At 38.3% G+C, this 271778-nt stretch overlaps 1 protein-coding gene across 1 annotated transcript; it reads right to left on the reverse strand.

The window, feature by feature from the left end:
* Nucleotides 1–42527: 42527 nt before the first annotated feature.
* On the reverse strand, nt 42528–242317 carry LOC122798663 (neurofilament medium polypeptide-like). The gene is made up of 7 exons (XM_044067749.1): nt 242000–242317; nt 182984–183247; nt 169165–169425; nt 159727–159990; nt 154605–154694; nt 116157–116215; nt 42528–42823 (listed from the first exon to the last, which is right to left on the reverse strand). Exons 1-7 carry the CDS (start codon nt 242301–242303, stop codon nt 42815–42817), a joined length of 1251 nt encoding a protein of 416 aa, XP_043923684.1. The 5' UTR covers nt 242304–242317; the 3' UTR covers nt 42528–42814.
* Nucleotides 242318–271778: the final 29461 nt, after the last annotated feature.

The following is a 271778-nucleotide window of genomic DNA, read 5'->3' on the forward strand; positions in this document are numbered from 1 at the left end:
ATTGGGATAGCAATAGCATCTGCTGTGAGTTTCAAGAAATAGCTGGGAGTAGGTTGGCTACTGTTGCTGAGGTTTTTAGTTTGGAGAGCATGCTTTTGATTGAAGTGGTGGAAACTGTTTTGAGGGTAAAGTTTGTATTAGTGTTATTTGTGTTGGGGGGATAGTGAGGAAGGAACTATCCTGTGATACTAAGGATAGAATTGAGTTCACAAAGTGGGAGGTGAATTGTGTTTCGATGGGAACTTTAGTGTCAGGGGTGGTTGGTTTGGAGGTAGCCTTTTGGGTGGATTTTAGTAGCTGGTTTACATTTTTCCAAAATGTTTAGGGGTTGTGTTGGCATTTAGTTTGTAATGTCATGTAGTAGGATTTTTTATCCAGCCTAATGCATTTTTTTGCATGGTTGCACAGTTCTTGGTACTTAGTTAGGCTTTGTGTTTCTTTGTTTTTTTATAGTAAAGCCAGACAGTGTCTCTGGACTTGAGGATTTGTTTGATTTCTTTACTGTGCCAGGGATTTGTAGAGGTTCTAACATTGATTTTACGCAATGGAGCAACAGTGTCTAGGTGTTGTAGAAATGTTTTGTTGAAATATGGTACAGCCTGGTCAAGTGGAAGGGTTTTTAGGGGGGTCCTGTCACAGTTACAGAGTAAAGTACTGAGGACCTCAGGAGATAATTTTTTTGTGTTTCTAGTGGATATATAGTTACTGGTTTTGCATATGCTTGTTCTACTATGTATAAAGTATATTATGTTGTGGTCAGTAAAGATGTCTGGGAGACTGCCTGCTTGGGGGTACTGTGTGGGGTTGTTAGTTAGGACCCAGTCAATGATGAATTCCCTTTTAGATTTTTTATCACATCTAGTTGGAATTTGGACTAACTGCTGGTAGCCATGGAGATTTATTAGATTACTTGGTGGTTCTGAAATGCAGGTGAACCAATCTAGGTTGAAATCCCCCAGCCCCAGTGAAATGCAGATATGGACAGAAACAAGATATATCAATAGTTAATGCAGAATAACCTGCAATGTCTGAAGTATGTTTGGGGAGACTGATGAATTACCAGGTTACCTGCAAGTTGTATGTTCAGTGACTGATTTAGAAATACTCTCTATTGCTGAGTTATATAGCAGTAGTTGTGATGACATTCAATTGGGTATAGTAAATATTAGAATGTCTTAGCATTTATGTTGTTTCTTCTGGTGTTAGGTAGCCAGGACAACCAAACAGGTCATTTTCAAGTGCTGTTGTTTACTGCCTTGTTTCTGTATAGTTGTGTTGTGTACCCTGTCATTATGATCACATCACATTATATATATATATATATATATATATATATATATATATATATATATATATATATATATATAATGTGAGACTGCTACTTGCTCTGTAGAAAGCATCGCAGTCTTTTCATGTTTTGTTGTTTGATCTGTGCACCTGATCACCAAGGGCTTTTCATCCAGAAAAAAGGAGGTAATTGTCCCACTGTACTCATCCCTCATTAGACCCATTGGAGTATAATGCCCCGTTCCTCACAAGACATCTGCAACCGCTGGAAAGGCCACAGAAATACCTCACTAGAAGAATCACAGGCCTAAAGCAGATGCCATATGCTGATCTAAAAAAAAAAAAAAAAAAAAAAAAAACTCCAGCTATACTCTGTGGCATATCGTCTACTCTGAGGCTATCTCTGCTTAACATACAAGGCCATGTCAAACCCTGAGCTGTTGGGCATGCCCCACTTAAAGAAATCCCAATCCCTCAGAGCCACACGCTCCAGGGATCTAAACCTTATCACAATGAACAAAACATGCTGGAGGGATAGGTTCCTGACCCAGAGACTCCCCATACTCTGGAATAGACTGCCCATGCATGTCAAGCAAGCGCCTCATTGTCCGTCTTCAAAAGGAACCTTGATTGGATGGGAGATAGGAAATTCACCCCGGGGATCATGTCAGTCGCCCTGCTAGACAGGGGTCCAGAGAAGTAAATATTGTGGGAAGAAATATCCAGGGAATTGTTATGGCTAGGCTTGCATAGGCCCTAGGGCCAATAGCCTAGTACCAACCTATGATCACATTTGTAATTCCGTCTGTCACTGGCTGTGATGACATCCAAGATGCATCTTCCATTATTGATGTAGAATTATTAGTTGCGTTCAGATGTGCATGCAACTGTGGCAACACCATTGCTCCATTGTTTATGTTTTTGGCCTTTACTAATCATAACATCTACTAAGATGAGTTTAAATCCCACCTTTGCTTATATGACCTGTTCAATGTTGTTGAAGGATTGCTAACTGTGCACATGTTTGCTGATGGTTTAGGGTATACAAATAAAGCAGAAACTTCGCAGTGTGGAGGGTGTGAAGTTCACTCCTTGAAATATGTCATGCACCTAGTTAACTAATAGAAATTGAACTTTAAAATACATAATATGAAATAATCAAATAGTAGGTAGTTCACAGCTGAGTTATAGGTTCATAGGTTCATAGGTAGGTACTAGGCTATCTGCCCTAGGGCATTTATAAGCCTAGCCAGAATGTGTTGGATTTTGCCTCCCTTTTAGACTAGATTCCTGAGCCTCTGTCCAGCAGGGCCATAGAAGTGATACCAGGAGCAAATTTATGATTTCCCATCCACTCATCAAGATTTCTTTTGAAGAGGGTCAGCGAGGGGCTCTGCCTAACATGGACTGGGATTATATTCCAGAGCACGGGAAGCCTTTGGGATATGAATGTATCCCTCCAGCATGTCCTATTTATTGTTGTGCTAAGGAGCGTGTAGCTCTAATGGATCTGGTTTTCTTGAGGTGGAGCATGTCCAACAATTCCGGGTTAGACATGGACTTGTATGTCAGGCAGAGATCACCTCTGAGTAGGCGGTAAGCGACTGAGTAGAGCTGGAGTTTCTTTAGTCGAGCTGCATAGGGCATCTGTTTGAGGCCCACAGTCCTCTTGATAAGCTATTTTTGAGGTCTCTCCGGCTGTTGCAGGTGTCAGGTAAGGTACATCCCAAATGGGGCTTTGTACTCAATTATGGGCCTGAAGAGTGATGAGTAGAGGGGCACAATGACCTCTCTAGATCTAGATGTGAACCCTAACTCTTTCATGATTAGGTGGGCTATACAGAAGGTTTCTCTAACCGCTTTGGCAATGTGATTGTTAATGGAGAGGTTACTGTCTACTTGGGTCCCCAGATCCCTGATTACTTCTTCCATAATCAGTGGATTACCTCCTATATGGTAGTTTGTGGGCACTTTGTTTTTCCCAAAGGGGATGACTATGCATTTTTTTGCATTTAGCTTGAGGCCATGGTTCTGGCACCAGGTATCAGTCTCAGTAAGGCCCTTCTGGAGGATGCTTGTGTCAGCTGGAGAGTCAATTATGGCTCCCAGTTTCCAATCATATGCGAACTTGGTCAGCCACAGTCCTCCCATGTTTGCCTGTACCTCAGAGAAGTATATACCAAACAAGAGGGGTCCCAGGACTGATCCCTGTAGGATGCCACTTGTAACTGGTTTAGAGTCAGACATGGCACCTGCGACTCTGACCATGTGAGTTCTATCCCTGAGCCAGTTTGCAACCCATCTTGTGACATATGGGTTGATATTTAAGCTGGTAAGCTTATTTATGATACCAGAGTGGGATATTGTGTCAAAGGCCTTTGCAATGTCTAGGTAGGCTGTGTGGGCTACCTTTCCCTCATCTAATGCTTTGGTAACTGTTTTGAAGAAGTCAACCAAGTTTAAAAATGGAATATCCTTTATTTTTTAAGATACATTTTTAATGTTCATTCTGATTACTGTACATGACAGTGATATACAAGACACTGATTGTTTTGCTTAGCTATGTAATGTACATGAGAGGTGAGCCTTTCATTTGACATATGATTTTAATATTTTTATGTAAGTATATGAACCTCTGTAGGAAATCTAAGATGTCCTCCAGATTTTGAACCATAACATGAGACACAATTTCTCATGTACAGAAAATGAGATTATAAGAGAGGATCTGTCCAGCATGAATACAACCTGCTTGGACAGATGGTCATTATTGTGTGGAAGAATCAAGTGTGGACAGATCTGACATGCATGGCAAATGCTATGGGTTGTCACAACAGATTGAGGGAGGCCTGCTGGTGGCATTGCTCTGACATGATTCTCCCTGCAGCAAACAGATTTCGTCACTGAGATAGGGCATGGAATGCCATTGGAGGTGGGCCACCATTGTCTCCCCTGGATAAGAAAATATTTTTCCTGCTCTCCCTTTCTACTACTTGCCAGGATCATTGGATATCCAGGAGAGGTATTAAGGTAAGTGTTTCAGGATGGACAGGTATGTCCAAAGTTCACAAATAGAACAGCATATACCAATTCCCACTGAAGGACATTACTGCCCAATTTTTAATGTATTGTTATATTTTTGCTACAGCAGCAGAATTATGCCATGGGTGTGGAAATACACATGATGCGGATGACCAAGTACTGTTATAGCATGTTATCTTACCAGCACAGTAGATACAAAATACTGTAAGCAACAGGCGTGATATGTTTTTCACTTGCATAGGCCCATCAACATCTGTACATCAGCAGCACATGTCATGTAAGTATCTCCATATCCTGTTAGCATGATCCATAGTTGCTGTGAAGCTATGCCTCCTGTTATGACTGCAGAGTATACCCACATGTTGCTGTTTGTGTACCATTTTAACATATAGATACAGCATCACAAGACATAGTTCAGGAACCATCTGCTACAGGCAGACCTAGTCGCTCATATTGTTGTTGTTTTACAGCACTGTTTAGCACACCTCATAGTTCAGGAACCATCTGCTACAGGCAGACCTAGTCGCTCATACTGTTGCTGTTTTACAGCACTGTTTAGTACACCTCATAGTTCAGGAACTATCTGCTACAGGCAAACCTAGTCGCTCATATTGTTGCTGTTTTACAGCACTGTTTAGTACACCTGCGATCTAGGATACTCATTTTGACTTCTTCCCTACACAGGTACATCATGACATGTACACCATTTGTCATATGTCTACATAAGTAATCCAAAGCAAACAGAGCAACCAGTGAAAAGGCAAAAATTGTATCAAAAAAGAAGAAAACTGGTAGGCAGAGAAAAGTAAACAAAGTCCGTTTAATAAAAAAACAAAATAAAACTTTAAAAAACAAGGATCTTTTTTTTAAAGTTTATTTTGTGTTTTTTATTAAACGGACTTTGTTTACATCTCTCTGCCTACCAGTTTTCTTTTTTTTTCGATACATGTCTAGATAACCTGGGCAGGAGCATCTGTATAACAGCAACATGCCACCTGTTCCTGTGATCCATAGTTCTTGTGTGTGTCTCTCTGCCTCCTTTTATGATGTGGAGTGTGCTCACATGGTTGTTTGTTTACCATTATACACTACAGGATCCACTTTACATCAAATGAGGGTGAATTTCCTATTTCCCATCCACTGGTCAAGGTTACACCTTAACAGTATTAGGGATGGACTTCACATGGATAGGAAGCCTGTTCTAGAGTATGTGGATCCTCTGAGACACATATCTATTTCACCAGTATTTCTTATTTATGTCGCAAGCAGTTTTGATGCTGTTCTATTTACAGATGTACAAATGGTCCATCAGAGCTCGATCCCAAGATGCTTTGCATGCTAGGCATAGATTGTGTCTGTGTCACCTGTAGGAGAATGAATACAGTGATAGGGCTTTAAGGTGAGCCATGTAGGAGAATTTGTTTATTCCCTAGATTGTCCTGATAATGAACTTTTGTGGTCATTCCAACTGTTACATATGTCTAGTTAGGTACATACCTAAGGGGCTCAGTAATGGACCAATTGGGTTGCCTAGTGGAGGCGAAAGCCTATCAAACAAGTTTGCCGCTTGTATGAGGAATGGCAATAATCCCCTTTTTCTCCATGAGGTTAGTAATAAAGGAATGGTGACGTCTGTGAATATGGAGGAACTGGATTTAGTACGAATTGCACACAGAGAAAATGGAAGGCGATTCTCTCAAGTTCAAACGTTTGTCAACACAACAACAACACTTTGAGGTCTGCCTGAATAGAGGTATCATACCAAGAGGACTGCATGTACTAAAAAGTCGACTTATGGCGAGCAGTATCCGGAACTTTTGGCAAAGTGGCAGCAACTCAGTTTAGAGGCGAGCATGAATTATTTAAAACTGTTAATCGAATTATTTAAACCTGAGGAGGAGTGCTTGAGGCAGTCTATTACAAAGCAACAGCCAGCCCTATATACTCGTTTTCCAACAGCTATTGTTGATCATGCATTGGTTGGTGTCTTGGATGGTATTTTGGTGTATGAGAGACATTTGTTGCAGCAGAAATGTAGTAAAATCGACAGGAACACCAAAGATTTTCAACAGGGGCATGTCTTCCCCTGGCCAAGAGCTAGCCAGGTTAATAGACAGAGCACATCGGATGGGGTTGTGACCACCCAATACCATCAGGGAACTTGTGCCTGAAAGCTCTAGTAATTCCAGTGAAAATCAGAATAAGAATATAACTGAAAGTGAATGTCAGGTGTTGGATAACAATGTGAATAACATTACTAGTATTTGTAATGAAGGTACAGCTACTGCTACTGTGTCTACAACCCTTGACAGGGATGGACTGTCAGATGTTAGGGAGTGGCCTATATCTTTCCAGACTGGTTTCCTCTGTGAGTCATTGAATAGTAACAAGGTTAATGCTGATGTTAACCAGCCTGTTGTATGGACAAAGTTGCGTTCTTCTACAACAATGAGCATTGAAGGTGGACAACCCTAGGGTGTGGGTTTTCACCAGTTCCCCTTCCCATAAGTGTGGAGAAGGGGGTGAGGAGGGACCGTGCTGTCAGCTGAGGGAGACAGAAAAGGAAACTCTCAGCCGAGACAGTCGAATCAGTCTCTCAAAAAAAATGTGGAACCAGTTGGGAACTGTTTAGTCTGGAACATTTCATGGAGAAGCCTAGATTTGGATGAGTTCAGTGTCTTGAATAGGGGCTTGAATTTCATTCCCATGAGATGCAATAGTTTGACAGATGTTCTGATTGATATGAAGATTTTTACTAGAAATGTTATGTTGAATTATGAGTTAGGTAACAATGTTAGCTTACATGGGCGTGTGTTTAAAAAACCCAGTGTATACACCCTGAACAATCATCCATTGGTTGAAGCATTTTACAAATTAATTGAAGATGACTTACATACATAAGATGTATAATGATGGTAGACTGGATCATAAAGTTAGGAACAATGGTCATAATTTGAGTCTTAAGGAAAGGAGTGCCTTGTTGAGGTTACAAAATGATCACACCATCATTAACAGACCCACAGATAAAGGCGGGCCTGTTGTAATCATGGCTAGGGAGGGATATAAGAAGGCCATGATCAATATGTTGAGTGACTCTAAATATTACACAGTGATTAGTAAAGAGAATGTTGATGCCATTAAATGTAGGATTCTGTCTATGGTGGATGATCTAGTTAAAAGCTTTACTATCACTAGCGAATTGGGTAGGTTCTTGGAAGTAGATTACCCCATGATTCCAGTCATACCGGGCCTTCCCAAAATCCATAAGGATGTTGTGAACCCCCCCATGAGACCTATAGTATCGGGGAGGGGGTGATGCACTGAACCTTTCTCTTTATATGTGGAACAATATTTATGACCTGTTTTAGATCAGAATACCATTGTCCTTAAAGACACGAAACAATTTCTCCTAGATTTGTACAGTTTCACCAGCACCTTTGAGATGGAGGAAGACACCCTTTTTGTCACCTTAGATGTACAGTCTTTGTTCACTATTATTCCAAATGACTTGGGTGTGGGATCAATTAAGGAATATTTAACTAAATATAATGAATATGATGAGAAACAGGCAGATTTAACCTGCCTATTTTTGGAAGTCATACTTGAATACAATGTTTTTATATATGAACAAGAGATATACATACAGCGTGATGGTGTAGCTATGGGCACTTCTTGTGTCAATAGCTACACCAACATGTTTCTAGTCCTCTGGGAGGAAGATGCTCTGTTTTTGACTGATTGCTTCAGGAAACATGTTCTTTTCTATCGTTTTGTGGACAATGTTTTTTTCATCTGGGATGGTACCCCAGATGAACTGAATAGGTTTGTCATACAGATGAACAGCATGACTGAATATCTTAATTTCTCCTTAAACTTCTCTCGACCCAGAATAGAGTATCTGGATGTTTATGTGGAAAAGGTGATGGGTTGTCATAGTAACACAGGAGTTCACAGGAAGATGTGTCCTAGGAATACTCTCTTGCACAGACAAAGTATGCATCCACCCTACATCTTCAGAAAAATTATTAAAGGACAAGGAATGAGAATATCCCACCTGAATGCATCAGACTCAGAGTATAAACATGAGTTGGATGCCTTCAGAGGCAGGTTACTTGAGCGAGGTTATAACAAGGAAGAGATAGATGAAGGCCTTTCAGATCTAGACCTTTTTAGGGTAGGTAGAGCTGCACCTTATTTCTCCAATCATATGGAGGTCAGGAGTATTGAAAGGAGTAAACCCTCAGGAATAAGAATACCCATGTATTACACCAATGATAACAGGGCCATCAATGATATCATTAATAATCATTGACGGATTCTCAACACTAACAAAGACATCAGAAACATTGTTGGTGAGAGGCTGACTTTCAGGTTTAAGAATAAACCCAATTTAAAGAGAATTCTGTGTCATTGCACTGATAGATATGAGACGAACGAATATGTAGGAACCATATCATGTGGAAAATGTAATTATTGTGAGTTTATCAACATAGGTGATCATTTTGTACATCCGGACACTGGACATGAATTTAAGTTTAAGGTGTCTGCAGATTGCAGCACCCCACATGTAATTTATTTAGCTGCATGTAAATTATGTCCATCTTTCTATGTTGGTAAAACCAACAGGGTGTTCTGTAACAGAATAAGGAAATATCTTTATGCCATTAGGGTGAACTATACTAATAATGCTTTAGCCAAGCATTTTATGGCAATGAGAGAGGAACATGTTTTTCAGTTCACGGTTATAGATACTGTTACACCCATCATTAGTGAAGGCAACATAAGAAATGGTACTGAGAAGAAAGAGATGACCTGGACTTTAAGATTAAGAGCGGACAGAGGTAGAGGCCTTAAAGAGAGGGCCTCCCGCAAACCTGTCTTGAAGTCCAGAGGATTGTCTATCAAATGAAATAATTTTTAGGGTCTGTGACATCCAAGATCAATACCCCTGCTGCTTGTGCCAAGACACCATGTTTTTGTATGTTTAACATGTCATGTATTATAGGAGACACGACAATATTACCATATACACTTCTCTGCCTGGTTCCAATTTATATGCTTGGTCTGGGTGAATTACCTTAATTTGTCTTTATTGCTGCAATTCTATAGTAGGCTGATATTTGATATGAGATCTTCACATCATGTCTCTATAATATTTTTTGATTGGGTTTTCATCAATTGATATTATGCTTACCATTGTGTATTTTTTGCTGTCATGTTCATATATGCAGCTATGATAGTTTTACTTTCATCTTTTTTATATATTTATTTTTTTATATACCTTTTTTATAAACTTTATATATATATTTTTAAAATAGCTTCATTAACATAATTTACCTTTAATATGTCAATTTATTAATTATTTGAGCCTGAATAGATGGGTGTAAAGAGAGTGCTTTATGATGTAGTGAGTTTTTATGGTCTGATGAAGCGTATTGTGAAAGCGCTTACCTCTGTGCACCAATAAAGGACTATATTTTTACATCTTTGAGACTGGATACTTTTACATTCCTTGGTTGCTTCTGCCGTACTCTGTTTGTTGGTTTTATTACATATCTAAGGGGGCATTACACTCAATGATGGATCTTATAAGAGCTGAATAATGTGGTACTATGACTTCCTTGGACCTAGACTCCATGCCCTTACTTACATGTTGGGCAACATAGAATGATTTTCTTATTACCTTGGCCACAAGTTGGTCAAAAGACAGATTTCTGTCTACATATATTTCTAAACCCCTGACTACTGGGTCAGCTATTAAGGGTGTCTTATCAGTGGAGTAATTATCCTGGGTATCAGTTTTCCCAAAAGGTGCTATAATGCATTTCTTGGCAGTGAATTTTAATCCCTGACTTTGGCACCACTCATTTGATTGTATTAGACCATCTTATAAGATGTTTGTGACATGAGGGACTCTATGATAGCTCCCAGTTTGTTAAGATAGCTCCCAATTTGCAGCCATCTGTGATCTCTGTCAGCCAAAGGGCCTTAGCATTGCCCTTTATCTTTGAGTAGTAGCTTCCAAATAGGAGGAGTCCCAGTACAGAGCCATGAGGTACCCTGCCGGTGACCTTCTCTTAATGGAGGTGCTCTTAGCAATCCTGACTTCTTGAGTCCTGTCTGTGAGTCAGCTGGCAGTCAAATGAGCATTGTAGGGGCTTATGCCCAGTTTGCTGAGTTTGTTAACTATCCCGAGTGTGGTATTGTATTGAATACCTCAGCTAGGTCCACGTAGGCACCATTTTCCCCTCCTCTATTGCCTTGGTGACCTTCTCAAAGAAGTCTGCCAGATTTAGTAGACGTGCCCTTGCCCTAAAAAAGCCAGACTGGGTTGGGACCATTGTCTGAATGTTTCATATGTTTTTGTTGATCATTACCATGATAATTTATTCCATGGCTTTGCATATTAGACTAATCAGAATAATAGGTCTGTAGTTTCTTGGAGTTGGTTGATGGTCCAGCCTTGTGAAGTAGGATAACTGTTGCAGTAATCCATTCTTGTGGTACAAAGACCACTGAGGCTGTATTTTTTGGGCTTAGCAAGTGCCACCAGGACCTGCTGTCTGTTAACAGTTGGTGGGGTTATGCTAGTTGGTAGGTATTTAATAAGAGAGGCAGTGGGTGAGTGGGGGAATGGGAGGGTGAATATTGAGCTGAAATTGTCAGCCAGCAATTCTGCTATGTTGTTCTTCTCAGTGAAGGTGGAACCATTGACCACCAGTTCAGCACACTGTTGAGTACTGTCTTTAAAGTTTTGGGTATAGCTGTAGAAGGCCTTGTGGTTTTCTCTATCCTGTAAGGCTTTCATGATCTTGTAATTGGCTTTGATGGACTTAATTCATTTTCTTAGTTTCCTGTTTAGTTGATTTAGATAACTCCTATCATTATGGGAGTTGCTATTCCTTATTTTAGCTATGACTTGTTTCTTTTTGTAATATACCATATTAAGGTTATGATTCCACCAGTGTGACTTTTTTTAGAATTTGTTTTGGGTTTACTTGTGGTTAGTAAAGCAGCCTCTATACAGCCATTAACATGATTGCACAGGGTCTCTTTTTACAATTCTGCATAGTTTTCTGTGAATTCGGAGTTGGCAGGACATTGAATTTTGACAAATTATCGCTTAACAGGATGTGGTTTGCTTTGGAATAGCTCCTAAATGTAACAGGGTTTGCTGTGGTAACTGAGATGATTTTTATTTTGAAGGAGACAGCTTTGTGATCCAAATTCACTACTAAGGATGTGACACTGGTGGGGAGTGAAACACCCTCCCATATTGATAAGTAGCATGTCCAATATGTTTGAACATCTGCTGGGTATGTGCACTATCTGGTCAAGGGTATTTGTGTTAAAAAAGTCCAGGAATCATTGTGCCTGCAAGTATGAGACAGTGTATGTTGAGCAGTCTGTAGTTAAATTATCCCATGAATGGAGTGTTTGGTTTAATGGTGACTGTGACCAGTAGGTATAGGTATGAGGTATGGGATTCTAGGGAAATAGAGTGTGACAAATAGCTTACTCTGCTATAGAATGGGACTTTGTGTTGAGTTGCACGTGGATACATTCCCTGGCATCATCCTGCTTAACCAATCTAGAGGTATGCTTGTTGCTAATACAGATTGAGGTTCCTCCACCTTTTGTACCTGTCTGTGAGGCTGATGGTCTAAATATATGGAAAGCACTGAAGCCTTCCTCTGCCAGAGTACTTTCTATGTATTTAAACCATGTTTCAGTAACGGCACAGATGTCTATATTCTCCAGAGTGAGGTGAGCTTGTACAGTGTGGAGTTTCTTGTTTAGGCTTCTTGCTTTAAGAAGTAATGTATAGTAATATTGAGTATAATAAAATTAAGCATAACAATTTACAGTACCAAACAGGCATCCCTAAGACACTACTCCATTGTATATTAAGCTATTGTAATTCTGAGACACTACTCCACTGAATGATTTCTTGTTACTAAGTGTAACTGCCAAAATATGTGCTACTAAGTGATCCTGTTAGTTTTATTACTAACTTGAACTGTGACAATATTTGTTACTATGTGATTTATTGCTATCATTTCTTTGATTGTTTCACTATTGTTTAAAATACTGACTGTTATGTTGTTATTACGTGGAGCTTTTCTCCACAGGCCTCCACTGAAATTGGGCAAACATGTCTAGTCAGACTTCCCCGGTAAACAAATGTTAAATAAATTAAATCTTTAGGTTGCTTTGGGTTTTATTTGCTATATCAGTAGGTTTGTGAATTTGGCATTGTCTAAAAAGCTCTAAGATGGTGAATAAAATTTTAGCCAATATTCAGAAGCCTAACGGTGACAGGTACAGACCAGCCTTTGTAAACCAGTGTGGTCTGTTAATCATGTCCTCCCATGCTGAGGAATATTGAAATCCCAGTGAAAGACACCAGAAACTAATCCAATTATTGAAGTCAAGCATCTTTTGTTTGTACTGTGGTGTCATCCTTGGTGAAGGTCAAAAGCTACTCAATATAAAGCACATACTTGCCTGAGACACGTATTCAGAGAGATCAGCAATGTCTCTCTTCTTACAGTCCAGGGACCAGTCTATGTATGGGTGAGAGAATCGTACTGCTACCTGTGGTATACTGACTTGAGTCTGTGTGGAACTTGACAAATCTGGGCTTCAGATATTTCATGTATTTATTTATTTATATTTGCTTTGTTACTTATATTTGTTTTCCATGGTAGACCATTGATCTCCATGAGCCCTTTTCAGTCTTAGCCCAGGAAAAGGTCTGGTTAAGAGTCACACAGTTAAACAATGGATGCTGAGGAAATCAAACTTTAAACCACTGGACCACAGGAAACTATGTGTATAAGCAAGTAACCACTATCTTCTCCTTGTTCAGTCTGGAGAGTGGGGCATCTGTGTGTCATACAATGGAGTCCCCTATGACAAGAGTCCTGGGTAATGAGTTTGCTTGCTTTAAGGGCTTTACTGATGGGAATCCACTGGATTAAGGCATATATGTGGTGTTTGGTTTTGCATTTGGTGTGTGCTTTACAGATTGCTGAGGATAGGTGTTGCCATTTATATCTTTAAGAGGTCTTTGAGTTTTGGGAAGATTGCTTTTTAGTGCCTCAGCATAAGTTGATCTATGTGTGTGATGGACACTTTGTGTGGTGTATGTAGTGTGTGTTCTTAACAACCTTGTTTGTATGCATGCGAGATTTTTGTCTCCAGTGAAATTGCGTATGTGACTCTCCCACATACTGTATTTGATTCTTTAAGAATTAAATGGTTGTCTGTGAACATGGGACAATTGCTATATTGTATCAAACTGGCTATAGAGACATTTGGAAATTGCATATCCATGTTGTGTGTAGCTATATTTGAGTGGGCTACTGTAGATTGTGGTCTGGGTTATACAGAGTTCTCCCTGGGTTGTCCTTAGGTTTGGTACTACGCTAGGTAAAACTGCAATAAGATTTGATAGTAGTGCTGTTTATTGTGCAAAATAGCTACTATAAGCTTGTCGCCACACAATGGCTTTGTTTTAGCTGCACTGAGTGACAGGTTTCAGTTCTAAGGGTAGTTTTATTGATAACATTTACTTTTGGGTAGTTTGTGTCTGTACAGAGCACTGCTAACCTCTTGATGTAAAAACACAGAGAAAGATTGCTTGAAAGTATAATGCTACAACAAAATAACCTAAACAATCTACCTTGACAAGATAATTTCAAGTATTAGGGATGTTTAGAATAATTTAAAGGCAAAATCAACAAGTAAAGCAAAAGTAAAGTAGTAGTACTCTGAACAGTTAACTGCCAAGGATGGAGTATTATTAACTCAGGCTCCCTCAGAGTGTGCAAAGGCCACCAAGCAGATGAGAACTTTGGAAAAATGAGCAGGAGGTCACGGTGTCCCCCAACATTTTGTGCCCATCACCATCCCTGTCCGTCTTGTACATCCTGCATTTCTTCACCTGCTACATAAATAACCATTACTGCATGCCTTGTTACCTGACTCTCTCATTCCAAAGCAACATTCCTCTCTCTAAAAAAAAAAAAAAATGGAGAGGGGGCACCTTTCCCACCAAAAAAACAAAAAAACACGTCCTATACATAGCTCTCCACTTTGCTTATGTCTCATCCTGACACACTTGAGTTTGTTGAACTGGCTATACAACATTATACTGTTGCCATCACTCCCTGGTGTGGTGACACTCCAAAGTCATGAAAGTCTGTCTACAATTCTATTTTTATGTTGTGAAGAAATGGGGAGTTATGGTGCTCTCCCACCACCACCCTGCAAGTTCCTGTATTGTTTTACATGTGTCCTACCACTTGCCTGTCCACCATTTTCACCACTGCTCTATCAACTCCTTTTTCACCCATTTAATCTGGTTGAAAAATAGAAGTACACATAACAGACAGGGCCAAAAATAGCCCATCAAAATGCCTTCACTTTTTGTCCTCGTCATTTGGACAGAGGTTGGCATCACACACTAATACGGAGTGACAGTGAATGGTGTTTTACATCCAATGACAAAAAAGTGAGTTTTTGCCATCATTCACACTAGTCCATCATCAGACCAATAACTGACTACAATGCTCCCGTTTGCATGTACCTCATCAGACACCTGCAATTACTGGAGAGCCACAGAGGTTTTCTCACCAAGAAATTACAGAGTACATAAAACAAGTCTTACACAGAAAGACTGAAAGCCCTAGCTCTGTATTCTGTCTCCTACAGGTTGCTAAGGGTTGACCTGTGCCTGGCTTATAGGGCAGTTTCTGACCCATCCTTAATAGAACTGCTACACATTCATAAATCAAACTGCATAAGGGTCACTTACTCCAGGGATCTTAACCTAGCCTCTGACATGAACAGATTATGCTGGAGAAACAGACACATCTCTGCAGCAAACTTCCAAGTCACATAAAACAGAGTCCCTCCTTGACCGTCTGCAAATGCAGCCTGGATCAATGAATGGATGACCGCAAATTCACTCCTGAAGTGGCATCCATGTCTCTCCTGGACAGAGGAAGTCAGTGTTAACTACCATAGACCTTTACCTCTGTGAACTACACACCATTACCGCTGACAATTGGGGCAACTTAGGATAAATATGGTTAAATTTGTAAGGACTCTAGGGCTGTTAGCCTACTAACCTTTTATGAAACCATGAACTTATATAAATTTACAAGATCAAATATATGGCTTTACCTAATTCCTGCAGTTGTCAGTGATTCTCAAGATATTCACAAGGGTAGGGCTGACAACAGCAACAAACATTGCCATGTCAAAATGTGTGCATTCTTCGAAACTCTGTACACTTTCAATGCATTACTGTGTACAATAAAGTTTTTTTTCAATATGGTTGAAAAGGGTATAAAAGAGTGGAAATATGATGAAGACATAAGAAAGATACTGTTGATTGACAACATATGCTGCAGACACTTACATACATACTATTAATACATGATAAAATTAAATAAATGTATGACATATGTTTGGATTCAAACCCTTGACAGTATAAAATAAAAGTTTACAGACAGAAAGATTATCTCATGTTAACACATAGGAACTCAAGAATTGTTAAGTCTAACTAACATATTTGAAGGGGCACTGATAACACATTCAAGTTAGGGAAAATATAAGCCTCGGCCTTTATCACTGTAAGGGCAGGTATAACATCCCATGAGGTGTATGTATGCATTAGCCTTCATCACAGTAAGGACAGGTATAACATCCCATGAGGTGTATGTATGCATTAGCCTTCATCACTGTAAGGACAGGTGTAACATCCCATAAGGTGTATGTATGCATCAGCCTTCATCACAGTAAGGACAGGTGTAACATCTCATGAGGTGTATGTATGCATCAGCCTTCATCACTGTAAGGACAGGTGTAACACCCCATGAGATGTATGTATGCATCAGCCTTCTTCACTGTGAGGATAGGTGTAACATCCCATCAGCCTAATAGATATGTTACACAAACCATCTCACAACAGCATTGTCAGTCTGTCTTTATACAGGGCAATGGGTTTAAGCATATTTGCACAGCATGAACCATGCTAGTGTGGATGAAATTAAAATCTTCAACTTTTGCTATAAGACATGGAATAACATATGCCATCACTCACCATTAGTGTGTGATGCCAAGCTTTTAAACGGGGAAGTAAGACAGGAAAAGAGACATACAGAGAAATTTGCTTATGGTCCATTTCTGCACATCTTTGTGTTGTGTTACTCTTCGGTTTGTCATTATAACTATTCAGGCAAGATCTGTACAAGACAGTGTTCCTAACAGGGAGAGAGCGTATTAACTAAGCAGCAGGATAATGATGTGTTAATAAATTGTCTAGCCAACACTTACACAAACAAGTCATACAAAACATTCCAAAATACTTTGTCATACAGCTAGATTAGAACCATGACAGTACTCAAAAACAAATTTTAAAAAATGTGAGTATCATCAAACTACACCACATAGGAATGCCTACTTCACACAATTCAAGTCTGACAACAGTTTGAAGCAAAGGAAAATGTATGCATTATTCTTCATTGCACTCATGATAATTGTAAAATCCCATAATTTGTACATTATATCCAATAGTATAACAAATAAGCAACAGTAAAAGGTGATGATACAGAAGTGAGAACATACAGAGGCATGGAGATAGGGATACAGACATACACTGAATGCTATATTTTCCTGGGTGATTTGTTTAACATCTTTCTACTGTCTTACTGTTATGTTTTTTCCTGAAAAGGAATTTGTCATGCCATGTCAATCAAGTGTTGCCAATAGGAAGCAAGCTGGGTCAGAAAGTAGAAACATGATTCAGACAAAAGCAGGATAATGACAAGTTACTAAATCATGTAGACAAATCAGACTTAATAGTAATATAAATAAAGCATTAAGTATGACTTTCACAAATTCCTGGATTTGAACCCTTGACAGTATGCCAAAAGCATTTTAGACAAGTCAGTTATGTCAACACACCACACAAGAAATGTTATTTCACAATCTTAATTTTACTGATTTGAAAAGACAATTACAAAACAATGACGCAAGGAGAAAGTAGGCATCAAGCGTCATCACAGTAATGACAATTTTAACATTACATAAGGTGTACAATACAGCCAACAGCATAATAAATGGTCCAATGTGAAACAGAGATGTGTTTTCTTAAGGCATTTTGTGTCATGATTTCACAATTGTCAGGAATTTTTGTGCAGCATGCGTCCTAACAGTATTTGCAATTGGGATATCCTATAAGCTGCATTCTTCACCTTGTTGAATAGAAGACTAGTCTGACTGTACAACGTGTAGTGAGGCTAAGTACAGTAGTGTGAAGGGCACCAGAGTAATGCAGCTGAAGGCAAAAAAATCAGAAGATTTTGCCATAAGCTGTATACATACATTCCCCCAAAGTTACAGGTGCCAGACATTGAGACAGTGCTGAGGAGAGAGAGTGATGACACAGAAGGAAGAAATAGGTACAGGGGAGAAGGAGGCAGGGAGTAAGTAGAATAGGGCCGAAGCAGGATAATGTTGGCTTTAAAGAATATATAGGCACAGCTGCACTAAACAGACAAGAACAGTTTGACTTATGTCTGGACTAGAGCTCTTGAAAGTATGCAAAAATCAGTTTACAGATCTGAGAAATATCTCAGCATACCAGAAAGGAACTCTTACTTTACGCACTAAATAACACAATTGAATGGAGAGTGACAACGTACTGAAGCAGAAGGAGTGAAGAGAGAGAGAAAGTGAGAGATGAAGAGAAAATTACCAAGGGTTTTGTTTATAGTGCATCTAGGACCATCTTTTTGGTGTGTCACTGTTAACTGTTTCCTCATTATTACTCTCTCATGCTCTGTACAATAAACGGTTTGCGATGGGCAGCAAGAAGGGGAAGAACAGCAGAAACAAGAGTAAGACATAAGCAGCATAAGGCAGGTTTACTAAGTCTCCCTGTTGGGGATGGATTTATTTATTTATTTGGCATTTGTTTACTAGAAAAGTCCGACTGGGAGGTAAAGTGTCCATTTTCAGTGGAGGCCTAGAGACAAAAGCTCCACAATCACAATCGTTCAAAAATCAATTATAGATATTTTAAATCACAACATTATCATATTACACTCCAAATACAGGAGTGAAAAAGTGTTGTCGTGAGAAAAACATAGATCATACAGTATGTTTCATAGTAGAGAGCAATAAAAAAATAACCATGAGTTGGAGAAAATATATGAGGAAAAACTCATTAGTCACACTATTTGTTAACTAGATTAATATACAATAAATGAGAGCTGAGATAATTCAAATTAAATATAATAGAGATTACATGATAAGAGACAGTTAGGGGAACTTTAACTTTACCGTGCTCATAATGTTAATAGTGCAACACTGAAGTGATGAGTTACTTCCCTCTCCTTGTATTGTCAATCAGGCAGTGATCAGTTACTTCACTGTATCTTTGCCCTACCCATAATATTAATTGTGCAACACTGAGGTGTGCTGTTACTTCAGTGTAACTTTACCCTCTCCATAATCTTAATTGGGCAACATTGAGATAAGCAGTTACCTCACTGTAACTTTGCCTCCTTGTAATGTTAAATGAGTAACACAGAGGTGGGTCGTTATGTCACGGTAACGTACCTGTAATGGTAATTGTGCAAATCTGAGGCAATCAATTACTTTACTGTAACTTTGCCTGTAATGTAATGTTAATCAGGCAAAATTAAAGTGAGTAAAGTGATTGGTTACATTTCTGTAACTTTGACCTCTGCATATTGTTAATCTGGCTGCATTAAAAATATCAGTTATTTCATTGTAGCTTTGCCCTCCCCATAATGTTAATAGGGCAAAATTGATGTGAACAGTTAGTTCAATGTAGTTTGGTTTGCCCTCCCTGTAATTTTAATCAGGCAATATTGAGGTGAGCAGTTTCTTCAATGTAATTTGCTCTTCCAGTAATGTTAAACTGGAAGCATTGAGGTGATTACTTCATTGTAATATTGCCCTTCCTGTAATGTTAGTTGGGCAATACTGAGTTGAGCATTTACTTCATTGTAACTTTGTCCTTCCCTTAATATTAATGGAGTAACATTGAAAGGAGCAGTGACTTCACTGAAAAATTGCTCGCCTCATAATGTTAATTGTGTAATACAGAGGTGAACAGTTATCTCATTGTAATGTTACCTTCCTTGCAATGTTAATTGTGTAACACTGAGGGGAGCAGTTACTTCAGTGTAACTCTGCCCTCCCAGTAATGTTAATTGGGCAACACTGGGGAGCAGTTACTTCGCTGCAAACTTTCTTCTTCCCCAGTGCTAATTGTGTGACAGTGAGGTGAGCAGTAACTCCTCTGTAACTTTGTGCTCCCCATAATGTTGATCGTGCAGTGTTGATTTTAGAAGTTGCTTCTCCATAACTTTGTTTCCCTATAACATTAATTGTGCAACATTAAGGTGATCCATTGCTTCACTTAACTTTGTGCTCTCTATAATGTTAATTGTGCAACATTACATTGATTCGTTACTTCACTGTAACTTTGCTGTCCCTGTATTGTTAATTATGCAACACTTCTGTGATCACTTACTTCACTGTAATTTTGCACTATGTGTAATATCAACTGTGCAACATTGCTGTGATCAGTTACTTCACTGTAACTTTACCCTTCCTGTAATTCTAATACTGAGGTGAGCAGTTACATCAGTGTAACTTTACTCTCTTCGTAATATGAATTTTGGAACATGGAGTTGAGCAGTTACTTCACAGTAACTTTCCCTCTCCATAATGTTCATTGCCTAACACAGAGCTGAACAGTTCACTGTAATTTTGCATTCCCTCTAATGTTAATTGTGCAACATTGAGGTACAGTTATTTCAGTGTAACTTTGCCCTCCACATAATGTTAATCAGGCAAGATTTTGTTATTTCTCTGCAACTCTGCCCTCGTTGTAATGTTAATTGTGCAAAATTGTGGTGATCATTTATATTCCTGCTGCGTTGCCCTCCCTGTAATATAAATCAGGCAACATTGAGGTGATAAGTTACTTCAGTGTAGCTTTGCCCTAGCCACAATGTTAATCGTGCAACATTGAGTTAATCAGTTACTTCAATGCAGCTTCACCTCCCTCTAATTCTAATCAGGAAATATTGAGGTGACCAGTTACTACATGTTATTTTGCCCCACAATGTTAATTTTGTAACATTGAAGTGATCAGTTACTTCAGTGTAGCTTTGCCCTTGCCACAATGTTAATCGCGCAACATTGAGTTAATCAGTTACTTCAATGCAGCTTCACCTCCCTCTAATTCTAATCAGGAAATATTGAGGTGACCAGTTACTACATATTATTTTACCCCACAATGTTAATTTTGTAACATTGAGGTGATCAGTTACTTCACTGCAACTTTACTCTCCCTGTAATGCTAATTGTGCAACATTATAGTGATAACTTAGGTCACTGTAACTTTACTCTCCCTGTAATGTTAATTGGGTAACATTGTGATGATCAGTTAGTTCACTATAACTTTACACTCCATATACTAGTAATAGGACAACATTGTGGTGACCAGTTACTTCACTGTCACTTTACCCTAAATTTAATGTTAATTGTGCAATGTTGAGGTAATTAGTTATTTCACTGTAACTTTACCCTCCCTGTGATGTTAACTGCGTAACAAAGCAGTGATCAGTTATTTCACTGTAACTTTCCCACCCTGTACTTTTCTTTGTACCACACTGCAGTGATTAGTTACTTCTCTGTAACTGCCCTCCCTATAATGTTAATTATGCAACATTATGGTGCTCACTGCTCAGTTACTTCACTGTAACTTTACCCTCTCTGTAATGTCAATCATGCAACATTGTAGTGATCAATTCCTTCACTGTGATGAGTTACTTCACTGTAACTTTACTCTCCATGTAATGTTAATCAGGCAAAATTGAGGTGATCAGTAACATTTTTCTAGCTTTGCCCACCCTATAATGTTAATCTAGCCATATTGTTATCAATTACTTCACTGTATCTTTGCCCTTCCTGTAATGTTAATCATGGAACACTGAGCTGATCCGTTACTTTAGTGTAGCTTTGCACTCCTCATAATATGAAACAGGCAACATTGCAGTGATCAGTTACTTCACTGTAACTCTGCCATCCGATAATGTTAATTGTGTAACACTGCTATGATGACACCACAAACAAGTACGAAGCCAAAGAACCAAAAAAAGAACACAGCCCAGCAATTCAGGACCTGCAACTAGCAGCAAATGATTCCAAACTTGATAAAGTTACTAGCGGTAGCCAAAGAGTCTTTAGACAAATAATCTTTATTAGAACACACCAAATAATCCAAGCGCTTTCACCCATGTATTGTCGGGCTTTTTCAAGGAAAATCTCTGAGCACCATTGTGCACCTCTTTAAATAGTTGATACCAGTCACATGATAAAATTAATTAATTAATTAATAAATATCCATTGTGCTTTAAAGAAACTTCTGCCTTTAACAAAGTATTACATTTGATTTCAAATTCTCTGTTACATCCAAGTTCACTGTCGCATTCCTTAGATATCTAGTTAAATGCACTCAAACATGTATAAACTGATTAAAAACTTAAATAATATATCTTTAAATACTTATTTCATAGTTTAAATACGTTGAATACATAAAAAAACTTCAAGTTTCTTCTCTTAGGATAAAAAGTTCATGTTGATAAAATGTTGAGTAAATATGAAATAATGAATTATGTCTATAATAAACTCTACGTTCATACAAATATTCCAATGGTCTATTGTTAGTCATTTTAAACATACAGAGTTTAATAAACTATTCTTTCTCATTACTATGAACGTGAATGAACAAAATCACGTCTAAAATCTTCGCTAGCAGTATTCATTATAATAATTCTTAAATAATATAAACTATATAAGGAATATAAAATATAGAATATAGTTAGGTTTAAAATGTTAACCCCTTATCAAAAGGGGCAAATATGGTTAACCCCTTATCAAAAGGGGCAAATATGTGTATAAATAAGAGTTAAAAAACTGTGTTATAATATGTCTTTGATGGGAGTAATGACTAAAACTAACTTGAAGTTTTTTATGCATTCAACGTATTTAAACTATGAAATAAGTATTTAAAGATATATTATTTAAGTTTTTAAGCAGTTTATTCATGTTTTAGCGCATTTAACTAGATATTTAAGGAATGCAACAGTGAACTTGGACGTTAACAGAGAATTTGAAATCAAATGTAATACTTTGTTAAAGGCAGAAGTTTCTTTAAAGCACAATGGATATTTATTAACTAATTAATTAATTTTATCGTGTGACTTGTATCAACTATTTAAAGAGGTGCATGATGGTGCTCAGAGATTTTCCTTGAAAAAGCCCGACAGTACACGGGTGAAAGCATTTGGATTATTTGTTGTGTTCTAATAAAGATCGTTTGTCTAAAGACTCTTTGGCTACTGCTAGTAACTGTTATGATGAGTTATGTCACTGTAATTTTGCACACCATGTAATAGTAATTGTTCAGTGTTGTGGTGATCAGCTACTCACTATACTTTTACCCTCTTCATAATGTTAATTGTAAAACATTGCAGTGAAAAGTTGCTTCACTGTAACTTTACTCTCCCTGTAGTGTTAATCAGGCAGCATTGTGGTCATCAGTTACTTCACTGTGATTTTACCCTCCCTCTTATTTTAGTAACACTGAGGTGACCACTTATTTCACTGTAATTTTGCCTTCCATGTCATTTTAATTGTACAACACTGAGGTGAGCAGTTACTTCACTGTAACTTTGCCCTTCCTGTAATGTTAATTTCACAACATTGAGGTAATCAGTTACTTCAGTGTAGCTTTGCCCTCTCCATAATGTTAATCGGGCAACATTAAAATGTTCAATTATTTCAATATCAGTTATTTCATTGTAACTTTGCCCTCCATCTAATGTTAATTGTATAAAACTGAGGTGAGCATTTACTTCACTACATTGAGGAGAGCTATTTCTTCATTGTAACTTTGCCTTTCCCATAACATTCATAAGTGTGTACTAGGCTAATGGCCCTGAAGCCTTTACAAGCCTAACCCATAGAAGTGCCCTGGCATCTTTCTGCCCAACATTAGTTCCCAGTGCCTCTATCAAGTAGAGCCACTGGAGTGACCCTGGGGTGAACTTTCTATTTCCCATCCACTCATCAAGATTTCTCTTGAAGAGGGCCAGTGAGGTGCTCTGCTTGACATGTATGGGAAGTCTATTCCAGAGCATGGGCAGTCTCTGGCTTATGAACCTGTCTCTCTAGCATATTCTGTTGATCATGGTAATGAGGTTGAGGTCTCTGGAGTGTGTGATGTGGAGGGATTGGGATTTCTTTAGATGTAGCATTTCTAACAGAGTTGGGTCAGACATGGCTTTGTAAGTCAAGCAGATATCGCCTCTTAGTAGATGATATGAGACAGAAAATAGCTTGAGCTTTTTGAGTTTGTCCATGTAGAACATGTGTTTAGGGCCTAGGATCCTCTTTGTGAGGTACTTTGTGGCCTTTCCAGCTGTTGCATGTGTCTAGTGAGGTACATGCCAAATGGGGCATTATACTCGATGATTGGCCTAATGCGGGAAGAGTATTGATGACCTCTTTCTTCCTGGATGCAAAACCCTTGGTAATGAGATGTGTCACATAGAAGGACTTTCTGAATACAGTGGCAATGTAGTGGTCGAAGAGAGGTTGCTGGCAATCTGTGTCCCCAGATCTCTTATAACACCTTCAGTGTTCAGTGGGCTCCCATCAATGTGGTAATTAGTGGGAAATTAGTTTTTCCAAAAGGGGATGACGATGCATTTTTTGGCATTAAGGCCATGGTTTTGACACCAGTCATTGGTCTCAGTGAGGCCTTTCTGTAGGATGTCTGCATCACTTGGGGCATTAATAATGGCTCGCAGCTTTCAGTAATCTGTGAACTTGGTCAGCCAGAGTCCCTCCGTGTTGGCCTGGACATCTGAGAAGTAGATGTCAAACAGAAGAGGACCCAGGGCCAATCCCTGTGGGTCTCCACTTGTGACTGGTCAGCAGTCTGACTTGGAGCCTGCTACTTTCACACAATGGGTTCTATCTGTGAGCCAATTTGCAACCCACCTAGTGATATAGGGGTTGATGCCTAGTTTGGTGAGTTTATCAATAATTCCTGAGTGGGGAATGGTAACAAAGGCCTTGACCAGATAGAAGTAGGCTGTAAGAACTAACTTGCCCTCATCCACAGCTCTGGTGACTGACTGACTCAAAGAAGTCAACCAGGTTGAGCAGGCATGATCTACCTTCCACAAAACCAAATTGCATGGGATCTAGAGTTTGGAGAGTCCCTATATCCTTTTTAGTTAGGTCCATGATGATGTGCTCCATAACCTTACATATCATACACATCAGACTAATGGTGCAATAATTTCCAGGGTCTGCAGTCACTCACCCTTTATGGAGAGGGATGACTGTAGCAGTGCGCCATTTGGTAAGGACAAAGCCTGAGGTGAGGTTGTGATTGAACAGAGCACACAGATGTGGTGTCAGTTCACTTTGTAGTTCATGTAGAACACATTCAGGGATATTGTTGGGTCCCATGAAAGCTGTATTCTTGGCCTTGGACAATGCAGCTTTAACCTGTGGTGCAGTAATGCTGGGTGCCTGGCATTCCTCCGGTATTGTGATTTGTCCTTTAGGGGGGGAGAGAGGGTAAAGTTGGCACTGAATGTGTCAGCCAGTATGTTGGCAATAATCTATTGGCTCAGTATAGGAAGTACTATTGTGCAGTAACTCAAAGCAAACCTGGGTATTGCCATGGAGATTCCTGATATAACTATAGAAGGCTTTGTGGTTGTTTTTAGTGTCTGCTGCAATTCTGCCTTCATAGCTATCTTTAGAGGTTTTGATGAGGGATCTCAACTTTTTGTTGAGGCTGATAAGGGAGTTTTTCCAGTCTTGGACTTCACCTTTTTCTGCAACAACTGCTTCCTTCTGTTGCAGAGTTTATTACTGGCAGGAGACCACCAAACTGGCTTCCTTTTTTTGGAGGAGAGCGTCTTGGTTCTGTTGGGTATGGCTAGTTCCATGCATTTATGTATGTGTTAGTACAGTGCATTGGTGTATGATTCGGCAGTCATGCATCTATTTTTCATCATATCTCCCAACTGTACCGAACTACTCGGTTTTTACAGAGTTTTGGGGTCCAAATAATGGGGTGCCATGATTCCTGAGTGGCACCTCTTTATTTCCAATTTAGTTTTTCTTATTTTTTCTTTGTTTTTTTTTTTTTTATTTTTCACTCTTTGTGAGCTGATGTCATCATGTGCATGATGATGTCAGCTCCATCAGGGCTACCAGCCTGTCAGAATTGAGCTCAAGGAGCTCGCATTTCCAGCCGGGGCTCACCTGGCTATTCAAATGCTTTATTTCTGGTTTTACAAGTGGGAACAGTAGAACTTAAAGGCTCTAAACCAAGCGGAAATGGTAGAACTTAGAAGGCTCTTTATTTGGGGATGTTGCTTTGGGTGCTGGAATTTAGAAGGTTCTTGGGATGCTGCTGCTTTGCAAGTACAGTAGAACTTAGAAGGCTCTTTATTTGGAATTTAGAAGGCTCTTGGGATGATGCTGCTTTGCAAGTGTATTTGCTGTGCACGGACTTGACGTCAGAGAGTAAGGGTTTTAATTTGGGGCTCCTGGGTGTGTGTGTGTGTGTGTGTGTGTGTGTGTGTGTGTGTGTGTGTGTGTGTGTGTGTGTGTGTGTGTGTGTGTGTGTGTGTGTGTGTGTGTGTGTGTGTGAATTTAGAAGGCTCTTGGGATGCAGCTGCTTTGCGAGCATATTTGCTTTGCATGGACTTGAAGTATTTAAGTGTTTTAATTTGGGGCTGCTAGGAGGTTGTGTGTGTGTGTGTGTGTGTGTGTGTGTGTGTGTGTGTGTGTGTGTGTGTGTGTGTGTGTGTGTGTGTGTGTGTGTGTGTGTGTGTGTGTGTATGCATATATGGGTACCCTGTTTACTAGACTTTCAAGCAGTCCAAAAAGAAAATTAAGTAACTACACAAAGATATCTAGTCATTTTCCTATACAGAATCATAGATTCATAGATTCATAGATTCATAGATTCATAGATTCATAGATTAGTACGAAGCCTAGCCCTAAAAATTGTCAGCAGGACTCAAACCCTGCACCCTGTGTTTGTAAGGCAAACACCTTAACCATTAGGCCACCCTCCCACCCTCAGTATTTGTTATTATTGCAATCAAGTGTATTCTGTTTTTAAACAGAACAGTAACTTAACACTTCACCAAAATGCCACCATTGATCAAGAAATATATACAATGAATTGCAGTATAGGAATATTTCACATTCACAGACTTCACCATAGCATTACCATCACTCCCCATTTTAATACACCTGGTGGCTAGAGGTACTTAGGCTCAAACCCTGTACCTTGGGTACAGGGTAAAAAGAGCCTAAAGTCCCTAACCACTTGTAAATTTGTGCCTCAGTTTTGATCTGTTCCTCATAAAATCTGCAGTTTTCAGGATTTTTGTGGCCAATCACTGCAGGATTGAATTCATTAAATAATGATAAGCATTTGAATTTCAGACTTCATATTCTTCAGAAAATAAATGGTAACACAAAACCTTTTATTCTAGCAATTTTCTAAGTTTATAAGATCAGTATTTGAAATTTGTCCCTGTTTTGGGGCTGTATTCCCCCAATATTGGCTTTGTCCAGGTTTTTTGTGCTAAGAGTTGAGAGCTATGGTGAGAAGTGAGAACTGAATTCACTAAATGATAGCCATTTAAGTTTCAATCTTCCTATCTTTCAAAACACTGCTGATTTGGCATAGTGGTATGTTGCTCTGACTGTAGTGCACAGGGTCCTGAGTTCAAGTCCTGTCAGTGAAATGCATGGTGGTAACACAACATATTATTCTAGCAACTTTCTAAAATTATACAAGCAATGTTTAAAATGTGTCCCTGGTTTTTGGCCTTTTGCCCCCCCCAAAAAAAAAACTGAAATTGAAAATAATTGCGAGACGTTGTGCAAGATGCTTATGGCTTACACTACTGTAATTTTATTTATAGTGTGTGTATGGAAGTAGACTTTTATGATGGACATGTTCTGAATTGGGCAGTTTTGTCATTATTGGTTCATGCACTTTGTTTCCTTGCCTACAGCCTACTGGAAAAATGTTCAAATAATAAATGTAAAATGCTCTCTGTCTAACAAGTGTGCTGTATTAGACAAGGAATATAATTTATTAAAGTCAGGAAGGTGTACCAAAGAACACGTTTATGTTTCTTGTTTTGGTGGTAAGGGGCCAATGATTTGAAAACAGCCCAAAGGTAATCTTTATCCACCACTGGCCAGATGGATTTTCTTTGGATGTGGTGTATGGGTTTCAATGCTGTTTCAATGAATGTACGTTTCAAGGTCAGAGAAGTTTTAATGGCAAGTCTATTTGCATTGTGAGATAGTGTTGCCTTGTTTAGCAGATGTCTGTTGGTGTTTGTGTATTGGACTGTAAAATGTACAAATAAAATCCAAATAATCATTGTAGAAGTAAAGCAGTATGCATACATTAGTGTTTATGGTAGGGGTGAAATAGCCAGGTAATGGGACATTAGAATTGCTGCAGGGGGACTTTGGTGCCATATTTTGGTTGTATGTTCTTCAGTTTGCATTTGAAAGTTGGTATCCCACAATCCCATTGGAGTGGGTGGAGTTACATAATTATGTATGCAACTTTTATGTTAATCAGTATACAGATTTGTACCTATTTTCATGGACCTTGTCCAGATTTTTGATGTTTCCAGGTTGAGAGGTATGTTTTCCGTTGACATGATGCAATGAATTTATCCACCTCTGTTTTTAGGAGCCCAAATTCAACTTTGGAGAAGTTTTTCATGGTGGTTACCTTTGCGGGGGGTGTGAGTCAGATGTGGATTTCCATTTTGATTAGTTTGTGGTCAGATTTAACCAGGGAGGAATTGACTATTGGTGTAGTGTTAATTGTAACACTCAGGTAAGCAGTTACTTCACTGTCAGTTTATGCTCTACTTAATATTAATTTAAAACACTGAGGTGATCAGTTACTTCACTTGAACTTTACCCTTCCCATAATGTTAATCAGACAACATTGAAATGATCAGTTTCTTCAATGCAACTTTGCCCTCCCTGTAATGTTAATTGTGTACATTTTGGTGATCAATTTCTTTACTGTAACTTTGCACTCCCTGTAATCTTAATTGGGAAACATTGCAGTATAGTTACTTCTGTGTAATGAAGTGTCCCAAAAAGCTTATCTTTTAATCTTCCTTTTTGTCTGTATTTTACTTTTCTATAGTATATTCAGTGCTATTTCTTACTCACATCTTATTATTCTTTCATAGAACTATTACTTCATGGTAGCAAGCACTGTTTGGGGTTTCCTCTGTACAGTCTTCCACAATATGATTTATAGAAATATCATTGTTAACCTTTGTTCCTGAACCTCCAACTGTTTACTCTTTTTCACAGCATATTACAATTTCTTCATTATTGTCTGTATGATCTTTAAACTCACTGGAGGGGAACAAAAATGTTTCCTATTCCAGGATTCACTGACCATGTGTACGTGTCATACTGCACCTAACATAATCAGCCTGCTCTTCTTGACAAGTAGCAGTACTAACTAAATATGCAAGGTTCCAAGCTTCCCTATATGTCAGTCAGCACTTGTATGTGGCTAGAACATATGCTCATGGCCATGTTGAGGTGCAGCAGGGCTCATCTACATAATGTAAATACTGAACAGTTAACATGTTTAAACTCAGTCACTGAGTGAGCATGAAAGGAACAGCAATAATATGGACAACTTGGAATACATGACGGTAGTGGAAGCCTACAATACCAGCCACAACTCACAACTGATTCATGGACAAAGCATCAGAATTAAGGACGATGAATAAATAAGGACAATAATTGCACCAAGCTGTCAAACATGGAAGCCCACTCTAGCTTTATGACTGCTTGTCACAAAAGGAGATCCAGATAGCTGTGCTGACAGTAATTTTGTAAATAATCATATGTCATTTGTGAATATCAACATGATTCATATGCTTGTCTTACAAACATATTAGAACTGTATGTTATGTGCATACTAAACTGCTGGTAGAGAAGTGTATTTTGAACAGGGTTTGTACAGTACTGAGACTAGATGTGTGACCACAGTGTGCCCAGCTGGATTGTAAACAAAATGTATATACACTATTGTAGCTGTGTGAATGTATATATTTTAACAGTGGAAACTAGGACACAGAGGGTTAACTTGCAAAACTTCAAGAAAATAATTGAAATTAAATTGTTTTATGATTGGACTATAAAAGTTAGTTTCAATGTAGCAAGGAGACAGGATGTATAGAACTGGGGTGTCTTCTACATTGTTTTGTAAGTGTTTTATTGTTTTATGTCTTCCAGCAGTTGCAAAGATCTGAAAGATATGTATTTTTCACAGGGAGATGCTAAACTGCTGGCAGTTTCGAGCAATGTGGGTTGTCACCTGGGATAGTCAGATGACAAACGTGATGTCATCATGCAAGTATCTCAGCAGCAATAGTTGAGATATTAATTTAAGAACTCTCTGAGAGAGAGAGAGAGAGAGAGGGAGACAAGGGCAGCTTGTATGCTGTCTTTGACCTAACAAGAAAATCCACTCACCACTTCTGCCTGCTTGTTGCTTTGTAAGTAAGTTTATAGGGCATAGTAACTCTTTTAGATTCAGATAAGACTATAGTAAAGTATAGTTTAGATGTTTTATTTATTCATTTGAGACTGTCCTGCAATGTGGTTTTAAATATTTCCTGTGATTTTGACGTCTGATGTAACTGATTGCTTATTGAGTATTGTCTTGTTCTTTTATTATTTATTATTAAATATATTCAAACCTTTCAATTGTGGCTAGTCTTTTTAGAGATATTTAAGCTCAGTGTACTTGCATATCTATTTGGTGACACTGTGGGCCACTCCTAAAAGCCTTGTCTCTTGGTCAACGTACCTTTTGGATTAATAGTAACATTACACAGTAAGATTAGACACCCCTTTGCTAAGACCCTTAAAATAGCTGGCAGGTGGCAGTGAAAACTACGTTATAGTCTGGAAAGAAGGGGGCATAGTTATGAAGTCAGTGACAGCCTTTCCCAGATGTGAGTGTGTGTATAAATCAAATTTGCTGTAATTTGTGATATAATGTTCCCAGAACTATTTGTTTTTGTATGGCATCTTTGATTATTGTACTACTGTACTGGACTTTTTAACTACTATTCTGCTGTATTGTACTTTATTAACTACTGTGTTCTTAGTAATTGTTTTGCTTGTAATTGTTAATTTTTCTGGAGATTTTCTCCCTGGGTTTCCACTGAAAACAGGCTACTGGCCCAGCCGGACACTACCTGGTTAACAAATGTAAATAAATAAATAAATAAATCTCAGTGTGTGTGTGTGTGTGTGTGTGTGTGTGTGTGTGTGTGTGTGTGTGTGTGTGTGTGTGTGTGTGTGTGTATATGTATCAGCTACTTGGGCAGGGACATGAAGCACTGGTTGGGCAAAGAGGGTGCTGGAGGTCTTAGCTTGGCCACTCAGCTGAGATCTCAACTCTATAGCTGTGCCAGTGGGGAGTCTTACTGGGGATCTGGAGAAAGAGGGAGAAACCAGCCCCAGGCTGACTGTGGTCTCTGTGTGCTCTTAAGGAAAATTGCACTTTACTGTGTGTGTGTACTTGTCATCCTCCCACTGTATACGTTCTCCACTGCTGCCAGTGTTGAGGATTGAGGCTCCTTCATTACTGGGCCAGTGCATGGGTGTCACACTTTTGTTGCCATCTCATTGTACTTGGTATTCTCAGAAAGAATAACAACTGCCATATGCTCACTGACAACCAACTACTGCTGGACCAACATGGCATGACATGATTTGTGAGAGATGAAATTATCTATATAACATGGAGGCAACAATCTCACTTATATAGATGAAAGGTGAGCAACTCATAAACAGACCCATATCTTTACAAAATTACACTAAACAAACATATACTGAGGCCATAACATATAATTCCAGAAAACTCCAAGAATCAGGTAAATATAATCCAGTAACACAATTCCACCACACTCACAGTCAGTCACCAGGATGCACACGGTATACTTTTTACTACTGTTAATGCTGTGGTCAGGTAGCAATATCCTAGTAAATAATGATGACATCCTCTGGAATACTAAGTATAAAATCCATAGGTTTAACAAAGACAGGGTGACAGCTGCCTTTCTGGTGCCAGTATCCATGATGTAACAATGCATCTGCAGTCCCTCTAAAAGGGAAAATATGACTCTGAATTAGTGGCAGCTCACATATCTATAGATACCTTGAGGCAGTTAACTAAGAACAATGTGCTGACACACACTCTGGAGCTTTCTATGCATATGACAAATCTACAAATGTAAGTAAGACGCTTCTAATGAGTGGAATCCTGTGCACATCTAGATTGATGTCCATTATAATCAGTGTCAGTGGTTAGACAAGTAACGCACTCACCTTTGGAACAGACGTGGGTGTGGGTTCTATTCCTGCCACTGGCGCTTGTATTAATTTCTCAATAATGACATTGCAGTGCATCATAAGGGGGTGCTGCATGATGGACCATGCCATCCTTCAGAAGAGATATAAAATCAAGGCTTCATCTACCAAAACTGGTGTTAGGTAGAGGTTAAAAATCCCATGACACTTATCAAAATGAATAGGAGAATTTCCTCTGATGCCTTGATCAAAAATTCCTAAGAAAGTATAAATATCTCCTCAGAACTCTCATGAAAAGAGACCACTAGCCTAATGGGATTATGCCTGACCCATTAGAGAAAATAATAATTTTCTTTAACAATTGGCTAATACCTGGGGGGGTGGTCCTGGGGGTCATTCTAGGGGTCCAGTATGCATCAGCTAGATAACAGACAGCCAAACTTGTTTTTTTCAAGGATGGTCCTCACATTCTTAACATGATCTTGCTGTTCCCATAGTGCCTTTCTTAAGAAAAAATCTTCTTTTGCACATTTAGTTATAATGAAAAGTAAGTTCTGATCATAATCACACTGACATTCCTCTGTTCAATGGCAGAAGTCTTAAAAATAAACTGTCAGATTTGGGGGCTCTCTTGCAACTCAAACAAATCCATGTCTTACCTGTAACAGAGACTTGGCTGCAAATGAAAGGCAGCACTTCCTCTTTAACAGGTTTTAATGTCCGTCATACAGTCAGACTATGACAAGATGTAGGTGAAAATCAATATCTGTCCATTAACCAATGACTTCTATACAGTTTCCTCAAGACAAACATGCCAAACTTACTGAACTTGAAATTATCTTCATAAGGCAAATTACCAGATTATAACCATGTCTAGTTCACCTTCCACAGTCCTGGACAACTGTGAATACCTTCTAAATGTACTTAGTAATTTACATATAAATAAAAATATCTTTTGGATGGGTGATTTCAACTATCCATCTAATAACCGGAGGATATGCACCACAAAGATTGGGTGCATCAAAGATTCCTAGACCAATTAAATGTTAACAACCATATACAAACAATTAGATACCCATTAAGGTTCAAACTCTTATCGACATTCACACTAACATTATGCATACCTGCATTATTCTTATAGTATGTTCATCTTTGGTCTAATCTGATCTGAAGTAGCTTTCTCCTTTAAGACATTGAAATCTACCAAAACATATATCTTTAAATTTAAGAACTTTAAAAGGATACATCTTTTAAAACTTTATGATCAGAAATTATAATTTGACATTTCCAGTATCCATGATACCTCAGCTATATCTTATTACAAGAATTTTACTCATACATAATTGGGAATTTTGAGGCAATGTTACAACTGTCTCATGTACACGGACAACCCTCTCCTCCTTCAAACAGGTTCAAATATATGTGAGAGATGCAACTATTTAGCCAAACTGGAGGCTGAGCGCTCTCATCTCAGAACTGGTGTAACCAGTCAGGATGAGAAGGTAACCTCACACAACACAATTCCAGTTTCACATAGTCCCACCACATCAGCGAACCAAACACATAAATACACAAAAACATACTTGGAGGTTCTAAATAAAAATCTACCTAAGCAACAGAGACCTCCAAAGCAGACATCCAAGCAAACGCTACCTCAAAACAAAACACACACAACACATAACCCACAAAGTCAGTGTGCCAAGCAGCCACAGCCCTTAAGGCTGAATAACACACCTGATACTCTTGTTATAGGTGACTCTATTGTCAGACACACTGACGTCCCGCTCACCAGGCTAAATAAAGAGAAGGTCACGGTCAGCTGCCTGTCAGGTGCTAGGATCCGACACATAACGCAAGCACTCAGGTCACTCCAAAGCAAATACAAATATGACTCAGTCATTGTACATGCTGGTGTGAATGACCTGAGACGTACCTCCCTGGACTACATGAAAAGAGACATAGAGGAGCTCTCTGATCCTGTAGCCCAGACTGGTATGACCCTGACCTTGAGCAGCATCTTACCCTCACCTAGAATGATGCCACAGTACAAAGACAAAATGATCAATTTTAACAATTGGCTAAAATTTTGGTGTCATTCAAAGGGGATCCAGTGCCTGCCAGCCTGGGATGACATGCTTGACAAGCCACGTTGCTTTGCTAGGGATGGCTTGCACCTGTCACCACTGGGCTTTCGGATATTGGCAAAGGCTCTTGCCACCCCATAGTGCCTTTTTTAGGCAAGGCTCAAAAGTCAAACCCACCCCCATAGACAGCACAAGGAACAAGAAACTAAGGGTAATGCTGCTAAACGCCAGAAGTCTTAACCTCAAGATGCACGCACTCGAAGCTCTCCTCAGTATGGAGAACATCGATATCTGTGCAGTGACAGAAACCTGGTTCAAGGCTCCAGAGAGCACCCCAGCACTACCAGGCTATACCTCATATCATGCTTTTCGGCCCCAAAACCCGGACTGAACCACAAAAGGAGGGGAAGATTCCATATTTACCAAGGATATTCACACCTCCAGGTTAGTGGCATTGCACGAAGTATCGGAGACCATCCATGTGCAGCTAACAGTGGGCAAGATTGCTTTTCAGTTTATAGCATCCTACAGACCACCCTCTCAAAGTCAGGAATCCCACTCGGCTTTCCTGAAAACATTGGAGAACATGAAGATCTCTCCGAACACCATTATATTGGGTGACTTCAACTACCCAAACATTGACTGGGAGCACTACTCAAGCCCCAGCACCTTAGCCCAAAGATTCCTGGAAATTATAAACTCAAATGCTATGGAACAACTAGTCACCACTCCCACAAGAGGGGATAACATACTAGACCTGATCATTACCAACATGGGGACTCTATGCTCCACACCAGAAGTATATCCCTCATTGGTAAGATCAGACCATAAATTAATTTCACTGGATGTCCACATCCCGACCCCACCCCCAGCCCAGAAAACCACAGTGAAAAACTTCTCAAAGCAAACTTCTCACTTCTCAAAACCGAAGTGGAATCCTTCAAGGCCCCAGGGCCAGTGGAAACTACGGCCCAAACTGCAGAATCCTATATAAATGAATTATATGGATATCTCCAGGAATGCATGGATCGTGCTATCCCAAACAAAACCAAGACCCAATCATCCAAAGGCAGGCGTCTGGTTTGGTGGACCCCTGCCATAAATAAACTGTACAACAGAAGGAGGAAGCAACTACATGATAGAGCAAAATCCCTAATAGGGAAGGCATCTCTGATCAGTACTAGCAAAAAATTATGATCCCTCATAAACTCCTCCATGGCCAGCTTCAAGAGAAAAAATTGCACAGGACACCAAAGACAATCACAAGGTTTTTTTCAGTTATGTTAGAAACCTGGTATGCAACTCCCAGACTTGTTCTGAGTTGATTCTAAATGACAAAAAATACACTGAACCCACAGACATCGCCAATATCCTGGCAGACAGGTTCAGTGCAAACTTCTCCACCCCGTACCTCCCAAAAGAGCAAGTATCTATCACGGCAGAGGACTGCCTCCCAAGCATCTCAGATGCTCAGGTGAAGGCTGCCCTCTCCAAAGCAAAAAACACTGCTTCCATGGGACCAGATGGCGTCCCAGGTTGTGTCCTACATGAACTCCAAGAGGAACTAATCCCTCAAATAAAACAGCTATACAATCTCAGCCTCACTACAGGATATGTGCCCACAGAATGGCTTACAGCAACAGTGGTCCCACTCCACAAAGGTGGAGCCTCTACGGCCCTGGAAACTATCGCCCCATAAGCCTGACTAGCTTAGTCTGCAAGGCTATGGAGAGGATCATCATGGAGCTCATAAACAAAGACATTGGGGACCTACAGACACTGGATCCTACCCAGTTCGGCTTTGTCAATGGCAGATCCTGCCTTTTGAACCTGGTTGACTTCTTTGAAACAGTCACCAAAGCCATAGATGAAGGGAAGGTAGTCCACACAGCCTATCTGGACCTTGCAAAGGCATTTGACACAATACCCCACTTGGGCATCATAGATAAGCTATCCAGCTTAAATATAAACCCCTATGTTACAAGATGGGTCGCAAACTGGTTCAAAGACAGAACCCACAGAGTGAGAGTTGCTGGAGCCATGTCAGACTCAAAACCGGTCACAAGTGGCACCCACAGGGTTCTGTCCTGGGACCACTCTTGTTCGGTATATACTTTTCCGAGGTACAGGCAAATGTGGGAGGACTATGGCTCACCAAGTTCGCAGATGACTGCAAACTGGGCGCCATAATCAACTCTCCAGCTGACACAAACATCCTTCAAAAAGGTCTCACAGAGACAGATAACTGGTGCCAGCACCATGGTTTAAAGCTAAATGCCAAAAAATGTATAGTCATAGCCTTTGGCAAAACAATGTGCCCACAAATTACCACATAGGCGGAAACCCATTAAGTACAGAGAAAGTTATTAGGGACCTGGGGATCCAAGTTGATAACAATCCCTCCTTTGAAAACCACATTGCCAAAGTGGTTAGAAAGACCTTCTACATAGCCCACCTCATCACAAAGGGTTTCACATCTAGATCAAGAGAGGTAATCGTGCCCCTTTATTCATCCCTCATCAGGCCCATCATAGAATACAATGCCCCTCTTGGGATGTACCTTACCTGACACCTGCAGCAATTAGAAAGACCCCAAAAGTATCTCACCAAGAGGATCAAGGGTCTCAAACAGATGCCATATGCTCCTTGGTTAAAAAAACTCCAGCTCTTCTCAGTTGCATGCCACCTACTTCGAGGCGATCTATGCCTGACATAAAAAGCTATGTCAAATCCATAATTACTGGACATGCTCCACCTCAGTAAATCTAAATCCCTTGGAGCCACATGCTCGAGGGACTTAAACCTCAGCACAGAAATAAATAGAACTTGCTGGAGGGACAGGTTCATAATCCAGAGGCTCCCTTCACTCTGGAATAGAATTCCAGTTAATGTGAGGCAGAGCACTACACTGAATCTCTTCAAGAAGAATCTCGATAAGTGGATGGGGGATCATAGGTTTGTCCCAGGGATTACTCCCGTGTCACTATTAGACAGAGGCACAGTAAACTAAACCTTAAAAAGGGCACAGTATACTCAAATCAAGGGGTGGCGTAAGCCATACAGAATCGGGCTAGGCTTATAATTTCCCCAGGGCAGATAGCCTAGTATGAACCTATGAACCTATGAACCTAAGGCAAACTACCTTTTATAAAGAGATGGATTGTCAAAATTCAATGCCCCTCCAAACCCAGAAAACATAGCAGCCTATGCTGAATTGCTCTCAGAAACGATGTGCAACCATGCCAATGGCTGCATAGAGGCTGCTGTACCTAGCAGAAGCAAGCCAAGAACTAGGCCTAGAAACAAACCAACCCATGGCATCCCAAATTAAACAGGATATACAACTCTCTCATCAAAGTAAATAGGCAACTAAAAAGATTAATTAGGTCAAACAAAGCCAGTTTTGAGGTTAAGATAGCCTCCCAGATCAAAGATAACCATAATGCCTTCTACGACTATGTCAGAAATACTGCAATGTGCTGAAATGGTGGCTAATGTTGCCACATTCACTCATCCTGGTGATATAGCAAACATGTTAGCACACAAATTCAGTTCCAACTTTACTCCCTCTCACCCCCAAGCATTCTCTCAAAAATACCCTGAAACATAACCTCTCTAGTTATAACTAGGGAACATGTTCTGGCTGCACTCACTTAATCCAAGAATATGGCCTCAGTACACTCCAAATACATCCCAGGATGTTTTCTGAATAGTCTAAACTATGACTTACCAGGACACTGGAGTCATTATTTAACTGTAGTCTTAAAAGTTAGATACATAAGGGCCCTAGTGCTCATTAACTTAGTATACACCTATGAACCTACAAAGTCAATCAGATCAGCAGTACTTAGACAGAGAACAGCAAGTCACACAGTACTACAGCTAAAGATGCCACCAAATAATTGTAGTTAAATGAGGAATGCTATTTGTCAGCTCCTCCTACTAATTAGCTAGATTTTTCTTTTCTAACTGACCCTAGCCAAAACCTCTTAAAACTCAAAAAAAGAAAATAAAACAAAGAACTAGAACAAAACAAAATGCAATACAAGAGTAAAGATTAAAAGAAAATGGAAGTAACCAAACCATAAATGAATAATTCCAATCCAAAATCAAATGCAGAGATTAACAAGTCGCATAAGACTCCACCCCACAATGAATACCACCATGATAATGTTATGGGAAAGTCTTGCCTCCAGTGACAATGTGTAACTGCATTTCTCACAGAGTATATTTTATTGTTTAAAAATTAAGAGGTTGTCAGTAAACAATTGCTATACTGTCTCAAGATGCCCATATTTACCCTGCTGGCTGCCATGACAAGAGGAAAGTACTTACCCATGCCTTTGGGTAGATTATAAAGGGAATTGTGCTGGGGAGGTCTAAGTAAGTGAGACAATAATGTCTAGGACCAGACTGCTGGAGTAATGAATCTTTATGAGCAAAACCACAATAACAAGGAAGTTTAGGTGTTTATGGTAGTTTTCCCTAAGTGCTACTAAGCTAAGAACTGTACTCTTAAGTATGACCTTATACAGCACTGTTGTTCTTTGCCAAATTCAAATGCTCGTCATGCAACCAGGTACTCAGGAATTGTTTCAATTGTCTTTGGTCAGTTCTCTATAGAGAATTCTAAGTGCCTACATCTAAACAGAGCACTGGTAAACTCCATGGCACAAGGAACAGCATCATACTAATGCAATGACTTTACAGAGAAATCAAAAGTCAAAAAGCAAACTAGTCCACAGGCTAAATATAAACAACACCTGCTGAGGATTCTACAGTGATACCCAGCTTATAAGAGACAGGACAACCCTCTACTGTCACTATAAATTTTTTTTGCACTACAGTGCAGATCTAAATCTTCCTAATATAAACTCACTGAAGAGAGACCCCAAAGTGGAAGAACACAGTGTAACCATAGTTAAAGATCTCCAAAAATAAAAACATTTACAATATAGAAGTGCAGAAACCCAGCAGTTAATGCACTGAAATAAAAATATTTAAAATTAAAAAGTATAGGAACTCTGAAAATAATACAGAAATATAACAGCAACACTTAATAATGATATGAAAATGTGCAGTTCAGAAATGTGGAGCACATATCTTGTCTGGATGGCTTTAAATTGAAGTAAACACACTCAAATCACAGTGGTATGGTTTCCAAGTATTGGTAAGCTTTGTATAAACGAGCCAAGCACCACTCAAGTGTAACAACTTTATACAGGCAATTACAAACAACACAGTCTGTGGATTCTGTGATTCCCTAGAATATCCTGTACTGCCAGTAGATTGCAGGTCTAAATCTTTGCATTGTAATATCATTGAAGAGTGAGAGAAAGTAACAGAGAGGCCCAAGTGTAAGAATACAGCAATTACCACAGTAACCGATCTATGCAAAAACACAAAAAAACAAGAATTTATAATATAGAAGTGCAAAAACCCAGCAGTTAATAATAGAAAAATGCCAAGCATTTTTTGAAATGCAAAGAATTCAAAAGGTGTGTTTTTCCTCTAGCCGAGAAAGTGGAAATGAATACAAATGAGGTTGCTGGTAGCAGAGTTTTTAATATAGGAGCTGCTATGGCAGCTAAAACTAAATGCCTATGTAACCACTGGGATCATTGAAAGTTTGTTATTTAATAGTGTGCTCAAATTAAGTGCACAAGCAATTGTTTTTATTTAAGTATGTTATTAGTAACCACTTGTGTGTTTTTCTCAGTGGTCTAGATCATTTTAATGTGTTCATTTTTTAAAAAAAATTTTTACATTTATGAATGGTTGCATGATTTGTGCAGTTTGTGATGTCTAATTGATTGGTTGCAGGTTTTGTAAAATCTAATGTCACTGAATATTTAATGCTGAGTTATTTAATTTCACTTTCAGTTCTGAAGAAGTCCATTCCATGTGATTACTGAAGATTTAAATATTGCAGCTGAACCATGCAGTGGGTTCTGTTGGTTAGTGCCACCATGCAGTCAGCATAACACTGTGACACTGAACCGCTACATGTTCTGTCTCTGTATATAAGGATATTTAATATGTATTTAGTAATTAAAGGTATTAAAATGCTTAAACCTAAGCATTTTGCAGTAAGAAAATATATAACAACAGAAGTTAAAATAATGGGTATAGCACCATTTAATTAGCTTGGCATAAAATATGTATTAAATTTAACTTCAGATTCTGTTAAAAGATTAGAATTATAAAGTTAGAGAGAATACTTTGCCAAGCTAACAGTACACATTCCTAAAGGCATAGTATTCATGAGCCTCCTAAAGGAGGACTCCAGCTTATACTATGAAATCAAGGAAGGCAGCTTATTCTAAAGCACTCAGTGAGATATGCAAACAAAAACTTGCCTCAAGTCAAATGCTAGGCCATTAGAAAAGTCAGAAGCCTCTCATCTGATGGCCTCAGCATCCTAACAGTGGCATAAGTCTACAGCACATCTTTCAAATAAACAGAACTCAGACCATTTAGGATACAGAGAGTAAGGAAATTACTTAAATATACATCTGGCCACAACCATCACAAATCCTGCCGTACAGGTGAATGCGACACATCTTTAGAGTGCCATTCAGAAACTAGCTATAGAATTCTGAACCAATAAGTTGGCCACATCAAGTTTCAAAACTTCAAGGCAGACACCATTCTGGTAATCAAGTCAAGGCAAGGCCAAGGTCCAGTGATCATATACAAAATCTGACCTGGGTACATTGTCCAAGTGGAAGGAAAAGCCTTTGATAATGACTAACACCTGGTCCTTCAGTGTTTGTCTATCATCAGATACATAAACAGCATACTGTGCAAGTCCTACCAGAAGTGGACCAAGCAGAAAAATGCAGGAGCTGATAACTTCAGGAAAATATTGATCTAGTACCTGTCACATGACTGTGGAAGCAAAATACCTTTCTAATTGATGCAGAACATTAGGTATGTGATATATTTCAGTAGACAGTAGTATAGGAGATGTCCTTTTCTTAGTTGCAAGTGTTGTAAAACCCTTATGTGTTTTTACACTGCAATGACAGGCACAAACATTCAAAAGTAATCTGTCACAGAGGAAAGTAGAGAATATATTCATGACATCAAAATCACATTTTTTTTCTGCTACAGCACATGTATCAGGTGTACTGCTTGTAAGTATAGAGTTAAAATGTGTTTAGAATATATTGTTCCATTTAAATTCAGATATATTATTTAAACATTGGAGATAAAAGAAAATGCATTCTCTTTTCAGTGCTAATCACTGGCAAATGTGTGCATAAATTCCTGCATTACCAGATTGCCTAGATCATCTCTAAGTAAGGTTCTCTGCATACAATAATTGATTAAAATAATTGTGTGAAAATAACTTTTTTTCTGATTCATTTGGTTCAAGATTCATTTCATACCTTAGATCTGTAAATCAAGGTTTTATAATTAACTGAACGTTTTTCAAACAGAGAAGTATTAAAACCTTTATGCTTTGTAGAAATGCAGTCTTGTTTGTGTAAGCTGACTTATCTTCATTATTACTAGAACATTTAAAGTAATAGCTGGCTTGTGAGTTGTTGATTTCTGCAACTTCATAGCACATTTGAAGAAATGAAACTGCTGTTTGTACTATGATATTGCTAGTTCATGTATAAAAATGGGGTTAGCTACTGAAAAAGAAACCATGTAGTACAGAATCTCTCCATTAATTCTAAACAAATAATTTGTATAATGCTGTTAAGCTGTTTTTGTTGGCATTGGTTTCTTGCTATTCGACTTATTTGCATTAGACAAGTAACAAAAAAAAGAGAGAGAAGAGGCAGATTAACACAATTTGCAAGCAGTGTGTTGTGTTTTACCTGCATTATTACTCATAGCAGTGATTTTTATCATGGTGAGTATTTAGCTGAGCTTGAGAAGTGGAGTCAAATAAGCTGTACTTGAGAAAGGAGATGAGTATGGTACTATATAGTGATAATGCATTTTGCATTCTGTAAGCATTTCATATTCTTACATTTCAGTCCATAGTGCACTCCCAGCTTGAGTCCGTCAAAAGAGTCTCAACTAAACTAAGTGATGCTGTTTATTTTGTTTAGAACTTTCTCCTTGGTTTTGCCCTAATTATGCTGTCACTTTATTGCCATGGTGATACAGGTCTGGCTAGGAATTGTCTAACAAGAATAGTTGCAACGAATAACAAACAATGAAAAATGTTCACTTTAATTGTAGCAACTTTGGTTAGAAGAGAGAGAAATTCACAGATCACCACCTAAAAAGATATAAAAATATATTTATCTCCTTCTAATTAGTGTACTAGAATTCAAAAGTATCTTTTTTTTTCATTTTAGCAAGTAAATGAACAGTTCCAGCTCTGAATTTGGGCAAAATGTGTTCCTCTTTTTGGTCAAAGATAAAAAAATAAAAGTTAATTGCAAGATAAAAACATCGGAATTAAATACTCAAAATGTCACATGACCTAAGGTTAATTCAAATTCATTAAACTAAATTAAACATTCAAACTATGTAACATACATAATATAAAATTCAAAGCTAATAGTCACTGGAACCATTAGAAGATAAAATATAATAAGTGCATTTTATTCATTACTGAGAAAAACCCTGAAAACCCCAAATACTAACTGAAAAATTCATCTTGAAGTCCAAAAATATGGTATAGTTAAACCAAAGAACTGTCCGTGTAGGAAAAAGTTGAACTCCATAATCCACTTGAGGGTGGTCAAATTGTGTGTACTATGACAAAATAAGTCCAAAGTCGTTGATACTCCAAGTATTGTATTAAGTCCACTTCAGAATGAAACTAGTCCAAAGCCAGAAGTAATCCAAACAGTTGTTAAGTGCTTTCATCCACTAATTCATCAGGACTTCTTCAGAACAAAAAAAATATATAACTATACTGAATATTAAAATGTATCACAGTATTATAATTCAGTAATAAAAAATCATAACAATTAAGCAAATATAAGATTACTGAATAAATATGCAAAAAGGTAAAAATAATGCACAGTAAAATGTTGAAGGAAAAATGTTAAAGCTTTTAGTTGTCAATTACATAAAAATATAGCTGTATAATTGATGCCACATTTCTCCATATCATGTTAAAGGATTGATAAAACTACACTGCAGCATTAGAGTATTGCTGCACTCCTAAGCATACCATCCTTCAGATGAGATATTAAACAAAGCCCCATCTGTTTGAGTTTGCATTAGCTTAGGTGGATGGAGAAGAACCTATGGCTGCTATCAAATGAGTAGGGGTTCTTTATTATCCTTTCATTTTTCATGCAATAATCTTTGATAAAAATTCAGCTTCACACATCAACAATAAGCCATAACATTTCTAACAAACATTATATAAATATTGAAATCAATAAATAATTAAAATATAGGTTGATTCAGTGCATCAATGATGTACTCAATGAGTTTTATCATAGAATAGTAATCATATATATGTCACTTTTTGTTTTCGTACGCTGTCTCAATATTGCAATGTAATTTTGTATTTTAATGTATTTCAATGTGACCATGTGACAGGAAATGAAGAGATATATAGGGGGGTTATTGGATGACGTATCCGTTCTGAAGAAGTTGTTTTTTCAAACTGATGAAAAGCTTGTGTTAGGCTTAATAAACATTTTTATCTGTTGATTTTATCATTCTATTGAACTGTTTTTTGGCCTTCGGAGGGCTACTGGAGAGAGTCCACCTTTTCATTTTTCATAAAATATTAAAATGATTTGCTTAAAAACTGTTTTTAAATATTTAATTTTTTATAAATTAAGTGCTCTTATTTTTCACATAATTTCCTTCTCATTCCAGATTTTTTAAATATAATTTATTTAATTCTAGCTTGCCACATTTGATAAGCACCCACAATAACTATTTTATATCTTTTTTTACAAACTTTTTCTTTAATGCTATTAATAATTAATATTTCCATCTTTAGATTCATCAACCATTCCCAGCCATCACAATTTGCCAGTTTCCCATAGCTTTTTAATTCTCCAACATTTTAAGAAAACCTGACTAATATATTCTAATTCTTTACTTTCAAAACAGTCTCTATATTCAATTGCCTTATATTTAATTTCTCCTTTAAAAGGCAACGTTTTAGTCATCAGTGTGTATAAAAATATTCTGCCCTTCCTCCAATCTTTAAATCTTTTTCTTCTTCCTTTATATTTTTGGTTTCTTTATCAATAACTGACATCTATGTATATCAGCATATGCATTTCTACATCAGCTCCTACTAGCCTAATTTAATTCTCTTCCTCTTTTCTACAATATCTTATTCCTTTAACTATCCTTAACAATTCACTCTCTTTTCTCACTTTGATACCATATAGTACATCTCTCCATTCATCCCCTTAGTTGCATTATTCTCATTAACATCTTGTGATGCCCGTGCCCTGGCCCAGCAATCAAGGTGCCTCAATCCTCATCACTAACACCAGAGAGGGTGTCTCATATATGAGGAAAGAATAACAAATACACACAGTAAAGTGCAATTTCCCTTAAGAGCACACAAAGATCACAGTCAATCTTGGGGTTGGTCGCTCAATTGCTCTCCAGGTCCCCAATAAGACTCCCCACTGGCAAAGCTATAGGGTCCAGATCTCAGCCAGCTGGCAATCTAAAATCTCCAGCACCCTCTCTGTTCAACCAGTGCTTCGTGTCCCTGCCCAAGTAGCTGACACACACACACACTTTGAGATAAGAGTTTATACAACCAAACAGAAAATTCTGGGGAAGGCTGGCATAGTGCTAGTCAAGACTTCAGAGATCACACAGAAATACTTAAAATAATTCAGTAGTACAGTTCTGACATCACAGAAAAACACTTAGTCTAATCCTTCTAGTTCCTAGCTATTTCTAAAAGAAAACACAAGTCTAAGATAACTTGCATATGAGCAAGACAGTGCTGTGAGTTGGAAGGTCAAGACAAAAATGTGTAATAATCTCTGGTTCTCTCTGTTTAAATTAAAATTGCAGTTCTGATAAACATTACATCATTCTTCACCCTTCCTGGGGTTCCCAGGCCAACAGAAACTGCATCTATATTATTTTACACCTAGGCAGAAACCAGAGCAATAAAATACATTTGCATGTTTAAATCTAGCAATCTAACTCTTGGTTAAAACAATAGAAAGAATGTGCTAGCCCAGACAGAATTACTCTGAATCTTTAACTTCAAAGGACAGGCATGAAGTAATTTTAACTTCAAAGGACAGGCATGAAATGCTTGTCTTAGCTTTCTTTACAGCAGAGGGCAATGCTGTTAAATTTTTTTGAAGTTCAACATTTCACAGCATCTTCTTTCATTTAAGAACACAAGTCTGTAGTTCAACATTCATATTTAAAAATTATAGAATTATCTGCACAATTATATCTGGCTAGGCTGGCAGCCTTCACATTTCTTCACCCAATCTTCGCACATCTTATAATAGTCTTCCAGTTATTTATAAATCCATTCCCTCCTTTTTTTTCCAAATTACTTTTACTACCCCTACAAAAATATTTCAGTTCTCAAAATTTGATTTTTCCACTCATTCATAACCTACACAAAAACTTCTATTTGAACTGTACTCAACTATTTCTAATATTTATAGTCTAATTCATCTACTCCCAGTGAAGACCTTTATTTAACCTCACTTAATACAATTTCTTTTTTATCTAATCTCTTTTTAACAATTCTATTTTTGCTTCTGTAAATATTTCACTCTCCCATTCTCTCTCTACCACTTTCATCTTGTCTTGACATCTTTCTTCAACATGTTTAATTACTTTTCTTCTTTTTCTTTTGTCTGTTATTACTTCATTTTTCATTTATATTTGTTATTACCATGTATTGATTTTTAATCTTTTCCCCAAAAATGGATTCAATTCTCTTTTTTTAGCTTGTACTAAAAATATTTGCCCTCTTATCAAATTCTCTAGTCTTTTTTTATTTTACTGATATAATTTCCTTTCTTTTACCATAACATTTTCACTATTTCTTTTCATCCAGCTCCACATCATTTCCTTGGTCCTAAGATAATCAATTTCCTCTTGAATATTTATCTTTATATTCTTTCATACTATTTTTATATGCATCCGACCAGTCTGTCCCATTTTATTTATTTATTTATTTGCATTTGTTTACCAAGCGGTCTACTGGGCCAGGGTGGGCCCAGTTTCAGTAGACACCTGGGGAGAAAAGCTCCAAAAACAAACAACATGATAAATCTACAGAATCAAAATACAGAAATTAAGCAGTGATGGTACAGAACACTACATTACAGATTAGGTGATGCAATAAAATAGATAATGCTAGTTATACAGATGTTAGATTTTAAGTATGCAAGCCAAACAGGAATGCAATTGATGACATGGGATAAAAGCAAATGTGTGAACAATACAGTATTGCAGTTTTGCAGTAGAGAGGGAAATACAGAGAGCAGCAGATTAAAGATTCTGAAAGCAAGATATAGCCTTAGAGCCATTGCTATATAGGCATCAAGAATGAATAGAAGCTATGGTAAGTAAATGATATAGTAGATTATATGTTGCTGGGTGGCACATGTTGGACTTGGTAAGTTGGAAGCACTGAATGTATATATGAGGAGTCTGAGCTGTAAGTCAGATGGGGAGGAAAATTAGGAAGGCTAGAAATATTATATTTTTTTATAGCCAGTGCTGGTGCATGTACATAGTCAATGGGAGAACAAGTGTTGTTTCAATGATGTCTTGAAACATTCAGGTCTGCTAGTAGACCTAATTGAAGCAGGGAGAGGATTCCATAGTTTTCCTATACCATATGAGTAAGGCATTTGACCAGTGGAAAGGTTAGGTTTAGCTACATCAAGGAGCATCTGTTTGACTGATCGCTAAAATCTATTTGGGTAATACATGGTGAACAGAGAGGAGAAGCAGGACACCTAGAAGGCTTATAGATTAGCTTATGAGCTGTAGTTAGTTGCAGGTATGTTAGATGTTGGGGAGGTTCAAGACGGTTTAGACACTGGAATGATATGCAGTGGTGGAAGGAGTATTTGGTACTGGTTAGAAATTTTGCAATTTTATTGTAGCGTGAGTCCAGTTAGGATTTAAGAGAGGATTGTATATTAGCAAGGAGAGGTGCACCATAGAGCAAGGATGGAAGTAGAAAGGAAGAGGCAAGGGATTGTCTTGCTGCATAAGTGAGGAAGTGTTTGTGCCTGCACAGGATACCTAGTTTCTGATTTTTTTTTTTTTTGTATTTGTGTTAATATGCTGGTTAAAAGGTATTCATCTATGATGACCCCTAGAAGTTTCATATATGGGACTAGTTTGAGGCAAATGTTCTTGAATGAGTTGATGGTAAATTCATGTTTGGTCATGGGTGATGGTTTTGGGGGGGGGTGAATGGCATGAATTTGGCTTTATTAGCATTTAGGGATAAATGGTTATTATACATCCAGGTTTCAGTGGAATTGAAGGCATTTGGTTGAATGTAAGTTGTTCTGAAGTAGACTTGGCCATGCAGATAATGGTGAAGTCATCTGCAAATTGGATGACATTAGCATGGGTATGCTGGTATGGAAATTATTATTGAAAATGCTGAAGAGCAGTGGACATAGTAGGGACCCTTGTGGGCTTCCAGTATTGATGATGAGGAAAGGAGAAAAGGATTGTGACCATCTGGTTGCTTGTTGTCTATCTGTAAAGTAGTTGGAAAATCAGCCTAGGGTAGGGACTAAATTGGAGAGTTTAGTCAGCAGAAGCAGGTGGGAAACAGTATTGAATGCACTGGAAAGGTCAAAAAATAGTGAGGAGACAAGGTATCCTGAGTCTTGAGCATGGCTGACTGTCCAAGAAAGATATAAGAGCAGTGGTGGTGCTATGACTAGGCCTAAACCCAAGTTGGTTTGGGGAGAGGAGGTTGTGGTGTAGTAGGTAGTTAAGTAGTTGCCTATGAATACATTTCTCCAGAATTTTGGAGATGGGAGAGAGGATGAAAATTGGATGGAAGTTAGATATATCATTATTTTTTCCACCTTTGTGGAAAGGGAGGATAAATACCTTTTTCCAGATGGTGAGAATGAAGGGCTCTTGGATAGATCTGTTTAGTAGTATACTAATGGGTAGGCTATAGTGTCTGCTGATTTTTGGAGGAATTCTGGTGGTAAGTTATTTGGAGCATTTGATCCAGGTTTAAGTTTAAGCAGGAGATTTTTTATGTTAGAGGTAGGTATGGGTACAAGAGAGAAGTTTGGTCTTCTTGTAGCCGATGGGTCTGGGGTCAGTGGGTTAATTAGTGGGAAGTTGGCAATAAGAAGTTAGTTTTATTTTAATTTTTGCATGTAAAGTTAGAATTTTTAGCTTTTTAAGGAGGTGGGTACATGTTGCATATAGAGAGGGTGCTATGTCAGTGAAGTGAGTGAGTTTGTGCAGAAGAGTGGCAGTTAGTGAACTTGTAATATTCATGTATGGTTTCAGGAGAAGTAGCTAGTTGTAGAAAGAGGAAGGATACAGATACAGTAAGCAGTGCTAAGTTGGTGATGTTGTGATGGAGGGGTATGTAGGGTAGTGAAGAATAAGATTTATTTGTAAGATAAACTGGAATGTGAAGACAGTGTTTTGGAGTATAGGGGGTGGGGTGTGAGATGGTCAATTATACAAGTAGTGAAATGGGGTTGCAGAGAAGAATGAATTAATAGAGGGTTATGACTGGGTGAGTAGTAGAGGTAGGTGGAACTTTGGTTAGGATAAATGTAATTGAGGAGGGGTTGGGTGGGAATGGGTGTAAGATAGAGGAGTGGACTGAGCCCAAGCAAAATGAGAGTAAAAGGACAGGGCAGAGCTAGGAGCGGGCATTGGAGTGGCAGATCACTATAGTTCAAAAAACTATCACTGGGACTTGCACTTAAGTTAATCAGTGAGTAATACAGTGCTTAGACTGGAGAGACTAGGTGAGTAAGGACTGATATTGATAATCTGTGGAGTGAACCCTTGGTTTAGAAACGAGAAGAGGCAAGCAGGAAAGTCTTAGCCTTTATCACATTTTCCTGAAGTTAGGTGCCAAAGTGATACAGAGATTAGGGAGAGAGATGCATATTCAGTGGAGGTGGAAGAAAGGTGGTGGCGGTGGTTAGTGAGCCGAGAAATACGAGTGCATGCTACAATTCTCATTCATAAAGTTAGTTGTACAATGAATTTTCCATAACTCTTTCATTACTTTCTTGCACTACTCATTAACTTCTTCAATATTTATTTTTTAAACCTTTTTTATTTTTAACATAATTCTCTTCTTCACAAAATTTAGCCCAAACTGCTCCATGATCTGTAAAACATAGTTCCAGTACTCCCCCTCATTTTCCCCAAAAGCCTTTGAAAAAACACATATGTTCATAGGTTTATACTAGGCTATCTGCCCTAAGGCATTTATAAGCCTAGCCCCAAAGTTTTGTGGCTTACGCCCCCCCTTATATGAAAAAATACTGTGCCCATTAGTTTGTTGTGCCTCTGTCCAGCAGTGACACAGAGATGATTCCCGGGGTAAACCTACGATCTCCCATCCACAGGTCAAGATTTCTCTTGAACAGAGCCAGCAAGGTGCTCTGCCTCACATGGACCGGGATTTTATTCCACAGCATAAGGAGTCTCTGGGTGATAAACCTATCCCTCCAGCACGTCCTATTTATATCCGTGCTAAGGTTTAAGTCACTTGCTCTAGTGGTTCTGGTGGATTTGGATTTTTTGAGGTGGAGCATGTCCATTAATTCCGGGTTGGACATGGCCTTGTATGTCAGGCACAGGTCACCTCTGAGCAGACGGTATGTGACTGAATAGAGCTGGAGTTTCTTCAATCTGGCAGCATATGACAGATTTTGGAGTCCCTTTATCCTTTTGGTGAGGAACTTTTGGGGTCTCTCCAATTGCTGCAGGTGTCGGGTGAGATACATCCCGAATGGGGCATTGTACTCGATCAGTGCTCTGATAAGTGAAGAGTACAGGAGAACAATGACCTCACTATATCTGGATGTGAATCCCTTCATGATCAGGTGGGCAATGTAGAAGGTCTTTCTAACCACTTTAGCAATGTGAGTGTCAAAAGAAAGGCCACTGTCAACCTGGGTCCCCAGGTCCCTGATAACCTCTTCTGTGCTTAGTGGATTGCCACCTATATAGTAGCTTGGGGTTACCTTGTTTTTTCCGAAGGGTATGACTATACATTTTTTGGCGTTTAACTTCAGGCCATGGCTCCGGCACCAGCTATCAGTTTCTGTGAGTCCTCTCTGAAGGATATCTGTGTCCGATGCACTTTCCACTATGGCGCCTAGTTTGCAGTCATCTGCAAACTTTGTCAGCCAAAGTCCTCCTATGTTGGCCTGTACTTCTGAGAAGTAGATGCTGAACAATAGGGGGCCAAGGACTGAGCCCTGTGGGACACCACTTGTGACCGGCTTGGAGTCTGACATAGCGCCAGCAACTCTAACCCTGTGGGTTCTGTCTTTATGCCAGTTTGCAACCCATCTTGTGATATATGGGTTTACATTTAAGCTGGTAAGTTTTTCAATAATACCCGAGTGGGATATTGTGTCGAAAGCTTTTGCAAGGTCAAGGTAGGCTGTATGGACTGCTTTTCCCTCATCAATGGCCTTGGTGACTATTTCGAAGAAGTCAACCAAGTTCAAAAGGCATGATCTGCCCTTGACAAAGCCAAACTGGGTCGGGTCCAATGTCTGCAAGTTCCTTATATCTTTGTTTATGCTCCATTATGATCCTCTCCATAGCTTTGCAGACTAGACTTGTTAAGCTTATGGGGCAGTAATTACCAGGGTCCGTAGAGGCACCGCCTTTGTGGAGTGGGACCACTGTTGCGGTACGCCACTCCTTGGGCACATATCCTGTGGTAAGGCTGAGATTAAACAGCTGCCTTATGTGCGGGTTTAGTTCCTCATTGAGCTCATGTAGCACACAGCCGGGGACACCATCCGGTCCCATTGATGCTGTGTTTTTAGCTTTAGAGAGAGCAGCTTTCACCTGCACATTTGAGATGTCTGGGAGGCTACACTCTGCTGGGATAATTATCTCTCCATTTGGGGGGGAGAGGGGGGTGAAGTTTGCACTGAACCTGTCTGCCAGTATGTTAGCATTGTCTGTGGGTTCAGTGATTTTTGTATCATTTTGGACTAATTCTGAGCATATCTGGGAGTTTCCACCCAGGTTTCTAACATAGCTGAAAAAGGCCTTATGATTGTCTTTTGAATCTATGGCAATTTTTCTCTCAAAATTGGTCTTGGATGATTTTATGAGTGCTCGTATTTTTTTACTAATAATGATCAGGGGGGGACTTCCCTTTTATGGATTTTGTTCTATCATGTAACAGCTTTCTCCTTTTATTGTAAAGTTTGTTAATGGCTGGGGTCCACCAGACTGGACGTTTGCCCTTAGTGGAAAGAGTCTTGGTTTTATTTGGGATTGCCTGATCCATGCAGTCCTGGAGGTGTTCATAGAAGGCATTTGTAAGGGCTTCCACAGCTTGGGTTGTGGTTTCCACTGGCTCGGGGGCCTTGAAGGATACCATACCAGTCTTGAGCAGTGTGAAGTTTGCTTTAGAGAAGTTCTTCACTGTGGTCTTTTTTGTTTGGGGTGGGGGCGGGATGTGGATTTCCAGTGAGATTAGTTTATGATCAGATCTCACCAATGAGGGGTATACTTCCGGTGTGGAGCATTTTGTCCCCATGTTTGTGATAATGAGATCTAGTATATTTTCTCCTCTTGTGGTAACAGTGACTAGTTGTTCCATGGCATTTGAATTTATGAACTCCAGGAATTGCTGGGCTAGAAAGTTAGGGCTTGAGTAATGTTCCCAGTCTATATTAGGGTAGTTGAAGTCACCCAATATGATGGTGTTTGGAGATACATTTATACCCTCCAGTGTCTTCAGGAAGGCTGTGTGGGGTTCCTGAGTTTGAGAGGGTGGCCTGTAGCATGCTACAAATTGTAGAGCAGTTTTGCCTATGGTTAGTTGCACCTGGATGGTTTCCAAAGCTTCGTGCATTGCCACCAACCTGGAGGTGTGGGTATCCTTGATGAATATGGATACACCCCTTCCTTTTGTGGTGTGGTCCGGGTTTTGGGGCCAGAACGCATGATATGAGGTAAAACCTGATAGTGCCGGGGTGCTCTCAGGAGCCTTGAACCAGGTTTCAGTTACAGCACAGACATCGATGTTCTCCATACTGAGAAGGGCCTCGAGTGCGTGCATTTTGAAATTTAGACTTCTGGCATTGAGCAGTATTACCCTCAGTTTCTTCCCATTTTTGTTTTCTAGGGTGGTAGGTTTAGAACTTGAGCCTTGCCTAAAAAAGGCACATAATCAATTTTCAGTTTTCACTTCACCTGTTTTGTATGCATATTTACTTTTTTCTTATTTTAGTATACCCAAAGTAATAATCTTTCTTTTTTATGTGGTTTGCAATTTTACCTACTTCTTTTCTTAGATTACAATTAGTCACCTATCAGTATAATATTAATACAACTATTGCACACGGTTTTACTAGATCAAATAATTGTCTTTTTTTACTATCAGTACAAACATAACTAACAATCATCCTCATTAGTTTTCCTTCTAACCTGATACCTATCGATGCCGATCTACCTAACTTAACAATAATATGATATGAAAATATTTTCATTTTTAAACAGGACTACAGTCTTGACACATTTTTCTATTCCCAAATTCTATTCAGTTTTCCTTTTCCATAAGAATTCTGATTTCTCTTCTGTTTATCTATAAATCTTACGTCTATCAAAGCAATTCTATCTTCTTTAGCATTCTCATACCACGGATGCACCATTATTCTCCTTGCATCACTCATCATACTGTTAAGTATCTGCTTTAACGTTCTCATACCACGGATGCACCATTATTCTCCTTGCATCACTCATCATACTGTTAAGTATCTGCTTTAGCATTCTCATACCACAGATGCACCATTATTCTCCTTGCATCAGTCATCATACTGTTAGGTATCTGCTTTAACGTTCTCATACCACGGATGCACCATTATTCTCCTTGCATAAGTCATCATACTGTTAAGTATCTGCTTTAACATTCTCATACCATGGATGCACCATTATTCTCCTTGCATCACTCATCATACTGTTAAGTATCTGCTTTAACGTTCTCATACCACGGATGCACCATTATTCTCCTTGCACCACTCATCATACTGCTAAGTATCTGCTTTAACGTTCTCATACCATGAATGCACCATTATTCTCCTTGCATCACTCATTATACTGTTAAGTATCTGCTTTAGCATTCTCATACCACGGATGCACCATTATTCTCCTTGCATCACTCATCATACTGTTAAGTATCTGCTTTAACGTTCTCATACCACTGATGCACCATTATTCTCCTTGCATCACTCATCATACTGTTAAGTATCTGCTTTAACGTTCTCATACCACGGATGCACCATTATTCTCCTTGCATCACTCATCATACTGTTAAGTATCTGCTTTAACATTCTCATACCACGGATGCACCATTATTCTCCTTGCATCACTCATCATACTGTTAAGTATCTGCTTTAACATTCTCATACCACGGATGCACCATTATTCTCCTTGCATCACTCATCATACTGTTAAGTATCTGCTTTAATGTTCTCATACCATGGATGCACCGTTATTCTCCTTGCATCACTCATCATACTGTTAAGTATCTGCTTTAACATTCTCATACCACGGATGCACCATTATTCTCCTTGCATCACTCATCATACTGTTAAGTATCTGCTTTAACGTTCTCATACCACGGATGCACCATTATTCTCCTTACATCACTCATCATACTGTTAAGATTCAAGGTAACCACCTTACAGTCACCCATTACCTTTTATTTTTGTTTTTTTCCTTCTTTTCAAGTGTTTCTTTTATGTGTCCCTTTTCTATCATTGAAGGTACTTCAGAACCCTCTTTATCCACATTCTTTTCTTCCATCGTTTTATTTCCCTCCTTTTCATATTATTCCCCTTCTTTTTTTACTAAATCTTGTTCCTCAGACTCTTCCAAAACACTTATTTCCTTATTTGTTCTTCTTCTGAAAATTTATTTCTTTTCATTCTCAAAATCCAATCTTAATTGCCCTGTATACGTTTAGAGCATATAACTTCACATTTTTTGCATCATGTCCAGCCTCTCCACATATAAAAAAATGTTTCTTTTCTTACATTTGTAAATCAAATGCTCCTCTTCTCCACAAAAACTTATGTTTTTGGTTGCCTGCAATGCTTCTCAAAACCCCTGCTCCCTTCCACATTTATAACACTTAGCAAATATAATATTTTATAATATAACATTTTCAGTAACACCAACTATTCTCATCATACCTCTCAAATTCTTAGACCAAGAAATCTGGACAAAGCCATAAATAAAGTAGGACAAAGGCCAAGATGTAGGGCAGTTTTTAAATACTGATCTTACAAATGTAGAAAATTGATAGAATAACAGGTTTTGCATTAGCATGAATTTTCTGAAGGGTGTGAAGTCTGAAACTCAAATGTCTGTCATTATTTTCTAACTTCAGTCTTTAACAATTAGCCACTAATTTGCCAGACAACCACAATTTCATGAAAAACAGAGCAACAATATGAGTAAACAAACACTGACATTCTGTTAAAGTCTGTACAGTTGAGAGGTATGATTACCATCCACCAATCCATAACCCCATAATGTAATAAATTTTAACTATGTCTATAACATTATTACAATACTCTTCTTAACACCTTTTTTTCAATGTGTGTATGGCACTACACACGAATCTTCTTTTTATTTTCTATATTAAATACATTAATTAATTATGCATGCCATTCATTAACGTTTTTACATTTTTCATATTAATTAAAGACATTTTCAAGACCTTTCCCATTTTCAAAAATAATGTCTCAAAATGTATCTTTATTAAAGAAAATTAAATCCCTTACCCCACATGCTGAAATGTCCAAAGCTTCAATAACATTTTTCAAAATACTGTACCACTCATCACTTTAACTAAATAATAGCCTTCCTTTCTTCTTTCTTGCTATGAATGATAAGGCTTTGCAGTTGCAAGACATGTGTGACTTGACTTAAAGTTTTCTGGCATTTTCTGAGTCAAGAGAAAGCGGGTAGGGTAGGTAGTTCAGAAGGAGACATAATGTGGCAACAATAATCACATTTAAATTGTGTACCCAGCATACATCATATCTTAAAACAGACAGCTTTGTGAGAAATACAGCTAAGTGTGAGATTTGTAGCAGTGAAACAGTGCCTGAAGAAACTAAATTTGTTATACTATATAAATTTAGAGCAACAAGGGAAACATCTACAAAACAAAAACAAATGCTGTACCTAATGAGGTCTGCAGAACATTGGTGCATGTGATAGCCTCTATGCATCTAGCTATAGTATGAAACTTCATGATTTGTTTTGTTAGGTGGAGTAAAGCAAAATAACACATGTATCTATTTAGTTTGAAAAAAAATTTATTAGACATAGTACAGAACTGGATGTGTTATGACACAAAATAGGTAGTTCACCATTACGTTTTTGAAAAAACACCTTTATTATAACCAGCAACGAAAAACATTCCAAGCTTTAACTTCCCCAATCATATGTTATTCCATTATCCCAAACATATAAGAACATACCCCTGTAATCAATAAATAACAAGGAATATACACCCTGTCCAAAGTTACTACACAGTCTGTTAAAATAAGTGTGCATATACTTGGAAGTATTGTATGGAATATTTATTTATTTATTCTTCTATTGACGGGGGTACTCCAACTAGGCTAGTAGCCTCCTTTCAGGGAAGAACTGAGGTGGTATTTATACTACTAATATTCTTCCTTTATCTGAAAATAATGACTTCTCAATTGTCCAGATTTTTGCAGAATGTCCAAATATGGGTCTCTTATTTTTAGTCTGCTCCTCATAAAATTTATGTTTTTCTGGAAATTTTTGGAGGGTTAAAGTCATACGTTTGACTTTCACATTCATATCCTTTAAAATACTCACAATAATGCAACATTTATTCTTCTAGCTACTTTCTAAGTTTATGAGACCAATCTTTAAAACTTGTTCCCTGATTTTGGGCCTTTGTCCCCCATTGTTTTTTCCTTTGCCAGATTTCTTGCACTTATAGTTATAGCACATGTGGTGGTTATTACCTGCAAGAGCCGTTGACAGTCTGTTTTGTCTAAAAGAATCGGTTTAGGTGGTGCCCCTAATAAACAAAAGAATGCATCTTGCAAAGGGAGTATTGTTTTTCTAAACTCAAAAGCAGCTGTCTCATAGGTCTTTTCCCAAAGAACACTAACCAAGGTGCAATACCATATACACACTGAGCAGAGTGGAGGAGGGGCATTGACCACAACTCTGATATGAGATATATAAGTATCCTGTTTTTTTTTTTGGATTATTTATACTGATTATTGTTTCTAGCAATTTATATATAGCACTTTTTATTGCCTGCTGCATAGTTTTTAGTATATGTTATTGCTATTAACTAATCTGCATGGGCACCTGATTTGTTTGCAGTTAAAAGCATTCTGTAGAGTCTCTTTGTTCCTTTATCTGTTTAAAAATTTTCATTTTGTGGCTTTCTGTAGTGTTTACTGTCTAAAGAGTGTAGGCTAATAGCTTTAGTATTGGTCCCCACCGTCCCTCCCTGTTCGTGTCCTGTTGTTATACTTGGTGGCTTTCAAGTTGCCCGCCCCTACTGTAAATTTGATCTGGGACACTCCTCCTAGTCTAGTGTCATTAGCTCATTCAACCTAATACAGAGAGAACATCTGAGAAGGCCTTCTGTTTCTCCTTTTTCCCTTCAAAAAAAAAAGAAAAAAAATTGTCTGAATCTCCTTGTATTCTGACTGTGCTTCTCAAACATTTTGGAAATATAGAGTATATTTTAGAGTATTTATTAGAACTGTAATTGCCTTACTATTGCTACAACTCAGGTGATCTAGGTTGCACTGCATCTGAATTGTGTGTGTGTTTTAGCTGCTTTTCTGTATATATATATATAGACTTTTCTGTATATGTAGACTAGCTACTTATTCTACTGTATTACTGCCTCTTAAATCGTTTTTCAGTTGTGCACTTGCCGTGCTTCATTTAAAAAGTGTTAAATTGCTAATTTTGTAGAGTTTTAATTGCATTTACTGTTTAGGACTACACACTCAAGTGTGTTAGCCTTTTCTGTGTTTATTTACTGTATTATTGCATTGTTTAGCCTGTTTTAACAAAAAAAAATACTATCTTGTTTGCTCGTTTCCCACCTTTCCTAGCCAGTCCATATCCCTGGCTTTGCTTGACTCAGGACTTTATTTTCTGTGTCCAGAGCTATCCAGACCTTGCTGTGGTAGAGGGAAGTCCTACTGCTTACCAGTGGGAGTGGTGAGCATTGTACTGCCTATCTAACAATAGAGGAGTGGTTTTCAGCTCTGATATTGCAATTTTATTAGCCTTTTTGGGCTGATTTCTATCCCTTTCAACTTTCTGGCTTAAAAACGCGTGTGTTTGCACATTTTTCCACATCATGCAGCACTGCGAGGCTACAGTTAAACTATTCCAGGTGCCAGAAAGTCTGCTCTTCAAATTTTCCCTTAGAACTAGCTGGTTTCTTAGTAGTAGCACTAAAACCTGAGCCCATGTGACTAGCACTTGCTCTAGAACTTGCTGGTAAGCACTAGGAAGCCTGAAACTGATACAAGCACTCAGCTCTCCTTGTCAATAAGGAAAAATTAATCGTAGGCACTAAACAGCCTATAATTGCAAATTACCTTGCAAAAGTAAGGGAAAACAGCTCTTATACTTTACAAAAAAAGCACCTAAACAGGCATGTCTAAGGGTCAGCTTCTGGTGATTTCTCCTATCCACCTGGTAAATCTGGGCATACTGGGGCAATGCGGCAACTGCCTCATGTACGCAGACAATCCTCTCCTCCTACCACCCAACAATACAACCTGCGAGAGATGCACTTACATAGCCAAACTGGAAGCAAAGCTCTCTCCGGCCAAGATTGTGCTAGACAGTCAAGAGAAGAAGGTTAACACCTGCATTACACCTCAAGCAACTCATAGCCCTTCAAAACCCACACCATCAACACCCACACATAGCAACACTAAACCCACATATGCGGAGGCCTTTAACATTAACCTGCCCAAGCAACAAGGACCTCTGAAGCTGAAATGCAAACAAACACCAGTCCCAACCAAAGTGACACATAGCTCACAACACCAGTGTGCCACCCAACAACAGCCCCTAAGGCAAGACAATGTACCCAACACTTTAGTCATAGGTGACTCTATAGTCAGGCACACTGATGTTCCACTCACCAGGCTGAACAAGGAGAAAATTACAGTCAGCTGCCTGTTGGGTGCCAGGATCCACCACATAACGCATGCACTCAAGTCACTCCACAACAAGTACAAATACAACTCTGTCATTGTCCATGCTGGAGTGAATGACTTGAGACGTACCTCCCTGGACTACATGAAAAGAGACATGGAAGAGCTCTAGGATCATGTGGCCCAGGCAGGTATGACCCTAGACTTGAGTAGCATCCTGCCTTTGCCCAGAATGATACCACAGTATAAGGACAAAATGATTGGCTTCAACAATTGGTTAAAATCACCCTTAACATCCACATCCCACTCCCAACCTCCAGTAAGGAACCTCCATAATAAACTCATCCAAAGCCAACTTCATGCTACTCAAGTCAGAAGTGACAAACTTCATGACACCCATGCAGACGGGAACTGAAAGTTCGACTGCTGAATCCTACACTAAGGCACTGTATGAGCACATCCACTCATGCATGAATCATGCCATCCCAAATATAACCAAGATGCTCTCCTCCAAAAAAAGGAAGCTAATCTGGTGGTTTCCTGCCATAAACAGACTTTACAACAGAATGAAGAAACTGTTGCAGAAAAGAGGAAAATCCCAGGATGCAAAAAACTCCCTTACCAGCCTCAGTAAGAAACTGAGATCCCTCATAAAATCCTCCAAAGCTAGTTATGAAAATAAAATTGCCAAAGATTCCAAAGACAACCACAAGGCATTCTATAACTATGTCAAGAATCTAAATGGCAATACTCAGATCTGCTCTGAGCTAAAACATAATGGCATTATAGGTTCATAGATTCATAGGTTCATACTAGGCTATCTGCCCTAGGGCATTTATAAGCCTAGCCAAAGTGTGTTTGGCTTTTGCCACCCATTTTAAATTAATTTTGCTATGCCCTTTTTCGAGGTTAGTATACTGTGCCTCTGTCTAACAGTGACACAGAAGTGATACCCAGAGTAAACCTATGAACCCCCATCCACTCATCAAGATTCCTCTTGAAGAGAGTCAATGAGGGACTCTGCCTAACCTGGACTGGGATTTTATTCCAGAGTGAAGGGAGCCTCTGGGTTATGAATCTGTCCCTCCAGCATGTCCTATTTATTTCAGTGCTGAGGTTCAAGTCTCTCGAGCGCGTAGCTCGATGGAATTTGGATTTTCTGAGGTGCAGCATGTCCATTAATTCCGTATTGGACATGGCTTTATACAGATCACCTCTGAGCAGGCGGTATGCCACTGAGTAGAGCTGGAGTTTCTTTAACCGGGCAGCATATGGCATCTGTTTGAGCCCTTTGATCCTCTTGGTGAGGTACTTTTGGGGTCTTTCCAGTTGCTGCAAGTGTCTGGTAAGGTACATCCCAAAAGGGGCATTGTACTCAATTATGGGCCTGATGAGGGATGAGTAAAGAGGCACGATGACCTCCCCTGATCTAGATGTGAATCCCTTCATGATTAGGTGGGCTATATAAAATGTTTTTCTAACCACTTTGGCCACGTGGATGTCATATGAGAAATTGCTATCAACTTGGGTCCCCAGGTCCCTAATTACTTCTTCCCTACTTAATGGATTACCACCTATGTGGTAATTTGTGGGCACTTTGTTTTTGCCAAAGGGGATGACTATACACTTTTTGGCATTTAGCTTGAGGCCATGGCTCTGGCACCATTCGTCTGTTTCTATGAGGCCCTTTTGGAGGATGCTTGTGTCGGCTGGAGAGTCGATTATAGCGCCCAGTTTGCAGTCATCTGCGAACTTGGTCAGCCACAGTCCTTCCGTGTTGGCCTGTACCTCCGAGAAATGTATACCAAACAGGAGAGGTCCCAGGACTGAGCCTTGTGGGACGCCACTTGTAATTGGTTTGGAGTCTGACATGGCTCCAGCAATTCTAACCATGTGGGTTCTGTCCTTGAGCCAGTTTGCAACCCATCTAGGGACATAGGGGTTTATATTTAAGCTGGTGAGCTTATCTATAATGCCCGAGTGGGGTATTGTATCGAAGGCTTTTGCGAGGTCCAGGTAGGCTGTGTGGACCACCTTCCCCTCATCAATGGCCTTAGTGACTGTTTCAAATACATTGACCAGGTTTAAGAGGCAGGATCTGCCCTTAACAAAGCCGAACTGGGTAGGATCCAGTATCTGTAGACTCCCAATATCTTTTTTTATGAGGTCCATGATGATCCTTTCCATAGCTTTGCAGACCAAGCTAGTCAGGCTTATGGGGTGATAGTTTCCAGGATCCATTGAGGCACCACCTTTGTGGAGAGGGACCACTGTTGCTGTACGCCACTCTTTGGGTACATATCCTGTGTAAGGCTGAGACTGAATAGTAGTTTTATGTTTGGGTTTAGCTCTTCTTGGAGTTTATGTAGGACGCAGCCCGGGACACCATCTGGTCCCATTGATGCTGTGTTTTTTGCTTTGGAGAGGGTGGCTCTTACCTGAGCATCTGAGATGACAGGGGGCAGCACTCTGCTGGGATAGATATTTGCCCTTTTGGTGGGGGGGGGAGAAGTTTGCACTGAACCTGTCAGCTAGGATGTTGGCAATGTCTGTGGGTTTGGTGTATTTTTTGTCATTTTGCACTACTTCTGAGCATATCTGGGAATTCCCACCCAGGTTCCTAACATAACTAAAGAAAGTCTTGTGATTATCCCTAGTGTCCTGTGCAATTTTTCTCTCGAAGCTGGCCTTAGATGATTTTATGAGTGCTCGTAGTTTTTTGCTAACACTGATCAGAGATGCCTTCCCTTTTTGGGATTTTGCTCTATCATGTAGTAGCTTCCTCCTTCTATTGTATAGTTTGTTTATGGCTGGGGTCCACCAGACAGGATGTCTGCCTTTGGAGGATTGGGTCTTGGTTTTATTTGGGATTGCATGATCCATGCATTCCTGAAGGTGTTCATAGAATGAGTTTATAAAGGATTCTGCTGTCTGGGCTGTATTTTCCACAGGCCCGGGGGATTTGAAGGATTCCACCTTGGTTTTGAGGAGTGTGAAATTTACTTTAGAAATGTTTTTCACTGTGGTTTTCTGGGCAGGGGGTGGGGTCAGGATGTGAATATCCAGTGAGATTAGTTTATGGTCTGATCTTACCAATGAGGGATACACTTCTGGTCTGGAGCATAGAGTCCCCATGTTGGTGATGATCAGGTCCAGTATGTTTTACCCTCTTGTGCAAGTGGTAACAAGTTGTTCCATAGCATTTGAGTTTATAAATTCTAGGAACCTTTGAGCTAGGGTGTTGGAGCTAGAGTAATGCTCCCAGTCTATGTTTGGGTAGTTTAAGTCGCCCAATATAATGGCGTTTGGAGAGACCTTCATATTTTCCAGTGTTCTCAGGAAGGCCGAGTGGGGTTCCTGGGTTTGGGAGGGTGGTCTGTAGCAGGCTATAAACTGGAAGGCAGTTTTACCCACTGTTAGTTGCACATGGATAGTCTCTGATGCTTCGTGCTGTGCCACCAACCTGGAGGTGTAGGTATATTTGACGAATATTGATACTCCCCCTCCTTTTCTGGTTCGGTCAAAGTTTTGGGGCTGAAAAGCATGGTATGAGGTATAACTTGGTAGTGCTGGGGTGCTCTCGGGAGCCTTGAACCAGGTTTCTGTTACTGCACAGATATTGATGTTCTCCATGCTAAGGAGAGTTTTGAGTGCATGCATCTTGAGGTTTAGACTTCTGGCATTGAGTAGCATTACTCTTAGTTTCTTATCCCTTGTGATACCTATGGAGGTGGGTTTGTCTTTTGAGCCTTGCCTAAAAAAGGCACTATGGGGGTAGCAAGAGCCTTTGCCAATATCCAAAAGCCCAGGGGTGACAGGTGCAAGCCGTCCCTAGTGAAGCATCGTGGCTTGTCGAGCATGTCATCCCAGGCTGACAGGCATTGGATCCCCTTTGAATGACACCAATGCTTAAGCCAATTGTTGAAATTGATCATCTTGTCTTCATATTGTGGCATCATTCTTGGTGAGTGTAAGATGCTACTCAAGGTCAGGGTCATACCGGCCTGAGCCACATGCTTAGAGAGCTCCTCTATGTCTCTTTTCATGTAGTCCAGGGAGGTACGTCTCAGGTCATTCACACCAGCATGGACAATGACTGAGTCATATTTGTACTTGCCTTGGAGTGACCTGAGTGCTTGTGTTATGTGGTGGATCCTAGCACCTGACAGGCAGCTCACCGTGACCTTCTCCTTGTTCAGCCTGGTGAGTGGGACGTCAGTGTGCCTGATGATATAGTCACCTATTACAAGTGTATCAGGTGTGTTGTTTAGCCTTAAGGGCTGTGACTGTTCGGCACACTGGCTTTGTGAGCTATGTGTTGCACGTGTTTTGTTTTGGGGTAGCGGTTGCTTGGGTGTCTGCTTTGGAGGTCTCTGCTGCTTAGGCAGATTTTTATTTAGAGCCTCCGAGTATGTTTTTGTGTGTTTATGTGTTTGGTTTGCTGATCCCAAGGATATTGCCAATATCCTGGCAGATCGATTCAGTGCCAACTTCATCCTGCTCTCACCCCCTAAATGGCCCATCTCAATACCAGAAAATTGCCAAATTCTGGTAATAATGGCCACACAGGTAAAAAACACTCGATAAAGCTAAGAATACAGCATCCATGGGACCAGATGACATTCCGGGCTGTGTACTACATGAACTACAATATGAACTGGCACCTCACCTAAGTGTCATGTTTAATCATAGCCTTACCTCAGGTTTCGTGTCCACTGAGTGGCGTAGAACTACAGTTATCCCACACCACAAGGGGGGATCCACCGTGGATCCCGGAAACCACCGTCCTATCAGTCTGACAAGCTTTATCTGTAAGGTCATGGAGCGTATTATCATGGAACTTATAAACAAATACATTGGAAACCTTCAAACACTGGACCCCACCCAGTTTGCATTCGTGATGGGCCGATCTTGTCTCCTGAACCTGATTGACTTCTTCGAATCAGTCTCCAGAGCCATGGACAAGGGTAAGGTGGTCCACACAGCCTATCTAGACCTCACCAAGGCCTTTGACACCATCCCTCACTCTGGAATCATAGATAAACTTACTAAGCTGGGTATTAATCCCTACATCACCCAATGGGTTGCCAACTGGCTTACTGACAGAACCCACACTGTAAAAGTAGCCGACTCCAATCCAGCTCCAGACAAGTGACAAGTGGAGTACCTCAGGGTTCAGTCCTGGGACCGCTCTTATTTGGCATCTACTTCTCTGAAGTACAGGCCAACACTAAGGGGCACTGGCTAACAAAGTTTGCAGATGACTGCAAACTGGGAGCCATTATTGAATCCCCAAATGATGTGGATACTCTACAAAAGGGCCTTACAGAAACAGATGCTTGGTGCCAGAGCCATGGGCTCAAGCTCAATGCCAAGAAATGTATAGTTATCCCCTTTGGGAAAAAACATCTACCTGTGAATTACCGCATAGGCGGCAGTACACTAAACACTGAAAGTGTGATAAGAGACTTAGCGACACAGGTGGACAGTGGTCTCACCTTCGATAACCACATCACCACAACAGTCAGGAAATCCTTCTATGTGGTACACCTCATCACTAAAGGTTTTTCATCCAGAAAAAAGGAGGTAATCGTCCACTGTACTCATCCCTCATTAGACCCATTATAGAATACAACGCCCCATTTGGTATGTACCTCTCTAGACATCTGCAACAACTGGAAAGGTCGCAGAAATACCTCACTAAAAGAATCACAGGCCTAAAGCAGATGCCCTATGCTGACCACCTTAAAAAACTCCAGCTATACTCTGTCACATATCGTCTACTGAGAGGCAATCTCTGCTTAACATACAAGGCCATGTCAAACCCAGAGCTTTTGGACATGCTACACTTAAAGAAATCCCAATCCCTCAGAGCCACACACTCCAGGGATCTTAGCCTCATCATCACAATAAACAAAACATGCTGGAGGGATAGGTTCCTGACCCAGAGACTACCCAGACTCTGGAATAGACTGCCCATACCTGTCAAGCAGAGTGCCTCTTTGGCCCTCTTCAAAAGGAACCTTGACGATTGGATGGGAGAAAGGAAATTCACCCCAGGGATCACATCAGTCACCCTGCTAGACAGGGGTCCAGGGAAGTAAATAGTGTGGGAAGAAATAGCCAGGGAATTGTTATGGCTAGGCTTGTATAGACCCTAGGGCTGATAGCCTAGTACCAACCTATGAACCAACCTATGAACCTATAAAAGATAAGAGGGCAGTGGCAGTACTGTGGTTAGGCCGAACGCCATGTTAGGTAGGGGATAAGAGATTTTCATGTATTAGATATTTAAGTAGTTGAGAGTGGATGCACTTTTCAAGAATTTTAGAAAGTTGTGATAAGATTGCTATTCGTCTAAAGTTAGTTGGTCTAAAGTTAGAGGGGTCTGTGGAGTTGCCTCCTTTGTGTATAGGTATAGTGTAGAAATATTTCCAGCTATATTGAACTGTGCCTTCTTGAATAGGTCTATTTACTAGTACTGAAACAGGGAAGGCTATAGATTCAGCAGCAACTTTGAGAAAGTAAAGGGGTAGTTTATCAGCAGATAAAGAGCAGGGTTTAAGTTTAAGAAGAAGAGGTTTGATATAGGAGGTGGAGACTGGTTTAAAATAGAAAAACGTTTCATTATTATTAGTAAGAAAAGTGGAAAATGTTTGGGAGTTGGCATTATGGTCTGAGTGAGTAAGTTTGTAGATAGAGTCACTGAAGTAGCTATTGAGTAAGGTAGCAGTCTTCACTGGAGAATTATTAGGGATTGATTTGGGGTTGTGGGCTTACCAGGATGAAGTATATATTTCAATAGTGGACCAGAATCCTTTTGGAGTGGAAAGGTAAGAAGTTGATTCAGCATACTAAAAGTTTTTCTTGTCCTGGGAAATGCATTTTTTGGTAAGGTTCCTAATTTCCTCGTAATTTTGCAGCATGTTAGGGGACTTGATTTTCTGTCAGTTTTTCCAAATCTTATCCCTTTTGTGTGTAAGGGAGAGGATTTCTTTTGACAGCCAAGGTGCAAATGTAGCTTTTAGCCTAAGTTTTCTTTGGGGAGCAAGTGAGTTTAAGATGTTGAGGAAAATCTGCTAACATTTTTCGACAGCTTAGTTAAGTGGAAGGTAGTGGAGGAAGGACCAGTATAATGTTAAAAGATGCAGAATCAAAGGAAGATAAATTATGGCAATCTCTGTACATGTGAGATCTAGGTATTTGAAGAGAGTGTCTTTGAGTGTGAATGGGGAGGTCACTAAGAGAGTCAGGTAGGGTGTGGGGATTGTGGTAAAGCTTAGGGTCTGAAGTAAGTATCCAATCTGGGATAGAGGTGGAACCAGAGTTTTTATTTATATGAGTGGGGGATGTGATGAGTTGTTTGAAGCCATATAGGTTAATATTGATATTAGGTGAGTCTGTCATAAGTACTGACCAGTCTATTTTTACATCTCCTAGGATGATAGTTTCATAGCAAATGTTATCTGAGAACCATGAAAGTATATCTTTCTGTAACACTTTCTCCCTACCTTATTCACCCCTTGGGCATTATAACGGTGCTGCCCTTGCTTGTCTGTCAGCAGCTCTGTCATACATGCTTGCCTGCTTTCACACAATCTCACTGCTAAGACTTTAGGATACTTGATTTGTTTTGCCTAGTACAGATTCTTTATTGTTTCTAGGTCCAATGCTGTAAAGAATATCTTGTTCGTCTCACCTCTTTTTAAGCAAGCAAATTTCCCGGCACAGATTATTGTCCTTTATTGACTAAGACATCATTGTCTTGATTAGTTCTCCAGTCTTTAACTCCTGCTGCATCAATCTGTCACTCTGTGCCTGCTCCTTCACCACTGCAGGGCTGTCACCAGCATCTTATTTTTGAGGTTGTTCCATTGACACCAGACATTAGACCCTCAAAGCATACACTCAAATTCTCAAATCTCTTCCTCGCCATCATGCGGGATAATTTAGTCTGTTGCATCAACACCATATCCACCTTCCAAAAAAGTAATTGCACCATCATACAACTTGCTTTTACTTTAACATGCATGCCTGCACACTCCATGTAACAAGCTTTATAGCTTTTCAGCTAACGGTCATACAGCCACTAACTACAATAAAAGAAAATGAAAAGCAAAACTCTGCCTGTAGAGACAAAACTCCTTGCCCTCCTCGAGAAAAGCCAAAACCTTTTCTGCAGGTGCAGTCACCATTTTAACATTCCAGGCAGCTTCCAATGATCATGGCATCCCACTGGTACCCCTCATACAATAGTTTGGCTATTTGGAGCCCAACAATACATTTCTCCTTTTACCTGCCTTACTTTCTGCAACAGATTAACTGATGATAACAACAACTTGAGCAAATCTATGAACATAAAGAGCATAAAGAATATAAACAACACACAGACTTTTCTATAGCATCTTTTGATGTGGTAGTTAGGAATGGCCTCAACTCCATTTTCTTGTAGCCATTCCACTCATGTCTGTCACACCAAACAGTATGGCCAGTTACTTATCTGTGTCCAGTCAAGTTGGAAGTACAGCATCCGTTGATGTTGCTGTACAGGCTGTGGTCTGCTCCACCTAGGTGATGATCCAGCAAATCAAGTCCTTTTGGTGATGGGTGCAGTCCAGTGTAGTCCATCTTTATTTCATTCTCATCTCCAGTGGTGTCCTACAGTGGAAGAAAATAATTTTGCACATCTTGCCATGAACCCTACAACATAAGCTGCCTGCTTGTGGATGATGATGGCTGTGGCTGTCCAATTTGCACATCTCCCACCTCTCACATCTTTTTTTTTGAGGCAAGTTTTTCCCATCATCTGGAGATTCTTACAATTTCCTCTTACTGCCTATATTAGTTGGAGGCACTGGTGATGCCTGATGTTTTGCACGCATATCCTTGCCCAGATATGCTTCCTCCGCTGAGAGAAAAGTAGAAAATGATTTAAGCCGAGTCCTTACAGACCACAAACATTGCAGGGAACCACAGTTGTACAACATTACCTAAATCATGAAATTTCTGTAATGTGGGAATAAAAGGCTTCCTCTTATTAAAATGTGAGTCACTGTAATCTGTGGTGAATCTTCATCTACCCCCTTGTGTTCATTCTGCATCCACATTCTACCTTACTGGCTTGTCTCACTGAAGCATGGCTGCAAGCTCCTGGCTAAAGAAACTAACTGAATTGCCTCCTTTGAACCCTTTGAGCAGACCTAATAAGTGAAGTTATTCCATTGGGATCTCTTCTCTAGCTCTTACATTTTTAGCTCCTGTTTTTTATTCAAATCAACCATTTTGTCTGTTTGTTGCAAGTACACATTCAAAATGTCTCTGTACCAGTAAATCCTGATGCTGTGTTTCCATCTTTTGACTAAGAAGCACAGTTTCTTTTGTGGTTTCTTCACCTGTGGCTTTGAAGGCTTTAATATCTGTCTTCAGTTCTTACAAGATTTCCATTAGTGAAGGTATGGAATCATGTAGCTCAGAGCCCCTCGGCTTGTCATACCCCACACCCTAGACCTTTGGAGATGCTCCCTACTCCATGTTGTAATGCTTACTTGTTATGCAATTCCCAAAATAACTTTTATATATGATCCATTGCACAACTTGGCTCAATCCCAATTGTTACTGCTCTTAATGATTAGGTAATCTTACGATTTTTTTGTAAACCGACATAATGTTGTTGCCTTACAGCAAGAGGTTCTCCGGTTTGATTCTCGGCTGGGGTGCCTTTTGTGCAGAATCTGCATGTCCTCCCTGTGTTTATGTGGGTTTCCTCCCATGTTACAGACATCCATCTGGAGCATTTCTCCACAGGCCTCTGCTGAAAACTGTCTCGTTCCAAGTCAGACTTTCCTGGTTAACAAATGTTAAATAAATAAAATAAATAAATAACCCACTAGTAAAACTAATTTAATTCCTGAGGGAACCAAGCCACTATCAATATTACATCTGCACACATGCATGCTCATAAACATGTCAACAAAAGAAGAAATTCATGCTCAAAAATGAAGAAATATACTTGCTATCATGAGATTCTGTATTTGGACATACTAAATTATGACTCGCACAGGTAATATGACTCCCTCCACTCCAAATTACTTCATTGATAGGAAACTTGGCAGAAACCTGAAAGCTTTGGTTCTGAGATATAAATTATGTAAAATGTCTGAAATGGTGCAGTGTGCTACATGTCTTGTTATGGTACACTTTATGTATTGCACAGTTTTGCACTGCTTTCTTTATCTGAGTTAACTTTTCTGGCCAAACATTATGTATTGCTTTTCCATTGCACTCTGCTGTTTACAGATTTATATGTCCACACAAACATTAATTTTCTGTTTTGAATAAAAAATATTATTCTGTCAGCTTTGAACATTATTTTTATGCTATGTATATGTAATGTTAACCAGATTGCCCAAATGAGCTGAGGCCCACGTTCAATGGGGGCTCAACAACACTCTCTGATTAAGTGACTTGCTTCAAATCCGAATAGGCAAATGGCAACTGACAGAATCAAACTGGGAATAGGACAAAGCCTGTTAGGAGCTCTTGACCCCAATACTTTGTACTAACTATCAGACAATTAAGCCTTGGACAAAACTTACTTCTTCCTTCCAAAGAAAAACAAAAGTAAATTTCATTAATTACTGATAATTGTTTTCACAGCACAAGCTTTCATTTTACCATCTTTCAATACCAGCATTTCTAAATCAGTATCAGTCATCATCATCTCCTTTTGGCTTATCCTAGTTAGAGGTTGCCATAGCGGATCACCAGTCTGCTCATCATTGGCAGTGGAGTTTTACAGTGTCAAGTTGCTAGCCTGGCGTCCAACCTTCCACAGAAGGCACACACATGCACACACCTAGGGCCAATTTAGAGTGTCCAATCCACCTACAGCATGTCTTTGGGAGGAAACCAGAGCACCCAGAGGAAACCCACATGACGGACATGCAGACTCTGCACAGAAGGCACCCCAGCCGAGAGTTGAACCGGAGAACCTCTTGGTGTGAGGCAGCAACACTAACTGCTGCACCATTGTGGCTGCCCTTCTAACCTCTGAAATTCTTTTACTTTCTCTTGTGTCACTGTTTACTGTAGTGTTACCCCAAAAATCTCTGTTTCTTTCATGATAAGTAGTCAATCATATATGCTCTGGCCAATATTTCTGCTACATGTAGTGTTGCATGTCTCATGTACTTAAATGAGACACGGGCTGGGTATGCATTCAAGTTGTTTATTGTACATAAACACATCAGGAGCTTTAACTGGGACATATACTTTGAACTTCATAAGTTTACTATCTCATTACTTCAAACACACTCACATGTGCATCCCCATTCATGCTTGCACTCACTCTGAATGACTGTACAAAAATGGCACTGATCTTGCACATGCTCAGTAACTTTTTATGCATGTGATATCTAGCTACAGTGGCTGACTAGGTACAATATACACTCTGAATTACATCTTCCCTATTTAATTTGTTCAACATGTAATAGGAGAAAAAAACGTTTTACAAGATAAATATCACAACAGTTAAATATGAATTCAAGTCCAAGTCATGCATTTTGAATTGAGTCTGGAAATTCTACCTGATCTGGTCACATAAACACTTTGACTGGGTTTAGCAACAGATACATTCTCTGGGGATTCTCTCACAACTGGAACTTCAGGGATTGCATCAGGATTATTTGAAGAAAGTACACTGTCCTCTGGAATTCAAACAGGTGTAGAATCACTCTGAGAAATAGAGTAATTGGCACAGGCAATCTGGTGCAACACTGGTTAGGAGACTGGTAATCCATGTCTTCAATTCTTTCTGAAATCCATTCCTTCAGATTGCATGATGTAAGATCTCGGTTCTTCACAAATGTCCTTGACAATTCCCACTCGGTCATATCCTTAGGATGTTTTCATTCTCACACTCTCTCCTTGTGGCCTAAGAGGTTTGCTAGATTTATCATAATAAAACTTCTGCGACTGACGTCTTCTTGAATGTTGAGCCTTGACCACTCTGTTGCTCTTTGCATTTGGCACTATTAATGGTTTACTGATTGATAAAGTTGTTCTAGTCTGTCTGGATATTAATCTCTGATTAGGTGAACCTAGTAAGTTGTCTTCAGGAATGTTTCTGAGACTGAGTAAGTTAAGGAAAACATCAGCGCCAGCTATGCTGGATTTTTCCAACCAATGTTTTAGGTTCATAGGTAGGTACCAGGCTATCTGCCCGAGGTTATTTATAAGCCTAGCCAGAGTGTGTCAGCTTTCACTGCCCCATTGATTAATTAACTGATCCTCTGTCAAGCAGAGTCAATGAAGTGATCCCAGGGTGTATTTTCTGTTACCCATCCATTCGTCAAGGTTTCTCTTGAAGAGTGTTAGTGAGGGGCTCTGCCTGATGTAATTTGGAATTTTGTTCCAAAGCATGGGGAGTCTCTGTGGCAGGAATATATCCCTCCAGCATGTTCTATTTATTGTTGTGGTGAGGTTTAGCTCACTAGAGCGAGTGGCTGGCAGTGACTTGAATTTCTTTAGGTGGAGCATGTCCATCAATTCTGAATTGGACATGGCTTTGTAAGCCAGGTAGAGATCACCTCTGAGTAAGCGATATGCCACTGAGTACAGCCGAAGTTTTTTCAGTCTGGCTGCATAGGACATATGTTTGAGGCCAGCAATCCTCTTGGTGAGGTACTTTTGTGGTCTTTCCAGCTGTTGGAAGTGTCTTGTGAGGTACATCCCGAATGGGGCATTGTATAATGAGTCATGAGTAGAGGGGCACTATAACCTCTTTATTTCTAGATGAGAACCCTTTAGTAATTATATGGGCCACATAGAAGGATTTCCTAACTACTTTGGCAATATGATTGTCAAAGGAGAGATTGCTATCTACCTGGGTCCCCTGATCTCTTATTACCTCTTCTGTATTAAGGGGGCTGCCACCTATGTGGTAATTCGTGGGTGTTTTGTTTTCCCAAATGGGATGACTATGCATTTTTTGGCATTTAGCTTGAAGCCATGACTTAGACACCAGGTGTCCATCTCAGTAAGGCCCTTTTGGAGGATGTCCGTGTCAGCCGGAGAGTCAATTATGGCTCCCAGTTTGCAGTCGTCAGCGAACTTGGTTAGCCATAGTCCTCCTGTGTTGGCCTGTACTTCTGAGAAGTATATGCCAAACAGTAGAGGTCCCAGGACCGAGCCTTGCAGGACACCAATTGTGACTGGTTTAGAGTCGGACCTGGAGCCTGCTATTTGTCTGTAAGCCAGTTGGCAACCCATCTCGTGATGTAGGGGTTTATGTTCAGGCTGGTGAGTTTTTCTGTAATACCCAAGTGGGGAATGGAGTCGAAAGCCTTTGTGAGGTCAAGGTAGGCTGTGTGAACCACCTTTCCCTCGTCTATGGCCTTGGTGACTGTCTTGAAGAAGTCAACCAGGCTTAGTAGGCATGATCTGCCCTTAACAAAGCTGAACTGGGTCGGGTCAAGTGTTTGGAGGTTCCCAATGTCTTTGTTAATGAGTCCCATGATGATGCACTCCATAGCCTTGCAGACCAGGCTAGTCAGGCTTATGGGGCGATAGTTACCAGGGTCAGTTGTGGCCCCTCCTTTGTGGAGAGGAATAACCATTGCCTTGCGCCATTCTATGGGCATGTAGCCTGTGGAGAGGCTGAGGTTGAACAGCGTGTTTAGGAGAGGGGGTTAGTTTGTTCTGTAGTTCATGCAAGATGCAGCCTGGGACACCATCTGGTCCCATTGACCCTGTGTTTTGGGCTTTTAAAAGGGCTATTTTCACCTGTGTGTCTGTGATTTTTGGGACACTACACTTTTCCGGTATTGTTATGGGCCCTTTTGGAGTTGAGAAGGGGGTGAAGTTTGCACTGAATCTATCTGCCAGGATGTTGGCAGTATCAGTAGGTTCAGTATATTTTGTGCTATTTTGCACTAGTTCAGTGCATATCTGCAAGTTGCCACTTAGATTCTTAACATAGCTAAAGAAGGCTTTGTGGTCAACTTTTGAATCCTTGGCTATTTTTCTTTCGAAGTTAGCCTTGGATGATTTCATGAGGGACCTTACTTTCTTACTGAAACTGATCAGGGATGTCTTTCCTTCTTGGGATTTGTCTTTTTTCTGAACTAGTTTCCTCCTTCTATTATATAGCCTGTTTATTACAGGGGTCCACCAAACTGGTTTCCTTCTCTTTGAGGAGTGAGTCTTGGTTTTACTAGGGATGGCATGATCCATGCATCCTTGTAGGTGCTCATAGAGTGCATTTGTAAAGGTTTCTGCATCTTGGGCAGCGTTATCCTTTAGCATGGAGGCTGTGAAACTTATCACCTCTGTCTTAAGTAAGGTGAGGTTTGCTTTAGAAAAGTTTTTTACTGTGGTTTCCTTAGATGGAGGTGGTGGTGGGGTGTGGACATCCAGAGTGATTAGTTTATGGTCTGATCTAACCAGTGACAGTTGACCTCCAGTGTGGAACACCTGTCGCCCATGTTGGTGATGACCAGGTCCAATATGTTTTCACCCCTGGTAGGGGAGTTTACCAGCTGATCCAGGCCATTTGAGTTGATGAATTCCAGGAAGTGCTGGGCCTGGGAATTTGTACTCGAGTAGTTTTCCCACTGAATGATATGGTAATTGAAATCACCCAATATCAGGGTGTTCGGCAGGACCTTCATGTTTTCCAGTGTCTCCAGAAAGGTGGAGTGGTGGTTCTGGGTCATGGAGGGTGATCTGTAGCAGGCCACAATTTGCATTGCAGATTTGCCTGATGTTAGTTTCACATGGATAATCTCAGAGTTATCATGCTGTGCCACTAACCTGGAGGTGTAGGTATCCTTAATGAATATGGACATACCCCCTCCTTTTGTGTTTCGGTCCATGTTCTGTAGCTGAAATGTATGGCATGAGTTGTAGCCCAGTAGTGCTGGGATGCTCACTGGAGCCTTGCACCAGGTTTCAGTTACTGCACAGATGTCGACGTTATCCATACTGAGGAGTGCTTCGAGCACGTGCATTTTGAGATTTAAACTCCTGGCATTGAGTAGCATAATCCTCAGTTTTGTGTTAATTGTGCTGTTTATGGAGGTGGGTTTGACTTTTTAGCCTTGCCTAAAAAAGGCACTATGGGGGTAGCAAGAGCCTTGGCCAGTATTTGAAAGCCTAGGGGTGACAGGTGCAAGCCATCTCTTGCGAAGCAACGCGGCTTGTTGAGCATGTCGTCCAAGGCTGACAGACACTGGATCTCCTTTGAATGACACCAGAAGCTTAGCCAATTGTTGAATTGATCATTTTTTCTTTATACTGAGGTATCATTCTTGGTGAGGGCAGGATACTACTCAGGGTCAGGGTCATATCAGCCTGGGCTACATGATCAGAGAGCTCTTCCATGTCTCTTTTCATGTAGTCCAGGGAGGTACGTCTCAGATCATTCACACCAACATGAACAATGGCAGAGTCATATTTGTACTTGTTCTGGAGTGACCTGAGTGCTTGTGTTATGTGGCGGATTCTGGCTTCAGACAGGCAGCTAACAGTAACTTCTGATTGTCCAGGCTAGTGAGTGGGACGTCAGTGTGCCTGACTATAGAGTCACCCATTACTAGTGTGTTAGGTATGTTATTTCGCCTTAAGGGCTGTGATTATGCGGCACATTGATTTTGTGTTTTATGTGTTGTCTGGTTTGTGATGGGAAGTGCAGGTTGTTTGGGTGTCTGCTTTGGAGGTCTCTGATACTTTTGCAGATTTTTATTTAGAGCCTCCGAGTATGATTTTTGTGTATTTATGTGTATTTTTTACCAGTGCTGTTTTAGTAGGTCTGTGTGCAGCTGGAGGTGTGGTGCTGTCTGTTCCAGTCTTGGGTGGAGACAGCTTAGCTTCCAGTTTGGCTGTATAATTGCATCTCTTGCATATGCTAGTGTTTTGTGGTAGGAGGAGAAGGTTGTCTGTGTACATGAGGCAGTTGAAACATTGCCTCAGGATACCCAGATTCACAAGCTGGACTGGAGAGCGTACTTGAAGTTGCCCTTTGGTCATGCCTGAATAATAGGGTGAGCTGCTTAGTCGCTTGGTTGATGAGGGGTGAATAAAGAGCCTTGCCCTGCTGGGCAATCAGTGTCAGGGTATATTAATGCTTGCTATTAGGTCTGAGCAAGTGCTGGGCTGTAGGATGCTTTTTGAGTGCTTAGGTTGAGAGTTAGACTAGTTTCAAGGGAAAAACTGAAGAGAAGACTTAGTCGAGCCAGGAATAATTTAACCGTAGCTAACAGGCACTGCCCAGTGTGCAAAACCGTGCAAACACAGTTTTTATAGTAGGGAAATGAAAGAGATAGAAATTAGCCCAACATGGCAAATAAACTACTAACTTCTGGGCTGGAACCACTCCTTCAGGGACAGATAGGTTGCTCAAAGCTCCCCTCTCTCACAGGTGAACAGAGAAACTTCCTTCTATCCAAGTAAGTTATTGGCAACTCAGAAACTAGTATCACAGCCCTGAATTCAGCACTAGCCTGAAAACTAGACTATACTAGCTTAGAAAGGCAGGAAACAAGGAATTTTTGTTCTGTTTTTTTTGTTTTTTTTAAAAAGATAATGCAAAAACAGTAAAAAATACACTTTAAACAGTGTTAAATGACTACAAATTATCAGAAAAGGCTATCACACTTTAGTGTGTAGCCTACAACAGTTAAACAAATTATTTATGAACTGCACTCTCAGCTAATCTATTGGATGGTGGATAATCAGGATTACTGGATATGTAAACAAAGTCCCAAGACTCAGCAAATTTCTTGAACTGCTGGCTTGTAAGCTATGCACCATTGGCAGAAATGACTTTGTGCAGACTACCATGGATAGAAAAATGTCTCTTAAATTTTGTAATGACAGTGCTGGACTTTAAGTTAGGAAGAAGGTCAATTTCAAACCAATTTGAATAAGAGTCATCGGGAAAGAAATCGCTTGGCTGTTATTGGGATTTGGCCCTTTCCCCAATGTAGAGCGATCTCATAGTTGGTATATTTTGTTAGGGGGTGTGTATTAGGGTTTGGAAGTTTATTTTAATTTGCAACGGCCAAGTGAATTTTTTCCCGATGAAAAAATTTGCATAAGTGTCCGTTCATGATTTTAAGCTTTTGCCGTTTAGCTGTCGACGTTTTGGCATTCAACAAGCTAAGCCATCGAGATTTTAATTTAGACCCAAAGTCTGCTTTCTCATTTTATGCTCTATTTGCCTGGGTCCTCATAACAAAGCATCAGCAAGATATAGATATTTGCCTTTTGTATAGACAATATTGAAATTGTACTTTTGCAATTTTAATACCATAAGTTGCAAGCATGCTGGGGCTGTATGTATTGGCTTTGTCAAAATTGTCACTAGAAGTTGGTGGTCAGTCTCTATTTGGATAGGTCATCCATAAATATAATCATTGAACTTCGAACATGCAAACACTACTGCCAAACGTTCTTTCTCTATTTGTGCACACTGCATCTCTGTTTGAGTTAAAGTTCTGAACATATAGGCTACCGGTATGCCTTCTTGAAGACATGCTGTGCCAAGGCTTTACTTTGAAGCATCACACGAAAGAGTTACAGGTTTGTGCACATCATTATATCTCAATGTGGGCAGACTGGCAATTTTCTTCTTAAGTACATCAAATGCTCTTTGATGTTGTTCCAACCAGGACCAGTTTACATTTTTGTGTGTCAACTCATGTAAGGATGCTGAAAGCTCACTCAAGTCTGGGGTGAACTTTCCTAAATAGTTGACCATACCAGGAAAACATTGTAAATATATGACATTCTTTGGAACTGGTATTTCAAGGATTGCTACTTGTTTAGCTGGATCCAGTTGTAAACCAGAACTGGTAAACAAATGTCCCACATAAGTAACTTCTTTCAGTTTGAATTTACATTTCTGTGGATTCAGTTTAAGATTGACTTCACATGCACGGTCTAGAATTTTCCTGAGATTTCTAACATGTTTGTCTTCACCATTGCCCCAAACAATAATAGCACATGGATAACTAGAAAAAAATTGCTCCATTGCTCGTTGAAATAATTCACTGGCAGAATTTATCCCAAATGACATACTCAAAAATCGATATCTACCAAATGGTGTGTTGAAAGTGGTTAACTGGGAAGATTTGTGATCCAGCAAAATTTGCCAAAAGGAGCTTTTTGCATCTAAGACTGAAAAAATTGTGGCATTTACCATGAGAGCAGCTACTTCTTCTACTAAAAGCATCAGATGATGAGGATGTTTAAGAGCTTTGTTTAAGTCTCTTGGATCAAATCGAATATCATCTGTGGTTTTCTTATGAGCTATGACTATGGAGGATACCCATTCAGTTGGTTCTTCTACTGGAGAAAGGATGCATAAATTCACCATTTTGTCAAGTTCTGCTTTTACTTTACTCTGCATTGCTACTGTATCTTCCTTGCTGGTCTGACAACTGGACTTATGGCATGGTTTAACTTTTTGGAGTATGTGACTGGAAGTTTGCCAAGCTCATCTTTGAAAATATCAGCATATTCACTAAAAGCATTTTGTGTAAAACTATCATTGTTATTCATATTTATATGGTGAACCTCTTTATTAAATGAAATCAGTCCCATTCTCAGACAATCTCTGAGGCCTAACAGTGACTGTACATTTATTTATTATTTTATTTATTTTACATTTGTTAACCGGGGGTGTCTGACTGAGCCGAAAAGGCCCTTGTTCAGCAGAGGCCAAGGGAGAAAAGCTCCACATAGAAAAATTACAGATACATTTAGAGATGATCAGTATACACACAAATTACAAAAGACATGTTTTTACAGTGGTATGCAGCACATCAACAGTTACAGTGGAGAGAACAAACAAAAAATATTAATTTACAAATAAAGGTACTTAATAGATTTGTGGTGTACAGCTGAAATTTGGAACATAGGTAGAATACATACATAGTACACAGGTACAGTACATACATTGTACATTAGCCAGTGTTTATGAGAATAGTTTTCAATCTTAATCAAGTATTCTAGGTTCAATATGTGTACCTTATCCACTTTCACGAGCCTGGGGAGCAATCATGGCACTGCCAACTTTGCTTGAGATGTTGCCTGATGAGGTCTTTAAAGGAGGCTTTAGATTATGTGTTTTGAATGCTAGTAGGGACAGAGTTCCGTTTTATAGCCACTGAACTACTATATAGTGCATCTCCAAAGCTATTGTAGCTGTTGGTGACTTTTAGTAGTAGTTGGCTTGATGATCTAAGAGGCCTTTTGGCTGAGTGATGCTGTAGTAGGTTTTTGAGGACAGGACTCTTATTGGGGCGGTTATAGATAGAATGATAGAGGCAGAGCTGATTGTAGGTTAGGAGGTTGGGCAGTTCAAGCCAGTGGAGCTGTCTCAAAGCAGTACAGTGATGAGTTCTATATGAGCAATTTGCAGCAAAGCAGGCAATTCTGTTATAGCAGGCTTCCATTTTGCTTAGTTCAGTTTTTTTGAGATTAGTCAGAATGGGAGATGCATAGAGTAGGGAGGATAAAAGTTGGGAGTGAGCAATGGCTGATCTTGTGTTGTTGGTAAGAAATGGTTTGATACGGTAGAGTGGTCCCAGTTTGGCATGTACTTTTTTAATAGTTAAGTTCAGATGACTATCAAATTTTAGGTGGGAGTCTACAGTTATTCCCACTAGCTTAGCCTGTGCCACTGGAGCAATTGGAGTAGCATTTGTGGAGTAGATAGTGAATTGACTGTTATCAGTGTTTTTGTTAGAACTGGTTATAATCATAAGCTGAGTTTTCTTTGGCTTGAGGATAAGTCGGGCTTTGGTTAGGTAGTTTTCAACGTCAGAGAATGCTAGTTGAGTTGTTTGCAGGAGAGTGGGAATGTTTTGTGCAGCACAGATTAAGGTAGTGTCATCTGCATACTGAATGATAGATGCATGCTGTGTGGAGGTATGGAGGTCATTTGTGAGGATTGTGAATAGTAGCGGTCCTAAGATAGAACCTTGTGGGACTCCTATAGTTATGGGCAGTTAAGGAGAGAGAATTTTCCCATTTCTCAGCTTGGTATCTGTCAGTTAAGTAGCTTTGAAACCAGGTAAGGGGGGAATTTGATAGGTGATATTGGTTTAGTTTGTTTAGCAGGATTTGGTGTGAGACTGTGTCAAATGCTTTTGGACATATCCAAAAAAAGAGTTGACACCTGCAGGCCTTCATTTTTGAGACTATTTACTGTCTGTGAAGCAGAGGAGGGCTGTAGTGGTACTATGGGCAGGTCTGAAACCATGCTGAGTAGGTGACAGGATGTTGCTGTCTATGAGATATTTTAGCAATTTGTGTACTGTGTAGGTGACAGGATGTTGCTGTCTAGGAGATATTCTAGCAATTTGTGTACTGTATATTTTTCTAGCTAGTTTCAGTGTGTGTGAGGTATTAAATGGAAATTGTCCACTTTTATTAAGCATCTGTTGGGTTGTTTGTTTCTGATAACTTGTTGCAGTTAAACTCTTTTCTTCTAGAGGCTCCTTTAGCTGTTTAAAACTTTAATTTAAAGGCTCACTGCTGCTTTTCAGCTATGAGAAACATTTCTGCAGTTTGTTTCCCACCCTCCCTACGTGTTGGTATAGTGCTTTTATAGTTGGTGGCTTTGCAGTTGCCCTCCCCTAGTGTAAATTTGATCTGGGACCCTCCTCCCAGTCTGGTGTCATTACCTCATTCTACCCAGTACAGGGAGAACATTTGAGAAGGCCAATCAGCTTAGTTTCTGCTACTCCTTTCTCTCTTTCCACTAAAAAAAAAAATGTATCTGCTTTTACTGTATTTGTGTTTCTTCCTACTTTATTTTGCTTTTGTGTCATCTTAAAAGTACTCAGTTGTATTTATTACTGCTTGGTGTAACTCATTCTAAGCCTTTTAGTTTAAGCACTTGGGCTTCAGACCAGTTGTTTTACATTAAGAAGGTTTGTGGTCTGCTCTGTAGTGGCAGAACAGGTAGCTTACATCCTTCTAAGTTGGGAACTGCTGATTGAGGGCTCAGTGTCTGTTATTCTAAAAGTGTATTAATTCTAGTTTAAGCACTTGGGCTTCAGGCCAGTTATTTTACATTAAGAGGGTTCGTGGTCTGCACTTTTGTGGGAGGAGAGGCTGGACTCTGCCCTTCTGAGCTGGGAATTTCTGGTTAAAGGCTTATAGTCTGTATGAATCCAAATAAACTGACAATAGTTGAGTAAAAAAACCTTTATAGTAACTATAAAGCTTTCAGGTTAAAAAACCCTTTCTCAATGTATGACAAAAAATGCCCATATAAATACAAAAAGGAAATCATGTGACCTGCAGCCATGATCACATGGTTCACATTAAACGAACATTTAAAACTAATGTTCAAAGTATGAAATTACATATTATATAATTGTTTAAACATACAGCATTAAACTATATTAACATTTTATGTAATAGCAAAACATAAAACACAAAAGTAAATATAAAAAAAATAAATAAATAAATATAAAAATTTAAATTTAAAAAATCATTTTAATCTAGTCTGTTGTATCCTAGTTAGAATAGGTATTAGAGATACTGTTGCATTTAAGCCAGGAGGTGTATCAGCAGAAAGTCTAACTATCCACTCATATTCCCTAAGGTCCAAAAGATTGGACAAATCTCCTCCTCTAGTTGTTGCTGAAATACAATCATTTTTTTTATGGCTGCAGGTCACATGATTTCCTTTTTGTATTTATATGGGCATTTTTATTATACCTGTTGTCATACATTGAGAAAGGGTTTTTTAACCTGAAAGCTTTGTTGTTACTATAAAGGTTTTTTTACTCAACTATTGTTGGTTTATTTGGATTCATAAAGGCTTATAGTGCCTGCATATTTGAACTGCTTCTTACTGAAATTGGTACACCTTGTTTGCTGTAGCATAGACTAGATCCAGGCCTGCTGAATCTAGCTTTGTTTGTATAACTTGAGCACTAATCCAGGCATTCTTTAAAGTATTCAATTGTATTTATTACTGCTTGGTAGTAACTTGATTAAAGTGTAGCTATCATTCTAAGTCTTTTGGATTAAGCACTTGGGCTTCAGACCAGTTGTTTTACATTAGGAAGGTTTGTGGCCTGCACTGTGGTGGCAGGACAGGTAGCTTACATCCTTCTAAGTTGGGAACTGCTGATTGAGGGCTCAGTGTCTGTTATTCTAAAAGTGTATTAGTTCTGGTTTAAACACTTGGGCTTCAGGCCAGTTATTTTACATTAAGAAGGTTCGTGGTCTGCACTCTTGTGAAAGGAGTGGCTGGACTCTGCTCTTCTGAGCTGGGAATTTCTGGTTAGAGGCTTATAGTGCCTGCATATTTGAACTGTTTCTTACTGAAATTGGTACACCTTGTTTGCTGTAGCATAGACTAGATCCAGGCCTGATGAATCTAGCATTGTTTGTATGCTTGTTGTTTGTTTGCTTGTTGTTTCCCTGAAATGCTAATTCCACCTAAAATGCGGCTTTTCAGCGCTTCTGTGGATCCCTAGTGATATCTGCATTACTTACTGTTCTTATTTCCTAGTTTCACTTGAAAGAAAGTTACTGTTTGTCATTTTTGCATTTAAGTTACCTATAACACATTGCAATTAAGTTACCTGGCACTTGCTCACTAAAGCAATTATATAAGAGAGCACTAAAAAATTAAAAGCACTACACCCTCACAAACTCCCCTTGAGTACCTTGTTCCCCACTGGCCCTTTTTATCAATTATAAAAGAATTTCCAATACTATTCTAGCATGTCCAAAGGTCAGTTGTCAATCTCCTCTCCAGTCTAGCTGGTGAATCTGGGAATCTTGAGGCAATGTTACAACTGCCTCATGTACACAGACAACCCTCTCCTCCTCCCAACAAATTCCAACACATGTGAGAGATGCAACCATATAGCCAAACTGGAGGCTAAGCTCTCTCAACTCAGTACTGGCATAACCAGTCAGGAAGAGAAGGAAACCACACTCACTACAATTCCAGTCTCACATAGACCTACCACAACAGTAATTCAAACACATAAACACACAAAAACATACTCGGAGGACACCCAAGCCACCGCTACCCCAAAACAAAACACGTGCAACACATAGCTCACAAAGCCAGTGTGCCAAACAGCCACAGACCTTAAGGCTAAACAACACACCTGATACACTTGTAATAGGTGACTCTATCGTCAGGCACACTGACGTCCCGCTCACCAGACTGAACAAGGAGAAGGTCATGGTGGGCTGCCTGTCGGGCACTAGGATCCGCCACATAAGACAAGCACTCAGGTCACTCCAAGGCAAGTACAAATATGACTCAGTCATTGTCCATGCTGGTGTGAATGACCTGAGATGTACCTCCCTGGACTACATGAAAAGACATAGAGGAGTTCTCTGAGCATGTAGCCCAGGCCGGTATGACCCTGACCTTGAGTAGCATCTTATCCTCACCAAGAATGATGCCACAGTATAAAGACAAAATGATCAATTTTAACAACTGGCTTACGTATTGGTGTCATTCAAAGGGGATCCAATGCCTGTCAGCCTGGGATGACATGCTCGACAAGCCATGATGCTTCACTAGGGACGGCTTGCACCTGACACCCCTGGGCTTTTGGATATTGACAAAGGCTCTTGCTACCCCCATAGTGCCTTTTTTAGGCAAGGCTCAAAAGACAAACCCACCTCCATAGGTATCACAAGGGATAAGAAACTAAGAGTAATGCTACTCAACGCCAGAAGTCTAAACCTCAAGATGCATGCACTCGAAACTCTCCTTAGCATGGAGAACATCGATATCTGTCCAGTAACAGAAACCTGGTTCAAGGCTCCTGAGAGCACCCCAGCACTACCAGGTTATACCTCATACCGTGCTTTTCGGCTCCAAAACTTGGACCAAACCACAAAAGGAGGGGGGGGTATTAATATTCATCAAAGATACCCACACCTCCAGGTTGGTGGCACAGCACGAAGCATCAGACATATACTATCCATGTGCAACTAACAGTGGGTAAAACTGCCTTTCAGTTTATAGCCTGCTACAGACCACTCTCCCAAACCCAGGAACCCCAATTGGCCTTCCCAAGAGCACTGGAAAATATGAAGGTCCCTCCAAACACCATTATCTTGGGAGACTTCAACTACCCAAACATAGACTGGGAGCATTACTGTAGCTCCAACACCCTAGCCCAAAGGTTCCTAGAATTTATAAACTCAAATGCTATGGAACAACTTGTTACCACTCCCACAAGAGGGGAAAACATACTGGACCTGATCATCACCAACATGGGGACTCTATGCTCCAGACCAGAAGTGTATCCCTCACTGGTAAGATCAGACCATAAACTAATCTCACTGGATATTCACATCCCGACCCCACCCCCTGCCCAGAAAACCACAGTGAAAAACTTCTCTAAAGCAAATTTCAGACTCCACAAAACCGAGGTGGAATCCTTCAAAGCCCCCGGGCTTGTGGAAAATATGGCCCAGACCACAGAATCCTTTATAAACCCATTCTATGAACACCTTCAGGAATGCATGGATCATGCAATCCCAAATAAAACCAAGACTCAATCCTCCAAAGGCAGGCGTCCTGTCTGGTGGACCCCAGCCATAAACAAACTATACAATAGAAGGAGGAAGCTACTACATGATAGAGCAAAATCCCAAAAAGGGAAGGCATCTCTGATCAGTATTAGCAAAAAACTACGGCACTCATAAAATCGTCTAAGGCCAGCTTCGAGAGAAAAATTGCACAGGACACTAAGGATAATCACAAGACTTTCTTTAGTTATGTTAGGAACCTGGGTGGGAATTCCCAGATTTGCTCAGAATTAGTCCAAAATGACAAAAAATACACTGAACCCACAGACATTGCCAACATCCTAGCTGACAGGTTCAGCGCAAACTCCCCCCCCCCACCAAAAGGGCAAATATCTATCCCAGCAGAGTGCTGCCCCCCTGACATCTCAGATGCTCAGGTAAGAGCCGCCCTCTCCAAAGCAAAAAACACAGCATCATTGGGACCAGATGGTGTCCCGGGCTGCGTCCTACATGATCTCCAAGAAGAGCTAAACCCAAGCATAAAGCTACTGTTCAATCTCAACCTTACTACAGGATATGTACCCAAAGAGTGGCGTACAGCAAGAGGTGTCCCTCTCCACAAAGGTGGTGCCTCAACGGATCCTGGAAACTATCGCCCCATAAGCCTGACTAGCTTGGTCTGCAAAGCTATGGAAAGGATCATCATGGACCTCATAAATAAAGATATTGGGGACCTACAGACACTGGATCCTACCCAGTTCGGCTTTGTTAAGGGCAGATCCTGCCTCTTAAACTTGGTTGATTTCTTTGAAACAGTCACCAAGGCCATTGACGAGGGGAAGGTGGTCCACACAGCCTACTTGGACCTCACAAAAGCCTTCGATATAATACCCCACTCGGGCATTATAGATAAGCTCACCAGCTTAAATATAAACTCCTATGTCACTAGATGGGTTGCAAACTGGCTCAAGGACAGAACCCACGTGGTTAGAATTGCTGGAGCCATGTCAGACTCCAAACCAGTTACAAGTGGCGTCCCACATGGCTCAGTCCTGAGACCTCTCTTTTTCGGTATATATTTCTCGGAGGTACAGGCCAACACAGAAGGACTGTGGTTGACTAAGTTCGCAGATGACTGCAAACTGGGAACCTTAATCAACTCTCCAGCTGACACAAGCATCCTCCAAAAGGGCCTCATAGAAACAGACAACTGGTGCCAGAGCCATGGCCTCAAGCTAAACGCCAAAAAGTGTATAGTCATCCACTTTGGCAAAAACAAAGTGCCCACAAATTACCACATAGGTGGTAATCCATTAAGTATGGAAGAAGTAATTAGGGACCTGGGGACCCAAGTTGATAGCAATCTCTCATATGACAACCACGTGGCCAAAGTGGTTAGAAAAACGTTTTATATAGCCCACCTAATCATGAAGGGATTCACATCTAGATCAGGGGAGGTCATCGTGCCTCTTTACTCCTCCCTCATCAGGCCCATAATTGAGTACAATGCCCCTTTTATGGATGTACCTTACCAGACACTTGTAGCAACTGGAAAGACCCCAAAAGTACCTCACCAAGAGGATCAAAGGGCTCAAACAGATGCCATATGCTGCCTGGTTAAAGAAACTCCAGCTCTACTCAGTGGCATACCGCCTGCTCAGAGGCAGTCTGTGCCTGACATATAAAGCCATGTCCAACCCGGAATTAATGGACATGCTGCACCTCAGAAAATCCAAATCCCATCGAGCTACGTGCTCAAGAGACTTGAACCTCAGCACTGAAATAAATAGGACATGCTGGAGGGACAGATTCATAACCCAGAGGCGCCCTTCACTCTGGAATAAAATCCCAGTCCAGGTTAGGCAGAGTCTCTCATTGACTCTCTTCAAGAGGAATCTTGATGAGTGGATGGGAGATCGTAGGTTTACCCCGGGTATCACTTCTGTGTCACTGTTAGACAGAGGCACAGTATACTAACCTCAAAAAAGGGCATAGCAAAATTAATTTAAAATGGGTGGCGAAAGCCAAACACACTTGAGCTAGGCTTATAAATGCCCTAGGGCAGATAGCCTAGTATGAACCTATGAACCTATGAACTTATGAGCATCTGGGCATGGATGCATTTTTCCTAGGATTTTGGCCACGGGAAGAGTAAAGCAATGGGTCTGTAGTTATTAAGTTCAGTTGAGGTCCCACCTTTATATATGGGTGTAACATAGGATATTTTCCAGAGTTTGGGCAGATAGTTTTCAACAACTGATCTGTTTATGAGAGTGGAGATTTAGATAGCAATAGCATCTGCTTTGAGTTTCAAGAAATAGCTTGGGAGTAGGTCTCGGCTGCTGTTGATGAGGTTTTTAGTTTGGAGAGCATGCTTTTGATTGAAGTGGTAGAAACTGTTTTGAGGGTAAAGTTTGTATTAGTGTTATTTGTGTTGGGGGGATAGTGAGGAAGGAACTATCCTGTGATACTAAGGATAGAATTGAGTTCACAAAGTGGGAGGTGAATTGTGTTTCAATGGGAACTTTAGTATCAGGGGTGGTTGGTTTGGGGGTAGTCTTTTGGGTGGATTTTAGTAGCTGGTTTACATTTTTCCAAAATTTTGGGGGAGGGGGTTGTGTTACTATTTAACTTGTAATGTCGTATAGTAGGATTTTTTTCCAGCCTAATGCATTTTATTGCATGGTTGCGCAGTTCTTGGTACTAAGTTAGGCTTTGTGTTTCTTTGTTTTTTGATAGTAAATCCAGGCAGTGTCTCTGGACTTGAGAATTTGTTTGGTTTCTTTACTGAGCCAGGGGTTTGTAGAGGTTCTAACCTTGATTTTGCGCAATGGAGCAGCAGTGTCTTGGTGTTGTAGAAATGTTTTTTTGAAATATGCTACAGCCTGGTCAAGTGGGAGTGTTTTTAGGGGGGGGGGTCCATTCACAGTTACAGAGTAAAGTATTGAGGACCTCAGGAGAGATTTTTTTTGTGTTTCTAGTGGATATATAGTTAGTGGTTTTGCATATGCTTGTTCTACTAAGTATAAAGTATATTATGCTGTGGTCACTTAAGGTGTCTGGGCGACTGCCTGTGTGGGGGTACAATTTGGGGTTGTTAGTTAGGACCCAGTCAAGGATGGATTTTCTTTTAGATTTTTTTATCACATCTAGTTGGAATTTTGACTAACTGCTGGTAGCCATGGATATTTATTAGATTACTTGGTGGTTCTGATATGCAGGTGAACCAGTCTAGGTTGAAATCCCCCAAAGTCAGGGTGTCTTGTGAGTATGTGGAAGAACAGCAGGATAAGAAGTCTTCAAGGCTAGCAGGTGTATTACCAGGTGTAATATAGATCACAATTGTGGTGATGACCTTTTTAGGGTGAAGTTGAAGTTGTGAGATAAGTATGTCCCAATTATTGGGGGAGGGGTAGGAGTTTGGTAATTGATGTACAGTTAAGTTGGACTTGTACAGTAAGGCAGTTCCACCCCCTTTACGAAGTAGTCTGTCTTGTCTAATGATATTGTAGCCAGTAGGGAGAACTTCTGAGTTAGCTATGTTTTTATTTAGCCAGGTTTCTGTTAAAGCAACTATGTCTGAGGAGTAGTGGGCTATTGTGGCCTGGAGTTCAGGTATTTTATTTCTGATACTTCTAATATAATTATTTAGCATTAAAAGATGGTTGGTTTTGCTGCTGTTGTTGATTTGCCCAGGGATGAAGATAGTGGGTGTGTTATGTTCCGACATTTGTGTTGGAGCAATTTGTGTTGGACAGGATGGATTTGGGCCTGGGTTGGGGTGGATATCCCCACTTATAGTGAGCCTGGTGTTAAAATGGTGATGCCGATGTTGGAGTTTGGTGAAGAGTGTGAGAAAGTATTGTGTTTTTTTGGAGTAGAAATGACAGCATATGTGTTTAGTTCTGAATTGGTCCGTTACGTAATTCGTGAACAATTGTGGGCGGATATTATTATAATGTGTGGTGTCTGTATATGAGAGTGCATACTGTAGTGTTGTACTACTAAGTTTAAGGATATTGCTAGAGTGATAATGTGTGGTGTTATAAAGAATTATGAGAAGACAGACTAGACTTAGTTGTGTGATAGTCATGGTTATAAAGTTTAAGATGGTACTAGGTGGGAGTCTGAATAGGAATTATAGGGTTGCACTATATGTGGATGTGGAAGTAGTGTGGGTTATGCAAAAAATACCTAGTGGGAATGAGAATGATTGGGAGTATTTTGTGTAGAGCAAGTTGGTGTGGTTTAATGTGATATGACTTTAGGAGTTGTGATTGGTGGAGGTGATGTGAGGGTGAGCTGTAGATGTGGCTGTGATTACTATAAATGTAGAGGTAGTGGGGGTGGGAGGGAATAGGGGGCGTGGCAGGGGAGCGGAGAGAGCCTTAGCATTAGCGAGGGCAAACGGAGTGGGGCAGACCCCACCAAGACAAGAGTAAAAAGTAAGTATTACTTTACAAATCTGAACACAAAACAAATTCCTGAGGTCTAATGGCTTACCAGCAAGCAGAATGAAATTGCTGAAGAGCACTTGTGTCCTGGTGGGAGACTAGAAATTTAAAGATGAATCCATGCTCAGCAGGATTCTAATATAAACTTAGTATTGGGGGAGGGAGATAGCACAAGGGGTGTAAACCAGGTGGAATGCAAAGAAACCAGAGAGGCAATCAGTGGAAAACTATCAGTGAAGGCCTCAGAGGGGGTAAGTATGAATTCAAACTGTAAAATGAAGGAGAGAAGAGACAGGAAACTTTATTAAGGTTGGGAGTGTGTCTTCACATTGATTTGCTGATTAGTAACCAGTTTGTGTACAGATTAGAGTAGGGAGATACATTAGCAATGAAGGGGATGTATAGAGATGCAAATAAACAGGTGGGCCTCCAAGTGATACAAACTAAGGCAGAAAGCACTGAGAGGGCTGATTGATGGTTAATTTAGTCACAGGGATCTGAATTAAATATGTCTTTTGACTACGTAATGTTACAAGTCATAGCTGTTTCCAGCAGAATGGCATGAAAGAACTATTGCGCCATCAGTCTGAATCTCTTCACCACCATAAGCAACTAGTTTTGCACATTTGCTGAATAAGGTTACTCATCAGCTTTTACATTAGCAAACATTTGTGCTGATAAAACATTGCACTTGGATCCAGTGTATACTTTAAGCTCTACAGGTTTCCCATTAATTTGCACAGTACAACATAACGGCACTCTTTGCTGCCAACTGATAGTCTACTGTATTATCGGTTTCGTCGATCACAGAGGCAGCATCAACATAAAAAGTTTGCTCACAGCTATCTATCTACTTGCTTCTTCAAATGCTCTCATTTAATAAAAGATTGTGCCACTTTAAACTTGCAAAGCCTTTTGAAAGGATTCCACTTTTTACAACTGGGAAATTGCTGCCTAAAATGTAACACTTTCCCCATTTAGGTTCATAACTGCCTCTACGATTGCAACGGTTAACAATGAGATTGACTGTGGCAGAATTCATATGTATCTTTTTCATCTTAACTTTCTGTTGCTCACCATCAACATTCGCACTGGTAGACACTGCAAACATGCTTTTCTCATTCATAAGTATATTCATATGCTTTTCTGTCATCTCGTACATTTGACCAATCTCAGTGGTTTGCTCAATGTTGATTAACTATCTCTAAGCAAAATCTTTCTCGCTGTATCATTATTAATACTACATACAAAACGGTCTTTTATCAACTCATCTTGTAAATCACCAAATCTGCATATTTTAGCTTTATTTCTCAAGTCAGTAATGTATGCTGCTATAGTTTTATAGGCTTTTGCTTTCTTGTGTAAAATAGATGCTTTTCCATTGTAATATTTGTTCAAGGGTTACACATTTCTCTAAATTTACCTTTTAAGCACTTGGGGTATTCCTGCATTTCAGCCAGTATCACCACTCCACTGCATACATAGCAGGTGCATACACAAATGAGCATTCCCTTTCAATGGCTTCTGAGCCAGCTAAATTGAGGAATATAACTGCTTTTGTACATGTGTCTTTATCAGAAAATAGATCTTGCTCAAACACTTGCCACTTCTCTGCAATATGATTATCAAACACAAGCAGTTCAGGTGTGTGAACTCCCTCTGCCATAAGAACAACATTCATTTAAATATAAGAATAGACCATGCACTTGTAATTATGCCCAGCTGCACAACAATCTCTATGAATAGGCTTCATATCAATACTGCAAACATTGCGAACAATCTGGTCACATTGGATACTTTGAAAAGTCTTAGTTAATATGAGGAAATTGTACATTGCAAATAAATTCAGACATTTTAGCTTTTTTGTACATTTTAAACACTTCAAAAATTATTTTGAACACTTTTATCAATATGTTGCTATTTTGGACATGTTTATTTCAGTGGTTATTTTGAATGTTTTGAATACTTTGCCACATGTTTGGCAAATGAAAAGTCATTTAAACAAGTTTAAGTACATTTGAATAACCTCTAACCTGTTTGCGAGTCCACTCTTGTCTATTTCTCCACTTCTAACTTCGTGCGTCATGGTTTGTGAGTTGCTTCAACTTCGGATCCCATTCTGACACCATGTCACATGTCTCATGTATTCAAATGAGACACTGAGGCTGGATATGTGTTCAAGTCATTTATTGTACATACACACATCAGGAGCTGTAACTGGAACATATACTTCAAACTTCATAAGTTTACTGACTGACTCATTACTTCAAACACACTCGCACGTGTATCTCCATCCATGCTTGCACTCACTCTGAATGACTGTACAAAAATAGCACTGATCTCGCACATGCTAAGTAACTTTTATGCATGTGATATCTAGCTACAGTGGCTGACTAGGTACAATATGCACTCTGATCTACATGCAGCTCCTTACCTGGTCTGTATTTCATCTTAAGATCATTTACTTCCATAGATGAATAACATCTTCTGCAATCTTGATGATGGTTTGTACAAGAACTTTTTTGAATTTGATTTGCAAGAATCTGTGGCCTGTTTCCATCAGAACTTGTTTGCCATACACATATTTGTGAATTTTCTTACATAAATACATTATTGCTAGCAGTTTCATCATTTGGCATACTTTCAGGGCTTCATCCCTCTTTGCCATGGAATTTGTGTAGACATTTTGAGCTGGATTCCCAATGTCTGCTGCCTGTCAGGTAATAATGGTCAATGCTGCCAGATCACAATTGTTGCATCTATGATGTCGCAAAGAACCCAATTCTTCAAAATAATGATTGGTGTGAGTACATCAAAACCATCAACAGGCAGAATACAGCGCTATGATATCAACACCTGGCACACAACAGCTGTGCTCAAAAGTATTGAGTACCGTTGAAAAAAATCACAAGGGCAGAGCTCTGAATCAGCAATGTCAGAGCATGATGGGGATGAGTGAGTACTGCACTGAGAGAAATGGTGTTTTTGGAACCAGTCATGCTGCTTGTGAGGTGCTTGGGGCATTGTTATGTAATGCAAGGCATACTGTTTGCACTCATAGCTGATGGCCCAGAACATTGTTCCTTCTGTTTTTCTCAGCTAGTCTTATGTGGTGGACATAGGTGATATTTCCTGGAAAATGGTGCTTATAACACTGTGCTTGGTAAAGTGCATAGTCTTTGACTATTATGCTACCAATTAAGAGACTCGATTGTCAGCAGGGGACAGATTTCTTCAGTGATTTACTTCCTGGTCATTAAGGATACAGTGTTTATGTCTATCAGCCTTATGCATCCATTGAGGTAGTTTATGATCACTTCAGGACCTGAATTCCTTTTGTTTTTGAGCTAAACACATATAACAAGCTTAGTACAGTGTTACGTTTAACTTATAGTGATCAATGCAATGTAATTCATGCTACTGCTCACCATTCAACAACATAATCTGGAAATATACGAGCTTGTTTTTTCATAGAAGAAGTTGTATTCTAAGTGTCTGCATCTATACAGGGCACTGCAAACCTGCTATGCATGATGAGACTTTATTCAGGCACAGAAAAATCAGCAAACAAGCAAAATAACCCACTGACTGATCACAGCATCATACTGTATGGTTTCCTCAGTGATTCTCACTATAATCCAAAATATAAATTATGAAAGTATTTAACATTTACACACACACACACACACACACACACACACACACACACACACACACACACACACACACACACACGTGAGCATATGCATCCAGTAATTACAACCCCTTTGTTGATTAAATACACGTCAAATGTCTTACTGTGAGCAAATGAATGAATGGAAAAAATGAATGCAAGGAATTTCAGTAGTTCTCCCTCCCCCCTGATTGCCTCTTAACTGTCTCCGATTTTGCATTATAGTTTTGCTCAGTGCTTCATAAAATGGTTTATTGATTTTTATGGTAAATCACAGAGGATTAAAGGCAGTCAAAATGCTACACATTAGAGTTTCATATGTCTTAATATTTACAGACTGCATGCTAATGGAAAACCTGCTAAAGTCAGTGTTGCCTCTCTCTAACTCATATTCTCTGTCTTTCTCTCTCACTCTCTCTCTCTCAGCGTCTCTCTCTGTCTCTCTCTCACTCAAATGCACATATGGACACGCATGCACACACACACAAATGTGTGTATACACACACACACACACACACACACACACACACACACACACACACACACACACACACACACACACACACTTGCACACTTACACACATACATTACTTTTTTCATTTACTTATTTTGACTTTTATGCTCAATAAAAAAACTAAGCCACATATAATAAGATTTTAAAAAATATAGTCTGTTTTTTTTTTCTTTCCAGGTTTCCTGGCAGTATTGCTATGAAACAGTAGACTTGTTTCTTGCTGGGCATTACCTAAAAGTTATTATACAATGACTGGCCAGTAACATTCAAAAGCAAGCACAATGATTGGTCAGCCCAACCAGTGTGCCTGTTAAAAAATGAGAATATACCAAGGGTAAAAGTCCAGCTGCTAAAATATCATTGAGCAGACAGACTTTTTTTAATATTGCTATGTGGTACACATGCAACAGTATGAAAGAAAGTCTGCAAATGAAAAGCATGTCATTATTTAATGACTTTGTTGCTTATAAAATTTGTGGTTTTCCAACAAATCACTGAGGAGCAGTCACTAAATAATCTAACATGCATTTCAATTTCAGACTTTCTTTCATTTAGACAACGCAAATCTTTCTCAAAACTTTTTAGGTTTATAAGAGAAACATTACCGCTTCCTCCTTTATTCATAGCTTTGTCCATATTTCTTAAAATAAGAGGTGGAAAGGCACTTACAAGCACTGAGGAAATACAAGACAGATAGGTATGTTCTGCAAACTAAAACATACCTGATTTTCCTCCTATTTTCCCCTGTCTCTCTCGTAGTTCTAAAATGTAGGGAGGTTACAGGTTTTTTTTTCTTTCAAAAAAAAAAATAGCAGCAGAGATTGTCCTTTCACTGTTGCTTGCTTGCTAAAGCAGAGATGTACTGCGTAAGCCTAAGAATGCAGTTTGTATACTCATGTGCAGTGCATCATCAAAGGGAAAAATCTGGAAACAACATCAAAGAACACCACAGTGTCATTATACAAAGACATTATTTAAGAAAAATAACTAGTTTTTCTTATGTACTGTCATTGTATAATAGCAATAACTGACTCCTGTGTGTGATATATAGAAGATTTACCCATGGTTGCCTTTTTTTAATCACTTGAGTTTCACCCTCATGATTAAACCAAACCAACCATGGGTAAATCTTCAATATACCGCACACAGTCATCGGTTATTGCTATAACACCTGCTAAAAAATGTTCGTTCTCCAATTAGGGAGAAGATATATTCGTTGTTCAGTTTGCTAAGAGGCTCAAAAAATACAAAAGTACTACTACAATAACACTGCAAGACATTTTATTCTGTCGTCAGCCAAGTGCAAAAATCAGAGAAAAGATATTCAAAGCAGCAAGTAGCTGTCATAGTAAAAGTAGCTGCAGCTTCATGTTCCTACATTGTTGAAATGAGCAAAAGTAATTTGCTCAGGAAAAATAGGAAATATCTGTTCAGAAAAGGATTGACATCAGTCATCAGTTACAAAATAATGTGATAAGAAAATATCAAGACATTTACATGCTAAGGAATAAAGGACAGTAGGATAAGATGATTCATACAGAGATATTTCCAATTTACTCTTAGCAGAACATATCAGTTAGTGGTATCTTATTAAGTCTGAGACCACACCTCGATGTGACTGTATCTACCATAAGCGGTACTAGATGAGCCAGATGTGTAAGAAATGTAAAATGACAGGGATGATGACATAATTTCAAAACATGCTATGATATATCAAATGGTAATAGTATCCAAGTAAAGCGTTCTTGAATATGTGATGTACATGTATCTAATGTGACTTCCTTAGAGGTCACACAGAGAGTTTTAATTTATATAAAATATTATAGGTTTCAAACCAATGGGTAAAAAGGTTGTACAGACTATTTAGTAAAAACTATAAAAAAGACTCAGGCAAGCTAAAGTCTTCAGCATGTAATACCTTAAATGTCCTGTAGTGGAGGTCCATTGGATATATGCAAATGACCATTTAATGTCATACAAGAGTTTCGGCTAGATGATTTCTGAATGTGCATGACTTTTCATAGGTTCTTAGAGACTTATTAGGCTACTGATTCATGAGGATTTTTAGAAGTGTAACTATACATTTCCCATAAAGTTTTTAGAACTTATATTTTAAGCACAAATAGCTGAAAGATGAGCAACAGCCTGGGATGACATGCTCGACAAGCCACACTGCTTCGCTAGAGACAGCTTGCACCTGTCACCCTTAGGCTTTGGAATACTGGCCAAGCCTCTTGCCACCCCAATAGTGCCTTTTTTGGCAAGGCTCAAAAGACAAACCCACCACCGTAAATAGTACAAGTAACAAAAAACTGAGGGTAATGCTACTCAATGCCAGAAGTCTAAACCTTAAAATGCATGCACTCGAGGCACTCCTCAGTATGGAGAAAATTGATATATGTGCAGTAACAGAAACCTGGTTTAAGGCTCCAGAGAGCACCCCAGCACTACCAGGCTACAACTCATACCATACATTTTGGCCACAAAACCCAGACCGAAATATAAAAGGTGGGGGGCGTATTCATATTTGTCAAGAAAACCCACACCTCCAGGTTAGCGGCACATCATGATGCTTCAGAGATCATTCACGTGCAACTAACAATGGGTAGAACTGCAATTCAAATTGTAGCTTGCTACAGATCACTCACCATGTCCCAGGACCCCCATTCCATATTTCTGGAAACACTGGGAAACATAAAGGTCCTACCAAACACCTTGATATTGGGTGATTTCAATTACCCAAACATTAACTTGGAGAACTACTCAACTACTAACTCCCTTGCCCAACATTTTCTAGAATTTGTAAACTCAAATGCCCTGGATCAACTGGTCAACACCCTCACAAGAGATAACAACATATTGGACCTGGTCATCACCAACATGGGCGATCGGTGTTCCACACCGGAGGTCAACCCCTCGCTGGTTAGATCTGACCATAAACTAATCACTCTGGATATCCACATTCTGGCCCCACCCCCAGTCAAAGAAACCACCATGAAAAACTTTTCAAAAAGCTTCACGTTACTTAAGACCGAGATGGAAAGTTTCAAATCCCCCATGCTAAAGGATAATCCTGCCCAAGCTGCAAAATCCTTTACTAATGCACTTTACGGGCACCTACAAGGATGCATGGATCATGTTATCCCAAGCAAAACCAAGACTCACTCCTCCAAGAAAAATAAACCAGTCTGGTGGACCCCTGCCATAAACAAGCTATACAATAGAAGGAAAAAACTAGTACAGAAAAGAGTAAAATTCCAAGAGGGGAAGACATCCCTGATCAGTATCAGCAAGAAACTACGATCCCAAATAAAATCATCCAAGGCTAGCTTCAAAAGAAAATTGCCAAGGACTCTAAAGATAACCACAAGGCATTCTTTAGCTATGTCAAGAATCTAAGTGGCAGTTCCCAGATCCACTCAGAGTTAGTGCAGAATGGTACAAAATACACTGAACCAACTGATATCGCCAAAATCCTGGCAGACAGGTTCAGTGAAAACTTCACCCCCTCTCACCCCAAAGGGCCCATAGCCATACCAGAAGGGGTCTATATTATAACATTGAATTTTACAAAGATCAAATGTTATAATATTGAACCCATAATGTCGAATGCTGAAAACAGCAAAGGTGCAGGACACCGAATTCTTTCCCAGGGAAAGAATTTGGTGGGCTGTTGCTGTGGCTTCGCTGTTTTCAGCATTCGATATGTTGGAATGTTACAGGTTGGGTTCAGGTAAGTGTGTGATTGTGTGTAGGTTAGGGTTAGGGTCGGGTTAGGTGAGTTAGGGTTTGGGAGCGGGTCAGGTAAGTGTGCAGTTGTGTGGACATTAGGGTTAGGGTGCAAGTCAGGTAAGTGTGCGATTGTGTGTAGGTTAGAGTTAGGGTTAGGTTAGGTGAGTTAGGGTTAGGGCGCGGGTCAGGTAAGTGTGCGGTTGTGTGTAGGTTAGGGTTGGGGGCGGGTTAGGTGAGTTAAGGTTAGGGCGCAGGTGAGATGAGTATGTGATAGTGATGGACCTTAGGGTTAGGGTTGGGTTAAGGTAAGTGGATAGCTAGTAGTGTATGTAAAGTTTAGTTTAGATTTAGGTGTAGGATTTTAAGTGTATGTGTGTGGACTGCTGTTTTTTTTGTGTGTTTGTGTCGTGTGTATGTTTCTCGGAATAGCGAATTTTCTCCCTGGGGAAAAATTCGTTATTCTGACAGTTTGATGTTTTCAGATTTTGGTGTTTAGGGTTCGATAGTATAACATTCGATGTTTACGAACTTCGATGTTATAATATAGACTCACCAGAAAAATGTGGTGCCCCTGAAAGCACAGACAGTCAGGTTAAAACAGCCCTCTCCAAAGCCAAAAGCACAGCATCAATGGGACTGGATGGTGCCACAGGTTGCGTCCTACATGAGCTCAAAGATGAACTAACCCCTCACCTAAACACACTGTTCAAACTCAGCCTCTCCACAGGCTATGTGCCCATAGAGTGGCACACAGCAACGGTTATTCCACTCCACAAAGCTGGAGACACAACAGACCCTGGGAACTATCACCCTATAAGCCTGACTAGCTTGGTCTGCAAGGCTATGGAGTGCATCATCATGGATCTCATTAAGAGAGATATTGGGAACCTCCAAACACTAGACCCTACCCAGTTCATCTTTGTTAAGGGCAGATCATGCCTCCTAAACCTGGTGGACTTCTTTGAGACAGTTACCAAGGCTATAGACAAGGGAAAGGTGGTCCACACAGCCTACCTAGACCTCACAAAGGCCTTCAGCACCATTCTCCCTTCTGGTATTATAGACAAGCTCACCTGCCTGAACATAAACCCCTACGTCACGAGATGGGCTGCCAACTGGCTCATAGACAGAACCCACATGGTAAGCATTGCGGGAGCTATGTCTGACTCTATACCAGTTACAAGTGGTATTCCCCAGGGCTCAGTCCTAGGACCCCTTCTGTTCGGCATATACTTCTCAGAGGCACAGGCAAGCACAGGAGGACTATGGCTGACCAAGTTCACAGACAACTGCAAACTAGGGGCTATAATTGACTCTCCGTCTGACACAGACATCCTCCAAAAGGGTCTCACTGGTGTCAAAACCATGGCCTCAAGCTAAATGCCAAAATGTGCGTAGTCATCCCCTTTGGAAAAAACAAAGTACCCACAAACTACCGCATAGGTGGTAGCTCCCTAAATACGTAAGATGAAATAAGGGATCTGGGGACCCAAGTAGATAGTAATCTCTTTTTTGATAATCATTTTGCCAAAGTGGTTAGAAAATCCTTCTATGTGGCCCATCTAATCACAAAAGGGTTTGCATCCAGATCAAAAGAGGTCATTGTGCCCATCTACACATCACTCATCACACTCATCATAGAGTACAACGCCCCATTTGGGATGTACCTTACAAGACACTTACAACAGCTGGAGAGACCAGAGAAGTACCTCACCAAGAGGATCACTGGCCTCAAGCAGATGCCCTATGCAACTCAACTCAAGAAACTTCAGCTGTACTCAGTTGCATACCACCTACTCAGAGGTGATCTCTGCCTGACATACAAGGCTATGTCCAACCCAGAACTGATGGACATGCTCCACCTAAAAAAAAACATATCCCCTCGAGCCACATGCTCTAGGGATCTAAATCTCACCATAACAATAAATAGGATGTGCTGGAGGGACAGATTCTTGTCCCAGAGACTTTCCATGCTCTGGAACAAGATTCCAATCTACATTAGGCAGAGCTCCTCACTAACACTCTTCAAGAGAAACCTTGATGAGTGGATGGGAAACAGAAGGTTTACCCCAGGGATCACTTCAGTGGGTCTGCTGGACAGAGGCACAGGGAACTAATCTAAGCGGGCAGCAAAAGCCAGCAGATTCCGGCTTGGCTTGTAGATGCCTTTGGGCAGCTAGCCTAGTACCTACCTATGAAGCTATGAACCTAAAACATTTACAGGTTGCTCCTAGCTATGAGGGGACAAGGGTGTAAACCAGGGATGAATTTGTGGTGACTCATCATTCATACAGATTATGTATGAATTGTGTAACAGAAGTACTTGCTTTATGTGGAAAGGAAGATTACTCCAAATAAGCATCGTTTTCTGTGATTTATTTATTTATTTATTTATTTATTTCACATTTGTTATCCGGGTTAGTCTAGCCGAGCACATGCCCATTCTCAGTGGAGACTCAAGGAGAAAAGGAAGAGAAAAGCTCCATCAAAATATACAAATTATTCAATTATAAAATTTTCACATAACTGAGTAATAATAACAGTTATACAATAATGACAAAGTTGAGTAATAGAAAAACATAGAAAGTGACAAGTATAAGACACGTAGTAAAGTTGGTATACTATTTACAGTATATACACAGAGGACTTACAACAACTAGGTCAGGAGAAAGATTCTTATATGTTAAGCAAATAGTAGTGAGAATATACCATCATATGATTTTTATTTTTTGTTAAGTAAGAGGTGTCATATGCTTAAGGCATAAACTGCAAGAGGGTGATTCTAGGAAGTGAAGAGAGGTAGATCCATTTAAGTAGGGTCCTGACAGGGGCATATCCATGACTTACAGAGGGAACTTCTTAATTCTTTTTTGAAGCTGTTTGTGTTTGGGATGCTACATAAGGTGAAAGGGAGATTGTTCCAGAAGAGAGACATAGAGGATTTATATAAAATTGTGCAGATTGTTTTGCTGGTTTGTATGTTTGTAGAAGGAATTTATCAGTACTTCATAGTAGGTGTGGATGTGTATAGTAAGTCATACTATTGGAGAGGGAAGGACAGGCAGTGGGTTTGTTGAGTAGAAAGTAAGTTAGTTGGAGCTGTGAGAGTTTAAGATGGTGGGGAAGTTCCATTCATTGAAGAATACAGTGGTGAGAGGTATGAGGAAAGTTAGCTGCAAATTTAGCAAGTTTGTTGTAAGTCTGTTCAAGTTTGGTAAAGAGAGAGGATTAGATATTTGTAAGAATTGGAGCTGCATAGAGAAGCATTGGAAGTAAGTAGGCTTGGGTCAAGGAGGGTGTAGAGTCAGTAGTTAGGAATTTCTTGTTCTGATACAGGAAACCTAGTTTTTTTTTTTTTTTTTTTTTAAATGGACCACTGTATGTGTAGATCAAATTTTAATTGATTTTCTATTGTCATTTCACGTAATTTTGTGAGGTGTTCTGCTGTAATGATGGTGTTGTTAGAAGAGGAAATTGTGAATGATTGTTCAAGACGGTTACTTGATTTACGGAGAACAAGGAGAAGCTTAGTTTTTTTTGGATTCAAAATGAGTTGATTTTTAGTTAGCCAGTTTTCTACTGAAGGGAACGATTCTTGTGTGAGTGACTGAAGTTGTGACAGTGTGGCAGAGGTGGTGATAAGTGTGGAATTGTCAGCGTATTGTACAAGGGTAGAATGAGAAGTTGTGACGGTGTGTCAGAGGTGGTGATAAGTGTGGAATCATCAGTGTATTCTATAAGGGTGGAATGAGAGATTGAAGTATAGAGGTCATTGGTGAGGATATTAAAAAGAAGCGGTCCTAGGATGGAGCCCTGGGGAATGCCTGTATGAATGGGTAGAAAAGTACAGCAGGAAGACTGCCATGTGACTGATTGTTGTCTGTTTGCTAGATAGCTGGAGAACCATTTGAGGGTGGTAGGAGATACATGTAGGCTTGCAAGTTTGGCTAGGAGTATGGAGTGGGAATCCATGTCAAAGGCTTTGGATAGGTCTAAGAATAGACTTGAAACCAGTTTGTTATTATTGCAACCTTCAGCAACAGTGTGAGTGAAAGATAGAAGGGCTGTGGAGGTACTATGGTTTGGTCGAAAGCCATGTTGAGTAGGAGTCAGGAGATTATTCTGGATGAGAAACTTGAGCATTTGGGAATGTATACATTTTTCTAGGATTTTAGATAGCTATGGATCTGTAGTTCGAAGGATCAGTGGAGTTTCCTTCTTTGTGAAGGGGTATTATAAAGAAAGATTTCCATATGTTGGGCACAGTGGCTTCTTTAATGGATCTATTTGTGAGTATAGAGACTGGGTAGGCAATAGATTTGGCGGATATCTTCAGATAGAGAGGTGGTAGATCATCAGCAGAAGGAGAACAAGGCTTAAGCTTTTGGAGGAGAGACAATGTAAGAGGTTGAGATAGGTCTGAGAGAGAAGGGTACCTCCTTTGCTTCAGGTTGTGGTGCAGAAATGGTGTGGGGATTTTGGTTGGTGTTAGTTTACTGTTGGTGTCAATAAAGAACTGGTTAAGAAGAGAAGCAGTGTCTTGTCTGGCAAGACTGGGATAAGGGCTGGGGGTTTCAGGCTTTCCAGGGTGAAGGATAGCATTGATGCTTGTCGAGAAGTTTTTGGGGTTCGGCTGATGGGTAAATTGGGCTTTATAGTAGAACTTTTTCTTGTCATTGTATATTTGTTTTTTGGAGTCCTAAGGTCTTTGAACAACTGATGGGGAGTAGAGGATTTGGATTTTGCCATGTTTTCCCAGCAGAGTCTCTTTGATGCATAAGGGTGTGAGTATGTTTTGTGAGCCAGGGGCATAATTGGATTTTATTTTGATTTTATGAGGGAGTGCTAGGTCATTAAGGATGTTTAGGAATATGTTGTTGAATTCTAGTACTGCGTCATTAAGAAGAAGCATGTGCAGGCTAGACCAAATTGATGGATATGAGTCTGTCATTGAAAGTGGAAGGATCAAAGGTAGAGAGTTTACATCGGTACTTAAAGAGATGAAGTTTGTTAAGTTGGGGTGAATGTCTTTGGATGTAGATGGGTAAGTGGTCACTTAATGCATCTGGGAGTGAGCATGGGTTATGGTGGAGGAGGGGGTCAGTGGTCAGAATCCAGTCGAGTTTAGAACCTGTGTTAGACTGCTTGTTTAGACCAGTGGAGGTAGTGATTAGTTATGTAAATCCAAATAAATTAATGCTTTGGGTGGGGGCTTCAGTATTTAGGATATTGCAGTCTATGTTTATGTCTTCAAGTATTATAGTTTTATATGGTGTATTTTGAGAGATCTAGGAAAGTATATTTTCAATAACAGGGATATTTTTTCCAGGTAGAATACAGATTGCAGCGATAGTGAGTTTTTTCCGATTGTTGTTGTGGCAGTTTAATGATAGTATATGTAATAGTCAGGTGGAAGTCAGGAGGGGCAATGGGGAAAGGGGGAAGGTGTTTAGGGTAAAGAATTGTAACTCTTCCACCTTTTTTTTTGTCACTGTGCCTCTCAACCTCTTAGAGCAAGACATCTGGGCAAAGACATAAATAATGGGGGACAAAGGCCCAAAATAAGGACAATTTTTAAATATTGCTGCTACAAACTTAGAAAGTTGATAATATAGGAGGTTTTGCATTAGCATAAATTTTCTAAAGAGCATGAAATATGAAACTCAAATGTCTGTCATTATCTTCTGACTTTAATCTTTAACGACTTGCCAATGATTTGTCAGAAAAAACACAATTTTATGGAAACTGGACCAAAAATATGAGGCAAAAATCTGGGCGTTCTGCAAAAATCTGTACAGTTCAGTGGTATGTTTGTGACTCTGTCTTGCCAATAGATTTTATACCCAGGGGCAGAATGTGTATATTACTGATATGCTGTTTTAGCCAGGATTCTGATAGTGCTAATATATAGGGGGTGTAGTATGAGATCCATGCATGTAGTTCAGTAACTTTATTAGATAGACCTTGTATATTAATGGATAGAAAGGTTAAGGTTTTGGGTGAAGAGGTGATAGGGAATTTTGTTGGTGTTGTGGATTCTGGGTTAGAGTGTATGTCACCGGCTTGTAAAAAGAGGATTTCTGGAAGGAGTGTGGGTTTGGGAGAGCAGAAGGTGTAAATGTAACGTTTCAGTTTAAGTTTATGGGAGAAGGAAGGGAATAGTTTCCGGAGTTTATGATGAAATAATTGATTGTAAGAGAAATAAAGTAGTGATATTTATCTACCCCCAACAATTTCCCTTTATGTTGTAAAACCGATTTAGCTCTCGAGCTGTTTTTTTATACCCCCACTGGACTTGAGTGTACAGTAGGTCTGACATGAGATGGTCTGTTGAGGCTCTGCATGTAAATCAGAAGAAGAGGAACACAGCTTTAAGATGGTCCGCATAGTTTTTATTCTTTAGGTCCTTTATTTTTTTAGTAAGAAAACCTTGTGAGTTTCCAAGCTGTGCCAAATGATTGGACTGGAGCATACTGAAGGGGGCATTATATTCAATAATTGGCCTAATGAATGCAGAACACAGGGGTATGATTAGTTTCCTATACCAGGATGCCATACTTTTAGCAATAAGCTATGTAATGAAAAAGCATGTTCTTACAACAGTGTGTATGTGGTGATCAAAGAACAGTTCATTATCTACATAGGTTCATCTGTCCCTAGTTACTGGATCAGTTTTCTGGGGTATGCTGTCAATATATAGTTACAAGGAACTTTTTGGTTGTCAAAAGATACTATTATACATTTCTTGGCATTTAGTATTAGCCAATGGTTTTGACACCAGTTATTGGTTTGGGGAAGACTCTCCTAGAGGATCTTGGAGTCCGCTGGGGAGTTTATGATGGCAACAAATTTACAGTGAGCTACAAACTTGGTCAGCCATAAACACTTGACAGTAACTCTGACCTCTAAGAAGTAAATGCCAAAGAAGAGTGGCCCAAGGACTTAACCCTGGGGTACACAAATAGAAACAGATCATTTTGAGGAGTCAGAGTAGTCCATCCTAATTTTCTGGTTCTGTTTATGAGACAATTTACTGTCTAATGAGCTACATATGAATTAACATTTAGTTGCAGTAGTTTATCTATAATACCAGAGTGTGGGATGCTGTTGAATGGATTTGTGAGGTTGAGATATGCAGTGTGTGTTGATTTACTGTCAACTAGTGCTTCAGTAACCTTCTCAAAGAAGTCAGCCAGGTTAAGAAGGCAGAATCTGCCCTTGCCAAATCTAAACTGGCTTGGGTCAAGAGGTCTAGTTTACCTCTCTCTTTATTTATTAATTCTATAATAACCCATTTCATAGCCTTACAAATAAAGCTGGTCAGACTTATGGGTCTATAATTTCCTGGGTCCATTGGTGCGGCACCTTTTTGTAAGGAGTTACTGTGCTCCATTCATCTGGTATATGTAGGTGTTCTGACAGGTCCTGTTTCAGGCTGGCCAGTAAGCAGGTTGGTATGTCATCTGGCCCACAGAAGCAGTGCTCTTGGCCTTAGATAGTACCTTGAGGACTTGTGCATGAGAGATTAGATGAGGGGTTGTAGATGCAGGCATGAAGTCTGAGAATACAGGATGGGACAGGGGGTGTAAAGAAGAGCTAAATATGTCCACTAATAGATTAGCTATGTGTTCTGGGTTAGACTATGTGATATAATTTACTTTTAGATCTGCACAATGCTGGGCATGGCTTCTAACTTTTTCAACATAGCTAACAAAGGCTTTGTGGTTGTCCTCTATCTGAGTGGCATTTTTTTATTTCATATCTTGCTTTGATTGATTTATATAATATATTATGATTTATGTAATATAATTCAGCCACGGCAACCACAGAGGAAATTTATCACAACTTTCAACTCTGGATAAATGCATACCATGATCAAATCAGCTACAGCTCCCATATATATATATATATATATATATATATATTTTTTTTTTTATGAGAATATTGCATGTTGTCTAAACTGCCTTTGGCCGGACATCATCCGTTTAGTCGACTATATTTGGTTAGCTAAAGAGGTGGTAGACGGGTGTGCAAGACTGCACACTTGTCAGGGTTGTAGAATATTCTATTTACCTAATATTGTGCAATCTCAGAGTTAGTATAAATAATTAGCATGGGCATGTGGGGGTGCAGGGTGTTTGCCCCCCTAAAAAACAATGCTTTTGTTATTTTTTTATTTACTTTTAATTTAAATCACTTTATTCTGTGGATGCATAGTAGCATGTTATTGTTCACTTGGCTTAGTGGTAAATTGCTTTGGCTATGGTGCGCAGGGTCCTGGGTTCGAGACTGGCAAGGCCTAATTGTTGCCCACTGAGTGGCGCACAGCTACAGTTATCCCACTCCACAAGGGGGGATTCACCTTGGATCTCGGGAACTACTGTCCTATCAGTCTGACAAGCCTGATCTGCAACGGCATGGAACGCATTATCATAGAACTTATAAACAAAGACATTGGCAACCTTCAAACACTGGACCCCACCCAGTTTGGGTTTGTGAAGGGCCAATCTTGTCTCCTGAATCTGATTGACTTCTTCAAATCAGTCTCCAGAGATGTAGACGAGGGTAAGGCAGTCCCCACAGCCTATCTGGACCTTGCCAAGGCCTTCAACACCATCCCCCACTCTGGAATCATAGATAAACTTACTAAGCTGGGCATAAATCCCAAAGTCACTTGATGGGTTGCCAACTGGCTTACTGACAGAACCCTGACTGTAAAAGTAGCCGACTCCAAATCCAGCTCCACACAAATGACAAGTGGAGTACCTCAAGGTTAGGTCCTTGGACCACTCTTGTTTGGCATCTACTTCTCTGAAGTACAGGCCAACACTAAGAGACTCTGGCTAACTAAGTTTGCAGATGACTGCAAACTGGGAGCCATTAATGAATCCACAAATTATGTGGATATTCTACAAAAGGGCCTTACAGAAACAGATGCCTGGTGCCAGAGCCATGGGCTCAAGCTTAATGCCAAGAAATGTATAGTTATCCCCTTTGGAAAAAAAAACATGTACCCATGAATTACCACATAGGTGGCAGGACACTAAACATCGAAAGTGTGATGAGGGACTTAGGGACACAGGTGGACAGTGGTCTCACTTTTGATAACGACATTGCCACAACAGTCAGGAAATCCTTCTATGTGGCACACCTCATCACTAAGGGCTTTTCATCCAGAAAAAGGAGGTCATTGTCCCACTGTACTCATCCCTCATTAGACCCATTATAGAGTATAATGCCCTGTTTGGTATGTACCTCACAAGACATCTGCAACAGCTGGAAAGGCCACAGAAATACTTCACTAAAAGAATCACAGGCCTAAAGCAGATGCCCTACACTGACCGCCTTAAAAAACTCCAGCTATACTCTGTCGCATATCGTGTACTCCGAGGCAATCTTTGCTTAACATACAAGGCCATGTAAAACCCAGAGCTGTTGGACATGCTACACTTAAAGAAATCCCAATCCCTCAGAGCCAAACGCTCCAGGGATCTAAACCTTGTCATCACAATAAACAAAACATGCTGGAGGGATAGGTTCCTGACCCAGAGACTCCCCAGACTCTGGAATAGATTGCCCATACATGTCAAGCAGAGTGCCTCTTTAGTCCTCTTCAAAAGGAACCTTGACGATTGGATGGGAGAAAGGAAATTCACCCCAAGGATCACGTCAGTCGCCCTGCTAGACAGGGGTCCAGGGAAGTAAATAGTGTGGGAAGAAATAGCCAGGGAATTGTTATGGCTAGGCTTGTATAGGCCCTAGGGCTGATAGCCTAGTACCAACCTATGAACCTATGAACCTATGGGAGCCAGAACAGGAAGTAATAGTGAAGGCTATCAATTTGGATAGCAGGACGCAAATAATACAAAAGGGGCAACCTTTGGTAGAGATTTGTATACATCAAGATGCTATTATTCTGTTACAAGACTGTGATACTAAACCAAGCAAATGATTGGGGATGAAAGTGGTGGTAACCACACCCCACCAGCCAAATGAACATGGAACTGTAATTTGTGATGGACCTGGTGATACGTTGTTAGTATCACTTGATGATTCTGCTAAACAACCATTGTACTTTCCTCTTCATAGATTATTGCCACTGTTTGGAAAGGCACCAACCTTTTCCAGTGATGACACTTAGATGGGCCATATGACTGCCTTGATCCCATTCCACTATTTGAAGAAGATGATGTTGCAAATCTAACAATGTACTGTAATTTTTACTGGAAGTTGGGAAGCACTCTACTTGCAGTAACTCCCAAGCCTTTTGTAACCTGGAGCATCACTCAAACAGAAAATATTACAACTGTATGTAGACTGAACTGTGGCAGACATCCTGACAACTGCTCATCTAACACCATGGGGGACTTATTCCAGCTAGTGGATGAATTAAGACCTCCACTAGCCAAGTCCCCACTAGACTCCTCCTGTATAGCTGAATTTCAGAGAGAAAGTGATACTTGGGATACTATTTCTACAGGATTGGAGATATATGTCATGGACAATAGGTTTGGGACATGTGGTAAGATATACAAGAAGATGCAAAACTGTAAGTAGTGCTAGACTCATACAATGCATTAAAATGGTGATTAATATGACAGCAGTGGACATTATTGCTAGATATCCACAATACAAACTTGCAAATTTGTGGCCAATCAGTTCCTTACATGTGACCTACAAACACTATAAGTATAAAAGAAATAAACGTGATGTAACAGGTAAAATAGGTACTACTTTAGGTGCAGTTGGAACAGGAACTGGATTTTTGAATAGTGTAGATATTGATATATTACATAACAAATTAAGCCATTTAGGTGAGGATCTAAATATGGCTTTCAAGCTTTTAGCTGATCATGATCCTGAACTTGGCCAAAGAACTGTAGATAGTATCTTAACTCAAACTGTAATGTGAACATGGATTGAACATGCCAATATATACATAGAACAGGTTTTAAATAACTTTACAAAGGAAATGAATCAAACGTTTTATATTCTATCTCAGTTGGCAGCCAAGCAACAATATTTGCAGTTTACCCAAATTTGGGAGGCTAAAAATGCGGCCCATTGGCAAAAAGAGTTGCAATTATATCATTGGCTAAAGCCTACAGATTTTGCATGTGAAAATAATTCTTGCATACTAGTGTTTGAATATCTTTCTAGTAAAAAAGGATCAAAGCAAGTCTGTCCATTTATTGCACTGCCTTTGCAATTTGGTGATAATTTGTGGGTGCTCAAAACTGAATCTACCTTAATTGATTATAATGATATACCCATTGATTTGGCAGGGTTGTGAAAACTGGCCTCAGGGGTGGGTATGTATGATGGTGAAAAGGAAACCTCATCCATGCTTACATAATGGAACTGGAGAATGTATTTGGCACAGATATATAGTAAATGGTACAGAAATTTACCAACTAAATGACACCACAGTCTGTGTAATATCCTCCTGCAAGCTAGCATGGAGTGATGGAATTATTACAGATGGTGGGGTACACTGTAAAAATAATATTCATGCAATCATTGATTTTTGCACTGGAAAACTCATTAGATTTACTAGATGGATGGACATCACTTTAAATGCTAGCATAGTACTGTTACATACTTTTAAGTGGCCATCTTAGTCCACCCGGACTTTCAGCAAATCAGACAAGATAGTGTTGCAACTACTAAACAAGACATTATATGATGCGTGCCAAACAGTGATTAAAATGATTAAAGACAAAGGTACCATTGTACAAATTGCAAAGGAAATTCAAGAAATAACTGCTTCACATTGGTGTGATGTTTTTATGTGGTCATCTAAAGCTTCAGCTTGGTTTAATCTTCTCTTGCATCCTTTATTGTTGACCACAACAATTTCAAGTGTTATTTTGCTTGATATCATGCTGCATTTACTGTAAGGTTATGAGAAGATACAGGCTAATGTTGTCAGTTTTAACTCTTATCCGAGATGCACAGCATATGTTGCTTGATGCAAAGGTTGATCTGTGATGGATCCACACAGTCTACCTGGCCTGAATTTTATGCCTCGAGCTCCATACCTCTGTGTATGATTGATTGTTATTTGATATGCTGCTAAATACTACACAATGCTGCTAAGAAACAAAATAATGTGCTTAAAGGCAAGCCTTGTTCACTGATCATGGTATAGCTGAACTTTTGTTGAACTTATGAGTTGTTTAACAGCTGTTTACCAGAATATAGGGGATTTCAATGAGGAACTATATCACAAGTTTGTGGGATAACTGGTCTTTGGAAAGAGGAATTAATGTATACAAAACAGACATTACAAGTCTTGTTTACAATTTAGGAAATGATTTGCAATTTTCTAAAATATTCTATCAGCTCATGATCAGCATATAATCTATATGTCATCAGCTGAACCTGTTGACCCTATTGTTTGTTCAAGACTATAAAAATGCTTAAAGGCAAGTAATGGATTGGAACTCATCTGGATTTGATTAGCATCAGCCTGAACTGAGCATACAGCCATTTTGCCAGTGTTGGCCCTGCCTTGACTGAACAGATAGCTACACTGAATAGACTGGAGTCCTCCTGTCAGTGGCAAAGATGATTTTATTCATGCATATGCTTGTAAGTACTTGATTTCTTAGATATGATATCTTTTTATCAGCTGATCTTTTTTAGTTTAAATATATTTTTGCTTAATAAAAATGGTTAAGTTTGAACCTTGGTGTCTTGTGTCATTCCTTCTGTATTAACCTCAGAATTGTAAGTAATGGACTAGTACAGAGGTATCGGACCAGAGGGCTGCAAAGGTGTCTCACCTCTGTTGGTGACATCACTCTTGGTCAAGGGTCTAGATAAAATGACATCCTCAGAATTCCTTGTATCCCACTCCTTTGGAGTTTATCCTTACTCTTCTTCCCAATGACAGCCTAGGAATGGGCAGACGCTGAGCCATACTATGAGCCTGCCTTATGAGAATCCTTGCTTAGCTCTACATGCAACTCAAAGGATTCAGTCCTGCACTTAATAGTGTTAAAGGTAAACTTTGCACAAAATTCTCAAAACAACCAGATAACACCCCTGAAAAGTAGTAGAAAAAACTTGAATAAAACAACTAGTATTGTGCACACTGAATGACCAGCATTGCAAAATAGCTTAGCGTAGCATGTTTAGCAACCACTTTCATAAAAACTTCATCAGTAATACATCCAGACATAAAATCAATTGTTTAAATACAACTAGAAAGGAAAAGTGTGACCAATCATCAGTGCATTCAATTAACTTGTGAAAAATCTGTTTTAACCATTTATTTGTCAGCCTACAGTCACTTAAAAACACTTAATATTGATGGCCTCATTCACTCATAGAAATTTATTGGATTCTAGTTTGACCTACCATTCTGTCTCCTTCTTCCCAATTTGATTCTTATAATTACCACCTCTCAGATCAAACAGGACCTGCTCCAAAACCCCAAATAATTTATTTTATAATTCTTACACATGCCTATATGTAAGCCGCAGTGGTACAGAGGTAGCATTGTTGCTTCACAGCATGAGGTTCTCCTGTTTGATTCTCAGCTGGAGTGCCTTCTGTGTGGAGTCTGCACGTCCTCCCCATGGCCGAGTGGCCCCCAAAAGACATGCGTGAATGGGTGTACCTTCGGTGAAGGTTGGGTGTCGGGCTGGCAACTCGGCACCATAAAAATTGACTGCCAATCATTAGCGGACCGGATTTCTGCTGTGGCAACCCCTAACTGGGAAAAGCTGAAAAGACAAACAACACATGCCTATATGTCTAAATAATGTATTTTTGTTGTCTTCAATTTTGATTGCATGAACGTGCTCTTTGATTTTTTTTTTTTTGCAAGACTTCTTGTAGTCATACCAACAAAGATGTCTGAACACCCGGAACACATTCCAATATAAATAACTCTCGAACAACAGCTGAACTGCCCAGGAACTTTGATGGTAGATGGTAAATGTCCCAAGGAAATATATGGGCCTTCATATACAAACCTACATGCAGTGCACCCACTTAAATGTCCCCATACTCACATTTTTCTTGAATACAAATGAAGGGTGACTCCCAACCACATCGGTAGGTCACTATTTCCAATAATGATTTTCCAATTATTATTGATAATGTCAATATTTTTGACTATCAACTGAGATATCAATATTGCATAAAGATGTAAAATTTAAATGTTTTGCTTGTTCTTGTTCTAGACTATCATTAACAACCTTGATGTTAAACAACCATTTGATTAATATGGGTCTGAACTGATCACTTCTTTTTACTTGAATTTCATTAGCCACTTTTTCTAAATTATTTAAATTATAACCCCTACTTTTCAACAATGAAATAATAAAATAACTCTTCTTCAAAATCATTGTCCCTAGTAGTCATCCAAGAGGCCCTAATAAATTGCCCTCTAGGGATGTTTTGTTTAATAAACCTAGGGTGGTTGCTCTGGTAATGAAGATACACATTCGAAAAAGTGTCTTTGCAATGGATCCTACTAATAAATATGTCTACTTGTTGATCCCATTCTAATTTCACATCCAAAAAGTTGACAGAATTTCCTTGGCTTCCTAGGACAAAATGTAGAAACCTAGTACTTTGAATTAAACAGTCTACAAAACTTGATTAATCAATGATCCTATCTTGAAAAATGAAAAACAAATCATCTACAAACCTTCTATAAAAAATAATCCCTTTGGGATGGTCTATAGTGTGTGAAACTTCTGTTTCCCACCACCCTAGAACTAAACTGGTGAAGGCAAGGGCTACAGTACCCCCCATGAAACACCTTTTCTTTGCAATACCTTTTATTAAACAGGAAAAAAATTATTGTTTAAAAAAAATCTCTAGTAGGGCACAATAAAGGTAGATCAACCTGTTGTTGAAGTCAGTATGTTTGCTTAAAAAAATACCTAACAACCTATGTGCTTTCTTGTTGGGGTATGCTTGTGGAAAATCCCAGAATTGGTAGATTATTTGGCATACCAAAAAGCCACAAAAGTGTCACAGAGACACCACATCAACTGCTATCATGATGCTGTTACTAATATTATAATTATAATTATATTCTTTACTAAGCATGCTAATACTTTCTAAAAAATCCCAAGACTCACAGGTGTAAGAAGGAAGTCTCTGAACTAGTGATTTAATATGGAGTCCAGAAATAAGGAACTACCTTCAGTGCTACCACCAATAGCAGATACTATAAAAGGTGGTAGTGGGGGTTGGTGACACTTTTGTGGATTTTCGGTATGCCAAATAATCCACCAATTCTGATATTTTCCACTAATAAAAAACTGTAAAGCTTCATGTTCAGGTCATCATCCATTAAGATTTCATATAAACATGTATGAATGTATTTGCAACTGCTATGAATGTCAGTCAATGAAACTTCAATGTATTCATCTTAATTACGTAACATCTTTTCAATGGCTAAATTATAGTGTTAAAAATTCATGATGATTATCCTGGCCCCCTCATCAACTTTTATTAAACTGATTCCTTTCATATATTTTAGTTATTTTAAAGCCTTTCATTCATCAGGACTTAAATTAAAAAAACAGTTTAGAAACTTTGTCATTCAAGACCTGTCATTTGTCCCTGTCACAATACTGCTCGAAGGTTTTCAAAGTATGATTTAACAGTGATCATAAACAGATGGCTTACTATAACATTTTTCCACATGCACATCTTTTAACAAATAATTATGATTACATTTTCTAGCAAAAAAATGTGAGGTCAAAAATAGTCTTTGTTAAATTCACTCCGTGGCTAGGAATAATCTTTAACACCAGTTCTAAAATTCTATAATGAAAGTCACTAAATTCATGATCAGAGAGGTTGAAGACTTTAATGTTAGAACTCACACTTCTTATATGCAATTTTACCTCTTCCGCACCTTGCTCCTGTCTCTGTTGCAGTTCGAATAGTTCCCTCTCCTTCCTCAATTGTAGTTTTTTGAGGGAACAACTGTAATATTAGAGTTTTAGGATACATTAGTCCCTGGCAAGTATACGCAAAGGTCAGGAAAATCAAAAAATGTGTTGTTGAAACCAGAAACACCATTGTCAGTATCACCCCCTTGTCGTTCAATTGAATTAACATCCATGACCTTACTTCTTTTAAAACGTTCAACCAGTTTTAAAGAACCAGGTACATTCAAAATCCTGCCATTGACATTAACCAGTTCATGTGAAGAATTTGTAGTCTTGTTATCGCTTGTCTTGTAATTACTCTGGAACCTGTTTGAATTAGCAGTATAAGCAGTTCGACAATCATAAGTTGCTAAATCACAAAACACATTCCTCTGTTTACGCAGTACAGGGGTTCTTTCATATCCGTCCACAGCAATGAAAATGTTTTCATATTCACTTACAAGATCAGAATGGCCTTTAATTAAATCACACAAAGTTTCATCCAGTTTCAAAAAATTACTTTTGAGTTTCTTCAGCAAAGAACAGTTATTCTTATTGAACATTTTCAAGAAATCAATACCAGTATTACTAAAGAAATGAACAAGTTCATAGAAAAATGTATCTTCTGTAGTGACTCTATTAGGATGTTTTAAAACACTGAGTCCTTTAGGCATGATACTGAGCTTAATACAATATTTGAAATATTTATTCTCTATGGAAATTGCCTGATATCTTTTCAAGTACTTTTCCAGTTCCTCTAAATAAGGATTAGCATTCTGTCTGACTACCCCTCCATCCTGTTGTTCATTGATCTTAGAGAACAGATCATGATTATACTTTAAAATAGCAGCAACATTTTTAATCTTCATTACCAGAGCAACCACCCTAGGTTTATTAAACAAAACATTCCTAGAAGCCAATTTATTAGGGCCTCTTGGTTGTCTTGTAGTGGGACAAGGATTTTGAAGAAGAGTTATGTTTTATTATTTCATTGTTTAAAATTAGGGGTTATAATTTAAATAATTTAGAAAAAGTAGCCATTGAAATTTGAGTAAAGAGAAGTGATCAGTTCGGACACATATTAATCAAAGAGATGAGTAAAATCAAGGTTGTTAATGATAGTTTAGAACAAGAACCAGCAAAAAACTCAAATTTTATATCTCGATGCAACACTGATATGTCAGTTGATAGTCAAAAAATTATTGATATTATCAATAATAATTGGAAAATCATTATTGGGAAAATTGACCTATCCAGTGTAGTTGGGAGTCACCCTTCATTTGTATTAAAAAAATATATTTGTATCAAACTATTACTGCAGAGTGATAAAAATTCTTCCACCCATTTCCCACAAACGTTTGGGGACTTTCAAGTGTGGTGGGTGCACTGCATGTAGGTTTGTATATGATTTACCATATATTTCATTGGGACATTTACCATACACCATCAAAGATCCTGGGTGGTTCAATTGTTACCAACTTCAGACAGGAACCACCACACAAAAAGTCACAAAACAAGTTCCTTTTATTTAGCGCTTTTTGTTGGTATGTAGCCACTGACTTCATCAGAATAAATACCAGTTGCATTGAAACATTTTTATAGGCAATCAAAAACAAAAATAAATCACATAATACATTCCCTCAATAGCAAATCAACCAATAACCCAATCCTAACCACCATTTAAAATTCTAAAATACTAATATTAATTAAAAATTACAACCAAAAAATGTATGTATGTATGTATATAAAAAAACCCATCAAATAATGTAGGAACGCAGTTTTAAATAACTATTGATACTAATACTATCATTTAAACCAGGTGGAACTTGGGCATTTAACTTTATCTGCGAACAAAGTTCCCTAAACTCAAGCATTTCTGCCCAAGGTCCACCACGGACATCTTTCTTTACACCTTCCGCTATTGCAAACTTAAAACTGTGAGAGGGACATTTCACTAAATGCCTATAAAGAGCATTATTTGTATTCATGTTTTTAATGTCCCTTGTGTGTTCATAAATTATTTCTTTAATTTTTCTCTGCGTTTTCCCTATATAAAATCAGTGACAATCAGAACATACTGCAGCATAAACAACACCTGCAGAATTGGAGGTGAAGAATCCATTAAGTCTAATAGAAATGTGATTAATATTAATTTTCTCAGAACACAAAACAGAAGGACATTATAAACAAAATCCACAGCGCCCGGCACTTAGCTTTTTATTACCCAAATAACTTCCATCACTAAATTCTAAGATGTTTTTAATGGAAGAACCTCCTAAAAACTATCCGTGGTTTAGGTCCTAACTTAGTGAACAAATCTTCCTGTCCACAGAAAATCTGCCAATTCTTACTTAAAATGTAATACATACTTTGATTGTCAGTAGAAAATTTGGTGACAAAATAGCAGTTGTAATTATTAATTTGTGTATTAGTACTAGTGAAAGAGCTAACATCTTGTGCTAAATGTTCAACAGAGCAGTTTAACAGGGGACTAATGTCACCATTCATTCTCTTATTAACCACCTCACTTTTTTTTCTATAAGGGCCAAGGGATATTCCCTTGATCTAAACATATTTAGGAGAATGTCACATTGTATTAGAAATTCCCTATCACTGGTTACCATTTGTGCAGTTCTAACAATATGACCCTTCACTATGCCCTTCTTAATATAATGAAAGTGCAACAAACTGTTGCAATATGTAGGTTTTCTATAAATATTACTTTGATATTGCCTCAAAACAAAATATTTTTTAATTTCCACATCTAAGTAATTAATAACCATATCACTATACTGTGTAAATTTAAAACAAAAGGTGGTATTGTTAATGTAAAACAAAAATTTGTAAATTTCTAAGTAATCACCTTTCCACACAAAAAAACAAATCATCCAAATATTGTAAATAAAGGTCCCGTTGACTTATAAAAGGGAAATTAAAAAGAAATTTCCTTCCCCACATTAACATAAAAATATTCGCAAAAATTGGGGTGCAAACAGCCCCCATAGCAACACTTGTTTTTTGGACAAAACATCATCCCTCGAAAAACACATAGTTGTTCTTTAAGATGTTCTCCAGAAAACATGGTAATACATCTACTTGTGCATTACTAAATTTATGGGTATTGAATAAATATTCTTGAAACCATACTATTCCCAAATTGTGGAGAATTACATTAAATAATTTCACCACATTCATTGTGAGAAAAACAACATTGTCAGAAAATTCTAGACCGTTAAGCTTTTTCAAAAAATGCCAAGAATCAATACAAATGTGTTGCTCACTTTTCAAAATATCCTTCAATAAAGTGTCAATATATTTCCCTAAAACATGGGTCTTAGAGCCACGTGCACTGACGATACATCTCATAGGTTCTGGTTCTTGTTTTAGTGGTTCAATTGTTGTTCAAGAGCTGTTATTTATATTGGCATGTGCTCCAGGTGTTCAGACTTCTATGTTGGAATGACCACAAGAAGCTTTGCAAAAAGAATCAAAGGGCACATTTATACCACTCAAATCAAAGACAATAAAATGCATTATTTAGACAAATAGGCATGTGTACGAATTAGAAAAAGTTTTATTTGAGGTGTTGGAGCAGGTCCCATTTGATCTGAGAGGTGGTAATTATACAAATCAAATTAAGAAGAAAAGCACATAATGGTAGATCAAACTGGAGGCTGATAAATTTCCAGGGTTGATTGAGATTATCGATATTAAGTGCGTTTTAAGCGATTGTTGGCTGACTATTATTAAATGAATGGTTAAAACATTTTTAACAAATTGATAGAATGTTGATGATTGGTTAAGCTTTGTCTTTTTAGTTGTATATAAACAATTGATTTTATGTATGGATGTATTTCTGCTGAAGTTTTTACGAAAGTAGTTATTAAATGTACTACACTAAGCTGTTTTACAAGGCTGGTCATTCAGTGTGACTTCAGTAGTTATTGTTTTATTCAGGTCTTTGCACAAAAGTGATAATTAGCAATGTTTTGCTGAGGGCCTAGACAAAACAAGCAAAGTAAATAGAAATCTTTGTGGGGAATCTGCTTACCACAAAAAGACAATTATTAATTTTCTTGAATATAACAAGAAAATATATCCCCATCTGCATAGTTATCTGAATGTCTGGAATTCAGGTGATGCAAGTCAAATGATGAACTGACAATACAAAGTAACAGCAGTGTTGAAAATCAGACTATATGGAAAGAAAGAACTGAATATGACATTGTGTGACTCGCGTTATATACCCCGATATCTGGAAATCAGTCCACAAGTGACTATTTGATGGTGAGGAGACTCTGGTAATCATGCCAGCTATGGCCTTCTGCAAGGTAGGAACATACAAGAATCAGTCCTGTTACATGGACAGTAATAAACATAGTCCAAGGCTGCAGGTATTTTCCAGCTGCAAAGTACAGCTCAAAGAAATAAGTAAATCTGGAGTCAGGGGAGGTCCAAGTCCCTAGTATTTCATTTTGTTTGTTTGTTTATTTGCATTTTTACTTTAGCTGATAGTATAGGATTGTCTTGTCTGAATTAGTTCTAGTGAAAATTTGGCAGATAATTAGCAATATACCCATTTGCTCTGTATATTGAAATGTTATCATGTGCTACATCAATTAATACATGATTCGTAAAATCAACATATCCTATTCAGTGCTACTTGAAAATCTTCACTAGCTTTTAAGCATTGAAAAGCAAACCTTTTCTTAATTCTGGCTTATGTTTTCAACTTACTGAAAACTACTAAAATGTTATAATAAATAAATTAATTAATTAATTAAATACATACATACATACATACATACATACATGCATACATAAATGCATAAATAAACATTTTAAGAAGCACAAAATGTAAAATAATGCAATGCATTATATTGTCCCTTTCTTTCCATCAATATCAGCCTCTTTTAGTTCTGTAATGTGCACCATGTGATATATTTTCTGGTTGTACAAACCATTTTGTCTAACTTGAAGTGCAACCATTGAAGTGTAAGTGCTTTATAAACCATTTTCCTACCTTAGGCACAAGTGGTAGTTCATCACCATCATCTTCTGTGTCAGAACAACTATCATTACCTGTTAAAACATAATGATAATAACAGTGGTAAAGTTACATCAGAGCATGCACTTAATATCTACTTTTTATGACTGGTACTCATAAATTTTACATCTTAAAATATACTGTAAGTTGACAAATAATGCTCCACAGAGTAAGAAATGTGAAATATAGTTCAGATGAAATTTGATTGGTCTGGTGTTAGGAAGTATACATACAGGGTCTATATTACATCACCGAATGCTTAAAAAAGTGAATGGTGATTAATCAACCCTATGTAAGTGAAAGCTTACAATGTCGAACTGTCAGAACAGCAATTTTTTTCCAAGGGAAAAAAATCGCGTTTCCAACAAAGAAAAAATATATATATATAAAAAGAAAGAAAAAAGAACACTTTAAAACATTACATTAAGTGGGGGGCTTCACCCCCCCCCTGATGTAGAGGGCTACACCACCCACACCCTTCCTACTTAAATATACCAACTTTGAGACCACACTACAGTGCCAAAAATGGCAAAGTAACGAAGCGGCCAAGCAAACTCTTTCCCAGGGAAAAAATTTGCTTAAAAGCCACTTCGATGTTTTGCCTTTTTAGTCTTGTATGTTCGACCAAGACGCATTTGACAGAATGCATCTTCGGTCATGTAATAAGAACCCTACATACATACATACATACATACATACATACATACATATGAAACTTTATGACATGCACAGAACGGATTAATAATCTACTGCAATACATTTGTTTTCACTATAACATTCAAATAATTATGTCAGCTCATTACCTGCAGTTGTATTTTAGAAACATCAGCTTAATTTAGTACATTTAATATAGTGCAGAGAATAGAAAGACAGAATGAATATGTGAAGGATGGTGTCGTTTGGTCCATGGAACCATTCTTTCTGCTTATAGTCCTAGTCAGGGTCATTATGCAGTTTGATACAGCTCAGTCTCCGTATGTCTTTCTATATACTATATAGAGCTCTAACTATTTTTTATTTCATAAGTAAAATAATTAAAAAAATGAAATCTTTATTTTTGTGCAAAGCAAAACTTTTCTTATCTCTCTAACACTGATACCTCACTTCTGGGAAAAAAAATGTAGTTTATATACATTTATCTATCTAGGTTTACTATCAAAATGTGGAAAATCAAAACATTTTTCTACAAAGTGATCAACTCATGTATCCAAATTTCATAACAGTAAATTAGCAAAATGTTGGAAATGGTAACCATGGAACCGACATTCAAACAACGGAAGTTCCAATGTTGAAAGTATGTGTTACCGGTAGTGCTTTTTGCAGGGAGGCAAGAGCATATTATATATACCAACTCTGAGATGTCACTACAGTGAGGACAAGAGAACATTTCCCAGTCTGCACTGTACCATGATCTCAATTCACAATGTTGACTGCTATTAGTGAATATGTACTCACGTTCACTAGTATGAAATAGTATATTTTCAGTTCGACATTACAGACACTGGTAGAACACATATTCAACCGATCCATTTTTGTCAAACTGCATTTCCACATTTTGATAGTAAACCATCTATATATATATATATATATATATATATATATATATATATATATATATATATATATATAAACCACAAGACAGAGAACCAGTGCCAAAAGTAAACTAGTAAAACAACAAGAGGCACTACCAGAAGGGTTCCACCAATGACGAGTTTCAGCAAAATAAGTTAGAAGGCTTTATTCCATAAAACACAATGCTCCACAGCACAAAAAACATGTGTGCTGTGTAGCTTTGTGTTTTACTGAATAAAGCCTTCTAATTCATTTTGGTGCAACTCTGTCATTTGTGGGAAACTTCTGGCAGTGCCTCTTGTTGTTTATCTATCGATCTATATATATATATATATATATATATATATATATATATATATATATATATGTTTAAAAAATACATGCTCAAATAAGCAAATCAAAGCACAAAGCAAAATCATTCCAATAAAAGTAATTTCTTGCAAAGGAAAAGTAGCCCCTCTGTACTTTCCAAATGGGGCTGCACACCCCTCACCCCCACTTCTGAGGAAAGGATGTACTTCCTATCCCTGGTATTATAGCATCAGTTGTTTATTATCATCATCTATATAATACCTCTCTCTTTTTTCTAGGTTTAACTATCTATCTACCAAGTAATGCTTCACACTCCTTCCTCAGTTTTATTTATTCCTAACAGCTACACTCTAACCCTCCTTACCCATGTCATAAGAGTCATATCTATGTCTGCTTATGAGATAAATTGCATGTGAACTGTTTGCATGCTGAAAGTTTTATACTAGGAATTTAATATTATGCATAATGTCACCATAGAGGAAATACTTGTTTTATCTTCGTATATTATCATTACAGAACAGTTTGTACCTAGATGTCTCAAGAACTATCTGTGTGACATATCTTTGTAAAAAAAAAAACTTGTTTTGTAATGAATGTTTTAAATGTAAGAGCTGGAGGTTTTCTTCCTGGGCATCCACTGAAAATGTACTTTGGCCAGTCTGACTTTTCTGGGCAAAAAAGACAAATACATAAATATGGTGATATGCTGCCAGTGTTGACCTTCTGTTCTGCTGACTACTTAGAGTACGCAGAACAGGTGTCAACCAAACATGGATGTAAAAATGTAATGGGACCCATGCTTATTTATTTATTATGTATTTATTTATTAGCATTTATTTACTGAGAAAGCTAAACTGGACCTAGAATACCGATTTTTAGCAGAAGGCTGGGGAGAAAATCTCCACATATATAAACATGCAATTTATTTGAAACAGCTAAAACATTTAAAGTTCACAATCAAGAATACATAATGAATTGCATTCCACAGAGACTTTCAAACAACAGTAGTAATAATTCATGAGGAAGTTTGTTGGGGAACATGTATAAGTATAATATCTTAATCAAGACTAAGACAAGAAATGCAGATTCAAAAATGCAGTTATAAGCAGAGGAGAAGAAGGACGAGGAAGGCAGGTAAGAGATTAGCCAGGTGTGGAACAAGACCAGAGCCAGGTGTGGGATAGCAGTTCCTTTAGAATGTTTGGATGCTTGGGTTGTATCTAATGTGTAGTCAGAAGGAATTCCAGTTTTTTACAGCAGTGTGAGAGTAGGGTTAGTGTTTCAGTGATTTATACGGTTTGTTGATGGAGATGAAATGTTTGTTATTAGAGCAAATAGGTCTGTTACAGTGGAAGTAAGTGAACATTTTGTTGAGGGCAGGACAAGTAGATGGTATATACATTGTTATGTATTGTAATTATCAAAAGGTAGGTGAGGTGATAATGGAGTTCAAGCCGCTTTAATGAGTGGATGGCAGTACAGTGGTGGTTGAAGTGTATTGAACTAGTAGCAAACTTTGCAGTTTTATTATAAAAAAATTAGTGTAGTTAGGATGATTGTACAGATCAAAGCTCCAGTGAAGAAAGGAGATATGCAGTTGGGAGGGTGGTTTTCGTGGTTGAATTTCATGGTAGAGCATGCTAATTGTTTTTTTGACATAATTTGATATTACTTTGTAAGTAAAAAATCAAATCTGAGACTGTAATCAGTTTTTATTCCTGGAAGTTTTATATAGAGAACTACTTCCATTTTTGGTGTTATTTAATGAAAAGATGTTAAAGCTCTATTTGTTATTACAGTGTTTTATGGTGAGACAAAATGAAAAGCTTAATTTTTTGGTGTTATGAAGTAGTTGGGCACTACAAAACTAGGTCTGAATTGAGGTGAATGATTCTTGATTTACTTGAAGGAGATGTGACAGATTATTAGAACAGCATAAGTATATAATTATCTGCATATTGGATGAGAGGGGATTGCAGTAGGTGGTGTGGAGGTTATTGATAAAAATACTGAAAAGTAGGGATCCGAAGATGGAACCTTGTGGTACTCAAGTATTGTTAGGGATGTAAGAGGTTAAAGAGCCTTGCCATTTTACTACCTGTGTCTATCTGCTAAATAGTTACGGAGATAATTTAAGATAGCTCTTACAATTATGAGAGTTCATGTCAAAAACTTTAGACAAGTAGAGGAATTGTATGAAGATTATCTTCCAGTGTCTCCTGCTCTGTTTATGATGTCCATGAAGAATAGTAGCACAGAAGTTGTACAATGACCCGGTCTGAAGCCATGATTAATGCAGTTAATTGTGTAGGACATATTTGAGAAACTTGGTATGGATGCATTTTTCTTTTAGCTTAAGATGTGTACCAGTATTGCTATTGGGTGGAAGTTAGTAACTTCAGTTGAAGGACTGTCTTTGTGGCTAGAGATGATATAAACCTTTTTCCATATGGAGGGAACATGGTATTTAAGAATGGATCTATTGATGAGAATAATAACTGGGTAGGCTATTGCATGAGTAGCTGGTGTAAGATATTCTGGGGAAGGTTGTCAACTATAGCAGAAGACAGTTTATGTTTAAGAAGAATTTTGTTGTCATGGAAGTGGGAACTGTTTTGAGGGTAAAGGAGGGGGAAGAGAAAGCTTGGAAAGAGATAGGGGAAGGGGTGTGGGGGATTTGGTTGGGGTGAGTTAAAGATGGTTTGTGGAGAGATTGGAGTAGCTTGGGAGGAGGGATTGGATGAAGTTGTTGAATTTATAGTTAAGGTGAAGATGCAGTCTATAAAATAAATATTGATTGAGGTTGCACATTTTTTGAGTGAGTGAGTTGTTAGTAGAGGGATTGGTGTCTTTTTTGTCCTCATGATTATGAGAACGTGAAAAGAAGACCAACATTTTTTTTTAATTATGCTTATGGTTAGTTTGACATGAATATAATATTGTTTTTGTTGTTCTTCTTCTTTTTCTTTACTTGTTTATTGACTAAGTTACAAAGTTGCCTGAAGATTAGAAGGTGTTCAGTTGTTTTATGTTTCTGTTATTGTTTCCTGTCCTTTTAAGGTTTTTGGTTTCTTTAGAAAGTCAAGGATCATGCTTTGATTTGACTCTTTTCTTATACAGTGGGGCTACACTATTAAGTGTGTTCAGAAATACTGTGTTGAATAGGTTGATGCCTTCCTCTAGGGTTAGGATTCTTAACAGAGGTCAGTTCATAGCCAGTAATGTTTCTATAGAGGACTAACGGCTGAAATTAGAAAGTTTACATGCTGATCATGAGTTTTACTCCAGTGTGTATGCTTTTTTTTTGGTGTAGGCAGGGAGATGGCAATCAGGAAGTGTACCAGCAGAGTTATATTTACTGGGTTCAGAAATCAATATGCAGTAGAGGATGGTACCTTTGTCATGTTTATTCTTATATCTGGTGGGGATGTTATGGGCTGTGTAATACAAAATAGGTTTCTGCTGAGGAAGAGTAGTCAGGGAATAGGATTAGCCAGTTGATGTTGACATCGCCCAGATGGTTTTGTTACAGATTGTTCTATTAGTCCAGAAATATAAGTATAATGTCATCTGAGGTATCTCTAAATTAAGGAAGGTAATAAGTGTTTCTGTATTATGAAAGTTTGTGAGTGGCTTGTTGAACTGAGACCTCTCAACTGTCCCTGATTTTGGCTCAAATGTTGGCTCTGTCCCTCTTAATCCCTCCTAAAACTAATGACTTTGGAGGAAAGGTGGTGAATTACATTTAATGAATAATGACAATAATTAAGAGTTATAGACTTATTTTACTTCAGAAAGTATATATTAATTCATATGCTCTGATTCTGTCAATGTCTGAAGTTAATAGCACTAATATTTTAAAAGTGTCCCTGACTGTTCCGGATTTCTTCTGCATTTGTCCCTGATTCTCTTGAAATTTGTCCCTGATTGGTCGTTAGGAGTTAGAGTAAAGTAAAGCTATGCCTTCAGCTCTCTTTTGCAACCTATCTACTTTAAATATGTCATAGTCAGCAAGAAGAATGTCTTGTCACTTATATTTTGTTTAAGCCAGGTTTTTATGATGCCTAAGATGTCAATGACGTATTGAGATATCCCAGCATGTAGGTAAGTTTCTTTATTATATAAACTACATAGATTTACTGTGATGAGTTTAAGGTATTTTTCTGGAGTGTTAATTTTGGTGGGGGTGTATTAAATTGAGTGAGGTTTGGAGTTAGGTGTAATGGAATGGGGTGGTGAAACTCAGAGGTTTAGTGGAGATAAGGAGATTGTTGAAAGAGGTGGTGAGGATTGATGAGGATGTTAGAAGAGTTTCAGATTCAGGGTGGAGGTCACCACACTGTGAAATTTTAGAGTCTTGCAGTTTATGGGTAGAAATAAGTTTGAATTGTACAGAGCATATTTGATTTTGTAGGTGGAAGTTTAAAGTGAAGTAATTTATGTTGAAGGAGGGAGTCTGATGTTAAGGTTATTAAGACTTGGTGAAATGTCATGGTAGCTGATGCAGAGACAAAGGTATAATTATGATTAGTAGTGTGATGGATATGGGCTTAGGCATTAAAGGGGTGTGATAGGTTATGGAATGAACTAGTAGTGATGAAAGGATGGAAATCAAAGAAGGAAATAGCCTTGGTAGAGCTTAGTGCTAGGTTGATAAAAAGTAAAAAGTTTTAATAAAGAGAGTGAGTGTGTATGATTTTGTAAAGGGAGGTTTAGTAGATGCATGCACTTTGTAGTATAACATTTAAGGACTATGATAGAGAAATTTCTCTTTCCCCACTGTACAACAATCTCAAGAGTTGGTATATAGAATTAGCAGGGTGTGAAGAGCACAATCCCCCACATGGGGGGGGGGTGCATGTGTACTTTGATGTTTAGAAGAACATCTATATATATATATATATATATATATATATATATATATATATATATATATAGGTTCATATTAGATCATCAAACACTTAAAAAAAAACAATAATTAATCGACCCCATGTAAGCGAAAGCTTACAATCTCAAAAGTTCAAAACAGCGATTTTTTTTTCCAAGGAAAAACAAATCGCTGTTCCAAAAAAAAAAAAAAAACTTTAAAATACTACAGAAAGTGTGAGGCTTCACCCCCCCCACTCCACCTCCAATGTACACCCCCCCTACTTAAATATACCAACTCTGAGATCTCACTACAGTCTCGAAAACGTCAAAGTAATGGAAGTGGCCAAGCAAATTTTTTCCCAGGGGAAAGAATTTGCTTAAAAGCCGCTTCGCTATTTTGCCTTTTCGTTCTTTTCTGTTCGATCAAGATGCATTCGACAGAATGCATCTTTGATCACATAATAGGAACCCTATAGCTATATATATATATATATATATATATATATATATATATATATATATATATATATATATATATATATATATATATATACCTATATCTGGATTCACTTTAGAAGCTCGAATTCCCAAAATCTCAAACTATATATAGGTTCATAGGTTCATAGGATGATAGGCCGCCCATGTTCTCACAAAGTCAGCACCTGTTTACCCCGTCCAGCAGGGACAAAGGTGGGATCCCAGGGATGTACGTTCTGTTTCCTATCCAGTCATCCAGGTTCCTCTTAAAGAGGGCTATAAAGGTACTATGCTTGACATGGACAGGGAGTCTATTCCATAGATGGGGAGTCTTTGGGACAGAAACCTATCCCGCCAACAAGTTCTATTAATGTAACAAATGAATAATGTAAGAAATGAATCAATTCAATTCTGAAGAAGTCATTCGTAATTGTGACAAAAGTGCTAAATACATTTTATTTCCTTGCATCCAGTTCACCTTCATGCTTATTAATTTATTATTTGCTTGGTTCTACTTTATTTGTGGAAATTCTATTAATGTCACAGACCAGGTTGAGGCCTTGCATGTAGGTTACGTGAGTGGAGTTTGACTTACGGATATGCAGCAACTCCATCAAGGCTGGGTCTGAGATGACCTTGTATGCCAGACAAAGGTCATCTCTGAGCAGTCTATACAAAACTGAGTAGAGGGACAGGGCTTTTAGCCTATCAGTATAGGACAGGTGTTTGAGATGCTGGGTTTTCCTGGTCAGGAACTTCTGTGGTCTCTCTAGCTGCTGCTATATATATATATATATATATATATATATATATATATATATATATATACAGAGAGAGAGAGAGTGAGAGATGTGGTGTATGTATATATATTTATATTTATTTGTATATGGGGTGGGTGGGCAAGGTTAGCCACTCTGTGGTATGAAAAATTAGCTCTAGATGATCTGGTCACATTGACTAATGTTGGCAAAAAATGAGCATGGGTATTTGCCCGTGACAAGTGAGTTGAAGACCAGACCTACTCTGCCCTATGTAAGGCACTCATGCTAAAGGTGGTGGGGGGCCCTATTATTCAGTCAAAAACATCCTGTTTTGGGTGATGCTTTACAGCATCAGATGGGGGAAATGTGAAGAGTGAGGTATTAAGAGAAGGAATATGTTAGTAGTGTGTTTTTCATATCTAATATGCTTTCATATGAAAATAGATTCCTGAATGTTTTTCAGTATGCATCTGATGATTTGCTTTTGTCTAATTCTAGTAAGTTAGAAAAGCAAAATGATTTATTCTCTGTAGAAAGCTCTTTTTATGGAATTTGGAACTCATGCCTAATAAGGCAAAACATAAACAAGTAGTCAGGAGATTTTAGCAAAAATTAGTGATGTAGTGTTCATTTTTAATTGGTCAGTGGTTGTTCTATGATTGTTGCAATAATGTTGCTGTTAATGAAAGAAAGTATAAAAATTCAAGTATTCTCTAGGTCGGAGAGACATAACCTTGATTTTTTAGACTCCCACATACATAATATCAAAAGGAAAAAAAAGTGCCCAAAATCAAAAAACTAGTAAACACAAAAAGGCGCTTAGGAAGGACCACCCAAATTCGACTGGGTAAAAGCTAGTTTAATTTCCAAAAACAAAGCAAAAATATGCTGTTACCACAAATCCACCAATGAAAATTTTAAGATCGTAAAATAATAATACTTAAATTAAATACTTTAAACACATATAAAACTTAAACACATTACACTACAATAGATGAATACTACAAAAAATAATAAAAATATTTTAAAAAGTGTAACAAAATATATGCTATATGTAAAATGCAATAAAAATGTACTTTAAAATTCTGTATGAATACAATAAAGCCTAACATTACAGAGGCTGATTCCAATTCCTATACCACCATCTAGTGAACAAAGTTAAAAATACACTTAAAAATCTTAAAAGATACCTAATAAAAATATATAACAAATCTATAAATGTACTATAAAGCTTACAATATTTTTAATTATAGTGATTTTGAGATTATGAGGCACATTTTAATTTATTTTTCAGGGCTTAAACTTTGTTCCAAAAAAAGAAATGTAATATGAGTCAGCTCCTTATTGACATCAAGTTGGTTTTACGGAAGGTAATAGTAACCGTCATAATGTTAGTAATGAATTGAGGAAAAGGAGCGCCTTTAATCCACCCTTGTACCCCCAACTGAAGAACCTTGAAGTTATAGTTGAAAGGGAATTAAGAGATGATGTTTCATGAAATAAGCTTACACCAAACTTAACTAGGGAAGAGAGAAAGGGTTACTGGAATAAATGAGGAAAAACAAATATCTAAGGGTAATAAAACCTGATAAGCGGGTGGTACAGTGCTCATGAATTCTATTTTGTATGAGGCTAAAATGATGGAAGCTTTGGAAGATGTCAGTAAATATATAAGAGTGTCAAAAATGAGATTAATATAGCCAACAGACATAGTTACCTGTCATATGATTTACTAATTGAAGGGTTGATTGATTTAGATACATTCACATTTTTACATGATGATAAACCCCAAGTCATGTTAATTTTTGGTATTCCTAAAGTCCGTAAGAATCTGCTGGACCCTCCTTTATGACCTATTGTATCAACCAAGGGTTCTGTAACAGCCCCTTTGGTTAGATTCCTGGATGTTAAACTTAAGAAGTTGTCCATGGAAGATAGTAATGTTTTAAAGGACTTATGGGACTTTTTAAGGTGTGTTAAACAGAAGTTATATCATGATAGGATAATGTTTAGTACTATTGATATAATTGATTTATTTGGTTCTATACCCTATGAGCAGGGTCTGGAATGGTTCAAAGAGGCATTAGGAGAACCGGGGGCATTAAGACAAAACAATTTTTATACCTGTTTGGAGCTCATTGACCTTGTACTGAAAAATAATTTTATATAGTTTCAGGATGAATTTTTCCAACAGGTCAGTGGTGTAGCTTTAGGGGCAAGTTGTGCCCCCATTTATGCTAATGTTATTTTATCAGTTTGAGATGAAAAGTTTATAAGAAATTCTCAATATAAGGACTGTTGGATTATACAAGCATTTTTAGATGATATTTGTATATTTTGGGTTGAAAATTCACTTGAAAAAAAAACAAACTGAATAGAAAACAACAAATACTGGCAAAATAGATGGTTGAAATGCACAGGAGTAATATCAAAAACATAAAATTTATTCCATCTACATAAAGTGCTTCTCTTCTGAGGAAATACTCAGACTTCTTCAGATAAATTCATACATAGCCCTCCCATTAATTAAATAATACACCATCAAGTCATGTGTTAAAAACTTCCAATGAAATGGGTGTAATGATTTACAAATTACTTAAAGTACAGCCCTGCCTCTTCACACAAACACCGTTAAAATAATTTATATTAGAAAAACATTTTATATTAGAAAAATATTAATTACTACATACTTCAGAAACAGAACTCTATAAAGCATACAATTATACCTACTGTGTGCATAAGTAAATGAACTGTAAAATTAAAGTCACTTCACAAAGTAATGTTGTTAATTTATACACTTAATAGTGTTTTAATTTCTGATTCTTCTTATCTTACTAAACTTTTTAATTTTAAAAGGTAGAACAAGCCTCATTTAAGCCTGGGTGACAGTATGCATTGACCAATATTTGTCAGTACAGTTCCAGTTTGTCTAATTTTAGGGAATAGCATCCCCCTCTGATGTTTGGGGGAATTTGATCTATTACTAAATAACCAAAGGAGTGTGTATTGTATTGTTGGACATACTCGGCTAATGCATTTTCCAGTTTGCCTCTTGAAATGGCGTACTGGTGCTCATAGATCCTTTCTTTGATCTTTCATTCTATTTTCCCTATATAATATGCACAACACAGTTTGCATTGGGCCAAGTAAACTACTTTTTTTTTTGAGTTACAATGGAACCTCTTGTTGATCCTGTATTTTTTACCTCTGACATAAAATGTGTTTCCCACTTCAACAACTTTATATTGCAGACACATGCCACATTTGTACATCCCAATAGGTTTACACTCTGTCTGAATTGGATGTTCTAACAGATGTTTTGAGATTTTGGCCTCTACGAAATATGACTTTGGGGTTAGTGCCTAACTTCTGACATATAGTAGGATCACTAGTCAAAAAATTCCAATTTTTCTGTAACATGTTCAAACATATTACTAGCATCACAAGTGAATGTAATCAAGCTCATGGTAAAATTATCTGTACTATAATGTAGTAATGATATATTCATTGTTGTTACCTTATTTGTGTTTTTAAGGATAGGTACAAAAATACCTTCCTCCCTTTTTGTGGCTACTTCGATTATTAAATCTTCGACTACTGTAGTGGGGTACCCCTTCCAATAGACATGTTCTTTAAGTGTTGGCATTCGAGCATAAAATCCATATCCTCTGTTACAATTCTGGCAGCTCTTACTAACTATCCTTTTATAACTGCCCAATTTTGATGAAATGGGTGGTTGCTAGAGAAATGCAGGAAGGAATTAAAATATGTCTCCTTCCTGTGGATAGTCGCTACATATTCCCCTTTATCTCTGTCTATTTTGATGCAGACGTGCAAATAAGCCATAGTATCAGTGTCAAATTGGTATGTAAATCTCAAAAAATCTGTACTGTTGTTGAAGTATGTCACTAATTCATTTGCCGTGTTATAATCCCCTCTGACGATCATAAATATGTTGTCCAGGTATCTGGTATAAAAATAGATTTTTTGTTGTATTTCCCTATTCTGATCTGTCATGTAAAATTCCCATTTAGCCATCACAAGATTTGCAAAACTACCACCACAGGGTGATCCCATCGCTACCCCCACTCTTGAAGATAGTATTCATTGTTGAACATAATATAGTTGTTGGTCAATATAATGTCCAACAATTCCGCTACCAGTGAGATGTCAGACCCATTGGCTCCCTTTTGTTTCAGAAAAAACATTACCCACTCAATCCCTACCTGTTGGGGGATGGACGTATATAGATCTTTTACACCTACTGTTAGAATACGATACTCTCCATTAAAAGTTAGGTTGTTGATTTTCTCCAAAAAGGACCAGTAGTCCTTGCATATGTGTGGCTCTTTTTGAATATAGTTCTTCAATATATAATCTACCACTTTAGCACATTCGTAAGTAACTGGATTACGTGCGTCATCATGGGGTCTCATTGGTGAGTCAAGTGGGTTTTTTTGTATCTTTGGGACTTCGAATAAGAATGGTATTTTTGGGCTAGGAATAGTCATGTAGTTGTAAAGTTTAATGTCCACTCTGTTTTCTAAGAACAAATCTTCTAAGTACCCCTTGACCCTATTAAGGGCTGTAGTGACCTAATTAAGGGATCCTTACTCATAAGTTGCACTATCTAACATCTTCTTCACCCTATGAATATATTCCCAGTTGTCCATTATGACTAGGCCACCGCCTTTGCCCGGTTTCATATTCCTCACCTCGTATGATCTAATAATTTCCAATTCTATCTTTTCTTCTGTACTAATATTGGGTAGTGTATTATTAGACTTACTGTCTTTTAACATTTCCCTAATATCTAGTTCACAAATATTTTCAAACAAAGCAAGTATAGGATTGAGAGGGGGAGTGTATACACTGGGAATTCTCAATCTATCATTTGACACATGTTTGGAATTATCAAATGGTAACTTTAGGTTTAACTTAAGTATAAAAGATTTCATGTCCATGATGATTCTAGCAACATTAGTATGTGTTGTAGGTACAAAGGAAAGGCCTTTTGCTAATAATTCAAACAAAACAGGTTCAACATGTAATGAAGAAAAATTATATACTTTAAAGTCCCCAGTACCATTTACGAGGACCTCACAGTTTGTTTTTGCTGTTTGACTGGCTGTATTAGCTATCTTCTCCGTCTGTTGTTCTTTTGCTAATTTCTCCTGGTCTGCGCCATTCTCATCTGTCTCGGATTGTTCCTCAGAGTATTCACCACTTGAAAATTTTCTTCCTGTGTATCTTCGTCATGGTCACTAATACAGATAGTTTTTTTGAGGTATTTTAGATTTACTTCTTATAGCCATGCGGGTTTCATTACTATAATTACTACTACTGCATGCTTCCACATAGTCTTCCTGGTTCATATGTTGTGTTTCGCTTTGATTGGATGGTGTAATTTTAGATGTTTTAGTGCTCGTAGATGGTTGCCAATTCTGTGACGTCTGTGGTTGAGGGTAGGCTACCTCTTCCTGATAAGCTAACATATCACGGTCAAGTTTTTTTGTTTTATAGCCTTTAATTTAATAATGAGTTGGTCTATACTACTAAAAATATGTCTGTACTCAAAGGAGTACCTACAAAACTCCTTGCCATTTCTGATCTGTTCATTTAGTATGATAATTTCAGGTGCCAATGAATCATTCAGGACCTGATAATGTTTGGACATTATTTTCAGTAGATAAAGACTTTGTTCGTCAAAATGTCTTAATAATTCTAAGTGGAATGCTGAATGTGACTCTAGTCCTGTAGGAAATTGCCAGGACCATAAGCCTTTGGGTACTATTTCATGTCTTAAGCACTCATCAAAGTATTTATCTCCAGTTGTAGTTTCTTACTTTTTAAAAGTTTGTGATTTAATTCTTTTAGTTTGAAAACAATGTCATGTTCTGTACTGTCCCCTCTAGCCGGGTTCCTCTGTTCGTCCACATGGCCTTCCTGCTAGAAAGATATAGGGCCATTCAGCCAGTTGGTGACATCAGGGATCCCAATAAGCCCTAAGGTGACATAATTATTCATTGATGGTCCAAGTAATCCACCTACTGCATTGCATGAGGTTGTGTTTCTCATACCACTCCCACTGTGAACTGAACCAACATTTGAATTAACGTTAGAGCCATTATTACCTAGATTTACTTGATGTAAAGGTATATCCAGCTTGGCTGTCCCCATGTTGGTAGTTGCAGGACAGGGAGTTCTATTTCCTGTAAAAGGTAATGAATGTGTAAGTCCTCGAGTGGCAACTCTGGTAGTATTGTCCAATGAGCAAGCATGTAGTTGTGCATCTAGCATTTCTACATGGGCTAAAACCTGGTCAAGCCATTGAGTAAGGGCTTCAATTAAGATAGTAAAATTTATCTTTTCAGTTCATGGTTGCTGCAGTTGGGAAAATAAAGGAGGGCTACCACTTTCGTCTCTATCACTTGCCAAAGAAACAAACTGCTGAAAAATCACTTGAATGAAAAAACGACTCGACTAGAAAACAACAAATACTGGCAAAAAAGATGGTAAAAATGCACAGGAGTAATATCAGAAACGTAAAATTGATTCCATCCACATAAAGCGCTTTTCGTCTGAGGAAATACTCAGACTTCTTCAGATAAATTATTTTGGGTTGACACTGAGGATAAATTTGATGAATTCTTTAACTAAATTTTTAGCGCCACCAATTTTTTTCAGTTTACATACAACATTCACTATGAGAAGGTAATGTGAAGATAGGTGAAGGTTCCCAGCCTAGCCAGATAGAATTTTGTAGATAATTCTGTCATTTGTAAATATTAATGTAAGCCACAGGCTTGTTCTCTTAAATATGAACAAAACTGTAGTGGATGTGGAACTGCAAACATGTAACAACAGTGCACTCTGCTGTAACAAAGCTGATAAGTCAAGCATGGTGAAATTCTTTGATCTTTAAAGTCAGCTCCAAGATGTCTGGATGAAGGAATCTGTGGTATTGTTTTTAAGACCAGAGTTAATGGCTAGAATTTGCATGTATAAATGCCCTTTATTGCTCCAGTTTCTGACCAGGTGTAAATAATGTAAATGTAGTTTCTGTTAGCCTGGGAACACCAAAGAAGTGTGAAGAATCATGTCATGTGAAGCAGTTCTGTGTTATCATTTTAAAGAGAGAGAATCAGAGAGCATTAGAGCATTTGTCTTGAGAACATCCAACTCACCAGCATTGGCTTGCTCTTTATGTAAGTTTATTTTAAAACTGTGTTTTTTCTTTGATATAGCTAGGAAATAGGAAGATTAGACTAAGTGTTTTTCTGTACTGATGTCAGAACTATTCTACTGTATTATTTTATGCATTTTCCTGTGTCTGAACTCTTGACTAGCACTGTGTAGTAAGACATATTGTCTTGTGTTTTATTATTTATTATTAAATATTTTAAACCTTTCAGCTGTGGTTGTTTTGTGTAGAGATCATTTAAACTCTAAGAGTACATTGCATGTATATAGTGATACTGTACCAAGTCACTCCAAATAAGTCTTGACTGTTTGGTTGCATTTACCATTTGGATAATAATATTGCATTGATGCCTTTGCCTGTGATTGAGGAGCCATTTCAGAGGGTAGCTATGGATATTGTGAGGCCTCTGAGTACCTCAAGTTCCACATGGAAAAAGTATATCATAGTGGTCGTGGATTATGCTACACAATACCCTGAGGCAGTGGCTCTGTCCTCCATTGAGGCAGAAAAGGTGGGAAATGCTTTGGCAGAGGTTTTCAGCAGGGTAGGTTTCCCAAAATAAATACTGACTGACAGAGGTGGCAATTTCATGTCAGACCTGCTGGCTTGTCTGTGGAAGTACTGTGGTGTAAAGCACCTAAACACCACCCCTACCATCCCCAGACTAATCATCTTGTTGAGAGGTTAAACTCTACAATCAAGTGCATGCTATGGGCATTTGTAGACCAGTTTTAGAGGGAATGGGACAAATATTTGCCCTATCTGTTGCTTGCTTACAGAGAGATTATCCAGGAATCCACAGGTTTTTCACCATTTGAGTTGCTGTATGGGCATAGGGTGAGAGGACCTCTAGATTTAATTCATGATGAGTGGGAAGGTGAATGTGAACCTCACAAGGAGTCTGTTGTGGCATATGTCCTAAACCTCAGGGCAAGGCTCAGGGAACTCATGGGCTTGGCCCAGGAGAACCTGGAAGAAGCCCAACAACAGAAAAAGGTGTGGTATGACAGGAATGCTCAAGCTAGAGAGTATGCTGTAGGACAGCAGGTAATGGTTCTCATTCCTGTCAGACACAACAAGCTGCAAGCAGCTTGGGATGGACCCTACAAGGTGGCAAGTAAGATAAGTGTTGTTAACTACATGGTGGAACTTCTAGGCAGGAGGCAGGGGCACAAGTTGTACCATGTTAACATGATAAACCTTAACATGATAGGGAAGCCCTCATGCTGAGCATTTGCAGTGGATTGCAAGAGGAGTCTGAGGGAGATCTGGTGACTGATCTCCTCAGTGAGGCTCGGACTGACACCTCAGTGGAAGGGGTAGCAATGTCCCAGCAGCTATCTCCAACCCACGTTCGAGAAATCTGAGCAGTGTTACAAGAGTTTGGGGACATGTTCACTGGAAAACCAGGGTGCAGCCACTTGCTGCAGCACCAGATGGATATAAGATGCCAAAGGCCTATTAGGCAGCCCCCTTATAGGGTGCTTGAGACAGTCAAACAGAATCTGAGAGAGGAGATACAGGAGATGTTGGAACTAGGGGTGATTCAAGAGTCCAACAGTCCCTGAGGCCTCCCTAGTGGTGCTGGTGCCAAAGAAGGATGGCAGCAAAAGGTTCTGTGTGGACTACAGGAAATTAAATAATCACACAGAGTCATACGCTTACCCCATGCCTAGGACAGATGAGGTCCTACAGCAGCTGGGTGGGGCTATGTATGTTACAACAACTGGTCTTACCAAGGGTTACTGGAAGGTGCCCTTGACTCCCAGTGCTAGAGAGAGGTCAGCCTTTGTGACTCCTTTTGGCTTGTATGAGTTCACAAAGATGCCCTTTGGATTGAAAAATGCCCCAGCAACTTTCTAGATGCTGGTAGATCATATCCTAGCAGGAGCAGGAGGGTTTGCCTTTGCTAACCTAGATGATATTGCCATCTACAGCCATTCCTGGCAAGAGCACCTTCAACATGTCAGGGAGGTGCTGGGCAGACTACAGAGGGCAGGGTTGACCATTAAGCCCAGAAAATGTCAGATAGGTATGGCAGAGGTATCCTGCCTGAGACATAGAGTGGGGAGTGGTATGACCAGGCCAGAACCTGCCAAAGTGGAAGCCATTCAGGCATGACCTGCATATGTTACCAAAAAGCAGGTGATTGCATTCTTAGGGACAGTAGGGTACCACAGAAAGTTCATCCCCAGTTATAGTACCATTGCTGCTCCCCTCACAGACCTGACAAGGAAGAACAGGCCAGATAAGGTAGTTTGGACCACAGTCTGTGAGCAAGCCTTCCAGAAGCTTAATAAGCTTTGGGAGGACTCCCTGTGTTAGCCAGTCTAGATTACAGCAAATAATTTGTTGTGCAGGTGGATGCTTCAAACCATGGGGTGGGGGATGTACTTAGCCAGATTTCTTCAGAGGGAGAAGAGCACCCAGTGGTTTATCTCAGTGATAGGCTCCAACCCAGGGAGGAATGCTATGCAGCTGTAGAAAATGAATGTCTAGCCATAGTGTGGGCAATGTAGAAACTTCAGCCTTATCTGTATGGAAGAAAATTCACTGTAGTGACAGATCACAATCCCCTAACATGGTTAAACAGAGCCAGCAAGAAAAATGCCAAGTTGCTAAGATGGAACCTGGGGTTGCAAGCATATGATATCTCAGTACAGCACTGCAGCCGGATTAGCAATGCCAACACAGATGGGCTCTCAAGACAGGGAATGGGATAAGGTATACTCAGACAGACCTAACCCTCTCAAGCAATGTTTCTCAAGGGTCACTTGAGAAACAAGCTTGAGTTCTCCAGGAGGAGATGTGTGAAGATAGGTGAAGGCTGTCAGACTAGCCAGATAGAATTGTGTAGATAATTCTGTCATTTGTAAATATTAATGTAAGCCACAGGCTTGCTCTTAAATATGAAAAAAAAAAAGCTGTAGTAGATGTGGAACTGCAAAAATATAACAACAGTGCACTCTGCTGTAACAAAGCTGATAAGTCAAGCATGGTAACATTCTTTGATCTTTAAAGTCGGCTCCGAGATGTGTGCATGAAGGAATTCATGCTATTGTTTTAAGACCAGAGCTAATGGCTAGAATTTGCATGTATAAATGTCCTTTATTGCTCTGGTTTCTGACCAGGTGTAAAGAATGTAAATGTAGTTTCTGTTAGCCTGGGAACAGCAGAGAAGTGTGAAGAATGATGTCATGTGAAGCAGCTCTGTGTTATCAATTTAAAGAGAGAGAATCAGAGAGTATTATAACATTTGTCTTGAGAACATCCAACTCACCAGCACTGTCTTGGTCTATATGTAAGTTTACTTTAAAACTGTGTTTTCTCTTAGATATAGCTAGGAAATAGGAAGATTAGATTAAGTGTTTTTCTGTACTGATGTCAGAACTATTCTACTGTATTACTTTATGCATTTCCTGTGTCTGAACTCTTGACTAGCACTGTGTAGTAAGAAGTATTGTCTTGTGTTTTTATTATTTATTATTAAATATTTTTAAACCTTTCAACTGTGGCTCTTTTGTGTAGAGATAATTTAAGCTCTAAGAGTACATTGCATGTATATAGTGATACTGTACCAAGTCACTCCAAATAAATCTTGACTGGTTGCACTTACTATTTGGATAATAATATTGCACAGTACTAAATGGACACCCCTTTCATAAGGGTCTTTTAGTAGTTGATAAATATTAGTGGGTGGTGGCAGCTGGTACTACCTTTTAGACTAGGCAGAAAAGGGGCACAGCTGGAGAACCTGTGCCAGCCTTCCCCAGGAGTGTCTGTGTGGTTGTATAAACTCTTATCTCAAGGTGTGTGTATGTGTCAGTTACTTGGGCAGGGACACAAAGCACTAATTGGGCAGAGTGGGTGCTGGAGGTTTTAGCTTGCCCACTAGGCTGAGATCTGGACCCTATAGCTGTGCCACTGGGGAGTCTTATTGGGGACCTGGAGAGAAAGGGAGAAACCAGCCCCAGACTGACTGTGATCTCTGTGTGCTCTTAAGGGAAATTTTACTTTACTGTGTGTGTGTATTTATTATCCTTTCCCTATATACACACCCCTCACTGGTGTTAGTGGTGAGGATTGAGGCCCCTTGACTGCTGGGCCAGTGCATGGGTGTCACAGGTTAATTACTTGGATGTTACAATTTATAAGGACAAGGGGGTGTTTAGTTCAAAAGTATTTAGGAAAAAGACTTACTCTAATTCATACCTTTATCATATGAGTGCACACCCATATTTCCCAAAAAAAGAGTATAGTCAAGGGGCAATTTGTGGGAATTATTAGAATGACCTCGTATGACCAAGACTTTGAGTGTGAATGTGAATGTATGAAGAGTATGTTTATTGAGCAGGGTTACAACCATTAATCTAATAGATGAAGTCCGATGTGATGTAATAAGGGGTAGGTATGATAATTTTGCACCTATTCTTGGTATTGAACTTCCCACCCCTGATAGTAACAATATGAATACAGGTTCCTTGGATGACCTGTCAGTGATGGGGGATGGGTATGAGTATGCCTTTGTGATGGAGTTTAATGGAGACACTGGGATTATTAAAAATATTATGCAGGAGGAATGGGTTAAATATTTTCAGAAAAGGTTTGAGCATTAAACATCTACTGGAACACAAAAGTGTAAACCACACTAAATAGAACAAAGTGGGTACATTTAAATGTGTAGTGTGTCCGCAGTGCCCCTTTATTTGTAATGCTGAAGCTATTTTTGTAGAAGCCAGGGATAGATTTATAGTTAGTAGAACCTATAGTAGATGTGATTCTAGTGGACTTGTATATATTGCTACATGTGACAAATGTACAGCATTTTATATCAGAAAGATGGAAAGAAGGCTTAGAAGAAGAATTTATGAGCACACGTATGATATATGTAATAAAAATCAGAGAACTGCTTTATTTAAACATATCGTCATTTATCCCTCAGCTAGACTTTTATTTTGTTGTCTTAGAGGAAATACCAATTGACATTAGGTGGGGTTTGTGGGAGACTAAGATCAAATACAGAGAGGTTTATTGGCAAATAGTTTTTTGAGCTAATAAACCACCTGGTTTGAGTAATACTGTCTCTCTTGCCCATGTTCTAAAATTAAGAGCAGCTAGATTATAATTTTGGAATAGTCAGTTGTAGTGATGTGCATTTATAGATTTGTTATACACTTTTTATTAGGTATCTCTGTTTGACATCTATTTCTCAGAGGTCCAGGCAAAGACAAAAGACCTGTGGCTGACCAAGTTTGCAGATGACTGTAAATTGGGGGCTGTCATAGACTCCCCAAATGATGTTAACATACTGCAAGAGGGTCTCACAGCAAGAAATGAGTGGTGCCAAAGGCATGGCCTGAAGTTAAATGCAAAAAATGTATTATCATATCATTCATTAAAAACACAGCCCCTAATGATTACCACATTAATAGTGATCCCCTAGCACACAACCTGTGGTGAGACACCTGGGTACTCAGGTTGACAACAGTCTCACATTCAACCATCAAGTAGCGGCAGTGGTCAGAAAAGCCTTTTACTTGGTTCATCTCATAAGTAAAGGGATTGCATACTGAAAAAAGAAGGTTATTGCCCCTCTATACTCCTCCTTCGTTAGGCCAATAATTGAGTTTAATGTCCGATTTGGTATGTACCTTTCTAAACACCTGCACCAACTGGAAAGGCCACAGAAATACCTCACAAAAAGAACCCATGGCTTCCAACACCTGTCCTATGCAGACAGGCTCAAATCACATCACTCTACTCAATACCATACAGATTGCTCAGAGGTCATCTGTGTCTCGCCTACAAGGCAATATTGGACCCTGCCCAACTAGAGATGCTCCATATCCATAAGTCTAACTCCTCGTGCATTACCCACTCAGTAGGCCTAAATCTAATATGTAACATCAACAAAACCTGCTGGAGAGACAGGCTTGTCTCCCAGAGGCTGCCCCATCTCTGGAATAGACTTCCTTTACATGTCAAACAGAATACCTTGTTGGCCCTCTTCAAGTGCAACCTTGATTAGTGGATGGGAAATCACAAATTTGCCTCAGGGGTTCCACCTGTGTCTACCACTGACAAGGGTGACAAGTGCTGACTGAGGTTTCTTTTTATTTTGGTGAGAAACTCTTGGCTAGGCTTGTAAGAGCCTCAGGGCCATTAGCCTAATAACCTCCTATGAACCTATGATCCTATGAGTTCTATATGACTGCTGCTCCAAAATCCAATTTTGCTCTCTGACTTCAATAGTATTCATAATATTGCCACCTCTAACAAAGTGAATAATCTTTAGTACAAACAATTTAAATGTATGTTGTCCAAACTTTAGAACATGTGAAGCTAATGCATTATTGTCATTACCATGTCTAATGTCACATAGGTGTTCTAAAATCCTGTCTTTCAGGCAGCAATTAGTTTTGCCAATATAAAAGGCATAACGGTATTGGCAAAAAGTATAACAAATCACATTTGCAGTTTTACAATCAGCATAGAATGAACAATCTATGGTGTAGTACAAAAACGTATGCTTAATACATGCTTCAAATAAACATACCGGCAGGCTTTACAGCTCCTACAGGAAATGTACCAAAAAGCGATGATATACGCATATCAGCCTTTACTGCTGCACTTCTATAACAGAGTTCCCTCTTAAGAGATAAGTTATTATGAAAATAAAATTTAGGTGCAGTACCTACAACCTCCTCAAGGTCAGAACAACTGTGGAGAATCCCCCAATTCTCTTTTAGTATATCAGTGACCACATTAATATCACCTGAATATGTAAAAACACACCTGACTGTTATTTTATCATATTGCTCTTCTGTAGATGTCACTTCATGCCCTATTGAATTAAAAAAATAAGGTCTGGCTATATTCACTATTTCAGAGTTCACCTTCAAAATACAAGACTCTCTTTCCTTAGCAGTGTAACCTCATTGTAAAAAATCCCTTTTTAATCCGTCAAGAGCCTGATCCAAAGATGCATCATCAGTGTGCAGATGCAGAACCCTAAGGCACTGGCCCCTAAGTACATTCCATAACAAAAAGGTATTGTCAACAAAATGTCTGTAATGGATAATATGATCAATAAACCTATCGTATCTCAAGATCTTAGTATGTTCCCAATATGCTAGCAGAAGGCTGTGCCCATAGCCATACCAACCTTCTGCAAATAGTACTTCTCACCAAAGACAAATACGTTGCTCTGTAAGACCAGAGCCAAAAGTGCACATATCAATTCAACTTTCCTGGAGGAAAAAGCAGCCTCCTCTAACAAAAAAGATCTAACAAACTTTATTCCAACAATATTAGGAATAACAGCAAACAAAGAGGTGATATCCAAAGTATGGAGTGGCAGCTTTGATATGCTCAATGAGTTTATTGTTTATATGCAGAGTACCACAGAGTTCTTGAGTTTGAGCAGCAAGACCTCTGTGGAGTCAATAGATTTGTTGGTTATTACTGTCCACAAGGATACTCTTGGAAGGTTTAGGACAAGAGTATATAAGAAGCTATGCAAGAAGAACTCAGTGTTACATAAAAGTAGTATGCATCCCGGGCACATTCCTAGGAATGTACTTAGGGGCCAGTGCCTTAGAGTTATGCATCTGCACACTGATGATGCATCTTTGGATCAGGCTCTTGATGGATTAAAAAGGGATTTTTTACAATGATGCTACACAACTAAGGAAATAGAGTCTTGTATTTTGAAGGTGAACTCTGAATGAGTGAATATAGCCAGACCTTATTTTTTGAATTCAGTAGCGCATGAAGTGATATCTACAGAAGATCAATGTGATAAAAGAACAGTCAGGTGTGTTTTTACATATTCAGGTGATATTAATGTGGTCACTGATATACTAAAGGAGAATTGGGAGATTCTCCACAGTTGTTCTGACCTTGCAGAGGATGCAGGTACTGCACCTAAATTTCATTTTCATAATGACTTATCTCTTAAGAGGGAACTCTGTTATAGAAGTGCAGCAGTAAAGGCTGATATGCGTATATCATCGCTTGTTGGTACATTTCCTGTAGGAGCTGTAAAGCCTGTCGGTATGTTTATTCGAAGCATGTATTTAAGCATCCAGTTTTGTACTACACTATAGATTGTTCATTCTATGCTGATTGTAAAACTGCAAAAGTGGTTTATTATGCTTTTTGCCAATACCGTTATGCCTTTTATATTGGCAAAACTAACTGCTGTCTGAAAGGTGGGATTTTAGAACACCTATGTGACATTAGACATGGTAATGACAATAATGCATTAGCTTCACATGTTCTAAAGTTCGGACAACATACATTTAAATTTGTTGTACTAGAGATTATTCACTTGGTTGTTAGAGATGGTGATATTATGAATACTACTGAAGACAGAGAGCAAAATCGGATTGTGGAGCTGCAGTCATATAGAGCTCCTGGTCTTAACAATACATTCTCTCTGAAACCAGCTGTAAAGATGCAATCTCTTTTACATTAGCTTATATTCATAGGTTCATAGGTTCATAGGTAGGTACTAGGCTATTGGCCCTAGGGCTTATATAAGCCTAGCAAAAAGGTACCCTGGCTTTCGCCATCAAAGAAAATTATTTTCCTGTCCACTGTCAAGAAGAGCCACAGAAGTGATCCCTAGGGTGAATTTCTTATCTCCCATCCAGTCATCAAGACTTTTCTTGAAGAGTGCTAATGAGGAGCTTTGTTTGATATAGATAGGTAGTTTGTTCCAGAGTATGGGAAGTCTCTGGGACAGGAATCTATCCCTCCAGCATGTTCGGTTTATTGTGGTGACAAGGTTTAGGTCCCTAGAGCGTGTAGCTCGGAGGGATTGGGATTTCATTAAGTGGAGCATGTCCAAAAGCTCTGGGTTTGACATAGCTTTGTGTGTTAGGCAGAGATCGCCTCAGAGTACGCGATATGCGATGGAGTAAAGCTGCAGTTTTTTGAGACAGTCTGCATAGGGCATCTGTTTGAGGCTGGTAATCCTCTATGTGAGGTATTTCTGTGGCCTTTCCAATTGTTGTAGATGTCCTGTGAGGTACATACCAAAAGGGGCGTTGTACTCTATAATGAGTCTAATGAGTGATGAGTAGAGGGGAACAATGACCTGTTTTTTCGTGGATGAGAAACCTTTTGTGATGAGGTGTGCCACATAGAAGGATTTCCTGACTACTGTGGTGATGTGATTATCAAAGGAGAGACTACTGTCCACCTGTGTCCCAATGTCTCTTATCACACTTTCGGTGTTAAGTAGACTACCGCCTATATGGTAGTTTATGGGTACAGAGTTTTTACCAAAAGGGATGTCAATGCACTTTTTGACATTGAGCTTGAGTCCATGGCTTTGACACCAGGCATCTGTCGCAGTGAGGCCCTTTTGTAGGATGTCCACATCTTTTGGAGTTTTGATTATGGCTCCTAGTTTGCAGTCATCTGCGAACTTCATTAGCCAAAGACCTTCTGTGTTAGCCTGTACTTCAGAGAAGTAGATACCAAACAGGAGAGGACCCAGGACTGAACGCTGTGGTACTCCACTTGTCACTGGTCTGAAGTTGGAGTTGGAATCTGATACTTTCACAGTGTGGGTTCTGTCAGTGAGCCAGTTGGCAACCCATCTTGTAACATAGGGATCTATACCTAGTTTAGTGAGTTTATCTATAATTCCAGAGTGGGAGATGGTGTTGAAAGCCTAGGCAAGATCTAGATAGGCTGTGTGAACCACCTTACCCTCATCTACGGCTTTGGTGACCGCTTCAAAGAAGTCTATCAGGTTTAGGAGACATGATCTGCCTTTTACAAACCCGAACTGGGTGGGTTCCTGAGTTTGGAGTTTACCAATATCATTGTTTATAAGTTCCATGATGATACGTTCCATAGCCTTGCAGACCAGGCTCATCAGGCTAATGGGGTGGTAGTTTCCGGGGTCCATGGTGGCTCCTCCTTTGTGGAGTGGGATAACTGTCACTGTGTGCCATTCAGTGGGCACATAGCCTGAGGTGAGGCTATGACTGAACATGGTACTTAGGTGGGGTGCCAGTTCATTCTGTAGTTCATGTAGAACTCAGCCTGGGATGTTGTCAGGTCCCATGGATGCTGTGTTCTTGGCTTTGGAGAGTGTGTTTTTTACCTGTGCAGCTGTGATTACAGGAACTTTGCATTCTTCCAGTATAGAGATGGGCCCTTTAGGGGATGAGAGGGGGGTAAAGTTAGCACTGAACCTATCTGCCAGGATGTTGGCAATATCAGTTGGTTCTGTATATTTAGTGCCATTGTGCTGTGACTCAGAGCAGATCAGTGTGTTGCCATTGAGATTCTTGACATAGCTATAGAATGCTTTATAGTTGTCTTTAGAGTCAGTGGTGATTTTGTTTTCGTAACTAGCTTTGGAGGATTTAATTAGAGATTTCAGCTTCTTACTGAGGCTGACCAGGGAGTTCCTCCAATCGTGGGATTTTACTCTTTTTTGCAACAGTTTCTTTCCTCAGTTGTAGAGTTTGTTTATGGCAGGGGACCACCAGATTGGGTTCCTTTTTTTATGTTCTTATTTATGTGTTTATTTTATTTTCCATGTTTATGTTTTTTCTGTATTTTTACTATATTTTTATAATTCTCTATATCATCAAATATATTGTGTGTTTCCTTTATGGTTGTGACGTCATAGGATAGGGACAATGTTTTGGTGTTCTAGTTATTGGTATGGAGGAAGTCAAGGTAATATGTCTTTCTTTGATTGTTCTAATTAGATAGGCACATATAATGATGTTGAACTTTGAGAGTTTTATCATTTGTTACTTTGAAAATATTTAATTGAAAGGGTGGAGTTTTTGTTATATTTAAAGAGGGCTCCGTTTTATGTGTTTTAGTCTGAAGAAGCATTGTATTGTTAATACGAAAGCAATTACCGTGAATAAATTTGAAGTTTTTATTTTGTTGCGTAAAGCTATTTTGCTTTTATATTGTTTTAGTACTGCTGTGTGAGTTGCAGGAACTGTTTCTTTGTACTATGTCCCTAGCCTTGAGCAGCATTCTTCCCTCATCTAGGATGATACCACAATATAAACAAAACAATGACTGACTTCAACAATTGGCTTAGTTTCTGGTGTTATTCTAAGGGGATCTAGTTCCTATCAGCCTGGGATGACATGATTGTTAGACCAAGATGCTTTGCCAGAGATGGTCTTCATCTGTCACCACTAGGCTTTCAGTTATTGGTTAAGGCACTTGCCTCTCCCATAGTATGTTTTTTAGGCAAGGTCTCAAGAACAAAATTTCTGAAGTGACAATATCACTTACAAATAAATTAAGAGTTATGTTGTTAAATTCTAGGAGTCTAAATCAGAAACTGCACTCTCTGGAAGCTCCTCTCCCTGGAGGATGTTGACATCTGTGCAGTTACAGAAACTTGGTTCAGGGAAATGGAGAGTACCCAGGCCTTATAAGGCTACAATGCCTTCCACACTTTTAGACCACAAAATGAACATGTGAGAACCAAAGGAGGAGGAGCATCTATCTTCAGCAAAGATAAATACACCTCTATTCTGGTTAAGCAGGAAAACTCCATGGAGTTAAATTCAACTAACTGTGGGTATGACCCTTCAAGTCATCATTAGCTATAGGCCCCCTTCAGTGAATCAAGACACCCATGCTGCTTATTTCGACCTTCAAACCCTCAAGTCATGGTCGATTTTAACTATCCCTCCACTGACTGGAAAACTTATATGAGTACTAGGTTTCACTTCATAATACTGAAATATTACAATACTGAAATTCAGAACACTGAAACCAAAATACTGAAAGTTCAAAATACTGAAACCTCAAAATACTGAAAACAGATAAAATACATATACTGACTGTAAACAATATAAATCTAATTATATTCCATCAAATATAATTAGGTTTATAATTATAATTATTTTAAATATTAAATATAATATAATTATATTAAATATAATATTCACTACACTAAGTGCAATCTTGGAGTTGATATATTTAAGTAGCAGGGGGTGTGGGGGGCAGCGCCCCTGGTTATATTTCATGGAATATAACTAGGTTTATGTTGTTTACAGTCAGTATATGTATTTTATCTGTTTTCAGCATTTTGAAATTTAATATTTTGAGTTTTCAGCATTTTGATTTTCAGTATTTTGGGCTTCCATATTATGCAGTTTTCTCATTTTCAGTGTTTTGATATTTCAGTATTATGAAGTAGAATTGAGTACCAACATGCTCATACAAAGGTTCCTAGACTTTATTAACGCTAATATCCTGGAACAAATAGTATGTAACCTCATAAAGTGCTCAAATATTCTCAACCTGGTCCTCACCAACATGGGTGAGTCTTGCACCACCACAAGTATAGGACCCTAACTGGTTAAATCTGATCACAAATCACTCATATTTGAAGTAGCTATAACACCTGAACCCCTCTTAGGTGAAATCAGGCTAAAAAATTCACCAAAGCTAATTATACCCTCCTAAGGGTAAAAGTGGTGGAATAATTTTAATGGACAAAGAATTTTATTTAGAACAAATAAGAAGAACGTTGGATGATACTTTTACTTATATATTGATTTCCAAAGATATGGTTAAAGGAGTGATTGAGAAAAAATTTTTTAGTCATTGACTTTATGATAACTGATATGATTAATGATTTATTGAAATACTTCAGTGTTGAACATCCTTTAGTTCTGGTATTATACGGCCTTCTGAATGTTCATAAAAGTCTGACTTGTCCAACCATGCATCCAATTGTTTCCAGCAAAGGGTGGGCAACCGAACCGCTCTCTACTTTTATAGAAAAAACTCTACACCCAGTGCTAGATACAGTAAGCACAGTCCTGAAGGATACAAAATCTTTCTTAGAAGATTTTTATAACAGTGTTTCAGGACTTAGTCAATGCAAGGAATATTATTTTGTAACCTCTGACATAGGGTCACCTTTTACATTTATTCCCAATAACTGGGGTATTGAGAACATTACAGAATTTTTGACTAAAGGAATTTTTTTCTCATAATAAAATTAGTTTGATATGTGTTTTACTTGAAAATATTTTAGAAAACAAAGTTTGTGTTTTTAAGGATGAGTTTTTACTGCAAAAGGTTGGCATGGCTATGGGCACAGCTTGGGCCAACATCTACGCCAACCTTGCGTTGACACAATGGGAGTTGAGTTCCGTGTTACACAATAATGAGTACATTTGTACACATTTGATTTGGTACACATGATTTGTTGATGACATATCTTTTTCTGAGGGGTGGCTCCTTCTAATTATTATCCCAGTTTATAGATTTCCTACATAGTACCACATCTTTTTAAAGTTCACATGTAAATATTCAACTGAACACATCAATTTTTGGATATGACTAGTAAGAGAACAGACTTGGGCAGCATTAAGACAGGTTTAGCAAAGCTAGTAAGAAAAATTCTTTCCTTACATAAAAATAGCATGCATCCCAGGCATGTTTCAAGTAATATTTTAAAGGGACAGTTTCTTATGATCATGAGGCTTTATAATGATGATATACAGTTAGAACTAGCCTTTGCTAACATAAAGGAAGATTTTTTTGGAACAGAAGCTACTCAGAGAAAGAATCGATAGCTGTATTAGTCAAGTGTTAGTTGAGAGACGAGAGAAAGGTAAATCTTATTTTTCAGAGCGATATTCAGTGAGTAGAAAAGTACAGGATCAGCATCCTGATGAATGAATGAGAGTCCCTTTGACATATTCCAGTGATGTGAAAATTTTCTGTGACATTATTAAAAAGAATTAAAATATCTTCAGTAAGTCAGATAATCTTAAGGATATTATTAGTGAGAAACCATGTTTCTCCTTTAAAAATAATCTATCACTTAAGAGACAACTCTGTTATAAGAAACAAACAGAAAGACCCTTAGTGGATTCACAAAGACAATGTACCTACCCCTGTAGGAACTGTAGTGCTTGCTACTTTATTTATCCAGGTATGTGTTTTATTCGCCCAGAGTTAGGGTATTCTATACAGTGTAAATGTTATGCCGACTGTAAATCTAAGAATGTAGTATATTAAAGTTATTGTTTATTGTGCAGTACGTTTTACATAGGTAAGACCAACTGCTCTCTAATAGAGCGTATATTAGAGCACATACAAGACATTAAGAATGCCAAGGATAATAATGCACTGGCATGACTTGTGAAGCTAGAAGATTCACAACATAGCTTTAGATTTTTTGCATTAGAAATAATTAGTGAAAACATCAGGGGAGGGGACTTAAAGAATAAAACAGAGTTAATAGAATAGAGATGGATATTGTATTTTACTGCAGATAGACCACCGGACATTAATGATGCTGTGTTTTTAAAAATGCCTTTACGTGCGCAGGAATTCCTCCATTGATGTTTTAATATAGATTAAATGAATGCTTTTAGCAGAAAGTTTTGTTTTGTTAGTAATGGCAATTTTAGATGGGATATGGTAGGTACATAGAAAAAGTTTTGTTTTTAATCTGTTTTTGACTTGGAAAGTTTTTTTTAGAGTTTATTGAATGAAAATGCTTTGTTTTGATTGGTTGAAAGTGATTTAAGTAGCTCATTCATTTTTTTGTAAGATAGTCTTAAGAAGCGATTTCTAAATCGCAAAAGCGTTTATTCTTTTTAATAAAATTATATTTTGCAGCCGTGTTAACTCAGTGCCTAGTTTTACATGAACTTGCGTTAATGTTTGCACTGTGTTATGTGCTTATGGTATGCAGGTACAATTGCAAATGCTGACAAGAAATAACATATCAATATATTTGGGTGTCAGTAGTATTACTTGTGTGTACTCTCCTTTGTTTTATGTTATTGTCTGAGAGACATTTCTTATTTCATCACAACAGGACTATGACTCCTAAACTTAGCAAGGGGTCATAGTCATAGAAACCTCCCTTCTCAGATGCTGAGAATGAGGTCATTGTGAGGACTTCCATCTTAATGTTGAATGCCTCCTTAACATGCAAGCCTCCGGCAAGCTCTTCATTAACCATTATCTGACAGCAGATGGTCAAATGCAGCTGGTATACCCATGGCTGTCTATACACTAGAGTCAGACATAGGGCCAGTGGCATGATTCGTAAGATGGTGGCATGGGACCAGTGGGCTACCAGTGGTAGAATGTCCAGTGAAACACCACTGAGACAGAGGAGTTCCTGTCAACCATCAGGGATCCAGGCAGCCCTTTGGAGTTTCGTGATGCAGTGCCCAATGTTGGGGCAGAGTCTGAGCAGCCCCTAAGGATTTCCATTGCTGATGCCCAAAGTCTGTTAGTCATAAATGCTTTTGACTACTTTTGCCTCTGATATTCACTGATATGCTTAAATAAATGCTTGCATTAATTATTGCATCCAGGTACATCTGGCATTGAGTTACTATGATCACCTGTATGTGGTATGGGAATATTTACACTATTGAGTGTCTTGCATAGTAACCGATACTAATAGCATTAGCATGTAAGGTTGGGGTATTTTGGCATTAGCATTCTGTTTATTCTTCTTCTTATCTTTTTGATGTATTCACAAATGAATTCTCTTCTGGCAGCTCTCTCTACCTGATGTCGGGGGATCTTCATCTGCTGATGATGGTGGAGTTAATGAAGTACAGTTGAGAGTCAAATATCTGAATGCCGATTATCTGAAATGTCATTTATGCAAACCCAGCCTTCCAATGTTTTTGGGTAGGAACAATTATTAAGTCTGAATATGTAAACATTATACGTATTAGCTTGTGCATGTTTTTTGAACTTGTAGCCTGCTTGTATGTGAAAAATATTCTTTATTGTACACCGGACTTGCTGAACAGTTGAAAAGTGTATTCCCTGAGTGCAGAAATGAACAAGATTTTAGAAGTTTTTATCCAGTTCAATGTATGTTTGATTATCAAAACAGATTGATTATCTGAACACCCATGGTCCCAATTAGTTTGGATAATTGACTATCTGCTGTAGCACAGTTTGGGGCTGTGTACCTTCTACAACCCCTCCCCAAATTATGAACATGGTCAATATGCCTACACATATCAATGTCACAAAATTTTCTGAGTTTGAGGAGGTTAAAGGGGACATGGGTGATCAGGGTACTGTAGCAGCCCCAGTAGCTGAGATGTCTGAAATTCACCATAGAACTCCTGAGCAGGAAGCCCCCACACATGGGGGTCAGTAGAGGGGCTCAGCAGATATAAGCTTACCACCTTGCGCCTCAGGTAGGTGTATCAGTAGCTGCAACCCAAAGCAAGTACAAAGCTATCATTGTGGCACAGTCAGTTTTCACCAGGATCTTAGAGGAGGTTGTATGACTAGTGCATATGGTGCCTTCTGACATACAAGACTGTATGAACCATGTATTTATATGTATACCTCTGATAGGATGAATGATACACTGGACTGTGCAGTGCTGGGGAGGAGAAGCATCCATGAAGTCAGTCTGCCAGTTCATCCTCTGATGTTTGCAAATGTGTCCATGGACATTCCAGATCCCACTTTTGCAGTGTTAGCACTTCCCCTGCTACTTCTGTGGTGGATGTACCTATAGCCAGACAGGTTCACTCACATGGTCATTCGCATACATTCCACCACATATAGCGTCATTGCCTCCTTAACAATCTTCTGGATTTTCAGTCTTTTTTTCACTCAGTTGACATTTTATGTTCTGAGTGGCAACATTAATTAATTTATTTATTTATAATTGTTTATCAGTGCAGTGCACTTCTAAATAATGACCAGTTTCATATTCAAACCAAGTGAAATATAAAACATTTCATAAAAAAATGTAAGCAATAACAGAATAGTTCATAGAAAAAGAAACGTGTGTGTGTGTGTGTGTGTGTGTGTGTGTGTGTGTGTGTGTGTGTGTGTGTGTGTGTGTGTGTGTGTGTTTGTGTGTGGGTGTGTGTGTGTGTGTGTGTGTGTGTGTGTGTGGGGTGTGTGTGTGTGTGTGTGTGTGTGTGTGTGTGTGTGTGTGTGTGTGTGTGTGTATGTGTGTGTGTGTGTGTGTGTGTGTGTGTGTGTGTGTGTGTGTGTGTGTGTGTGTGTGTGTGTGTGTGTGTGTGTGTGTGTGTGTGTGTGTGTGTGTGTGTGTGTGTGTGTGTGTGTGTGTGTGTGTGTGTGTGTGTGTGTGTGTGTGTGTGTGTGTGTGTGTGTGTGTGTGTGTGTGTGTGTGTGTGTGTGTGTGTGTGTGTGTGTGTGTGTGTGTGTGTGTGTGTGTGTGTGTGTGTGTGTGTGTGTGTGTGTGTGTGTGTGTGTGGGGGTGTGTGTGTGTGTGTGTGTGTGTGTGTGTGTGTGTGTGTGTGTGTGTGTGTGTGTGTGTGTGTCTGTGTGTGTGTGTGTGGGGTGTGTGTGTGTGTGTGTGGGGGGGGGTGTACACATATATCCATATGTATTCCAGTGAACAAGCATAAGAGTAATGTACAATCAAGGAGAGTGTAATATACAATATATACATTAGTTGCTAAAGTAGGTCTGTCCAGTGAATCTTGAGAAGGAGAAGAGGTTTGGAAAAGGGATAGGTTAGGTGACATGTCCTGTATTGAAACTGGAGTATTTTGCTTGGATGAAGAAGTGCTTTTTGAGTGGCATTCTGAATTTGGACTATGTGCTGAATTTTTTTATGGTCAGTGCGGAGAGCATGCCAAAGATTAGGTGCCAGAGAGGAAGAAACCATGTGCACTACTGTGGTGTTTAGTTCTAGGGGAAATGAGAGCTGGTGTGGCTTGTGAATCATGTATCAAGTTGTATGGTGAGATTCTCTTTTTTCATGAGGTCAAGCTGCAAGGGGAGTAAATGTGTAGAGGTGGAGTATTTTGGAGAGTTAGGATTCTAACAGTAAGTTAGATCTGTGTTTTATGGGTAGGTATTTGGCTTTTTCTAGGGTGATACAATGATGCTCACAGAAAGGTGAGTTTGTAATGAATCAGAAGATGTTGTTAAAGATAGTCTGTAGTGTAGCCATGTTTTTTCTTGGAGGCAGAAGTAAATGGTGAGAGTCCATATTCAAGATGAGAAAGGAGAGTCCTTTGCCAAGGGCTGCTCTGGCTGGTTGGAATAGAAAAAGGGATATATTTGTAGCCCTGATCAGCAGGGAGTTTATTTTGGCTCTCATTGTCTATGTAGAAATGGAAGTTTTCTGACTTATAAAGCCACAGTCCTAAGTATTTGAAGGTGGAGGTTGTCTCTATGGCATGGTTGTGTAGGTCAAAGATAGTTAAAGAGTCAGGTGTGTGGTGAATTTGCTGTGGAGTTCCAAAAAACATAGTTTTGGTCTTGGAGGGGATGGGAAGTAGTTAATTGTTTATGAGTTGTTGGTGGAACTCATTTAAGTCAGACTGTAGCTATCACTGAATGTTGGTGTGAGACTGACCTGATTGGTAAATCACCAAGTCATCAGCATAAAGAATAAGTTAGAGAAAGAGGGGGTCAAAAGAAAGTTTGCTAATGAACATGGAGAAGAGAAGTGAAGCATGAATGGATCCTTGTGGTACACTTTTGGTAATAGGTGCAGATTCTGATTGGGAGAATCTTATTTTAAACCTAAACGTGCCTGCCACTGAGGACATTTTTAAATCTGGGAGCTGCATCTGAACTGATACCAGTTTCAATTAGTTTGTTTTGGAGAATATAGAGATCAGCCAGGTTTGGCACCTATGTTTTCTAATTGTGAAAGGCAGCCTGTAAATAGTTTATCTCCCAGGCCCCTGCTTGTAAATTTTCATCTTCCAAGCCCATACTCACACTTATCAAGAGTACCAGAACTTGTCATAGATTTGGGTTGCATGGCTAGGCTTAGAAAAGGTCCTTGTGGTCATTAGCCTAGTACTCACCTATCAACCCATGAACCTATAAACCATAACATTTTCTATAACTATATTAGAAAAATTAATAAGAAGATTGTAATGCCCTGAATAACACTTTGAACATGTAGCACATTACCAACATCTTTGTTTAAAAATTAAGTAGAGACATTAGGCTCCCCCTCCATGTTCAGATCTTGTCAATAAAGCATCATACATCTGTCCTGATCTTATTAAGACAACACTGTACACAAAGACACAAATTCAGCGGATTGCAAACATATTCATAGAGTTTTATTACACACCATAAGGCATAACCTGTTATGATCACTATGTATAATAATTATTAACTCTCTGACAATGATAGTTGTCCTCGGCCTACAATACCAGGTGGTGGTAATGCTAAGTCATGAGGGAACCGAAACAATAGATCCCAGTAATTGTACACTAATTAGTCTCACTGCTATATGATGTAGCCTAATGCAGATGGTTATTGACTGTGGTAGAGAATGACACAGTGGTGATCTGCTGCATTTTGGCATGAGTCAGCATGTTTTCAAGATTATATCCTGATTTTTTTTAGTCTTGTCACCTTCTTTCAATGAGTTAAAGAGGTGAAGGACATACTTCATATGCTGCATGTTTGGATCTTGACAAAATCTTTATTAATATCTTTAATACAGAGACCATAAGGTAATGCAGGGCACTCAGAATTAATGGATACATAAGTGAGAACTGGGCAATGTGTAGGGCACAGAAGGTTACAGTAGGTGACATACATTCTGACTCTACTGGAGTTACTAACATGGTAGAAGAGGATTCATGTTCTGGCCCACTTTCACTATTTTTAAAATTAACAGACATTCAAGTGGATAATATATAGTTTCCCAGGTTTGATGATGCCTGTATGCTGAGTCACATCATTCTTTTTTCAACCGATATGATTTCCCCACAGAAAGATTTGGGCAACAATCACATCTGGAATGAAAGCAATGCCTTGGTAACTACTCGTAATAAGTACAAGAATAATTTCCCTTGATAAGGTCATGCTGCAGTTAAATGCTGTCTTGATAAGCAGTTACTAAACCAGATCAGATTGCTAAGGAACTGGGTACTGTCATCTGTGATAGGGCACTCAATCAGCATGACTCCAAAGTTGTGGACAATGCCTATGTGATAAGATATTTAATAGACAAAGGGTATCCTTCATCCTATACATAAGTGTCAAGTCTACCTGATTTTAAAGTGAAGTGCTCCATTGCAAAGTTCCCTGATTGATCACATGGTCTAGCTAGGAAAGATTCAGAGGTTCTGTAGTGGGACTGATGGTCTCAAAAACCTGAATTAACCAAAAAGGTTTCAATAGCTATCCTTCTTTTAAAAATGTCATCACCTCTTCAGTGGTGATCTGTGCATAGTGTTCCAGAGTCTGATCCTTTTCTTCTTGAAAATGTAGTGAACAGGCTACATCATAAAAAAATAGTAATTTAAATAATAAATAATAATTTAAATAATAAATACTTTTAGTAGTTATTAGCAATATTAAGGTTGAGAGATTCATAATTCAGCAACTTCTATATCTTAGTAATGAAAATATCCTGTTTATAAAACAAGAATGGTTTTCTTAACTATATAAAAGCCATCTTAATCACTACTTGGTTTGAAAAATTGTTTTCCACATTGTGAAAATATTAACCTGTATATTTCCATTGCCTTTAAAGGTTCTTGGTTTAATGAACACTTAAAGCTGAAATGCACCCACAGAACTGTAAGCATGTACCAGCTGGGATTGATAGACATCATCAATGTATAAAGATTCTACTACTTCTACTAAGACACCCAAGCTCATAACACTAAAGGTTTGCAATAGTTCATCATATTGTCCCAACCCCCCTTCCCATTCCACAAAACAAAATTACTACAGTGATGCCATAGCAAACAAAGTATATATTTTATATATAAGTGAAATAATCAACAGCGACACCAACATCAGATATCTTTTACATAAAAAAAAAGTTATAAATAATCTGAGGCCTCAGTTTGCTGAACAGTCCCCCAGACCAAGTTTGTAGTATGTTTCAGTCAATGGAACAGTGGGAATCTCTAGCAAAACCCTTAATCTGTACCAATGGCAATTGGCAATTAATGCTTGAGGCTAGCAGTCACCCTGGTTTAAATTAAATAATCTCTCTAAAACCTGTATTAAAGTTGAGATCAGCCAAGTTATAACCACTCACCCATATATCAGTTGTACTTATATATATATATATATATATATATATATATATATATATATATATATATATATTTTTTTATACACATTTTGATATTTTTCATACATACATGTTTATGTTTTTCAAACATTTTGCACACAAGTACATCTTTTATGTATTAATTAAAATGGTTTTTAGAGCATACAATATTTATATACATTTTTACTATGTATTCCTGCCTGTAAAGTTTTTGTTTCACCACTAGATGGTGATATTGTTTCTTTGATTTTGTTAGGAAATCTGCAATTTCAACAATGATGTTAATTGAATGTATTAACATTTTAATTAATTAGGAGACACCATTGGTAGATTCAAATAACATCTGACTTATAAATTTAGCACACTGAGCACTGTTTAGCTTTTCTGATGAAGTGCATGTCGCAGAAAACACGCTGAGAACTGTAGCAGCGTTATTGTTTTTGTTTCTGTTCTGTGAGGTTTGTTCGTGAAGTGAATATAAACATCTCTTGCTGATCTGCTGTGCCTGTCTTTTGAGTTTACCAGTGTGAGTTTGGGCACATTGACCACTTATTTTTATTTACTTTACTGTAGCAGACCTTTAATAATCTACCAGCCAATCCATGTTTTGAATAATCTTACACAGCAGCAAATTTGGCTAGCGAACTCACCACCAAATAGACTCTGATTGTCTTGGCTGCTTCATTCATTAACCAATGGAATGTTATATACGGAATAAAGAGATGTGATGACAAGCACCTCTGTTATGATTGTAAACTGATGTAAAAATTAACAAATGATGTTAAGAACTGCCCCATTTCCTTTTTTTTAAAGTACCACAGGCCCACAAATTCTCTGTAGCAGAGGTGCTACTCAATCACACATAATTCTGCCAATATCAGAGTAGGAAACCCTTGATCCTCTGAAGCCAGAAGGCAGAAAATGGGAATCTTCTAGCATTAAAGACTATCAGATAAAATATTACTGCTACCAGGATTATATGTGAAAGAAAAAGCTTAATGCAGAAATAGTGTAAAGCTAACAACCTTAATAAGGACTGCACCCATCTTGATCTGGAACTTTTATCAGCTAAACCTTTCTCTACCACATGGTTATCTAAACAAAATAATGAATTTTCTGTTGCACAGTTCCTCATGCCACACCACCATGTACACCCAAAAGGGCGTAAATTTTAAAAGTGTAACATGCTTTCTTCTCACTCAGGACCACGTCTGAGGCCTAAGTGTAGGAATCCACTGCCTCTAAATTGACCATTTTACATTATCTACCAGTGGTGTCTGTTAACATCTGTATGCTGTCCTATGCTACCCAGTCCTCCTGCCACAGCAAAATCTCACTGAAATATGTTAAGAAAATGGAACATAAGGAAAGACCTTCCTTCACTTGTCTACTTACCCTTACTCTATGAAGTTTCTGACATACTTCCTCTTTTCAAGAGGTTACTCAGGAATTTTGTGAGCCCTCCCCAGGAGGCTGCAACCCTGCATGCAAAATAGAGAATATCAAAGACCTCACCTTCTTGGTGATTAGCAATTTCCTGATAGCCATCTTCAGCTGAGATACTTCAGGTAGTGGCAGTTTGAAAGATGAAGAGACCACAGCTATTTCCAGTTTCAGTAATGCCAAGGCCTTGAACAGACCTTCCATATCAGTAACACTAAGAGGCACCCCGACTTCCTGACACAGTTCAAAAAAAATCTCTCATGCTTTCTGGAGCATCTCAAGCTGTATTTACCACTATCAAAAAGTCATCAGGGTAATGGAACACTACTTGCATAGGGGCTCTGTGTTATCAATAGTAATGAAGGCTTGTGCTGAACTTTTCATAATTACTGCTCATCACTGCATAACTCATGGAATCGCCATGTAAACAAAAAAAAATGTTCCTCAAATGTTATTTCCAGCAACTGACAAGTCTTCTTCCCAGACCAGCAAATGAAAGTCTAACTGTATGTCTAACTTCACCAATTAGGGCTCATTGAACTGCATGCTGACCTAAATAGCATCATATGACAATGCATACTGAACTCAAGTCTGTTCTTAAATGTAATAATTTATGGAAAATCCCTGGTGAAAGGATAAATAATGAATCAGATAAACTTCTTAACTTCTTTTTGGGAACTATGTCCAGAGGAAAGATTCTGAATGCCACAAAAGCAAAAACCAGAAAATGAGACATTCTATACCTTGGTCTGTCTCAGCTTCAGAAAAAGCCTCTGTCTGGAAGGCAGTTTTCATCCTCTGATTTCTGCTCTCCAACTCCTGCACAGAAACCTCTGAAAGAAGAAAAGAGAATAAGAAGAAGAAAAAGGGGGTGAGGAAAACACAGAGTTAAATATACTTACCATAATTCAAAATAGACATCCTTACCTCACTGATTCTCCTATTTCATTTTTTCTCATTAAATAATTAACTAGCTGTGAAGACAGCACATGGTTCCTATCACCTAGGTATATACAGGACCGAAACCTCTATTCTCTCTCTCTTTTTTATTTTGATAATACAGCTTATTGTAAACAACTATAAAACAAAGCACTAAAAGCTACCAAACTACTAACCACACCATTAAAACTGCACAGCAAAGCATGCTAACAGTAAGCTATAACCTTGGAAACTAGTTCATTATTTAAACCATCTTTTCTTTTTGAAGTTAAAAAGATGGGACATACGGATTGAAATATTCAATACACCATAAAAAAATTAAAGAAATCTACACAACTATTAAACTGTATTCTATAATGTATTAGCTGGTATAAATTATAGTGATTCGTATAAATTCTATTTCTGCTTTTTTATTGACAATGAAATGCACATTTGCAGGAAAATGAGTGACTGAAATGCCTGCTGTGGTGATTCATGAGAATCTCATTAGGTAGAATCAGTAGCAGAAGCTGCTGAAATTACGTCAGAATCTTCAGCCAAGGGTCACCACTCCACAGCTTCCGACACTTGCGCCACAGGGGTAAGATGAAGTTCCAATCTCTCCCCAAGACATGAAACATCAATAGCCCAAAAGGTCTGCATAGGCATGCATTATTTGAACAATAAAGTATGAAACACTGGTGTCTGACATTATTGACAGAAAGCAGTCCCCTGTGACTCCAAGAAATCGACCTTGCAAGGAATAGGGACCAGGTATAAGGCAGCCCAGTGTCACTGCACAAAATCAGGGAAAGGAAAGAAGCCCAGCAGCTGCAAAGAATTGAAACAAACAAACGGTACCCTAAATCATCAACTACAATAACACACACCAGTGAATGACATAACTGACATCATAATTTCCAGTGACCCACCAGACATTACAAAAACAAAGGAAATAGTATTAAAAGACAAAAGCACAACACAATCCTAAGCTCAGAAAACTAAGCAGCACACCCAATTTCAAGAATAACATTCTTCTGCAAATGATCGGATACCCCATGCCCCAGCTTTGTTCATGGAAAACTCCAGCAAATTCAAAATCAAAGGGTGGACAAAGTTCAGAAACAGGGGCGTACCCGATCAAGTACCAGAAATGAAACAACTGACTACCCCATGTTCTTCTGATTGGTCAACTTGTTTGCAGATCAGTTTAGCACAAATACAAAAACAATGAGTGTAGAAAGGCACAGAAACAGGAGCAATCATCATACAGCACTCCTATTCACCCTGCAGGGTCACTCGACAGCCGATCACAAAACAGCATGCATCTTCCAGACAAGTCTCAGTATGAAACTCTAAAGCCTGCCATTACTGACAGACTGTAAACCTGTGTGGTGTACAGATAAAGTAAATTAGGAGACAGAGCAAAATATGAAGTAAATTTGTGCCTAGACTGGTAATAAATGTTATGTTTATTTATTAAGTGCAATACCCTCACTGAGGAACTCACATTATTAATGTACACGGAGTGAGTAGTAAATCACAGTAATTCAGCAGCCACATTGCTGATCCTGCCCAAAAATCATTTGTATCTGTGAAGCTGGTCTGCCAAGGAGTTCAGTGGTTTCAAGTCTAATCCACAAGCAAACCTCCACACATTGGAAATCTATTTGTCCGATAGTATGGAAGTCGGGTGTCCCACTCTGTAGTGAGAGCAGATACTGACAAATTTACAAGGTGGCCAGTCACACTTGCCTGTAGCTAAAGCCCAGCTTCCTTTCATTTGAAACCAGCTTTGGTGTATCAGTTATGACTCCCAATCTGGTATCAGCATGGTGTTCCTGCATTGTTGATGTCTTGTTGACTGCCCTTAATTTACAAAGTTTCTGATCATACCACAGTCACACTGACTCACTTCTAAGGCCGAGCTTCCAACTCTGTTAGAAGATATGTTATTAGCAGCAATGTTTGATGTGTTTTATTTTTGACGACAACTTCCGTTATGTTAACAAAACCCACTACTTTATTGTCCTATCTATTTGTTCTAAATTTTTCCAGTCATCTTTTCCTAGGAAAGCTAAAAAATGTCCTCATTGTTTAGCTCCAAGCCCTTCAGAATTTAAGATATGTTGAAATCCATGTGCATCAGTTCAATCAAACATGTAGGCATATTCTCCCCACCGTTTTCCTTAAGTGAAGCAGGAACTGACACAGAATAACAAACACAAATCTCTAATTATAATATCACCTGTGATATACCAGATGTCTCACTAACACCAAGATAAGTCCAGGCAAGCAAGCATTCTACACAAAGTCTCAGAATATGAATCATAACAATCCCAAAGCCTTTTAGTATTACATCAACCATATTCTACCCCTGGTCAAATCTCTCAACCAACCACTTCCACAGCCAAAAAAAAAAAAAAAAAAACATCAGAGAACTACTGATGCTTTCAATAATTTTATAGAATCTGTAGCATCTCTGTTAACTGACACTGCATATCACCTTGCTCAGAACCAACACATAATTTGACACCTTTCTGCCTAGAACCTGTTCTCACTGCCTCTGTAAAAAAAGAAAACTACATCTCAAGTTAAACAAACAACGATAATTGCTCCCAATCACTTGTAATCATAATGTGTTAAAATGGCAACATATGCCCCAGCATTAATAATCCCAGTCTTAATAAAACATTCCATCAAGGAAGCCAATGTTCTTGCTCTATAGAAGAAATCGTAGATTCTATGTTTGGACAAAGTTTGACACTCCACATACCTCCCCATTTATGAGCCAACAGCCATTCTATCACAGTTTTCAAAAATTCTGGAAAAGTCCAGTTAAATCCACCTTCTCCATTTCTTCACCAACAACATTCACCCGCTCCCTACTTAATACGATTTCTTTCCCTTCTGCAAAACTACTACCACCCTGCTTAGCTTCATAACAACCATTAGCATAAAACACAATGTGGGGAATGCAGTATCAGCTATTTTCCATGACCCGTCAAAAGTCTTTGACACTTTTGTCCCATGGACAACCTTGACAAAAATTAACATTGATAGGTCCACTCCCCTCATCTTCATCATCATCATCATCATCATCATCAAACCCCCTTTTTCCCATTTTCTGCATGGGGTCAGGGTGTCATCAAATGTCATCATACTTTTTCAAATCCATGTCACTTTCCAACCTTATGAGTCTCTCATGTCTGACTGTCGCAGGTCTTCTGATAACAATGCATCCACTTCTTTGCTGGATGTCCTCATTTCCTCTTACATTTTTCCTGTCTGTTCCAAGTCATCTTCACCAAATTATCTCCTGCTTTTTTGCACATGGACCTGAATCACTGTAATCTGTTCTATTTGACCTTTTCTGCAATTGGAGCTAATTTGGGTTCTGCTGTTTTGTCCTCATTTATCCATCTGTCCCACAGTGTGCATCCTGCAATCCTTCTCAGGCACTTCATATCCATCACCTATAGCTTCCTCGAGTGCTCTGTGTTCACTGCCCTAGCTTCTGGACCATGCAAAAAAAGAAAAGCATGTGAAATGTGCAGCCTGGGCAATTTGAGTATCTATCTGCCACATAGAAAGAAAAAAAAACAGTCCAAGCTGATTTCTCAAAACAGAAAACAAAATGAAATGGGTAAAAAAGAACATAGTTCAATCCGTTTAAGCTACTTAAAGCAAAAAAGAGATGTCTTTTCTCAGAAAAAGGGAGTCACCAACAGTGCTTATAGTTTTGGAGGCCTTGAGTCCCCCTCAACAGAGAACACTCTGCTTTACTGAACAGACCCTGCCCCAAGTATTTATCATCATGGTGATACTCTCATCTCAAAGTCTTGTTAACCACCTTTAGTTGGCAAAACTTCTAATCGTACCAAAGCCACACCAACCCACCTCTGGTAAATTGCCCCTTCCAAAGTGTTATAAAATCTGTCAATAATGATAATGCCTAATGTGCTTCCTTTTCAGTGACCACCACCATATTGTAAATGCAGCTCAGTATCAAGTGTGCCAGGTCTTCCTATTTCACTTATTCAATTGTCTCCTGCAAAGACTGCTAAGGCCAATGCTAGATCTTTTGGACAGTGCCGTTAGAGTTTTACATATGCTGAACCCCACTTGCGTCAGCTAACTCAAATACATCACTGTATTCCCCATGCCAAATTTTCTTTATAATGGTAGCCAGGATATGGGCCATAATGGTCACTTCAGACATGCTGACACTACTGCCTAGTGCATTATTTAACCAATCTTTGTTGTCAGTGGAACTTTCAACTCCAATATCCCCCATCTGACTGCTGTCAGTTCAATGGGAATTGTGAAAATCGCAAACCAATGGGATTAGCAGTGTCTACTATCTTATCACTGGCAAAAAAAGACTATATGTTGAGCATAGAAACCACTTCACTATAACCATCTGAAAACATCTGGATCATTAACTCCTGCTCTTTCCTAGGAACCATATTTCTGCATTTTTGATTGTAAGGCCTTTGGTTCTACCACTCTCCACTTTCCATTTGCTGTTTTTGTATACTATAGATGGATTTAAAGCTCAATATATTCTTTAATTTTTACTTGGCTTAAAATGCTTATACTTAATATTCATGTTAATAGTTTATTATGCTATTTATTGTTTGATGACTGTTCGCACTGCTGTTGTCCTTTGTCTGTTATCCTAAGTATATATGTAATATTTTAGTATTGATGTTAACAGTTTACTAATCGGTTACTGTTTATCTACTATTTACAATGATGTTCTTTTGATTGTTTTCTTAAGGAAATGGTCAATAAAATGTAAAAAAAAAAAAAAAAAAAAAAAAAAAAGTCTAAATCTGGATTGCCCTTCTTGAGGAAGGGCTTCTATAAACTGCTCAAATGTTCAGGAAGTGACTGACTCTCTAAATTGCTTTTCATTTAAACAATCTAGCTGGTAATACATACCTCTATGCCATTCTGTGGGCTTTTCTTCCTCCCAAGACTGAGGTACATCTTTAGGAGATTCGCATGTTCCCTTTTTTTGTGCCAGCTCTCTGTATTGCTTCTTTGCTTCATTTATATAACCCTGACTCCTCTTAGACTGGCTCTGAACTGACCTTTTCTGCTGATGGCCTCTATCAGGTATGATTTCTTCATAATAAGCAACTCTGCGGGAGGCAGTTTCCCTTCTCCGATTTATTTTTTCCTCCAAGTCATCAAATGGAACCTCTGGAAGAAGGAAATAGAAGAATAAGATTTATTATTTATTTATTTATTTCAGTTTGATGACCGGGGAGGTCCACTGGGCTCAGGAGCCCATTTTCAGTGGAGGCCCAGGGAGAAAAGCTCCACATTACAAAATACAAAGATAAAAAGAATAAAAAGAATAAAACAAAATACAAAATACAAAAGATAAAAATAAACATAAGATTCAAGGTACAGATACATAAGGATGCAACCGTCAGTCTACATGGTATGAATGCTGGTAATTTCTGATACAGAGGTAATAAAAGGAATGGTGTTTACATAACATATTATTTATATCTTGAAATGGATGATTAAAAGATTACAAAGAGTCTGAGTCTAGTAATGGCAGAGTGGTAGAACAAGCATAAGTTTTAGGGAGGGAATAAAGGGAGAGCAAACTATTTACAGTATTTACATATATACACAGGACAACAGTAGCAATAAGTAGATATGAACAAGGTTGATAGTAGTAAGAAATTGAATAGCATTACTGTTAATATGTACAGCGAGGGGGCTAGGTGGGGAAAGTGCAGTTGCACTTCCACTTAGAAAACAGGTAGGAATGGAGTAATTTTTGAAATTATTAGGATTTTCTATCAATCTTAAAGAAGGAGAGAGAGAGTTCCACTTTTGGCTAAGGAAAAGAAAGGAGGTGCTGCCGGGAGGTCGTTTTGGTTTGTGGACATTGAGTAGGTTTAGGTGGGCTGAACAAGTGGCCTATTAGGGTATATGGCTGAAGGATGTTGGATAGTGCAGGACATTTAGAGGGTTAAATAATAGCCTGTGGGCAGTGGTTAGTTGGAGGTAGTCTAGAAGGTTGGGGAGTTCTAGCCAGTTTAGTGACTGGAGGGCAGAGCAATGATGGGAGGAGTGTTTGGCTTTGGTGGTGAATTTAGAAATTTTGTTATAACAACTTTCCATTTTTGAGGAGGTGGAGGTGGATAAGTTAGTTAATAGAGGGGCACCATACATTAGTGAGGGAAGAAGATAGGTAGTGGCAAGCGTTTGTCTAGAAGCAGGAGAGAGATAGTGGAAGTTTCTGTATAACAGGCCAAGTTTTTGATGTGTTTTCTTAATGTTGAGTTGAACATGGATGTCAAATTTTAGGTTTTCATCGATAGTGACCCCAAGAAGTTTGGCATGGGGGACAATTTCTATGGTAGAATTTTTAAGGCTTCTAATTTTGAAGGTCTTTTTGTCAAGAGGGAAGGATTTTGTAGTGGGGAAGAGTAGTATTTTAGATTTGTTAGCATTTAGAGATAAGTGATTATGGAGCATCCAGTTCTCAGTGGCAGAGAAGGCATTTTGTGTGTGTGCTAGAAGTTCAGGGAGATTGGTGGCACAGCAGATTAAGGTGGAGTCGTCGGTATGTATGCGATATCAGTATTTGGGATAGCAGAGTGGAAGTCATTGATGAAGATATTGAAAAGCATGGGGCCAAGAATGGAACCTTGGGGAACTCCAGTGGGGGTAGGAAGGAAGTTAGAGGTGCCTTTTCTCCATTTTACAGCTTGGGATCTGTTGGAAAGGTAACTTGAGAACCAGGATAATGTATTGTCAGAGAGGTTAAGGTTAGAGAGGTGACTAAGGAGATGAGTATGGGAGACAGTGTCAAAAGCCTTAGAGAGATCAAGTAGGACTGTTGAAACTATTTTGCCAGAGTCACGAGCATGATTGACTATATCAAGGAATGAAAGTAGAGCAGTTATAGTGCTATGGCCAGGACGGAAACCATGTTGAGTGTGAGAGAGGAGGTGGTTTTTAGTAAGGAAAAGCATTAGTTGAACATGAACGCATTTTTCCAGTATTTTCGATACTGGGGAGAGGATGGCTATGGGATGAAAGTTTGAGGTATTATTGTTTATACCACCCTTATGAAGGGGGTGTATAAAGGCAGTACGCCACAGCTTAGGGACATATGATTCCTGTATGGATCGATTGATTAGGATGCTAATGGGGAGAGCGATTCCATCTGCAGCAATTTGTAAGAATTTAGATGGAATATTATCTGGGGCATTTGAGCAAGGTTTCAGTTTGCTGAGAAGTTGTTTTATATATGAGGTAGAGACTGGTTTGAGTTGAAAAGTGGTGGGAGGGTTGGGTTTAGAGGCTGGGGTAGAGTGACAGAACTGTGAGGATGGGTTAGTAGGGAAGGACGTATTTAGTTCAGCTATAGAATTAATAAAGAAGGAGTTGAACAGAGTAGCAATTTCTGTGTCGGATTTGGTAGTATCAGGGCAAGGATTATTTTTGGTGCCTGGGTTGAGAAGAGAATTAATGGACTTCCAAAATTGTTTGGGGTTATTAGAATGGTTGGCTTGGAGAGTCATGTAGTACGATTGTTTGTCTTTGTATATAAGTCTTTTAGTAAGGTTGCGAAGTTGTTTATATTGAAGTAGGGTCTCAGGATGTTTATTATGCTGAGATAGTTTCCACATTTGTCTCTCTGTCGCATGAGTTTTTGGTTTCTCTAGTTAACCATGGTGTGAATTTAGATTTGATTCTTATGGTTCATGGAGGTGCTTGGGTGTTAAGTATATTTAGGAAGGTAGAGTTAAAAGTTTCAACGGCACTATCAAGTGGTAAAGACTTTAGATTATTCCAGTTAGTTTGTTTGAGGGTATTAGAGAAGGTAACAGGATTAAAGTGAGTAAGGTTTTGTGTATGTAGGTATTGATGCTGGAGGGGGAAGACTGTGTTGCTCGGTGGCTGAAGGCTGGCAGGTGGTCACTGAAAGAGTCGGGAAGGATTCCAGAGTCCAAGATATTATTAGGGTGGGTAGCTAAGATCCAGTCAAGTGTGGATCCTGGAGGATTGCTCTTGTTGGGTCTGGTAATAGAATTGGTTAATTGAGTAAAGTTGTAAAGATTGACGGTTATGGCTGAATTTGGGTTATTAACTTTGTTCCAATCGATATTGACATCCCCTAAAATATAGGTCTCTAGGTTAATATTAGTTGAGATCCACTGGAGGATTTCTTCAAGGGTGATAGCATTGTTACCTGGGGGAATATAGAGGGAGATGAAGCAGATACTTTTGTGAGTATTCATTTGTAGTAAACTTATAAGTAGTTCAGCGTTGTAAAACTGAGGAATAGGGTTTGGGTAAGGAGTAATGGGGAGTAAATTGGAGAATATCAAGGCTACTCCTCCACCTTTTCTGTTTAAGCGATCAGATCGAAGGGCTTGAAAACCAGGGGGAAGGATTTCAGAGTCAGATATAGTAGGTTTTAGCCAGGTCTCAGAGATGGCTACAATGTCAGGAAGGTTATGGTGAAGCCAGGCGTGGAATAGAGTAGATTTATTTCTTAGACTTTGGGCATTGAGAGTAACTATTTTAGGCTTTTGAGATTGGTGGTTTTGCTACATTTTGGGAGGAGAGATTGTTAGTAGTGCATTTTGGGAAGGAGAGATTGTTAGTAGTGCTAGGTCCAGGGTTTGGGTGGATATCGCCTGATTGGAGTAGGTGGAAGAAGAAGGAAAATAGTAGGCTATTTAGTTTGCCTTTTGACTCTTGTGTGCAGTAGATTAGAACTTTGGGAGAGTAGTGTATTGTAGAGATGGGTAGGATCTTTGGTTTGAAGTAGTGGAGAGGATTATGCTGTAATAGAGAGGATGATATGTTATGGAAGTGAGTTGTGGAGTGGTTAGAATTTGGAATGGAAGTTGAGAGGTGTGACCAAAAAGAATGGGGAAGAGAAGAGGAGGTATAGGAGGAAGTAAGGTGCAGTGGAATTAGAATTAAAAGCATGATAAAGGGGATTCGAAGAGTGAGAAGGAGTGGAGAGTACATATTGTGAGTGGGTAGAGAAAGAAAGATGAGGAAGAATGGATGGAAACGTAGGGTGAGAGAAAGAGACAGAGAGTAGGGAAGTAACTGTGGTGTAATTAGTGTAGGGAGTGGTTTTACTAAGTGGGAGGATAGGAGGATGTAATTAAAGGGAGTGGCCTATAATTGATGGGAGGAGAGGAGAATGGCGGGAAGGCTAGTGATTGGTGTGGATAGAGAGGGGAGGGTTTAACTGGAGTAATAAATGTAGGTGGAGTGGGGGTGGGTGGGATTTGGGGGTAGGGGAGCGGAGTGAGCCCGCAGGGCGAACGGAGCGGGTAGAGACAAAAGAGTAGAACAGCTCAGGATGAACAATCAGTGGATTGCAGACTGCTCAGGTAAGAGAAAAGTGCAGGTGAGTAAAGAATAATAAAGTGAGGTAGTACTGTTCGGAGAAGGAAAGAGGTGATTACAGAAGAGCAAAAGATATATGAAGAAAGGATGGGGCAAGGTATGGGCAGCAGAATGTTTTAAAGAAATGTATAGGATAGCAGGAGCAGGTTATAGACAACAAAACTTAGGTGATGCAAATTATAGGATAGCAAGATAGGAAAGTGGGTTGGAGTAATTTGAAATTGGACCACTGAGTACAGAGGAGGGTATGGCTGCTGGCAGTCCTGGCTAAAAACTAACAATTATAGGCTACAAGACATAATAATCTTAAATGTCAGCTTGTCTGCCAGGTTTAGGTGAACACATACTTTCTTTCTTCCTTTCTTGGAAGAGCTCAGAGGTGAGACCGCAGGTAAAATGGAAGGGTCCAGAGATTCCAGATATCCAAATTTTCAGCCTCTAGTGGAAGGAGGGCAAGCTGGAGAGCAGGGAATGAAGAGGGAGCAAGATTAAAAGTAGTAGAGAAAAACGAGACAATTGACCTTAGTAGGTAGACCAGACATTGTGGCTAAGCAAAATATCAAAAACTACATTTATGAGTTAATTCAACATTGCTGGATGGAGTTCAGGAAAAGGTACAATCAGTGCAGGCAAAAGTGCAGTCAATCAAAAAAGCAAGAAGTCAAGGAAACACTCTATACAAATATGTATTGCTTTGCTACATATACATTCAGAAACCCATGTAGGAGTTCACAGGATAAAAACAGACTCTAGTGTAATGTGGTTTAGGGTATATAACAACGGCTATATAACATTAGTATTGTACACTTCACTTAAACTATACTGATGTCCAGATACTTAGTACTACTGATTAATTCAAATTCTATAGAGAGGGAAATAATGGCTGTTTTCTACAAACTGTATAAAAGAAAAGTAACAATATAACAACTGATTAATATAGCATTTGTATTGTGCACTACACACAATTATAACTAATATATTTTAACTAATATAACATTTGTATTATGCACTACACACAAGCAATGCAGATTAAATACTTGGTGGAACATGAGTCAGTTCCTGACGCCAACAGGCAGCTCTACATGCCCTTGCTAAGCGGACAGTGCGAGCAGGCATTTAATACAGAAAAAACAGCTGATATCCAGATTTGTATGAGGACGCCAACTAGCAGCTCCACATGCCCTTACTAAAAATGGACAGTGTGAGCATTCAATTATAACAGGAAAATAGAGCTGATTCCAGGGTTGTTTGAGGAACGCCAAAGAAGCCAAACTAGCAGCTCCGCGTGCCTATAAAATTAAAAAACAGACAGTGCGAGCAGGCATGAAATTACAGAAAAATAGGGCTATTTCCCAGGGTTGTTTGAGGACGCCATCTAGCAACTTCACATGCCCTTACTAAAAAAACGGACAGTGCAAACATGTATTTGTAACAGAAAGTAGAGCTAATTCCAAGGATGTTTGAGGACGCCAATTAGCAGCTCCACATGCCCTAACTAAAAAACGGACAGTGCGAGCAGGCAGTTATTACAGAAAATAGAGTTAATTCCAGGGTTGTTTGAGGACGCCAACTAACAGCTCCACATGCCCATTATTAAAAACAGACAGTGAGAGCAGGCAATTGTTACAAATTAGAGCTACTTCCCAGGGTTGTATGAGGACGCCAACTAGAAGATCCACAAGGAAGATGCTAAGCAGGTAATGCGCTGCAAGTACAAGCAGCCATTATCAAGGTACAGTGGTCCGGTCTTGGTATAATTAAATAGGGAGATCCCAGGAAAGAATTATGTGAAGCAAACAGACAATTGGAGCTGTTGCAAGTGGCTAATACATGTATGACATAAGATGAATAAGAATAAAAAAGGGGATGAGGAAAACACAGAATTAAATACCTATACTTACCATAATTCATAACAGACGTCCTCAGCTCATTGATTCTCCTATTTCATTTTTTCTCATTAAAAATTAACTTGCTGTGAAGACAGCACATGGTTCCTATCACCTAGGTATATACAGGACTGAAACCTCTATTCTGCTATTTCTCTTTTTTCATTAGTACAGCTTAGTGTAAACAAATACTAAATAAAGCACTAAAAGCTAGCAAACTACCAAACATACCATTTAAGCTACACAGGAAAGGATGCTCATTGTAACCTATAGGCTTGGACCTAATGAATTACTTAAACCATCTTTTCTTTTCTAAGTAAAGAAGATGGGACACTGATTGAAGTACTCAAAATACCATAAGGAATATGAAGAAGTCTATATAACTATTAAATCGATTTGTATACTTTATTAACTGTTATAAATTATAATGATTCATATAAATTCTATTTCTGCTTTTTTATTGACAAGGAAATGCACACTGCAGGAAAATTAGCCACTGAAATGCTTACTGATTCATGAGAATTTTATTAGACATAATTAGCAGCAGGAACTGCTGAAATTACGTCAGAATCTTCAGCCAAGGGTCACCACTCCAAAGCTTCCGACACTTGTGCCACAGGGGTAAGATGAAGTTCCAATCTCTTCCCCAAGACATGAAACATCAATAGCCCAAAAGGTCTGCATAGACATGCATTATTTGAACACTAAAGTATGAAACACTGATCTCTGACATTATTGACAGAAAGCAGTCCCCTGTGACTCCAGAAAATCAACCTTGCAAAGAATTGAGACCAGGCATAAAGCAACCCAATGTCACTGCACAAAACCAGAAAGGAAAGAAACACAGCAACTGCAAATAATTGAAACAACAAACAAATGGCACCCTAAATCACCAATTACAATAACAAACACCAGTGAATGACATCGAGAGATCATAATTTCCAGAGACCCACCAAACATTACAAAAACAAAGGAATAGTACCAAAATCACAAGACCAAAGCAGAGCAAACCCCTAAGCCCAGAAAACTAAGCAGCACACCCACTTTCAAAAATAACACTCTTCTGCAAAAGATCGGATACCCCATGCCCCCACTTTGTCCATGGAAAACTCCAGCAAATTCAAAATCAAAGGGTGGACAAAGCTCAGAAACAGGGGCATACCCAATTAAGTACCAGAAATGAAACAACTGACTACCCCATTTTCTTCTGATTGGTTAACTTGTTTGCAGATAAGTTTAGGACAAATACAAAAATAATGAGTGTAGAAAGGCACAGAAACAGGAGCAATCATCATACAGCACTCCTATTCATCCTGCAGGGTCAATCGACAACCGATCTCAAAAACATGCATCTTCCAGACAAGTCTAAGTATTAAACTCTAAAGCCTGCCATTACTAACTGACTGTAAACCTCTGTGCTGTACAGATAAAGTAAATTAGGAGACAGAGCAAAATATGAAGTAAATTTGTGCCTAGACTGGCAATAAATGTTCTGTTTATTAAGTGCAATACCCTCACCGAGGAACTCACATTATTAATGTACACTGAGTGAATAGTAAATCACAGTAATTCAGCAGCCACATTACTGATCCTGCCCAAAAAACATTTGTATCTCTGAAGCAGGTCTGCCAAGGAGTTCAGTGGTTTCAAGCCTAATCCAGAAGCAAACCTTCACAGATTGGAAACCTTTTTGGCTGATAGCATGGCAGCAGGGTGTCCCACTCTGTAGTGAGAGCAGATATTGGCAAATCTACAAGATGGTCAGGCACACTTTCCTGTAGCTAAAGCCCAACAAGGCTTTGATTTGAAATCGGCTTTGATGTATCAGTTATGACTCCCGATCTGGTATCAGCATGGTGTTCCTGCATTGTTGATGTCTTGTGACTGCCCTTATTTTACAAAGTTTCTGATCATACCACAGTCACACTGACTTACTTCTAAGTTGATGCTTCCAACTCTGTTAGAAGAGATGCTAATAACTGCAATGTTTGATGTGTTTGATTTTTGATGAGCAGTTTAATTATGTTAACAAAACTCACTACTTTATTGTCATATGTATTTGTTCCAAACTTCTCCAGTCACCTTTTCCTAGAAAGCCAAAGGTGGAGCTAAATCTTTATCTCCTAGCCCTTCAGAATTTAATATATGCTGAATCCATTTGCATCAGCTAAATCAAACATATAGGCATATTCCCCCCACCATTTTCCTTAAGTGCCACAGGAACCGGCACAACATAATGAAAACAAATTTCCAAACATAAAAATCACCTCAAATATATCAGGTATATCACAATGCCAAGATAAGCCCAGGTAAGCAAGCATTCTACACAAAGTCTCAGAATATAAATTATGAGAATCCCAAAGCTTTTTGGGAATACATCAACCATATCCTAGCCCCTGGTCATATCTCTCAACCAAACCTTTCCACAGCCAAAAAAAAAAAAAAAAAACTCCGACAACTACCAATGCTTTCAATAACATCATAGAACAGTAGCATATCTGTTAACTAAGACTACACATCACCCTGCTCAGAACAAACAATGGCAATGTTAAATAAAATGTTAAAAAAAGCCTAAACCTAGATCGGTTTTCTTGAGGTGTTACTTCTGGGTCTACCTTATATAAACGAAAGCCACATACCCGAATCTTAAATATCCAAGACGACAACACTGAATTTTCACTTAAATGACTCTTCAAATAACTGACAAGTTACCCAAGAAAAGGAGGCAGTCCACCAACACACACAAAAAAAATCACACCAAAACATTCTGAACCCACACAAAAGGGGGGGCCTTGCCCCACACTCCCCCTAACTAATTATATCAACTCTCAGATCGCACTATAGTGGGGAAAAAGGGCAAACTTCCAAATGTTGTCTGACTGCCTCCTTTCCCTGGGTAACTTGTCAGTCATGTGAGGAGTCGTTTAAATGAAGATTCGGTGATGTCGTCTCGGTCTTCTCATTTTCAGGTATGTGGGCATTTGTTAATTTGAAGTAGCCCAAGGTTTTTATAAACTGCTCAAATGTTCATGAAATGACTGGCTCTGTAAATTGCTTTCATTTAAACAATCCAGTTGGTATTACATACCCATATGCCCTGCTACGGGCTTTTCTTCCTCTTTAGACTGAGGTACATCTTCAGGAAACTTGCATGTTCCCCTTTTTTGTGCCGGCTCTCTGTCTTGCTTCTTTGCTTCATTTACATGACCCTGACTCCTCTTAGACTGGTTCTGAAGTGACCTTTCCTGCTGATGGCCTCTATCAGCTATGACTTCTTCACAAAAAGCCTCTGTCTGGGAAGCAGTTTCCATCCTCTGATTTCTGTTCTCCAACTCCTCCATGCGAACCACTGGAATAGGAAAAGAGAAGAAGAAGAAAAAGAAGTAAAAGAAAAAAGGGGGTGAGGAAAACACAGAGTTAAATACCTATACTTACCATAATTCACAACAGACGTCCTCAGCTCATTGATTCTCCTATTTCATTTTTTCTTATTAAATAATTAATTAGCTGTGAAGACAGCACATGGTTCCTAACACCTAGGTATATACAGGAATGAAACCTCTATTCTGCTATCTCTATTTTATCAGTAGTATACCTTATTGTAAACAAATACTAAACAAAGCACTGAAAGCCAGCAAACTACCAACCATACCATTTAAAATGCACAGCAAAGGATGCTAAAAGTAACCTATAGCCTTGGGACCTAGTTAATTACTTAAGCCATCTTTTCTTTTTTAACTAAAGAAGATAGGGCACACTCATTAAAATACTCAAAATACCTTAAGGAATATGAAGAAACCTACATAACTTTTAAATTGGATTGTCTAACTTATTAACTATTGTAAATTATAGTGATTCATATAAATTCTATTTATGCTTTTTTATTAATTTTTTTTACTCAAATGAGTTTTATTTTAATGAAATAACACAATAATTTAATACATTCATAACATTCAATAACTATTTACAGTATTTACATTCAGCCTGACAAAGGATAGAGGAATGGTGAGGATGCAGGGAGTAGAGGTGGCGAAGGTGGATGAGTTTAAGTACTTGGGATCAACAGTTCAGAGTAATGGTGAGTTTAAAAGAGAGGTGAAGAAGAGAGTACAGGCAGGATGGAGTGGGTGGAGAAGAGTGTCAAGAGTGATTTGTGACAGACGAGTACCAGTAAGAGTGAACGGGAAGGTCTACAAGAGGGTAGTGAGACCAGCTATGTTATATGGGCTGGAGGCAGTGGCATTGAAAAAAAGGCAGAGTCAGAGCTTGACGTGGCAGAGTTGAAGATGTTAAGATTTGCACTGGGTGTGACAAGGATGGACAGGATTAGGAATAAGTATATTAGAGGGTCAGCCCAGGTTGGAAGGTTTGGAAACAGAGCCAAAGAGGCAAGATTATGTTGGTTTTGACATGTACTGAGGAGGGATGCTGGGTATATTGGGAAAAAGATGCTAAGGATGAAGCTGCCAGGTAACAGGAAAAGAGGGAGGCCTAAGATAATGTTTATGGATGTGATGAGAGAGGACATGCAGGTGGTTGGTGTGACAGAGCAAGATGCAGAGGACAGGAAGAAATGGAAACAGTTGATCTGCTGTGGCGATCTCTGATGGGAGCAGCCGAAAGAAGAAGAAGAAGAAGAAGACATTCAGCCTGACAAAAAGGATTCAGATAAAAACATTTGTAGTTAAATAATAAGTTAATATATAAACTATGATAGGAAGAGTTTGGTTCCATCTATAGGGTATCAATCAAATTCAAAACCTTCCTCCGTGGACTATTAACCAATGGCTTAGGAAAAGTTCTTAACTCTTTAGTTCTTTTCTCCATTAGTATGCATTTCTTCAGTGATGATAGGAATTCCTCCATTGTGGGTGCTACATTAGAGTTCCATCTTCTAGTTATACATTTTCTGGCTATTGCTAACATTGTTCACAACAAATACAAGTCATCTTTCTTTATATTATTACTATTAACAACATTCATTAAAATTAAGGACTCGGACAAAACAAATACATCAGTATAGATAGCTTGAAGAAATTTGTTGATCTCATTCCAATATGGTTTAATATTAGTACAGTCATACAAAATATGAGACCAGTCAGCATTAGTGGGCAGATGACATCTCCAACATAACTTGCTGTTTGAGGGATTCATTTTTGAGAGTTTCTCCGGTGTCAAAAAGGATCTGTGTAGACATTTCCAATGAAAAATCCTCCAGAATTGTGAATACGAAGTTAGTTTAACTGAAAATAAAATGTTTGTTTTATCTTCCATTGATTATGATACTTGAAGAACTTTAGTTAGGTATTGCCAGTAAGAATCTTTAGCAGCTGCTTTACAGACAATTAAAGTGTTATATAGATACGATAATTCATTATTAACATTGATATTATTACATAAAATTCCAAAAATCCAGTTTATAATTTTGGTACAGTTTTGAAGGATGAGTTATGTACTATTCTACACAGATCCTTAGTGTATGCTGTGACACTCTGAAGGACCAATCAGTCATTAGGGGATAGGCCATAGGTTGACAATATACTTTGTGTGTTCAAAGCTTGTTGGTTTTCAATACATTGCAACCAACAAAACAGGTTACTATTCTCCCATAAACCAAAAATCTCTCTATGTGTTTTATCAGGGAAATCCCTTGTAATACTAAATGGTATAAAAATCTATGCCACAGTTTTATATTTAAATTTGTGTTAATGAATTTTCTAAACACATCAAAAATATTGTTTATTAGTGTTAGTTTAGTTAGGGCAGCCACAGTGATGCAGCGGTTAGCGTTGTCGCCTCACTGCAAAAGGTTGTCTGCTTCAATCCTTGGCTGGGGTGTCTTCTGTGTGGAGTCTGCATGTCCTCCCTATGGTCGCATGGGTTTCCTCCGGGTACTCCAGTTTCCTCCCACATCCCAAAGATGCTATAGGTGGATTGGACACTCTAAACTGGCCCTAGGTGTGAGTGCATGCTTGTGCATGCCTTCTGTGGCAACTCGACACCATAAAACTCCACTGCGAATTATGAGTGGACAAGTGATCTGCTGTGGCAACCCCTAACTGGGAAAAAGGCCAAAAAAAGAAGTGTTAGTTTAGTTAATTTTGTCTTACTATTTATTTATTTATTTTACATTTGTTGATCGGGCTAGTCTAACTGGATAAATTTCCATTTTCAGTAGAGGCCCACGGGAGAAAAGCTCCAAGCATGAACACTAACAAAGTTAACAATATATAACAAAGACATGTATAATAACAGTACAGAGGAATAAATGACTAAAGACATTATGTTAAAAGATTAAACTAAGTAAAAAATAACAAGTACATTAACCTCAAGCTGGGTATGAGCAAACAGAGTCAGGTCCTTACATTTATCCTATTATTATGAGAAAAAAAAGAGAAATCAGTAGATTTGGAGGTATAGGTTAGGGGAGAGGGGAAGGGGCATGAGCAGGAGGGGAAAAGTTTCAGTCTGGGGTAGCACAAGGACAAAGCCACTGAGTTTTAAGATGTTCTTTAATATGCTTTTTGAATAGAGAAGTAGAAGCTAGAGTAGAAAGTTCAGGAGGGAGCTGATTCCAGTTTTTACCTATAGGGTTTGAGAAAAGTGAGTCACCAGCTTTGTTGTTAGATTTAACTGATGAGACCAGGAGTTTGTTAGCAGAACGTAGTGTATCTAGGTTTTTATATGGTGTAATCAGATTAGTGAGGATAGGGGTGTTATTGGGGTGGTGTAGGATCTTTTGAGTGATAAGTAACTGTTGACAGAGTATATGGTTCTGCAATTCTAGCCATCCTAGTTGTTCTATAGAGGGTTCCAAGTTTTTTGTTAACAGTCTTTATGGTGGAGTTAATATGGTCATCATAGTTAAGACGGTTATCAATTGTAACACCTAGTAGGCGGGTGGTAGAATCAGGGGTTATGTTTGTAGCATTGTTAGAGGTAATAGAGAAGAATGGAGTGGGTAATTTATGAGATGGAGTAAAAAGCAGTAGTTTTGTTTTTTTGGGATTAAGCATGAGGCAATGTTGCATAAACCAGTTTTCTACATTTGGAAAACAGTTTGGGTTAGGGACTGGAGGGAGGCTATGTTCTTGGCAGTACGGATTAAGGTAGAGTCATCTGTGTATTGGATGCAGGTGGCTTTAGGTATGTTCATATGGAGGTCGTTGATAAATATGGAAAAAAGAAGGGGACCTAAGATAGAGCCTTGTGGGACTCCAGTATTTACTGGAAGTAATGAAGACAGTTTGTTGTCCCAAAGTACTGCTTGCTGTCTGTTTAGAAGATAACAACTAAACCATTGTAATGCTAGAGGATCAAGAGAATGGTAAGATAACACCTAAACCATTGTAGTGCTAGAGGATCAAGAGAATGGTAAGATAACGCCTAAACCATTGTAGTGCTAGAGGATCAAGAGAATGGTAAGATAACGCCTAAACCATTGTAATGCTAGAGGATCAAGAGAATGGTACTTTAGTTTGTCTAGAAGTAAGTTATGGTTAACCATATCAAAGGCATTTGACAGGTCTATAAAGAGCGCAGAGGAAAAGGAGTTATTGTTACGATTTTTATTTATAGAGTCAGTGAAGGATAGAAGGGCAGTTGTTGTGCTGTGGAATGGTCTAAAGCCATGTTGACAGTTGGCTAGTAGATTATTTTGTAGTAAGTGGTTGAGTAGTTGTTTGTGAATACATTTTTCCATTATCTTGGCTAATGGGGAGAGTAAGGCAATAGGTCGAAAGTTAGAAAGCTCTATGGAAGATCCACCTTTATGTAGAGGGATGATATGGGATACTTTCCATATGGTAGGGATTTTGCCTTCAGAGATAGTTCTGCTAATAAGGATAGATATGGGGTAGTCTACAGCTTTTGCGGCAATTTGTAGGTATTCAGATGGGAGATGGTCGGCAGAAGGGGTGCAAGGTTTCAGTTTAAGTAGCTTGTAGATAAGAGATGTAGGAACAGGGTGTATATGAAAGGTAGGAGGTGAAGTCTTGGAAGTATTAGGTGGGAAGGCAGTAGGTGGAGGAAGAGAATTGGCTAGGGATTGAATGGCTTCTTTAAAGTAGTTATTAAAGGCATCAGGGATCAGGTTGGAATTATTATGGTTGAAACCTAATGGGGCAGGAGTAGTAGAGTGACCTGGCTGAAGAAGTTTGTTTAACCCTGACCAAAATTTTTGTGGAGTTTGTTGAGTGAAATGTTGGAGGTGAAGGTAGAAGTCTTTTTTGTCTCTAAGAGTGTCCTTCTTGGTGGCATTTCTTAATTGTTTAAAGAGGAGGTGATCAGATGGGCATCTGGTAGCCCTCCATTTAGCCCATATTTTGTTTCTAAGGAGCATTTTTTTGCTTAGTTTGTTTAGTAAGCCATGGGGCAGATTTGTTTTTTATTCTAGTGGAGTGGTAAGGTGCGTGGTAATCTAGTATTTGAAGAAAGTCTGTGTTGAAGTAGGTCACAGCCTCATCAAGTTAAAAATTCATCAAGGTAAAAATTTACCTAAACAGCAGAGGCCTCCAAAGCAGACACCCAAACAACTGCTACCTCAAGACACCCCACAAGCAACACATAAACCACAAAAGCAGTGTGCAAAGCAGTCACAGCCCTTAAGGCCAAATACAACACCAAACATACTTGTCATAGGTGACTCCATAGTCATACACACTGACGTCCCACTCACTAGGCTGAACAAGGAGAGGGTCACAGTAAGCTGCTTATCGGGCGCTAGAATCCGCCACATAACACAAGCACTCGGGTCACTCCACGGCAAGTACAAATATGACACAGTCATTGTCCATGCTGGTGTGAACGACCTGAGACGTACCTCCCTGGACTACATGAAAAGAGACATAGAGGAGCTCTCTGATTATGTAGCCCAGGCAGGTATGACCCTAACCCTGAGCAGTATCCTTCCTTCACCAAGAATGATGCCACAATATAGAGACAAGATGATCAGCTTTAACAATTGGCTTAATGTCTGGTGTCATTCAAAGGGGATCCAGTGTCTGTCTGCCTGGGATGACATGCTTGACAAGCCACGCTGCTTCGCAAGGGACGGCTTGTACCTGTCACCCCTGGGATTCCGGATATTGGCTAAGGCTCTTGCCACCCCCATAGTGCCTTTCTTAGGCAAGGCTCAAATTCTAAACCTACCACCCTAGAAAACAAAAATGGGAAGAAACTGAGGGTAATGCTGCTCAATGCCAGAAGTCTAAATCTCAAAATGCACGCACTCGAGGCCCTTCTCAGTATGGAGAACATCGATGTCTGTGCTGTAACTGAAACCTGGTTCAAGGCTCCTGAGAGCACCCCGGCACTATTAGGTTTTACCTCATATCATGCCCGCCCCAAAACCCGGACCACACCACAAAAGGAGGGGTGGATCCATATTCATAAAGGATACCCACACCTCCAGGTTGGTGGCAACGCACAAGCTCGAAACCATCCAGGTGCAACTAACCATAGGCAAAACTGCTCTACAAATTGTAGCATGCTACAGGCCACCCTCTCAAACTCAGGAACCCCACACAGCCTTCCTGAAGACACTGGAGGGTATAAATGTATCTCCAAACACCATCATATTGGGTGACTTCAACTACCCGAATATAGACTGGGAACATTACTCAAGCCCTAACTTTCTAGCCCAATGGTTCCTGGAGTTCATAAATTCAAATGCCATGGAACAGCTAGTCACTGTTCCCACGAGAGGAGAAAATATACTAGATCTCATTGTCACAAACACGGGGACAAAATGCTCCACACCGAAGTATATCCCTCATTGGTGAGATCTGATCATAAACTAATCTCACTGGAAATCCACATCCCGCCCCACCCCAAACAAAAGACCATAGTGAAGAACTTCTCTAAAGCAAACTTCACACTACTCAAGACTGGTGTGGTATCCTTCAAGGCCCCTGAACCAGTGGAAACCACAACCCAAGCTGCGGAAGCCCTTACAAATGCCTTCTATGAACACCTCCAGGACTGCATGGATCAGGCAATCCCAAATAAAACCAAGACTCTTTCCACAAAGGGCAAACGTCCAGTCTGGTGGACCCCAGCCATTAACAAACTTTACAATAAGAGGAGAAAGCTATTACATGATAGAACAAAATCCATAAAAGGGAAGTCACCCCTGATCATTATTAGTAAAATACGAGCACTCATAAAATCAACTAAGGCCAATTTTGAGAGAAAAATTGCCATGGATTCAAAGGACAATCATAAGGCCTTTTTCAGCTATGTTAGAAACCTGGGTGGAAACTCCCAGATATGCTCAGATTTAGTCCAAAATGATACAAAAATCACTGAACCCACAGACATTGCCAACATACTGGCAGACAGGTTCAGTGCAAACTTCACCCCTCTCCCCTAAAGGAGAGATAACTATCCCAGCCGAGTGTAGCCTCCCGGACATCTCAAATGCGCAGGTGAAAGCTGCTCTCTCTAAAGCTAAAAACACAGCATCAATGGGACCGGATGGTGTCCCCGGCTGTGTGCTACACGAGCTAAATGAGGAATTAAACCCGCACATAAGGCAGCTGTTTAATCTCAGCCTTACCACAGGATACGTGCCCAAGGAGTGGCGTATGGCAACTGTGGTCCCACTCCACAAAGGCGGCGCCTCTACGGACCCTGGTAATTACCACCCCATAAGCTTATCAAGTCTAGTCTGCAAAGCTATGGAGAGGATCATAATGGAGCTCATAAACAAAGATATAGGGGACTTGCAGACATTGGACCCGACCCAGTTTGGCTTTGTCAAGGGAAGATCATGCCTTTTGAACTTGGTCGACTTCTTCGAAACAGTCACCAAGGCCATTGATGAGGGAAAGGCAGTCCATACAGCCTACCTTGACCTTGCAAAGGCTTTCGACACAATACCCCACTCGGGTATTGTAGAAAAACTTACCAGCTTAAATGTAAACCCATATGTCACAAGATGGGTTGCAAACTGGCTTAAGGACAGAACCCACAGGATTAGAGTTGCTGGCGCTATGTCAGACTCCAAGCCGGTCACAAGTGGTGTCCCACAGGGCTCGGTCCTTGGCCCCCTATTGTTTGGCATCTACTTCTCAGAAGTACAGGCCAACATGGGAGGACTTTGGCTGACAAAGTTTGCAGACGACTGCAAACTGGGCGCCATAGTGGAAAGTGCATCGGACACGGATATCCTTCAGAAGGGACTCACGGAAACAGATAGCTGGTGCCAGAGCCATGGCCTGAAGTTAAACGCCAAAAAATGTATAGTCATACCCTTCGGGAAAAACAAGGTAACCCCAAGCTACCATATAGGTGGCAATCCACTAAGCACAGAAGAGGTTATCAGGGACCTGGAGACCCAGGTTGACAGTGGCCTTTCTTATGACACTCACGTTGCTAAAGTGGTTAGAAAGACCTTCTACATTGCCCACCTGATCATGAAGGGATTCACATCCAGATCTAGTGAGGTCATTGTTCCCCTGTACTCTTCACTTATCAGACCAATGATCGAGTACAATGCCCCATTCGGGATGTATCTCACCCGACATCTGCAGCAATTGGAGAGACCCCAAAAGTTCCTCACCAAAAGGATAAAGGGACTCCAAAATCTGTCATATGCTGCCAGATTGAAGAAACTCCAGCTCTATTCAGTCACATACCGTCTGCTCAGAGGTGACATGTGCCTGACATACAAGGCCATGTCCAACCCGAATTAATGGACATGCTCCACCTCAAAAATCCAAATCCACCAAAACCACTAGAGCAAGCGACTTAAACCTTAGCACGGATATAAATAGGACGTGCTGGAGGGATAGATTTATCACTCAGAGACTCCCTATGCTGTGGAATAAAATCCCGGTCCATGTGAGGCAGAGCACCTCACTGACTCTGTTCAAGAGAAATCTAGACCTGTGGATGGGAGATCGTAGGTTTACCACGGGAATCATCTCTGTGTCACTGCTGGACAGAGGCACAACAAACTAATGGGCACAGTATTTTTTCATATAAGGGGTGGCGTAAGCCACAAAAATTTGGGCTAGGCTTATAAATGCCTTAGGGCAGATAGCCTAGTATAAACCTATGAACCTATGAACCTATAAGATGGGTCAGTGGTGACCAGTCACATGCTTTCAATTCGTTAAGGAAACTATCTGGGTTAAAGAATTTTTTTGAGCGGGAGGTTTTCAGATTATGAGTAGTTGGGATATGAAGTTTTTGTCTGATTATGTAAGTGAGCATATGGTCACTGATATTGTTAGGAAGAGTTCCTGGAGTATAATTGCTAGGGTGGTTATTAATAAGGATCCAGTCAAGAGTAGATTCTTTCCTGTTAGGTTTGTGGATTCTAGTAGGAGTGGTTATTAGTTGAGTGAATCCAAAGAGATTTAAGTGGTTAGTAGGGTTCAGGGAATTGCAGGTAAGCCAGTCTATGTTGAACTCACCCAGTGACTACTACTATATTGTAAATTTAAACATATAGTGCCATATCTTGTTATCTTTGTCAGTTACCAAAGCATTTTTTGACAAACAATTTTCATTCATTAGTTTAATGGAGTGTAACTGTTTCCAATTGTAAGATTTATCCATTTCATCACTATTTTAATTATAGGTGCCTTTATATAAGTCTACTTCTTTATTGACAATGAAATGCACATTGCAGGAAAATGAGTGACTGAAATGCTTGCTGCTCTGATTCATGAGAATCTCATTAGGTAGAATCAGCAGCAGAAGCTGCTGAAATTATGTCAGACTCTTCAACCAAGGGTCACCACTCCACAGCTTCTGACATTTGTGTCACAGGGGTAAGATGAAGTTCCAATCTCAAAATCAAATCAGGGAAAGTAAATAGGCATAGCAACTACAAAAATTGAAATAACAAACAAATGGCACCCTATATCACCAACTACAATTACAAACTGTAGTGGATGACATCATTGAGAGATCATAATTTCTAGTGACCCAGCAGGCATTACAAAAAACAAAGGAAAAAGTATCAAAATCACAAGACCAAAGTAGAACAAACCCCTAATCCCAGAAAACTAAGCAGGACACCCAGTTTTGAAAACAGGACTCTTCTTTAAATGATTGGATATCCCACACTCCCGATTTTGTTCACTGAAATCTCCAGAGATTTCAGAATCAAAGGGTGGACAAAGCTCAGAAACAGAGGCATACCTTATCAAGTATTACAAACCAGAAAAGAAACAAGTGACTACCACAAGAATTTAAGACATTTACAAAAATAATGAGTGTAGAAAGGCACAGAAACAGGAGCAATCATCAAACAGCACTCCTATTCACCCTGCAGGGTCAATCGACAACCGATCACAAAAACATGCATCTTCCAGACAACTATCAGTATAAAACTCTAAAGCCTGCCATTACTGACTGACTGTAAACCTCTGTGCTGTACAGATAAAGTAAATTAGGAGACAGAGCAAAATATGAAGTAAATTTGTGCCTAGACTGGTAATAAATGTTCTGTTTATTAAGTGCAATACCCTCACCGAGGAACTCACATTATTAATGTACACTGAGTGAATAGTAAATCACAGTAATTCAGCAGCCACATTACTGATCCTGCCCAAAAAAAATTTGTATCTCCAAAGCTGGACTGCCAAGGAGTTCAGTGGTTTCAAGTCTAATCCAGAAGCAAACCTCCACACATTGGAAACCTCTTTGGCCCATAGTATGGCAGTTGGGTGTCCCACTCTGTAGTGAGAGCAGATACTGGCAAATCTCCAAGATGGCCAGGCACACTTGCCTGTAGTTAAAGCCCAACAAGCCTTTGATTTGAAACCAGCTTTGGTGTATCTGTTATGACTCCCAATCTGGTATCAGCATGGTGTTCCTGCATTGTTGATGTCTTGTTGACTGCCCTTAATTTCCAAAATATCTGATCATACCACAGTCACACTGACTCACTTCTAAGGCCGAGCTTCCAACTCTGTTAGAAGATATGTTAATAGCAGTAATGTTTGATGTGTTTATTTTTGACGACGACTTCCGTTATGTTAACAAAACCCACTACTTTATTGTCCTATCTATTTGTTCTAAATTTTTCCAGTCATCTTTTCTTAGGAAAGCTAAAGCATGTCCTCATTGTTTAGCTCCAAGCCCTTCAGAATTTAAGAAATGTTGAAATCCATGTGCATCAGTTCAATCAAACACTTAGGCATATTCTCCCCACCATTGTCCTTAAGTGCAGCAGGAACTGACACAGAAAAACAAACACAAATCTCTAATTATAATATCACCTGTGATATACCAGATGTCTCACTAACACCAAGATAAGCCCAGGCAAACAAGCATTCTACACAAAGTCTCAGAATATGAATCATAACAATTCCAAAGCCTTTTAGTATTACATCAGCCATATTCTACCCCTGGTCAAATCTCTCAACCAACCACTTTCACAGCCAAAAAAAAAAAAAACATCAGACAACTACTGATGCTTTCAATAATTTTATAGAATCTGTAGCATCTCTGTTAACTGACACTGCATATCACCTTGCTCAGAACCAACACATAATTTGACACCTTTCTGCCTAGAACCTGTTCTCACTGCCTCTGTAAAAAAAGAAAACTACATCTCAAGTTAAACAAACAACGATAATTGCTCCCAATCACTTGTAATCATAATGTGTTAAAATGGCAACATATGCCCCAGCATTAATAATCCCAGTCTTAATAAAACATTCCATCAAGGAAGCCAATGTTCTTGCTCTATAGAAGAAATCGTAGATTCTATGTTTGGACAAAGTTTGACACTCCACATACCTCCCCATTTATGAGCCAACAGCCATTCTATCACAGTTTTCAAAAATTCTGGAAAAGTCCAGTTAAATCCACCTTCTCCATTTCTTCACCAACAACATTCACCCGCTCCCTACTTAATACGATTTCTTTCCCTTCTGCAAAACTACTACCACCCTGCTTAGCTTCATAACAACCATTAGCATAAAACACAATGTGGGGAATGCAGTATCAGCTATTTTCCATGACCCGTCAAAAGTCTTTGACACTTTTGTCCCATGGACAACCTTGACAAAAATTAACATTGATAGGTCTACTCCACTCATCCTCATCATCATCACCATCATCAAACCCCTTTTCCCCATTTTCTGCATGGGGTCAGGGTGTCATCAAATGTCATCATACTTTTTCAAATCCATGTCACTCTCCTACCTTATGAGTCTCTCATGTCTGACTGTCGCAGGTCTTCTGATAACAATGCATCCAACTCTTTGCTGGATGTCCTCATTTCCTCTTACCTTTTTCCTGTCTGTTCCAAGTCACCTTCACAGATTATCTCCTGCTTTTCTGCACATGTACCTGAATCACTGTAATCTGTTCTCTTTGACCTTTTCTGCAATTGGAGCTAATTTAGGTTCTGCTGTTTTGTTCACATTTATTCATCTGTCCCACAGTGTGCATCCTACAGTCCTTCTCAGGCACTTCATATCCATCACCTATAGCTTCCTCAAGTGCTCTGTGTTCACTGCCCTGGCTTCTGGACCATGCAAAAAAAGAAAAGCATGTGAAATGTGCAGCCTGGGCAATTTGAGTGTCTATCTGCCACATAGAAAGAAAAAACAGTGCAAGCTGATTTCTCAAAACAGAAAACAAAATGAAATAGGTAAAAAAGAACATAGTTCAATTAGTTAAAGCTACTTAAAACAAAAAAGAAATGTCTTTTCTCAGAAACAGAGAGTCACCAACAGTGCTCATAGATTTTGGAGGCCTTGAGTCCCCCTCAACAGAGAAGACTCTGCTTTACTGAACAGACCCTGCCCCAAGTATTTATCACCATGGTGATACTCTCATCTCAAAGCCTTGTTAACCACCTTTAGCTTGCAAAATTTCTGATCATACCAAAGTCATTCTAACCCAACCCTGGTACATTGCCCCTTCCAAAGTGTTATAAAATCTGTCAATAATGATAATGCCTAATGTGCTTCCTTTTCAGTGACCACCAACATATTGTAAATGCAGCTCAGTATCAAGTGTGCCAGGTCTTCCTATTTCACTTATTCAATTGTCTCCTGCAAAGACTACTAAGGCCAATGCTAGATCTTTTGGACAGTGCCCCCTAGTGTCTTAGATATGCTGAACCCCACTTGCGTCAGCTAACTCAAATGCATCACTGTATTTCTCATTCCAAATTTTCTTTATAATGTTAGCCAGGATATGGGCCATAATGGTCACTTCAGACATGCTGACACTACTGCCTAGTGCATTGTTTAACCAATATGTGTTGTCAGTGGAACTTTCAACTCCAATATCCCCCATCTAACTGCTGTCAGTTTAATGGGAATTGGGAAAATTGCAAACCAATGGGATTAGCAGTGTCTACAATCTTATCACTGGCAAAAAAAGACTGTATGTTGAGCATAGGAACCACTTCACTATAACCAACTGAAAACATCTAGATCATTAACTCCTACTTCTCTTTCCTAGGAACCATCTTTCTGCATTTTTGATTGTAAGGCCTTTGGTTCTACCACTCTCCACTTTCCATTTGCTGTTTTTGTATACTGTAGATGAATTTAAAGCTCAATATATTCTTCAATTTTTACTTGGCTTAAAATGCTTATACTTAATATTCATGTTAATAGTTTGTTATGCTATTTATTGTTTGATGACTGTTCGCACTGCTGTTGTCCTTTGTCTGTTATCCTAAGTATATATGTAATATTTTAGTATTGATGTTAATAGTTTACTAATCAGTTACTGTTTATCTACTATTTACAATGATGTTCTTTTGATTGTTTTCTTAAGGAAATGGTCGATAAAATGTAAAAACAGAAAGCTTAAATCTGGATCACCCCTCTTGAGGAAGGGCTTCTATAAACTGCTCAGATATTTAGGTAGTGACTGACTCTCTAAATTGCTTTCATTTAAACAATCCAGCTAGTAATACATACCTCTATGCCATTCCGTGGGCTTTTCTTCCTCCCAAGACTGAGGTACATCTTTAGGAGATTTGCGTGTTCCCTTTTTTTGTGTCGGCTCACTGTACTGCTTCTTTGTTTCATTTATATAACCCTGACTCCTCTTAGACTGGCTCTGAACTAAACTTTCTTGCTGATGGCCTCTATCGGGTATGATTTCTTCATAAAAAGCAACTCTGCGGGAGGCAGTTTCCCTTCTCCGATTTATGACCTCCTCCAAGTCATCAACTGGAACCTCTGGAAGAAGGAAAGAGAAGAATAAGATGAATAAGAATAAAAAAGGGGGTGAGGAAAACACAGAATTAAATACCTATACTTACCATACTTCACAACAGATGTCCTCAGCTCATTGATTCTCCTATTTCATTTTTTCTCATTAAAAATTAACTTGCTGTGAAGACACCACATAGTTCCTATCACCTAAGGTATATACAGGACTGAAACCTCTATTCTGCTATTTCTCTTTTTTCATTAGTACAGCGTAGTGTAAACAAATACTAAATAAAGCACTAAAAGCTAGCAAACTACCAAACATACCATTTAAGCTACACAGGATAGGATGCTCATTGTAACCTATAGCCTTGGACCTAATTAATTACTTAAACCGTCTTTTCTTTTCTAAGTAAAGAAGATGGGACACACTGATTGAAGTACTCAAAATACCATAAGGAATATGAAGAAGTCTATATAACTATTAAATTGATTTGTCTAATTTATTAACTGCTATACATTATAGTGATTCATATAAATTATATTTCTGCTTTTTTATTGACAATTTAATGCACATTGCAGGAAAACTAGTCACTGAAATGCTTGCTGCTCTAATTCATGAGAATCTCATTAGGTAGAATCAGCAGCAGAAGCTGCTGAAATTATGGCAGAATCTTCAACCAAGGGTCACCACTCCATAGCTTCCGACACTTGCGCCACAGGGGTAAGATGAAGTTCCAATCTCTCCCCAAGACATGAAACATCAATAGCCCAAAAGGTCTGCATAGGCATGCATTATTTGAACAATAAAGTATGAAACACTGGTGTCTGACATTATTGACAGAAAGCAGTCCCCTGTGACTCCAAGAAATCGACCTTGCAAGGAATAGGGACCAGGTATAAGGCAACCCAGTGTCACTGCACAAAACTAGAAAGGAAAGAAGCACAGCAACTGCAAAGAATTGAAACAACAAACAAACGGTACCCTAAATCACCAACTACAATAACAAACATCAGTGAATGACATTATTGGGAGATCATAATTTCCAGTGACCCACCAAACATTACAAAAACAAAGGAAATGGTATCAAAATCACAAGGCCAAAGCACAGCAAACCCCTAAGCCCAAACCAGGCAGCACACCCAGTTTCAAAAATAACACTCTTCTGCAAATGATCGGATACCCCATGTCCCTGCTTTGTTCATGGAAACCTCCAGCAAATTCAAAATCAAAGGGTAGACGAAGCTCAGAAACAGGGGCATACCCAATCAAGTACCAGAAATAAAACAAATGACTACCCCATTTTCTCCTGATTGGTCAACTTATTTGCTGAAGAACTTAGGACAAATACAAAAATAATGAGTGTAGAAAGGCACAGAAACAGGAGCAATCATCATACAGCACTCCTATTCACCCTGCAGGGTCAATCGACAACCGATCACAAAATATCATGCATCTTCCAGACAAGTGTCAGTATGAAACTCTAAAGCCTGCCATTACTGACAGACTGTAAACCTGTGTGCTGTACAGATAAAGTAAATTAGAAGAGCAAAATATGAAGTAATTGGTGCCTAGACTGGCAATAAATGTTCTGTTTATTAAGTGCAATACCCTCAACGAGGAACTCACATTATTAATTTACGCTGAGTGAGTAGTAACTCACAATAATTCAGCAGCCACATTACTGATTCTGCCCAAACAACATTTGTATCTCCGAAGCTGGTCTGCCAAGGAGTTCAGTGGTTTCAAATCTAATCCACAAGCAAACCTCTACACATTGGAAACCTTTTTGGTCAATAGCATGGCAGCAGGATGTCCCACTCTGTAGTGAGAGGAGATATTGGCAAATCTACAAGATGGCCAGGCACACTTTCCTGTAGCTAAATCCCAACAAGCCTTTGATTTGAAACCAGCTTTGGTGTATCAGTTATGAATCGCAGTCTGGTATCAGCATGGTGTTCCTGCATTGTTTATGTCTTGTTGACTGCCCTTAATTTACAAAGTTTCTGATCATACCACAGTCACACTGACTTACTTCTAAGTTCATGCTTCCAACTCTGTAGAAGATATGTTAATAACTGCCATGTTTTACATGTTTGATTTTTGATGAGCACTTTAATTATGTTAACAAAACTCACTACTTTATTGTCATATGTATTTGTTCCAAACTTCTCCAGTCACCTTTTCCTAGAAAGCCAAAGTTGGTGCTAATTTAATGCACACTGCAGGAAAACTAGTCACTGAAATGCTTGCTGCTCTAATTTATGAGAATCTTATTAGGTAGAATCAGCAGCAGAAGCTGCTGAAATTATGGCAGAATCTTCAACCAAGGGTCACCACTCCATAGCTTCCGACACTTGCGCCACAGGGGTAAGATGAAGTTCCAATCTCTCCCCAAGACATGAAACATCAATAGCCCAAAAGGTCTGCATAGGCATGCATTATTTGAACAATAAAGTATGAAACACTGATGTCTGACACCATTGACAGAAAGCAGTCCCCTGTGACTCCAAGAAATCGACCTTGCAAGGAATAGGGACCAGGTATAAGGCAACCCAGTGTCACTGCACAAAACTAGAAAGGAAAGAAGCACAGCAACTGCAAAGAATTGAAACAACAAACTTAGCTCCAAGCCCTTCAGAATTTAATATATGCTGAATCCATTTGCATCAGCTAAATCAAACATATAGGCATATCCCCCCCCACCATTTTCCTTCAGTACCGCAGGAACCAGCACAACATAATTAAAACAAATCTCCAAACATAAAAATTGCCTTGGATATATCGGGTATCTCACTAATGCCGAGATAAGCCCAGGTAAGCAAGCATTCTACATAAAGTCTCAGAATATAAATCATAAGAATTCCTAAGCTTTTCAGTAATACATCAACCATATCCTACCCTCTGGTCATAGCTCTCAACCAAACCCTTCCACCGCCAAAAAAAAATAACTTTATAGGTTCATAGGTGTTTTCTAGGCTAATGACCACAAGGGCCTTTTTAAGCCTAGCCATACATCCTAAATCTCTGACATGTTCTGATACCCTTGATAAGTGCAAGCTGGGAGATGAACCATTTACAGGTTACCTTTGTCCATTTGAGATATAGAAGATGAACCATTTAAAGATTACCTGTATCCCTTTGAGATAGAGGTGCCAAACCAAGGATGAATTTCCAGTTTCGCATGCAATTGTCCAAGTTGCACTTCAACTGGGTTAGGGAGGAACTCTGATTCACATGGATGGGGTAGTCTCTGGGATACATACCTATCTCTTCAGCCAGTCCTATTTATATCACAGGGAAGGTTCAAGTCTTTAGAATGGGTAATTCTGATGCTGTTTTTTTTTTTTTTTTTTTTTTTTTTTTTTTGTGGATATGTAACCGGTCCATGAGAGTGGGGTCTGACAATGCCCTGTATGCCAGGCATAGATCTCTCCTCAAAAGCCTGTAGGATACAGAATACAGGGATAGGGCCTTGAGCCGGGCTGCCCAAGACATGTTACTTACACCCTGTATTCTTTTAGTGAGGACCCTCTGTGGATGTTCCAGTTGTTGGATATGCCTGGTTAGGTACATATGAAAGCAGGGCATTGTACTCAATGAAAGGTCTGATGAACTGCCGAATACAATGGAACAACGACTTCCTTGGATTTAGATGCCATACCCTTGTTTATAAGTTGCGCAACATGGAATGATTTCCTCACCAGTGTAGACACATGATGGTCAAAGGCTAAGTTACTAGGTGTGTCCCAAAGTCCCTGACTACTAGGTGAACTCTAAGGGGTGTGTTGTCAATATGATAGTTGCCAGGGATGGATGACTTCCCAAAGGATATTATTATGCATTTATTGGCATTTAGTTTTAGTCCATGGCTCTAACACCAGTTTTTTTTTGTCTGTGTCAGCCCCTCCTGGAGAACATCTGTGTCAGTGTGACATTCAAAGACATCTCCTAATTTGCAGTCACCAGCAGATTTAGTCAGCCAGAGACCGTTGACATTGGCCTTGACTTCTGAGAAGTAAATGCCAAAAAGGAGCAGTCCAAGGACTGATCCCTGAGGGGCTCCATTTGTGACTGGCCTCTTTGTAGAGGTGGACTCCCCAATTCTAACTTCCTGGGTCCTGTCTGTGAACCAGTTAGCTATCCACTGATTGACATACGGATTTGTACCTAACCTCTTGAGTTTGTCAATAATATCTGAGTGGGGTATTATGTCAAATGCCTTGGCCAGGTCAAGGTAGGCAGTGTGAACAATTTTGCCCTCATCTATTGCTTTGGTGACTTTCTCAAAGAAGTCCACCAGGCTGAGTAGGCATGATCTGCCCTTGATGAAACCAAACTGGGTCGGGTCCAGTGTCTGGAGGTTTACTATATCTCTATTCATCATCTCCATGATAATTCTTTCCATGGCTTTATATATAAGACTAGTGAGACTTATGGGTCTGTAGTTTCCATGGTCTGTAGATGGCCCACCTTTGTGCAGAGGGATGACTATTGCCTTTCTCCATTCGTGAGGTACAAAGCCTGTTTGGAGACTACAGTTAAATAGTAATTCCAGAGGTCCTGATATGTCATGTTTCATGCTAATTAGAAGGTATCCTGGGATATTGTCTGGGCACATTGATGCAGTGTTCTTGGTCTTAGAAAGAGCTTTAGGGAGCTGTTCTCCAGTGATAGGGAGGTAGGGGAGTTAAATTTGATGATATTTTCTGAGGGAACGTTGAGGGGGAGGGAGGGGTAAAGTTGGAGCTGAATTTATCAGCCAGGAGGTTTGCTATATCTTCTGGCTCAGTATAGATGTCTCCATTTACAATGAGATTCAGCAGCATCTTTGTTAAGTCACACTACACATCAACCTGCTCAGAACCAACAAATAATGTGACACCTTTCTGCCTAGAATCTGTTCTCACTACCACTGTAAAAAGTGTACTTCTCAAATAAAAAAAACATAATCACTCCCAAACACTTGTAATCAGAATGTGTTAAAATGGCAATATATGCTTAGCACTTAGTCCAAGTCTTAATAAACCATTCCATCAGGACAGCCAGTGTTCTTGCTCTGTATAAGAGCCTGTTTGGGCAAAGTTGGGCACGCCGCATACCTCTCCATTTACAAGCCAATAGCCATACTATCACAGTTTTCAAATATTCTGGGGAAGTGCATTCAAAACCACCTACTTCATTTCATCACCGACAACATTCACCTGTTCCCTACTTAGTATGGTTTTCCTTCCCTTCCACAACACTACTATTGTCATGCTTAGCTTAATTTCCACTATTAGCAAAAAACTCAATGTAGGAAATGTAGTATCAGCTATTTTCCTTGACCCATCAAAAGTCTTTGACACGCTGTCCCATAGACAACATCTACAAAAATTAATATTGTTAAGTCTACTCCCCTCATCCTCATCATTGTCATCCTCAACCCCCTTTTCCCATTTTCTGCATGGGGCCAGGGTGTCATATCAAGTGTAACCATCCTTTTCAAATCAATGTCACTCTCCTACCTTCTTCGACACTCGTGCCTGACTGTCGCAGGTCTTCTCTTACACAGTGCATCCACCTCTTTGCTAGATGCCCTCATTTCCTGTTGTCATTTTCCTGTCTTTCCCACATCATCTTCACCAGATTAACTTCTGCTTTTCTGCACATGTACCTGAACCATAGTAATCTGTTCTCTGATCATTTCTGCAATTAGAGCCTCTTTGGGTTCTGTTGTTTTTTTTTTTTTTTTGTTTGTTTTTTTTTTTTTACTCAAATAATTTTATTTTCAATTAAAAATAACATTTACATAATATATTTAAATATCATTTTAAACAACTATATACAATATTTACATTAGCCTAACTTTCACTATATACACTGTATGTTAGTAAATATAGAATTAACAGATCAGTTATCAGAGATACAATATTGATTATTGCAGTGTCCAACAAAGATATAACTTTCTTCCAAGCATTATTTACCAATGGCCTGGGATAGATTAGTAGTTCTTTGATTTTTATTTCCATTGATGCAGTTGTCCTCAGTAAAGTGTAGAATTCTTCCAAGGTTGGTGGTGCATTTGAATTCCACCCGCTGGTTATGCATTTCCTAGATATTGCAAGTATTGTCCATAACAAATACATATTTGTCTTACTCAGGTAGGGACCTTCATTTACATTTAGTATAATCAATGCTTTAGTTAAGGTAAAGGATTCATTAAATAAAGCTTGTAAAAAAGGATTAATTCCATTCCAATATGTTTTCATTTTATTACATTCATAAAAAATATGAATCCAGTCTGCTTTATTTGGCTGTTCACACCTCCAACAAAAAACATTTGTAGTAGAACTGATCTTAAATATATCTGGTGTTAAAAATGCTCTGTGTAAGTATTTCCAGTTAAATGTTTTCCAGTAATATGTGTTAGAGGTGTAATTAACTGATAGTAGGATGTTAGATTTAATTTCTTCTGTTAACTGTAATGACTGTCCTTTTGTTAAGAACTGCCAGTATGATAGTTTGGGATTTTTTTTTTATGTTATTAACTCTTTGTATAAATTTTAAATTGAATTTTTCTTTTCACAGGGTTCTGTTTTGTCCTAATTTCTTCATCTGTCCCACAGTCTGCATCCTACCACCATTCTCAGGCACTTCATATCCATCACCTCTAGCTTCCTCAACTCCACTGAGTTTGGAGCCAAGGTTTCTGTACCATACAAAAAAAACATGTGAAATGTGAGCCTGGGTATTTAAGTCTCTGTCTGTCACATAGGAAGAAAAAATAGACCAAGCAGATTTCCCAAAACAGAAAACAAAATGGAATAGGTAAAACAGAACACAGCTCAGTCACTTTAAGGTACTCACACCAAAAAGGCGATTTCTTCTCTCACCAACAGGCAGTCACCAACAGTGCTTGTAGTTTTTGTAGGCCCTGAGTCTTATCAGAAAATATGAAGCCACAGATATGCTATGTGTATTTAGTATCACTCAAGAAACAAATTAATTAATGAAACAAGCATGGACAAGGTGCAGCCTGGGTAGTTTAAGTCTCTATCTGCCACATACAATAAAAAAGGAAGAAAAACAGACCAAGCAGATTTCTCTAAACAGAAGACAAAACAGAACAGGTAACAAGGAAAGCAGCTCAATCAGTTTATCAACTCACAGACAAAAAAATGGATTTTTATTCACACCAGCAGAGGTTAACAAACAATGTTGCAGATTTTGCATACCTTGAGTCTTATCAGAAAAGACAAGGTCACAGATATAATCTGAGTATTTAAGTATTACTCAAGAAACATATTAGCTAGTGGAAAAGCATGTAAAATGTGCAGACAGGGTGATTTAAGTGTCTGTCTGCCACATAGAATAAAAACACCAGGCCAAGTAGATTTCTCAAAACAGAAAACAAAATGGAATAAGTAAAAGTGTTTAAGCAAGTCAAATCAAAAAAGAGAACTATTTTCTCACCAGCAAGTAGACACCAACAGTTCTTGTAGTTTTTGCAGGCCTTGAGTCTTTATCAGAAAAGACAAGGCCATATATATAGTCTGTATATTTACGTATCACAAATTAACCAATGAAAAAATGTATGTCAGTGTGCAGCCTGGGCAATTTAAATGTCTGTCTGCCACACAGATCAGAAACAGCAGGCTCAACAGATTTCTCAAAACAGAAAACAAAGTGGAAGAGATGGCACTGTCAAATTTTGCATATAACAACTCCATAAGAAGAGAGATGTACATGGATGTACGTATCAATTTACTGTGTATAGTAAATTGAATAAGAGCAAATGCTGCCTGTAATTAATGCATTCACCAAAGCTGTGTGGTACCTTTTAGATTCCACAACATTCCAGTATTCCATACATTATAGATCCATAAAGAGATGTATACTGGTATGTACTTCACAGTTTAAGAATGTACACTGAAAAGTACAACTGTAACTACAGCTATTATTTAATGCACTCACCTCATGTGCATGAGAACAGCATACATTTCTTTAGCATCTACAGCTTATCTCTATGTTACATGTCACTTCCCAAGTGGACTGTTGCTTCTTTTATACAGTTACTATCTGACTATTGCACTCATGCATTTTAGTCAGTGCAATTACACCAACTAATGTAATTGTAATTTATCCTTCAACCTTTGTTGGAGGGGATTCACCTATATGCTAATTCTATAGCTAATTTCATTCACATGTCATACTGCTAAGTAGATTTCTTACACTATTCTTGACGCAGTCTATATTCCTAGACAGATATTTTGGAATCTAGTTCTGAGACTGCAGTAAATAAATGAAACAGTGAGACTTTTTTATTTATTAGTTTGCTCTAACTTAAATTAACGTTGTAGTGGGATACAAATATGAAATAATATTAGGATGGTAGGAGAATCACCCCCAGTATGGGAGTTTGCCACTTTGCAAAAATATTTTTCAGTCGTGCTGGTATAATTGCAATTTGTATTAAAGACTTAAATTATGTGTAGATGCGTTTATGTGGTTTTAATAGTCGAGGTTGTACTTTCATGTGCAGTTCCAACCAAGCAACTGTATTTAGAATAAAAGGGGTTCAGTCAGACATACTAGACCTGTAATAATGCTACAGTAATATCACTCATGTTATAAGTTAGTCAGCAGAAAAAATAAATTATTTTGCCTTCTTAAAATAATACAATTATATTGTAATAAACTAGCAGGGAGTGCCACATTGTTATAACAGTTTCTAATAGTACAGGAATGAATGACTTGTGCTGACTAATTTTCAGAAATAGAAAAAAAAGGTAAGCTTGTTATGCACCTTTCTAACATATGAACCTTGCTATAGTATAACTTTTATAGTATAGTTCACATGACAGAAAGTCGGTGCTATCTAGACTAACACAGCCACATACACAGAAGTAATCACATAACTGCATCAGTAAAAACATCTGGCAGGTCTGAAATTTGTAAAACACAGACTTAGTTTGTAAAATACAGAGCTTTTTTGGTGACTCCAATATGGAATGTATAATATATCAGACCTTTAGATGCTGTTTTTGCCTTAGTATCATCATCATAGGATTGGGGTGTCTCTCTCTCTCTCTCTCTCTCTCTATTCAATGCCACACTACTACCTTCTATGACACTCAAGTCTGACCGTCACAGATATTCTTTCACACAATTCATCCACCTCTTTGCTGGATGTCCGCGTTTCCTCTTTCATTCTTCCTATCTGTTCAAATTTCTTCACTAGATCGTCCTTTGCTTTTCTGCACATGTGCCTGAGCCACCATAATCTGTTCTCTCTGTTCTCTTTGATCTTTTCTGCAATTGGAGCTACTTTGAGTTCTGCTCTTATGTCCTTATTTCTTCGTCTTTCCCACAGTGTACATTCTATTACCTTTCTCAGGCCCATCCTTTCCATCACCTCTAACTTCCTCATCTGCTCTACTTTTATTGCTCAGGTTTCTGTACCATGCAGTAGTACTGGTTGCACTAATGTTTTGCACACCTTACTTTTCAGCTTCCTTGGCATTCTTCTACCATACACTACACCTGATGTTTTAAGCCATTCAGCTGCAGCCCCTCTGATTCTAGCTTTCATTTCTTCATTCAGACTTCCCATCTCCTCAACCACCCCTCCCAGATACTTGAAGCCATTAACCTGTCCCACTATCTTCCCTTCTATCTCAGTTCTCAGCTTCTTCTAATTTCCCAGATTTTCTGCCATTTCTTATCTCTGCTATGTTATAGCCCATGTGACTTCAGTATTGCATTGCATTCCATTATCCTTCACTGAAGTCCTTGTTCAAAGTCTGGCTGTAATGCTACATCATCTGCATACAGTAATGTTGTTGCTCTATCCCCTCCGAGCTATTTGCTAATGTAATGTTTCACCAGTATGAGCAGCAACACCCACTGGGAACTCCTCTGTGAGGCCAAACACTGTGCTTGAGTCATTGGGTGTTTGCACATAGCCTGCACTAAGTCTACCAATGTTTGTGGGACTATAAAACACCACAGGACTACCCAAATCAGCTTTTTGGGACCTTGTCATATGTTTTCTCCAAGTCTAGGAATGCCCAGTTGGATTCTTTCCTCATTTCTAGTTTCTTCTTAACTAATTGTTTCACTGCATCCTGATCTGAATCCGAAATCCTCACCTCCCATCTTAACTTCTATTACACTAAGTATCCATTTATCAATCACCCTGTCCAGAACTAGTTTGATACCTCTGTACTACCTGGCATGACTAGACTTATTCTATGGTCATCTGTGATATGCCACCCTCAGGAGCCATTTCCTGTATTTCATCCAACATCTTTATCATATCTGCTGTGACCTCATCTGAGACTGCTGCTTTCCCTGACTTCATCCTTAGAGCTGTTCTTACTTCTTCTAGAGTGGGCTCCTTTTCTTCTGTCATCAAAGGCTGTATCTAGAGCAGTACAGCTTCTGTGAGGTTTTCTTCATTCTGGAAATACTCCTCCCATCTTCCATTGACATCCTGTGGATTGGTGAGCAGGTTGTTGCTGGTATCCCTAATGAAGGATGTCTGACTATCTTCTTTATCTTTCTGTCTTTGTCTTGCAACCTGATAGTTTCTTTATGGCACCTACTGAGTCACTTTCCAGAAGCTCTGTTGCCCTGTTCTTTGCTATTCCAACTCCTTCCTTAGACTCTTTGTAAGCCAACCAGTATTCATTGTCTTTTCTATCTCCCACTTTTTCCAGCACTCCTTCTTTCTTTTGATGACTTCCAGACTTCTGCATTCCACACTGGCACAGGGTGAACATGCAAACTACAAACAACCAATGATCATAGGTCAGGATTGAACCTTGTGCCTTGTACATGGGAGGTGAAGACATTAACCATTATGCTAACTGGTCAGTTTTTGCCTTAATATATTCCTCCAAACATATATTGTCTTACTGAAGATATTAGTGTCACTTCATTTTTTAATCTCTGTTAGTGGAGTCATAGTATTTATCCAATGAATTTGATAAAACTGGTTGTGATCTCATGAGACTACTTATGAAAAAATAGAGAAATCTTCATATAAGGTCACAAAAAATAGAAGTTTTGCATTTATTTAAAATACAGTTTGCTGTTTCCCATATGCATTTCTGCCTTCAAGTCAGAACAGGTTAGCATGGCCAAGTTTAAGAGGTCATTAAAGCAAAGGAAGTAAAATGAATTCCAGACAAATATTCATGATTACACTAATGTGGCTGCTCATTCCTCAGTGTAGACAAGGGAATGAAATATCTGCAACTGCAGGTGTCCAACCAAGTGACAAGTTATAATGAAAAATTGTATCTCCTCTAATGATGATTTTTGTTTATTTATAATTTTAGTTTTGCTTTTGCTTGCCGGGTTTGTCTAATTGGATTTGTTGAATAAACTCTTTTTAGTGGAGACCTGAGAAGAAAAATTCCTATATATTACAAACATTTTTAAACAAACATTCATAGGATCATAGGAAGTTACAAGGCTAATGGCCTTAGGGCCCTTACAAGCCTAGCCAAGTTTTACCCTTATTTCCATGGTCAGAACCTGTTGCCACTGTCCAAGAGGGACACAGGTGGAACCACTGGGAAGAATTTACACTTAACCATGCAATCGTCCAGATTGTGTTTGAAGATGACTAAAGAGGTGCTCTGTTTGACATGAAGTGGGAGTCTGTTCCAAAGGTGTGGTAACTTCTGAGAAACAAATCTATCCCTCCAGCAGGTTCTGTTAATGTCACATACTAGGTTAAGGTCTTTAGAGCAAGTAACCTGTGTACTATTTTATTTGCAGATATGCAGCATTTCCAGTAAAGCAGTGACAGAGATTGCCTTATATGCAAGGCAGAGATTGCCTCTGAGAAGTCTGAAACAGAATACAGTGAAAGTGATTTCAGATAATCCACATAGGACAGATGTTAAAGACCTTAAATTTTCCTTGTGAGGAACCTTTGTGGTCTCTCCAATTGTTGTGGGTGCTTGGAAAGGTACATAATAAAAGGAGTGCTGTACTCAGTTATTGACCTGATGAGGAAAGAGTACAGGGAGGTTATAACTTTTTTTTTATCTGGAGGCAGTGCCCTTACTTATCACATGAGCAACACAGAATGCTTACCACTGTGAAGACATGTTGGTAAAAGGTAAGCCTGCTGTCAACCTGTGTGCCCAGGTTGCTCACCACTGAATGCATACTTAGCGTGTTGTTATTGATGTGGTAGTTAGCAGGAACAGCAATCTTACCGAAAGGCATGATAATACATTTTTTACATTGAGTTTAAGGCCATGACTTTGACACCAATCATTTGTTTGTGTAAGACCCTCTTGTAGGATGTTGACATACTTTTGAGATTCTATGACCACTCCCTGTTTCCAGTCATCAGCAAACTTTGTCAGCCACAGACCTTTAGTTTTTACTTGTACTTCACAGAAATAGATTCCAAACAGTAGAGTTCCCAGGACTGATCCCTGTGGAACACCACTGGTTACAGGTCTGCTGTTGGAGATGGATTCCCCTATTTTGACTATATGTGTTCTATCAATGAGCCAGTTAGTGACCCATCTAATGATATAAGGGTTGATACCTAGTTGGGTGAGTTTGTCAATCATGCTTGAGTGGGGGATAGTGTCAAAAGTCTTGGCTAAGTCTAGGCCTTTGTGACTGTCCAACAGGTTTGACAGACATGTTCTCTCTTTGACAAATTCAAACTGAGTAGAGTCAAGTGTTTGGAGATTACCTAAATCTTTGTTGATAAGGTCCATGATGATTTGCTCCATGGCCTTTCAGATAAGGCTAGTCAGACTAATAGGTCTATAGTTCCTGGGGTCAGGGAAAGCACCACCTTTGTGCAAGTGAATATCTGTGGCCATTTTCCAATCAGTTGGGATAAAGCTGGTGTTTGGACTATCACTAAAATGAGTACCCAATGGTGTTGCTAATTCTTGTTGGAGCCCATGTAGTACTCAGTTTGGGATGTTATCAGGTCCCATAGATGCTGTGGTATTGGCCTTAGAGAGGGCATTCACAACCTGTTCATTAGAGATACAAGGTAGAGGACAGGTGGTAAGGATGTCATGGAGTAAGTGTGGTGGGGACAGGGGATTGAAGTTTTCACAGAACCTGTTGGCCAACAGGTTAGCTCTGTCCACAGGGTCAATAAATGTGGTACCATTAACTACCAGTTCAGCATAAATCTGGGCCTTTCCTTTTAGGTTGTGAATGCAACTAAAGAATGCCTTATGGTTGCCTCAGTTGAGGAAGTTAACTTGGATTCCTAGTTTGATTTAAAGGACTTCACAGGAAGTCTTATTTGCTTGTTTAAGCTGAGGAGGGAGTGTTTGCAGTTTAGGGCTCCTTCCCTCTCACTCCTAGACAACAATTTCTTCCTCTTATTGTAAAGCCTGTTAATGGCAGTTGTCCACCAGGCATGTTTGCTCATCCTTGAGGAGCTTGTTTTGGTCCTATCAGGTTTGGCCAAGGCAATGCAGTTATACAAGTGTTTGCATAAAGCACTGATGTAGAACTCAACATAGTTGCCAGTTCTATCTGGGGGGGGGTGCAGTGAAGCTATTTATACCATCCCATAAGAGGTTATAATCTGCTCTGGAGAAGTTTTTTAGTTTAGTTGCTGCTGGGAGGGGGGGGTCAGGTGTGATAGTTACTTCGAATGAGACTGATTTGTGGTCATATCCCACCAGGAAAGATCTCACACTGGGGGTGCTACAGTCACCTCCCATATTGGTAAGCACAAGATCCAGGATGTTGATACCCCTTGTGGGGGTGTCAAACAGCTGGCCCAGGGCATTGGAGTTAATGAAGTTGGGGAAGTTTTGGGCAAGTGAGTTTGAGCACAAGTAATTTACCCAGTCAATGGATGGGTAGTTAAAGTCACCCAGAACCATGGTGTTTCAGTGTATCTTGATAGACTTAATTAGGTTCAAATAGGCAGAGTGGGTGTTCTGCCTGATGGAGGGGGTCCTTTAGCTGGCAATGACTTGAATAGGCATACTACCAACAGTTAATTGCACCTGAAGTATCTGCAGGGAATCATGCTGTTTAACTAGTCTGGAGGTGTATTTATCTTTAATGACTATTGATACACTATCTCTTTTAGTTTTCACACCTTCAGCTTGTGATCTGAACGTGTGGAAGGAGGTGTAACCTGGTATGGCTGGGGTGCTCTCCACAGCCTTGAACCAGGTCTCTGTGACTGCACAAATGTCTGCATCTCCCAAGGCGAGGACTGCTTCCAGTGAGTGGAGTTTCATGTTAAAACTCCTAGCATTTAGCAGCATAACCTTGAGGTTGTTTTTAGATGGAGTTTTTACATCAGGAATTTTGTCCTTGAGACACTGCCTAAAAAGGCACTATGGGAGTGGCAAGAGCCTTAGCCAGTAGCCGAAATCCCAAGGCTGATAATATCTGGCAAAGCATTTAGGTTCATAGGTTGATAGGTATGTATTAGGCTATAGGCCCTAGGGCCTATATAAGCCTAGCCAGAAGGTCTCTGGCTTTTGCCACCCAGGAACATTATTTTCCTGAGCCCCAGTTGAGCAGAGCCACAGAGGTAATCCCTGGGGTGAATTTTCTATTTTCCATCCAATCATCAAGATTTTTCTTGAAGAGTGCTAATGAAGAGCTTTGTTTGATATAGATAGGTAGTTTGTTCCAGAGTATGGGAAGTCTCTGGGACAGGAATCAATCCCTCCAGTATGTTCTGTTTATTGTGGTGACAAGGTTTAAGTCTCTAGACCGTGTAGCTTGGAGGGACTGGGATTTCTTTAAGTGGAGCATTCCAACAGCTCTGGGTTTGACATAGCTTTGTATGTTAAGCAGAGATCGCCTCTGAGTAGGCGATATGCAATGGAGTAAAGCTGGAGTTTTTTGAGATGGTCTGCATAGGGCATCTGTTTGAGGGCAGTAATCCTCTTTTTGAGGTATTTCTGTGGTCTTTCCAGTTGTTGTCATGTCATGTCATCCGAGGCTGACAGATACTGGATCCCCTTAGAATGACACCAGAAACTAAGCCAATTATTAAAGTCAATCATTTTCTGTTTGTAGTGAGGCATCATTCTAGGTGAAGTTAAAATGCTGCTTGAGACTAGGGACATACCTGCTGGAGACACATAATCCAAGAGCTCAGTTATGTCTCTCTTCATATAGTCCAGAAAGGTATGTCTCAAATTGTTCAGACCAACATGGACTATGACGGAGTCATAACAGTACCTGTTGTTGAGAGACTTGAGTGTATATGTGATATAGCAGATATTAGCACCTGACAGACAGCTGACCATGACCTTTTCCTTATCCAGCCTGGTGAGAAGGACATCTGTGTGTGTGTCACGATGGAATCACCTATGCCTAATATGTTTGGTTTTGTGTTTATAAGGGCTTGACAGGTGAGACACTTGTACATGAGATATTATGTGAGCTATTATGTGTATTGTGCCTCAGTATTATTCAGTAATATAGATAGACATTATATAATATGCATTAACAATTGCTCATACATTTGTTAATTAGATTACATGAAGGCAACTGTTGCAGTATAGAAGATAGAGTCTATATCATATTATCAAATGGTCAGTTTCTCAAACCTCTGTTTATCAAACCGAAAACATGGAATATTCACTTCAGAGAAACTGAACATCAGCAAGGATCTAAAACAGGGAATGGCATTACCTGGCCAACATTGCCAACATCAGGAAATTTGCCATTTTCCCAACTATAGCATGATATGGACACCACCACCACCCCCACACCTGAATGGGATTTTCATACTGTGGTGTGTGATGGTCACAATGTTGGCTAAGTAATGGCATTCCCTGTTTTAGATCCTTGCCAATATTCACTTTTGCTGAAGTGAACATTCACTGTTGAAGGTTCAATGAATGGAGGTTCACAGAACTGACCATTCAATTATATGACATAGACCTGAAGATACTTATGCATTAATAGATGTTGAACATTGAGAATGGAGGAGGTATATTAGTGGTTTTGTCATATGGATAACAGGTCATGTGATTAGAAATTCAAAGAAATAGGGGTGATAAGTAGGGTAGAAATTGTTAATATTATAGGTATGAGAGAGGGTATAAAGCATGTTCAGAGACAATGGTATATATAAATATATACATATATATATATATATATATATATGGCAATCACAAGGCTGATATTAGAAGTATAGCAATGAGGGTAACCAGATTCACAAAACTATGTACTGGCTGGGAGATGCTGGTAGAACTATTTAGGTATTGGTGAAGACTGGCTGTGGAGTATAGGATTCTGAATGTAGAGAAATGGTTTGATGATATAGCAAGCTGCAGACAGCAGTGGTATTTAACCTGGTGACACACAGGCACTGATCCATTGATTTGATAGATGAAGTTTTAGTTGTATTTTACGAGTCTGCATTCTGAATGCATGTCAGCAGTAATAGGATGTGGTTCCACAGTGTAGCTAAACTATTTCACTATAGAGTTTGTTAGAGTGATTAGTGATCTTTCTTTAGAGAATAAAATTCCATTTGTTGTGTAGTGTTGTATTAGGTTGTTAAGGGTCAGTAATTTTCTGGTTTAAATAGAAGTCTGTGTATTGTAGTTAGAAGAGAGACAGCACTAAGCCATGCAATAAGTTCTAACCAGTTTAATTCTCTGAGTGTCAGGAAGTGGTGTGCTCTATTGTTATAGTTTACTGCTATTTTGGCTTTTTCAGTTTAAGACTGAACGTGTTCAGGTACTTGTGAGTCATGAAGCTTTGTCAGGATTCATATAAGAAAGATGGCAGTAAGGAAAGTAGAGGCTATTCATCTTCTGAGAATGCCATTGAGGCAGGTTTTTACTCTGCATAACATGCCTAATTTTTTAGTTTTTCAAACATCTTTATTAAATGTATACATATGACAAAGGCAATCTTACATTTATATAAATGAAAAACATACAAAGTGATATGACTTTAGTTGCAGTTTACATCACAGACACCACTGAAACAACTGTAGTTGTAAACACTATACATCACTTATAAACCATCCAGTCATTGTCAGTTAAGCATTATATAGCTCATTCAAATACTGCCTCTTAAACCTCATTCCTGATCTGCATATATTGTTCCAATTCCCATTTTTCCTATGTAGTTTGCTCCTTCCCTTTTCTAACGATCCCAATTTCAGTTGTTTTATCTCTGTTACTATATTCACTACTTCTAGTAAAGTTGGTCTAGACTTTGATTTCCATTTTCTGCTTTTTAGCAGCCACCATAATTAGACTTAGCAAGGCTTTACTATGTCTAGGCAATTCCAGTTCTGTAGCATAGCTCAAACAAATCATCCCCAGTCAGTCCAATCCACCCACCCAGCATCTCCGACACAGCGGTCCGCAGGGAATCCCAAAGGTCTGCCAGCTCATCACACATCCAAAAAATATGTTCCCGGCTATCTCTTTCTTGCCCATCATACCTCCAACATTTGCTATCCACCTGAGGAAAAATTCTTTGGAGTCTACTTGGGGTATAAAAATGCCTATGTAAACACTTTCAGGCAAAGATCCTAAATCTTCTAGACTTTGTTGCATATTTGGAAGATATACATATATTCCCCCCTTTGTCTCTTTGTGAATTGCTTATCCAGTCTCTCTTCCCAATCCTTTCTAAGCTCATCTGATTGATTCTTATAATTACCATGCAATATTTTATATGCTTTACTAATTATTCCCTTTTAATGGCAGCTTCTGTTCTAGATTCTATTAAAAACTCTACCAGTGCTGATCTTTCATTTAGGAGCCCCCTATTTCTTTCTCTGTACCTATACTCTGATATCAATCCTTGATAGGGAAGGCAATCTCTAACCTGCAGTCCAAATAAACTCTTGACCTCTTCCCATTCTATTACCTTTCCCTTTCTAGTTATTTGCTCCCAGTACCTTGGTTCTTTTGCCAGTTTTCTCCCATAAATTCCATCTCCCTCTTGCCTATTATCTGTATCCTTGAACACAGTCAACCCTGTCAGCAAAATCTCTTTTCTCCACTCTTGTGCTGGTTTGGTTCTTAGAATACTCCTTGATATTTTATGAATATAATACTCTGTATGATTTTGGCTGTTAACCTTAAGAGTCTGCATCCAAAATCCCAATCTCTCCTTATTTCTTGAGCTTCATCCCTGTATCAGCATCATTCCTTTTCAATTTGTATTATAGTTTTCTGCTTGAGCTATGCATAAGAGCTTTAACTGTGTTGCTCTAAAATACCTCCTCAAATGAGGTAATCCTAGTTCACCTTGTTCAATTGGTAGAATCAGCTTATCCCACTTGACCCTTGCTGTCTTCCCTTCTTATATAAAATCCTTCAACTCTTTTTTAATTGCTATCCACAACTTCTCCTCTAGTTGATAAAAGTATGCCTGACCTGTGTATAAGACTAAAGGGACTGAAACATTTTAATGGCTTGTATCTTAGTATCCATATCCATATAACAAAGCTTCATGTTTCTCAATTTTTGTATTATCTTCTGTTTAGTCTCTTCCCACATATCCTTAGCTGCCACCACAGAGTCATTTCTAATCCATACTCCTAAATACTTAATTTTATCATGCCCCCATAAATATGGATATTATTGGACCAATTCATTTGTGAGTACATAATGTACCACTATTGCCTTTATTTTAGCTTCATTAATTTTGTATCCTGAGAAGACATGAAACTATCTTAAAATGTTCCACAACATTGTAATATCCATTTCTGGTTTTGTCATGTGTAAAATATATTTTCTGTTCAAATATTTTTATTAAACTTAAACTCATGTGTATATTACAAACAGTCTAATGTAAATTTAAATGAATAACTATATACAATATATACAATTGGCCTAGTAAAAAAAAATTCCATGAAGAAGGAGTAAATAACAATGATTTGGCCTAAGAAGCAACATCATCACCATACTAACCTAGAAAGAGTAATATACTTTCACACTCTATCGTATAATAACTTTAACAACATCATACAGCATTCAGTGTTATATAATAGTACTAAAATTACAATATAAAATAATCAATAAATGGAACTAACATTATTATCTCTAAATATCAACAGATTAAATAATCCAAGGAAAAGAGCAAATCTTTTAAAATACCTAAAAATGAATAAGGCATAAGTAATTCTCTTACAAGAATCCCATTTTAAGACTAATGATAATTTCAGGTGGAACCCCCCAGATTTCATAGTATTATCTCACTCATCATACAAGAAAAAAACAAGAGGCACAATAATACTATGAAAAAAAAAAATCACCATGCCACAAATTATACTTAACTACGAAGATAAAGAAGGGTTATTGGCCATAGTAATAATAAAGTAGAACAATAGGATCTGGACTTTAGCTAATGTCTACTGGTTCCCAGGCAAAGGGATGACAGCGAGAAAACATAAATATAATAAACAGAATACAAAAAGGTATTCTAATTGTAGGAGGAGATTTTAACTGCATTTTAGATAACTCTGAGACCTCTAACAGTAGGCCCTTCCATGTTTCTCCAACAGGGAAAGCCCTCAAAAACTGGACTGACAATCTAAAATAGATTGACACCTACACATACAAAGAAAATACCTCTCTATTATATTCACATAGAGATTACAGGTTCAATACTCAAACTAGAATCGATAAATTATGCATATTCCAAGATCTAATCATGAGGGTAATAAACTTCATAATTTCACCATGCCCTCTATTAGATCACAACTCACTCATTCTTAAACTTGAATCTAATCTTAAAAGACAAAACCTAATAACTAGAACCCCTGCTTACATTACTAACATAAAACTATTTAAACCATGGCTAAATGACGAAATATTTTTTTTAGAAACCAATAATTCAGAAGACATAAATATAGTAACTCCAGGGGATACACTAAAAGCATATTTATATGGCAAAACTCTTTCATGGTATCAAAATAAAATGAAAGAGTGGGAATCAGAACTGCAAAATATTCAAAAACAATTAATTAATATAAATCTTGATAATTCAATGGATACTGCCACAAAGAGAAGAAGTATAGATCAGCTAAATAAAAAATATAATGAAATACTAACATATAAAACCAATTTAGCATTAGAAAAATTGAAAATTAACTCATATTCGATGTCACCTAAACATATGCATAACCTATCAATGAGGATTAAAAAACAATCACAAAAATTTTACATGAAGGGAAAAATAATAAAGCAGTATCAGATATTAGCAATATTCTTGAAGCATATTAATACCACTATTCTGATTTACAAACTAGTGAATTTCGAAACATAAATACATTGGATATAGATCCAAATTTATCCAATACAAGTAAATTACCTGAGAAAGTTAAACTAGATTTACAACAAAAAATTTGATTAAATAATAACACCCCAGAATAGATGTATAAAATAATTTCATCTGCAAAGAGAGCCAGCTTTTCCTGACTACCATACCAATTATATCCTTGAATTTCTGAGTGCCTTATTTTCTTTGCCAGTGGTTCTAAATATAATGCAAACAACAAAGGGGAAATGGGACAACCCTGCCTGTTTCCTCTACTCAAGCAGAAATTATTGGAGATGTCCCCACCCACTTTAATTCACACCTGTAACTCTTCATATATTCTTCTAATCAACCTTATAATTGTATCAGGGAAATAAAATGCTTACATTGTCCTGCTCATGATGTCCCAGTCTACTCTGTCAAATGCTTTTTCTGCATCGAGACCCACCAATAGAAGTGATATTTTCTTACATTCTGCTTCCGTCTGGATCATCAATGTTCTGTTAATATTGTCAGATGTTTGCCTCCCCTCCATAAAACAACACTGATCCATATCTATCAATTTTGGCATCACTTTTGCCATTATTTTAGCCATTATAGACATAAACACTTTATAATCATGGTTTAGTATTGAAATGGGCCTGTATGAATCTGGATCTGATGAATATTTAGCCTCTTTTGGTATTACCGTTACCACTGCCTTCTTCCAGGATGCTGGTACTTCTCCTCCTTTTAAAATACTGTTAAATAAAACCTTCCAGATCTTTATCATTTTTTCCCTCCTAACTTCCAAACTCCCACAGGAATACCATCCATTTCTGGGAACTTTCCTGCAGGTTGGTTATACATAGCCATTTTTATCTCATCCCTTCCTACCATAACTGTTAGTAGTAGAGCCTCACCTACCTCTAACATTGGCACATTTAATTCTTCCATAAAAATTTCCATTTGTGCATTTTCTTGATTTCCATATTTCTCTGCTTTATATAAATTTTCATAAAATTTCCAAAGTATTTCTAATACTTCTACAGGGTTTCTCGTTATCTTCCTTGCTATAGGCTGTGTAAGCTTGGTGGCTGCCATTTCCACTTTTTGTTGCCTGAGTTGTTGCGCTAGAGATTTTTGTGCTCTATTATTATCAAAAAAACAGTTGTTTAACAGCAACCTTTTTAAACTTGTGCATATTATCAAGGTAATCCCTTATTTTCTGTTTAGCATTCTGCAGTTGCTCCTTTTCTTGTTCTGAGAGATTCCCCCCTATTTTGCAATACTTTAACATTTGTCAATCCATCTAAATAATTCTTGTCTAAATAATTCTTGTTACTGCTTAACCATATCTCCCTTTCTTTTATTTCCAACCTAGTTTTAAACTTCACTTTACTTTTATCCCACTCCTTAGCTATGTTTTCAGAAGATAAATTTATCTTCTCTAGTAGCTCCTAAATTAATTTCATAACCCATTCCTTAAATTCCTCTCTTTTCATCTGGCAGGTGGGAAAGTGACAGTGTCTCATTTTCATTTGATTACCTTGCATTTTTATTTTAGTTATTACTGGTGCATGATCTGAAATAGTTATTGGGTGTGTTTCAAGACCTTCAGTTAAATGTACATATATAATATCTTTCTAGCCTACCCCAGATTTTGTATCTCTGTGAGTAATACATAAATTCACTCTAAACTCCTAGTACTGAATTCACATCTTCCATGCCAAACATTTTCATAAATTTCTTCAAAGATCTATGCTCCCTTGTTATATTTTCCCTTCTGGGCCCCCCAGACACATCTTCACTGTTGCAAACCAAATTCCAGTCTCCACCTATAAGTAATATACCTTGCTGAAAGCTAATTATTTCTCCCAAAAGTTTCTTAAGCTCCATTATAGCAGTTTTAGGGGGATGTAAATGCATGCCGATGTAATCCTCCTCCCTAGCCAGTAGCCCCTTAGTACTTTATATCTTCCACTGTTATTTTTTTTCCTCTTCAATCACTATTGGAGCTCCTCTTACAATTAATGTAAGAACTCCTCTTTTCCTTTGCCCCAAATATTCCACTGAATAACCATCCTGAAAACCTTTCTGTATCAAATTCACATGTTCAGTTCTTTCCAGATGTGTCTCCTGTAGCATAGCTATTTGCACTCTACATTTTTTTAATCTAGTTCACTACTCTTTCTTTTTTATATTTATCTGTAAGACCATTTAGATTAAAAGACATTACAGAAAGCATCATTTTTTTTATAGTTATTACCACCTTTTCTATATAACTGCTGTTTTGCTAAATGTCTAGTTCCAACTTTGTTACATGTACATACTGTTCAGCAGGTTGGTCTTTTATATAGTTGTTTCATGTTATGTCCATTTGCGCCTATGTCATATCTTACATAGCTTTTAGTTTTTTTGAAAGCCCTCAAACAGAACAAATAACCCACCTACACAAAAAACCCTTCTAAAGCCTATGAACTTTACAATAACAAACACAACTATGTACATCTTCAAATATTTTCTTCCTAATAAGAACATAAGTTTTAAGTTGATAGCTACAAAGACAGGCTAAAGTTAACCAAAAAGAAAGGTTAGTCATGCTAAGACACATGGTACAACCTGTGCTATTAGTAAGTACTATTTGATTTTTTATATATCTATATAACTCTCGCAGTTGGAAAACACTTGAATGCTTTCAGTAAACACTTTCTCCAAGCCATTTTTCTTTATCAAATTGTCTTCTAGCGACATGCAAACCAGACACAAAACTGCTAAGGATACCTTATCAGAGAAAAGCCTTACAACATTCAATATTATTTTTCATTTACATGCTTTGTAATAAAATTGTTACTAGACAACATCTATGGTTTTTACCCAGTCATTTCCCTATGTAAGCATGGGAAAAAGCACACTGATTTTTATTTTGTTATACTCTCTTAACCAGACCCTTCCGCTCCCCCCATCTCCTTCCCTCCTCATTCTTTTTTCATTGCATTGCCTACATTTCTCAAAACTGGACAAAGAAAGAGAGAAGAAGGGAAAACAAGAAAAAAACAAATGCACCTGTTTATATTAGTATCCCCATTGCATTTAAAAAATGAGAGAGCTTTACTTCAGGTCTAACTGGTTTTGTATTATCTTTAAAGCTATCACACCTGAGTAAATCCCTGATTATTTTCAGGGGACATTATGCCCTAACCAGTTTCTCTGTTCTTTTTTTCTTTTCCCTCAGCCAATCTCCTTCTACCAGACTGTCTCTAGTTTCTCTTTATCAGATTGTCAACATGGAGACATGCTGCAGAAATGCTACTTAGTATACATATTTGCAAGTGTTAGAAAAAAAAACTTATAATATTCAGTATTCTTTTTTCATTTACTTGCTCTCTGTTTTAAAACAAAAGTCCTTAATCAGTCATTTCCCCATGGAAGAATGAAAAAAAAGCACATCAATTTGAACTCTGTCATGCCCCCTTAACCAGGATTCCTTTTTCCTTTTTTTTTTTTTTTTTTTTGTTAATCATTACATTGTCTATGTTTCTCAGCACTTCACAAAAAGAAAAAGAGAAGAGAGAAAAATAAAAAAAAAACTGTTTACAGTCCCCATTGCACACAAAAAAAACAGATACAATACTATTAAAAAAGAAAATGTTTTCTTTACTTACAGTTAATGTTATCCCCTCTCTTCCCCTCCCCAAAGCATTTTTCTGAACATTAATGACAGGAATTATGCCATATACTTGAGTTCCCCCACTCAGCAAATAAATTTTGAAGAAGTCCAATGTTTCCAGATTTTCTTGTGCTGTCATATTTCACAAATATAATTAATGCTTTGTAATCCCAAATTAAGTTACTGATTATATTACTGTTTATCTCCATCACCGATCCTGTGTCTGCTTTATTTCCAATGTACTCTCGATTCATCTGGTCAACTCTTATGCTCCCTTCCTTCTCTTCAACATTCTCCATTGAAATACTGGAAAAGTTTCACAGGTGCAGTCTCTCTGTGGTCTTTATTAGCAGAGGAGTAATAAGCCAAATCTCCTTCTGTTTCACAGCTCAGTTTTTGTTGGACAAACTTTTGTATTTCCTCCGTAGCATGCACTTCATCAAATAATGATTTTGTCCCTCCAGGGAAGAATACCTTGAAGGCAGCTGGATAAAGTAGTTTGAATCTCACACCTGCATCTCGGCATTTTCTGAATAGAGGAATTAATTTACTTCTCTTTTGCCCAGTATACAATGAGTAATCATTCTCCGCAAACACTTTGCTGTCACCTACTTTTAGTATTTTGTCCTCGTGTCAGTTTTGACAAAATCAATTATTTCTGTTGGTAGGATTGCATTCTTACTATTAAAGGTCTAGGTTGCTTTCTTATAGCTAGATTTGGAGCATGCACATGATGTGTCCATTCAACCAATAAATCCTGCTCTGGAATACCTGTCCAGTTGATTATTTGTGCTTTCATAAATTTAATGCAGTCTATTCCTTCCAGCTTCTCTGGTATAGCTGAAAATCTGAAGTTTTCCCTTCATGCTTTGTCCTCTAATTCTATTATTTTTGAAACATCTCTTCCTGAGCAGTCTCATATTCAGCCAGCCTTTTTTCATTTTGACCTCTATTTTTGCAGCTTTATCATCTCATCTGAATATCTGTTTAACACTTCTTCCATTTGTTCCAGCCTTTTGTTGTTTGTGTTAATATACTCTGTCAGTGTTTTGTTTATTTTAACCAGGTCTGTATGCCGTTGTCTTGTATCATCCTTTAGGTTACTGGAAGTCATGTCTGAAGGTTGCATTACATTTTGCTGAACAGCTGCAGAACTCTCCCTAGTCAGTGCTTGTTCCCCACTTTTTGTAGCTGAGTTTTTGCAGGTGTTCTGTATTTCTTTATTCTTGGCACCCAGGGAGTGTACTTACTAGCTAGGTACTGCAATTCACCCGTAAACACAAATCTACTGTCCTTCTCTGCTAAGTTTCTGATTTCACACTGGGAGAGCTAAAAACAAGCTGTTACTCAGTGTGCAGCCATCTTGGAACTCATAACATGCCTCATTTTTGATGAGATTTTTAACCACGTGTGAAACATGGTGGCCAAATTTCAATTGATCATCTGTGAATACACCCAATCATTTTTTTGTAGTTTACTTATTGGTAATGCCTACATTACTTTTTACCCCATTCCACCAAAAATGTATCCCATACATTGAAGTTCAAAATGCCAGGTTCCAAAACAGCAGAAAATTATTTTTCTAGGTTTACATGCAGGACAGGGACACCCAGCAGACATCAGAGGTATATTTTCCCTGGAGTTGGAACAGGAAGCCATGAAGCTTTCAAGTGGGCACAAGAACTACAGGGAAAGATGTTTTCAGAACTCAGGATGCCACTATGAATAGAAATGTAAAGTTTTAATAACAGAAAATACACCAAATTGTAACTCAGCTGAGGTGATTGACATGTCTGTTTTCCACATTTATGCTATTCAAGCTGATATTTTGAAAAGAGCTTTTGTATCATTACTACCAATCATATTAATATAGTGTAGATTCTCTGTGGCTTTAATCTAGACATACATGATCTAAGCTACAGTTTCACTGAAAAATAATGATATTTATTAAAAAATTACTCTACAAGTTTGCTTGGTAAACTCAAACCTTTTAGTCTTTCCTTTGACCAAGTCTGGCCATTTTAGAAGACACATCCAAAAACAAATTTTAGGCATTTCATTTGTAGGCGAACACAGAAACATGGTAGGGGGTTGGTACAATGGTTAAGGTGTTTACCTCTCACTCACAAAGTACAGGGTTTGATTCTCATGTTTGAAAGAGCAATTGGATGTGCTTAAAATAACCCACATGGGCAGCCAGCTTAGTACTTACTTAAAGTTAATAGACAAACTTATGATACAATTTGACAATGAAGAACTTAAAGCTCCTAAGCAACTTCAAAATTATCAACAGTTAAGATACATGGAGGCAAAAGAAGAAGTTCATTTGGCTGTAATGGAATAAAAAGTATATAAAAAAATCTTGGCATAGCTGTTAATAGAATAGAAATCTCAAAAGATGGTTTACGTATTTAGAATACAAAGCTATTGACCTGTTCTTATTGGAATTATTACATACTGCCTACATTTCTTCTGACTTAACTATATCATCCCAGAATTAAGTCTTTCTTTAGGATATGGGACCTTAGTAACACACCACTTAGACCCATTGTATGTACCATTTGGCCTTAAGCAGACCTTATCACTATGTATCTGTACCTCACAATTCATCATCTTCTTTCGGCTGTTCCCATTAGGGGTCGCCACAGCGGATCATGTTTCCATTTCTTCCTGTCCTCTGCATCTTGCTCTTTCACACCAACCGCCTGCATGTCCTCTCTCACCACGTCCATAAACCTTATCTTAGGCCTTCCTCTTTTCCTCTCACCTGGCAGCTCCATCCTTATCATCCTTTTCCCAATATACCCAGCATCCCTCCTCAGCACATGTCCAAACCAACGCAATCTCGCCTCTCTTGCTTTGTCCCCAAACTGTCCAACCTGAGCTGACCCTCTAATATACTGATTCCTAATCCTATCCATCCTAGTCACACCCAGTGCAAATCTTAACATCTTTAACTCTGCCACATCCAGCTCTGACTCCTACCTTTTCGTCAATGCTACCGTCTACAACCCATATAACATAGCTGGTCTCACTACCCTCTTGTAGACCTTCCCTTTCACTCTTATTGGTACCCGTCTGTCACAAATCACTCCTGACACTCTTCTCCACCCATTCCACCCTGCCTGTACTCTCTTCTTCACCTCTCTTCCACACTCACCATTACTCTGAACCGTTGATCCCAAGTACTTAAACTTATCCACCTTTACCAACTCTACTCCCTGCATCCTCACCATTCCTCTACCCTCCCTCTCATTTACACACATAAAGTTCCTACCCTCAGTACTACACTCCTAACCTTCCTCCTCTCTTCCTGCCTTCGGGCATGCCTTTCCCCTCCTCTTCTTCTTCGGCCAACAGTAGCCCAATTTCCACCAGCACCCTGTTGGCTAACAGTACTGGTGGCGGTCGTTGTTATCCCGGGCCTCGACCGATCCAGTATGTATCTGTACCTCACAATTGAAGCTGCTATATTAGCTGTTCCTGTCTACATCAATGATACATGTCATTCTTACAAAACCTGACCCATTTTCAGTGTAAGAACCTTACTCCTTAGTTGCATTCTATATTTCAGCACTTTATTCAACATATCAATATTTCAAAGGTCTGAATATTTTTGAATTTATTTAGCCAGTATTTCTGTTTGCTGCAGGAATGAAAGTGAGACTAAATCTATTGTAACAGAACCTGTTTTATGTAACAATTTCTAGTATTTGATAACAAATACAAATGGAGGCACAGGTTGTGTCTGTGAGTGTCCTGATTACCTAGATTTTCTGGATTTGGCTTCACTGAATAGACAAGGACAATGTAATACTTTATAAGTGTTTTACTGAATATTTATTCTCAGCATTTGCATGCACTGAGGAATTTACTGTATTTCTAAAATATCTTCTTTAATTTTATTCCATTTAGTCAGATACTTGCATATCTTTCTCCTTCTTAGATATATTTATTTTTCTAGCTGGCAATGTTTAGAACTCTGTAGTATCATAGCCTGTGTTCCTAAAGAGCTTCACTTGCATCCAGTGCCATTCAAAGTTAAGCAGTTTTGACTAATAAATTGTACTTCTTTCACTTATTTAAATCACTGCTGTTTCCTTGATTTATGTGTAACTGTTATTTTACTAGAAACAAATGCTTTTCAAGCAGTTGTTGCTGTTAGACTATTTTCCTTGAAGTCTAAAAGGACTGTCTTAACAGTTTAAATGTGTTTATTTTTTGTTTGTTTTTGGTAGCACTGCACTTGGGACACCCTTTTACTGTGTTTTATACATTACAAAGACTGGGATTATTCAGCTAGTTTCAGTAGGTATTTGCCTGGTCTGTCTGAGTTGGGAAATGCATAAAAGGGCTCTAAGTATACTTGTTTTATTGGCCATAGAGCTCAGTAGTCAGTTTTCTGTATTTTCAGTTCTGGTATACACTTGGCAAGTATGCACACAGCTGCTCATTGAACTTTGGCAGCTAGTAGATCCCTGTACAGATACAAACAAATAGAAAGTAAAATTTCCACAGAGAGCTGCCCCAAAAAATGTACCCTGTAAAGTAGTAAGGATACAGCACTAGAGCATGTTGACAATCATAGAGAAGATAGTTTGTGCACTGAATAGCAATACCATTTAGAATTTAGAATTTAGTATTTTATATCCTAATTAGCCCCAGTAAAGTACCCTTAATAGCCTTTTGCAAAACCTAATATGTCACACCCTTGTAGCTCACCAATTAATGGATAGGAAAACACAGATATACAGTTTCCTAACATTCCTGTAACCAGTTTGGTGGATATGGGTACCTTGAGATAATGTAGCAATTGTTTTATGTTTACTGATAACCCCTTAATACTTAAAGTAACACAGTATGCAAGTGGTGTAAGCACAACATACATGCATAACCCAGAGAATACAGAGGTCCTTAAATTCCATCCCCCTAAATGACAAAGACCTAGATCTCCCATTGCAAACTTAACCTCAGTAAACCCAAAAGCACTTAACAAAAACAACACCTAACACCACACATACAGCCACACTCAGCAGAGACTCAAATACAAAGCCCATAAGTCCAAAAACACACTATCCAGGATTCTAGTCAAAGGTGACTCCAATGTAAGATATACTGAGGCCCTCTAACCAGACTTAACAAGGAGAAGATAACAGTTAGTTGTCTATCTAAAGCAAGGATCTGCCATATCGAGCATGCACTCAAGTCATTACACCCCAGGTACCAGCATGATTACACCCTGGTCCATATAGGTGTAAATGACCTAAGATGTACCTTCCTGGACTATATGAAGAGAATCATTATGGATCTCTCTGGTTATGTGTTTCTGGCTGGTATGATCCTAGCATGGAGCAGCATATTACCGTCACTGAGGATGATGCCACAATACAAACAAAAGATGATTGATTTTAACAATTGGATGAGTTTTTAGAGTAATTTTAAGGGGATCTAATATTTATCAGCAAGGGAGGAGATGCTTAATAGGCTACTCTTCTTTGCAGGGATAGTCTGCACTTGTCCCCTCCAGACTTTTGAATGCTTTTGAATACTTTGTCCACCCAAATAGAGCCTTTTTTTAGCCATGCCAAATTGACAAGCCTACCCACATGACAAATCAACTCAAACAAACCTCAGAATTTTACTGATCAATGCCAGGAGCATACACAGAAAACATCACTCCCTTAAAGTCCTACTTACCCTTGAGAATAAAGACATCCTTGCACTTACCTTGATATGGCCTAAAGCTGCAGAAAGTGCCCAAAGTACCCCAGCAGTTCATGGTATCAGCACCTTCTGCACTTTGAAAACAGTAGTTATACAGATAGGGGCTAAAGGTGGCTGTGTCTTGATACACACCAATAACAAGCAAACTTCCAGGTTGGTTAATCAGGATGACATGCTGGAGTTTCTCCATGTGTACCATAGATAAGTTCCTGTACATTATCCTAGCTAGGTATAGGTCACCCTTCATGTCCCAAGAAACATATAGCTCATACTTAGGCCTACTGGGGTCACTCACCATCCAACCTGACACCCTATTTGTGGGGGACTTTAATAGTTCTCTAAAGACTGAGAATCCTACATGGCCTCAAATCTGCAGGCACAGACATTCATAGACTTCTTCAATGTGAACACCATTGATCAGTTAGTGCATGTGCCCACAAGAGGTTCCAACATACTGGACTTTGTACTCAGAAATATTGGAGAACACTGCATACCCCCCAATGTCATGTCATTCTTGGTAAGGTACACACATAATGCTGCCCCCTTTCAAAATCAAAATCAACTCAGTAATCCTAGTAAACCCAGTAATAGTTGGGAGTTATTCCAAGGCAAACTACCTTTTATTAAGCAATAGTTTGTCAAAAATGAATATCCCTCAAACCCAGAGAACACAGTAATCTATGCAGAATGTTCAGCTAAAATTGTACGCAACCAAGTCAGTGGCTGTTTAGATGGTGCTGCACCTACCAGAAATAAGCCTAGAGCAAGCCCCAGAAATAAAACCATCCTGCTGGAATCCCAAATTAAAGATATACAACAAAAAGTAAAAATATGGCTGTAATCAGGAAGTGTAAATTTCATAAAGATAAGAATTTTATCATCAAACAAAAGGTAATAAGATGGTTAAATTAGTCCAATAAAGCCAATTTCAAGATCATGATAACCTCACAAGCAACAGACAATCATAAGGTCTTATTCAACTATGTCAGAAACCTAAAAGGCAGAACACATTTGTGTGCTAAGCTAGTGGTTAATGATGCAACATTCACTGAGCCAGGTGACATAGCAAATCTGTTGGCAGACAAATTCAGCTCCAGCTTTATCCCAACTCACCCCCAGCCACCTGCCAAGAAATGCTCTCAAACATAACTCCTCCAGCTATAAATAAATAAATAAAAAGAATGTCTTGACATTGCTCACCTCACCAAGACCAAGAACACAGCCTCAGTGAGTGCTGATAATATCGTGGTATGCCTCCTGAACAGCCTAAAATGTGACCTATCAGGGCCACTGGAGATGCTACCTAATTATAGTCTCCAAATAGGCTTTGTGCCATGAGAATGGAATACTGCAGCAGTCATTCATCTTCATAAGAGTGAACCATCAACAGATCCTGGAAACTGCAGACCCATTAGTCTGACTAGTCTAATTTGCAAAGTCATGAGAAAATTATCATAAAAATGATCAACAATGATATAGGAGACCTCCGGACATGAGATCAATCCCAGTTTTGCTTTGTCAAAGGAAGGCCATGTTTAGTGAATTTAGTGGACATCTTTGAGAAGGTTGCCAAGGCAATGGATGAGGGTAAAATGGTGCATACTACCTACCTAGAACTGACTAAGGCATTTGTTACAATACCCCGCTCAGGCATTGTTAAAAAATGTACGTAATTAGGTGTAAACTTCTATATAATGTTTTTGACAGCCAGCTAACTCACAGATAAGGCCTAGGAGGTTAGGTTTGGTGAGACTACCTACACACAGAGGCCAGTCACAGTGAATTCCCTCAAGGCTCACTGCTGGGCCCACTCATCTTTGGCATCTATTTCTCAGGAGTTAAGGCTAATGTCAAAGGCCTCCAGCTGACTGCATTTACAAATGAATACAAATTGGGAGAAGTCATAGGATCACCCCCAAAAAGCCATGTCCTAAACCTCAATGCCAAGAAATGCATTATAGCACTTTTTGGGAAGCTGGGCACCTCGGGGAAACTATATCATTGATAAAACACCCCTAAGAGTTGACTCACTAGTCAGACATCTAGGAACACATGTAGATAGTAACCTAGCCTTTGGACAATACATGTCTAATGTAGTAAGAAAATACATCTATGTTTCTCAATTCATAAGTAAGATGATGACATCTAGTTCCAGAAAAATCAGTATACCACTTTTCTTGGCCCTCATCAGACCCATTGTATAGTAAAATGCTCCCTTCAATATGTACATGACCAGAGACATGCAGCAACTGAAACATCTGCAAAGATTCCTTGGAAAAAACATGCATAGCATAAACTTATTTATGCAGATCACCTCAAAGCCCTATCTTTATACTCAATCTCCTACAGACAACTGAGAAGCAATTTATGCCTGGCATACAAGTCCTCCTTGGGTCCCAGTCTGATGAACCTTTTGCACATCCTCAAAACAAAAAGCTCAGCTCTACTAGATCCAACAACGTACATTTTGATTGTTATATAAAAAGGATAAGGGCATATTGGAGAGACAGATATGTATCTCAGATCATTCCCATTCTCTGGAATAGGTTCTCTATATATGGAAACAAAGACCCTCCCTAAACCTAGTTCAATGTAACTTGGACCAGTGGATGGGAAATTGGAACCCCCCCCCCCTCCAGCCTGGTGCATATGTCTCTGATGGACAAAGAAAGCCAGTAATTCATGACATAACCATCAGTCACCTCCTATATAAATGTCTAATACATGTAACTTGCAGGACACATTTGGGTTGCATATCTAGGCTTATAAAGGCCTTAGTGGTCATTTGCCTAATGTACACATATGACACGTTGTACTGATAACTGCTACATCTGGTTTTCTTGTATCTATTTTTTGAACTCCTGGATATTTATTTATTTTATTTATTTGTTTATCCTTTATTGACCAGGCTACTCCCAGTAGGCTAGTAGCCTTGTTTAGGGGAGACCCATGATGGCATTCATACGAGTAAGGAAAAATTGGTCAGGGCATTGGAAAATTTCTCCTACTGATTAGAAGAGTCTTTGTTCCATTCCTAGTGCAGTAGCAGCTGAGAGAACAACACTCAAGGTGATCTAAGATGATGGATAGATCAGAGGCAAATCCTGGTGTAGTGTTTGAAGTTCTACAAGATTCTGAGGAGCTCTTTCAGAAGAATTTGTTTCTTTGGAAGCAAATGTTCAAAATAATGATATATGTGATATTACATCCCTCTAGTTTGGAGAGATTCAGGATGATATGTTGGGTGAATTGTTGTTGCAGAGCAGGCCAAAGGGTGGAAAATATGTTTTATAGTGTGAAATTATGGACAAAATTCAATTGGAGGAATCGGAAGCTATTTTGGAAGAAGATTACCAGACAAAGAAATCATCTGCCAAGACTGTGTAACAAACTGAAGTGAAAGTGATGCAATGAACAGAGGATAGGAAATGTCAGCAATCAAAGCAAATGTATGGTGAGAATTCTGAACAAAGAAGAAAAAGAAATGGACAAATAAGAAATTTTGGATAATTTAATAGTCCTACTGTGACTGAAGGCTCAGGAGGTAATAGTTTTTACTGTTATTCATAAAGAGACATTTCATGACATTATTTTTGAGATTGGTTCTGTTCTGGAAAGTTTTTTGAGAGAGTATAAGAAGAAAAAGAACAGTCATCCATGGAATTCCTATGTGGTTAAAGCATTTCATAGAGAAACAAAAAAGAAAATGCATGCTCAACTTCAAATTGAAGTTGAAAAAGAGACTTTAAAAAGACATTTAAGCAAACTTTTTAAAGAAGTTATGGATATTATCAAAGTCTATGATAACTGATGACAATGGACAGTAGGGTAAGACTGTCATATTGTACTGAAAATGGAGAAGTAAAAAAAAATGTTCATATCCCTTGTGATGACTGTGCCCTGGCCCAGCAATCAAGGAGCCTCAATCCTCACCACTAACACCAGGGAGGTCGACTCATAGAAGAGAAAAGGATAACAAATACACACAGTAAAGTACAATTTCCCTTAAGTGTACACAGAGCTCACAGTCAGTCTGGGGCTGGTTGCTCCCTTGCTCTTCAGGTCTTCAATAAGACACCCCACTGGCACAGCTATAGGGTCCAGATCTCAGCCTAGCTGGCAAGCTAACCTCCAGTACCCTCTCTGTCCCACCAGTGCTTCATGCCCCTGCCCCGGTAGCTGACACACCACACACACTTTGAGATAAGTATTTATACAACTTCACAGACACTCCCGGGAAAGGCTGACACAGATTCTCTAGCTGCGCCCCCTTTATCCAGACTATACGGTAGTAATTTCTGCCACCACCAGCTTAATAATTATCAGCTACCCAAAGGCCCTTAAAAGGGTATCCAATTATTACTGTGCAATATTATTATCCAATTAGTAATGTGACTATTCAGTCTAAGGCTTATTAGAGTGGCTTATTACGATAACCTCTATAAATATGCAATGTACTCTAGAGCTTACTTTGTCTCTACACAAACCAGCCACAGGTAAAGGTTTTAAAAATATTTAATAATAAATAATTAAAGCACAAGACAATACTACTATACCACAGAGATGTCTAAGAGTTCAGAGATCACACAGAAACTTAAAATAACACAGTAGGACAGGTCTGATGTCAAAGGAAAATACTTAATCTAACTTTTAATCTTTAGCATTTCTTAAGAGAAAACACAGTGCTATAATCCTACTTACATACATCTGGAGCATAAGCAGTGCTGGGGTTGACGGTCCAAGACAAAATACTTTTAGTCTCTCTCTCAACAATAGTTTTTAAACTCACTAACACATAGCTCTGCTAAGGCCCTCCCAAATTATATCATTTTGACACTTAGTCTGGAGTTCCCAGGCAAACAAACTGCATTATTTAGCAAGCTAACACCTGCTCAAGAAACTATAACAATAAAAGACATTTCACATGTACACTCTAACAATTATTCCTTAAGTTAAGACAATAGAAAGAATGTGTTCAGCCAGCCGCTTTGACACCACTTTTTTAGATAATTGTAACTTCAAAGAACATTTGAAATGCTTGGCTTGGTTTTCCTTTCAGCAAATGGTAATGTTGATACAGTCTTAAAGTTCACATTTTACAGTATTTTCTTTCATTTAAGAACACAAGCCTGTATTTTACATTTATTTATACAAATGATAGAACTATGTATCAAATTCTATTTGACTAGGCTGGCAGCCTTCGCCCATCTTTCCCCGATGTTCACTTCTGTAGTATGATAAGTGTAGAGGGTAACAGAGGTGTAGAAGTAACTATGATAAGAGGAAATGTTATATTTGTGGGGAAACAAGTCATGATGCAAAAAACTGTGAAATAAAATGTTATAAATGTAACAAAATTGGGCACTTATGGATGGATTGTAATCCAGAGAAAAAGTATGAAGAAGAAGAAGAATATGAATATGAGGACAGTATATAAAGACAAGAAAGAGTCCCAATAAAAGATAAAGAGGAAGTAGGGAAGTAAGATCAGAATACAAATAAAGGTAATGATAAAGAAAAAATGAAATAACAGAGAATATAGAAGAAGATTAAAGAAATACTTGCTGAGGAAGATGTAAACTGGAAAACAGTACAAGGTAAAAAGAGTTCTGTTTCCAAAAGAGTAAGAAACAGAAAAAAAAGAAAGTTTAAAGAGATTAGTGTAAAAGAGAAAAGAAAGGAAATGGATAATGCAAATGATATAAATACTTCACATTTACACAATTTCTGTTAAGCTACAACATAGATATAATAACAACTTTAGAGTGTATTCATTAAATGTAAATAGTATCAAAAATATAAGTAGAAGAATAGGCATCCTAAATTGGTATAGTAAGTGTGATGTTGATATAATAATATTGGAAGATGTAAGATTTTTGACACAAGAAGAGAGATTACAAACAAATAAACTTTGGGGAGGAGACATTCCAGGGAACCTAGGAAAAGAAGTATATTCAGTCATAGTTATATTAGAAGTATTACTAATAAAGTCCAGAAGCTACATGCTAACCTCTCTCTATACTTACCTGATATCATATTAATCACTGAAACATGGCTTAAACCTGATGTTACCAGCAATGAGATGCTCCCTCCAGGTTATAATATAATACGTCAAGACAGAACAGGCAAAAGAGGTGGTGGTGTAACCTTAGAATATAAAAATCACCTTTCCTCTAGCAGCCTTAGATCAATTCACACCTCCTTTGACAATGTTGAAGTGCTACTTGCCAAGCTTAGCATTAACACAAAAAAAAATATATAAACTAATTGGAATCTATATCCCATCCAGGGACAACATTCAGACCTTAGAAATTAATTTGAACTGGACCACAAGTTCACTATACCAGGAAACAATAATCATATGAATGATTTTAATATTTACTGGTCAAACTACAGTTCCCTAAACCCTACTAATCACATCAACCTCTATGGCTTCACCCAACTCATTCAAACCTCCACTAGGATAGACAAGTCATCCAAAAGACACTCCATTCTCGACTGGATCCTAACAAAAAACCAGCCCACTCTCCTCACTCTGGCTGTCTCCCTGACAGCCTCAGTGACCATCTCCCAACCTATCTACTTAGAAAACAAATGAACCCAACTAAACAAACCATTTACCAAGAAATAAGGAACAAAAAACACCTGAACCCCAATATCTTCATAAACATCCTCAAACACTGTAACTGGTCACCACTTAAACTACTTCCCCTACATGATGCTACAGAATGCTTTAATACTACCTTCCTCTCTAGCTTAAGCACACAGGCTCCTCCTAGAACTATAAGAGTTAAATCTTACTTTGCCCCATCAATAAACAAGGAAAGAATGTCACTGCTAAAAACACGAAATAAGGCCTGACAACATTGGCATAAAACTAAATCCCATATCGCAAACCAAACTTACTAAGAACTGAGAAAGCAAAAAAAAAAAAAAAATTAAACAGGACAAAATAAATTATTACTCTGACATCCAAACTAAACACCGAAATAACCCACAAAAATTCTGATCAGCAATAAATGACATACTCCAACCTGGCAAAGCCACCACACCCCCTCCACTTCTAATAATGACCCAGGCAACTTAGCTGCCAAACTCACCAAATACTTTACAGAAACTATTTTAGACCTCTCTAACAATCAAACCCCCACTCCTACTCCATCTATTCCTTTACTCCTACTACTCTACCTTCTCTCTCCAACCAGCCTCAACTAATACTATAAAAGACTTCTTAAGGAATTAAAGCTCACTACATTAGCTGCAGACAACTTACCAGCAGAGTTTATAAGACCAGCTGCTGAAGGAATTGCCTATCCAGTTTCAATTCTTATCAATGGATCTATATCACAATACCAAGTCCCCACAGTTTGGAAAACCTCCCACATTATTCCATGGCATAAAGGAGGCAATTCAACTGATATGTCTAACTACTGACTAATTGCAATCCCATCCCTTCTGTCAAAGATACTAGAGAGAGAATTGTTCATAAACAAATCATGGACTACCTGAATACAAACAAGCTACTACCCAATATGCAGCATGGTTTCCATCCATAACACAGTACTACCACTGCACTGTCATTTACTAATACTAGTAACCTTCACAGAAACAATAGTAAATATGTATCTTCTTTCTAGACTTATCAAAAGTCTTTGATATGGTCTCACACAATAAATGTATTAATACCCTCTCTGAGTTGAATCTATCTCAGCCTAATCCTACCTTGTTCCAAGGCTACCTAAGTGGATGCCAGCAAGCAGTATGTTGGAAACAAGAGCTTTTGCTCCTTCTTCTTGTGACCCTAGGAGCTCCCTAAGGCTCCATATTAGGTCCCCTAATCTTTTCTATATTTAAAAACTTCTATACCTCTGCCCCGCAAGCCTCAGTCATTCAATATACAGATGAATCTGCAGTGATATGTGCACTACTATTGTACAAGAACAACAAACACTAACACAAAACTCCTTCTTTAAAGTAGAAACCTGGCTAACAAACTTCCACCTAATCCTAAACCCCCAAGAAAAACAAACTCATGCTATTCTACCCCACTAAAGCTAATAAACTCCTCTCCACATTCAACATTGTATCAATAAACAACACTGTCATCTCCCCCTCACCTCACATCAAACTACTGGGAGTAGAAATAGACAGCAACATGAGATTTGACATACACATATTCCCAAACCATAAATAAAGTACACACATATTTGTACACTGTATAGGAACAGGCAGTATTTTACAAAAAGCACAAAATCTACTTTTGTGCAATCCCATCTGATCTCAACTCTACTCTATGTATCACCCATATTAACTAACTTAAGAAAAAAATGACTTAGCAAAACTAGACTCTTGTTATAATAGAATCGCCAAGTATGCAACAAACTCACCCTTTAAGGCTCACCACTGTCCTTCACTCAAACAACTCAACTGGTTAGAACTCCCCCAACTCTTACTCTTTAACCAACTTACCATGGCCCAGAAAATCTTCTATCAACCCGAGAAAACACCATCCCTACAACACCCACTACAGCCATACTCTAGTGCCAGAACTTATACTCTAGCAACAAACCTGTTATAAAAATAATGTCAGCCAACAATATTGCTGAAGAAGCCCTCTACGCAAACTACATAGACAAAATCTGGAATACACTACTTTCTAACATAACATCTACCACAGCCTTAAAGCAATTTAAAGAAAAATGCTGACCACTCACTTATCCAACAAGTGGCTATGCCCATGCACTGCTCCCAGTTAAACTGCCTTTCTCAGCTAATGCAATTACTTCTTCTAAGCTGTTATTTCCTAAAGCCTCTGATAAATAGGTAGTACAACGTGTTCAGAGAAATCGCTGTATGAGTATTTCTAACTATTTCTCTATAGTGACTATTCAATGTTTGCATGTAATCTGTTAACTATGTGTGGTCACATATATGTAACTCAATGCAACTTATAATGCTCTAAAAGTGTAATGTCTTATACGTGTTTTGCATTCAACATTTGCTCAACCTACATGTATTATGTGGAGGTTTTCTCCCTGGGCCTCCTCTGAAAAAAAAAATGTGTCCAGTTGGACCTTCCAAGTAAACAAATGTAAAATAAAATAAATAAGTGAATAAACAAATAATTAAACTTTGTAGAACGTCAGTGACAATATTGAATATAACATTGGCAATGATGGGAAGATTATTGGAGTTCTCTGAAAGCATAATAATTTACATAAAGTTGTAGCATTTTATGTCTATGTTACAAGTAAAGAAAGGGAACATTTATTTCATAATTTTTTGGATTATCTAGTAATTAATATGAATATAATATCCATGTGAGATTTTAATTGGGATTTGAGCGGAAAAGAAGAAGAAAGGAAATGATGCTAAGAAAATTAAGTTATAAAATGTTGCAATTTAAAGATCTGGAATAATATTTTGTAGACATATACACAGTATATATATATATATATATATATATATATATATATATATATATATATATATATATATTTATTTATTTTAATATATATATATATATATATATATATATATATATATATATATATATATATGGGTCTAGGACTGTTGAATGAACGTTCAACACTTCAAACTACTATCACAGGACACACTTTAACAAAAGCACTTTCACCAAAAAAAAGTATGTATTTATGAAAAGATAACATTTCCACTGGCGTGCAGTATAAAAACTGGTCTGAGAGGTGGCTAGCTTTTGAAAGACACATAAAAATGTTTTGGAAATACAGCCTGATATAAGAAAAGATGAAAAAATAAATTCTAAAACAATGTTTATGGATGCTTTAAAGAATTTGGAAAGGAATAATACAGAATATTATGTGCTGGAATAATTTATTAAATGAATCAAGAGAAAATTAAAGAATTATTATTTAAGCAAAGATATTATTTGCAAAGTAAAAAAGAAGAGATATTAACTTATTTAAATAGCAATATTAAAAAGCATACTAGTATAATGGGAGAAATGAAAGAACTGAGTAAATAAGATCTCAGGAACAAATTATGAATATCATAATACATTATGTGATGGAAATCTTTCAAGATACACAGAAAATATAAAAATGAATGACATTAAAATTTATGTAGCCCCCCAAACATCTCCAACGCCCAGGTGAGAACTGCCCTCACTAAGGCAAAAAACACAGCATCCATGGGACCGGATGGTGTCCCCGGCTGTGTGCTTCATGAACTCAACGAGGAATTAAACCCACAGTTAGGACAGCTGTTTAATCTTAGCCTCACCTCAGGATACGTACCCAAGGAGTGGCGCACGGCGACTGTGGTCCCACTTCATAAGGGCGGTGCCTCCACAGACCCTGGAAATTACCGTCCCATTAGCTTGACAAGCCTTATCTGCAAAGCCATGGAGAGGATCATAATGGAACTCATAAATAAAGACATAGGGAACTTGCAGACTTTGGATCCAACCCAGTTTGGCTTTGTCAAAGGCAGATCCTGCCTCTTAAACTTGGTTGACTTTTTCGAGACAGTCACCAAGGCCATTGATGAGGGAATGGCAGTCCATACAGCCTACCTTGACCTGGCAAAGGCCTTCGACACAATACCCCACTCAGGTATCATCGAAAAACTCATCAGCTTGAATGTAAACCCATACATCACAAGATGGGTTGCAAACTGGCTAAGTGACAGAACCCACAGGGTCAGAGTTGCTGGAGCCATGTCAGACTCAAAGCCTGTCACAAGTGGTGTCCCACAGGGCTCGGTCCTGGGTCCACTCTTGTTCGGCATCTACTTTTCTGAAGTACAAGCAAACACAGGAGGGTTATGGCTGACAAAGTTTGCAGATGACTGCAAACTGGGCGCCATAGTCGAAAACACATCTGACACAGATATCCTCCAGAAGGGCCTCACAGAAACGGATAACTGGTGCCAGAGCCATGTCCTGAAGTTAAACGCCAAAAAATGCATAGTCATACCCTTCGGGAAAAACAAGGTTACCCCTAGCTACCATATAGGTGGCAATCCACTGAGCACAGAAAAAGTCATCAGGGATCTGGGGACCCAGGTTGACAGTAGCCTTTCGTTTGACACTCATGTTGCTAAAGTAGTTATAGTTAGGAAAACCTTCTATATCGCCCACCTGATCATGAAGGGATTCACATCTAGATCAAGGGAGGTCATCGTCCCCCTGTACTCATCACTCATTAGACCTATGATTGAGTACAATGCCCCATTCGGAATGTATCTGACCAGACACCTGCTGCAGCTTGAAAGGCCCCAAAAGTTCCTCACCAAAAGGATAAAGGGTCTCAAAAATATGTCTTATGCTGCCCGACTGAAAGAACTCCAGCTCTATTCAGTCTCATACCGCTTGCTCAGAGGTGACCTGTGCCTGACATATAAGGCCATGTCAAACCGAGATTTGATGAATATGCTTCACCTCAAAAAATCTAGATACCTCAGAACCACAAGGGTGGGAGACTTAAACCTTGACACGGTTATAAATAGAACATGCTGGAGGGACAGATTCATCACCCAGAGACTCCCTATGCTGTGGAACAAAATCCCGGTACATGTGAGGCAGAGCACCTCTCTGGCCTTGTTCAAGAGGAATCTTGACCAATGGATGGGAGATTGCAGATATACCCCAGGGATTACTTCAGTGTCACTGCTTGACAGAGGCACAGCAAAATGATAGGCATAGTTTTTACTCAAACTAAAGGGGTGGCGAAAGCCACATAACTATGGGCTAGGCTTATAAATGCCCTTGGGCAGATAGCCTAGTATGAACCTATGAACCTATGAACCTATGAAATAAGGAATTGGAAAAATGAGATTTTTTTATATGAATTAGATAAGATGCTTAGACAAGTTACTTTACAGTCAGTTTGAATTGCACACGGAATAAGATACCAGTTTTATAAGAATTTTAATTAAAAGTTATGAGTGAGTAGTTAGTCAATGAAAGTTTTTATGTATAAAGATTTATGGGGTGGTATATTTAAATTTGTATTCAAAAAGGAAGATAAAAATAAAAGTATAAATTAGAAACATATAGTATTGAAGAATACAGATTATAAGATTTTTTTGAAAATATTTCAGAAGAGAATGGAAAGTAAAATGAAAAGCATTGTGGTAGATAACATATATAGTTTAAAGAGAAAAGGATGTCAGTAAACTATTTTTCTTAGTAAGATAAATTGTAGATGATATAAACAGGACTGATGAGACCAAGATCACAATGGCAGATTTAAATAAAGTTTTTGATACAGTATATCATGAATTTTTGTGGACAGTTATGAAAGAGTATAACATTAGTAAGAAAATTAAGGATGCATGTTGTTCTGCATATAAAAGAATAAAGTAAGAATTTTAGTGAATACATAGTTAAGTAAAGAAATAGATCTAAAGAATGGCATATGTCAGGGAAGTCTTATGAGTATATACTATTTGCATTATTTATGACTTCATTAGTTATAGATATAAATTTGACAAAGAAGCACTACTTATATTATTAATAAAGGAATAAAAATGTCAGTCATGTTTACTTATGCAGATTATATTATATTGATTATGAGAAACAAAGTCTAGATTAAGGAAGTTCTATGTAATATACATCAATGTTTAAATATAATAAGCATGTCTTTAAATAAAGGAAAAAGTAAAGGACTGGTTGATATAATGAAAATAGGAGAAGTATCTTTCCTCACTGAAATACATTCCTTTGTTAGGAATACAATTTGGGGTAAAAATTTAAGTGACTAACAATAAAATAGGATACTAGATGAAATTAAGGAGCTTTGTTGCTTTGGAAAACATACATGCTTTCATTTAATAAAACTTTATTCAGTTATACTGGAAAGAGTGAATATTTAGCTATTGTCTATATGTTGCAAGTAATCTATGAAAAATATCACAAGTAATGTTTTTTTTTATATGGGTGTTCAAGACTGATTCCAGTGAAGAGAAGAATCTTGTACATGGACAAGGAAGATGGCTGTTTAAGAGTAATAGATCCAATTGCTTATGCTGCTTTTTTGAAATGGTATAAAGTTTTGTTTTGTATAAATGACACAAATGAAAAGTTAGCTGTAAATATAATAAAGTACAAATATAAGCAGCATTGTATTTTTAATTCAAAGGAGGAAACATGTTTAAATGAAGTAATGAGATGTTATAACGATAAAAATCTTTTATGGAAAATAAAATATGATGAAACAGAGAATGGGATGAAAGTGTGATATAAAAATATGATACAGTATTAAAATGTCAATCTTTGGGCTGAGCTAGTGAATGAAAAATTTAAAGCTATAACAGTAGGAAAAAGTATGGTAAATAAAGACATAGGGAACTTGCAGACTTTGGATCCAACCCAGTTTGGCTTTGTCAAAGGCAGATCATGCCTTTTAAACTTGGTTGACTTTTTTGAGACAGTCACCAAGGCCATTGATGAGGGAAAGGCAGTCCATACAGCCTACCTTGACCTGGCAAAGGCCTTCGACACAATACCCCACTCAGGTATCATCAAAAAACTCATCAGCTTGAATGTAAACCCATACATCACAAGATGGGTTGCAAACTGGCTAAGTGACAGAACCCACAGTGTCAGAGTTGCTGGAGCCATGTCAGACTCAAAGCCTGTCACAAGTGGTGTCCCACAGGGCTCAGTCCTGGGTCCACTCTTGTTCGGCATCTACTTTTCTGAAGTACAAGCAAACACAGGAGGGTTATGGCTGACAAAGTTTGCAGATGACTGCAAACTGGGCGCCATAGTCGAAAACACATCTGACACAGATATCCTTCAGAAGGGCCTCACAGAAACGGATAACTGGTGCCAGAGCCATGGCCTAAAGTTAAATGCCAAGAAATGCATAGTCATACCCTTCGGGAAAAACAAGGTTACCCCTAGCTACCATATAGGTGGCAATCCACTGAGCACAGAAGAAGTTATCAGGGATCGTTTGACACTCATGTTGCTAAAGTAGTTAGGAAAACCTTCTACATTGCCCACCTGATCATGAAGGGATTCACATCTAGATCAAGGGAGGTCATCGCCCCCCTGTACTCATCACTCATTAGACCTATGATTGAGTACAATGCCCCATTCGGAATGTATCTGACCAGACACCTGCAGCAGCTGGAAAGGCCCCAAAAGTTCCTCACCAAAAGGATAAAGGGTCTCAAAAATATGTCTTATGCTGCCCGACTGAAAGAACTCCAGCTCTATTCAGTCTCATACCGCTTGCTCAGAGGTGACCTGTGCCTTACATATAAGGCCATGTCAAACCCTGATTTGATGAATATGTTTCACCTCAAAAAATCTAGATCCCTCAGAACCACAAGGGTGGGAGACTTAAACCTTGACACGGTTATTAATAGAACATGCTGGAGGGACAGATTCATCACCCAGAGACTCCCTATGCTGTGGAACAAAATCCCGGTACATGTGAGGCAGAGCACCTCGCTGGCCTTGTTCAAGAGGAATCTTGACCAATGGATGGAGGATCGTAGATATACCCCAGGGATTACTTCAGTGTCACTGCTTGACAGAGGCACAGCAAAATAATAGGCATAGTTTTATTCAAACTAAAGGGGTGGCGAAAGCCAAATAACTATGGGCTAGGCTTATAAATGCCCTTGGGCAGATAGCCTAGTATGAACCTATGAACCTATGAACCTATAAGCATGTAGAATGTCAACATTTTTATGGAGATTAGTGATTGATACATTACCAACAAATGGAAAAATGCCATATAAAAACAGTGAAAGAGTGTATATATTGCATTAAAGAATAAACTACAGGACATGTTGTTTACATTGTATAAGGGCTGCAAAATAGTGGAAAAATTGTGTAAAGAAAAATTCTTTGACAATATAAAGGAGGTAAATGAATAAATATGTATATGATTACGTATGGATATTATAGCCATAACAATTAGGAATAGCTTATCAAAATAGATAAAATATTATTTTATGTTCTGTGGAACATTTGGAATGAAAGGCTGTGAAATCATGTTTAATGGTAAATGGAGACTAGTAGTAATTTTAAGAAAAAATAGATGGTGGTTGTGGATAAAAGAGAGTATGTCAAATAAGATAATGAAGATAGACATATAACATAATAAAAAGTAAGGTAGCTATGACTGTATGACAATAACGGAAAGGAGAAGAAATGTGTACACTTTATAAATATGTAAATATATAAGTTTGTAAACAGTATTGTACGTCATTTTTTTCTTAAATATCTTTTATATCCACCTAAGCTACCACCAACTCAAACAGATAAAGCCTTGCTTTAACGTCTCATCTGAAGGATGGCACACTCAGGACTGCAGCACCCCCATTATGCAGCACTGCAGTGTCAATGATCCTGATGTGAGAATAGAACCCACAGCTTTCTGCACCAAAAATGATTGTGATACCTGTTGTGCCACTGAAGCCATGTGATATAAATTTCATTATTCTTTATACTACCTTGTGGTTTGTGTTTTGAATGCTTTTTAGTTACTTCTGCATTATAATATTTGCACAATCCCCATTGCAACACTCTTGCTGCAAAGGGGAAATGTAGAAAATAAGATTAGAAAGGTAGTATTTAATGGACCAATGACTTTGAGCACAACAGATCAGTGAAAAAGCAGTGCCACGAGTACATCTCACCCACCAGTGAAATGTGGAACTATTGCTATTTCTACTTTACAGAACTTATATATGTCTGTTTTTCCTACTTTTTTGATAGATTTTATAAGCCACGTACATAGTTCACAGTCTTAGGCAGACACTAATAGTCTTTCATTTTCTAAGCCAGTCATGTGCCAAATCTAGGTCAACATGAAGTTGTTTCAGAAGATCTCTATACTTGCCACAATATTTGTAGACTTTCCAATTTTCTTTCCATCTCATTTATTCCTTTTCTTAATATTTTTTTCTTTTTGGCACTTTCAGTTTCTGTCTGATCTTTCTCTGCTTATGATTTGATTTCCATTCCCACTTTGTTCCAAAATGCTTCTGCTAAAGTAAGCAAAGATGTCATCTTAGACTTCTTCTTTTCATGCTTTTGAACTTTCACTATGTTTGGATTGGATGAGATCAACAAACACATATGTAGTTCCATGACTGCAGATCTATACACATAGTTAAGTTCAAGGAGGCCCATACCTATTTCATAGTGAGGAATGAATACTCTTGGTATGCACTGCATTTTATATATCATTTGATAAGCATGAATCACTTTCTTGTTTTCTTGACTAATGGGTTCAATGCTTTTTGTGGCAAGTTAATCATGCCAAAGCTGTTAAGTTAGAAGAGGAACAGCAAAGTGATTTACAGGGTGGACTTTATTCCTAGATTTCAAAGCAGTTTTCAATATTAGCTATAGTCTTCTGAAGTATATAATGCAGAGCTTTATTCTTATTTGTTCATGTTTTATTGTTGATCCTTCAATTTTCCCTAAGAATTAATATAGTCCCTCCTGATCAAATTCCTTTTGTATTGCATTCTTGTCCTACAATGATATTTTCTTGGTGCTATAGTTTTCCTTTTATAAATGTTGCTTTTTCACATTTATCAAGACTAAATGTCATTCTTATATCATTTGATAATGTTTTAATTATTTGTAGTTTTGTATTCAGATTACTGGCTGATGAAGTATACAGTTTAAAAGCATCCTCAGAAAGTAGATGAGTTAGACAAAATTGATTTCTAGGAGTTAAAGTATAGCAATAGCGTAACCTATTAAGTAAATGGGTTAAGGGCAAGACCAAACAGTAGCAGTGAAAAATAGTCACCCTGGAATATCCTCATTTGAATATTTATTCCTGGGTTAATATTTTTTTTTTACCTTTGTCATGACTTAGCTGCATATTAGCTTGTCACTGATTCATAGTCACTGTGGTGTAATTTATCATTGTAGGGTGCGTCCAATACATCTAAAAATATTCCATTATCCATGAATGTGGGATGCTGTCAAATGTTTTTTTTTTTTTTTTTTTTGTAATCTGTCCATGATATACTTAGATTATTCCCCTTTTTACAACTCCTAATTATGGCTTTGTTTAACATCAAATAAGCTTTGACTTTCTTTTATTGCTTTTTTGCTATTACCATAACTGCTTTTTTTTGTAAATGACTAAAAACTCTTTCTGTATCAGTTCCAGAATATAATTTGCATTTTGCCAGAAAGTAAGTTATTGGTCTATAGTTCTTAGGATGGCTTGCAGAGGTGCATATAAGTGCATATATGTAATTCTTACTTAAGTCTAAATCTGTAAGTAAAGATGCTAATACCTTCAGCCATAAATTTGGTACTATATCAGGATGTAGGGTTTTCATTTAGGAGCTTTTTAATTTTGTCTACATTTCGCTGGTTGTTGCTTCATCCCATTTCATTATTTCCTAGATCCTTACTGTGTCTTTTAATTCTTCATTCTATTCAGCATCTTTATGTTCAAAAACGTCTTCATAATACTTCTCTAAAATGTACCCATTTCTTTCATTTTTGGTGGCGTTTTTATTTCTTTGGCTTGATCTCTCAAGTCTCTATAATGCCTTATTGGGTCATTATCAAAATGCTTATTTTGTACTTTTCCTATATATGTAACTGCATATCTTCTAAAGAAAGTCTTCTAAAGCAGTTTTCCAAAGCACTGTCCTGTGGCATATCTTCTTCAAATGCATCCTGCTTCATCTGTTGCTACTTCATATTTAGACCCACTGACTGATCATGTTATCTGTTGCCACTGTTTTGTGCTCCTTCCCTGGCTTTACAACTTCAACTGGACTTTTGTATGGCTCTCCTACACAAGGCTCCAGAACATCATCATGTGCCAAATTTTCTTCAAATGCATTCCGGTCCACCTACTGCTCCATCCTCTGGGGACCCATTGTTTTAGCATGTTGCAGCACTGCTTTTGTTAGAGTTTCCACACTAAACCCTTCACTTTGCAGATAGTCCATTATTTCAGTAATACCTTGTTAATCGTCTTTCTACATCCTCCCTTTGTGATCTTATCTCTTGTATTGTGAAATTTTCTATATCTGTGTGCCTTTTCTTGCATTTCTCTTCAAATACATTTGGAGGCACATTTTTGTTTTGATTAGTCTGGCTTTCTCCTTTGCATATCTATTGCACAATATCAGATATATTTTTCTTTCCCATGTGCATGTTTCTTTTTCATATATTTCAAAAACATTGTTTTTTTTTCTTCTTCTTTATATTTGCTCAGTTCCTCTGTCACTTCCTCTGTCACTTCTTTTTCCAGGTTGCCCAAAGTATCTTTATCTATATAATGTTTTTCATTGATCTGATGTACTGAAAGGCATTGGTCCATTAAATACTAGTTGACATTTGCATGCAATATGGGATATGAGGCCAGAAAAATTGCAAAGAGATATGTTCAGTGCCCAGGAGTTATAAGAAAAAGTGGATGGGTCTCGCATATTGTGAGCTGTTTAATTGTTAGGAAGTCACAAGATATAGTTTTTGGAGGAATGTAAGTAATAGCCATATGCAAAGATAATGGACAGTCAGTTCATTTCAAGTAGAATGAGAGAAATTGGCTGGAGAGTAGACTGTGCTTTGTGACTCTACTGGAGTTGGTAAAAACATATAATGCTAATGTTTAAAAGAAAGAGAGTGCTAACAATTATCACTGGTTGAGCAAATTGTAAGTCAGTCAATGTTACATCACCCATAATGATTGTTTCTTGCTGTATGTGATTTGAAATCCATGACAAGATATCCTCGAATGATGTAATGTTACTAGGAGGTATGTACAGACCTATGATAGTTATGGATTTGCATTTGTTTAGCTTTAGAGAAGAGATGATAAGTTATTCAATATGAAAATTAGATATGCTGTCATGGTTTAGGGTAACTGACATGACATATTTTTTATATATTAAAGCCACTCTGAAAGCCTTTTTTGTGTAATCTATCTAGCCTTAGTGTATTGTAGCCAGCGAGGGAGGGGGATCTCTTGTATGCATTTCTTGCATGAGATTTTAATCAGATTTGTGTGTCTAGTAGTATTTTGTAGTGTTGCCTGATCCATGCATGTGCTTTTGGAAGTTTGCTATAGATGCTTCTGAGACTGATTTGTTGGATGTTGAGGCCAAGTTGAGTTGATGGGTTTCTGCAGTGGATTATTTTGGGAGATGTGGTGGAGCATAGGGGAGATGATAGAAGACTGCCTGCTTCTCTTATATTTCTCAACTGCTTAGCAGCCAAGCACTTCAGAAAAGCTGTAGCAAAATCTCAGACTGCATCAAATGGTGTGCTGTAGGTCACAGCGATTCCTAAACCTGGAGAATGCTGCTGTACAAAATAATCAGATCTCTCATGCAGACAGCCAAACCATCTGCACTGATGTGTGAGAGAGAGAATGAACATCCCCTTTGAGGCCCTGGTGAGTATGCCTACATTATTTTTGACACAAGTGCAGTAACTATTTTAATGACAAAGTTCAGTTCTATAAGTTGTAATCCTACTATTCATTTTAAAGATAGATGATAACAGATGGTCTTATGAGAATGTAGAATGAATGTCACCATGAGCACAGGGTGACTGAAATGCAATAATTTATAGTATCATAACTGTGGCAATGCATCACATTCTGTATTGTCAGTTGCACTATGACCTGTTGTAGTACTGCACGGGTACATGTGGAGAGTTGTGTATATAATTTTCTGGCAGGCATGCATCTGTTGCATAATGGAATGCAGTGCATCCACAAGCCCACCAATGTCTGTGATGTGTACATTGGCTATGCTATGACATGGTACTGCATGGACATAAATGTTACTATTCATGCTCCTGGGTGTCCAGAAGGGGTGTGCCCATTGGGTGATGGCCTATTGCATGGGCACACATGGAGTCATATCCATGTTCTCCATGCTTTATCATATCCAAGGAAATAGTGATTTGAAAAAAATATCCATTTATATGCAATTTAGTTTTGTGATAACATAGTCTTGGCATTTTTTTTTATATATTATGTACTAGTAATTTACCACTTTTGTATTAAGAAACATCTCTTAAACTTCTCTTGGTTTTGTTGTATCAGTCATTAAAAGGCAAGCTGATATGATGGCATTAAGTTCTGCTGTTATTTTTTTAAAAGCATTTTACACACACACACACACACACACACACACACACACACACACACACACACACACACACACACACACACACACACAGACCACATATGCAAATTTGCTGGATGGTCTTCAATCCACCTTCCTGCCACAAAACTGCATTGTGCAAATTAAGGCTTTTCTGTTGCTGTCCCTAAACTGTAGCTATGTCTTGCTTATGACCTCAACTATCACACAAGCTAATCCAACTTCTGGTCAGAATTTAAACAGTTCCTGTTTGATCGACATAAATATTAATGCAGGAAAACTGGGATATTACTTAAAGCTACATTTTCTCTGTTCTGTTTCTAATTACCTCCTATATACATTTTTTCAGTTAAGTATGTGCCTTACTGACAATTTACATACTTATCAGTTGACAGGCACTCTTTTTCTTTAAGAATGTGTTGATGGATACCAGTAAAACTATCCTGCAAAACCCTGTGCTTCAATTTCTTTGTGCATCTTTTACTGTTCTTTAGAATTCATGACTACAGATTATTAGTCATATATCTGTTGTATTATGCATTTACTGAAATTTGTTGTTTGTTGCTTTTCATTGTTACAATGTGATTGTAACTCAGCTGAATCTGCATAGACATTACATTAACAAGGAATACTCTAGAAGAAATTATTTAGGCTGCTTTTTTAAAGGGTTCCTATTAGAACCTCAAACACTTGAAATGTCGAACGTCATATAGTCGACACCATATGATCGACATTTCAAGTCTTCGAAGGTTAAGCATAACTGTGCCATTATGTGCAGATTGGGAGAATTTCCCTTTTTTGCACTGAAGTGCGATCTCGGAGTTAGCATATTTAAGTAAGGGGGTGTGGGGGGTGCAGGGGGGCTTGCCCCCCTGCCTGCACCGTTAAGGTAAGTTTTTTTTGTTTTTTATTATATATTCGAACTTTCTAACTTCGATCATATGTTGTCGAACATATGGGATTAGAAGTTTTGAAAGTTCGATTATATAATATAGACCCTTTTTAAAGATGAATTATTGGGAACTGCTGTTGATTGACTGCACTGGATTTTATCATTCAAGGTTTGCATACTTGCATTGTTTATTGTTTCTTGCTCTTATTTTATTATTGTTTGTTTTATTTTAAAGTGTTTTTTCCTGATCACATCTGACAATTAGCAGCTGCCAGTTCCTCCTCTATGTCACAAGTAAACTGGACCCACCTTAACCTCTCCTGGGTGCAACCTGACTTGCAGTCAGGGCTGGTGATAACATCAACAATGCTGGTGCAGGATCATTTTTCTGTCATGGGGTGTACCCTTACTTCTGTCACTGCATGGCAGTCTTGCAAGTTCTGCATTTCCTGCCTTCAGGAGTTGCCTGGACACTTTTGTGAATGCCCAATCTCCTGACTAAGCTGTTCTCTGCTTATGCCAAAGAAGCTGATCAGGCTCTTAATGCTACTTAGTACGGGGAGCCTAGGCTGCTTCACCACCACCAAGTTGGACTGGCTGACATCAGCCACTTACTCTTGTCCTACTGCTGCCTCACCCTCCAGTGCTTGTGCAGTAAATTGAACTTGGGTCTTCTGGGACACAGTAAGGGCCTTAACCTTCTGTGCCATGGGGCTGCTTTAAAGCTGTTTTATCTTCTTCTTCTTTTGGCTTTTCCCAGTTAGGGGTCAACACAGCGGAACACCTGTCCGCTCATGATTATCAGTGGAGTTTTACAGTGTTGAGTTGCCAGCCTGGCACCCAACCTTCCACGGAAGGCACACACATGCACAGACTCATACCTAAGGCCAATTTTGAGTCTCCAATTCCACCTACAGCATGTCTTTGGGGTGTGGGAGGAAACCGGAGTACCTGGAGGAAACCCACACAACCACAGGGAGGACAGGCAGACTCCACACAGAAGGCACCCCAGCCGAGGATCGAACCAGAGAACCTCTTGCTGTAAGGCAACAACACTAACTGCTGCACCACAGTGGCTGCCCTTTAATGGAGTTTTAAACATTCTTTGCTATGGGTAGTTAGAAAAGACTTGATTTCCATTCACTGGTTGCAAAGGAATTGGAATCTATTTAATTTGTGGGAGGAGCACAGAAGCAGATCTTTCAACCTCTTAGTACATAATATGGAGAAAGCCTAAAATAATAAGGAACAAAGCAGAAAAATAAGCGCTGGTTTTAAATATTGCTCTTAGAAACTTAGAAAGTTGCTAAAATAGGATGATTTCTGTTAGCATGCATTTTCTGAAGGATATAAAGTCTAAAATTAAAATGTATGTCATTAATTAGTTACTTCATTCCTCAGTGATTTAGCAGAAAACCACAAATTTTATAAGGAACAGAATAAAAATATGATGCAAAACTATGGACAGTTGAGAGGTATTCTTTGAAGCAGGCTGTGTTATTATGGGTAAGCAGAACAGGAAGGGGTCAATTCTTTGTGATCAGTATGTTATGTTGTGTGACTATACTGATCTTCTTCATGTAGGATATAAATACCTACATTTTCTTTTCAATTTTGCTGTTATTTTATTACCAAAGCTCTCCTGTTAGAATGTTAATGTAGTGTCAGTAGCACATCTGGTAGCACACTTGCCTCTGGTGCAGAAGTTTGTGAGTTCTATTTCCACGCCAGGTAGAGCAGCTGGTGACACTACAGTGCTGCACTCAAGAGTGTGCCATCCTTTAGATAAGATGTTAAGCTGAAGCCCCATCTGTTTGCATTGGTGGTAGCTCAAGTGGATATAAAAGATCCTATAATATCTATCAAAAAGAGTAGGGTAAATTCCCTGATGCCCTGCTCAATTTTCTCCTAATAGTATAAATACTGCCTTGTGTCTCCCCTGAAAAGAGGCTACTACTCTAGTTGGACTAATCAAGTCAACAACGGAAAAATTAATACAGCCTGAGTTACTGTTGCCATACCTTCCCACTCACTTTGTGCAGATTGCAATCCATAGATTATTAACCCCTTTTTTCATCTTACATTTAAAATCCATAGTATCCAAGACCTACAAACTGCTTCTCATGAATCTGCTTGAGATTAATGTTCTGTTTTGCTCCTGGTGTGGGAAGAAATAGAGAAACATTATTTACCAGTCTTCTTAGACATTACCAATTATTAGAAATTACTAGAAAGCATGAGAACTGTTTCTTAGATGCCAGGTTGGGATTAATGTGACTGCTTTATCCCTGATGTGAGAATGAACAATGGAAAATTGATTCCTAATGGGCATTTACTTGTTACTGTGTATGAGAATTCCTGACTGTTCTGGTTGTGGTAGGAGCCTCTTCAGTTTTAATTCTGGACCTTTGTGTAGCTTGGCTTTCTGTTGTGCTGAGCCAAGTACATGCCATCTAGGGGATTTACCAATAGAAGACTTTAACAATGGCACTGAATCCAGCAACACATGGGACAATAATAGTTCTCAGGTGACAGCTTTCAATTACTGCTGTTTTTCTTCTGGGGAGAGGAGGATCAAAGGCTTATTGATTTCTGATTGTGTGCAGCCATAGTGAAACCAGCAGTAGTAGGCAATCATTAAATCTCATCCATTCATCATTCTTGGCAGACCCAATTCTGTCTTTTCAGTAAGTATTAGATTTGCTACAGTGAAACACAATTTTGGAGAATCAGACTAAATACTTCATCCATAATTTTTCAGGGTCTACAATAATAGTATCCCTTCAATCTTTACATACTGTTATAAGCCTCAGTACTTCACCCAACAGAGATGTGTCTCAACAGTCTGCTTCACCCCATCTGTAGCTAGTCAAATTCCATTAGGTATTCCAAGACAATGCAGCAACTGCATTATTCTTACTGACTGTTTACTGTCTCTACCAATTGATAGTACAACCTGTGAGAGATGTAAATATTTAAGAAACACAGAGGCAAGTTTCTTGCATTAACCCACTATTAGTAAACATCACACCTTCACAACACCTGAAAATCACAATTCATCACTACACCCATAACTTATGCTGAGGTTATAAAGAAAAATTGTCATAACCTCCTCAAGCACACTGTAAAAGATCCATCTCCAGCACTCAAGGCAATGCCTAATCACGCTCTACTCATACAACTGCAGATCAGCACAGTTCATCCAAGAATCACTAGAAAAGTAGACCTATGGCCATAAGGTCCACTGAGTCTGCTGATGTCATAATTAGGCATATGGGATCCTCACTCATCGTACTGGATAAGAACAAGGTGACTGTAAGCTGTTTGTCCAGTGCCCAGATGTGTTATGACACAAGGGACCTATGGACACTTAAAAGAGACAAATATGTTTATGCCCTTGTGGTGACCCATGTAGGAATGAATAAACTGAGATGCTGTAAGCAGATTGGCATGCAGAGAGATATGCTAGAACTTACTACTTGTATGCTAGAGGCAGGAGAGACTAATCTTGGATAGTATCTTACCTTCATCAAAAATTGTGCATAGATATTAACACAAGATATCTGGCTTTAACAATCAGCTAAATACTTGGTGTCATTCTAAGTAGATCCAATATATATTTATCTGAATGAGATGATAGTTAAGATTTCTTATTTCACCAGGAATGGCTTAAACCTCTTATACCAGGTTTTCTACATACTGGCTGCATTTTTTTCTACCTTCCTAGTACCTACTCTGCAAATTCAATGTTGAATTCAGATAACATCATGGTGCCAGTGGTCAAAGCTACTAGTTGTCTAAATGGAAAAATACTTCAGGCTGATGCTTTCCCCTTAAGGCAACAAGAAATTGGGACAAAACGATAAATAATGGGAGATAAAAGACCAAAAACAGGGACAAATTTTAAATAGGTTTTGTGCTACCATGCATTTTCGTAAAGATATGAAGTCTGAAACTCAGATGTATGTCATTATTTAGTTAATTCAATCCTCAGTGGTTTGCCAGAAAACCATATGATTTATGTAGAACAGACCAAAAATATGAGGCAAAAATCTGGACATCTGAGAGTATGAATTCAAGCATATTCATGTTAGAGTAGTTACTGAGACACTGTTTTGATACAGTGACAGGACTCCCTCTATACTAGGGTTTTGTGCCTATCATGCATTCAGACCCTTGGGATACTTTGTAGTGTGTCTATATTTGTCAGAAATGTCATAACCTTAATTAATTAATTAATTAATTAATTAATTAACTCATTCATTCATTCATTCATTCTGTTTGATTCTCGGCTGGAGTGCCTTCTGTGTGGAGTCTGCATATCCTCCCCGCGGTCGAGTGGCCTCCGAAAGACATGTGTGAATGGGCGTGTCTTTGGAAAAGGTTGGGCGTCGGGCTGGCAACTCGGCACCATCAAAAAAATCAACTACCAATCATTAGCGGACCGGAGTTCCGCTGTGGCGACCCCTAACCGGGAAAAGCCGAAAAGACCAACAACAACAACATTCATTTGTTTATTTGTTTCTTTGTTTATGTATGTATTTATTCATTCTTTCTTTTTTATATTTGTTCACTAAGAGAGTGCACTCACCACAACTGAGCATTTGCAAGAGAGAGGCAGCAAGATATACATATCAAAAACAGAGCAGACAGCAACATTATGTAACAAAAACTGTACACAAGCCATTAATAAGTGTAGTAGCAATTATGAGACAGCTGTATATTTTACATGATTGTATTTCAGGCTTTTATCATGATGGAAATGTTGTGGTATTATAAGGTCAGGATAATCAAGAAGGTGGGGAGTGGAGTTGAGAGGTGTTAGTAGTTGAAAGACAATAGGGCTACAAGCTGAGTGACCATTACATGACATGGCCTGTTGTGTGGCAAGTACAGTTTGACTTCATGAGATGGAATTTTTTAAGTTCAGCTCAGAAGGTGGGGAAGCGGGATCATAGTTCTTTTCAGTAGGGATTCCAATATTTACCAGCAAAGATGGATACAGAGAGGTTGGTGCAGTGTAGCCTAGTTTGTGCAGGTTAGAGTGTTTTTTTAAAAGAGGTTGTTGTATATGTTTGTGTAGGATTTGTAGCTTCTGGTGTGAATTAGTTAGCCTGGAGAAGTTTGAAGATGAGAGAGGCTACTAACAGGTCTTCTCTGTGCTGTGCTGATAATCATTTGATTTTTTTGAGTATGAGACAGTATTCCTCACTGGCAGCTGACTTAGTGATGAAGCAACAGATTTTGTTTTTGATGTTCTGTACTATTTATTTATTTATTTGACATTTATTGACCGGGTTAGTCTGACTGGGTAAAAACCCTTTTTCATTGGAGGCCCGGAGAGAAAAGCTCCACAATTAGTACAAACAATTAGCATATAACTTTAATCTTATAACTAGTATAACAATTGCTGTGTACGCACCGATAGTAAAACAGATCCTACATGCAAAAATTTGTGCAACTGAGCTTATTTACAGGTGTAAACCTCAGCAATTTGAGTGGCAATAGCAAATGTTAGTATGACAGAGTTTTTCTTAGATGTTGTATGTATTATGCTAGTCCATATTCCAGATGGATGACAAAGACTCCTTTTCCTATACCTGTCATGGTTGGGTTGGATAGGTATGGGTGAGAGATTTCCAGCCCAGTGGTGAAATGAGTTAACCTTCGCGTTTGATTTCTTAACATGGGTATGGAATGTTAATGACTGGTCAAGCCATAATCCTAGGTATATGAAGGGAGGTGGTTGTTTTTCTTGTGACACAAATGATAGTTATATTTAGCAGCAATGGTAATTTTTTTATGTTTTTGGATGTGCCAGTTAGCATGCCTTTTTGTCAGGCTAAGTGTTAGTTTGTGATTAAGGAGCCAGGAATTGAGGAAGTTAAGGTATTTTTGTAGTTGTATTTTGATTGTAGAGTGGCTATGGCTGGACTTAAAGATTACCATGTCATTAGTGTGGTAGATGTGTTTTAGAGTAGGAATGTCACAGGGTAGTTTAATAATGAAAACAGAGAAGACAAGACGGGCTAGGATAGACCCTTGGGGTCATTATCATCAACCCCTTTTCCAAATTTTCTACATGGGTTAGGGTGTTGAATTAAGTGCAGGTATCTTCCAGACAAAACGGAAGAACCTAATTTAATTTTGAAGACTATGTTTGACAAGATGTCTGACAAGAAGGTGAAGGATGTATTACTAATACCACTGCTCTGAAGAAAGAGGAGGAAGAGTTTATGATTGAGGTGGTAAAGAGATTTAGAACCTGGGTCCCCAGGACAGTTTAGAAAGGCATGATCTGCCTTTGACAAAGCCAAATTGAAAGTGAAATTACTAAGCTAACTACCCCAAGGTGCCATTTTAAGCCCAGTCATACATTCCAAGATGAGAATCAAATGCTGTACCTTGTGTCTGTAGGGTAAACATCTCAACCATTATAGCAATCCCTCCTTGTCAAGTTGCATGAAGTTGCATAAACTGAGTTCACAAAGTTTATGAAATATTAGAATGCAAAATTATTCAGACACCTAGCATTTCAGAATGCAGACATAATAGAGATGAATACTGTTTATAATACATAATCTCAATAGGGCATAATCTTGAGTTTACAAAAGTGTCAGAGATGAGGTTTTTAAAGGTATACAACTCTAAACTAGTACTAGGATGTCAGAATGTTAGTAATGAGCAGTCAATGATACAATAATGGACTGCTTATCTATACACAGATGAAGTCCAAGATGATGACTAATATCTTTCAGAGAACAGTTATAAACATTTTCTCAGTTTATTTAAGGGTGAACATTCCACACCAGTTAACACTGCTGCCTGTCTGTGCTTGTTTCTCCTTTTGATTCTTGGCTGACATGCCCTCTGAGTAAATTTTGCATGTCCTGCTTGTGTCTGTTTGGGTAGTGCTCCTTGACACATAGGTGTGTGTGTGTGTGTGTGTGTGTGTGTGTGTGTGTGTGTGTGTGTGTGTGTGTGTGTGTGTGTGTGTCTGTGTGAGTGAGTGACTGTGTGTATCAGTAAGTAGGTACTTCATTCAGTGTCAGTTCTTTTGGCATGTGCACAATGAATGCTGGAAAAGGTTTCAGTTCCTCCGTGACCCTGACTTAGATTAAGTGAATAACTGGAGAATTAATAGAACTGTTATTTCTGAAATTTTAAATGAGCAAAGGGGACAGCCACTCCAGGTGCAAGGTGTTAGGGGGCACAATCAGCAGATGGCATGATCAGCAGATGCCAGTTTGTCGGAAGTGTAGCACTGGCATTCAGAAATGAATGCTGATGCCTTCATTTGTAGCCATGGCTGAAGCACTTCAGCACTTTATTTGTGGTATAATTTGTACCAAGCATTCAACTATTTTTTTTCTGACTCATATACAAGATTATCTCTTTTTTTTATTTTTCTATTTTTTTATTGCTCAACTTGATGGTCATTAGGGAATGGACCAGGGTGCCAGAATAGCTAGCTATGGATTTGTGCCATACTGTACATTATACGATTTCACAGTTTATTTTATTCTGCTCCTCGTGTGTGACATTTTGCAAGTACTTCTTCTTCCAAGTATATAACTTGGAATTGTTTTCCCTCCACTCCATTGAAAATCAGACTTCTAGCTGGACATATTTTGGTAAAAAATGTAAATAAATTAAGAAATAAATGAACTCACGGTCATGACTGCACAAGAGTTTATCTTCATATTCAGAAGACATAAGACAAAGAAACCAGTCCTGCACTTGATGATAGTTTTTCACAGCTCACACATAGACACATGAGCACACACATACACACTTGCTTTTACTCATGCAGGACACACCCAATGGGAACTTTGAAAGACTGTCAATTCTTTGGTATGCATTAGAAAACTGCATCACACAAAAAAAACTTCACATGGTCTAAGGGGCAAGATCTCCACAAAGAAGGTACAGCTGCCACAAACTGAATCAAATAAATGTTTGCATTATATTCTTGTAAACACATGAAATGTTGGTCACCTACATAACTTTATAGATACCATGTAGACAAGACTTTAACAGAGCTACCCTACCTGAACCTTCGCAGAGCTGCATGCATCTGTTGCAAGAATAAAAAAAAGTTAACATTTAAGAATGATAAATATGAATATATCTTAAAATTAGAGCTACCTGCAAATGCCTGTATTATATTCTGATTTATAGGACTTATGTTATATGAATTATAGAAGTCTTCCAACCAAATGCTTATTTCATCCCATGTTTGGTTCCAGAACTCTGCTTCATTGATATATGAAATATTTCTGTTTACTTCCTCATCGGCATGTCTGGAAAATAGAGAATTCACTTTTTCTTGGCACTTTTCCAAGTAAAGCTTCTTGTAGTCTGCTTTAAAGTCATGATTGATTTGCACCTGGCATCTTTCACATAAGCAATGAGCGTAACTGAATAATACCATTACCAGTGCCATTATCATAAGAATAATCAATCCAATGCCCTGCAAAATGAAATAATAATTTAAAGTTAATTTTAATAATAATCCCATTCACTTAAAATGAAAATAACTCACCGGTACAGTTACTCTATATAAATAACAAATTCTAACTCATAACATGCAACTCTACCATGTATGTGCAAGTATTTTAAGTAGACAATTTAGCAGAGTACTAAGGCCAGGACAGAGGAGTTCAGTTCTGTGGCAATGATCCTTTTATTCACTGTCTACTGTTATGGTGAGTTATTACATAACTGTGCAGAAAAAAAAAAACAGTCTTACAAAACAATCAATAAAATTCTTAATACGAATTCAAATCCACAAAACTTTCACAAAAAAGTCCCTTCATCAGTGTTTGATAAAAACAAATAAGTTGCTCCAAATTTATAGAAAAACACATGACACAGTGAACCAATCATGTAGCATACATAATTAAAAAAAATCTTTTATACATCTAAAAAAATCATTCAAATATATATTTTAACTATTTATAAGATTATATGAATTTTATTTTGATTCTTATGCAAATCTAAAATCACTGGCAACTGTTCCAATAATTTACGAAGTTCAAACTTTAGTAATCAATCAGATGTAAAAGACTTTAGCTCATTATTCAAATCTCCCCCCCTCAAACATTAATGTTTCAAAATAATTTCACATATTCCTATTGTACTATCCATGAAATACAGACTATATAGTGTAACTCTATACTAAACATAGAGTCCATATTTTATCGATTTTAATTTCAAAATATACTTAATGTTGATTGCCATTCATTCCAAATGGCCGATCGGCTTCAAACCTCAATTCCAAAAGGTTATGAGGTTCAAGTTTTAATAGCCAATCAAATGTAAAAACTTTAACTTATTATTCAAGTCTCCACTCCTTAGGCACACTAGCATAGCATATTAACAGTTATGGGTGATAATGCATATTTTTATCATAAAGATATATATTCCTATACAGCTTGTACAATCTAAAATTACTAACAACTGTTCCAATAGCTTAAAGAGTTCAAACTTTATTAACCAATCAGATGTAAGAGATTTTAGGTCATTATTCAAATCATTATTCAAATCTCTGCCCTTCAAACACACTAACATTTTTGAATAAGTTTGTGTATTTTTATCATAGGAGCCACAAAATACAAAATATGTAATCCTATATTGAGCATAGATTCCATGTTTTATCTATTTTAATTTCAAAATATGCTTAATGCTGATTGCCACTCAATCCAAATGGCCAACTGACACCAAACCTCATGTCCAATCAGTTGTGAGGTTCAAGCTTAAATAGCCAATCAAATGTAAAGGATTTTAACCTATTATTCAAGTCTCTACTTCTTAGGCATAGTAACATAACCTATTAACATTTATAGATAATTACGCATATTTTTATTAAGTCTCTAAAGTCCATGTAAAACAGACTTTAAAGACAAAAAATAATATAAATTGTATAATGAATATTGATTCAAACATAGCACATAACTGTTCAATATACAACATAAGGGCCATTGTTGCATGATTCAAAGATCTCAGTGGGAGACTAAAACACAGTATAGGCTATAGCCTTTATAAGGAAGGATTGTCTATAGCATTTCCACAAATTCTGCTATGGCAAGTTCTCATCTACTCTACAACTGTCATCTAATTTGTAATCTTTTGAGAATGTATGGATAGATGGTCATATAACAGCATCCCTGGTACTTTGGACAGATATTGTCCCAGTGAAGTCTATAGTGGTGGCTACTAATCTGGTACAGTGAGTCCTACACTCACCAGACAATATTTTGTTATACCTACAGAAAACAATGCAATTAGCTAACCACATTGAAAGGGTCTGTTTCAATACAGTATACCATATTTACACTTCATTGAATACACAATTGTTTACTCTTTCTAATGAGCTTTTTATCTATGCATAACATTTCTTATCTTATCTTATCTCTCTATATGTACCCTCAATCTCTCCATATCCACATGCAATTAAATCAGTACTTTTATGCTTTACTACGTTTACTTTCCATACCTATCCACATAAGTTCATCCTTATTCATATCAATATTCCCCACCTATTCTCATCTCCTAATTATAACCCAGCTATATCAGTACTCATATATTCTATTGTTCTAGTACTCATGTCCCAATTATTATTTTATTTATTTCATTTTACATTTGTTAACTGAGATAATCCGCTGGACACAGGTCCATTTTCAGTGGGGTCCCAAGGAGAAAAGCTCCACATACATCAATAACATGAAATAAAATAGTACAAAGTTTGACAATACTTACAAACTGAGTCATAATTAAAATTAGCATATATAAACATAACAGACACATTTAGTCAGACAGAGATGTGAAAAAAACAGGATCATTGTAGAGACAAATCTGAAATAACTATTGAATAAATATTGTAGGATCTAATCCATCACAGTAAACAATTTCTAATTCTACTTTATGTATTTGTGTAGACATAGCTCCTTAAGCTAACAATTCATTTTTATGTGTTAGAGTAGAGGTGTGAGAAGAGAAAGGTGGTGAAGTGTCTAGCATAGGGGAGAAACTAGCCTGGTGTAGTGAAAAACATGGCCAGTTATTGCTCAGATGCAGTTTTAATGATTTTTTAAATTGAGAGATGGAAATGATAGTAGTTATATTACAGGCTAGAGAATTTCAGACTTTGGATATGTAAAGAAGAGGGAGACTCCTGCTATATTATTAGACTTAGTTACTGTGAGAATAAGTTTGTTACCGGAGTGAAGAGTTCTGCTACTGGTGTGGAGGTGAAGTAGGTTTTGTAATGCTGTTTTTTTCTGGATGATACAGTATTTTATGGGCCAGAGTGAGTTGGTTGAAATGCAAAAGTTGAGGAAGTTCTAATCAGTGGAGCTGCTTCAAGGGTGATCAGTGGTAAGATCTAAATGGGGAGTCAGAGGCAAATCTAGTGATTTTGTTGTAGCAGGAGTCAAACTTAGCTATTTCTGTTTTTCTAAGGTTGGTAAGAACAAGTGAGGCATAGAGGATGGTAGAAATAAGGTGAGTGTAGGCTATGGTAACTTTTGTTTGTTGTGCAAGGAATTGTCTATTTCTATAGAGGGTACCTAGTTTTTTGTGTACTTTCTTGATGGTCTAGGATAAGTGAATATCAAATCTTAGCTTGTTGCCTATCTCTATGCCCAGGAGTTTGGTGTGCTCTGTGGGAGTGATTGTCATTTTGTTACTGGACCTGATATCAAAGGTGACGTGGATGAGGTGGACTTGGTGGGTTTAAAGAGTAGAAGTTTGGTTTTAGCAGGGTTTAAAATAAGTTGTATATCAGATAACCAGGTTTCAATAGAGAGGAATGATTCTTGTGTTAATGTGTGAAGTTTCTGTAGTGAAGAAGCTGCACAAATTAAAATAGAATCATCTGCATATTGGATGACAGATGCATTGGCGGTAGAGGAATGGAGCTTGTTGATATAGAGGGTGAAAAGCAGAGGGCCTCAAATTGAGTCCTGAGGAACAACAATTGCAACTGCAGGAAGGGGGGAGAGTTCTTCTTGCCATAGCACTGCTTGCTGGTGGCCAGCTAAATAGTTTTGGAACCAGGCTATGGGGAGATGAGAGAGTCCTAATTTGGATAGTTCTTTAATAAGAATGTCATGTCTAACCATATCAAAGGCCTTTAATAGGTCTAGAAAGGCAGCAGAGACAAATTTACCAGCATTTCTAGGAGAGTGTACTGTATTGGAGAAGGACAATAAGGCAGTGGTGGTACTATGGAAGGGTCGAAAGCCATGTTGGGTGTTTGACAGGATTGTGTCCATGTGTGTGTGCAAGTAAGCGATCATTTGGAAGCGTATTCACTTTTCAAGTATTTTTGCTACAGGGGACAGAATTGCTATAGGTCGATAGTTTGTCAGTTCAGTGGAGATACCTCCTTTATGCAAGGGAATTATGTGAGATATTTTCCAGATTTTCAGGACAGTGGTTTCTGAAATCTAATCTGTTAATTAGAATGGCTATAGGATAGGTCACTGCATTGGCAGCAGATTTTAGGAATTCCCCTAGTAGTTTGTGTGCGGCCAATGTAGTGGGCTTTAGTTTTTTGAGAGACTGGCTGGAATTGGAAGGAGCTGTTCCTTATGTGAGTAGTGATGTGTTCAGTGGATGGGGGTAAGTGTTGATTTCTTTGTTGGTTGGACAGGGCAGTATTGTTTCAGTAAAGAATTTATTAAATTGAGTGGGAATGCTGTCTGAGTTATTTACTAAGTTGACTGAGTAGCAGTCTTGCCGGGTAGTACTAATTTGTTTATGGCTGCCCAAAATTTTTGAGGGTGTTTTTGGTGTTTAGTTTGAAGGTTGGTGTAATAATTAATTTTGTCGAGTTTTACTAGTTTCTTAGCTCTATTTCTAAGCTCCTGATATTTCTGTTTTGCAACTAGGGATTTAACAGTGTTCCAGTGATTCCATGCTTTATCTCTGGCTTTAAGGAGGGATTTGGTTTCTTTGCTGAACCATGGAGTTGGATTAGATCTGGCTCTTATGGTGCTGGGAGAGGCATGAAGATCCAATATATTTAAAAATGAGGTATTAAAGTAAGTAACTGACTCATTTAATTCGAGGCATTTTAGGGGTGCCCAATTGCAATGTTTTAGCTCATCAGTGAAATTGGTGGGGATTAAAGTTCTTTTTGGCTCTAATGAAATAGTAGATTGTGCCTTTGGGATTATAGTTACATTGTCATAGGAGGAAGGTTGGCAGATGCTCTCTTAGACCATTGGGGAGGCAACCAGCAAGACATGGGTGGCCTGGTTTATTAGTTAGAATCCAGTCAAGGACTGATTCCCTGGTAGATGCCTTGTCGATTTTTGTTGGTGTTTGGATGGCTTGGGTAAAACCATGGAGACTGATATGATTTGTTGGGTTGGAAGAGTTACAGGATAGCCAATCTATATTAAAATCACCCAGAATGATGGTTCCATTTTTGGAGAGATAAACAGGACCAATGGAGTAAGTTTTCTAGAGTAAGTATATTGTTGCCAGGGAGTATATAGCAACCAATTATGTTTAATAGTTTTTTGAAGTTTAGTTTTATTTGAGTGAATAATATTTCTGTGTTGTCAACAGAGGGGTATTGTATAGTTAATTATTGCTCTGTGAAGTGGTATTTAAATAGAATAGCTATGCCACCACCTTTTCTATCCTTTCTAGCCTTCCTTAGTATATTGTATCCTGGCGGAGTAATTTCATTCTCGTTGATATGTGACTTTCGCCATGTTTCAGTTATTACCACTATATCTGGCAAGTATAGTGAAATACAGGCATGCAGGTCATGTATTTTATTGGAAATACTTCTACAGTTTATATTTAGAAATAGTAGGTCAGATGTTTTTCTTGGAAGTTGAATTAGGCTATTGGGAAGTTGGGGAATTTGAGGGAGGGGTAAGGTTGAAGGAGTAGTTGGTCTGGTGTTAGGATGAGTATTCCCGCAGCGAGATAATTTAGAGATAACATAGAAAATTGACTGCAGGAGTTTTCTGATTTGTCTTGCAAACTTTAGGGAGGGTTGGTGATAATTGGGGTGAGGTAGTATCTTAAAGTATGAGTAGTTGGTGGGTGATAATTTAAGGATAGCAGAATAGATAGAGAATGGGATTGAATGTTATCATGGTGAAAGGCTGGAGAAGTTCCATAATGTGAGGTTTCTTGTAGGTGGGTATGATAGGAGGTGAGTAGGGAGATTGTTGATAGCATAATTAGAGAAGTAATATGAAGTGGTAACATGTTAGTAAGATTTATGTGATTTGTAGTCTTTGTGAATGTTGGGATTTGTGATTGATGGTTAGTAGTTCAGGGATAGGGGGAGTTGTAGAGTGGAATTAACTAAGGCAGGGGTTTAGAGGGGAGAGAAGGGTGTTATGGGTAGTAGTGTGTGATTGGGCTATGAAGTGAGAGGTGTTATTAGGTGTAAAGATAAATGTAGGTGTAGTGGGGTGGTTGGGAATTGGGATAGGGTAGGGGAGTCACTTGAACCCAGAGTGAAGCGGAGGGTGAATGGAGCAGGGCAGACCCTTGCAGAGTGATCATAGCAGAAACAATCAATGAGCAGAAGGTAGGTCAAGGAAAGTTTGGATACGCTGAGAGACACTATAGCATGTAGGATAAAAATGGAAGAACCGCGAAGCTACACTTGTAGAATAGGGGGAGGTAGAAGCCCAAAAGGTGAAGGTACAATGCAGTAGCAGTGACTGAAAAGATAAGGCTTGAATGCAGTGACAGGGGATTAACAGGCAGTCTCGAGTGAGAGAGACAGCAGTTAACAGGCACAGTAGAGGAAAGAGCAATAGGGGTTTAATGAATAGAGACTGTTGTATTCAAAAGGGCAGGAGAAGTGACTAAATAATGTCCTAGCAGGGTGGTGAAAAAGGCAATGTTTGAGTGGAAGCGGGACAGACAGAGGTGAATGAATCGCTAAAGGAAAGGTTAAGCATTTGACTTAAATTCACTAAATTGGAGCGGTGGAGTTGTAGATGGGGGAAGAGAGAGGAGATACCTCGGTGTGGTGGTGCACATAAGGCCTTGTAGCAGGATAAAACACAACCAGTTTTTACAATACTGGGGTGAAGCTAATTTATATTAGATGCTATTTTAGAGCTGTGGTTCCAATACAACAGGGTTAGGTCCTCTGTAGTGTTCCTATAACCAAGCTATATCAGCACTTGTACATTATACTGTTCAAGTACAATTATCCAAAGCAACAGCCATTTACTTGTAAATTGGGTATTAAACATAAAATCAAGCAAAAATGCCTCTACCTTACCATCATACCTCAATAACTATAAAACTTATCTGTGGCATCCATCCAAACTTAGGCCTAACCCATCATACTCAAGCAACAGACAGCATATCTCCATCAGCTCATTTACCACCTCACTCACACTCCTACCCTAACCTTCGCATATCCATCTATATCTATATATATTTATGTCTATATATATATATATATATATATATATATATATATATATATATATATATATAGCTAGATACACACACACACACACACACACACACACACACATTTGTATACATATATATATATATATATATATATATATATATATATATATATATATATATATATATAATATGGACTCACTTCATAATCTTGAAATACTTAAATACTGAATTTCAGTATCTTGAGACTATAAAGCCGAAAACTCACAAACCCAGAACCCCAGAACCGCAAAATTCAAAACCGCAACTGTAAAAAAGCACTACACCACACAAACAAAAATATATCTATCTCCCAACACTACAACGAACTAAAATAACACACACAAACACAACAAAACAAACACATACACCTACCCTACCTATAAGCAGGGGCCCTGGCAACCCCCATGTGGAGGGCTTTGCCCCCTAACCCCCGCTACTTATATATAGTAACTCCAAGGTTGCACTAAAAACCAAAAGACAGAAAACACACCACCAGACATTCTGCACTCCTCTTGCACAAACACACATCACATACATACAAACACCACCACTCTCAACACTTACACACTCACACTCTTACCTACCTACCTTAATCCACACCTAAAACTTCCCAACAGACTCACATACACACAAATCCTCCACAAAACCATTAAAAAACATAGGAGGTTGGTCTAATGGTTAAGGAGTTTGCCTTACAAACACAAAGTCCATGGTTTGAGTCTCACAAGGGATAATTGGCTAGGTTTAAAATGGCTCACAAAGGCAGTTAGCCTAGTACTAATCTATGAACCTATGAACCTATAACACTTACCTAACACGCCATCATTACTGCAGGTTCGACATTTCCAGGTTCGATATTCTGCAGTTTTGCACAACTAAAGTTTTGACACTTTCGTCTCGACATAGTGAAATTCGGCATCTCAGTATTTTGAGATTACAAAGTGAATCCCTATATATATATATATATATATATATATATATATATATATATATATATATATTGATAGATCTACTTTAGTAGATTGAACCACCAGAAAACCAAAACTAAAATGAACAAGACGTAAAGATAGTAAGCAGAGAAGAATGAATGTTTACAATGCCAAAATTAATAAGAATGGAACACCAATTGTGCACATCACACACCGTTCATACTTTCTGAATGGCGGTTGCTGTGCAGTCAGAAAGAACAAATGCGCAATTTCAGGGTATCATTTTCACACAAAAATTTACCTTTTTCAACATTTGGGCAGGGGGGCAAGCCCCTGCTTACCCCACACCCTGTACAAATTATATATACCAACTCAGAGATCTCGCTACAGTGGGGAAAAGGGTAAATTTCCTCATCCTCACTGTACCATGATATCCATTCATAAGCATTGAAAAAGGTACATTTTTGTGTTGATAACTGGAGCACCTTTTTTTGTGACTGCACCATACTCTACATTCAGAAGGTATGAGCGGTATGTGACATGCGCTGTTGTTGTTTCATTCTTATTAATTTTGGCATTGTAAATGTTTGTTCTTCTCTGCTTCAGATCTTCTTGTCTTGTTTATTTTGATTTTGATTTTGTGTTGTTTCGATCTACTAAAGTAGACCCATATATTTTATATATATATATCCACACATATATATATTTATATACATGGTTTACTATCAACATGTCGAGTGTGCCTTGTGTGGAACTGACAAGTGTGATATACAGAATGCAGAGATACCTTTAGTAGAACATTGTAATGTTGACTCTGGAAGACCGACTGTTAGTATGTAGTTGACCTTTACACTGTCGGCTAAAGGCATCCCTGCAGTCAGAATACATTGAGATCACTGGACAGTGCAAATCAGGGGAGTTACCCTTTTCTGTACTGTAGTGCAATCTCAGAGTTAGAATATATAAGTGGCAGGGAGTGTGGGGGATGCAGGGGGGCTTGGCCCCCTGCAAAGACATGACTGTTATCTCTGTACAGTATGGATCTGGTCCGTTCTGCCTGTTGCTATGGGATTTCATACTGTATCAGTTGAATTCGACTTTGGTTGACCTAGTTATGATATTTTAACCTATGTACTGTTGTAAACATCGAGCATGTGAACTGCATTTTTGATAGGTTTACATTTACATGTTCGATCTTTTGATAGTAAACCTATATATATATATATCTATATCTATATCTATATATATATATATATATATATATATATATATATGTATATATATATATATATATATATATATATATATATATATATATATTCATATACACAATACCATTCCAACTTATGAAGCATTTATAACAAAATCCCTGAAGTGTATGCATGCATGGATAGCATAGCACTACGCACTCCAGACAGAAACCTGACAATACGAGGAAGCAAAAAAAATGAAGAAATTGCCCTGCCAGGATATAGCATTATCAAATTATATAGAATAAGAAACAGCTGGAGATATTTCTATTTTCAACAAAAACAAACTAGATATACACTGGTTTCCTCAGAACAAAAAGAGTCAAAGCCAACCCTGCCCCATACCTATCCTTAGCAGCTGAACAACGTTTGAAGCAAAGAGAAAAAAAAATGGAAGGTCTGGAAAAAACTACTTTACTAGCATATAAACATCTAAGAAACCTCACAGAAAAACTTATCTCCATAGGTTCATAGGTGTGTACTAGGCTAATGGCCCTGGAGCCTTTACAAGCCTAGCCCATAGAAGTGCCCTGGCACCATGCCGCTGTTAGTTCCTGGTGTCTCTATCAAGTAGAGCCACTGGTGAAATCCCTGGGGTAAACTTTCTATTTCCCATCCACTCATCAAGATTTCTCTTGAAGAGGGCCAGTGAGGTGCTCTGTTTGACATGTATGGGAAGTCTATTCCATAGCAAGGGCAGTCTCTAGGTTATGAAACTGTCCCTCTAGCACATTCTGTTGATTGTGGTAATGAGGTTGAGGTTCCTGGAGTGTGTGGTGTGGAGGTATTGGGATTTCTTTAGATATAGCATTTCTAACAGAGCTGGGTCAGACATGGCTTTGTAATTCAAGCAGAGATCACCTCTAAGTAGGTGATATGAGACAGAGAATAGTTGGAGTTTTTTGAGTTGGTCCATACAGGAAAAGTGTTTAAGGCCTAGGATTCTCTTTGTGAAGTACTTTTGTGGCCTCTCCAGTTGTTGCAGGTTAGATCCAAAGATAAGAACTCCTATTACTCAACCAGCCAAAACATACAAACTAACAATCCAAAACTATTCTGGGCCTCAATCAATAAACTGTAAAATCCAGAACAAGCTACACAATGAACACTAAGCACCATACCTCCCAACCTCTTTGAGCAAAACATCTGGACAAATACATAGATAAGGGGGTACAAAGGCCCAAAACATAAGGACAGTTTTTAAATATTGTGCTTAAAAATGTAGAAAGTTGATAGGATAAAAGATTTTACATTAACATGAAATTTCTGAAGGGGATGACATCTAAAACTCAAATCTCTGTCAATATTTTCTGACTTCAGTACTCAATGATTTGTCAAAGATTGGATAGAAAAAGAAAATTTTGTGAAGAACAGACCAAGAAATATGAGGCAAAAATAGGGGCATTCTGTGAAAAAAATTTCAGCTGAAGGGAATGCTAAGCACAGAGAGGCAAAATGATAGCATAGCCAACCAATTCAATACCCACTTTGTTCAAATATTATAGTCATTAACCAACTAGGTAACTAATCAAGTTCTTGCTGTCCTATTCAATCAAATAACTTCCGACATTTCTTCTTACAACCAGTTCCCAAAGATGCACTCAAAAATACCTCAAAAATTAAAGCCTGCTACAACTTCCCCTGACAATCTAACTGGCAAATATCTTAAAGTAGAAACTGAAGCTATTGCATCTCCAGTTTTATTTCTGATAAACCTATGCATATCTGAAAATAAAGTCACCTAACTATATGGAAAAATCATTTATTATCCCACTGCACACCCAGAGAATTAATACAGAGCTTTTCAAACTGTAGGCTATTATCTCCCTTCAAAAATATTAAAAAAGTGCTCTTCTACACAACTTTGCAACTATCTAATAGAAAACCAGCTTCTGTCATCAACCCACAATGGCATCCATTCTTATCACAGCACTACTAGTGCATTGTTGAATTTTGTTAATACTGTCACTACCCATAGAAATTCTAAAAGCTTAGTCTCCACCTGCTTTCCAGACTTATCAAAAGCTCTTGAAATGTCTTCCATCAAAACCTGTTTCACAAAATGTTATCTTTAAAGCTCAGCAGATTTTCACTGCAATGATCCCATAACTACATCTCAAAAGAGCACAAGCAGTCAAATGGAAAAATGATTTATTTAACTTCTTGCCAGTAACTATTGATATCTCCAAGATTTATACTAGGCCCCATACTTTTTTTTCAAATATTTGTCAATGACCACTGCACTGCTACAAAAAATGACATCCCAGTTCAATACACTGATGACTTGACCATGATTTGCTCTGACAAATCTATCTCTAAACTTCAAGTCCTTAAACAACAATCCTTATTGATGGAACATTGCTAAATAATTCACAGCTTCAAAACACTAAAAAAACTAAACTGTTGCTCTTTACTCCAAACCACAACCCTATCAGAAGTATAGTATTCATTATAATCTTTGTCAACAACACCATAATCAAAAATTAAACCATACAAAATTATTAGGTGTCATTACAGATGACCATCATGTATCACGAGTCATTAAATTATCATCAAAAACTAGGTGCATTATACAGAAAGAAAACCTACCTGTTATACAGCATCGACATTCATACTGACATCTCTTATTTATGCTTCCCAAATCGTTAGTAACTTTCAAGACTCACAACTGTCTAACATGAGCAATGTTATAATAAAATACCCACATTTGCAGTAAAGCCCTCAGATAATTAAACTGCTTAGAACTACCACAGTCTAGCTCTTTCATAGATAACTATAACACACAGACTTCTCTATAAATAGCCACACAAATTTGTTCCTTAGTATTTTTTAAGCTCTAGAGAAAAATCAGTAGTCACTATAAATAAGTCATCCAAGACTGCAAATGACTCTCTATATTCAAATTGTGTAGCAAAACTATGGAACCATATCCCACTAACACTGAAATTCATTCATAATGCAAACTTATTTAGAAAACAACTGAAATTTCACTTATTACAACCCTAACCCAAATGCTCCTCCCACTCTAGGATAAATTCTTTCTTTTTTAAGCAAGAACCACCATGCTCACCAAAATAAGCCAAGTAAATAAGCCTGGCAGTCATCTATAAACAATTAAACTCCTGTCAACTGTACTATGTTTTCCAAACTCTAGCTATACAATCCACATGAAGACACAAAGAAAAGCATCTCGAATGAAGTAATGTTCCCTCATAAATAAACCCCAACACTTCTAACACTAGGTCAGCCTGCTCACTGGAAGCAAATCCTCTGATAAAAAATCCTCTCTAAACTTAACCCAGGACAATCAAACCCACCTACTATGACTGTGGCAAAGACTTTTAGCCATCCTCCTAAACAAGCAACAAATTCTACACTCCGTTTCTCTAGAGCCTTTACATTTTCCATTCTCCTTCAAAAAATCTGACTTAGAGAAATGAGTAACCTGCTTGAAAACATGCCTACAGACTCCCCTTTGCTGAGAACATATGCAAGTAATTTCTAACCCAGCCTTTGCATCACATCTGCAACCTTTGCATGAAACAAAACACAATGACAAATAAGGGGAAAACAACACTGGTTACTGCACATCCCAAACAATCTAAACCTCAAAGGTCCTCACAGTTTCAACCTATCTCCATCCTACCTACTCTTGACAAGGTACTAGAATAATAATTTATATTCATCTCTGAGTCTACATTCAGCAATGCCATCTCCTTCCCTTAAAACTGCATTTTTTTTGGACGTCATATTACAATGATGGCATTTTGGTGCCTAATGACAACACCCTCCTCAATATGGCTCCATATCACAACTGAAAAGGATCTTGTGGTACTTCATCTCCCCAATTAAATAAACAAGCAAAATTCTTTTCAATATGCCCTTGCACTTTTGACCCTTTCTTTTTGTTACCATCTTTCTCATTCATATATTTGTTTTATGCTTTTGTCTACACCTCAATGTTATGTGAAAAAATATTATTATAATAATTATCATTATTATTATTTATAGATTTCCTTTTAATGAAATAAGTACTATACTATGGTAAAAACTACCTTGATCAGATTGGCATATATAAAGATTTTATTCCACTGTAAAATCTACAATTAACCACTGTAAAATGGGTCTATATTAGATCAGCGAATGCTTAAACAAGCGAACACTGATTGATCAACCTTATTTTAGCGAAAATTAGAAATATCGAAGCAACAGAAACTTTAATTTTTTCCTAGGGAAAGTATTCAGTTGTCTGTTTCTGTTGCTTCGGTATTTTCAGTGCTGTGGTGGAAAGTTACGGGTCAGATTCAGGTAACTGTGCGATTGTGTGGATGTGAGTGCTAGGGTGGGTTAGGTGAGTTAGGTGAGTTAGGGTTAGGGCTCGGGTTAGGTATGTGTGCGATTGTGTGGACATAAGGGTTAGGGCGGATTTAGGTGAGTTAGGGTTAGGGAGAGGGTGAGGTGAGTGTGCGATAGTGACGGAACTTAGGGTTAGGGTTTGGGTTAAGGTAAGTGGATAGTTAGTGGTATGTGCATAGTTTAGTGTACGGTTAGGTGTCAGATTTTAGGTGTATGTTTGTGGATTTCTGTTTGTTTGGTGTGCTTGTGTTGTGTGCATGTGTTTTGGATCAGCGATTTTTTCCCTAGGAAAAAAATCTCTGATCTGACAGTTCGAGATTGTAAGCTTTCGCTTACATAACGTCAATCAATCAGCGTTTGCTTTTTTAAGCATTCGCTGATCTAATATAGACCCTGTAAAACCTGCCCGCTCAGTAAGCATGACCATAACCTAAATGGTAAATTTAAAAACAAAAGTCACTACTCCTTCATATTATTATTTTTTTTATTTCCTTCTGAAACTTTATTACATTCACTTGTGTGTTCAGAAACAGTGGCTCGATAAATAAGAAACTTGTTATAATCAGAGATTAGCTGTTTTGACAGAGCATAAGCTTCCAGATAGTCCCTCTTTCCCTTAAGTGTGATGTGTCCTGTGCTCCCGTGGTTCACTATAACTAAGACATGTGTTATTTGTTAGACTGCAGTTAAAATAAACTAAAATGTTTAAAACTTTGGGAGATCATAGTCTCAAAGTAGTGACACATCCATGGTCACACAACTGGCAGAAAATGTATTTTTTTGTTAGTAGCATTTATTTATCCTTTTGTTGGCTGAGTTAGTCCCACTGGGCTAGTATCCTGTTTTCAGGGGAGACCTGAGGCCTTAAATACATTCATAGATAAATAATAGGCTATTTGCCACTGTTGGCCATTTTAAGTTTAGCTAATTTCCATCAAGGGTGAGAGTTAAAGCATGTACTCTGTGTCTGTGATGTAAGCACCATAACCATTAATTATTTCAACCCCATATCCCTATTAATGAATCTACTAGTGTATATCTATAGAATAAATGACACTGTTTTCTTCAGCTTGCCATGTCATCAAAACACTTCTCCTCATTCAGAATCTTACACCTCACAACCAGTCTTCACCAATACCTGAATAGTTTTACTAGGCATCTCTAAGCCAGTAAGTAGTTTTGTTACACTGCTCACCACCCCCCACTTCTATGCTTTTCATATAAACCTTATGATAGCCATAAATATAATTATCTATGAAACTGCTTTATATCCCATCTCTTAGTAACAATATTACCATTTTCTTCCCTGCCTGGTCCCTTCTGTCACCTCCATTTTTTTGTAAGCTCTAAGCATGTAATCTGTAATCTGTTTGACAAACCTATTAACATGCCTGTTCAAATGTTCAGTGTTCAATGTCTGCTAATACATAAGTATCTTTTCTTCTGTAATAGTTGCCTTTATTTCATTTGACTATACTCTAATTAACAAGTGTATGTGTATTTTTTAATGTATATTATTCGATGTTTGTTCAAGTATATAACTAAATGTCTGTTTAAAAATATTTATAATATGCCGCTTTGGTGCAGCGGTAGCATTGTTGCCTCATAGCAAGAGGTTTTCCCGTTCGATTCTCATCTGGAGTGCAGGGGGTGCCTTCTGTGTGGGGTCTGCATGTCCTCCCTGCAGTTGGGTGGGCTTTTGAAAGACATGCATAAATGGGCGTGCCTTCACTGAAGGTTGAACGTCGAGCTGGCACCTTGGCATTCATCAAAATCTACTTCCAATCATTAGCGGACCGGAGTTCCGCTGTGGCGACCCCTAACCAGGAAAAAGCCGAAAGACAAACAACAACAACATGTTGAAGGATTCTCCCCAGGCCTCTACTGAAAAGTTTTTTTGACTAAACCCATTCAAACAAATCCGGTAAAGAAAAGCAAAATAAAATAAATAAATAAATAATGAATTTTAGAGCTCTGTTACTATCCACACTGTGTAAAATACTTTATGTTTTGCTGTCCCGTTTTGGATAAACAACTGAAAAATGAATAGAGTGATTCAGATAATGTTTAAGAAAACTTCGGTTATAAAGTAAAAATTTCTCTTAAACCCTCCCTTTCTTTGGAGAGTACTTTTTAAATCTCTTCAGGCAATAGATCCTAAACAGTCATTTAAACAACCTGACAATATAAAGAATATTCTTGTGAGAAACACACTTAGACAAGAGCAGGACACATTGTCTAAAATGACACATTTTTTTTCTGGGAATGTATTATTTTACAATGAATTTACTTTCATAATGGTTTGTCATCATAACTATTCAGGCAAGATCTGTACAAGACAGTGTTCACACTAGGGAGTAGGAACATTAATACAGTAGCAGGATAACGGTGTGTTAAGAAAATGTGTAGCCAACACTTACTCACCAAGGAGTGACAGAAAACATTCAAGAACAATTTGGCATTCATCTATAACACATAGGAATTCCTAATACACAAAGTTCCACAATGTCAACAGACTGCAGAAAGGGAGAATGTATGTATTACTGTTCATTGCCCGTATGACAGCCGTATGATGTACATTCAGCACTTCAGCTTGATCAACACAAGATTAGCCTGACTATACATAGCTAAGCACATTAGTGAGAAGTGCATCACAGGAATTCAGCTGAAGGTAAAAATTCACAAGATTTGGCCCATGGAGTGCATTCCAATTTAGCCTCAGTTACATTTGATGCTCAGTGCGACATGTTGCACAAACACAGAGGAGGAAGACTAATGACACAGAAGGGAGAGAATACATAGACAGGAGGAGAGGGAGGCAGGAACTTAGTAGCTTCTGACAGATGCAGGGTAGTGGTGGCTCATAGAAATATGTAGATACCACCTACACATAAAACAGTGGAGTAAAAATAGTCAGAGATGCTTAGCTAAAGGCTGGATTAGAACTGTTTAAAGCATGGAAAACAAAGCTGTCTGTAGGTCAGAGCATTATCTGATCACACCACAAAGGAACTCCTATGTCAACATTTTACATTTTGTAAATGAGAGACAGTGAAACTTACTGAAGCAGAAGGGGTAAATGGAGAGAGAGAGAGAGAGATGGAGGGACAAATAGCAAGATTATTTTTTCTGGGATGTGTAGGACCATCTCTATGGTACGTTACTCTTACTTATTTCCTTATTATTAAGTTTTCATGATCTGTACAATAAAGTGGGAATTCGCATAATGGATAAGGTGTTTAAATCCCAGACACAAGGTACAAGGTTTGATTCTTACCTCTAAGGGTCTTAAAATGGCCCACAGGACATCTAGCCTAGTACACACGTATAGGGTTGGGGGTTGACATAATGGTTAAGGTGTTTACCTTATAAACACAAGGGACAGAGTTTGATTCTCAAACGGGATAATTGGCTAGCTTAAAATAATGCAAAAGGGCAGTTAGCCTAGTAATGATATAAGTGCTTGCTATAGGGAGCAAGAAAGAATAGGTGAGCAGAACCAACATTAAGACATAAGCAGGATAAGGGTGGCTTACTAAGTCTCCCTGTTGGGAATGGAAAGTCATTTTCAAAAGATGTCTTGCTCAACTATTCAAATGGTATGGTAACAAAATGTTGTAAATGGAGAGAAATGAAAACAGTTGCAGTTAACCATACAATACGAATATAAATAACATGAAATAATAACTTGATTTAAGGCTGTAATCAAACCCATGACACTATGCAAAAACATCAGTTTACAGACAGGGTATTATTTGAACATGCTACATGGAACTTCTAGTTCATTGCATCCAGCAGCCTAAGAACTGCTATAGTAACTCTTGCAAAGCAATGCCTTTACTCTGCCTTTATTCTGTATTTATTCTATATTCCAGTAGGGCAGTGGATTTAAGCACATTTGTGGGCAAATAAATAGATTACTGAGGCTAAAATTAAAATCCTCCCCTTTTTCCACAGGAACTTAAATGGCATTCATGGTCACTTATCACAGCTTATAGAGCTGGTGGTTCTCCCTCAGACACCGTATTAGTTATTTATTTATTTATTTATTTAACATTTGTTTACTGGGAAAGTCTGACTGGACACAGGTCCTTTTTCAGTGGAGGCTGAGGAGAAAAGTTTCACATATTAGTAGTAACAAAAACATAATACATTAAGAAGGTTTAGGTTTATACAATAAAGTAATAAATATGAGCACATTTATATATAGGTAATAATAATTGTTCAATTACAATAGAGGAAGCAGATTTGTTATGAAGGTAAGAATATATACATTGTGAGATACCTACAAAATAGTAAATAAAATAATTAGAGCATCCATAGAAAAATAGTAAATAACATACTTGGAGCTTTGACATTAATTATGTACAGGGCTAAATGTTGGAAATATAATACTGTCTATGTTAGAAACTTACTGCTGGAAATGCCAGAAACATATTATTGTGTATGCTAGTAACAGACTATTGTTTAGAGGTGGGTAGTTGTGAGTCATGCTTGATTCAGCAAGGTTAAAGAACCTGAAGACAGGAGGAGTTAATTTAATGCATGAATGTTTGTGTGCAGGTACAATAGTTAACACGGACTGAGTAGACTTTGGATGCTGAAGCTGAATAGTAGTATTATATTAGTAGTATCTGTTGGAGCTGCTGAACCTAACTATGATACCGGGAACTGTGGTCCTGCCCCAGCTGTTCTTGTTGAAGATGTCTCCTGAGAATGATATTGTGCAACATGGAACAGGCTGTTTGTATTTTGGCAGAGGTTGCTGGCTTGCACTGCAGAGCACCTCCTGAGGTGTCTAGACACTGTAACCTTGATATGAGCAAGCCAAATACATGTTTTATGATATTATTAGTTTGAGCATGGATGCCATTGCATCCTTGTTCGATGGGGTTGTGTGGCTTTCTCATAAGTGTCATGATCCACAGTTCTGGTTCATAACCTCCATCCTGCACTAGATGCCCTTGTAGAAAGTTACCCCTAGCAAACCTAGAATGCAGCTCACAGGTGTCCCAAATGTGTGATTTGCAAAAACTTACTGGATTACCTGCACAGGGATTGTAATTTATCCCTTGGGAAATACACAAAGCCTATCAGTTTACAGAGTGGTATCCTTTCATGTTATGTACCTTCTCCCGGCCTCTCCGAAGTGCTGATCAGCATCTTCTCTCAGTTTACAAACTTAAAGGGAATATTGGCAAACTATTTTACAAACACTCTGTCTCACTAAATTGGAACAAGCTCCCTCTCCATATTAGATCCAACCTTTCTTTTCCCTGTTTTAAAAAGGAACCTAAATCCCACCTACTAAACTTGAAATTATGTTGTTGCCTTGACCACAAATAGTCTTAGTCTGTCCTACTGTATAACGTCTTGCATCTCCTTTCTCTGTTAGTAACTTTGTCTGCTGTGGGCTGCATGAGAAACAAATATGATCCCTTGCATGTTGCAGCATTGCATTTAGAAACTAGTTTAATGTTCTAGAAACTGAGGCCTGTGGCATCCCTAATACATATCCCCTGTAGATGTCTGGAAAGTAGCTGTAGCTAGTATGCATAATGCTACATATACCTTTATTTTCATTGGAATGGGCTGTCCATGATTTCTCTGGGGCCTCAGGTGAAGGTGTCAGAGGTTGCGTATTTGCTTTAGTGATAAGTCAAATGGGATCTAAACACTCTTCTTCTTTTTGACCGAGTACTGACAACAACAGATGCAGTTCCTTGAATTAAAGTCTGTTGGACATACAAGTTTATAATGGCTGACACAACTGCTAACCTGTTTTTTTCTAAGTGTAATCATGGCTGTAATCTAATGAGTTTTGGATATCAGGGCAACTAGCTACACTGAGTCTATACAATTGCTTTATAGCTTCCTGAGTAGCTCTGCCATGTTGGATTGGTTAATTAGCATATAATTTGGCTTCTTAGCATATTTTGCTGTTTACCCTTGTTTTGTGGCTCTACTCTATTCAGTGAATATAAAATAGTGCACTATTGTGGGTGTACACCACACCAAGTCCATGATAGCTGCACTTAATGTAGTCATTCATAAATCAGCCCCTAAATGTTTATTATAAAGATATATTATAAATACATTTGTTTGTAAATATCTGGGATGTAATATCTGACTGTACATTTTAATCATATTATAGTTAATTACTATGAAGACACATTAATATTATCAGTGAATACAATTCTAATAAAAAATTTAAATAACTCCTTAAATGTACTATCTAAACATATATTCTTATATATACCTTTACACACATATAGCTATATAAATGCACATAATATATACACATGAACATTAGCACATGCTCATTCAGTCTGTGAGAAGTTGTTGTTTGTCTTTCGGCTTTTCCCGGTTAGGGGTCGCCACAGCGGAACTCCGGTCCGCTAATGATTGGCAGTAGATTTTCACGAATGCCGATGTGCCAGCTCGACATCCATCCTTCAGCTAAGGCACACCCATTTACACATGTCTTTCAAAAGCCCATCCAACCACGGGGAGGACATGCAGACTCCTCACAGAAGGCACTCCCCACACTCCAATAAGTCCAAAACCTCCTCCTGCATGAACAGCTGGTGCACGGCTTAAAAAAAAAAAAAAAAACAAAGTTAAAAAAGAAAAGCCATCACTAAACTCCTGGAATCAGGCAATCTTCATTTAATGTCCGAATTCAAGACAGCAACATAACATAACCGTACACCAACATGGTTGTACCGGTTTCGGTAAATCCTTCATCAGCAACCAAACATGATGTACAAAATAAAGACAAAAACTAACTTCCTGTCTTGCAACTTATATAAACTTCATATAGGAAGCATGGAGTGCTCTCTAGTGCATCAATAAAATAGTGCACTAGTTCAAAAATACATGAAATGTGTTACAGATGCACCCCGTTGTACCAATTATATAAATGAGTATATAAACCCAAATATAACAACAAAAATATAACAACAACTATATGAATTGGATGCCTCAAAAATGATCATTCAAGCCAGGGGAAAATAGAGCCCCTAGTTTGATGATCCACATTTTCTCTTTATAAGTGAGTTTATCATGTAGAACATGGGACTGTACATGTCTGTCCTTGATGTGATCAATGACCATAAAACAAAAATTGCCCATAGGGTGTTTAGAAATTTGTTTATATAATGAACTGGACCCCTTTATGTTTTTAATATCACTAAGATGTTCCCCTATCCTAACTTTAAAAGGTCGGGAAGATTGTCCAACATAGAAAGCTTGACAATTGCACTGGGCCAAATAAATCACCCAAGATGTACTGCAATTGGCAAAACATAATATATCATATATTTGTGGACACTTTTGTGAAGAAAAAGTCCGACATCTCAACACTCTAGGGCAGTAGGTACAATGACCACATGGATAGCATCCAAAAACAGGGCCTGTAAAAAGGTGAGCTTGAGTAATGGAACATGTATCTCTGTAATAAACCTTCTTGTAATGACTAAAAAGAGAGCCCAAAGACCGCCCTTTCCGAAATGAGTAATGACACCGGTCCCCTACATATTTCTCTAAGACGTTACCCGATTTTAACAGATACCAGTACTTACAGATAATGTTCATGAATCCAACTGTATTCCTCCCATAAGTTGCAACCAATCGAAGCAAATCAGACTTGACATGATCCCGATTTTGATAGAATAATAAATCAGTTCTATCTTGCTGATTTGCAAAATGATTGGCCCTCATGATGTCACCCCCTACATAACCCCTACTTTTAAACCTGGTGATAAGATTCCTCCTGTGATGGTCGTATGTGGAGGAACTGGAACAAATCCTTCTGACATGAAGGAATTAGGACTTGGGGATGTTCTTGATGACATGCTGGGGGTGGAAACTAGTGGCATGTAATAAGGTATTGAATTGAGGAAATTTTCTAAATATCTCACTCTCAAGACTGTTGGTGTCTATTCTATTTACCAAAACATCCAAAAACGTAATTTCAGATCTAGAAAATGTCAACTTAAACTCAATCCCCCATATATTGCCATTTAGATACTCAAGGAATTCAAAAAGGAATTCCTCACTAGCTCTCCACACCATCCAGCAGTCATCAAGATACCTCCTCCAAATATCCATCTCGTTAATATAGATATTGTGACTGATGCCATAAATTACCTGGTCCTCCACATACGCCATAAATAAGTCTGCATAAATGGGGGCAAAAGAAGCCCCCATAACAGTGCCCTGTGTCTGCCAAAAACATCTGTCCTTAAAAAAGAACACATTGTGAATCAGGACCTGCTCAGTCATGCATATCAAGAGGGTATTAAAACCAGGCTTATAGATATTAACCTTATCCAACCAATATTGCAGGGCCAAAAGTCCTGCCCAATGGGGAATACTGGTATATAAGGAGGTGACATCCAAGGTGCATAAAATCCAATGGGACTCTAGTTGGGTCTCAGAGATAATGGATAGGAACTGTGTAGTATCTTGAATTCTAGAATGTATATGTGCCAAAAGTGGTTTTAGATATAATTTGAGGAATTCAGAAAGTGGTTCCGTAAGGGAACCCCTGCCTGATACGATTGGTCTCCCGGGCGGCCTTGTGGGGTCTTTGTGGATCTTCTGGAGAAAATAGATATATTGCCTGCTAGGAAAATCAACCTTGAGTTGATGACACACTTCATCATTAATAATGCCCTCCTCTGTAGCCAAATCCAAAAACTTGTCAACATCCTTTTTAAATTGCAAAGTGGGATCCGCCTGCATTTCCTGATAATGATTATGGTTAGATAACTGACGATCAGCTTCAGCGTCATAGTCCCCCAGATCCTAGACCACCACTGCTCCACCCTTTTCCGCTGAAAGAACAACAATGTCTTTGTTGTTAATTAGTTTCTCCAAACACATTCTCTGATTTTTGTTCAGATTACCTTTAAGCTTGTCCTGTTTATGTACATACAAATGTAAATCCTTGAGGACAGCATTTTGAAATGTTTGGACAATGGGTTGCATAGGTGGCCTGAACCTGGAGGCACGGAAGCAAAATTCCCTAACCTCAGAGGCATCACAATCAGTCCCATGAAAAAAGCATTTCAAATTCAAATTTCGACAAAATTTAACAACATCTTCAGCAAAACGATGTTCTTGGACAAAAAAAATAGGGACAAACTTAGTCCTTTATTCAATATATCAACTTGTTGGCCATCCAATACCACTGAGGAAATATTATGCACATTATTAACATTGGATACTAAATCCTGGTCATCAGTTGAAGGATGTCCCCCAGCCCATCTGGGTTTGTGATGCTTCCACCCCCTCGTCTCTGGGACTTGTGCCTAAAGGGGTCTTTCTGATAAAGCCTTGGTCCAAATTATTCCTCTTGGAAACTGGAAAAATGTTGATATGAGTATCCTCCCATTCAGTATTGGAGGGATGAGTCATCACCAGATGGCGTAGACTCCCTGCTCCTTTTCTTCAGAATAGATTTAGGCCGAGTAACTCTCATTCTCTTAGATGAATCTATAGGCATATCAAATTTGACCCTAGGTCGCAAATCAAATGGCTTCCCCCTGTCATAGTCCCCCACATCCCTATTAAATTTCTTGACCTTCCAATCCTTCAAACCTAAATCCAAAGTTGCTAATTCCTTCCCAAGTTTTCCAATATTATCTTTATAGCAAGAAAGTGCAGAAAACACCTCCACAGTTTTACTAATCTGCGATACATTGGCAATTTGCTGTTCAACCTTCCTCTCACAAAAAACTACTCAAAAGATCAACAAAAGTCATAGAAACATTTTGTTGGGCCTCGGCCCATTGTGTGAGAAGACATTTATCTGGTTCAGCCACCATGGGTTGAATCCTAACCCTAAGTCCCCTAGGAACTATTTTTCTACATTGATAAGCCCAAACTAATTTTAAATGCCAAACATTTTTATGAAGAGAAATGAGGTCCTTGGTCAATTTAGCAAAAGTTAAATTGCAATCCTGAATGAGATCCTAGACACCTGGAACAACATCCTCTGAACCCGAAGCTAGGCCAAAAATTCCCAGATCCTCATAGTCTGAAGCCAAACCTTTAATTAAATTTGCTAATGCCATCCCTGGCCAAAAATGAACACAAATTCAGTATCAAATATAAAGATATGTGTAACAAATGTGAAAAATATAGGTTACACACTAAAAATATTACATGAACAAATGGTTGGACAATCAGTATGCTAAATACATAATTCATGTAACCAACCTTAAATCTTAAATACACTCCAAATTAGGTGAAACCATATGGCCACCTTATTATTACACTTCAAAAACCACAAGGGAACCATATATAATCACAGATATCAAAAATATCAAAACTCAAGGCCCCAATAGAATACTATTATAGCCAACAAGCTTATAAAAAAGCCTGAATTGAGCCTACAAAAAGCTCACACTACGTAATCAAAAAGGGGCTATATATATATATATATATATATATATATATATATATATATATATATATATATATATATATATATATATATATATATATATATATATATATATATATTTATACATACATATTGAATCCCAGATATAAAAAACATATGAGTGTTCTTGGCCAGTGGTAAAAAAGCAAAAAAACAAAGAAATTTAAATAAATTAAATATGTTCAGAAGGGCTGTCCTGGTGTCCAGAATAATGAAATAAAAATGTTCCAAAAGTGTTAATAATAAACCAAAAAAAAATGTTTTAAACCAAAACATTTTTTTGGATGGACCAAATAAACCCTGCAGAAATAACCCCCAAGGTATGGTATATCACATAACATACACCATCAAAAAAGAAAAAAGAAAAAAGAAAAAATTCTAAACCTACAAAAAAGCCCAGAGACAAAAAAAGGGGGGGGGGGCAAAAGACTTCCACCCTTGTAACCCACTAAATCCACACTACCAATTACAGAGAAGGGAAATAATGCATATACAATGCATATCAAAAGTACATGTAAACTCAAAAGCCCACCAACTTGACATATAATAAGCTGTTCAACCTGTAAAAACTGTTATAGAGGCCAGCTTTTGGAAGTAAACCAAATGAAACTAACCAAAAATTTGGCCCACAACAACACTTATGTAAAAAATAAACTGAGGCCTAAATACAGATCAGAATAACAGAGATATAACATATCTGAAAGATATATACGGCTCATAACCTGTCCATATTAATAATAATGATGGCAATACATGACATAAGAATGCAAATATGTATGAAAACAACCAACATATCAGATTGAACAATTATCTAAACTTGCCATAGATATGATATCATACAAGATATCTAACAAATGACAAACATAAAATAATAAACATTGGTAGATACTTGCAAAAATATAGTCCTCATGAAATGTGCTGCCAAACAAAAAAAGAAAAAATGTGTCACTTTAAATCCTCAGTTCAAACGACCACAAGGTCCCAATATGAACCCAGATCCAACTGGGAACATCCAAACAGAAACTAAGGACCTTGAAAAAAGAAGAATCAGCATACAAAACACCAAATGACCATCATTCCACCACATTATTTATTTATTTATTTATTTGCAGTTGGTTTAACAGGATAGTCCATTGGGCCAAGATGAACCCATTTTCAATGGAGTCCTGGGGAGAAAAGCTCCAGAATTTTAGGTTGCAATAGGTTCTTAGACATGTTTGAACATTGTAAAAAATTTGAGTAGATAATACAGATAATAAACAATTACAATTAATACAACAAGAGTTAAAACTTATATGAAAGGCAGGTTAACAGGATTTTACAATTAAAGATAAGAAGTCATTACATATTAAGAGTCTTACACTTATGAGGTATAGTGTAGTATATTCTTGCAGATACTATAGTAATAATAATATAAGAGTTAGGAGAAATGTTAGAGTGAAATCAAGGGTATAAGCAGGAGAACGGAAGAAAAAGGAAATACCCAGTATTAGTTATGAGGGGTGGGAGCAAGAGCATTCCCACTGAGATAGAAGATGTGAGTGAAGAGATTTTTTGAAAATAAAATGGTTAGAGGTGATACGGATAGATGGAGGTAGAGAGTTCCAGAGTCGAGCTAGGCCATGTGATAGAAGATTTTTGCCAGGAGGACGGGTTGGTTTATACACTTCTAATAGATTTTGGTTGTTAGACTTTAATATTCTGTCAGGTCTGTGCATTTTAAATACAGAAGACAGGGAGGGACAGAGGGAGGGGTTGAGAATAAGCTTATGTGCAAGGGATAGTTGAGTATAGGTGATATGACTGGGTAGTTCTGGCCATTTTAATTGTTGGAGAGAGGAACAGTGGTGGGTTGAGGACTTTTGGCTGGTAGCGAATTTTGCAATTTTGTTGTAGCAGGAGGAAAGTTGTGTTTTTGGGGAGGTTTGTAGATTAGTTAGAAGTGGAGCTCTATAGAGAAGGGATGTAATTAGAAAGGAAGTAGAGAGAGTGATTTTAGTGGCAGTTGTAAGATAGTGATTTTGTCGATAGAGCATCCCTAGTTTTTGATGGTTTTTTTTGATATTTATTTGTAGATGGGAGTTGAATTTTAGTTGGTTATCAATTTGGACTCCTAGCAATTTTGTCTCTGTCACCAGTTCTAGCTGAGTGTTATTTTAACTGTTGATAGAGAATGTCTTTGTATTAAAAGTGTTGACTTTAGTGGGGGTGAATATCATTAGTTTGGTTTTAGAGGCGTTGAGTGCTAGGTGATTTGTTTTCATCCATTGTTCAGTGGTAGAAAAAGCATCCTGAGTTAGCGTTAGGAGTGTTGGGATAGATGTGGCAGTGCAGATAATGGTAGAATCATCTGCATATTGGATGATGTTGGAAAAAGGGATTGCCTTGTGGAAATCATTTATGAATATGTTGAAGAGGAGTGTACCTAATATGTAGCCTTGGGGGACTCCAGTTGGGGTGTTAAGGAATGAGGAGGTTGCCTTTTTCCAATTTACTGCTTGATATCTGTTGGATAAGTAGCTGGAGAACCAGTTTATTGATGGGGGAGATAGGTTAAGTTTTGAGAGTTTGGTTAGAAGCAGGTTATGTGATATAGTATCAAAGGCTTTAGAGAGGTCGAGTAGAAGGGTAGAGACAATAAAGTCAGAGTCCCGGGCTTTATTTACAGTTTCAAGGAAGGAGAGGAGAGCTGTCATAGTGCTGTGATTAGGTCTGAATCCGTGTTGTGTGGGAAATAGTAGGTGATTATCTATGAGATATGGTAGGAGTTGAAGTTGGATACAGTTTTCAAGGAGTTTTGAGATGGGGGACAGGATAGCAATGGGGCGGAAGTTAGTAACACTGTTATTATTGCACCTTTATGTAAAGGCTTGTTATGTGTATTATAGGGCGCTACAAAGCTTTCTGATCCAAATATCCGACGCCATCCAGGGGAAGCCATCAGCAAGAGTCAAAAACCTTCAATAAGTCCAAAACCTCCTCCTGCACAAACGGCTGGTGCACGGCTTAAAAAACCAAACCAAAGTTAAAAAAGAAAAGCCAGCACTAAACTCCTGGAATCAGGCAATCTTCATTTAATGTCCAAATTCAAGACAGCAACATAACATAACCGTACACCAACATGGTTGTACCGGTTTCGGTAAATCCTTCATCAGCAACCAAACATGATGTACAAAATAAAGACAAAAACTAACTTCCTGTCTTGCAACTTATATAAACTTCATATAGGAAGCATGGAGCGCCCTTTAGTGCAGCAATAAAATAGTGCACTAGTTCAAAAAATACATGAAATGTGTTACAAATGAACCCAGTTGTCCCAATTATATCAATGAGTATATAAACCCAAATATAACAACAAAAATATAACAACAACTATATGAATTGGATGCCTCAAAAATGATCATTCAAGCCAGGGGAAAATAGAGCCCCTAGTTTGATGATCCACATTTTCTCTTTATAAGTGAGCTTATAATGTAGAACATGGGATTGTACATGTCTGTCCTTGATGTGATCAATGACCATAAAACAAAAATTGCCCATAGGGTGTTTAGAAATGTGTTTATATAATGAACTGGACCCCTTTTTGTTTCTAATATCACTAAGATGTTCCCCTATCCTAACTTTAAAAGGACGGGAAGTTTGTCCAACATAGAAAGCTTGTTAATTGCACTGGGCCAAATAAATCACCCAAGATGTACTGCAATTGGCAAAACATAATATATCAAATATTTGTGGACAATTTTGTGAAGAATAAGTCTGACATTTCAACACCCTAGGGCAGTAGGTACAATGACCACATGGATAGCATCCAAAAACAGGGCCTGTAAAAAGGTGAGCTTGAGTAATGGAACATGTATCTCTGTAAGAAAACCTTCTTGTAATGACTAAAAAGAGAGCCCAAAGACCACCCTTTCTGAAATGAGTAATGACACCGGTCCCCTACATATTTGTCTAAGACATTATCCGATTTTAACAGATATCAATGCTTACGGATAATGTTCATGAATCCAACTGTATTCCTCCCATAAGTTGTAACCAATCTAAGCAAATCAAAGCAAAGCAAATTGACATGATCCCGATTTTGATAGAATAATAAATCAGTTCTATCTTGCTGATTTGCAAAATGATTGGCCCTCGTGATGTATATGGGGATTCTATAAATAATCTGAAATTTCCTTATATGCATTATCATATTAATACTCAGTGCATTATAATCAGATAGAGGACAAGGATTAGATTTAAAATATTTTTTATTAAATAAATCTATAGAAGGATAACTTCTACTGATTCTAGTTTTCATCCCACGTGCATAAGAATAATGAGCAACTTATCTCCTTCTTTTTCTAGTAAATCAACTAAATTATTATTGCTACTCCATCTATTTAGTGCTTTAGCTGATGCCAGTATTTTATCTTTCTGTTAATCACGTGTATCTTTTAGATGCAGTTAAAATCTCATGCTAAAATTAAGCTACCCTTGCAATGACTTTGTAGTAGGTTTAGGTGATCTTTAGCCACTCTTGCATCTATTCCAGGAATCCAGTAAAACTCAGCTAATGTATAGAGTTTGCCATTCTATTTAATTATTACAAATGTATACATTCCTTTAGGTCATTAAAGGATTTCATGACCTTAGGCATTCTAGAGAGTTTTATCCAAAGTATAGCAGTTGTTCTCTTCTTTTTGTTAAAAGAAGCAGATGATACAATTTTATAACCAAATTGTTTAAATATTATATAGCTTTATCTATCAAGTAAGTCTCTTGTAAGAATATAATGTATTCTCTATTTAATTTTAGATATCTCTTTGCAATTATTTAGTCCGATTACATTAATAGATAATAGAATAAAACTATTGATACGGTGAATTTAAAAAGATTTCTTTTAAAGTATAATATGACACATTTATCCATCATATTAATTTAATTATGTATAATAATCTAATGTATTCCTCTGATGCTATTTTAACATTCCAGATTTTTTTGAATTCTTCCTTTTTGCAAACTAAGCTACTAAAATTCAGAAATAACAAAAACAAAGACAAATGTACAACTATAAATGTATAGAACGCTAATAAAACATAAGCTAACATGGATACCAAAGTTCCTAGTCTGCCTATTGAATAGTCAAACCACTAAACTGTTGCTCAATCAAGAAATACCTAAAAATGTATAAAAAAAAAACTAGGCAAAAGCTACCATGACTTACAAATAATTAATATAATATCATATATAAGCCAAAATAATATGAAACTATTAATTTGGTTATGTATTTTGCCATTTAAAATTATTCCTCATTACTACATACAAGTTTAATAATCCTCTACTATTAATCGTAAACATTAAATAATCTAACAAATTGTATACTTTATACCTATTTATATAATAGTAGTAGTATCAATTACCCATTTAATATTCATAAATCATTCACTCTTTCAACATTATTCATAGCTTCATAGGTAGGTACTAGGCTATTGGCCCTAGGGCCT

Source organism: Protopterus annectens, chromosome 3.part1 (genome assembly GCF_019279795.1).
Source record: "Protopterus annectens isolate FY-2018-M chromosome 3.part1, PAN1.0, whole genome shotgun sequence".
Lineage (NCBI taxonomy): Eukaryota > Metazoa > Chordata > Ceratodontiformes > Protopteridae > Protopterus > Protopterus annectens.

Bases quoted from the DNA above. Each gene is read 5' to 3' on its own strand.
- LOC122798663 (XM_044067749.1), bottom strand. From the start codon at position 242,303: ATGATAATGGCACTGGTAATGGTATTATTCAGTTACGCTCATTGCTTA. The intron at 154,695-159,726 runs GTATGTATTACC...TTCTTCTTTCAG, and splicing joins GCCCACAGAATGGCATAGAG to AGGTTTCTGTGCAGGAGTTG. The intron at 116,216-154,604 runs GTATAGAATGTC...ATGTTTTAACAG, and splicing joins TGAAGCTGAGACAGACCAAG to GTAATGATAGTTGTTCTGAC.